This window comes from Ambystoma mexicanum, chromosome 1p, assembly GCF_040938575.1.
Source record: "Ambystoma mexicanum isolate Mex_15411 chromosome 1p, UKY_AmexF1_1, whole genome shotgun sequence".
In the NCBI taxonomy this organism is placed as follows: Eukaryota; Metazoa; Chordata; class Amphibia; order Caudata; family Ambystomatidae; genus Ambystoma; species Ambystoma mexicanum.
This window is the reverse complement of record NC_090921.1, coordinates 1,269,537,865-1,269,826,222: the sequence shown is the minus strand read 5'-3', so window position 1 is coordinate 1,269,826,222 and position 288,358 is coordinate 1,269,537,865. Positions and strand designations below refer to the sequence as shown.

General features: G+C 47.4%; 1 protein-coding gene and 1 long non-coding RNA gene across 4 annotated transcripts; both read left to right on the top strand.

The window, feature by feature from the left end:
• The first annotated feature begins 62,718 nt into the window (after positions 1-62,718).
• Positions 62,719-249,336, top strand: NOSIP (nitric oxide synthase interacting protein). 3 transcript variants are annotated; one of them, XM_069605169.1, is made up of 9 exons: positions 62,719-63,156; positions 81,663-81,788; positions 108,928-109,033; positions 172,256-172,337; positions 172,937-173,069; positions 216,165-216,283; positions 216,798-216,985; positions 227,038-227,146; positions 249,063-249,336. In XM_069605169.1, exons 2-9 carry the CDS (start codon positions 81,719-81,721, stop codon positions 249,132-249,134), a joined length of 879 nt encoding a protein of 292 aa, XP_069461270.1. In that variant the 5' UTR covers positions 62,719-63,156; positions 81,663-81,718; the 3' UTR covers positions 249,135-249,336. The 3 variants fall into 3 exon arrangements, with proteins under 3 accessions (XP_069461270.1, XP_069461271.1, XP_069461273.1); XM_069605170.1 differs by having other exon boundaries at positions 63,052-63,188; XM_069605172.1 differs by lacking the exon at positions 62,719-63,156 and adding an exon at positions 71,551-71,583.
• On the top strand, positions 180,735-186,597 carry LOC138452832 (uncharacterized). Its single transcript, XR_011260319.1, has 3 exons — positions 180,735-183,034; positions 183,139-183,266; positions 186,448-186,597. It is a non-coding gene; the product is annotated as an uncharacterized lncRNA (long non-coding RNA).
• Positions 249,337-288,358: the final 39,022 nt, after the last annotated feature.

The following is a 288,358-nucleotide window of genomic DNA, read 5'->3' as shown; positions in this document are numbered from 1 at the left end:
AATTATTCTCACCACCCGATGATGAGAGTGGAAGCAAGTGATCTTTGTTACAGTGTGGCCTATCTGGCTGGAGCCCGAGCGGCTGCGGTTTGCAGAGAGGAGGAGAACCTGCCGAGCAAGAGGGCCTGCCAGCGAACCTGCAAAGCTGAATGTGGGCTCTGGGAGACTGTAGAGAGGCAGGTCTCTGAAATCTGGAATTGCAGAAGTGAGCAGTGGGATGCCCGAAACGTTTCTTGCGGGCTCGGGGTGAGGCCAGCATGCTGAAAGTGGAGAGAAGAAAAGGTGGTGGCGTGACCTGAAATGGGTGGATCATTAGGTCAAACAATTGCGCCGAAACCGCAAGTCTAACGTGAAGCCGCGTAGGTGACAGTAGTGAGAAGGAGAAAGACTAAGAGGGTGGCGTGCCCTGTCGTGGGTGAACCAAGTGGCCCAACAACTACACCGAGACCTTCAAGCAGAAGAGTTGGCTGCAGAGAGGAGTAAATCGTGGAAGTAAACTGATAGAAGTGGATCCGCGACCCCTGGCAAAACCGGTGAAGAGGTTCCCCGGAGAAGGTAACGGGTACCAAGATAAGTCCGGGAGGGGGCTGGGAAGAGTTGAGACTGTGAAGTATCTCGAGAAAGTAGTTGATCATTTTTGTTCGCAAATCCCTCTGGTGTTAGGAAAGATTTCTTAATTGTGGGTAATTTTCCTTCCATGTGGCAACCCCTAAACTTTTTGCTGTTGTTTTCACCCTGACCTAGACTTTACCAGAGAAGCGCAGCCTTCCGCCGCATTCCTCTGGGCTTTCGCTCCATTCTTACAGGGAAACCGGCATGCCCTTAAGACAGTCAGTACCGGGAAACGTTGTTTTCCGTAGTTCTTTTATCATGTTGCAGCTTTCGCGCAACATGACACAAGAGGGCACTGTAAGCTAAGTTACCGCTCTCTTGGGTCTCTAGTCACTCTACAGGCTCTAGACACTCTCTTTGGATTGTTAACGAACGGTGCAAGTGAATCACGGATGGGACTGGTGGCAGCGATCGTTTCTTTGTGTTTTGAGCTCCTTTTGGCTGTTTAAGCGCATTTCTCGCGCTTAGCCCAAAATGGTGGCCTGGCTCCCAAAATGGCCAGGCCATGAGGCTCTTTGTTCTGCCCACTGACCGTCTTGCCCCCTTCACCTTCCCCAGGTCGAGCCGACCCGGGGCCTTCCTTATTTGGGCATGTACTTTCCCACGAAACACAGATGCTTTCACGGGCTTCTACAGGCCTTGTGTGCGCCTCTAGGATGTGGGCTGGGATGTCTGGTCCCAATACACATCCTGGGTGCCAGAGAGTCTAGTGTGTCGTGAATGCCTGGGACCACCGTGGTCCATGATAGGTCCACGTATGGTGTGAGTGTTTTGTGAGCAGATCTCCCATCGGGTCCCCTCCGTTTTGGCACAAAGGGAACTCTGGATAAGAGGAGGCTGGAAACACCACTACCATGTCGATCTCCTGAGTTCTCACGAACAACGGATACAGGAGCCAAGTATCCTGCAACCAAGAGGCAGAACCGAGGAATCTCTGGTGACCCGCTGAAGGACTGCTCCTCTGCACTGCTGTCGCTCTGTGAAACCATTCTACCTCTGATCGAACGAGAAGGCCTGTACTGGTACTTCGACTCTTTGGAATAGTGGGAACAACTATTCTCGGCATCTTCATCATCTCCTGCACGTAAGCCTTCGGAAGCGTCTCTGGGCCATCCAGTGGACTGACCAGCTTACCCAGGAGTCTTGCTCTGTTACCGCCGTCAGGTTGTGTTGTATTCCGAGTCCTGAGCACTCTCACACGATTCGTACGCTTGGCATTCCCAGGTCTGAAGTGAGAAGTGTACATTGGGCTGAAATACACACAGCCGCTTTGTTGCCCTGCTGTGGTAACAAACTGTGCGGGTTCACTGTGTTTGGGACATCCTCAACTCTAACTTCTGCTGCCACGGAATCTACACGATGCCGAGATGTCCCCTGCTCGCATCTGAACCTGCCAACACTGAAACTGACGCGGAGAAGCCTGGGTCTGCCTGCATCGGGGACCGGTGAGCAGTAACGCTAGGAACTGGTCGCCCTCCTGCAGTAGCCGTAGCTTTTCCTCGCTGTGTTAAACAGCACACCTTTTTCGCACTCGCGCTCTGCTTCTGCCCGCAAGTGGAGGCCGCGCTTGAGTAGCAGAGATCTGTTTGCCTTCCTTTGCTTACCACTCTGAACTGCCTGACTTCCTTGAAGGGACTCCCCTTGGCCCATCGGCACCAGCTTGTGCAGGTACTTTTGAGCACAAGGCTCCACTCTTCGTAGGGCTCAGACTTCCTTCTAGTTAGGTGGCCTCTGAAGGCAAACTGGGTCTAAACGATTACTTGCACTGCCTGTTTTCCTCCCCATCTAGGTGGTCTGCATATTTCGTGCTTCTAACTCTTTAGACCCTTCGGTAATTGTATATATATTGTATTTGATTGTGATGTGTTGGTTTACTTGAGTTTTATCGTGATTCTTTACTATGGTCAATATTACAAAGGCCTTGTAATAAATGTGTCTATAATTTTAATATAACACCTGCTTGGAGTAATTTGTAAGCGTCCTTGCTTTGTGTGCTCATTGCGGGCTTTCAGTCACCCTCACCCCTCTTGAGACCTAGTCTTGACCCCCGCAATCGCTACCTTGATTGATCTGGCTTGTCCAGAGGTTACCCTGTTCCAAGAAACTAGGCTGGCCTTCTGAACCTCTGCCCCTCCAGGACAGATTTCAGAAATTGATCTTAACACTGGGCAGTTTCACACACATGTGGTCCTGGAAAGTCAAGAAAACCTTGGGGATTATCTTCCTTGTCCCAGTGGGATCCAATTTAAAGTATTGAAGAACGTAGAAGATAATGGGCCTCACTACGAGTCTGGCAGTAGTCGTGCCAGTAAAACCAGCAGGCTGCCGCCAGACCCGTGCGGAATTACCGGTGCCGGACTTGCCAGAATTACCGGGGCATTACAGCACTGGTGGTCTGGTAATTCCGGCACCGGCATTCCGTTACTCCCCATTCCTGTGGAGTCCCACTGAACTCCATGGGAATGGGGACCGCGGAAACACCGGCACCAGGCGGTAATGGTGCCAGTGTTTCTGCGCCCGTCTGCCGCCGGGTGGCATTACGCATGCCAGGTCAGAGCTGGTGGGTGTAACGCCACACGGCCACAGAACTCGTAGTTAGCCGGTCCGGAAAATGGTGCTGGTACGGTGCTGGTCCGGATCGGCTAACTTGTAATGAGGCCCAATGACATTTCAAAAAAGCGAATTACAAGAGTTGATTAAACAAAAAGCAGAACACTGAGGAACTAGCTAAGAGAAGGGAGTCATTCTCGTAGCCCTTCTCAGAACTTTTGGTGGAGCTGGTTTGGTTGCTGCACTTTCAAGAACTTTTGTTTGGATAGACTCTCACATCCAGGAGAAGGGAGCCATTCTCCTGGGCTCAAAAAACCCTGACAGACCTCAGTTTAGTTTCTTTAAGTAGGGAAACCGCCTATAGAATAGGTATAGATAGACTTTGTCTTTGGTTAATAAAAGTCTATAGCAATCACTATGGCACCACTTGGTCAGTCTCGTCATTCCTTGCCGCCACAAATGGCAGGGGGATCATCTTTGTATGCTATGCGGTTGGTTTAAGTGGCATGAGGGCGATGGGAGTGAACGTGGTCCTGCATTGTGTTATAAGCTGTGGGGTTAAGAGCAGGGGGAAGTACGAGTTTGGGGTATTGATCAATTGTCATATGTTATCTTGATGAAAAGGTTGTTCATAGCTTTACACTTTTCTTTAGAGTCAGAGATTACTGGGTTGGGAAGTGGGTTGAGGAGTTTTTGACTGCTGTGAAGAGAGCTTGACTCTTGGTGGTGGACAAAATAGTTGATGAGTGATATGCAGTGATGAGTAATATGCAGTTTTGGCTTTGATGATGAGAGACAGGCAAGTACTGCGTAAGACCTTGGAGTTGAGGAGGGCTTTATTTCTCTATGTTTTACAACAGTGGTTTTTGGGTGACTGGATAGTACGGTTATTGTTGGTTAATTCTTCTGTGTACCAGGGGATGGTGAGTTTATCCCTGATGTGAAGCAGTTTAAAGGGGTTATGCACATTAACCAATTCCATTATAGTTGTTTGGAAGTTAATAAGGGACTGTCAGCATTGGAGGGTGGTGGAGTTAGAGTTGCTAGTTTGTGTCTAGTGCTTCCAAGGGGAAGTCCTCAATGGAGAAACTCAATGACATGGTCGTTTGACAACGACTCTTGTTGGACGGGACATTAGAAGGAGGATAAGGGTGGCAGCGTGGTCTGTCTAGTCATGTAGGATAGGGTTAAGACAGTGTATAGGAAGGATGCTGAGAAGACAAGGTGGAGTATATATCCTCTGATGTCCGTGGGGTTTAGCATTAATTGTTTTATATCCAGGGGGTCCATGAGGTGGAGCTAAGAGTCCCTAGTGGTGTTAATGGATCCGGTACCTGGAAAATTGAAGTCAACAAGGAATATGTTTGCGATTGATGCTGAAGTCATGGGGTCAGAAGTGTTTTAGAGGAATGACCCACACCTGGGAGGTGGGTGATAAATCAGATGAATTGTAATGATGTCTATCTGTGGTATTTGAAGGTGGCAAATGAGAAGCAATGGGGATTTCCTAACTGAGCATGGAATAGGTTGAGTCTGATTTGTGGATAACTGCCACACCTCTCTTTACCTTCTCTGTGCGGTCAACATTTTGAATGCTGTACCCACGTGAGATGAGAACATTAAAGACATTGGTAGAGGAGGGGGAGTGCCAAGTTTCAGCAATAAAAATTGCATTGAGTTTGTTTGTGGTGATGAGGTTGGTGATGTCAACCGCATGGTGGATTGCCTGATGTGAATTAATGAGCATTATGTGGTGAGCGAGCCGGGATAGTGCAGATGATATCCTAACGAGGGAAAGAGAACGTGACTGAGATTGAGATGATTTGCGGCTCAACGACGTGGCAAGCGTTTGTGAGTTTGTGTCCTCATGAGTTTGGGAATGGACTTTGGCTGTTGGAGACACATTGAAATGTCTGCCTGTTGGAAAAGCAGAGGTTTCCCCTGTCCATTCTCTAGCCATTACAAACAGGTAATATTCTTGTCATCGTCCTTAGCGAAGGATGCCAGCGATGAGGACGCCCAGGCAAGGCTGGATATATGGAAGGGTAATGGAAGGGTAATGGCCCAAAATGTCACCCTCACAATTAAGACAGACGAAAATGCAGACTTTTTTTTTAGCGCCCCCACCCCCTTACGCCACTTATATATGTGGGGGGGGGGTATATGATATAATTCTAATATGGGGGAGCTGCAGAGGTTTTTAAAAAATAAATAAGTAGCATTAAGTAGCATCTAACATGTGATGCACAAAGATGTGTCTATCACAGGTACAGATCCTTTCCACATTAGTGGATCCGTCTGAACTTTATCCATCACAGGTTGACCATGGAGCCATCGCAAGTCAGTGAGTCTCTTTTTTTTATAACTATTACATGTTATGCACAGAGGTATCTCTTGTCAGCGACTCTGTCTGCTATGTGCCTTTCACAGGTGGTGCACAGAGCCATCACACACCATCAAATCTTTGTTCTATTTATTGTGATGAATCTCAGGGTGTCGTCACTACTTCCATAGGGGGAGCACCTTCTCATGAGGCCAGGTGGGTGAGTCCACTACCCGATCGTCCCTGAGGGGTTGGTACTCAGCGGGAGGATTGCATGGGGAAGGAGACCAACTATGAGACCAGTGATGACCCTGGGAGAATGCAGTATCACCGCCAATCACCTGACCCTAGAACCCTTGCCTACCATGACCCCTACGCTTCTTCACCTTCCCTCTCTACACCTTTACCTTGTTACACTATGTGTTTTGGTAGACCAACCAAAGTAGAGAGTACTGAGGCGGGGGACATCCCTAGTGAGTCCCAACATCATGGCCCACTCTGTACTGGGATGAGGAGGAGGCGCGGTCATTATAGAGTGCTCATCAGAACCAGAAGATGCACTCTAGAGGTTCTTGACAACCGGTCAAGGCAAGCAGCAGGGGAGGCGCTCCTGGCAACCCTGAAGGTCAGCAACTGGGGACGGACAGTCCCGTGCCGAGGAGAGCGGAACTGGTGCGGCAGAGCCACTGAATGCCAGAGAGGAGAGAGGAAGCAAGGGAAGCCCCACCACTGACTGCAGGAAGCATCGAGAGTATCGCGCACCAGCAACCAAGGTATGTGGAAGAGCGGGGAGGCCCCGGGAGTCCTGTGAACATAACGAAGGCCAATTACACACAGAACAGAGTCTGGGACCCTGCAGTACAGAGGTAGAGCAAGAAGGAAGAGTTTCTGTGCAGAGGGGACCTGGCCTTGCAGTTCAGGCTGGGCTGCTACCATTGGTGGCAGTATCTGACTGATTTGCATATGGTTGGACCACCCATTTTGCAATGGCGCATACGGGCTAAAAAACGGTGGTGAGGAAGGTTGCCCAGAGCAATGCCAGTGGTACAGATTCATTCAAAACCTTCTACTCATCACTTTTGTGGTTACAGTTTGTCTCACTATGTGAGAGATGGTATTCCCAGACGTGGGTCCTTTGCTCGCTGCGCCATAGGGAACCAATCTGCACCTCACTGAGGAGGCCCAACAAGGCTGAAACATGTCTGGGATTGCTTGTGTTTCTGCTCAGAGGGATCACGGCCTAGCAGTTCGGGCTGGGCTGCTACCATTGGTGGCAGTACCTGACTGATTTGCATATGGCTGGACCACTTTTGCAATGGCGCAGACGGGCTAAAAAATGATGCGTGGAAGGTTGTCCAGAGCAACGCCAGTGCTACAGATTCATTCAAAACCTTCGACCCATCACTTTTGTGGTTACAAGAAGGAAGAGTACCTGATCTTCCTTGTGCAAGTACTTGGTCAGACAACAAACCAAGTCGGTCCCTCAAAGCATGAGACTATAAAGAGAACTGGAAGAGCAATACCTATAAGCATAGTACTTGGCAGGCGAGTGAAGCAAGTCTTTGCTTGTGTGGCGGCATATGGTAGTGGAGGAAACCAGATCTGCCAGCCAGGGTTGTGGACCCACCACAGCCTGGGAGTGCATCCAGACTGTTCTTCTTTGTTGCAGTACCTGGTGGGATAAAACTAGGGCTGCCAACCAGGGTCAGGGACCCATTGCAGCTAGCGAGAGTATCCAAGCTCTTCTTCGTCACAGTACCTGATGGAAGGAAGCCAGGCCTACCAGCCAGGGTAAGGGACCTGCGACAGCTTGGGAGCGCATCCAAGCTCCTATTCTTTGTCGCAGTACCTGGTGGAGGGAATCTGCCAACCAGGGTCAGGGACCCACCACAGCTTGGGAGAAGTACATCTAGGCTGTTCTTCTTCATTGCACTCTCTGGTGAGAGGAAACCATGCCTGCCCATCAGGGCCTGGGACCCAGAGACAGAAAGGAAACCCGAGTAGGGCCAACCTGTCATGCGTGCTGTGGCGCCTTCCTCTTCTGCAAAGGCCGCGTTGAGTGGAGTGCAATAAAATCACTTTGCACGTAGATCGGCAGTCAGGCCGTTCTACTCGTGCTGGCGTCTGTATGACAGGTTGCCAGATAACGCCATCTGCAGCAAGGACGCCGTGCATGAACTCGGTCATCACGTTCCCACTGTCACGTGGTGTTACTGCTACGTATTTAGCTACGTATCTGGTGGCACACACCGCTTCTGATTGATGTATAATTCTGTGCCCAAAGCTGCAGATACTTCTTGCTACTATATATTTCTTCGAATTGCCTGCTGATCAGTTTTCTTTCAGAGCGAGCAGGTATAACAGAGCATTTTGCTTTTCATATTCCTCCTGCCGTGTTGCGTTCTGGCTTCCTGAGCGGCAGGGCTATCCAGATACTTTTTGTTTTGCATCTCAGTTCACACTGACATTTACAGTATTCCGCATTCCAATTCCTACCGGGGGTATTTCTTTCCCTCATCACAAGTGCTGAATAACTACAATAGTGAAGTAAGTATTGTTTCTACGCCTTTTGTCTCATTTTTCCTGTAATATACTCTTTGATTAATTACAAGCACGGAGTACAGACACTTGCATTGCTTTATAAACCCCCACAGCCAAGTACGGTATTCTCATTTGTTTCTTCCTATGCAACGGACTTTATGGACACATACCAGCGGTGCACCAACTTGGCTCTAGTGCAGCCCTCGTTCCGTTCGGGTGCTAGCTTCCCTAATAAATTCCTATTCCCTGGTCGTTGTTGCCTTTTGGACTTCCTGGTTTCAATCCACTCCTGGAATCATTAAGCTACACTTCCCTGCAAGGCCATAGACACCAACAGGTTAGTTTTCTCTCAAATGTTAAATTCTTGTTTGTGACCAGTTTTGAGCAGACACTGAATAGAGTTTTCTCCTTATGCAGCTGGGCGTTATTGTATTCCGTGTGCTTTCCATTGATTCATCGCTCTGGCTGTGGATATACAATAGCTAGAGGGGTTCATCAATTGGAAGGTCTTACTTTAGATCAAGACCATCGGCTAAGAATTCTACCAGCTTCCTCATCGGAGTAGCGTGTAGTAACCAAGATTATTGGACAAGAATCAACTTGTATCCTTTTTTGGGTTCAGGTGAGTGTTTCTTCTCTTTACACTGACCTCATTTGTGACACAACCAGGGAACACAGATTCCCCAACCATTGTTTGAACTTTGTAAGAGACTTGAACTAAGCCGGGGAAGGGATGTATTCCCCAATAGTTCCTGATTGGACTATTGCAGAACTGTCTTTTGCCCTAGGGAAGGGAGTCATTCTCCTTGGGCTAGAAAAGATCCACTTTCATTTAGTTTAACCTTAGAATGTGAGGTACATAGTAGGATTTTGACATTGGGACTTGTGCTTTGGACATTGTGACATTCGTATTTCAGTTGAGGCAGGGAAACCCCTTTTAGAGTTAGGGCAAGATAGGGTTTTCTTTTCCTTTTCGCACTACAATAAAAGTGTATAACCACCACAATGACCCCTGCATGTCAGAGTCTTGCTTTCTATGCCCTTACAGTATGCACACATTATACACAGAGCCATCACATGTTAGTGAGCCTGTCACCAATGTGCCTATCACGGGTGACACCCAGCGTCATCACATGTTAGTGTGCCTGTCTGCTATGTGCCCATCACAGGTGATACACCACGCTACCAGGTCACTGATTCTGTGTGTTGTGTGTCTATTATGGGAGATACTCAGAGACATTACATGTCAGCAAGTATGGCTGCTCTGCACCTGTCACATGTTATACACAGAACCATCACACCAATGAGTCTGACGGCTATGTGCCAATCACACATTATTACAGTAGCATACCACATCAGCAAGTCTGTCTGTTATGTGCCTATTGCATGTTATACACAGAGCCATCACATGTTAGTGATTCTGTCTCCTTTGTGCCTATCACCTGGGCTACGTAGAGCCAGGTCAGTGGGTCTATATAATATGTACTGTGAAGGCATCGCGAAGTAAGACACAGACAACAGACTTAAAGTTCATACAAAAGATATTTATTAACTTAAATGTCAGGATGGTTGAAACCCTAACATGCCATATACTAAGGTTGGATTTCCCTACCTGAACAAAACTAAGGAAAGTCTGAGTCAAAGAGTTGAACTTTAAAGTCTATCTGTGTCCAAAACCTATTCTTGCCCTCACAATTAAAACAAAACAATGTGTATGAATGTTACTAACAGAATAAACGGTGCTTCACTCAAAGTCTGAGCTTCCAGCTCTCAGCCTTCTTTCAGTTTCCCTTCCCCAAGTGCAAGAAAGTTCCACAAAATGTCTCGAGCAACACAGCTCCAAATAATCCTCGATGTTCCCTTCCCCAAGTTCAAAGCAACACAGTTCACAAAGTAAAGAGGTCTTGAGGCTTTGTCCTCAAAACAACATATACAATTCCTCAAGTCTCGGGGTACATTTCCCCAAGACTTCGTCTCCGCCAAGTTTATTTAAGTCTTTTCAAAAGTGCAACAAAACTCAAGGTTAACTTAGTCCTCCTTCTGGTTGGTTTCACCAGTTTATTCACAATGTTTCTTTTTGGTTTGTTGCCCAATTCATTCAGGGCTCACCGGTCTAGGTGCATTTGTCAGACAACACGGTCCACCGAACACAGGTCGGGCAACCAGGATCCCTAGGTTCTAGGCCACACAGGTTCTTCAGCTCCTGTGTACCAAGTCACTTTCACTTAATTCCACTTTGCTGGCCTCTTGGCTTTATGGGCAAGTTGACACTTTTTTGGCTTTTCCTTGTCAACCTTTTGATTCTGTCACAATGTGCCAAACACCTCTCGCCAGTCCATGGCTTTGCCGCATTTCATTCATTCATAAAAGTTCACCTTTGTAGAGTTTTATTCCTGTCTCACCTTCTGTGGCACTCTTTCACACTTATGCCCTTTTCCTGTAGTTTATTTTCCCATGGGCACTTGAATTGTTTTTCAAGGTTTGCTTTGTTCATAAAGTTTTGAAAGCACTCAGTATTCAAGATAGCTAATTTAGGGGTTTCATTCAGTTCGGTATTGAATATACTTCTGTTATGTATGATTTCACCTTTTCACTCAGTTAGGTGTTTAAAATGCATTTGTGAGGCTTAATTTGAAGTTTCCATTCAGTTCTGTAATTATAATGCACTCGTTATATGTAGTTTCAAGTTTCTGCTCGGTTTGGTATGTGCATATATTGTATTTGTTTCAAAGACCGCTAACAATTCCAGTCTGTTCGGAGCGCCCCGGTGCCTAAGTGTTTCCTCTGACACTCACCGGCTGAGGGCAGCTCCCTCCGACGGCCCTTGCAGCTTCTCTCTGCACGTGAGGCGGGCGGACCTTCTGATGCAAGCCCTGCTGGCCTGCCGGGCAGTCTTCCCTGCACTCTGAAGCTTCTCTCCCGATGCAAACGGTGTGCTCTCTCTCCAGGCTTCTCCCCCAGCCCCTACTGCTCGCACTCTGCATTGGAGGTTCCCACACCTGTGCCACGACAGAGCCCACTTGCCTTGGGCCACACAAGTTCTTCAATGTCTCTGCCGGTGAACTGGCTCCTGTGCTGGTCCCACCACAGCTGAATACATAAGGGTTCTTCGGCTGATCTCTCCCACGCAGCCTCCCTGTTGTGCTTCTCTGACCCTCATTTTATACACTTGCAACCATTTAACAGGTTGTAGGTGTGTCTCTTTACTTAGGTTTGCCTGACCATGATTAAAGAGACATGCCTGACTTTCTGTAGGCATCTTCTTCCTCCCAGTACCAGAGAGGTAAAAGGAAGGTATAGTGTTTACTACTCAGTCTCCTCTTCCTTGTCCCAGAACATTTAACAGTCAAATGTGGGGAAATGAGGGAAGCTGTCTTATAGTAGCCCATAAAGGTTGGGGGAGGGTTAGCTAGGTCATTTTTAGGGAAAGGGGATACCATGCCCCTCCTAAGGGTACCCCAATTTTAACCCCTCTCCTTTTCCCCATCCTCCTGCTGCCTCTAGACTTGCAAAATCTTTTATCATTTTCTTTGTCAATGGGATAGGGGTAACAATATCCCATGATTGCATTTGGGATAAGGGATTCTTTGATAGAAGGGAGTGTGGAATACTGTGTCTCACCTGAAGACATCTCATCTCCAATCCCCAAGGATTCTCGACCCAGGTGCTCCCCCCTCGCTTCTCTACCCCCATAGTTGGGATCCAAGAGCGGTGGCCTTTGCCTGGCCACTTGAGAAGAGGTTCCAGGGGAATTATGTGCGAGGACACCCTCAGGTTTCTCATAGCACCTAATAAAGCTGATACACAGAGCCATCATAAGATAGTGGGTCTGCTACTTATGTGCTTGTCAGAGTCTATACACAGAGCTATCACATGTCAGCGAGTATGTCTGCTCTGTGCCTGACACATGTTATACACAAAGACATCACATATCCGCGCATCTGTTGGCTATGTGCCAATCTCACTTTATACAAAGAGCCATCCCAAGCAATTGAGTGTGTCTACTATGTGCCTATCAAAGGTGATACACAGAGCGATCACAGGTCAGTGACAATGTGTGCTGTGTGCCTATCACAGGAGATACACAGAGCCCTCACATGTCAGTGAATATGTCGCCTCTCTGACTGTCACATTTTCTACACAGAGCCATCATATGCGAGTGAGCCTGGCAGTTATGTGCCTATCACACATTATACACAAAGCCACCTCATGTCAGCAAGTTTGTCTGTTCCATGCCTATCACAGGTGGTACACAAAGCCTTCACATTTTAGCTACACTGTCCCCAGTGGGCTTATCACATGTGATGCACAGTCTCCTCATATGTCAGTAAGTCTGTCTGCTGTGCCCCTTTCACATGTGAAACACAGAGCTGTCGGGTCAGTGAGTCTGTGCCTATAGTGGATGAATCACAGAGCCATTACATTAGTGAATCTGCTGTGTACATATCACACACAGAGCAATCAGCGAGTCTGTCTGCTGTGCTCCTCACATGTTATGCACAGATCTATAATATGGCATTGAGCCTGTCTGCTGTGTGCAGACAGGCCAATATCATACCACATACCATCCAACGGGTCCTCCTTGGTTGCCTGGGAGTCAATCCGATCAGAACCTAACAAGGTTTATACATGTATCTGTGGGGCTATGTAAGGAAGGCATGGTATCAAACAGTAAGACAGACACAAGTGATCACAGTTCAATGGTGTTTATTGAACTTTAATTGGGTTTGAAAAAAGCCTATCTAAACCTAAATCGGGAGCAAGCTAGGACCATCAAATAATAATAACGCAGTCCTAGTCGAGTCTGTCAAAATAAAAGGGCCTATACTAATACACCTATTGCCAATCCTTACCTCTAAATACAAATAGTTTGGGAAACAATGTTATGCAAAAGAAATGTGTTCAAGAAATGATATGTCAGGATATTCAAGCCGTTGGCTTCCTTTGCCCACATTTTCAGCAGGGGACAAGGCATCACACTCGAGCTTAGTACAGGCTGCAGTTCAAAACTTCAACATCAGGGCCTTCTGTGCCAAAGTCTCTTTGCCATTCAAATTCTCTTATTTCAGAGGGCCTGATGCAACACGACAAACATTAAAGTTCCTTACTTCTTAGGATTTCACATATACAACTTCTCAGGTAATTTACTGTTCACCCTGCGTCTGCCGCACTAAGACCCACTTTGACACAAAATCTTCAATTAAACTCCCTCTGCAGGGTCTTGACCAAATATTTCACATATGCATCTTCTCTACTTCTTCATAATCGAAGATTTTCGACTGTGCACAGGATTTTGCTTGACCCGTCGCAGGACCACTTCGATTCACAATTACTCGTTCTCTTCTTGATATAACATTTTTCTCACTTTCACTTTTGCCACTCCTTAGCTGGATACCTTACAGAGACCTTCGATTGAGCACCCATGCAGTGCTGGACCACTCTGTCAAAGTTATTGTATCTAGTTTATAAAGTTCAGTCACTCATCAGCAATTCTGCTTTACTCTTCTTATCACACATGTTTTAACAATGTTCGTTCCAGCGCTCGCCATACAATGTTGCTGCTTGCAACCTTGGCTTTAACACAGACCGTTCTTGTATCAGTCTCCCCAACTCACTGGCTGTGTTGATTTCACTGATGCTGCTTTGTTCTTGGAGCCAAGGACGGTACCATTGCAGCTGGTAATTCTCCACACCTTGGTTATTGACGCAGGAGGGCCCCGGGTATCTCTGACACACAATGCAGGATTCTTCAGCCTGGTTTCCTGGTCTTACGCTTTCTATTCTCGAGGTTCCTTTAAAGTAATGGTTCCTTGTTGAAAAGTTCAAGGGAACTTCCCTCCTTGAGATCCTCTTCTGTTTTGCCATCTTTCCTCTCTCGTTCAGCTGCCGTCTCGAAACTGCTGTTTCCTTGTGTGCTTTGCCTCGCTCTGAGTGTGCTCTCGTGCTCTGCCTTTTATGCGAGTGGGGACGCTTAATGAAAGTCAGGTCTGTGTGATGGTCAGCAATTGCCTGATTTTGCCTGACCATTTTATTGGGACACGTAAGGTATACTGCTCGGGTGTTAGTCTGTTTTCTCTCATAGCGGGCTGTCCTTGGAAAAGTGTTTGTGTTGTAAAGGGTGGGAGGGGTGGGGGTAGAGTTCCTAAATATCCTACCTGGTAGGATGGAGTAAAAGTGTTCCACGGAAGGAAATACCGCCTCTCACCATTTGGTGTCCCACTCCCCGAAGACCTGTCTCCCAGGTGATCCTACCGCACTGGTCCACCCCATGGAACCCTCAAACCATCACACCAAGCTACCACTTAGGACCAGGACATCCCCAAAGAAAAATGGAACAAGAAACAAACCAAATGGGACCACACCATCTTCCAGTAGACACTGCCACAAACGCAGAACACACCCCAGCAAACACTGTGGGCAACAGAACGTATATCATGAGAAGAGAAAAGTCCCTATATCTAGCACCTTATCTCTCAACTAACCAGGCTCCAGAACATTCCAACACCCGCAACCTGGCTAGGCACGCTGAAAACACATGTGAGTCAGGCAGAAAAAGAAGAGACAAACCAAGAAGAGAAATGAACAAAAACAACGCTCCTATCCCACATATCACAAAAACACGAGGACACCTCCCCCAACTTCAACAAAATATAGAAGTGGAAGCAGAAGAAATCAGACACCCAATAATTAATCAAACAGACCAATTCAATGAAGAAACAGTTCACACTGAACACCCACCACATCCGGAGAGCAACATGGAAGCATACCGACGTAACAACCATGACAGAAAGCCAATATTAAAAACTAAAATAAACTGCATCAAAATGATCCGCTGCAACCTAATCAACGGAAAATCGATGTCCAAACACGCCACAGAGATATACGACCTACTGTGCGACGGAGGTATCGACATCCTAGGTTGTAGGTCAAAGGATCAACAGTAAAAGGGTCGACAGGTCAAAGGATCGACACCAAACGGTCGACAGGTCAAAGGATCGAATTTTTTTTTATTTTATTTTCAAATTTCTTTATTTTTTGGGGGGGTCCCCCCCCCTCAATCCCCCTCTTTTTTAATGCTAAAAACCACTTTTTTCCACCCAAAAAAAAAAAATGTGAGAAAAAAAACATTCGATCCTTTGACCTGTCGACCCTTTGGTGTCGATCCATTGACCTGTCCACCCTTTATATTCGATCCTTTGACTAGACACCGACATCCTATTCATTACAGGAACATGGCTAGACGACAACTACAAAATCACACTACACAGCTGCCTCCCTGACAACTTCAAGTGCTCACAGTTCAACAGGAAAGAAAAGAGGTGGAGGACTTGAAATGGCATAAACCATGCCATATGTATAAATCTTCAACAACGATATCTTCTGCTGAACCACGGAAGAGACATTTCAGAGACCCGCTACCACCAACTGCTGCTTACCGCAAGGCGCATGACGCTCCACATTGTGCCACTGCCATCCTTTCTATCACCTCACACGTTCTGACCCCCTTGCCAAATGACATGGTTAAGGTGGTTCCACTCCATACTGCTGCCATGCCTAAAACCGTGAGTGATGTTACTGTTGTGCCATATCATGTTATTACCCTGCATATTGCCAATGTTAGTGAGGCTGCTGCTGCCTTGCCCAATACCATTGTAAGTAATCTGCCACACCAGCTGCTACCCTACCAAATGCCACTGTTAATGATGCCGTTGCCTTGCCGAATACCTTTGTCAGTGATGCTAGTTATTTGCCATATCATGTTATTACCCTGCCAATTGCCAATGTTAGTGAGGCTGATGCCTTGCCCAATACCATTGTAAGTGATGTGCCACACCAGGCTGTTAACCTACCAAATGTCAGTGATGCTATTGATTTGACACACCATACTGCTTCCATTCCCACTGCCCCACACTGTGCAACCCTCTGCCAACTTATGAATGCTGCACATAATCCTATCCCTCTCACTACTACTCAGGTCATACCCACAGAGAGTAACATGCTTACAACTAAGCCCTCCAAGCCACTACCTACAGTGACCAGAACCACTCTTACTAACCCAACTCAGAATTTTCCCATGAGCTGCGCCCTTCTTAATGCCCGCTCCATCAACGCACACGCCTTGGACATTCACAACCTCATCACCACACCCAATCTAGACCTCTTTATGATAACAAAAACTTGGCTACATGAAGCCTCCGACCCAGCTCTACCCCTTGCTCTGCCAACAGGGTACACCATCATCACACAGGACCGCCTGCCAAAGGAGGGAAAGTCACCCTCATAGCAAGAGACACTCTACCCATTAGAAAATATGACACAACCATGGAGAACAGTGACTACCTTCTTGTCAATCTCAACCTCTCTGACAACTGCACTATTTCCCTTCACCTCGTCTACTGCCCCCAAGCCCCCTAGGTGACTTTCAGGCAGCCCTTACCTACCTCCTTTCGGACAAACTAAAGATATCAACCAAAGCCATCCTCCTAGGAGACCTAAACCTTGGCCTCAACGACCCCAAAGATTCTGCAGCCAAGCATCTAAACACTGCCCTTGAGACACTAGGTTTCAGTAACAACATTTCTGACCCCACTCACACTCAAGGTCGAACCTTAGAGTGGGTAGCCCAGCACAACTGCCCTATATTTATTACCGGAAACTCACTGAACCCCTGGGTCTGACCACCACGTCATCCAGTTCAACATCACTACTTTAAAGAAAACACACCATCCTACGCCATCACTTCCGCCAACAATCTCCAGAAGCTCTTGCCAGCTCACTGCTGAAAGAATACTACCACACCTACAAGTCCTTGCCTTCAGGCCACCCTTTTCCAACAACCCAGAGACTCTAGCACAATCCTACAACACTGCTATCAAACTAGCAGTGGATGCTATTTCTCCTTTCAAAGCTCGGAAAGCCAAACCCACCTGTCATGCCAATGTCTGGTGAACTCTGCTCCAAAAAACATGCTGCCCTATCCCTATGGTAAACAAACCACTCAGACTTGGCCAAGTTAGAATTCCAAAACCGCTCCAAAGAATACAAAAAAAACATCATCCGAGCCAAAGCCACCTTCTTCAAATCTAGGATCTCAGATGCAAAATCATACACCAAAGAAATCTTCTCTATCTGTAGGGACTTAGAGTCTTCTACCACCCCACCTCAGAACTTCACCAAAGACAAGACCTGGTGCGATGAGATCCAAGCAGCCATGCTTAACAAACCCTACAAACCAAAATCAAAACAACCCAACAAACCCTGACTAACTCTCCTCTCCCCATACCGCCACAAAACAAAGGGTCTACCACCACATTCTCCATCACGGAAATTCAGCAGCAGGATATCCTCAATATCATGAAATCCATCAAACCTTCCAACTGCAAAGGAGACATTTTCCCTACAGCCATTATCAAGGACTGTGCCAGCACCCTCACCCCCTTCTTGACAGCTTTCGTTAACGCCTCATTCTCCTTCGGAAAGGTACCCTCCTGCCCGAAAGAACCCTGGGCCCGCCCGCTTTTTAAAAAAAAAACACCTTGGACCCCTTGTCACCCAACAATTACAGGCCCATAAGCACTGTCCCGTTCCTGCTGAAAATACTAGACAAAGCTGCCTACGTACAAGTGCAACAATTCATCGAGGAGAACAAACTCCTTGGGCTGCGTCAATCTCGGTTACGCCCAGGCCACAGCACTGAAACAGCCTTACTTCTGATAAATCAAATGGATGATGCTAGATACTCAGGCAATCCCGCTCTACTCTTACTCCTAGACCTATCTGCAGCATTTGATCTCGTGGATCACAATGTCCTTGCCACCACCCGACCTCGAAAGCTAACTTCTCACCCAATGCCACTGCATGGATCACATCCATCTTACAAGGTCGGACCATGCAAGTCTTCTCCGACCTAGCCTTCACGTCACCAACTATCATCTCATGCAGCGTGCCCCAAGGGTCCTGCATCTCACCTACCCTCCACAACATTTTTACAAGGCCCCTCTTCTACATCCAGGTCGCACTATGTATCTCCTACACGAACTACGCGGACGATGCTCAAGTCCTCCTCCCACTAACGGGTGACTATGACTCTGACGCTAGAGCCCTCAACACCATCTACACTACCATCCAAGCTTGGATGGCCCAGAATGGACTTTGTCTCAACAGTGACAAAACTGATCTTCTCCTGATTGGGTCCACTGAAACCCTAAAAATCTCAATACTCAGTTCAGTCACTTCACTACTGACAACATCAAAAACCCAGTTTCCGATTCAGTGAAAACGCTTGGAGTTTACTTGGACTCAAACCTCTCCATGACCAGGCAAGTCAATGCCATCGCCTCTGCCGCGGCATACCACGCTAAATTCCTAAACGCAGCCAGATCTTTTCTATCCAAGGACAATTGGCTAACCATTGCCAGAGCCATTAGAGGGTCAAGACTCGATGTCATGATCCCTGTCCCTAGCCCCCCTAGATAACGCACTGGGGCCAGACCGCCATCTCCCACATGGACCTTGAGGGCCTGCCCGTCTCCTCAGTGTCAGGGTGCAGGCATTGGTGTTGTGTGGTCAGGGGCCCGGAGTGAGTTGTGGATGTGGTCCATGCATGGGGATCCACAAATAAAACCCTACAAAAACTAATTAGGCCTTATAGAAGGCTTTTGTGCCCCCTCTGCAGGAACAAGGACCTGCAAACTACGTTACCCAGCAGGCTCTGGGCCAGAAACTACAAAACCCCACCCACGTTGGGTGGAGCACGCTCGCGCATGTGCGCGCGCACAACAGCACGGGGCTTGTGCTTACACTCCCGAGCGAAGAGGACGTGTATTCCGGAGCTCAGAGGAAGGGGATGCACGCGAGGTGCCACACCCCAGCCAGCCTTCAACCGGGCCACTCATGCGCCTGAGATAAGTACCGCAAGCGCAGGGGAGCTTAAGCATATGCTGGGAAACATGCGTCTTCGCCAGCGAGCCGCGTTCAGAAGACGATCAGCCAGGAATCTCCCACGCGAAGCGGGGCACACGCAAGGGGGCACCGCCCATACTCTTGAGTACCCTTGCTCTGTAAAGATAAGTGCAGCACGCAGTAGCGTTTAAATCCATACCTAAAGACCGCGCAAGGGCCACTCTGAAGCGCAGCGATCCCACGAGCAGTGCATATCATTAACATGCACAATTAGCCATGTGTGCCACCTAAGAGAACCGCAATTGGGAAGGCGGCGTGACTTGTACTGAAGTCGCACTGCGCCACGTGCGGCTAGCTGCACGTTTCCATTTAGTCTACGTGTGATTATTAACACGTGGAGTCGTGTTTACTGCGGAGCCACGTGCGGCTTAACCGCATATCAGGGCTAAACCCATTCAAGGGGGCATACGAGTTAGTACGTGACAGCTCGGAGACGAGTGGGGGTTGCATGAGGAAATGTCATTTACCCACTGAATGCACCATGTTCTGTGTGTGAGGAAACACCCACAAGGTAATAACTCAAAACTCTCTTTGCAGCATTTATCTGCTTCGGAGACCGGACCTGAGAGTGCACAGGCAGGAGGCCAGCACTCAAAACCAGAGAGGTCCTTTTGCTCTCGTTGCCTCATTGATGACAGACTGTAATGTGGGCATATAATGTGTATACTGGTTTTGGTGCGCATGTTTATTTGTTGGTATCGTGTTTAACCATACTCCCCCAGCCCTATCCACCTTCCCTCTCCTCACCCTCTTTCCGGTTATCCTGAAAACCTGTTCCTATCCAACCAACGATTCCCTAACCCTCTTTCCCCGCCGGGGTCTTGGAGGTCTGTGTAAGCTGTGACTTGCAGGCACCCAGACCGCGGAGGGGGTGGTTGGTTCATACCACTCCTGCGCTTGAAGATTGGAGCCTGACAGAAGCACAAGCCCAAGTGTAACAGGCGCCCGAGTGGTGCGAACCAGCCAGTCATGGATGAGCTTACTAAGGTCCTGCAGGAACTCCAGGCTGAGCTTGCTGCCACCAGACAGGATTACGCTGTGTTAGCCACACAAGTGCGCAGTTTAGCTGCACAAGCAGCCCCCCTCCCTGCGGAGCCCACACTCCCTACGCCCGTAAAAGTCCAGGTTACTCCTGAGCCCGTAGTGCCCTTAGCTCCACCAGAAAGGTATGCGGGCGACCCCCAGAAATACCAGACCTTCATGACCCAATGCCAGCTTCACTTTCTTACTAAACCAGCAGCATTCCGAACCATTCAAGTCCGGACTGCTTTTGTAATTTCCTATCTTACTGGGGACGCTGCGGCTTGGGCAAACCCGTTAGTGCATAGAGATGACAGAGTGTTGTACGACTGGGACGAATTCCAGTTAGAGTTCGGCAAAATATTCAACCGGAAAGCAGCTGCTACGTGTAGGGACAGAGAGTTGCTTACCTTACATCAAGGTAGCAAGGAGCTAGTGACCTATGTCACTCAGTTTAATAGGTTGGTAGCAGAAGCCGAGTGGCCACGCGAAAAGCAAATGTCTCTCTTTTACCTAGGGTTACGTGATGAACTAAAAGATCTCATAGCCCAGGTAGACCCACAGCCTCAGGATTGCCCCTCAATGATTGATCTGGCGTTAAGACTGGATCATAGGCAAGCTGAACGTCGTGGAGACAAAAGGCGTGGGGATCCGCGTCCCATAGCTAGGTTGGACCACTTTGGGACTTCCCGTCCTCCCACATCTGTAGAAAAAGCGACGGTAGACGAGCCAATGCAGATAGGATTGGTTCGTGGTCCCCTTACTAAACAGGAGGGAGAGCGCAGACGTAAAGAAGGGCTATGTTTATACGGTGGTACCTCGGGTCACTTTGTAAAGGAGTGCCCTAATAAGCCTAAGCTGCAGGGAAAAGCCTTGGCTCGGCAGTAGTAGGGGTGGTACAGTCGAGCCAGGCGGTGGAGATTACCCCAGCTGTTGGTTTCAGCAATTATGCTCCGCTTGTCACATTGTCAGGTGTGTTGAGTTATCTGGGTCAAGAGGTCAGGGTTACGTTACTTTTGGATTCGGGAGCCACCGGCAATTTTATTGATATTGCGTATGCTATCAAGCTGGGACTACCTTTGTGTAGTAAACCTACTCCGGAATCCGTCAGGGCGGTCGTTGGCACCACATTATGTTCTGGGCCCGTCATCCAAAGTACACAGGAACATTACGCTGTCAGCAAAATCATCTGGAAGATATCCAGTTCGATTTGATTGCTGCACCACAATTCGGGATTATGTTGGGCCTCCCTTGGTTATACAAACACAATCCTGAAATAGTGTGGTCAGAAAGCAAGGTGGGTTTTCTGTCAGAATTCTGTCTCGCACATTGTATAAAACCTGAAAAGAGACCATGTATAGCCTCAGTAGAACCCTTAGACATGAGTGCCTTGCCCGGCGAGTATGCAGAATATGCTGATGTGTTTAGCAAACAAGCTGCAGAAACCCTGCCACCTCACCGGCCATTCGATTGCCGAATTGACATGGAGCCTGGAGCAGTCTTACCCTGCAGTAGGGTGTATGCGCTCACTGAAGATGAAACAAAGCATCTAAAAGAATATATCGACAATAATCTGCGAAGCGGGTTTATCAGACACTCTAATTCCCCAGTCTCCTCGCCTCTATTCTTCATACCAAAGAGGACCGGAGATCTGAGAGCGTGTATCGATTATCGCAGTATTAATCGTATTACGATCAAAAATCGGTACCCTTTACCGTTAATCCCAGTCTTACTAGATCAAGTGCGGAAGGCGACCATTTACACCAAATTGGATCTCCGGGGGGCGTATCATCTGGTACGAGTACGGGCTGGGGACGAATGGAAAACAGCGTTCCGGACTAAGTTTGGCCTGTACGAGTATCAAGTGATGCCGTCTGGCCTGTGCAACGCCCCAGCTGCCTTTCAGCACTTCTTGGATGAAGTGCTATGTGAATATCTAGATATCTTCGAAGTCGTATACATCGACGATATCTTGATTTACTCTCAAGACAAACACAAACATGTCAAACACGTCAAGGCAGTACTCCAACGTTTGCGAGAACACGGTTTGTTTGCGAAACTGGAAAAGTGTGAATTTCACTGTACTACTGTGGAATTTCTGAGGTACTTTTTAACTCCGTCTGGGGTTCAAATGGACCAACGAAAAGTACAAACAATCCTAGATTGGCCAGCGCCCAAGTCAGTGAAGGAAGTGCAATCCTTCCTAGGCTTTGCCAATTTCTATCGGCAGTTTATCCGAACCTTCTCGGAGTTGGTGACCTCCATCACTTCCTTACTCAAAAAGGGACGCTCCTATCTGTGGAACGAAGCCGCCGAACAAGGCTTTCAGCAGTTAAAACAGGCCTTCACGGCTGCCCCGGTGCTAAAACATCCCGACCTTGCTCAGCCCTTTGTGGTCGAGACAGATGCCTCCAGCTACGCCATCGGTGCAGTTCTTTCACAACGAGATGTGCAGACAGGGATGCTCCATCCCGTGGCTTACTATTCCTGCAAATTACTCCCTGCCGAAGCTAATTACACCATAGCTGATCGGGAACTATTAGCAGTGAAGGCGGCCTTTGAGGAATGGAGACATTACCTCATGGGGGCTCATCATACCGTGACTGTGATCACCGATCATCGGAACCTACAGTTCATCAAAACTGCTAAGACACTCAGTCCACGCCAATTACGTTGGGTGTTATTCTTTGCCGATTATGATTTTATTATTACCTATCGGCCAGGAGCAGATAATAAGAAAGCAGATATCTTGTCTCGATACCCTGATTCTGACGATAAGGAAACTATAGAAAGTCGGCCTATTGTGCCCCCTGCGCAAATTATTGGGGTAGTCGGACGCCCTAATATATTTGAAGATGTACAAGCAGCCATGACTACACAAGAGTTGCAAGATTGGTGTGGGAAGGGATTGCAACATTCTTTGGTAAATGGTCTCCCTTATTATGCTAAAGCATTATATCTTCCCACAGAAGTGCTTCGAAAGGAAGTTATGCAATGGTGCCATGATGCCTCTACCGCAGGCCACCCAGGTGTAGCCAAAACCCAACGGAATGTGGCTCGGCATTTCTGGTGGCCTACATTGTTTCGGGATGTGCGCAAATACGTGACAGAATGCAACGTTTGTGGGAGGCAAAAGTCCAGCCATCACAAACCGGCGGGGTTACTACAACCCTTACCAACTCCTCCTACCCCGTGGCACACTGTTACCATGGATTTAATTGTGGACCTACCACCTGTCCAAAAATTCACTTCCATTCTGGTAGTGGTTGACTCGCTCACAAAAATGGGTCACTTTGTTCCATGTAAAGGTGTACCCACAGCTGGGGAATTAGCAGAACTGTTCTTACAAAATTTAGTGCGGCTGCATGGCCTTCCAACACGAGTAATTACTGATCGCGGCCCACAATTCACCTCTCGCTTCTGGCACGCTTTTTGCCAGTTAATCGGTATGGAAGTAAATTTATCCTCGGGATACCACCCAGAAACCGATGGACAAACCGAGAGGTTAAACCAGGGCCTGGAGCAGTATCTGCGCTGCTATGCTGCAGACACCGAAACGTCATGGGTGCAGTATGTATGGCTAGCAGAAATTGCATACAATAACGCTCTTCATAGTTCCACAAAACATACCCCATTTTTTGGGGTCTATGGTTTCCACCCTAGGGTTTTGCCCACAGCTCCCAGTCCGTCCCTGGAAGATATACCCACACTCAGGGGGCAACATGTTTATGCGCAACAAGTCTGGTCTAGTATACAAAAGAATTTGGATGCTGCAAAGTAATCATACAAACATTACGCCGATTTGAAAAGAAGACAAAGCCCTCCATATAAACAAGGGGATCGCGTTTGGCTATCCACACGCAATATTCGAATGTCCGGTCCGCGTAAATTGCAACCCCGATATCTGGGTCCCTTTACCATCTCTGCAGTGATTAACCCGGTGGCAGTAAGGCTAGCCTTGCCAAAACAAATGAAGATCCACCCCACCTTTCATGTGTCTTTATTAAAACCAGCATCCTTCACTGTCCCTACTGAAAAGCCACCTCCAATACTAGTCCAGGAACACCCAGAATACGAGGTTAGAGCAATCCTAAATTCTCAGCATCGAAAAAATGGTTTGTATTATTTTATTGATTGGGTGGGATATGGCCCTGAGGACCGGTCTTGGGAGCCGGCCTGCAATGTGCATGCACCTAGATTGATTAAAGCGTTTCATCAAAACTACCCAAACAAACCTAAACCCAGAGCCTTCTGTGCAGGGGGGGGTGGGGGGAGTACTGTCAGGGTGCAGGCATTGGGGTTGTGTGGTCAGGGGCCCAGAGTGAGTTGTGGAAGTGGTCCACGCATGGGGATCCACAAAAAACCCCTACAAAAACGAATTAGGCCTTATAGAAGGCTTTTGTGCCCCCTCTGCAGGAACAAGGACATGCAAACTACGTTACCCAGCAGGCTCTGGACCAGAAACTACAAAACCCCACCCACGTTGGGTGGAGCACGCTCGCGCATGCGCGCGCGCACAACAGCACGGGGCTTGTGCTTACACTCCCGAGCGAAGAGGACGTGCATTCCGGAGCTCCGAGGAAAGGGACGCACGCAAGGGGCCACACCCCAGCCAGCCTTCAACCGGGCCCCTCATACGCCTGAGATAAGTACCGCAAGCGCATGGGAGCTTAAGCATATGCTGGGAAACACGCGTCTTCGCCAGCGAGCCGCGTTCAGAAGACGATCAGCCAGGAATCTCCCACGCGAAGCGGGGCACACGCAAGGGGGCACTGCCCATACTCTTGAGTCCCCTTGCTCTGTAAAGATAAGTGCAGCACGCAGCAGCGTTTAAATCCATACCTAAAGACCGCGCAAGGGCCACTCTGAAGCGCAGCGATCCCACGAGCAGTGCATATCATTAACATGCACAATTAGCCATGTGCGCCACCTAAGAGAACCGCAATTGGGAAGGTGGCGTGACTTGTACTGAAGTCGCACTGCGCCACGTGCGGCTAGCTGCACGTTTCCATTTAGTCTACGTGTGATTATTAACACGTGGAGTCGTGTTTACTGCGGAGCCACGTGCGGCTTAACCGCATATCAGGGCTAAACCCATTCAAGGGGGCATACGAGTTAGTACGTGACAGCTCGGAGACGAGTGGGGGTTGCATGAGGAAATGTCATTTACCCACTGAATGCACCCTGTTGTGTGTGTGAGGAAACACCCACAAGGTAATAACTCAAAACTCTCTTTGCAGCATTTATCTTCTTCTGAGACCGGACCTGAGAGTGCGCAGGCAGGAGGCCAGCACTCAAAACCAGAGATAAGTCCTTTTGCTCTTGTTGCCTCATTGATGACAGACTGTAATGTGGGCATATAATGTGTATACTGGTTTTGGTGCGCATGATTATTTGTTGGTATCGTGTTTAACCATACTCCCCCAGCCCTATCCACCTTCCCTCTCCTCACCCTCTTTCCGGTTATCCTGAAAACCTGTTCCTATCCAACCAACGATTCCCTAACCCTCTTTCCCCGCCGGGGTCTTGGAGGTCTGTGCAAGCTGTGACTTGCATGCACCCAGACCGCGGAGGGGGTGGTTGGTTCGTACCACTCCTGCGCTTGAAGATTGGAGCCTGACACTCAGAGACTCACTTGGAGGCTCATACATAAAGCAGAAGTCTGATGAGGAACTGGAATTGGCATTGCACTTGGGGCAACATGGATGACCCCACATAACTCAGTTCCATGAACTGAGTTAGACGGTCTAGCCTTTTGGGTGTGGTCCGACCTAGGGATGCCTGGGATACCTGGAGGCTATAAAAACCACACCCGGGCAGAGAAACACGCTTTGCGTTACACTGCGCCTACACTCACTGAGTTCGGATCGGTCTCCTGTAGGCCTTTGCCTTTCCTCCGCATCCAGCGCACCTGAAAGAGCAAGGACAGCATTAACATCATACTTACCGTACCGAGAAGAACCTGCTTCCAGCCAACGTTCTTCCGATCGAGCGGACAGCATTTCGGCGGCGTCATCTTCATTCCAGAACGCCACAGCCTGCAAGGAAAAGGACGAGAGAGAAAGAACATTAGTAAGCACTCTCGTATTCGGATTCCTTAAAAACAGCAAGAATAGTCAACCTGAACCTGAGTCGCTCTTGGTAACTTCAGCTCCGGAGCACGCCATCGATCTACAAGGGAAAACACAACACAGGTTAGCACACAAAGGACAATAAGGCGCTGCACTTCGCGCTTTACTTACCGCAACTTATTCTCTCACTGGCAGTCGTGTTGGGACATTGCAGCAGCCTGTTAGGCACATGAGACACATAGGTCAGCATAAAGACAAGCGAACAGTGCCTCACATCGTGCATTTACTCACCATTCAGCGCTCAACTTCCTCAAGCAGCACAACACCTTCCCAATCCCCTTACCAGCACCTAGGGAAGAAGGGGGTACATCATTAAGGAGAGCAAGAGACAAGAAAAGGACAATTCCACAAGAACCCACAACCTACCTTATCGGGCTGGAGTCGCAGCAAGCCCAAACTCATTGGAGGGGCCGCACCAGTGGAGCAAATAGGTTGTGCAGCGCCCACCTCAACCAATGCACCCCTGCGCTCAAGAGCAGGACGTAGAGCACACTATATAAGAGAACAAGGTGAGGAGAGGAGAGTTTTAAGCTAAAACTAAATATCCTATATTCCAGACCCAGGCCCCAGTTGAACGGATCCCAGGGAAGCGTTTGGTCCGAGCAGGCTGAGTGGCATCCCCGTGGATATCAGGTGAGCGTTACAGAAAGCAAAGCCTTATACCACAATCCACCTGGACGTCATGGAAACGTCAGAAACCGACCAGTTAGCCCAAATGCAGGGGCAGGGACGTGCTGAAGTACATGCAGCCAAGCAGGAGACCAAACCTTGAGGAGAGAGTTGATAGTCGCTAAAGAACGCACTGATGACTTAGGCCGTCAACTTCTCCAGTCACAGGCGGGACATGCCCCGTTACCCGGTAACGTGTCAGCAATGCCAGTACCATCAGCCAACCCTGTACAGATAACTCTTCCTGGGGCAGTCCCTTTGGCCCCACCTGATCGATTCACAGGAGATCCCAAGACGTATGCAACATTTATGAACCAATGCCGTTTGCACTTCCTTTGTAGGCCTGGGGCCTTTCCAAATGACCAGTCACGGGTTGCTTTTGTGCTATCATATTTGAGCGGCAGTGCTGCAGATTGGTCTGTACACTTTGTCAGCCAAGATGACCTTTGCTACATGACTTCAGGGTATTTCAACAGGAGATGGAGAAACTCTTCGCTCGTCGTACCCATGGCCAGGCATTAGACAACAAACTTTTGTCTCTTTGTCAAGGAAACCAAGACCTGTTAACATATATAGCAACCTTCAATAGGCTTGTGGTCGAGGCCGGATGGCGGGAGGAGAAAAGAACCATGTTATTTCATCGGGGCCTGCGAGGGGAGCTAAAAGATGTTCTTGCCGAAGTGGTGGATCCCCCGAAAGACTGTACAGAGTTCATTAACCTGGTGGTTCAAGTAGATCAAAGGTTGCAAGACTGAAGAGCAGGTCGAACCAGACTGGACACTCGCCCGATGTACGTGCGATCAAAGGACAATGCTCCACGAACAACAGAAAGTCCAGCGGAACCAATCCAGATCGGAGGGGTCAGGGCCCCCTTGACTAAGGCTGAAAGGGACAAGAGAAGGCAGCAGCAGTTATGTTTGTACTGTAGAAAGGCAGGCCATTTCCTTAAAGAGTGTCCAGTGAAACCACCAAAGAGAACCGTAGGGGCCACGGACAAAGAAGATACCAACAAGGAGTCGGAAAACTACCAAGCCTGGCAAGCTTAGGGGTCCACTTGTCGAGCGAAGAAAGTGATTTACAGACCCTCCATTTTGCATTGTCTGTGATCTTGATCAACCACCAACAACCATCTCGGATGCATTCCGTAAAAGCATACATCGACAGTGGAGCAGTTGGGAACTTTATAGACCAAGATCTCGCAGCTAAAATGGGGCTTCCTTTATGCCCTAAGGCAACCACTGTCACCACTGTTGATGGTACGGAAATAGCTTCTGGTCCAGTATCCCAATGCACCGCAGTGTTAACTCTTCTGTGCCAGGATGGACACCAGGAATCTATTGCTTTCGACCTCATCAAGGCACCCCAGTTCCGGGTGATTTTAGGAATGCCGTGGTTGGTAACTCACAATCCTCAAATAGATTGGCATGCAAAAGAGTTGGCCTTTTCCGAAAGTTATGCTCACACTTGTTACCAAGGGAAGAACCAAACTGATACTAGTACTCCTGCTCATGGAACAGCAGCAACAACTCTGGGGGTAACCGGTACCCTACCAAGTGAATACCAGGACTTTCAAGATGTGTTTCAGAAGGAACAAGCTAACACCTTACCACCGCAGAGACCATATGATTGCCAGATCGACCCGATACCCGGCTCACAGATCCCTTGTGGGCGAATCTACACACTCACAGAACCATAAAATCAGCATTTAAGGTCCTATTTAGACCAATACCTAGCAAACGGATTCATTCGCCCCTCAAAGTCACCAGCAGCCTCTCCTCTATTCTTTGTGCCGAAGAAGGAAGGGGACTTGAGAACGTGCATCGACTACCGTGCATTAAACCAAATCACTGTAAAAAAATTGCTACCCACTACCACTTATTCCAGAACTACTAGATCAGGTTAAAGACGCCCAAATCTACACAAAGTTAGACCTTAGAGGAGCGTACCATCTTGTTCGAGTTAAAAAGGGCGACGAATGGAAAACCGCCTTTCGTACCAAGTATGGCCTATACAAATATCAGGTAATGCCCTTTGGCCTTTGCAATGCTCCCGCTGCATTTCAATACTTCATGAACAATGTCTTAAGGGAGTTAATCGACGTCTGTGCTCTGGTCTATATACACGATATCCTGGTATACTCTGCCTCAAAACAAGACAACGTCAGACATGTCCGATCCGTCCTGGCAAAACTCTGCCAACATCAGCTCTATGCCAAGTGTTAGGGCCCAAGGGCTAAATCCATCAGTGGTGGCTTGACACGTTGTGATGCAATTGAGTCTTTCTGACAATATACCCCTCAAGAGTACAAAAGGACAGATTGAGGTGAGTATTGCCCGAAAATATTGGTACACCCTGGTACCCAGACAGCTGGCTGCAAGAGAAATTAACCAAGTATTAACAAATGACTCAAGACAACTGAATATCTAAACAAGGTGATGAGCCGATACTCACAAGCAAGAAAAGTAGACTGGGACTGAGAAGTTTCAAGCTAAATTGGTGAGTATCCTGAAACAAGAGAGGTAACTATTACCATGAGTACCGGATAGTAAGAAAAAGGAAGAACCAAACAGTTGTGTGCTTACCAATGAGTGGTCTGGATGAATTATGAAGACAAAATTATTGTAATGGAATGGTAGTCCTGGGAACACAATGTCTTGACTCCTATTACCGCCGGCACAAGGACGCCTAATGAGTCTTTTGATCCTTGCGCCGATGCGCGAATGTCCATTCAGTTCCTTAGAGTCTTTGAGCTGTAGAAGAGGGAAGACGTGACACTGGTTGTAGTTGAAGCAGTCCAATAGACTTCTGTCTTGGCAACAAACAGGTAAGACTTGAGGAATGAGACAAATGCAGTCCGTGGACGTTCCGAGTTTGGCAATTAACAGGTAAGACGTGAGGGATGAGACAGATGCAGTCCGTGGATGTTCCGAGTTTGGCAACAAACAGGTAAAACGTGAGGGCTGAGACGAATGCAGTCCATGGACGTTCCGGTTTTGGCAATAAGGAACAAGTTACTTACCTGTAACTGTTGTTCTCCAGCATGGGTCTGGCATGGATTCACATGCTCATGAATATTCCCCGTCGTCAGGCTGGGAATCCTCGGTAAAGAAAAAAACAGTATCAGTTTCGTTTCTGATCTGTCTTTCGTAGTAATAACCAATCACTGGTCTCTGCGTCATACTGACCACAGCCAATGACTGCCCTCTACCTAAGCACCGCCTCTGGCAGCCATCTTCAGATTTGGAAGCACGTGAAGTGGCAGTATGACCAAGTGAAGAGCCGCAAAGGGGTAGGCGGGAGGGTTCGCATGTGAATCCATGCCAGACCCATGCTGGAGAACAACAGTTACAGGTAAGTAACTTGTTTCTTCTCCAGCATGGGGTCTGGCATGGATTCACATGCTCATGAATAAAGAATACATAGCAGTACACACATGCACAACCACGGGAGGTGGCAAAGGCTCAACATTAAGCATTACATCAAACCCAACATTAAGCATCTTACCTCCTCACCAGGCTCACCTCAGGCGAACAGGTTGCGCAGCACTGCTTGGCCGACCCTGGACTCCTCCCTGGAATCCCGATCGACGCAGTAGAATTTCGTGAAGGTGTGCGTCGACCTCCACGTAGCAGCCCTGCATATGTCCAGCAGGGGCACACCAGAAAGGAACGCCGTGGTGGCTGCGATCGCTCTGGTGGAATGGGCTCTCGGACGGCCAGGCAGCGGTCGGTTTGCCAACCGATGACAGTACATGATACAGCCGGAGAGCCATCTGGAAATGGAAGCCTTCGAGAGAGCCTTCCCCTGATTGACAGGTCCAAAATTCACAAAGAGTTGTGACGTCTTCCGAAAACACTTCGTGCGGTCCACGTAGAACTTCAGCGCTCTAGCCACATCCAGCGAGTGCAAAGTCCTCTCAGCCGGCGACGAAGGCGACGGGAAGAACACAGGCAACACCAAGGGTTCGTTGAGATGGAAGTCCAACGGTACCTTGGGCATGAAGGAGGGGTGCGTCCTGAGCACCACCCTCGTGTCGTGAAAAGTCAAGTAGGGGGCCTTGCAGGAAAGGGCCTGGATCTCTCCCACCCGTCGTGCGGAGGTGATGGCCACAAGAAACGCTGTTTTCCACGACAGAAACTTCAACGGGGCCGAGTGCAGAGGCTCGAACGGAGGTCCCATGAGCTTGGTCAGCACCACGTTGAGCTCCCACGCCGGGGCCTTCACCGGCGGGAACGATCTGAACAGTCCCTTCATGAACTCTTTCACCAGACGATGAGACCACAAGGACGTCCGGCCCGTGGTTCTGGTGTATCGGGAGATCGCAGCAAGATGAATCTTGATGGACGCGTGTGCCAGTCCAGCTTTGGCCAGCGTCAGCAGGTACGGCAGTACCTGGGGAGCCGTAATCCGTAGAGGGTTAATCTTCTGTGCGTGGCACCAGACAGAGAACCTCTTCCATTTGTGTCCGTAGCATTTAAGAGTCGAGGACGCCCTGGCCTTTGCAAGAACCTCTCTGCAGTCGGCCGGTATGTCGTATCCTCCAAACTCTAGCGCTGCAGGAGCCAGGCCTGCAAGTTCAGCGATTTCGGGTCGTGGTGGAGGATGGCGCCTCCTTCCCTGGAGAGTAGATCCGCGTCCACCGGCAGCTTGATTGGCGGGGACGCTGATAAGTCCAGAAGGTCCGGGAACCATATCTGCCTCGGCCACGCAGGTGCGACGAGGATCATCCTGCACCGTGACCTCTTGAGCTGGTTGACGAGCCGGATTAGCAGTGGTAAAGGAGGGAACGCGTAGAGGAACAGGCCCTCCCAGGGGAACGAGAAAGCATCGCCCATGCTCCTCGCCTGGGGAAACCTGCTGGCGAACCTCCGGCACTTGGAGTTCGTCGCCGTCGCAAACAGGTCGATCTGGGGTGTGCCCCACCGTCGGAAGAGGCGATCCACTAGATCCTGCCGTAGTTCCCACTCGTGGCACGAGCGCAGCTCCCAGCTGAGTGAGTCGGCGATGGTGTTTTTTATCCCTGCCAGATGAAACGGCACCAGAAACATCCTTTGGGCGACGGCCCAATGCCACAGGTCCTGCGCCTCCTTGGACAGTGCTGGGGACCTGGTTCCGCCCTGTTTCCTGATGTAAAACATGGTGGTGGTGTTGTCGGTGAAGATCCTCACCACCTTGCCCTTGAGGGACGGAAGGAAGGACCTGAGGGCCCAGAACACTGCACAGAGCTCCAGGACGTTGATATGGAGTGACTTCTCCGTCGGGAGCCAAAGGCCTCTCGCCTGCAGATTTTCGGTGTGGGCTCCCCACCCTTCCAGGGAGGCATCCATGGTCACTGTCTCCTGGTGGTCTGGGGTCGGAAGTCCATGCCCGCCGTCAGATGCGCGCGGGTGCCCCACCACCGGACCGCTCGGTGGAAACTCTCGTCGAGTGTGATCCTCTCCTCGAAGCCGCCCGTCGTTTGGATCCAGCGCGCGTCCAGGAACTCCTGTAACGGGCGCATCCGGAGCCTGCACATGGGAATGAGGTAGATGCAAGAAGACATCATTCCGAGGAGGGACTTGATGGACCTCACCTTGGCCGCGTCGGAAACCAACATCCGCTGTACCTTGCCCAGGATGGACCTGGTCCTTTCCTCCGACGGGGAGGCCAGAAGGGACACTGTGTCGAGCTTCGCTCCCAGAAACAGTGCGTTTTGCGCGGGTACCAGGTGGGACTTGGCGTAGTTCACGGAGAATCCCAGGTCCGTGAGAAGCTGGACGGTCCTTGCCGTGTGCTCCACGGCGAGCTCCCTCGTCTTGGCTCGGATGAGCCAGTCGTCCAGGTAGGGGTAGACGTGGATCCCCTCACGGCGCAGCTGCGCCGCCACCGGTGCAAGGCACTTGGTAAATACCCTGGGTGCCGACCGTAGTCCGAAGGGGAGGGCTTTGAACTGGTAGTGACGCCCTTGGACCACAAACCTGAGGAATTTTCGGTGCCCCTTTAGGATGGGAATATGGAAGTAGGCATCCTCCAAATCCAACGACGACAGGAAGTCTCCTTCCTCCAGCTGACCCAGGACGTGCTGGAGGGTGACCATCCGGAACTTCTGCGCCTTGATGAACTTGTTCAGACGTGGCAGGTCTAGGATGGGGCGCCATCCTCCCGTCTTCTTTTTCACGAGGAAGTATCTCGAGTAAACTCCGGAGCCCCGAAGCCTCTTTGGGACGAGTTCGATGGCGCCCTTCCTGAGCAACGCCTTTACCTCCAGGAGAAGCTGAGGGACGTGAAGCTCTTTCCTGGCCACGGGGGGGACGCGCGGGCACCTTCTTTGAAACTCGAGCGCGTGGCCCCGGGCTAAGGCGTCCAGCACCCAACGGTCGGTGGAGATGGACTCCCACACGCTGACGAAGCTCGCCAGCCGGCCTCCCACCGGGGTGCTTCGGTGGGGGCCCGACCCCACGGCCGGTTCAATCCTGTTTCGACGAGGCTTTGCCGCCTTGACTTCCTTGGCGACGACGGCGGGGTCCGCCAGACTTGCCTCGTCCTCTGTAGGCCTCCTGAGACGACGAGCGGGCCGCTTGACGGTAGGTAGAGAAACCGCCGCCGGAACCTTTGGAGGCGCCCTTGCCTCCGCTGCTCCGAAAGGGCGTCCGTCGTTGCTGTAGAACCCCAAGGGCCCGGGCCGTCTCAGTGTCCGCTTTAATGGCCTGAAGGGAATCGTCCACTGTTTTCCCAAACAGGTTGTTCCCATCGAACGGCATGTCCAGGACTCTGGTCTGTACGTCTTGACGGAAGTCCGTAGCCTTGAGCCATCCACGCCGCCTAAGGCACACGCCGTTGCCCAACTGGCGAAACCCAGTGTCGGCGATGTCCGTCGCAATAGTGATGGCGTGGTCCGACGCCACCTCACCTTCCTGCAGGATCTCCAGGGCATCCGCCCTCTTGTCGTCCGGTAGGAAGTCCAGCAGGGGAGCCAGTTTGTACCATAGCTCCCTGTCGTAGCGGGCCACGATAGCCAAGGCGTTGGCCGCTTTAATCGTCGTCGCTGCAGACGAGATGACCCTGCGTCCCATAGCGTCCAATTTCTTTCCCTCGCCGTCCGGTGGGGAAGTCGATGTGGAGGCCGCACCCCCCCCCGCTTTCTTCCTGGCCGCCGCGGAGACGACGGAGTCCGGGGTAGGCTGCGCCCGGAGGCACAGGGGGGCCGCGTCCGGGACCCGGTACTTCTTCTCGTACCGGTCTCTTCTAGCTGGCGTCGTGGAAGGGTTCTTGAGGAGGGCGAGGCCCTCATCCCAAATGTCGTCCAGTAGAGGCACCGCGAGGACCGTCTTCCTCTTGGCCTCGCGCCGTTGATAAAGGAATCCTTCCTTTTTCTTCTCCTCAGGGCAGAGTTGGAAAAGCTCGGATGCCCTGGCGATCATGGAGTGGAACGATCCAATCTCGTCGGGCGGAGAAGCCCTGGTGGGAAGTGACGACGGGAGATCCTCGTCGTATACCTCGTCGTCCGTACCCGTCGCTGCCGTGTCAGTCCCCGTATCATCCCCTCGGGTGGACGGGGAGGAGGGCTGGACGGGTCGCGACGGCTGAAAAGGAGGTGGAGGGTGAATCCTTCTTTTCTTGGGCGAGGAACACCAGAAGGTCCCGGTTCAGGATCCCCCGACGGGAGAGGTTCCTCCGTCGGCAACGGTAGTCTCGTCCTTATCTCTGAGCATAAGGACTGTATAGCCAACAAAATGGCCGCCGAGTTGTCTTGCGGCGCTGGCAGAGGGGAATCCGACGGGCGATCAAGGGCCCCGTCGGCACCCTCGACGATGTCGTCACCTGCGTCGGGATCCATCCCGACGGGCCGGTCTTCATCCACGCCAAGGCCGTGGCTTAAGAACTCGATCAGCTCTTCCTCCGAGGTTGAAGCCGAATCTACGACGACGCCCTGCCCCCCCTTTTTCTTCCCCGCCGGTGATTTCACGGGAGTCCTATCGATGGGCACAAAAGAGGACTCCCTCCGAGGTGGCAGGGAGACTCTGAGCCCCGAGGTCGCCACCACTGGTGTAGCCTCCACAGGCTGAGCCAGGGCCGCCGCGACAGTATCGATAGAGGGCTTGGCCGGATGGATTAAGGCCTTTACCACCTTAGGTGCGCTCACCGCCTTATCCTTGAGGGGGGGAACACTGCCTCGCTCCCCCTCCGATGGGGCCTTCGAGCTCGACCGGGGCCTCTCCAGGAGCTTCGCCGGGTGCTCGCCCTTCCTCTTACCGGACCCAGAGCGTTGGCTCGTGGCTGAAGGTGCCGGGGAGGGTGCGCCCTGCCTGGCGCCCGTAGAGCCCGACCGTTCGGCGCTCCCGGTGCCAGCGGACTCGCGGTGCTTGGCCTTGTGTTGGACCCCCGTCGCCGGGGCGTCCTCAAAGGTCTTAGAAGACTGCTCGGATTTCTTCCTCTTCTTCTCGCCTGACGGGCTCTTCCCTTCCAGCCAGTTGGCGAGGCGTTGGTGGCGGTCCTTCATGGTCCGCTCCGACATATTGCCGCAAAACGCACAGTCCTTCTCCACGTGCGTCTTGTCCTCATGTAAGCAGTAGAGACAAAAGGAGTGTTCGTCCTCCTTAAAGACGTTCTGCAGCTGGCAGCCAGGGCAGACCCTGAACAGCTTTCCGGGCGTCGAGCTTCCCTTCTCCTGGGCCATGTCCGGGCCTGAGAAGCTTCTGGAGTCCTCCAAAACGTAGCTCGACAAAATCTTCACCCTTGAGGGGCGCAGACGAATCCGACACGGGTCCCCGTTGATCGGATGGAGAGTCGGTGGAGCTTGAGGCTCTTTTGACCAGAAAAAACGAAGTTTTTGAGAAAAAACGTGAAAAAATAGCACTAACGCTCGAGAGCAATAGCACGAGGATCCCAACACATGAACGTGCGGTAAAAATCTGAAGATGGCTGCCAGAGGCGGTGCTTAGGTAGAGGGCAGTCATTGGCTGTGGTCAATATGACGCAGAGACCAGTGATTGGTTATTACTACGAAAGACAGATCAGAAACGAAACTGATACTGTTTTTTTCTTTACCGAGGATTCCCAGCCTGACGACGGGGAATATTCATGAGCATGTGAATCCATGCCAGACCCCATGCTGGAGAAGCAGGTAAAACGTGCAGGGATGAGGCGAATGAGGTCCGTGACCATTCTGAGGTTGACAATAAGCAGGTAAGACGTGCAGGAATGAGGCGAATGCATTCCGTGGCCATTCCGAGGTTGACAATAAGCAGGTAAGACGTGAGGGATGAGACGAATGCAGTCTGTGGCCGTTCCGGGTAAGACGTAAGCGAATGACAAGAACGAGGCAAGGGAAGTCACAAGGCAGACCAAGGTTCAAGGAGCTAGAAAACAAGGTAACAAGATGCGCAGCTTTGTAATGACAAATTCAGAAGCACCGCCGTGCGCGGTGGCGCGACTTAAATACAGGTCAGCTGACAGCATGCACAACTCGCCGCCATAGGCCTGAACGCCTACGTGAATGCAAAGGGCGCCAGCGTCTCCAAGGCAACCCATAGCGTTCTCTGAAGGGACGCGTAAACACAGACGAACCATGGTTCCGAGGCTCCAATGATAATCCCGAATTTCAATGTAAACTGTTAAATCTACTGGGGATTCGGGAATGTTTGTTCCTGTGCGAGACCGATCTATGACCAGACAAAGAGGAATCAAATGGAACCCTGACACCAAGCTCGAAAAATGTTCATTTCATGTCTCCGAAGTGGAGTTTCTTGGTTTCGTCCTCACCCCAAAAGGAATTCGCATGGATGTACACAAGGTTGATGCTATCCTAAACTGGCCATCGGCAAGTTTGCCCAAAAAAGTATGTTGGGTTTTGCAAACTAAACGGAAAGGCCGATGCTCTTTCCCGCATGGGTACCGATGAGCAGGTATACAAGAATCCCGACCCAATAGCCATCATTCCAAACGACAAACTCCTGGGGATTACAACAACCATGACCCAAGGTGAGCTACATGAAGGAGTCCGAAGCGTGGTGGGTCCCGAGCAATTACAAGAGTGGAGTACACGAGGGGAAAATCACACAATAAAAAACCAACTACCCTATTTCAAGGATCACAAGGATCGTTTATTCCTGCCAAATAAAGAACTACAAGAACAAGTCATGTCCGGTTATCACGACTCCTTAATCGAGGGCCATCCTGGAATTGGGAAGACTCTAGCCAAGGTAAAACAAAGTTACTGGTGGCCCACGTGGTGTAAGGACATTGTCCAATTAGTCCTGTCCTGTGGTGTATGTGCACAAAATAAATCATCTAAGCAAAAGCCAGCAGGACTCCTTCACCCATTGGAAATTCCACCAGCGCCCTGGCATACACTATCCCTCGACTTTATTACCGATTTACCCCCCCAATCAAGGATTTAATACCATTCTAGTGGTTGTGGACGTGTTCTCAAAAATGGCACACTTGATTCCTCTTAAGGGTCTCCCAAACGCGTCCACTTTGGCAAAAGTGTTTCTTGAACACATTGTACGTTTCCATGGGTTTTCTTCGGTGCTGGTCTCAGATCGAGGAACTGAATTCATGTCCAACTTCTGGAGGAAGTGTTGTTCTATGTCCCAAATTGACATCCAACTGTCCACCAGTCACCATCCTCAAACGGATGGTCAAACGGAGAGGACGAACCAAACGCTCTAACAGTACCTACGCTGTATGCTACACCAAATAGAAGGAAGTTGGACGGATCTGTTATGGATAGCTGAATATGCCTATAATAATTGTCTACATACCAGTACTGGACAGACTCCTTTTTATACCATCTATGGCAGGCATCCACACACTTCCGAACTAGATGCCCCTACTGCCCTGGAAATGCCAGCAATTAAAACCTTGCACGCGACCATCTCTCAAACCTTTAAAAGGGCTGTCGAACATTTACTCCAAGCAAGGGACAGTCAAAAGAAATTTGCTGACCAGCATCGAGTAAAGTCCCCCAGCTATCAGGTGGGAGACGAAGTCTGGTTGGCATTGAAACATGTGCCCATAAAAGGAACCCGGACATTCCGCCCACGTTACCTAGGTCCTTTTACCATCACCTCTGTGATAAATCTAGTGGCAGTCAAATTAGCCTCACCCCCTAACATGCAAATTCATCCTGTGCTCCACGTATCTCTCTTGAAACAAGTTTAGCCTGAAACCTGCACTACAACTCCACCAAAACCAGTAATGATCAAAGGCGAGCCAGAATTTGAAGTTAAAGACATTCTGGACTCCAAGTATGTCAGATCCAAACTAAAGTATCTAGTGGATTGGAAAGGGTGTGGCCCGCAAGACAGAACATGGGAACCTTGCAAATATATCCATGCACCTCGTTTGCTCAGAAGATTCCATCAAAACCACCCAACCAAGCCGGGGCCAGACAGGAGAGCCACCATGAGAGGGGCCTTAGGGGCGAGTGCTGTCATGATCCCTGTCCCTAGCCCCCCTAGACAACACACCAGGGCCACACCGCCATCCCCCACATGGACCTTGAGGGCCTCCCCGTCTCCTCAGAGACTCACTTGGAGCCAGACCTGGCGCCAGGCTCATACATACAGCAGAAGTCTGATGAGGAACTGGACTTGGCATTGCACTTGGGGCAACACGGATGCCCCCACATAACTCAGTTCAATGAACTGAGTTATGCGGTCTAGCCTTTTGGGTGTGGTCCGACCTAGGGATGCCTGGGATACCTGGAGGCTATAAAAACCACTCCCGGGCAGAGAAACACCATTTGCATTACTCTGCGCCTGCAGCGTGACACTCACTGTGTTTGGATCGGTCTCCTGTAGGCCTTCACCTTTCCTCCGCATCCTGCGCACCTAAAAGAACAAGGACAGCATTAATATCCGTATTAATACCATACCGAGAAGAACCTGCTTCCATCCAACGTTCTTCCGATCCAGCGGACAGCATTTCGGCGGCATCATCTTCATTCTGGAACGCCGCAGCCTGCAAGGAGAAGGACGAGAGAGAAAGAACATTAGTAAGCACTCTCGTATTCAGATTCCTTAAAAACAGCAAGAATAGTCAAATGCTTACCTGAACCTGAGTCGCTCTTGGTAACTTCAGCTCCGGAGCATGCCATCGATCTACAAGGGAAAACACAACACAGGTTAGCACACAAAGGACAATAAGGCGCCGCACATCGCGCATTCACTCACCATTCAGCGCTCAACACCATCCCAATCCCCTTACCAGCACCTAGGGAAGAAGGGGAGACATCATTAAGGAGCGCAAGAGACAAGAAAAGGACAATTCCACAAGAACCCACAACCTAACTTATCGGGCTGGAGTCACAGCAAGCCCAAACTCATTGGCAGGGCCGCCCCAGTGGAGCAACTAGGTTGCGCAGCGGCCACCTCAACCAACGCACCCCTGCGCCGAATAGCAGGACGGAAGCACCCTATACAAGAGAATAAAGTGAGGAGAGGACATAGGGGAAGGTTTGATCCTCAAGGGGAGTGGAAGTCAAACGACTTGAGAATATTAAGCTAAAACTAAATATCCTGTATTCCAGATCCAGGCCCCAGTTGAACGGATCCCAGGGAAGGGTTTGAGATTGTGGTTGGTCCGAGCAGGCTGAGTGGCGTCCCCGTGGATATCAAGTGAGCGTTACACTCGACTACTGTAATGCCCTTTTCCTGGGCACGTCAGCAAAAAACATGGAGAAACTGCAGGTTTTCCAAAACAGCGCTCTGCGTGCACCATTATGCATCCCCAAAAGGGAACACATAATCATCACCAGGAAACAGGCACACTGGCTACCCATTAGGGAGCGCGTCCTCTTCAAGACCCTTGCTTTGACCCACAAATGTGTCCACCAAACTGCCCCCCCGTACCGGTCATGATTATGACTAGATAGAACACTATACTGCATGCATCTATGTAAATACCTGATTGCTCAATATTGTTAAATCTCATTGTGTAAATAATGTAAGAATGTACTGTAACTATTCTACTATGTACTTATCCTTTATACAACTTGTAACCCACAAACAACTTGTAATGCGCCCAGATACCTCTGGTGCGGGGCGCTGTATTTATAAACAAACAAACAAGGAATACACTTATCCGCATCCACAAGACCAATCAGAACTCCATACTCTAACAGGCTCACAGTTCCCAAAATCAAGCGAGCCAGAGCAGGTGGAGCCAGCTTCCCTTACCTGGCAGCCCTGCAATGGAACGCCCTTCCGCCATCTCTTTGAGCCCGAAGACTCACACATGGCCTTCCGCAAAGCGGTCAAGACGCTACTCTTCATCTAATCACCACCATATGCTACATATATACCACTGTGTCAATATTACTTGCGTGTCCCTTGTATTGCCTGCCTAAAATGTATAATGTATGCAACGAATCTGTATTGACTCCAAATGCGTCTTTGATGCCCCATGTAACTAAGATCATCACACGTAACAGCGCCTCGATGCCCAAAGGCTATCTGCGCGCTATATAATTCTAAATAAAAAATACAAAGAGCATCTGAAAATAAAAACAGACGAACCACTAAACATCGTAAACTGTGAATCCCTATTCCTACACCCGACAATGGACCCCAAAACAAATCTCAAATTCTTTCTGGTTTACAGACCGCCAACATACGATGTAGCATTCGTGGACAGCTTCACAGAAGCCATCACCAACCTGGCCATCAAACACTAACACCTGATAATCCTCAGGGATTAACATCTGGTTTTAAGAAGAAAATGCAAACTCGCAAAATTCTCTAGTCAAGCAACTCAAGACAATGAGATTACATCAGCTGGTTAAAGGAGCAACACACGCAGCAGGAGACACACTTGAAACAATCTTCTCTAACAGAAACCTTATCACCACGGCACCGTCAATACAGATACTCTGGAGCTACCACCTCATCACTCCATTTGTGATCAGACTACCTTCCGAAGCAGCCATACAACCCTATAAACTTCTGACTGTCATGAGAAGAAACCATACACGATACTAACTTAGTAGAACAACTCAAACTCACAAAACCGTCAACCACGAACCAGGACTAAATCAACCCCGATAGACAGACAGAAAAACTTCATAAATGGATCACCGAAACAATCGACAATATCTCCAAGGAAAACCATTCTCCCCATCACAAAGGAGAACAATGGCAAAATGGTTTACTCCCCTCCTCTTTGCCATGAAAAGGAAAAATAAGAAGCTGGAACTAGAATGGAGGAAAAAATACGACCGGTCAGAAAATCACAATTTCAACGACAAATCAACTCATACAAAAAGGAAATCCAAAAGGCAAACAAGAAATTCTACGACAACCGAATCCCCAAAGCTACAAGACCCAAAAAGATCTGTTTAATATCATAAATGAAATGAGGAACCCAACTGGATGCAACAACACCCCGGTACCCTCAGTGAAGCTATGCAATGACCACACAGGCCACTTCAAAAACAAAATCAGTGTCATCCACCAAATCATACAAACCAGACCAGGCAACCAAAATACACAACCCACTCCCCCCAACCGAGGATCCCCAGAACAAACTCCAAAGCTTCCCCCAAACATCAGTAGAGACTTTCGTCAAGCTGGTAAGAAATAGCAAAATAGCAGGCTCCCTCATGTACCCCTGCTCTACAGACATATACAAATAAATCCTCACACAGGGCACACCCTTGGAATGTTACAGAAACATTTTCAATCAATCACTCGCAAAAGGGAAAAATCTGCGATCTTTCAAATCGGTGTAAATCCAAACCACTGCTCAAGAACACGGCAGGCAACGTGGAAGTTCTCTCCAACTAGATCTCGAACATCCTGTACCCAGCAAAACTACTTGAAAACCTACGTCTATGGACTAACACAGGAGCATATAGAAAACCCCCAACTGCTAGACCAGGTACAAGTCGAGTTTAGACCTAAGAGAGGAACTGAGACGGCACTCCTCTCAATCTGGGATGATCTAAAGACAAATGCAGACTCCGACACAAGTTAAACTCTGATACTTCTGGACCTCTCTGCAGCATTCGGCACAGTTAGCCATGACATCCTCATCGAGAGACTAGAAGAAATAGGAATCACTGACCTAACCCTACTCTGGATTAAATCATTCCTAACAATCAAAACGGAAACTGTCTGGATTAAACCTTTCAAATTCACTCCAAGATACACCAACTGTGGAGTACCACAAGGATCATCCCTATCCCCACTGCTCTTCAATATCTACATGACTCCACTAATCAAGCTCATTAAAAAACACAGATTTACATGCTACAACTATGCAGACGACACACAAATCATCTACAAAATAGAAAACACACAAGAAGAAAACACAATGATGGAAGGCTGTCTACAAGAACCTTATGAATGGATGAACACAAACAGCGTAAAACTCAACCGAGGCAAAACAGAAATAATGGTTGTACCCAAAAACCTAGAAAACAACCACTATATCCCATGGCCCACAGAAATAGGAACTGTACCGACACTGTCAACAACAGTAAAAAATCTTGGAGTCCTGATGGACAACGAACTAACACTAGAACCACAAGTAAACGCAATAATCAAGAAATATTTCTTCCTCCTGCACACAGTAAAAAGGATCCTACCTTTCCTCTCCTTTACCCATAAAACACGTTCCATCATATCCCTCATGTCCAGAATAGACTATAACAACAGCCTATACCTAGGAATGTAACGCTTACCTCTAGTGCCCTGCAGGAGTGCCTGGTCCGGACTGTTCTGAAGCGTTGTCCCCACAGGATAATTCTGCTATGGTAAATACCCAAGACACTCCTTCCCCACTGGTGAACCGAAGCCCAGAGAACAGTGAGGTTGGGAGGGACCCGATAGAACTTGGAGCCTCTGGTAAGATGTGCAAGGGGGTCTGGGTGAAGACCTAGGAATAAGTAAGTGGAGATACTCAATACGTGTTCCCCTGCCCCCCCCCCTCCCACCTCCAATTGTATCCCTCTAGATAAACTGGCTGGCGCACTGATGCTGGTGCTCACCGTATTTGGATGAAGAAGGCAGGCCGGGGATATCAGGTAAGCATCCGACTCCAGTTGCTTCACTAAGAGTAGTGGTCCAGGCTGCCTGCGACACACTGGATGCTAAAGGTATGAAGGTAAGTCTTTGTGTAAAGCTGCTTGTCTTTCTGGGGGGCTTTAGCCGCTTGCGGAACAGAGCGCAGCTTATTTTGTGTTGTTCGCTCTCGTCGGGTGGCGCGATGCATTCTAAAAAGTCTCTTTCTCGTCCTCTCCCCAGGTGCGGTTCTCGCAGAATTACTTTTTTCACTGGATTGGCCGCTGTGTGAAAAATGAGCGAGGCGGCTGATTGCTGTTTTAGGTAAATTGTGCTAAATGGGAAGTTTGGGTGGGGTTAGTAGTTAAATTCAGTCCATTACTATTGCTTTCTCGTTTCAGGAGCTGAACTTGCTGTGGGTCTTGATCGGCTACGATTCCAAGTGAGTGTCCGGGCGGAAACTCAAAGCGGAACTCTTGCGATGGCGCTCTCGGGTACGTACGGCTGCAGGAGAACCTGGGCTATGATTCCTGGTAAGTATCAGAACAGAAGCTTGAAGCAAAACTCCTACAATGAAGTCTTCGGGTAACTATGGCTTCAGATAAGTCCGGGCGTGAACCGCACGTGGAAGAACAGGAGCAGTAAGCATTACAATTCTCTGGTAGGTTGCAGATGAAACGCTAAGCACAGGGTGTGGCCCGGGGCGTGGACTTATAGTCTCGGGCCGTGCCCTGTTAACACTAGACCACCAAGGAAGCCAGATCTTCGGGTCTGCCGGGGGCCATCTTAAGTTTCAAGATGGGTTCAGTCTTGACGGTCATGTTGATGTCGGTCAAAGCAGTTCCTATCAAATGCCTGCACCAGCCAGCCACCCTACATGTCCAACTTCTCCCTCCACTGCCATGGGAAGATGTGCCCCGGATCTTAATGCACACGTCTTGTGCCTTTACTGGGATCATGACAGGAATGCCGGAACGCCTACTAAAGAAACTGCAACGCATCCAAAACGCAGCGGCCAGACTCCTGCTCAAACTACAACGAAGGGACCACATCACCCCAGCGCTAAAAATGGTACATTGGCTACCCATCAAACAACAAATAAGGTTAACACAATATGCATAACACACAGAGCTATCCATGGCCAAGGAGCAGAATTCCTACAAAAATAATAACCATCTACCGACTGGCAAGACCGCTAACACCAAGCCACAACATTCGCTTAGAACCAAAGCCATACAAAAAAGAGAACTTAGGGGGGGGTCATCTTTCACCCACATATCAGCAAAAATGTGGAACTGCCCCCAAAAGACATACACAATACAAAGGATCACCTAAAATTTTGAAAACTACTTAAAACTTGGCTCTTCACCTCAGAATCAGAAGGGAACGACTAGGAAAAACAAACGCTCACTGGAAACTGAGCACAACCTAAAGAGCATACATGGAAGGAACAAGTCAGGGAAAAAGTTGAAAAAGAACCACTCCCTCAATATCCCATTCCAGTCACTACCCCATAATTGGAACCCCAGCTGCAGGCGGGAGAGCATTACCCAATAACGTAGCCCGCAGGATGTCTAGTGCACCCAGTCCCAGAGGGTGGGGGATCACGCACAAGAAACCCAGGGATACAACCAAATACCTGGGGCGGAGGGAGGCCTGCACAACCTCATGCCCAGAAACCACTAGACAATTAGAGGAACGCCACCATCATTCGCAATACATGGCGAACAAACCCCTACAAATCACCCAACACACAGCATGGACAGAGACATTGAGCACAGAAGTCCAAAGCAACAAGGTAAGAATAACGCCGACTAACCCAACCCTAAAAACCTCAAGCTCTGCATACACTTCTCAAACGCAAAACAAACACAACCACTTCTCTGCATAGCAATCTGCACGCACTTCACCACGCTGCAACGACAAACAAACCTCACATAGCCATGCACAACAGCACACCAGAATATACTGCGCCGTTAATTGCACCCAAGCTCAGCGAACGGTGCAAACGAAAATGAAGCGGTCAACAGGACATCACAACCCTCGCCCCACCTTTTCCAGATACACCCTACTAACCCCCCACCCCTCTTACCTTTAAGATCTGCCAGGGGACCACCTAGGTGGTGATAGTGCACGGTACAAATGATATTTAACATTAACATAAAACGAAACGCAATCTTCCTCCGTGACTACCTGATTAAAGATCTGGTTATTGATCAGCTGCCACGTTTGTCGCCAGTCTTTGTCCCTGATGGCTATTAACATTGTCTCGGAGCCAGACTGTAACATTTGAGCATTGTGAAGTGACAGCCAGTTCTTATACTTTTGCTTCCTCTTTCTAAGCCGTTCAGGTCTTTCATTACTCTTGGAAAGTTTAATCATCCGAAGGTCCTTCCACAACTGATTTTTTTCTAGGGCTATCAGCTTGTCATAACAGTGTTTGGGCACAGAATACAATCTAATTCCTCTCTTTTCACTTACCCTAAAATCCCAGAGGAGTGGAGTATAATTTATCCCCCTTGGGCTACTCTTTAATTGCCTAGTATATTTTGTCAGGAGTTCGTTGACCTCCTGCGGTGTCATAAATAGGTGATTCCTTCCCAGAGAGATGTCCACATTTGGCCACCAGGTTATATATTTTTGTTTAAAACCCAGATCCTAAGTAATTTCCAGTAAAGCATGGTTACTTTGACCCCTGAATGTCACCTCAAAAGGTTTTTACATTATATATACCACATTCCTTGAAACAAAGAAATAATCAAACACTCTTGAGTGAATTTCAATTGGACCTGGTGGGCTTACTTGGAATGTCACCAGCCTTTTGGCCATTAAGCATGTAGAAATCCCTAGTGTTCATTGCATTAAACCATGTTTCCAATCTCTTGTGTCCCTTGTTCACCAAGCTACCAGCATCATTAGTGAACGTGCCATTTTTATCAAGACAAGAAATGTTCAAGTCCCCACAAATAATCATGAATAAGTTATTAAATCTGATAGTAAAAGTATCAATGATGTCCGTCAAAGAGTCCACCAAAACATCTGAAGCAACGCCTTAGGGTTCCAGTACGTACTAAAAATCAGGTACCAGCTTGTTGTTTTTCGAAGACTGCTGGGTGATTTTAAAAAGCTTAAGCGCCACCTAATAACTAAAAAGGATAGGAAGGGAAAGCGGAAGGTGGTAAAATATTGAATGGACACAAAAGGAGAGGAGAATGGTAACTTGACTCCCCTCCTGCACATGCTCCTATGCGTACCTGTACATTCAGACTAGGTACACACAGCTCCTGCGGCTCAAGTTTTCTCCAACACGTCCACAGACCCCTACCACAGCAGCTGGTCCACTCCAGCGGTCGTTGGTAAAAGTGAATTGTCTTTGTTTAATGTCCTCAATCTTTGACCTCAGCAATTTCATTCCTCGGCATACCCTTGTTTTTATTTCCCAGTATGATCCCATGGGTCGGGGCTTTGGCATTTCTTTGTCCTGTAGACTCTAGTGTGTGTCTATGGGGCGGCATAACTAAACAGAACCCAAAGGCATACAAATCAATGCCAGGACTGGCGTTCTTAAACCCTCCATGAGAGTACGTACATTACTCGAGGGGCAGTTCAGCCTATTGACACCATAAATAGTCTGTCTTTAGCACAGCAGGGTTTGGTTAAACTATCCGAAGGGCAGTTCAAGAGACCAATTTGTTTCTACCCCAACCCCTCAGTGGTAATTTCTGTTATTATGTTAAGTCTGTCCACTCACTGACCATTTGTGTCTAAAGCCCACCAGGGACTATGCTGTCCCTGATGCAGAAACACTCCACCTCTTGCTCATGAATCAATGAGCCATACAAACATTGCATATCGGCACCAATAGTTGTATGAAAGGGGCTTTCCTCTACCATACCTAAATGAGGTGCCTCCCCTGAAATGTATAAATAGAACAATGCCTTGTGCAAGAATATGGGTATGGGACCTCTTTCCAGAACAACTTCTACCTGAGCCTTCTGCTCACTTCTGCACTGAAACAAGCCCTGCCAAAACAAACCTACAAAACCTCACAAATAAACTGCAGATCATGCAAAATAATGCTATCAGAACTGCCTGGGGCATCTCCAGAAGGCAGCATATCGCTGGGTTCAGGCGAGGCAACAATTGGCCCTCTATCAATGAGAGAATATAACTAAAAACAGCATCCCTAACCTACAAATGCCTCAATAAATCAGCCCCTCCATACCTTGCGGATACATTTGCCAAAAATAACACCTCCCAACTTACCAGATCTACTAACTCTGGCTGCCTGAATTTGCCCAGGTACAGACTAAAAAAAGCAGGTGGCAGCAGCTTCCCTATAATGGTAGCTCAAATCTAGAACTCACTTCCTGCCACCTTAAGAACAGACCACTCTTTATACAATTTTAGAAAATAAATCAAACGGTGGCTCATTTCCAAAAAGCACCCCTTAGTAGACACACTCACCTTTGGTGCCCTTCTCGAGAGGATTCCTGCTCCTCTATACTTAGTATCTATGTAACTATTGTCTAGACAATGCAGACTTTGGAAATCTAACTTGTATATTATTGTATATTCCATTTGTGTAAATCTGATATCCTTGTAATTTGTGTAAATATGTTTTTCTTGTAATTGTTTTTGTTCCTTTTCTTATTACTGTATTGCCATTTGTGTAACTAAGAATATGCATATCTTTGTAAACTGCGCAAAGTTACCTGTGGGTTCGTAGCGCATTATAAATAAATAAATAAATAAACAAACAAAATAATGTACTCTGATAGGTCACTGCAGCCGTCAGTCAGCCTCCCAGTGTACGTAATGACAGCAGGTAAAGCTCTGCAATCATAGTTGACCTAAGTAGTCTCTGAAAAATCCACCCACCCCGCTGGGCTTCATTTTTTCAGTTCTACATACAGGGTTCCAAAATCCAAACCCTAACTCACATTTTCTAGAACTGGAGTTGAAACAGTACATTATATCATCGTAGAATATTCAAGAGGAAAAGGACACACATATCTATCTAAGGATTTTTTGTATAGCGCTGCTCGCCCAAAGGCCTCTCAAGAGGTTTTAATTTAGTTTTCTTACTTCATATTAAAGAACATTTTAAAATGTGGCTGCAATATGCCCCCAGGGTGTCAAGTCCCCCAGGGGCACTAGTGAGAGAAAACCTGGCACTGTGCCTCTGCCATCTGCAGGGATGAATGCTGCATCACCTTTCTCTCAGCTGACCAACGAGACTGACCACTGCTTACCACTAAGAAGCCCCAAGAGAAAACACGTGAAAGAAAAACATATATTTTTATGTCCTATCCCCCTTACTCACCAGGTTACACAATGAAGCTATTCCCAGCCAGATAACCACAGAAATTACTTTTTATTTTCCTTTGATCCCTGATTCAGATATACGCCCCGCCTCCCTTGCCTCTACTTGGGTTTTCTGCCTCAGAGATAGCTAGGAACATCTAGGGTCAGACCGTGATTCAGCTTTGAAAATGTAAGGATAAGAGCTGGAGTGCTGTGGTGTTAGGGACGTTCCTAGCTCATCACGCACCCCCACATGTTGGGCCATACTCTTGTGGACCCCTTGAGGGTTAGAAAATGGGGAAATGAGAAAAAACAGACCATATCTGGTACAAGTCCCGCTGTTGTGGGAGGTCTAGAGATGCATGTGATAATCATGTGCCCTGCAGCTTTTTTCCTGCAGAGCAGTATGCAGGGGTTGACAGCCCGCTCTCATCCGAGGTAGTCGCTGTAACACTGCACAGTGCATAACGATCAGCTTCCTTTTTTCAGGAAGACACATAATTTTGTTTAAACTTTTTCAAAGTGGTATCGAACCCCAAATGTACCCATTTGTCCCAAGCAGCACCCCAACATGTAGCACCCCAACATGTATTTTCCTCGCCCCAATTCACACATACACACAGGGTGGTTAACTCCAGAGTCAGTGTTGCCACGATAGAAGGAGAAAATAAGCTGAATGCCCCTTCAAAACAAGCTGAAAAAACAAGCACACCTCTAAAACACTGTGGATAGGTCTCAAAAGTAAGAAAAATAACAATGCAAATATACACAGAGAGGACACAAACATAATATCTTAGAATAAAAAGCATTTATAAAAATTGCATTTTATTTTTCTAACAATAAGTGTCTATTTTTATTTCTTGTGTGTGTGACTTATAAAAGCACATCATTTGCTTTTTGGATCCATGGCTTCTTTGGTCCATCGTCCAACTGGTCCTTGATTTGTCGCTCTCCTCCGGTCCTTGGCTCCCTTGCATACCTGCCATGTAGCCCCATGTCCTTCGTGACACTGAGCCAGCCCAGGCATTTCCTGTTAAATGCTAGGACTGGTATTTTTGTTCTTTCCATTATATGTATGGGCCTACAAGCACCACCATGCAAAGTGAAAATCCAGGACTGGCTCATGGTGTCACGCATGATATGGGCCCCCAACTTGACAGCAATGCCTATATCAGTTGCTTCTCTTTTCTGTCGCCCCTCTAGTCCTTGACTCCCTTGTGAGTCACTCTCCTCTGGTCAGTCACCCGTCTGGTCTTGGGCAACCTGGTTGATCGCTCTCCTCTAGTCCTTGGTTCATATGGTCCATCACCCCTCTGGTCAATGGCTCCCTAATGAGTTGCTCCTCTAGTCCATCACTCCTTACATTTTGATGTACTCATAAAATACCCGGGTGATTACCGAGGATAATTTTTGGCGAAATCTAGAAAGAATAGCCATGCAGTATGTTTACAAAGCGTCCACTTGTACTCCCCAAGTGAACTAGCCAGGTGCTATGGCAGTACTGGCGAAAGGACTCAGTCATCTGGTTCACCCTAGAGTTGGCCTGTCAATGTACTGAGAAAGAAAGAAAATTAAAACTAAAGGAAAAATAACAACAAATGGGGGCGTGGCTTGGAGCGCCATCGATGTGGTCGCTCCTCTGAGGCCGCCCGTGGGATGCCCGCCGCTGCCGTCAATTCCCGGCGGTTCTAAGCGGGTTTCTGTGTCGCCAATGCCATCTAAGGCGACCGGAACCGACATGGCACAACCTGGCCAAACATAACCTTCGACCGAAGAGGTGTTCTACCAGAATTCAGAGGCCGAACTTCTCCCCCGTCTACAGCCGAAGAAACCAAGATGGCCGTCAAGCCGGAACCCAGCAGCACACTCCGCACCTGGTGGTAACGGGGCCTTAGAGCGCCGGGGAGTTGGAGAGGGGGAGCAGACTCCAGCACAGAGCCATCCGATTCATATCAAGGCTGCCCGGAACGCACACGAGTGCATCCTCGGCTGCTGGGGCCTGAGTACCCGACGCACACTCCGAGGGACCGGGAGAGCGGGCTTCCACCCCTCCCCCCGCTACGCGGAACGAGTCAGCGACAGCCGACATCATTACAGAACCGCACACGGGAGGTTCACAGAGGGACCTGGGACCTCCATCAGCGAAGGACCACCGATGAAGACTTGAGGAGGGGCGGGGAAGCAGCGAGAGAACTGCTTTCATCCAGAGAGGCCTCGAGCCCGTGGGCCTCATCACAGCGACATACCCCCCCTCACGCAACCGTCGGCCATCCTGCACCGTTCCCGACTCACTGAGACCACCCCCACACCAACGCTTCCTGGGGCCCCTGCCCACTCGCCCAGATCTGGACCAGAGAGGGGGTCGAGAGCGATACAGCATGTCTAGGCAAACAAAGGTGAGCAAGGGCACAGATATCTCCGCCATGTTTACTGCACCGGAGAAACCCAAGAAACATGATCCTCCTAAACTGACCCCACAGAAGCCACAAGAGGACAGGGGCACCCTCGCTACCAAAGGAGACCTAATAGCCTTCATGGCGGATATTAAATCGGAGTTTCGCGCCTGCCTCTCGGAACTCACCGCTAAAATTGAACAGACGGACCAAAGGGTCACAGAAATCGAACAGAGGCTCGGAGAAATCGAGGACCATTCTCAGGACCACACTACCACGCTGGGGGAAGTGCAAAGATCCATCGATTCCCTGCACCACAAATGCGAGATCCTGGAGTTCAAACATGAAGACCTTGAAAATAGGGCACGTCGCAACAACCTCCGCATTCGGGGCGTCCCAACCTCTGTCCCCGACAGCAAGTTAGCGGATTACGTGGGAAGCTTCTTCCAGGCCCTACTCCCGGATCTGGACAAATCTCAGCTCCTGCTGGACCGGACCCACAGACTCCGCTCGCGCCGAGGGACAGATTCGGACCCCCCCCAGATGTTATCACCAGGGTCCACTTCTTCACAACCAAAGAGGCAATATCAGCGATCAGTCGTCAAGGAGAAGAGATCACTTTTCAGAGCACCCCACTTCAAATATACCAGGACCTCTCACCACTTACTCTTCAGAAAAGAAGAGCACTCCGGCCTCTGGCAGTGTTCCTTCAGGAGCAACAGATCCGTTACAGGTGGCTGTTTCCGACAGCTCTCCAGTTTACATATAAAGGCACCCTACGCCGAATCAGCCACCTGGAAGACGCAGAGAATATCTTACATCCAGCCTCGCCCCGAGATCCTTCCACGCCAAACCCGGAGAGGACCGAGGACTCTGGACCGCCTCCCTCCCCAAAGCCCAAACGCACGTCATGGTCGTCAACCCAGCGGAGCAACAGAAAGAGATGAACGAGGACGCTTCCACGGTCCCAGGTTCTGTCAGCAATTTAGCCTGGACGCAGGTGCCCTTACCTAAATTAGGACCCGCCACCTTTGTCTCGAACTAAGGAACCTTGAAGGCGGTGGCGACGGGCCATACCCATGGTTCATACCCACTCCAAGGATACTTTCCAACCTTTGTTCCTTGGAAACCCACAGTACACAATACGTGATGGGACAGTTGGCCCTGTTGGCCGAGGTTACGCCCGTACTTACAATGTCGGTCTACCCTCCAGTTAAAGTTGCGGCCCCCGTTGGGGTTCCGCGTTAGAACCTCAAGTGCAGGATAATATCAAGAGATTCCCCAACAGACATGGCAGCTGAATCACTGCCCCACGACCCCCCCTAACCCAAGGAAAGGAGAGTGAGACTTCAGCGGACCTCCAGACGCTTCGGGTCCTCTCCCTGAATGTTAATGGCCTGAACTCCCATAACAAGCGAAAGGCAATTCTACTGAAACTCCGGGACGAAGACGCAGCGATAGCCATGCTCCAAGAGACTCACTTGCTGCCGGTAGATGTGACCCGGCTCCGGTCCCGGTTATTCCCGCTCCAATTCTTTGCCTCTGGCACAAACAAAAAAGGAGGTACGGTGATCCTCTTCAGGAAAGACTTGAACCCACAGATTCTGGAAAGGAAAATCTGCCCAGAAGGCCGATTTACAGCGGTCAAATGCCTCCTAATGGGAGATCTATATGCTCTTGTCTCGGTGTACACTCCTAACACTGGACAATCACACTTCTATGACTCCTTGGGCACATCTCTTGCTAGCTTTGTGGAGGGCCAAACAATAGTCGGTGGGGACTTCAACGGGGTTCCCGACCCCACCAAAGACCGGTCACCCCCCCGACTCCAAGCGACTTCACCCAAGCACTTAGCCTCCTCCGACTCTTCAGGACCCTGGAGATAATAGACTCCTGGCGGGTGTTCCACCCTGACGAAAAAGATTTCTCTTTTTACTCATTCGTCCATCGCACCTTTTCAAGGATCGACCTGTTCCTGATCTCCCCGCAAACTTTCCCCTCAGTCAAAGAAGTCTCCATCGGCACAAGAGCGATATCCGACCACGCCCCAGTGCTCTTGGAACTCCGGGTTCAGAACCCTAACCTCAATAACCCACATAAATGGACATTGTACGACCCGATCCTTAACGACATGGCTACCAGAGACAAGATCGCAACAGGAATAAGACATTTCTTTAACGAAAATCCAGCCTCAGACACCGCGTTAGCGAACAACTGGGACGCCATGAAGGCAGTAATCAGGGGCTCCCTAATTGCCCAAGGTGCGGCCTACCACCGAGACAGGCGTCAGACCCGGACGGCTCTAGAAAACGAACTAAGAGAGGCCGAGGCACTCCACAAGGAGAAAGGCTGGTCCCCAAAACGCAACGGATCATTCGTACGGCAAGGAAAGAACTGGAAGCCCACTATGCGGAACAAACCGCCCAACTAATGGCGAAGGCCAAACAGTCATATTACGAGAAGGGTAACAAGGCGAACAAGTTCCTGGTGGCCAAGCTAGCCAAGCAGAGACGCGTCAACGCGATCACCGGTCTGCGTGATCCCAACGGGGTCACACTATACTCAGAGCCCGAAAAGCAACGACTCGCAATAGATTATCTGACCCAAATCAACCCCACGAAACTTATCACAACAGAAGGAATACCTGCAGCAGGCAGCAGTGCCCCGTCTCTCCGACGCAGCGAGAGACGAACTGGAGGAGCTCATTACAGGGGAGGAAGTTGAGGAAGCCATCAAATCACTTAAAACACGGGCCCCCGGCCCAGACGGCTTTTCAACCAGGTTTTACAAACTATTCAGAGCACAACTGACCCCCCACCTGGTTACCCTATTCAACTCCTTCAGGGAAACTGGAGCATTGACCCCATCAATGCAGGAATCAACCACCATCCTCCTGCCCAAACCTGGAAAAGATCCAAGAAGCATAACGTCCTACAGACCGATCGCACTTTTAAACATCGATGCGAACATATACTCAAAAATTCTAGCAACCCGCTTAAATCGCATCTTGCCGAAGATCATCCACCCCGACCAGGCAGGTTTCATCCTACACCAGACAGCAGGTGACAACATCTGGAGAACCCCGAACCTGGTGGACCTTGCCTCCCGGAACTCCCAAAAATTAATCTTAGTGGCTCCCGACGCAGCTAAGGCATTTGATAGGGTGGATTGGGCATTCATGAGACACACCCTAGGGGCCTTCGGCTTCGGGTCAACTTTCCAAACGATGGTTCTAGCCAACTATAATAGCCCTAAAACTAGCCTGAGAATCAACGGACACAGCTCGGCTCCAATCCCCCTATCATGCGGAACCCGGCAAGGCTGTCCACTGTCACCCTTGCTTTTCGCACTCACCATGGAGCCCTTTGCATAAAAAATCAGGCGAAACGACAAAATCAAGGGCATACAAAGTGGCCCCACGCATCACAAAATCGCCCTATACGCGGACGACATTCTGCTCACGATCTCGGAGGCCCACTCATCTCTAAAACACGCGATACGAGAAATCGCCAACTATGGCGAGGTCTCAGGCCTCACCATAAACTTCGATAAATCATCCGCCCTGGGTATCAGCCTCACCCCAACAGAACGGAAACCACTGACTAAGATGTGCCCGATAACATGGGAAAAAAGAGCCATCCCCTATCTAGGGGTCCACATCCCGGCTGACCCAAGAGACACATACAAAGCCAATTTCCCCCGACTTTTTAAAGAACTGGAAGGCGACTTGAAACGCTGGGAGACCCAAGAAATCTCACTGCTCGGGCGCATCACTGCATGCAAGATGAACCTCCTTCCGAGGTTCCTATACGCCTGTGCCTCCCTACCAGTAGCGATCCCCACACCAACTCTTCGAGGGATCCAGAGAAAAATGCTGAACTTTATCTGGAAAGGTAAGAAAGCGAGAATCCCTCTCAGAACTATGCTGGGGAGTTCCAAACTGGGAGGATTGGGGGTCCCAGACTTGCAGGCCTACAGAGTGGCAGCTCAATTGGCACAGGTCCAGGCATGGCAAAATACGACAAACCGCCCTAGATGGGTAGAGTTGGAACAATCACGAGTGCCCCTACCCTTACGATTCCTACCACACATCCCGCCCCCCCTCAGGATTCAATGGGGAGATCTCTTGCTATCAACCAAACACACCCTTAGCTCCTGGGACTGGGTGCTAAAACGAAAGGGAGTGCCAAGAGGACTGAGCCCACGCTCCCCGGTCTTCCATAATCCAACGTTCGCACTGGGAACGAATCCTCACAATTTTCGTAACTGGATTAAGGGCGGGCTGGAGACCATAGACCAGCTGTACATGGGGGGGAGACCTCTCACATTCGCCCAATGCAAGGAGAAATTCCAACTCCAGGAAAGGGATAGATTCACCTACATTCAATTACGCCACTGGTGCTCACATCCCCAAACTCTGCAAGCAGCGACACGCCCTCCTACTGCCCAAGAACTCACTCTGGGAGACCTTCCAACCCGCGGCAGAGTATCCACCCTATACAGGCGCTTCCTAAGTGACTTCCTGACCATAAAAACCCGCTGCATGGCCCAATGGGAGGAGGACCTGGGTCACCCAATAGAGGATCAAACCTGGGTGGACATATGGACCAGAACACACACCTCGTCCACCTGCATTACCAATAGGGAATGTGCGTACAAGATCACGCTGCGGTGGTACTACCCGCCCCTCAGACTTCACCATATGAACCCCCAGGTGGATCATTCTTGTTGGAGAGGATGCGGCCACCCAGGCTCCTTCTTCCACATGTGGTGGGCTTGCCCAAAGGTCCAACAATTCTGGAAATCATGTCTGGGGTCCATCACACAAATTACCGGAACAACGATTCCCCTGGAACCAGAACCAGTTTTGCTGGGAGCTCCAATCCCCGGGACCTACCCGCGCTCAGGGACCAGAGCGAAACTACTAACCCACTGCCTACTAGCAGGGAAAACGGTGGTGGCCCGAGCGTGGAAAAACCCCGGAAGGCCCTCACATAGCCCAATGGTGGACCAAACTTTGGGACATTCTGGTATCGGAGAAGGTGACGGCAGCACAAGCGGGAACTCTCCATCGTTTCCAGAATATCTGGGCCCCAGTGCTGGAATTCGACCAGCGCTTCCCCGCCCTAACCTATAAACCTACCAGGGCCCGCTGGATCCTGAAAAACCAAGAGATCCCTGAGGAAGATACATAGACGCTGAGGCGCAAACTGGACAGCCCAGGAGGGAAGATTCCGCCTACAAGGCCTAAGGGACAGAGGGACCAAAGGGAGGATGGAGGGAGGAAACTCAGGGGGGAAAAAGGACTGGGGATCAACATGCCTAAATAATCACTGCTTATAATGTTTGTAATTGTCATCCTGCCTTGATTTAAAATAAACAAAGTAAAAAAAAAAAAAAAATAACAACAAATGAACTAAAGCACACACAAGAAGACAGAATCATACCCAACCAGTAGAATATGAATTGTCAAATTCAATAGTCCTGTTTTTATAATATGCCGTTTGTACACTTGTATGCCTGGACACCCTCGTATGACAGATATTGCCTTTTTGTACCATGTACTGGCATCTTACACTAGCACATTGTCAAATATCCAGCTGTTAGGGAGAATTCTCTGTTTAGGCAGAATTTCCTAACCTAGTGAGTCCCCCAGCAGCTTTGCTGGATTTCTGGAGTTTGTTTTTTTCTCCTGCCAAGAGTGAGACACTTTTTTTCCCCACTCTTGGACATGATTTGTGGTGTTCCTTTGACTGTTAATGTGTTTTATGGGCTATGGGGTCCTTTACTCCATAGGGTCTCATGTGTTTTTACTATGTGTGTTACACAGCACCCTCCTTGCAGTGACACAGGGGTGTCATAGTGACACCCAACCATAGACTCCATACCCTGGGACTGACTACTGTCTCCCAGGGCATGTAAAGTCACCATTGGCTTTACTAGTCCCAAATTATGAACAGAAACCAGTACAAACCATCATATTGTGGATGTATTGGTCGGGGCAATTCGATTGCCCCGGGGTCTGTTAGTCGAGGGGGCACGTCTCCGTCCCCCCTGATCGAGTTTTGGCTGGTGGCAGTGCATACTACTTTTTATATTCGACCGTGAATATCTCTCTATGGGATTTTCCCATTGTTCGAGGCTACCAACTTTAATTATTTAATTCCCATAGCCTCGAACATACCGCCAGTTTATTTATTTAATATTAATTCGCCGGTTGGTATTTTTTGCCAGAACTCAATTCTAAAATGGCGTTTGTGTTCTCTTCTGTGACTCCAACCCAAGTCGAGCCCTTTGTTCCACTTTTTGACGGGCTTCTCCACAGAATCCTCCAAAAGTGGTGCCACTCTGTCTGGGTACCACAGGGGATGTGGGAGGGGGTGTAGGTAACTCAAGTCGCACTCTTGTGCGACTGGCATGTTTGATTGACAGCTAGGCTGAGTGAATGGGGGTGTGCTGCATAAAAGCAGGGCTTTTGGGACTGGAACTTTAGAAGTCGCCACAGGACCTGAGAATCCGATGAGGGAGAAGCTGAGCCGACCTGCTACGACGACACCACCGGTAGAGCCCTGCGGAACCGACTCACCACTTCCCGACGACAGAGAAGATCTCCCGGCTGGAGAATTTTCTTCCCCTGACTGGTGGGCACAACCAGTTTACCTTCTTTTCCTCGCATCCCAGGACGTCTTGTGGTCGAATTGCCTGTGCCAAGCACCGCGGCAACCTGGATAGCCACTTACCACTGGACCGCAGATAAAAGGACTGCTCCTTTTAACTGAGAACTCCGCGGCTGGTTTCTTGCCTGGCAGTGCAACGGACTCCTGTCTTCCTCCCTGACGAGATCCTCTCTTCCCCCGGACGAAGCACCGACTTGCATCCGCTGCCAGGAACAACTGTCCCCGCTGGAGTATTCTCACCACTTTAAGGTACCGTGTCCGCCAGGCCTCCCTTTCTAAAGATTGCTACAAGGTAATAATAATCCCTTAACCTTCTGGACTGGGCTGGCCGCCTTGACCATCTAACTGGTCCCTTTCTTTTGGCCCAACTCTTTCTGAACCTTTTCGAGACTTTTGTGCACTTTTCAACCGTGTGACCTTGGACACATTTCGTTCTGATCCTCTTAAAGTGGATCCGGCTTTCTGAACTCTAACTTCACGGTTTGACTCTGCCTTCCTCTCTTGCTGTGTTCTTTTAAAAGTATTGGGATCTGTTTCAATGTATGCTCTGCCTTTCTCTCCCTTTTTAAACCGAATTATTAGCGTGCCATCTGCGGTAAGCGCTCACCGCTGTCTGAAAATAAGACTTTCTTAAGACTTGTCTAATATTCTTTTAAGGGAGTGTATATCTTCTAGTGACTGTGTTTTTGAACTGCTTAATATTAGTGCCTGTGTGTTTTATTAGATGTAGTTTTAAATAAATAATTATATCTCTTTTACACCAAGCTCTGGTCAGTGTTTACTTGTTCTACTGTGTTCTTTTGACCTATTGTGAATACTCTCTACACTGCCTAACTCTTCTTGAGGGAAGTCTGACTGCTCCGCCACAGCTACCAAGTGAATCTGTGTGGTACAGACTGCTACCAAGTGGGTTTACTGCCAAACACCTATAGTCTTAAATCTTTTGCAGTGGTCCCAAAGGGAACTGCACAGGTTTCTGCCTAACAACAGCCATAGCCATTACACAAAGAGGTACAGACATTATGTGGCTCTTATATGGTCAGATGTTTCCATCAAATGTCCAAGTGTAGGCCATGGTTACATAGGTAAGCACAGGTTCTACTGCCATGTGCCCTGTTACAGCGTCACAAGCTCAGGCTTTGCCATCATGTGTCTGGTACTGGTTCACATGCTAGTGAAAACTTGATATCCCTAGGTGCTGTCGTAATGTAGCTATGCCCCTTATATGCCTATGTAAAGCTGTCCCCTGCTGCCCCCCTTCACCCGCTTAGCCTCCTCAGTTTAAAAGGGAACTGTCCTTTTTAGTTTAGGTTATTATAAGCCAAATCTATTGCATTAGAGTACAGATAGGAAGAAATGGCATATGAGGGCCACACAGCTTGTAGGTGTTGTTTGGTTAACAGCCCACCTATTGACCTCCCACTGCCATGCCAATCCCTATGGCCATTCCCAGCCAGTTCCTGCCCAAAACCCCTTCTCATGGGAACTCTTTGAGCTCTATTGAACAAGCCTTAATATCAAACTTTGCACTCAAAGTGCGCACCAGTGTTTTTTTCAAAGCAGTCTTCTGTGAGTTAATGACTTAATTTGAGCTGTAGGCGCGTCTGGTGTAGTACAAATGTCTTGACCAGGTCTGCCTTCAGCCAATCGATATATATATGTATATAAGCACTGTGCATGTCCTTCAGTGAAGTCCTGTTAAAAAAAAACATTGGAAAAGCAAGCAGTTTATAGATGCCCAGAACCAGAAAAGTATAAGCTTGTCCAGTACTACTTTTTCTGCAATTTCCTCAGTTTCCTTTCCTTTTCTTCCTATAAAGCAAGACTGTCCCACCTACTGATTTGTAGCCTGGCATTGTCAAGACATGATCAAATAGAAACTGTATAGATCATTTTCAAAACAATCACTGCAAAAGGTGTTGTCTCCATCTCACAACATAAACTCCACTGTGTCCAGAAAATGCAGAATATGACCACCCATTGTGCTGTGTGCAATAGAATATGCATGAAGTATTTTTTTTAAATATATATTATATTTATATAGCACTTGTATATACTTAGCAGCCGGGGTCGGCACTGTAGCGGTGAAGTGAAGAAGCACAACAGTAACCCACAGGGAAGTTAACTCCTAGAACATGATTGAAATAGGAGTTAACTTCTGCCTAGGAGTGACCCCTGCTGCTAAGTTTCATAGGAATTATATACTTGGCAGCCGGCGCTGCAGCGGTGAGATACCTTCCCCGTGGCTTATTGTTGGCTTCTTTACTTGACTTTGCCGGCGCTGCGGCGCCGACCCCTGCAGCCAAGTTAGGTAACTCCTAATTCAATCAGTTAAATTCCCTGTGGCTTATTGTTGCTTCTTCGCTTCACTGCTACAGTGCCGTCAGTGACACCAACTGCTAATGAAACTGAGCAGCAGTGGTTGCGGCGCCACAGAAGGGGGGAAAATGAATAAAAGGGGTAATTTAACATTGGAAAAGAAAAGGGAATGGTAAAGTATGGTGTAAGGAAGCCATGGTATCAAACTGTAAGACAGACACAAGTGATCACAGTTCAAGGTTGTTTATTGAACTTCAATTGCGTTCGAAATACGCCTATCTAACCCTAAATCTAAAAATGGGATCAAGCTACAACCATCAAATAATAATAACGCAGTCCTAGTGGTGTATTGTCAAAATCAAAGGGCCTATACTAATAAACCTATTGCCAATCCTTACTTCAAAATACAAATAGTGTCGGAAACAACGTTATGCAAAAGAAAAGTGTTCAAGAAATTATATGTCAGGATACTCAAGTTGGCTTCCCTTTCCCATGTTTTCAGCATGGGACAAGGGAACACTCTCGAGCTTAACACAGTCTCTGGTTTCTCTACCACGAGGGTGCAGTTCAAAACTTCAAAATCATGGCCTTCTGTGCCAAAGTCTCTTTGCTATTCAAAGTCTCTTTTCCAGAGGGCCTGATGCAATACGACAAACAACAAAGTTCCTTCCTCCTTAGGGTATCACACGTACACATTCTCAGGTGATTTTCTGTTCACCCCGGATACCCTCTGCCGGGCTCAGACCCACTTCAACACAAAACCTTCTCGGTTGATTTTCGCTTCACCCCCGATCCCCCTCCCTCGGGCTCAGACCCACTTCAACACAAAGCTTTCAATTGATCTCCCTTTGCCGGGCTCGGACCAACTTGATCAACTTTGCCACACATGTTCTTTACTGTATCAACATCGAAGCCTTTCAATCGTGCGCAGGGTTTTGCTTGACTCGTCGCCTGACCACTCCGATTCACAATTCTCTACAACTCTTTCACTTTTCAACTGGATACCTTACAGAGACCTTCGATTGAGCACGCACGTGGTGCCGGACCACTCTATCAAAGGTATTATATCTACGTTTCAAATTTCAATCACTCATCAGCAGTTCAACTTTACTTGCGTCTTTTATCACACATATTTCAAACAATGTTTGTTCCAGTGCTCGCCATCCAATGTTCCCGTTTGCAACCTTGGCTTCAACACAGACCGGTCTTGTATTGGTCTCCCCAACTCACTGGCTGTGTTGGCTTCACTGACGCTGCTTTGTTCTTGGAGCCAAGGACAGTACCACAGCGGGTAATCTCCCCATCTTGATTCTTGACATGGGAGGGCCCTGGGTATCTCTGGCACACAATGCAGGATTCTTCAGCCTGTTTTCCTGGTCTTACGCTTTCCAATCTCGAGGGCTCATGAAAGCAACAGTTCCTTGTCGAAAAGGTCAAGGGAACTTCCCTCCTTGCAATAGCTTTCTGTTTCGCCACCTGTTTCCTCTTGTTAAACTGTCATCTTGGAACTGCTGTTTCCTCATGTGCTTTGCCTCACTCAGAGTGTGCTCTCATGCTTCGCTTTTTATCCATGTGGGGAAGCTCAATGGAAGTTAGGTGCGTGTGATGGTCAGAAATTGCCCGACCTTGCCTGACCATTGTATTGGGACACGTCAGGTATTCGGCTTGGGTGCTAGTCCATTTTCTCTCATAGCGAGCTGTCTGTGAGAATGTGTTTGTGTTGCAAAGGGGGGTGGGTGGTTGAAGTTCCTAAATATCCTACTTTGTAGGATTGGTTAAATGTGCTATAACGAAGGGGAAACCGAGTCTCACCATCCGGTATCCCAATTCCACTCCCCGAAAAGCACTCACCCAGATGATGATCCTGCACTGGCCCACCCCCAGAAACTGGATCCAAAAGCGATGGCCATGTCCTGGCAACCTGGATGACAGATCCCCGGGGACTAGTGGGTGAGACATCTTCTGGCTTCTCACAATGGGGAGTCGATAAGGGGAGTGGAACCCCACATTTACAAGTAAAATGGTCAGCAAATAGCCTAATTTTATCACTTTAGGGAGTTTGTGAAGACCTAAAAATCACCAAAGTCTCAAGCAACGCTGTGGACAGCTATCATCTCTTGGTGATATCACAACAGCAATTCGAATTAGACGATTGTAGTTTAGACTTTAGCATAGGAACATTTTAGAATAAACATCAGCATTAGATATTCGCCATTGACGACAGCAATAAAAAAGTTTAGAACGTTTGTGCATCTTAACTTCGGTGACATACTGCGTTGGACTGTAAAGGACCTACAAAAGTTGGTAAAACTAGAGGACTGTCTCTGAGGTGGGGTCTGAGAGCCCTGTTGCAGCCAAACACACTGCCATGCATTAGAGTGCTGATGGCCTTGGGCAGGAAGAGATTGGGTGCATGTAATCTTTGATTTGTCACAAACCGCCAGCATGTAGTTATGTATGGTTTTAAGAACATTCAGCTAAGGACATGAAAGCACACTTTACATTTTATGATATCAAGCTATTATTAGACGTTATGGGTGTGAACACATTTTCAAAGGGTGCTTTATTGTGTTGCTCGCTTTAACTTTCAGATTTGCAAGGTGACTGGTGGTCTTTCAGTTGGAAATTCACCACCATGCATAAGAAAGGCTCTGCTGCTAACGACAAACAACGTGCTGTCAAGGTCATCAGGGACTCAGCCTGTGCGTCTCAGTGGGGCTGTGACTGGGAAACAGGCAGTGCTGATCATCCAAGCTGAGAAGATAGATTTGCCTCGGAAGAAACAAAATGCATCCAGAAGCATGCTCCTGATCCTTTGAACTGTTAAGCGGCACAAAGCCCCGGGGCCACAGCTAACACCTCATAGAGCTCCTGGCGTTGTATGTAGGGTGACCAGATTCAAGAAGTAAAAAAACGGGACAGGGCAACTGACATAAAAGTAAGACTAACTGTTGAAAGTGGCTGTCAAGGCACCACACTTCAGTAGAGGTTGGAGGAGAAGGGGGTTTAACTGTTACTGTTCAAAGAAACACATATTATAATTAATTTATCACAAACTAACACTATCTTAAATTGTAAAATCCAGCATTTTTTCTGTGTCAGATTGTGCATCACTGGCCAATCCCAGGAACAGAGTTGTTGGCGGCGTGCTATCACGCTGTATTTGCATATTTTCAATTTTACGCCGTTTGTATGGCTGTAGCCATCTGTGGGTGGGCGGGGTATCCAAGAGCGCGTGGCTCCGAAGATTGCCTAACACTGCCTCCCTTGTGCTGCCATGGGGATGCAGGTATCATACAACACCGGCAGCCAGAGCCTTCCCTCTCACTAAAATTGCTCCTGAAAATCACAATGATGACATCGGAATTCACGTGAAGAAGAGTAGGTGGGCCGTTGCTATGGTCTGTTTCTCGGATGGGAACTAGACAATACCTTTGTCTTTAACCCATCAGCCAAGAGCACGCAGATTCCGGTGGCAGCAGAAGCATTCGCGTACCACTTGACATCAGGAAAATCACAATTATGACGTTGGACGCTACGTGAACGTGCCCAAAGTCACGTGAAGAATAGTAGGCGGTGCGTTGTTATGGTCCATTTCTCGAATGGGAACTAGATACTATCCTGAGAAGACACGGGTTCCACAGACCGAATCACGAAGCCGAAGCGGTACTGTGTCAGTCCAGCATAACTATTGTGAAGTGCGTTGTAACTTGGCGGCCTTGTTGCAAGTGGCTCTGCCAAAAATGGGGATGGTGTTTGGGGAAAGTGGGCGGAGAGATCTTGCGAAACTTGAGCGTGCTGATGATCACAGTCTGGAGACCCTCGGGTGCACGTATGTGGTTGGCGGCTATGAAATGTGGGCATGCGATTCATCTGAAATCACAGACAGGCGCGCATCGACCATTGGCAAATGGGCATTTAAGGGGACAGCTCCTCTTCAAAACAGTGCCTGGTTTTAGAATTGAAGGGACGGGTTATGGATGCTTTTAACATTGAAGCTTCAGAAGACTAGTATCATTAGAATGTGTAAATGCTTTAAACACCACGTCTGGTCAAGCATACCCACAGAAAGAGTCTAGCACAATAAAGCTACTTTATAAAGTTGAGTTTTTATCCATGAAAAGAAAAGTGTGTTTGCATACTGGGCCTTTCTGCCTTCCATCCAGTGTGGGACACATACGGCTACAACTATATTTTTTTTGGCATGGCCCGTTTATCCTTGGCTTTACATATTGTAAGGTTGCTTTGGGGGGATTTGTGTAATATACTTTGCAAGTAAACGCTAGGGCTGTATTATTGTAGTTCTTCAAAGCCAAAACAAATATTTGTGCTAACTAGAATTTGGAAGGTATGAGGTAAGTTGATTAGTTGCTGGGTTCAAATCCTGGTTTAACCAAAGTGTGTGATCCTGGGTAAATAATTTGATCCATCCCAAGCACACCATTACCGTGCTGGCAAGTACCAATAGAAATGCGCATTTTGTCATTCAATCATCAGGGATCGAAATTAAGATCAGGTAGGCAGGAGCTCAAAGCGCTCCTGGGTACCAAGCATTAACCAGTGACCAGGAGCTATCACTGGGGAACAAGGAGCTAGCAAAGAGCGTTCTGCAATTCCAACTTTCACGTAAAATACAAACCTATTCTTTTGTCACTTATTAAGGACCCCTTCTATTTTAATGTCTTCTAGATGTGCCCTAATGTTTATTTATAAATGTTCCCAAATGAACAGAGGTGTGTTTCATCAGCACTAGTTGGCCTGAGGAGCCAAAAGTAGCTCCTGGTAGAAGTTGATGTCAAGCTAACCAGGCTCTTCTAGGCTACAAGCAGCAGCTAAATAGCTCCCAGCTCCCCTCAATTTCAAACCCTGATCCTATATGTTTAAAGGCATTGTCAGTTGCCTGATGCGCATTGAACAATTTGCTTCGATCTTGTCATTAGTCCCACAAATAGGCCTTGGTGGAGAACGCCTCCACACAAGTAAGTTTGCCCCTCCCCCACAGTCTGGGAAGTTAGCCCCTCTCCCAGCATATGATGGGTTAGCCCTCCCTAGTCTAGTTGTGCCCCTTAATGGAAACCCCCAGATCAGTTGGATAACTCCACTGTTGTCAGAAAATGGAAGCATTTTGCACCGACTCACCAGAGAGCCAAAGACCAAATGAGGGATGGACCGAAGGTCCAACTCTCAAGACAGCCAAGGACCAGAGGGGCAACTTACCACAGAAGTTCACTTTAACCTTACTTAGTTTTACTTCATTGTATTTTTAATTTTGGCTGTAAGCCAAAACTATTGAACTGAGTACAATTAGGAGGGAGATTGTAGGGAGGGGCGCACTCGCTGCCCATGGCCATGCTAATTCCTATGGCCAATCCCACCCACTACCTGCCCCTCCCAAAACACATCCTTGTGAGATCTCTTTGAGCCAGCTTTATCAAGCATTAACATTAATCTTTAGTCTTCCAAGGTTATTTCTAAGTAGTCTGCTAAGAGTTAATGGCTTAATTAAAGTTAATGGCTCCTGGTGTAACTAAATAGCCTCAACCAAGGCTGCCATCAGCCACTTTATTTAGATCTGTTCCATGCACTGAACTCCTTTTAAAAACAAGCAATCACAAAGCCAACAGTTTTGGGTTGCGGTATTAGAAAGGCATTTGCCAGTTAATGCAATCATATGCCTAGGTAATCACTCAATTTTTCAGCTGTTGCCACCTTATCCCGAGGTAATACCATTATATCAGTGCCTATCCCATACTTGCACAAAAACCCACACTGTTGGCTTTGCCAGTGTTTATTTATTATTCCAGGCAATGTCTAGTCACGCCACAAAGCAAGAGACATTGTAGATAGCAAACTGAAGGTCAAACCACACCCGGCACAGTCCTAGCCTCTGTTGGCTTAGGTATTCCAGAGGGATTGGGGATGACGCTACAAACTCACTGTTCACTCTCCCAGGGCCCAAAAAACCCTCCTCGGTACACATACAAAGGACTTCGCCAAGGGGAAGTTTGAACTGTCGTTTATTCCACAAACATACAGGGATCATACAGGACATTAAGAATCTCCCGAAATCACAGCTCCTGAGCCCGTGCCAGGCAATGTTGTTCAGTTACTGCGTCACAACATGGGGCTCATCCCAGAAAACCTACGAGGTTACAGGATTGGGTAGGTGGGGTAGTAGTGCCTATACACGGCACCTATAGAGATTATTCTATTGGTCCTCTCATGGCAGGTGGCTTCCCTGACCCGTACCCAAAAACGATTATATTGTTGCAGGGTCGCAGGATTACCATTGGTCCTTGCCCTCTGCCATCCGCCCCTGGATGTGTGTTTCGTGATAGGTTGGAGCTGATCTTCCCGGAGCTGATCTTCCCGGAGCTGATCTTCCGAGGCCTGGGACCTAGCTCTGTTCTCAGCGCACCTTCTCAAGGCGATGAGAAAGACAGTGGGCCTGATTCATGGAAGGTTTTTATAATGACGCGATCCCATAGGAAAACGTTCCATGAATCAGGCCCAGCGTTTTCCCAATGTAACTGTCAATATTACCACTTTTGCCTTTGAGAGCACCCACAGGGTTGCAATGTTGTTAAAGAGTCCATGTTTCACTTCATGTCTGTGTCGCTGTGAGCTGCTCGTCTTCTCACCGTGGGTGCATGACCATTGTCGGCCAGACCATGTGATTGAGGATCGCAAAATCAAGCTCTTTGACCTGCAATTTGTGAGGATTTATACTAGCATTTTGCAGGTAGCTCCTTGTCCCTGAGTCCCAGGAATTTTCTGCTCGTCGCTGACCTTGGCTGCGAGCCCTGGCCTGCTGAATTGTGCAGCCTAATTTTGCTTTCCTTCGCCTCTCGTCCGAGGCCTGTGGCCTCATGTAACCTCACTACAGTTATTCTATTATAAGATTTCTATATATCTATATTGTGCTATGTTTCTTATAGGTTAGTAGTATGTGGCTGTTCCAGGCTCCTTATATGACCCTTTAGTTCCTTATGGTTCGTTGCAATAAGCATTTGCAAGCTTACTCTGCATCTCTTCTTTGCCTTGCATTCTGCGTTTGGCTAATGAGAAAAATAATAAAGACTTTCAACAGAATGTTTCTGTCTGAACTGTGTAAGCATGTTCTACATGTGTGTCCGTGTAACTTCGTGCATGGGTGCGATTTCGCTTGATGACTAACGTTGTTTTGTCGGGGCGCCTATAGTGACGTCTGTCAGCACAACGGATTTCGGTTATTAGTCAATCTGATCCATTGAGGCATTTGGATTCATGATCAGTGTAGTGGCACTTGTATCCATAAAGAGGTTGACTGGATAAGGTTTGAATGGTTGTCTGAGAGAATATCTGTTTGCGTATGTAGATGTCACTGTCCCTCTTGGGGGCTGTCCAAAACAGTGAGTTGCATCTTGCGTTCTTGACTCGTGGGGCTGTCATGTTCATTGGGCGAGGAGGGGCATTCTTGGGGCCCTCTCTTCAGTTCCCCCTCTGTTCGACTTGTAGACCAAACCACCATACTTGGTCACTGTTGCTTTTGGTCGCCATATCTTTGTTATTCATCTAAGATGTCTGTAGTAATTTGCATGGTCATTGTCTCCATGTCTTGTAACTGCAGTCTCCTTCTGGGTTGCACCCTACCCATTTCACCCAGTATTTGTTGTTGTCAAAGGGATCGTCGAATGTTATAATCTCAGTCCGGAACGCTGGGCACTACTTTATTTTTGCCCTCCCTTTATTTCTCTTATACTATCTTGTCCTTGTTATCAACATTTATATCGACTAACAGTTTCATCCCTGTTGATTTGCGGCATTGTGTAATGCAGATCCTGATCATTGCCGGTCAAGTGGCACAGCGAGTAGAGCGCTTGCTTTGACATCCGTGCAGAGCCTGTTAACGCAGGTTCGAATCCCGGCGGGGCCAAACTCAGCCTTTCTTCCTTCCGAGGTCGATAAATGAGCACCACACATCGTGGGTAATAATAAGCCGCGCTCAGATACCTGAGGGTTCGTAGCGCTATATAAATGCCTTATTATTATCACACACAATCCTACTAGTACTAGGATCAGTGCTCTTAGTAGTACTTTCAGTCCGTCTTCCATCCATGTTGGCATCCAGGAAAATATATATGACAGTCGGCTCTGATCTTTTCCTGTTCCTTTAGCTTCTTCCTCCATTTTTTGTCATGCATTTTCTACAATCTTGTTACTGCTTCTGTCAGTGTGCCATTTTCTCTGCCATTTGGGGCCACGAACGTGCAACAGGAACTCCCGATCATGGCGCAAACAACTCCTTCCATTGCTTTGAGAAGGTGTAGAACATATCTGTTTTAGAGAGCCAACAACCTTACTGCTCGGAGCTCTTCTTTTATAGCGTTGAAGCCATTTACTGTTGAGTTTGTCTGCATCAGCTCCCATCTCGTTATCTGCAGCCATTTTGGTTTTGTCTGTCTGGACAGCTGAAACTACTGACGCAAAAAACATTTCTGTCCTACTGAACCGCCGGTGCTCAGGTACATCGTCCAGTTATGCTTCTGATGCTGATAAGAAATTGTTCTCTCTTTTCACTCTACTCGCGTCTACTGGCCGCCTTTCTTTTCATATTATCCATTTTAGGGAAGTCATCCATCTATCATGATGTCCTTCTGTGGCACTGCTAGTGCTGGCATGTTGATGTGTACCAACAGACATACTCCTCCCCAGTTGGGTGGCAGCTTCTTGTACGCCTTAGATCTGCATGCCCAATAGTGATCCGTTTGCTGCCGTCCCAACCTTCATAGCTGGATGTTTTTCTGTGTACCTACACTCCTTGCTTTCTCCAACCTTTACTGCTCCATCATTCTGGAAACACAATGCTGGTTTCTTCAATGGTATTATAGACATTGTCCACCCAGGTCAGTAACTTTGTGCTTGCACCCCATTCTTTCAGCCACTTGTAATTTTTTCCTTGTACTGTGTTTACTGGCACTTCTACTAGGGTGTGTGCCTTACTACCTACCACTTCCTCCTTCCATCCTTCAGCTGTGTATACTTGGTCATACACGAGAATTTGTTGTCTTTCCCAACATCCCTGTACAGTTCCTATTTCCTTGGGTCCTTTCTTAGGGTGTGGTAATTCTTTCAATGCCATTGTTTTTGTCTCTCCTTTCTGTGGGCTGTCAGTTACGTACTGTATTGCTTGGTCTAGTTGCCAGTAATTGTTCATCACGTCAAGTGTCTTTATATAACTGTCTTCATAGGGAATTGTTGTCTTGGACATCCATCTCAATGTTTCTGTTTTCCTTTGGAGCCTTCCTCGGGTTGTAACCTTGGATAGGTACATAAGGCATTGTACTCTTGCTGCTGGTATTTCTTTTGCTATAAACGTTCTGGAGGCACTCATGGCATAGGGGATTAGTGAGCAGATATAGCAGCTCTCCCTAGTGGTTTCTTTACCTACTTTGGGCATGTGTTTGTACCTCATGTTGTGGGATACACTAGCCGTATCAGTGAGATAGAGTTGCACTCCTCCCCCCATGTCTGCATCTGCACTGCGTCTACTTCACCTTAGTGTACTTGTCCACCTGACATGGTGGTTCCACCTGCTAGAGTCGGGGTTGTTAATAGAGGATACAGCAGCATTTCTAGCAATATAGGATACTCGCCAAAAGATGAGGGCGAAAATACCACATGAGAATAAGAGACAAGACACAATAATCATTCTTTTAATAATGCTTTCCATTACTTAAACCCTTTTGGATCCTTGTGTAGTTTGAAGATACCGGTTGCCCGCCTGAAATGCGCAAAACAAGATTACTGTGTTAATATGGTGTTAATTCAAGCCCTGCAAACAAAATAGTCTGCCATAGCAAAAAGGAATAGCTGTTCCTACACAGCTTTTATTCTGAGATCACGGGAGTACTGAGAGTTCAGATGGATTTCCTCTTTCCAGGTGTGGATATTCTTGGGACAAATAAGCTATGAAGATGCGGAAATACACGTTAGGGTGTCTTCTTCTGGTACTTTTGAATCTCCTAACCAATTGTCCTTTGAAAGTTTCAGGATGAGGAATCATGGAACAAATGCAATAAAAACGGTCCCACTTATACGAAGAATGTTTGCGGAAAGAAAAATAACAAACGGACAGTGTTCCCTCACTCTGGCTATGTAGGAAGTCCTTGCCCTATCTCTCCTGCATGTGAGCGAGTAACCATCAGATGTCCTCTGCTGGATTCTGCTGATTCCAAGTTGTTGTTTTGCTCTTCTGTTTGTGGACCATTGGCCCTTTCGATATTGGTGTTAGGAGAGAAGTTTTCCTTGTCTATATGCTTTCATGGCATGTACTGAGATCGCCCATCCTTTTCCACTAAGGGCATCTGTGTGAAGCCAATCTTGCCGTCCAATCCTCTTGTCAACTTAATCCCCCCTCTGATCTCTCGGTGTCTTTGGTGGCAGTGAACAACCTTACCGTTTCCCCCGCCTTTGTGCTGGGTGGTCCATAAGCCTCTGCGCACATGGAGTTACACCATCCAGGCTGCCCGATGCATCCCTGGACTGTCGTAGTTTCTCGTCTTTTGTCACCCCGCAATTCCCCAGCATCTCTTTCTGCTCCCCATGTCGAGCTTTGATTGGTCTTATTGCCTCTCGATCGACAAACAGGTTGCCCCATCCCCTTGTCCTCACTCTCTACCAAGTCATTTTCTGACTCGGTTTCTCCCAGGTCACTGTCAAAATCGGCATGGAAGCTGTCTCCTCAGTATCCTGCCTCCTAGTGGTTCTCCTTCAATCCATCAGCTTCCCGCCGTCACCCCTCACGGAGGACCTGGTGTTGTTTTTGTCTGACAGCGTGGCTGCCTTGTCACATGTCTTGCTGTGATCTTGTTCTGCTTGCCTATCCCTTCCCATGTTGTCGTCGGACGCGGTCAATCCCCATTTAAGTCGTATATCTCTTACTGCGCTCCTCATCCTCCTTATGTTTGCGCTCTCTTGTTAGCTGCTATAGTTCCCACTTCCCCCTTTCCATTCTTACTAAAACTTGCTTTTCCTTCTTGTCTTCAGCCCTTTGCATCTTGTGTTCTTGACTCTTTGGGCTGTCGTGTTCATTAGGGTGAGGAGGGGCATTCCTGGGACCCTTTATTCACCCCCCTCCCACCATCCCACTCCCTCCTTTTCGGATGCAGAGTACCACTAGTTACTTTTTTCCACATCCACCACTGTTCTGAATACAGCAATTTTAACATGATTAAACCACGTTCTTGGCACAGGATGCAGCGATGACTACTTGAACTTGCCTCCTCACTTGCAAACCGTTTTTATTTCGAAGGAGGTGTGGTTTTGCAATCTAATGTAAGCTTTGTATGGAATGCACATGCATCAGGAGTGACTGTGCTGACAGGCTGGTGCAGGTAAGAAGCACAGAGCCTTAAGTAGTGATCTTCTTCAATGGGCTTGAGGATATCGTATGCAATGCAGAGAACCCAAGGTCTGATCCCTTGAATTGCTTTGTGGAAACCTTAGTTACGTAAAGCATTTAATGGTTAGCACCTGCATACACTTTTATGCAATTGAAATCGTGATGTGGGGTTAGTACTTACATGCCAGATGAGATAGGAGACGGCTCATTCTCACAACAGTCCTTAGCTGGGTGTAACTACTTGTAACATTAAAGCTGTACTAGAATAGTCTCATCACAATGCGTAAGAAGTTAGATGCCCCAAAACAAGTAAGTTTGCCACTCCCCCACCGTCTCTGAAGTTAGCACCTCTCCCAACATTTGAAGGGTTAGCCCTCGCCTGGTTGTGCGCACTTGCATTTTGTTAGGCTGAGTGGTTGAGGGAAGCTTTTCCCGAAACTGGCAGTTTTAAGTTTTACTGTGTTTGTGTAAAAAAAAAAAAAAACGTACTTGAACAAACACAAACGCAGTAAAACTTTAAAGCTGCTACTTTCAAGAAAGACTTCCATCGCCTCTGTTATGCTTTAAAATGTACTATTTGATAGTTGGTTCCCTCACCAGACCATGGGGTAGAACAGTGGGGGCGGAGCCTCCCTGCCTATGTTCTGAACTAGCCCCTCCCATCACCACGTAGCCCTCCAACCCCCAATGTAGGTTTCGCTGCGCCCCTGGTGAGTAACGGCACTTATTTTTTTTTCGATTTAAAGCACTGAGAGACACTGGGAAAGCTCCTGTGGCTGTATGTGTGTGTTTGTGTGTGTGTGATTGAAGTAAAGAGTTAGCAGGCTATACAGTCAGGAGCAGGGGCGTCCGCGTCTGAGTTGTGTGGAGCTGAGCGATGCTCCGATGCAGGACTACACTACCCAGCAGGCCATCTGTGCACGCATGCATTGATAAGGGACCACTGGCTCTTCACCAGTGCTTGTAAACATGGGCCCTCCAGCATGGGAGGCCCAGGGTCATAAGCAGGGAGGTGGGCTTGTTGTGGGTCCGGCAGGGACAGCACCTTTTAGGTGCTCGCCCCACTTAGCATGCCAGTGTCTGGGCGGACATCTGGGTCCCCAAGACAGTGCGGACCCAGACTGCCGGGTGCCCGCTGCGGAATGGAGGTGGCAGGGGCAGGTGATATCAGATAGTCCCTGCTCCTGACACCTCACATCAAAGGCCCCCCTCCCATCCGGATGGACGTGGAGCAGGGGGGGCTTTGGTGTTCAAAGAGGAGCTGCCTTGCCCTCCGCCCAATTGTGGCCTATAACCAGGCAGGGCAAGGTAGCCCCTCTCATTCTTGTGCCTCTCCTTGCCAGGCACCTCCAGAGCTGGACCCCTTACCCCAGCTACTGTTCTTCAAGCTGCCTGTTACTACATTGCACAGGCATTCGCGGAAAGAACAAAGCAGATTCCGGGCACTTCATTTCATCTGTGAAGCATCGCAGCGCCCCACGGAGCAGCAGACTGCGGGTTACAAGGCTGGGAGCAGAGACCTTGAGTAGGAGCAGACTGGGGAAAAGCCAAAGGATTGCGGAGTGCTCCGGTGTTAACAAAGCACCGCGATCCTGGTGGCCACAACGACCGACACCGCCCCAGCCCTCCCGGACCGTTTCAAGCCACCAGAGCTCCAGCAAACAAAAGGAGCAAGGAAATGGATTGGAAAGCATCCACAAACCGATGCAGTGAAAACAAAGGTGATACATATTGGAAACACCACGACAACACGGAGCAGCTGAGCTCACACGGAACCAGGCAGCAACATTTCATAACTTTGCCGAAACAGAAAGCGGAGAACCTGGTTGCGGCACCGTGCTCTGGTGAAATATACCACCGTGAACAACACTGGCCAAGCGACCGTCAGTGCCCCGGCCCTTCCAGTACGTCTGCTGGCTTGACAGTTGACACTGAACAGCTGAGCACGCAGGGGACAGCAATGTTGTGATAATATTGCAAAACGGAGTGCGGGGAACTTGCCTCCTACGCGCTCGGGTGAAATTTAACACCTCGAGTGGCACTGGCCAATCGACGGTCAGTGCCCCAGCCTTTCCAGCACGTCTGCTGGCTCACAGAGCTCCCGAGAAGAGAGGGAGCAAGGAAGGCAGTTCAAAATGCCGCCTAAAAGCGCAGGACAAACCAAGGGAACTTATTCGAAGCAGTACAACGCAGAGCAGCCGACCACGACAAAGCCGAGCTGCTACATCAGTTTAAAATTGCAGTAGCAGCCGCTGTGAGTCTTTCCTTATTGCAGGGGAGTTGCAGGTGGTGGACAGCGCACAGTAACTAGGTTCTGCAGGCCAAGTCAGAGGGACCTTTTGCCAAGGAAGGCGGCCAGCACCAGTGGTAAGGACACTGGGCCCTGAGTTTGTGGGGTAAACAGCCAAAGCTGCTCAAGAAACTGCCACCCCCAGCCAGCCAACTGCCACCAGCAACAATTTAGTTTTTTTCCCCTACGCAGCACAGAGGCACAAGGACCACAGGCCACAGTGGGAATTCCAAATAAAAGGAGCACCAACCAATAAAGCAGAGATGGCCGAATCCCTCACACTTGAGGAGAAACTGCTTTTGGAGTGGGCCAAGGAAGCTGAGTCAGTCCATGGATTTTGTCCAAAAGAAGATGGCGGAACTAGCAGCCGCCAGCATCGAAGCAGATGAAGCATCCGAAGAAGGAGAGGACAATGAAGATGCACCAGCTGAACAGGAGCAGCCGGCTAAGAAGAAACGGCGCATGGATGTCAGCAGCATGCCAGTCTCAGCAGAGGCCTACCCCGGCAACAAGAGAAAAGCCAAATCAAGTACTGTGAAAAATGATTTGGGTCCAATGTTGGAACAATTTTTAAAATGGCACAGGGAAAAAGACACAGAGAGAACTCTAGCAGCTCTAGCAGCGAGAGTGACAGCTCTGACACAGAGTCTGATTCAGGGAGCGAGGATGAACAAGGTCACCTTAAGGCTTGGGTCGGTCCTAATAACAATATTGAATCCTCAAGTCCCCGGGATGACCAAATCTGGGAGGCGCACAACTGGGAAAAATGTGAACAAGAGCGTAAAAAATACTATTGCATGGCACATTGAACACAAAATTAAGAAAAAGATTTAGCAAAAGCAATTCATAGAAATGTTCTCCCTTTTGGAATATGAGGAATTGGGCTTTGGCATTCCTAAAAAAGACAAGAGAGAAGAAGAAAAAGAGAGCAAAGAAGCCTAGTTTGGAAAAGTATATACAAAATTGGGACGCATCTTATCAAATCCTGTCCACAATTATCTTAGAGAAATTCCCTGAGGAAGGCACAACGCTGATTGCCTACCATCACAGGATCTCGGAAATCCATAATTCATTTGGGGGAGGATCCTGGCTGAATTATGACAGGGAATTCAGGAAGGAAATGCAAAGATTTCCTGACCTGGGATGGGATGAAGAAGATCCCAAATTGTATATGTTTCATGTGTTCACAAAACAATAAAGAGCACGAGTATCAGAATAATAGGAGAGGGAACACCAGGCAGCGCACTCAGCGCAAGTAGAGTTCCCCTGCTAATAAATCTAAGCCCCTCCTTTCGGAGGCTGGCCCCAGGGGGGCAGAAATCCGGAAGGCAAACCCAGGGTCAACAAAACACCTACAACGCAGGCGTGCCCAGAGGGTACACCACAGCAACCTGTTGGTATTTGACAAAGGGTCCTGCAAATGGGGTGACGTGCAGATACAAACACCAATGCAGCACATGTGGTGGGGGACACAGCAGTGGGAAATGCACCAAACCCTCCCCTGCCAGGCCAAGCCCCAAAGTCGCTTAACAAAAAACAGCCACTAAATTTAAAATGGGGGGCCTCCCCAATTAAAATGGACAAACTCTTGCAAATGCTGCAAGCCTACACTGACTCGACAGCAAGAAAACTTTTGGGGCAGGGCTTTAGAGAAGGATTTCAAATCCCATTCCAGGGACATAGATCCCACCTCCTCCCCCACAACCTAAAATCTGCCTCTTCCCTTGCCCCTATAATCAAAACGAAAATAGAAAAAGAATTATACCTGGGCATGATGGAGGGCCCATTTTCCAGCTGCCCATTCACAGAATTCCTATGCTCCCTTGGGCTTAGTGCCCAAGAAGGAACAGGGGGAGTTCAGGATGATTCACCACCGATCCTACACTCCAGGGATCTCTTAACGATGGCATCCCAGCCACAGTCAGCTTTGTCCTACAGCAGCTTCCAAGATGCTGTGGACTTGGTGAGATTGTCAGGAAGGCACGCTCTCATGGCAAAAGCAGACATCAAGGCAGCATTTAGGTTGTCACCTGTCCATGAGAGTGCATACCAGTGGCTTTGCATCCACTTTGATAATAAATTCTATTTTGATAAATGCCACCCATGCACTGTGCCATTGCGTGCGCATACTTCGAACAATTCAGTTAATTTTTACAATGGACACTGCAGAAAGCCATGCCCAGGGCAAGAATAGTGCATTACTTGGGCAATTTCTTTTTTTATTGGCCCAGAAGGGTGCCCATTGTGCGGCTCCTCCATCCAAAAATGTAGCGAAATCATGCAAGCTTTAGGTTGGTGGAGCCCACCACCACCTTTTTTTACTTGGGATTGAGATTGACTCTTCCAAGGGAGAACGCCGCATACCAAGAGAGAAAATAGAAGACCTAATAAAAGCAATAAAGATAATGACAGGCGAAGACAAGGCAACCCTGAAAGAAAAGCAGTCACTTGCCGGGAAGCTCAATTCTGCAACTAGAATCGTGCCACAGGGCCGGGTCTTCCATAGAAGCCTAGAGCTTAGGATGAGGGGGGCAACCAAGCCACACCACCACATCAGACTGGGCAAAGAGATAGCACAAGATCTAGCGATATGGGAGTCATTCCTTGGCAACTTTAATGGGAAAGGTATATGGCGAAAGCCCATAAATGATGCAGGCAAAATGGCCCTGTTCACTGACGCAGCAGGCAGCATAGGCTTTGGAATATGTTTTGTAAACCAGTGGTGTGCTGGCCACTGGCCCCACAGTTGTCATGAGTGGGGGTGGACCAGAAACATTACCTTTCTAGAGATAGTCCCCAGATGGATGGCACTCTGCTTATGGGGGACTTGCTGAGTAATACAGAACTGGTCACATGGTCGGACAATATGGCAGTGCTACATGTGCTGAACAAAGGGGCTGCGTCTTGCTCTCTGGTATTGAAAGTGTTGAGAGAAATTACAAAAGTTAGTCTGAAGCACAACATTGTAATAATTGGACGGCACATTGCAGGCAATGAAAACAAGGACGCTGACGCACTGTCCTGTTTTTCAGCTCTCCACTTTCAGGGCACTAAACCCACAGGCAGAAGCAAAGATGACAGCTGTTCCAAGGAGGTTTGGGCCATCTTGGAACAAAACAAGGCAGACCTCACCACTCCCCCCGAACAAGCCTCCCCACTGAAAACCCAGGCACACACCCACCCCCAAGGCAAAAGTCAAGGGGGCACCAAATCCTGCCACCTCACATCAAGGGGATCTTAGGGGACTTGGCCAAAAAGGCACTGGCCCAAAAAACAGCTAAATTGTACAATAAGTGCCTGACAGATTTTAGAAACATCACAAAAGTCACCAAGATCAGACACATCCAGGAGAGCCATGTCAATGACTTCATGGAATGGGCCTTCAAGCAGAACAAAAAGAAGGCATGGGCCTCCTCCCACTTGGCAGCAGTATCTTACTACACTAGATTGGTGGGGGCCACTGATCCCTCACACGGAGCGTTGACAAGGTAAAAAGAGACACTAGGCGCCCCCTTCATTTTGCTAAATTGAAAATCACGTTAGACAGCCTGCCTAAAGTATGCAATAATTCCTACAAAACTACCTTGTTTAGAGCAGCATTTACGCTCAATTACTTTGGGGCATTCAGGATTGGCTAGATGGCATCCATGAACACAGGTTCTGAGGAAGGGCTGGATGTAGCGGCCATCAACCTGGGTAAGGAGTCAATAGCAATTAAACTCAACAGATCCAAAACTGATCAAATGGGCAAGGGAGGATTATCAATCTATACAGAGTACTGCCCCATCTGCAATACTAGGGCTTTCCTTGTCAAACTCCCCGGCCTAGGGGGCCAACTGTTCACACACACACAAATGGGTCCGCCCTCAGCGGATTTCAATTGAGATCAGTGCTCAAAAAGACCATCATGGCAATAGGAGCCTAACAGAATTCGGGTCCCACTTATTTAGGATATGTGCGGCAATATCCACCTGGATGGGAGGGCTGCAAGAAAAAAAAGCAATAAAGGGGATAGGAGGCTGGAAATCTGGAGCATATAAAAGATATATCAGAAAAGATCTGATCTTACAGTGTGCCCCCCCCCTTTTTTGTACCCGCTTCTTGCCCACAGGTAACTCTCCCGCTAAAGCTGCATGGATAATGGGGGACACTTTCATCATCAGGGCCAGCAGATGGCTGGAGGAAACCTAGGAAGGCATGCACTTTCAGGACACTATTACTTATCGGTGGGGCAAACCTGGCATGCGCTGGGGGGACCTCCACTTCAAACTAGCCGGCCAGCTCCCCTCCACCTGATTTCCTTATCCACCTTGGGGGCAATTATTTGCCCCACTGTGAGGGACCGGAGGGGGGGTCTGAACTTGCGCTCTCTATTTGGTAGAGGAGAGGCACAGAGGACCCCAATATTGGTACGTGGTCGAGCAATCAAGGCCTAGCTTCTCAGGAGGTGATGCGGGCTGGTTACAGTGTAGTCCTCAAGCACCCAAAAAGGAATGTCCACCCACTGTATTCGGTAAAACAGTCTTTATATAATTAATATTGAAGGTTATGTACAATATCACGATAATTCACTTTGTACTCTGTTATCGATAATGGCAAATATAACGTTCTACGTGTTACAACAATTGCTATTAGATCTCTTTAAAGTGCATCAACTGTACGGTTAAATGTCACACAAATCAGTTCGTAAAGGAAACCAACAATAGATATAAGAGGAAAGCAGTTAGTTAGAACAATTGGCAGAATACTGGTCACTACCTTAAACACAGTTCTGTGTGGGGATCCCCCTACCCGGGCAACATGTTAAATAAAGAAAGACCACAAGCCCAGTCCATATATTGTTCACAAGAGACTTTCCAATAGTTCTACAACCCCAAAGTACCTGGCGTTGTAGTGTTCCTCGTCTGGGAATCAACGGCCCTTCTTGAGTGTTCTCCCTTTAAGGCAGGAGTCACGGGTCGCCGAACGTCTGACGGAGAACAGGGTGAACTACGGCAGTGAAGTGGCAGCTTCGTTCCTAGCGGTGCTCGTTGACGGGGGAAGCGTAAACGTCCTGCAAGGAAGAGGCGTGCGGGGCACCTCGATGTCGATAGTTCTGGACCGCAAAGAGTTTGAAGAACTGTGGCCCAGCAAGGGCGTCGAGTCGTTGGCGTCTCTGTGGCCTTTGGGTGGTGGGAAACTCACCGGCGGATACTCCTCGGCGCGTCGACGGCCTGGCCTTCTCCAGCGGGATAAGATGGGCGACGATGCAGACGAGAGTGTCCTTGGATCGGATGAAGTTCTTAGGCAACGGGAGCACGGCGGCCCCGGTCGTCGACGATGGTGGACAACAGTCCGGGCGCTTCTCTTTTGGATTCTGCGGCAGTCCCCGTCTCCGGTCGGCAGCCTTTCGTAGGTCTGTCTACCAGGGAGCTTTGGCAAAGATCAGCTGGTGCACGATGGTCCCTCGTAGCTCGGGAAGAGGGCGCCTTACCAGGTCCTCTCTGGGTCAGTTCTTGGAGACACAGCAGCTTTCAGATTGTGAAGTAGAGCAACAGCAATTCTTCTCTTTCAGCAGGGCTTCATGGTCAAACTTCAGTTTCACTCCAGTTACTCGTCGTAGTGGACTTCAGCTTCTGAACACGATTCCTAGCAGTGAGAGGTCCCCAGATATACTGTTGATCTCCCATTCATTCCGCTGGGTCATACTCAAGCATCCAATCACGGCGAAAGGCATTCATGCAGGCAGGCAGCCAATCAGGCACACGGTGCATTCAGGCCATTCACTTCGTTCCAGACACTCGCAACAAGTTGTTTATTGGGACAAGTACCCAGCCATTCAACACGCCACACTGCATTCATACCAGTTTTGGGCAGGGCTGACTCAGTCATTGTGTCAAACACCAGATACTAGACATCCACAACACAGAATGCGTATTCGTCACACTCCATTTACCCAGGTCCCACCCACAGGCGTACCCACAACATACGGTCGTTGGGAAGGCTCCAGCCAGTCTGGTAAGCATTTCCCCACACTACCATATATGGAACTTCCAGTCAGGGTGAAGGGACGGAGTCAGGGCTTCCCAGGACTTTGGGAAGATCAAGGTAACAGGTGTTGGAAGGCAAGAGGCCACGGGGGCCATTTTGTCTCTATCAGGAATCTACCGATTCCAATGACCGGGCCTGGGCATCCCAAAATGGAGGACGCTCGGGGCACCAGTCAATTCAGCACAGAGCTGCCACCAGCCCGTACCCTGCTCTGTGGGACACACACAGATGCCCAAAAACATACACTAGAGGCACACGGTTGTACCCCTACCCATGGGTGCCATAAGGGTATTCCATGGGGTCCGTTCACCAAAAGCAAAAGAGAGAGCTGCACCGCCAGGAGTCCCACATGAACTCCTGCGCGGAAAACACGACAGAACACGCGATAAAAAGCAGTAAAGGACAAGGATACGGAGGCCCTGTCCCTCCGATGCATTTCCAGCATCACACCCACCTGGGTAGGAAGCCCCTCCTGGCGTAAAGCTGCACCTCCCTCGGATCCATTTCACACATGACATAAGAACAGAAGTTATGATGTCAGAAATCATCCCGCGCCAACATTGGCATGGTGCTGAATCCAAAAAAGCGATGCGAATATCATGGCGCAAACTAAACAAAGCAATGGCCAACTTTTGAAATTCATAAAGCACGGGATCACCGTGCACAATCAGGCCCAGTTTTGCAGCGATGGGGTCCACCTATCCATAGAAGGCATCGACATCTTCACTAGAAACATATTCTGGTCCCTGGCAGCCAGGGGCTGTTCTTAAACTTGTCATTAATTTTGGGGGGGGGGGACCGCCGGGCAGCACACCCTCAGCGTGGCGACAGGGATCAGCCTCGAGCTGGCCCTGTGTGGAAGTATGGCCCCCACTCACCTGATACCTCTGTTCCCCAAATGTATATTTGTGTTATTTTCTTATGTTTATGGTTGTTTTTCCTTCCCATGGCTTGTATTACAATAACGCTTGTGGCCAAAGTTTTTCCACCATACAACTCGTTTGGCCTCCTCCTTTCAGACATCGTCATTACTGTCCCTGTCACCTGTCATCACTGTCACTTGTGTCACAGGCATGCCTCCGCCCCCCTGCACTAAACCACTTCCAGGCTTATGATTCAGGATCAGAGTCCAACACGCTGTACCAAGCGTGTGTTAGCTGACAGTCGGGCATGGGCAGTGAGCGCCTGGCGTGGGGGAACGCCCATGCACATTGCTATTACGAGCAGGGGCGCAGCAGTGAATTAGACACCTTGTAGCCTACCACCAGACATCTACAGCCTCTGGGCTCACACACGGGTCAGGCATAAGATAAATATATTGTAAAATAGGGGCAACATGTGACTTAACACGAGTGAATGTCTACAGCGTTTGTTTTTTGTTACAGTTCAACCGAGATTATGACATGAACTGAAGCACAAGAGACATTTACTTGACGCAGCATGTTATGCAGTATATGAGCGTTTTTGTGGTGCGTTATCCAGATGATGTAATAAGACAGGAGTTGTTTAGTATTAGAGGGTGTGCTAAGAGCACATGGTTTTACGAAATGCTTTGCTGTTCGTACCTTGTATTTGTATATGTATAGGAGCCATAATATGTGTTGTGTATGTCTATGTATTGGAGTCATAACGTCATTTTAGGAGGTGTTATGGGGAAATATAATGCAATTAGTGGTTGGGCAGAGGCGGTGAAGCTCATTGTATGTAGCAATTGGAGCCAAGAATCCGTTTTGTGTGCAGGTTAGTGTGTTCTTCCCTTGGTCCCCCTTTTCTACACATTGTTTCCCTAACCCTCTTTCCGATGTTCCCAGTTCACTGTGTCCACCCACAACCTCTCTTCCCTTCCCCATTGGATGCCTAGAGGCGGCCTGTGTATATAAAGGAGGCATCCTTTGCTAATCAAGGTGGGGAGGGTCGTGCGCATGCGCCCTCCGTGGTTAGGTTGAGAGTGTGGATTGCACTTAAGTGTGCTCAGAGCTTCTTCAAGGAAAATGTGGTAACGGTAGTGTTAATAAGCATACAACTGCTGTGTGTGCAGTCTAGGTATGCCAGTAGTGCTGCTTTTTAAAAAGGGGCATGCACACTACACATTTCAAAACAAAGGAAAACCTGGGACACTGAGCTAGTCATCCCTGCTGTGGTTGAGCTTAACTTTGGCTCTACAAAATGTGGTACTTAATGAATGAGGAATGCTTTGCGACTCCCATGACCCTCCTTTTCCTAAACATACAGTCAGTTATCATCCCATAATTAACCAATGGAGTTTGCATGTCATTTTCCCATCCGAACTGCCTGCCCAACCATATGGGCCTCTCCACTTCTTCTTGCGCTTTTTATTATTATTATTATTTTTTCTTTTTTTTTTAAACTGTTTCCAGTGAGAGGTTTTATACATGAGGTTACTCGTCTAACCCTTTGCCTTTCACCAATGAATGTAAATCCTTTGATAAAGTTTCTTTTTTCTTCCAGACCTTTTTAACCAGCCTGTACCACATCTGCATAGTTCCTTGTAGGACTACCACAGAATGACACGTCACGGCAAGAACTGCACAGCGGGGGCTGTGTACACTTACCACGAGAAGAAAAAGGACACAGGTAGGTGAGATCCCTTTGTAGTGGGAAGCATGTCTACTGGGGTCCAAATTCCAGCCTCTTTTTTGATGAATTATACCCAGCCCAAAACGAATTTGAACCAAAAATGCAAATAGGCACTTAATATAACAAGCGTCGAGTTGTAACAAAATAAACATTGATTTATGGAAAAGAAAATACAGGGTACTTTATTTACTGATCTTAAGTGATGAACCCCTTCACCTTTATGTTCTGTGCTGCACAGTTAAGGACCTTAAACCTCAATGCACAATTAGCTCTAAGAAAATAACCAGACTTTCATTCCAATGATTCTTACAATTTAATTCTGTGTGCGAATTTCTGTGTGCATTTTTTTTAAAACTGAATTCTACTGAGCGACTAATGCACAGATGTGACAAGAAATAACGAATAATTGAAAGCCTTTATTTTATATTGGTAAAACATACACACTCCAAAAATGTTATATATTTGTTAGGTTTATACAACATTCCTGCAAGGCTGTCATCCTGATTGCTTTTTGAAAACAATCCATTTGTATTGGAAATGTATGTTATGTAGAAAGAATGTTTACGTTCCCAGCAGGACATGCTCATAGTCGCTGTGTTCGCATATGTACTTGAGCTTCGAGTCCCTTTGCAGATGAGGCATAATCCATTCTATTGACACATTTGGGAAGTGTATTCCTCTTATTTCTTGTCCACCTTTATGCATACTTTTGGGACTTCCTGTCAACTGGGGCAGGACCCCTAGCCATTTTCCAGCAGAACATTTTGCAAATACAAACTTGGGTGTGCACGTGGCTACATGCCACCCCTAACCTTGCTCTGTAGGTCCCTTTCTCTGTGGCGGACATACAGGTGCTTCCAGCACAGGGTGCTTTGTGCGCATCTTATATTACCTCTTTTGTCCTGTGCAGCGTTCAGAACTGCCTCATTCTATGATGGACCACTTTTTTGCCAAATTCCAGGCGATAATGCTAGCAACAGCAATGCAGAGCTATTTCTGTGACATCTGGGTAGAAGCTGCCACTGCTCCCTGCACTGAGGCTAGGAACCCCGCCGGACTCTGCGCCTCCGCAGTGTGTGGGTGTTGGTCGGATCTCACCTTAGGGGCTACACTGGTGGCGGTTTGGTCTCCAGTGTCAGGACCCTTACATACTCGGTTTGAACCAGGGCAGCAGCCACGCCATCCTTGCTTCCACTATTCGCACCTCCGCTTCCACTGCTGCCGATCTTGGAGCTATGACCAGGCAGGCACTGATGATGATCCACATAGCCTGGATAGATATGAGGTACAGACGATGGCCATCAGAGAAGGTCTGTCAGGCTATTCACCCACAGCCTCTCTTCTCAGCAGTTGCATCATCTTCCTTGTACCTCAAGGTGGGCCCCTGGAGCTCCGCTGACTGTTTTGGGGAAGGAGAACAAGCTGCTGGAAACCTCGGGGATGCAGGTGAGGTTCACTAGAACTCAGTCCTTCACCTTAGGTGGGCTAACGCAATGCCGTTTTAGTGGCTGCAAATGAAATGCTCTGGAGAGAGCTTGTCTATTATTCTTTTTTTTTTTTTTCTTTTTTCTAGCAATTCCTGCCTCTGAAGAAGCAAGATTGATTCTCCTCCGGGCTAGCCGTGGCGCGTCAGGTAGCACAAGTTATCGTACCGTCCGCAGTGGACCATGTCGATTCCGTAGCTAGAGGTTTACTGATTGGCATAGATTTGTGCTCCCAGGAAAACCTGAGACTAACCAAGTTCAACCCAAACATACAGGAGAAAATCCTAGACCTCCTCTTTAATATAATTCAGCTACCTACAAGGACCTGTGTGGATGGGCCTTTAATCACCTTAACCCAAACAGCCCCACCATTTAAGAAGCGAGTGCATGTTTGTACATAAAGCAAGTTTATTGTACAATCGTCCGGGCAGCAGCTAGATGACTATTGAGCCAAACTAACCCAAGTCTCAACAAGCCACATAAGTTGATACATTATATACAATTTTGCAACAGTACTCATATATTGTATTACAATCCAGCCCCACGTGTGATTGGACAAAACATCTTCAAAGAAATCCCATCTTTCTCCAATTCCTAAATTCTCATTGGTGGCAGTTATCTTAACTATTATCTTCAGATTATATTCATAGCACACCCTTTCTTGGGATTCTTTCGTGGTAGATTGTGATAGGACAAACATTCACCTACAAACATAATATCCCTAGTAACAACTGCCCTGAGCCCTTTAACCTTAATTGTGATTGCACATAGTTTGCATGGCTATCTTTAGCAACTTGAGGAAAAGCTGAGCAAACGGGTTCTCTCTGAACTAGCAATGGCTCTCACATTGAAACATTCTAATTTATATGACTATCACTTCACACGCATGGCCTCTAAGTTCCACTCTGAGAAAACAATTGAGTATCGGACACCATGGCTCCGGGGCCCACTTCATCCCATATTTATTGCAGGCCAAAGCAAATGGCCGAGTCCCCCTGCAAGACTTCAATGCACTCCAGGAAAAGACATCTGTTCCCCGCGGAACTACTAAGCCATAAACCGGTGTCCTGTTCGATGGCTGACCCTCTGCTGGATGCTCATTATTTCTTTGTCAACCCCCAAGCTGGCAAAACCAGAATTTCCTAGTCACCTAAAATTCCTTGGCCAAACTTCTAGCTGCAAATGAATTCATAAAAAGCCCACTATATGCAGATTTAGATAACTCCCTTTGTATATTCCTCAGTGTGCTTGTCTATTAATTATTATTCCTCCTTTACCGTTGGTTTTTCAGGACAGGCCCCTTCTTTTCATGCGCATTAAAAAAAACCCTGTCTGTTTCTATGTACTTCGTAGCACCTCCATGTGTGAATCGCGTTCGTATTTCTTTTGGCAGTTTCAGCATTTTCTTTCTGCGCGCATGCAAATCTAATATGTATCAACTTTAAACAAAAAGTAACATATCCCATCCATAATTAACTACACTGGATACATATGGAATTGCAACATTGTGCTCAGTTCGCTGCACCCCCGGTCACAAATATGGTGCTGGCTACAAAAAACCCTCTTGATCGTGGGGACCTTTCCTGATCACCCCAACATTCCCTCCTTTAGTTAATATTTTAGCTAACAAATCATAATCATCTTGAAGAACAACCCTACGATCACCTTTCAATCAGTCCCAATATGCGCATACTCCTATGCTGAACAAACCCAACTCGTCCCCTCACCGTTTCCGCAGTCTACCCACCGCTCCACACAATCGTCACAACTTAGCGGAGGACACAAAACTGCTTCAGTCTTACCCATGTGAGATGAAATGGTAGTGTGTCTAGCTTTGGATGGGGTCGCAATCATCTTAGCAGCTACTTTCGTTACCTGGGCAGTACAACATCATAAGAGCATTGGACAAAAGACAAAAATATGTAGAAGGATCTTCACAGTGAGGCTCATCCAAGATGGTACCCAGGCGAAAAGGAAGTCTAATCACGAATCATTTGTAATTCCTGCCTCATTTTCCATGATCACGCTTGAGTTTATGCAAGGCAGCAATGGTTTGTGACATGGTACCATTCTCTGAGTCATTGGGAGGCACACATGTGCAACAATTACTCCCAATTGTATGGCACACACACCCCTCCATAGCTGTCAGGAGTTATGTATGTAATGGTATTGCAAAGTCACGAGTCTCGGGTGCGTAGCTCTACCTCACTGGTACTAAACGCTGATTCCGATGAATTGATAAACAGGAGAAGTTCATATCGGGTCACCTGGAGCCACTTGACATTTGCTGCGGTTTGGACGCCAGGTGCCAGAATAGAAGCAAAAAAAATGTCTGTATGACTAAACAGCCAGTACTGTTCAGGAATGTACATTTAAAGCTGTTGATGAGGCCACTGAAAGGTAGTTGGAGCGTTTGGTCCGTTGCAATAGTTCCTGCTTCCCGTTGTTGAACAAAGTAATTGGCTTTTCCATATGTGGTGATGAAGGACTCAAGGGGCACGGGGGAGAAAGGTGGCACATATGTAGCTTTGGGCATTGGGTGGGCCAGGGTCGTGCGCTCCTCTGGCATGACTGGGACATGGACTGTAGAGAGACTGCACACACATTGCCAGGCTGTAGGCAACTGCCTATAGGCAAGATATCTTGTGAAGGCGTCATGAAGTAAGACACAGCCAGCATTCACTTTTCTAAAATAAAATTGTTTTTCTTAAATGTCAGGAGGGAGTAAGGTCTAACATTCCCTATGCTAACGTTGGATTTCCCTACCTAAAGAAACTAAGGATAGTTAGTCTGTGTCATTAAGTTCAACTCAAAAGTCTATCGCCGTCTGTATCCAAAACCTATACTTGCCCTCATATCTAAAGATATATAGTGAAGGGATGTCAGTAACCAAAGAACCAGTGTTCAAAAGTAAAGTTCTGAGCTTCTTCTAGCTCATGGCTTGCGTTTCAGATTCGCTTTCCCCAAGTTCAAAATAGTTCCACAAAAATACCACTGGGTTCCCTTCCCCAAGTTCAACACAGTTCCAAAACCCGGTCTTGGGGTTCCTTTACCCAAGTTCAACACAATTCGCAAAGTCTTGGTGTTCCCTTGACCAAGAAGGCAGCTCTTCTAGCTTCAAAATTAGTCGTTTAATTTCTCTTAGCTTATCATAAGTATTCAAAACCGATTTTGTAACCTTTCAGGCTTTTTTTTTAATACAGTTCACAGCTTGCTCCTTTCTATAATTGCTTGTTGGGCGCAATATTTTCAGTATCTTGACTTCCCTTGGTTCATTCCAAGTAGGGGTTACTCAGTATAGGCGCAGTTGTCAGACACTGTCCACCCATTACGGGTCACGCAACCAATAACCGCAACCGATAATCCATGGCACTTGGTTATGTTCACTGTTTATTGGGCTTCCTTGCCAACACCGGCTTCCTGTTTGAACCTGTGTCATTAGTCCACTTCCAGTTCTATATTTCTCCTTGGCAGTCTCTTGACTATGCCACAAGGTGACATTCACACAGTTCACTTTGTGGTTGTTGGGTAAGATTTTCATATTAAATCTTCCTGGCCTATGTCAACCCCAGAACTTTTTTGCTTTATCGGTGGATACGTTTTCCTTATACCTCTGAGTTGGAAATGTTTTCCACACTCATAGAATCTTTCTCTTATTTTTTAAATGGGTGTCATTTATTAGCCTCTCCATAGTGTCTTTTTAAAGTTATCCTCTTTGACAACTTTTTGGCAATAAGTGCATGTTGTTGCTGGGTTGCCCTAGGGGCTCCCCTTTTAACTTTCTCTGGCTAACCTTGAGAGAACTACAGTACCCAAGGGCAGAAAGGATCTTTGGATCCCTTTTACATTTTATTTGGTAAAACCAACACACCCCACCTTATGTGGAGTTTTTGGGAGATGCAATGTATCCCCTTTCACACTAAAACTGTAACAATTTTGTTACAGGGACACACTAAATGGCTGGTGGCAGGGATACCCTTTACTAATTTGGCAGACCTTTACCAGGCTGTGTTCACAGCTGCGGTAAAGGCAGCCAAAGGTTTTTTTTCGCCATTTTAGTGTTTCTTGTCCTTCCTTCTTCCTTACCCTGACATCCAGGGTGGGAATGTTTTTAATTTTTTTTCTTCTCTTCAGTGGGAGTCCCCTGGACTCTCCGCCCAGGCTCCAATCTGTCTGTGAAGGCAGGAAGCAAGGGAGAGGAGTCCCAGTAAGGGTGGGGGGGAGGGCGGGCTGTCCTTATGGAACAACCAGACCGCCCTTTGTAAAATGCAGGGAGAGAATGCAGAAGTTGTGATTTAGTTCCTCGTAAATACTTCAAACATGGAACGTCTACCACTGGAATCAAAATATGAAGAGGATGATGAAGGAAAAACGACTGAGACGATTTCCAGAGAGCCTGCTGTGTAACCTGAGCCTGCTGTAGCCCTTCCAATTGACCTGGGGACTCTGAACACGATGACTCCGACACAGAGACTGGTGAGACCCACTAGACTCAAGAAGTCCTGCATTTTGAGCCCTCCCATGCCGTGCTGTGACCTTGTGGGGCTGCTATATCCCCAAACCCTGGGACCTCGAGCCATTGTGTGGTGCACAGACTTCCGAATTCCGAATCTTGCTGAAACTTTGTGGGCATCCTCAGTGCTCCAGATAAGATTTTGAGGTGGAAGTATTTTACTCCCTATTTTTAAACTTTGAGAGTAAATGTGATTTCAAGAGAGTAAAAATGACTTTTCTCCTTTGCAAGAGAGTAAAATGTATGCAACATCCAGCTGACGTGTGCAAAAACTGTATGGAAATCATTACTATGCAGCAGCTTTCTGCATTGTGACAGAATGCACCTTTCATTTTATCATTAAGATTTGGTCATTTGATCTCTTCTGTATATATTTAAATGTTGAAAACACAAAAACCTTGCCATAAAGATAGTACAGCAAACATGAATTGTATTGTGTTTTGTTTAATGAAAGTCCGCGTTTCCTGCAGCTAAAACTACCAAATGGTATGCCAATGTTATGATACATCTGTCCAGAGAGGCAAGGACTCCACACTAAATTCTTTATCGAATCTCATGGTCAAATGGTTATTTATATAGCGCTTATGGCAAAGCAGTGTACATAGAACATATTTATCACAATATCACCATCTGTACTCTTTAATCGACCTTCGAAATATGAAAGGCTGAGCCGGCCTTGCCAGGATTCAGACCTGTAACCTACAGATCAAGCACAGATTGCAGCAACGAGCACTCAACCGGCTGAGCTATCTTGTGTCTAACATCCTTCAGAGGTCAGTAAACTGAGTATCGAATGAGGTATAATAATTACAGTGCCTAGATGTTTGACGAACCATGTATGAAGCGCTACATAAAGGTAAATACCTATCTGGATTATCACAGGGACAGGTTTTGCTGAGTTTCTATTTTAATTACAAATGTAACTTTCACTTGTTTGTTTTTGAACAGCGGTTGCACTTCCTGTAGAGTCAGGTTTTGGATGTTTTAATTGCAGTCTTGAAGATTTGAATCTATAACACCGGTGATTGGTGTATTGACAATCACTCACCCTTGAGCCATAGACTCTGCTGCCACTGACCATTTATAGTAATGTACCCCATTGACTGCATGGTTGAATGGATGTAAACTAAACCATGCATACTCTCATTTTATTCAGTTTTTATAATTGGAGTGTAAATTAAATTATGTGTAAAAATGATCTGCCTCTGCACGATTATGCACATAGCACAGGAACTCTGAAAAATACAATTGTGCAATACTCGCTTGCTTTTACTGGAGAAAAAGCATAATGTGTTACAAAAGATTAATTCTCACTTGCAACTTAGTTTTTCTATCTTATTAATTATACAATCCAAAAATGCTAGGAAAATGAATATTCACAGTGCTTCTGTTTGCTCGATGAGCATCAACACAGCAGAAGCTGAATGGAAAGAAACTATTCCTTTTATCACAGTGTGCAGCTTTTTTTGAAAGACTTCGAGAAATGCGTTGTTTCAGAGGCTTTTCTCCATGGCTTGCAATTGCATCCATGTACATAAAAATCAAAAGAAGTGTTCTGGTTTCTGTCAAGTAACCTGAACTTTGCATTGCCCTCTGCTCTAAACTTGTGTGTAAATGTTCATAGGAAAATAATAAAGCTGTCGTATTTACAAGATTTTCATGCGTAAAAAGGCCTGGTATGCACCTTATCTGGAGGCCTGGGCATCCTGCTGGATCGCCAGAGACATGAATCATGTCCGTAAATTCCCCTCACCAGAGTGATGGATCTTTGTAACAACAAGAATCCGGCCAGCGATATTCTGTCCTCTTCTATGCTCCTGAAAAAGGCGCCAAATCCACAGAGCTGCATCCAGCCGTGAGGAAAACCTTGCCTAGAGCCTTCCGGTTGATCCCTGCTGCAAAACCTTCCAAGGTCCTGTATTCAGTCACCACAACTAGGAATCCACCAACCGGGTTTTTAGCTTGCTGATCCTGAAGTCCTCCTGCAGCAAACATCTTCTTCTGGGCTGAGGTACTGTGTTGGCTTGGGTATTTACTTACCTTAAGTCTCTTGTGATTCCTGTGTAGTTTTGGGGTGTTTTCTGTGATTGGGAGGCCTCTTGTCCAGTTCACCCAGGCTCACTGCTATAATCCTCCTAGGGTGTCTTCTATGTAGCCCCTGGACACTCAACTAACTCTAAAGTAAAATACTCACCTGTTTGAACAGACTTCCTTAGGAACTACTTAAGAACCTATCCTGACTCTGCTTGTTTGACACTAGACCCTAGTGACCCCACCTTCTGCCATACTCGTGCTCCAAGAATAAGAGAAAGACTTTTAAAGGATTGGGTCTTTTGCCTAGAAAAGAGAATACGTGTTTAAAATCTACTTACTTGCAAAAGAAGTTGGTTGGTAACAGTAACAAAGGCTCTTACTTCTCTGAATGTGTGTTGCACTCTTCTGAAAAGTATATGTAACATCTTTTTTTCCTTAAACAGTTTTGCCATTCTAACAGAAAGTAGATGTAAGGGTGTTTTACTCACCTGTGAGTTGGTTGTGCCTCTTCCCAAAAGTAATGCTGTTGGTTTCACTTTATTGTTCCTGTTAGGATAATTGTATGGTTGTTCCCAACTGGGTCTTGCTTCCCCTGACTTGCTGTTAACCTGTCCAGAATAAGTCTGCATTAGGTTTTACCTAGAATAACCTTGAATCATTTTTAAAGAGTAACACTGGGTTTTGCTTTCCCGGTCTGTTTTAGACAGACGCACAAAGAGTCTTAGGTTTATACCTGTCCCAAGTTGCTGGTAGCTCCTTGACAAAGTATATAGGTTTTATTTACCTTGAGGTAGCTGTGTGCCATCCTAAAATAAGTTACAAGAGGTACTGCTTATCTCGACCTGTGTTTCACTGATCTCAAAAGCACCTGTAATTGAATATTACATCCTTGGGTTTTAATCACCTAGTATAACTGTGTGTTCTCACAAAAGTGGTTATAGGTTTTTACTGTACCTAGAATAAGTGTTTCAGTATCCAAAAAACGTGTATTGTCCAGTTGACGGATTATGCGATTTGTTATGGAGCGTCACGGTACAATTGGTAGGGTCTGCTACCCTTGAATTACCGAATGTAATCTGAAAGTAACCATTGGTTTTTACTTGCCAAGAATAGGTGTGACCTATACTGAATGTGTAGGAAACTGATTGACTTCCCTAGAACTACTGTTAGGTGTTCCAAATAAGGTTATATGCTTTGGTCTGTGTGCCTTCAAGCATAGTGTTGTGTTTTTATAATTGTGGTTATATACATTTCCCCCAAGATTTATCTGGACCTACTTGTATTTAAACCATTTATTTTGTACAATACATAGTGTTTCAGAGTTTCCTTGGACCATTGTATTACAATTTCATTGTACTGATTCTACAGCCCTCTCTACCTCTTGATAAGCCTGGCTGTACAGCCTTATACTAAGAGAGGAGTTCTGTACTGCCTCAGTTGAATGGTTTTACTAAGCCCTTAGTTGGACTTCAGAAAAGCTGTCCTAACACTGGTTTTTATTGCCTGTCACCACCTTGCTTTCACACTAGCCAATAGTGCTTGCAACTTGCTTTCCAAGCCCTCATTACTGGCTTTCACTTGGCTCATACTTTCACATTGTCCATCAAGGCTTACTAATGATTTTCAGTGTATTAATACATGCATGTAACTTTCTTTTTACTCGTGCAGTATTTTTCATTTACTTTGCATATCTGCATATCTTTTCCTTGGTTCGGTATTCAATAACTCATAAAGTACTTTGCAGCTTGTTTGGTATTCAATAATCTTTTATTTGGTCTCCAGACCCATTCATTGTATGTTTTCATCAAGCACCGTCCTCCTCTGCCCAAATCCAGGCCCTGCAGTGCCCCACTATGAGTGTTTCCTCTCTTGTCACTCATTGGTCTGCGGCTATTCTCCCAGGTGCCTGCTACTGCTGTCTGCGACATCATGGAGTTTTCTGTGTCCCGCAGCTCCATCTGTGGACACACGGTGTAGGGACCTGCAGGGCTCTCAACCCTCTCATGGCCCATTCTGGCCTCATCGTCCTTCTTGCTCTTCTGCAGTGCTCAGTGTAGTTTTTACCGGCCCCTCTCCAGCCTGCTCCACGTCACTCTGCCACGTCCTCCTTCCCAGGCGGGTTTCTCCTTTCCTCTCATCTGTCTCCTTTTATGCACCTCTAGCCTATCAATTTGCTGCAGTTGCAAGTCCTTTGCCTGACCATAGTTAGCCTCATGTGGGACTTGCCTAGCCATTGTAGTGATGCTTTGCGGTCAGTGCTCCAGATATGATTTTGAGATGGGAGTATTTTACTTCCTATTTATACACTTTGAGAGAGTCAAAATTATTTTTCTCCTTTTCAAGAGTAAAATGTATGCGACATCCAACTGACGTGTGCAAAAACTGTATGGAAATCATTACTATGGGCAGCTTTCTGCATTGTGACAGAATACACATTATTTCTCTTAAGGTCCATTTGATCTCTCCTGTATATATTTAAATGTTGAGAATCCAAAAACCTAGCCATTTACAGAGTAAATCAAACATTAATTTTATTGTGTGTTTTTGAGGTTCGATAGCAGAATTGTCTTTTGATGTTTAATGAAAGTACTCATTTCCTGGAGCTATTGCTACCTAATGTTATCGCAATGTTATGGTACAACGGTGGAGAGAGGCAAGGACTCTCTGCTAAATTCTATATCTAATCTCATGGACATATTATTTATTTATACCGCTTTTGGCAAAGCGCTGTACATAAAACATTTTTATAACAATTATCACCAAACCGAAGTCGGTACTCCTTTATCGATCTTGAAAGGCTGAGTTGGCCTTGCTGGGATTCGAAACCTGCAACCTACAGATGCTCAACCAGCTGAGCTATCTTATTGACTAACATCCTTCAGAAGTCGGTTAACCGAGTTTCGACTGAGGTATAATAATCACAGTGCCTAGATGTTGGACGTACCATGTATGAAGCGCGACATAAAGTTGAATACCTAACTGGATTGTCACAGGGACAGGTTTTGCTGAGTTTCTATTTCAATTACAAATATAACTTTAATTTGTTTGTTTTTGAACAGCGCTTGCACTTCCTGGAGAATCAGGTTTTGGATGTTTTAATTGTAGTCTTGAAGATTTGACAGGCTAGAACCTCTGTGATTGGTGTAAACCTTGAGCAAAAGTTTACCCCATTGACTGCAAGGTTGAACGGATGTAAACTTATGTGATGTTTATCCACCTCCTACCCTCTGATTCACAAGCTTCTGAAGAAGTGTTGGGAGCCAAGAGGGACCGCAGTGATCCTAGTGTCCCCTGCCTCCCTCACCTCCCGTCACCCCTGTCCTGGACTGGACTGTGAGGTTCTGGACCTCGGAGCTCTTGTAGCCCCCCACCCCATCATGATTACTTAGATGAATGACTTTCTGACACACTAGGGTGGGAAGATTCTCCTCCTCTCCCTCCAGTCACTGCATATATTGGCCTGGTACCTGAGGAGCTTAGGTTTGGGCTGTCCACCTAGAACACAATTATCATGGCCACAAGAAAGGCAAGCACTAGGTAAAAAATAAATCCAAAAGGGCCTATTTTCTGTTTATGCCACTGGTATATGGCCAGCCACCTCAACCCATGTTTCTGATGTCTGGGCCCACTGGTCTCATTTGTTATGGCCTTTCTTCAGTTTGGACCTACAAAAGGTTGATGGCTCGTCCTTCTCTATTGAACCCTCTGGTAAAGAGACCCTTTGAAGGACTCGCTAGGTTCTTTCCCTTGGTAAGGGTTCTGTATCCTATGTTGTATCTTAATGTGGTTCTGACACCCCTGAGTCGGAAGCCCTTCAAACCCATGGCATAGCTCCTATAGTGCTGCTCTTATCGAAGTCTATCTTCCTGGTGACAGTCACTTCGGCCTGTTGCTTGGGAGCTGAGTTTGCGCTAGGCGTCCGAGAAATGCACTGTATTCCACAAGGACGCAAAGTAGTCTTTTGCAGACTTGCTCAATCCGCCCTCCCCCCCGAAGGTTGTCACTGACTTCAAGCTAAGTCAGGAGATTGCACTTCCTACACTTGTCCCTAAATCCCCTTTGCAGGCAAAAGGGGTTTAGTGCTTAGACATGAGGTCAGCATTCAAGTTTCATCTAGAACAGACCAGACACTTGCACGCTTCAGTGCGCATTTTCATTTTGCATGGCGGCACTGCACATGATCAGTTGGCATCCCAGGAGACGGTTGCTTACTAGATAGTCTCCTGCATTTCAGAGAGATGGGAACTACAGCAAATCACTCGGCCTAAATTCCTGCGCAAGCATGCTTTGAGGGCAAGGGCTCCGTCTGTGGGCTTGCAAAGGCACCTCCTCGCCTGACGTCCTTGCAAAGGCAGCTACGTGGGCTTAGCTCTTTGTTCTGCAAGCACTACTGTATGGCTGCCAGTTCTTGGGCTAACACCTCATTTGGTCAGACAGTGCTTCAGAACTTGTTTGGCTAGATCAGGTTAGGTCCTCCAGTGTTCTTGCTTGGTAGACGCCTAAGAGTGTGGAACCAAGGGGGGTAGGGCGTTGTAGTAAGTACATGTTACCGTAGTGACTACGTTTCTTCTAGTCCGTAGTCCCCCGTCTTCCATTCGCCCTGCCACCTTCCCCCCAAAAAGACATCAATAAGTGGAGTGACTGTCGTGGTAAGGCTGGGGTGACATCTGGAGCTGCCTCCTGGCCGCGTGTGTGCTAAATTCTTAAGCAACGACATTTTCTGAGGAAAATAGCACTGGTCCCATCTCCCATGGGTATCGAAGAGGACCAGTATTAACGCAATCACTGCAGTGAATAACGTTTACTGTTGCTCACACTATCGACATGACTTTTACATCTTATACATGCCCCAGAATCATTGATATGAAATTTAAAAAAGATTGGTCATACAATGTTTGTATTGACTCCCTTGATAATGCACATTAAAAGTTAGTGTCAAGCAAAATGATCTCTCCGCTTTTCCTGTTTTGAGAGTACATTATCTACTGCCTGTCACTTTGAAACACATGAAATTTGGTAGGCATTGAAGCCCAGAGAGCCCTGCTCTGTTTTTGGTTTGGACCTGTTCTGTTTACGTTCACTTGTGCAACAAAGAAAACAAATGGGTAGTGCAGTGCCACATTGTTTTGTTAACCTGGGACTACTTGAGTGCTTTGTCGTGCCAATGAAATACCTCGACTTGTATTGCCCATTGGAATGGAGATCTGTAGATTGCCTCAAATATATTGGCCCTTAGAGGTACACATTATTTTGAAAAGAGTGGTCAAAAGTTGCAATTTCGTTTGGCCTCTGATGGGACATTAGGACTAGAACCCAGGTAGCTGCACTTTGATAACCTCTGAAAGGTTGGTCACATTTTGTGAAGGTGTTCAGTTCAGATAGGTTGATTTGTACTCCAGGATGGTCTGTAAGACCTTGTGCAGAGGGAGATAACAGTGAGGCTATGTGTCATTTTCTGAAGAAATGAAGTACAGTGTGTGACTTGATGCACATAGTTTTAGAAAGTAGAAGGGGGGGGAGTTCAAGGTCAAATAGTAGACACCTTCTTGCACAAGATGAGAACAATTAATACTTGGCAGGTTTCAACAAAGCCAGATATAACTAGCACGAATCTATGAATCGTGGCAATAATACAGGCTTGTAATTCTGGAGGGAACTCTGGTAATGGGATCCATGGATACATTTCATTGGAAAGTTCAAATAAGTTAATGCGTAGGTAGAGCTAAAGAGCATGCATGTTTGTACTTCAACGAACTAGTCGTCCCCGTGTTTGTAGTCCAAGGGTAGTGGTTATAGTTTAACAAATTCTGGAACATACTGTATCCATGGCCTCTGAACAGGATCTTAAAACCGCATCCTCAGTGAGCCACATGGTTGTCACAGTATTGAGTTTCAAAGATAGCCTAATCTGCTGCAAAAAGTATGCTGTAGTTATCATAGTTTGGCACACATATTGACATTTTTCTTAATTTAGCAACATTTTGACTAAGGAGCACATGCTGTTGGTAAAGTCTGAAAAGAGCATTTTGACCCACCTCATGAAACCTTCACTGAATCCAATCTGAGGAACCTCTATTCAGTGCTGTCTGAGGAGTTTCCTGCATCCAACGAAAGTGCTGCCACTGCTCTATCCAACCTTCTGCCTTCCGTGAGTGTACCAGTCTCCTCAAATTCACAGTGGCATATCAGCCTTTTACAAAGCCAGTTTGATTTAGGTCTATGATTTTTGGCACTAATCCCTATTAATGGGGCTTAGCTGTCTATTTCCGCTTCTCAATGTTGCCTCTTTCCCCTTCTTCATTAACACCTAAATATTTGCATGATGCAACGAGCCAGCACATTTCCTTCTTACATCTAGGTAGTGTACACCGCCCTGAGTGCTTCGTGGACACTTTCTGGCATGATCTTGTACAAATCGGTGGGCAGTCTATCTGGGCCGAGCATGTCCTGGCTCAAAATGTGTACTTCCCACTTTTATTGGCTACTGATAATTGACTCTTGGCAAGTAAGAAATGGTGTGCTGTGTGTATGCTTATAATTGACGTGGCAAGTGACTTTTTTATGGCTGGATAGTAGCTTTCAACTTGAAATGTGTACTCCTGTTGGGCTATTCACCGCCTTCATTAGTTCCTCTATAGCAAGTTCCTTTTCCAGCTCCATTCTACCCCCCAGTGTCAATTTCGGTACACAACTATGCTGGAAAAACAGCTTCCAGTCTTTCCTGTGGACCGGTGTCTCCCCAACATAGAGCTTTTCGTAGAAGGTGTTGAATTCCTGATTGATTTCTTTGGAGTTGTATGACATTCCACTGCAGCTTCTCCGGATTGCGCAGATGGCTCTCTCGTCGTTTAATACTCTTAAGCTGATGAGCCAGCGATCAGCTGCATTTTTCCCCATCCTCTTAGTATGTGCATTCGGTCAAAAATAGAGTGCACTCCGCCTCCTTTTCATTTCATATTTGTTGTGAAAACAGCAGGCGTCGACAATCTTGTGGAACACTCCCGTCCCCTGCACACCCTGTATTTATTGTAAATGCAAACAAATTGTTTCTAGTATATTTGGTATAAGATTTAGAAAAACAACTTTTCAAACAGATTCGTCTGGGTAATTCTTTATATAAAAAAGATATAAAAGTATATGTGTGTTCATTTACCATAATAAATTAAAACTATTGCAATCTCATCATATGTCTGATTTTTTTTCAGTTAGTACAACATCAATCAATTTGCTCTGATTTTTCAGGTAGACATTAGCATAATGTGGATCATCACCAATTCGCACATACATATAACGTTCATCAATACTAGTCCTATATGTTAAGGGTATCCTTAGATGCTTTTCACTTGACGCGTTTCGGTGCAATAATGTCCCCTTCTTCAGAAGTTGTCTACCAGCAATTTCCCTTCTCAGTATATCTACAAAGTAGAATAGATAGATATTTTTAGTTATCATTACACTGAAACTTCTCTCTGTCATGTCTTAATGACTTAATCCTTATAATCACCTGGATGTGTGATCTGTTATTTTTTGTAAATCCTTATATTTTAATGGTCTGCTCCCAAGTGGCCGGTCCTAAAAAAAAAAAAATAAATAAATAAATTAAAAAAAAGAAAATAAAAAAAAAACTATAGTGAGTCCAAAGAAGTTCTAGATCGCAAATTTAAAAAACCTAGAAAAGTCTAAAATGTCTCATAAATTCTTCAAAGTAAAACATAGTCCCAATAGTTATCTGATTATGTTATTATCACAGTAATGTGGGCACTTGGAGTGGTGTTACAAGTATAGTAAATCTGCCTTAACCAGATAACCTGCAGGCAAAGAGAAAGCCTATTGTAATGTTGATACACACCTACAATATATCTTCAGGAGATGATTGATGAATATACGTCATGAAGACTGAATACTGAGATCCAGGGGAGACCCTACTATTCACCCACTACCAGGAACACATGGTAAGGACTGTTTACCTATTGGAGACAACACAGTTATACAGTCTTATGTAATAGTTACAATAGGCTTTCTCTTTGCCTGCAGGTTATCTGGTTAAGGCAGATCTACTATACTTGTAACACCACTCCATTGCGCAAGTCCCCACATTACTGTGATAATAACAGAATCGGGTAACTATTGGGATGCCTGCTGTTTTCACGTTGTTTGATACAACTCGGTGTCGGGTTGGTTTTCTCCCCGGCACCCAACTGATTATCCTAAACCATTAACCGCTTTCCGAAACGGGTGTGCTCTGGGCACAATTGGTTATTGACATTTCATATTTGTTACCTACAAGTTCTCTTCACTTTCCATTGGTTAATCTGTTCACATACTCTCGAGTATCCGTGTTTCGTACCTATTGACCACTTTAGCAGACAGGCCAACCAAAAGGACTCTAATGCAGCACTGGAACACCTCCCAGACCGCTAAATCTGCTTTTGGGTAAGATCTTGTAGAGTCCAACTGGTTTGGGACTTATCTGCTTGGTATTAGTTACCCACCTTTTAACATAGGCCTGTACTACACAAGTTGGAGAGTGGCTGAGCAGCCAGGCTTATCTCAGAAGGGATACTGTGAGCTGTAGAGCAGTACAATGAAATCAGTAATCCCAAGTATTCAAGTAAACACTTACACCATAAAACTTACATTAAAATCATTTATTTATGTATACACAACGCAAAAGAATCACACTGGGTTATGGAGTAACTAATAGTAACATCAAGTAGAAGTAAGTTATTCAAGCAGCAATAATGCAGGTGAGTACATTCTTTTTGTACTAAACATTTCCAGCACACGGAGGGACATCAGTTAGGGTCAGTAGTAACACTTATGTTTCACCATACAATATTGAGTTTGGAGAGACAAAAAAAGTGTTAGAGTAGAATAAAACACTGTAGCACTGTAAAAATAGTCTTTTCTCCCAGAGGCATGTAGGAAGTCCTTTCCCCAGCAAGAAGTGTCAAACAATTAAAAGCTTTATAGGGAACAAGCACTGCCACCGCCAATAGGGTTTAGAAGGGCTGCCTTTACGGAGCCAGGACAGCCAAAGTGTATAGGACAATTTTAGTTCTGATGCAATCATCTTAGAAAAAGTTAGTTGAACAGTCAGTTGATTTGAAGAAAAATCCAGGAGCTCAAATGAGCCTACCTGAGGTGCACAAGCTGTTGGGCCTGCACAAGTGAATTGCAGTAATTCAAAAGGATAGAAAAGCTAGGAAGCACTAGATTTGGCTAAAGGTGGTTCATCCCAAAGCCCCACAGTATCTTTCCTTCTTGATGCAGCGATGCAGACCCTTGTACCTGGACCTTGGTTGTGGTGATGAAAGGAAGGACGTCTGGCGGGCTTCTGCGGCAGCCCTCTCGAGAGGGACTCTGCAGCAATGGCCTCCACTCGTTTCAGTGGCACTTTGTGGTTTAGTTTGCCTTTTTTCTCAGCGGGCAAAAGGAACGAATATCCCTGCTTGGAATGTCCTTGGTCCCTAACTCTGGTGAGGCGACTCTGGACGAAGAGTCCTTGCTTCTGTAGACTCACACGGATGCCAGATTGGTCCTTCGGAAGACGTTGAACTTGTCTATGGTCCAGGTCTTTGGGTATTGGGAAATTGCAGCCCTGGAAGTTCGCAGCGACACACGGGTTGGCCCAGAACTAAGCAGGTCTTGGCTAGTTGGTCCCACCAGCCTAATATTTCGTCTCAGGAGGATAGCTCAGGGGCAACGTGCTCATCTTGAAAGCAAGACGACATGGAGCAACACAGGTTCGAAACCCGGGTCCGCGCTTGAAACCTCGGGATATTAAGCGTGTTATAAATAACCTATCAAGGCAGGAAGTCGTCCAAAGGAAAGCAAAACACACAATGGAATCAAACCTGATCTAAACAGAGTAAAAGCCCTGAAGGAACTAACAAACAAGAAATGGCGAAAAAAGAAGACTGGGCCATTTTGGTAAAATGGTCACCCTTGGGTGCTGTACTGCAGCTGAGAAATCAGCCTGCAGACACATTGCACAAAAGGTAGTAAAAAAAAAAACTCACTTCCACCAGCCATTCAAGTTGGTGTAACAAAATGTTACATGAGAAATGTGATAGGGAGTTACTATGTAACCCCCCAGCACTCCACATAAGGTGGTGTGTGCTGGACCCACAAAGGAAAAAGGTAAGACAAAAGTTGTCCTACTATTCTTGGGAACTGTAGTTCACACGGAGTCCAAGGGACTCCTCAGTGGCACTGCACAAAGGGTGCTGTGTGTCACTACACAAAAATCAGATGCCTATAGAGTTTACTAGACTCCATTAAAACATAAGGAACACAACATCTTAGTCGGATGGAAAAGGCATGAGTGGTGACAAAAAGGCCCACTCACTCAGGAGGTTAAAATCAAAAAGATTCCAGCAAAGGGCTGGGGGTCTCTAAGGTTAAAGGGAATTAGAACAGAAACTGAAAATTCTCCTTAACATCCACCACCTCGCCATTTCTATTTACCTTCAAGCTCTTCAGCCCCTTTGATTGTGTTCCTTCATTTCATTACTATCCATTGGAGACTTATTCATTTTCCATGCAGAGAAACTCCTAAAGTGTTTAGTGGTTTTTGGTCGGTGAGATGATTGGTGCATGATCCCTCCATATGGATTTTCCCCATTTCACTGGCCAGGCAGTTTTGCGTGAGACTTTTCAAGATCGGAATAAGAATTGCTTGCGAGTACATATCATGCACTCCCAATTGGAAGCTGTAATCTATGACAGTGGGTTGTTGGTCTTCTTACATCTACGCCTAATATCTCTCAGCATGGCTTGAACAACCTGAAGCCTTGTCCATTCCCATCATGTCTAGTTAGTCCTCCACTCCTGTCTAGTATCTGATCCGAGACCTTGTTGATATCGACACCTAATATCACCCGTGTTGTCCTGTAGATGCTGTATCAATCCATTGAAGATATTGTTACCCACTGCTACGAATGTCACTTGAATCCTTGGTTGCAATGTGATCTCCCTCCCCTCCTCACCTTTGTGCGAAACCACTGTGGCAGGTAAGTTCCTATGCAGTTAGATTGCTACACCCCTCTCTTTTTGCAATTTAATGGAGAAACAGTTGGAACACTGACACGTTTCTCGGCTCCCAAATTATTTGGTTTGTGATGGATACAATATTACACTAAATTGATTCACATTAAAATGCTTTTAATGGGATCACCCAGCATTGTAAAATAACTAACATCCAAATTAGGATTTGCCATTATGTAATTGCTGCTTCTTCTGTGATTTATAATTCCCACGAGCCACTGGAGGATGGTTTCTATTACTATCGCACTTCTGTTACGTGACCCATGTGTTTGCTTTTGGAAAATGTGTTGCAAGCTATTAGCCAGCCATAGAAAAGTCACACACCACCTCCATTTTATACATTAACACATTTCTCACTCACCAAGAGTCCAATATCACTAGCCACGGGCAAGTGGCGAGAGCACATATTGCACCATGTCCCACTGCTCCCTCTTCATCAACCCATTGGCATTGAACGTACAACTTGAATTGGACAGGCATGTGAGAACAGCCAGTACACCAGTCTGGATAGAACATAGGTTACTGTAAGTAAAGTAATGCATTTATGCTTTTAATAACATTATACCAATAAATTATAGACACAAGTTTGATGGGGGCTGCGTCCAAATGGTTTTTCAATATGTAGGGGGGATGCTGAGAGAACGGGAGCACACATTTGTGCATTAGTCTAGCTATTGTGTGGATTTTGACTTGGCCGAATTGTACTTTCTGCATTTGTTGCAGGCACACAAGTTATTTTCTCTTGTCAAGTGTGCTTTGCAGTAAACTGTTTATGTATCTGACTAAGGAACCAGAGGAGGCGATGACTTAATGTCTACCTTACTTAGCAGTAATCATCATTGTAATGAGTCTTCCTCCTTTTCATCACACTCCCTGTTCTGTCTACTAGATTACAATTACAGGTTGGCGAGTCTGCGTGTATGGACCTTTAACATTTTAAAGGGATTCACATTGGGTTTTCGTCTCTGCAGGTGGAGTTACATTAACATGCAAACATTAAGATGAGGAAATGGAGGGGTAGACTTAATGAGACTTATCTGGTAGTAATTTATGCATTCTCACTTATTGCATTTAATCATTATGGTCTTAACTCAAAAGCACCAAGGTACCATTGCATAAAGGCGGCATTTTAGAAATAATTGTCCTTAACTTAATGGTACAGCCCCAAGACAGTTTATCTGAAATATGCTGTACTTTCGTTTACAGCTACCAGAAAATAAGAAGCTAATGGGACCCCGTGTAGAGTAAGGTCACATTGGGTTTGATATCAGTAGCTCCCACATAGCATCAGCACAGTTTGAAGCAACTACCACAACGGATGGTCCTAAAGGAATCCACTATGCCCAGGTTTGCTGCTCCCAGGTATCTGTATGCATTGCAGTACAAGCTGTCCTGTCTGGGATTCTCAGGGCAAATCCCATCTCGCTCTACATGGGGTCATGATAGGGTAGATCGCAGTAGGATGCATACAAGGTTATTTCCTGACTGAAGCCTACTGGAACAAACATAGCATCACATTAGCAAAGGCTCCCAACGTAGGGTGGCATCCTAGAAGGCCTTTGGCATTGCACTGCCTGCTCTCATTCTGAAAGGAGAAAGCTGGGAACAAATATGCAAGAATTGGCATTAAAATACCACAAACCCGATCCACTGTCGAATGGGATCAGATGGGGTCGGCCTTTGAGTGTAGGAACATGGTCTCTGCTTACAAAATAACCTTAGTGTTACAGCAGTTTAGGCTGAATAATACAATCTTATTAGGGAATGGGCCCAATTCATAATGAGGAACCAAGTTTTAATACCAACAGAGAGAAAGATAACCCATGGGTTCCTGGTTTTGCCCTCCAAAATAATCGGGTTTGGGCACTTTTAGAAATAAGCAAAGGCTATAAATATGGTTATTGGTCTTATAAGCATGCAGTAAGGGAGTCAAAATGTCCATGTTAGCAGATAACACTTTCTATTGTAACTGTGATCGATTCCTAGCACATCCCGTGTAGAATAAATGCTGGATGGATCTCAGTGGCTGCCATTTTGAATTCCATTAACGTTCGATGATCAGGGGCTAACACCATCTCCTGGGTGTCTGGTATTACTCGGTAAGCAGGAGCTACTGCTGGGGAGTCAGGAGTGAGTACACAATGCACTGCAAATCTAACTTCCACATGAGATGCACACTTTAACTTTTTGGCCATTTTGGATGATCCATTATGTTTAAATGTACCCCAGATGTGTCCCAATTCTTCTTTATTTATCATTTTCAAACACTAAAGGTTAATGTCAGCTATGTATGTTTGAAAGGCACCTGTTGGACTGGGGAGCCAAATGTAGCTCCTAGTAGTTGGTTTCAAGCTAACCCAGGCTCTCCTAGTGTAGAATCAGGAGCTAGGCAGCTCCCAGCAATTCTGAACACTGGAAGTCGTTCCCACACTGTATCACGAAGGGGCAGGATGCAACCTCATATGGTGCTATATCTATGGCAGGTATATCAAGCGTTTCACGCTAGAAAAATCCTCTTTTTTTTTTTAGGAGGCTGCGTGGCTGAGGACAAAATGCAGACGTATATGAACAGACGTGCCACTAAATACAGCTACCCGCCTACACACATGCTAGGTGTGACTAGTTGCACCAAGTGTTAACAAATCATGTTGGTCTATAAATCCAAACAGGAAAGAGGGATAGAGATGAACATATTTTAATCAGTACATGAGAAAACTCGAAATGTTAAAAAAAAACAACAATGCATTTCGTATACACAAAACATAAAAACATGGTTTGAAAATCAGCGTGTATCCTAACCAGAAAGACAACTGCAAACGTCATTTTTACTCACAAGTACAAGTGTGGTATTGACAATTCATATATCCTCAATGGTTGTTATTATTTGTCCTTGACTCTGTCGACACAGAGAAATGTGTTTCTGGGTTCCAGCTGATGTTGTTGGAAAGAAAAACTCTCTAGCTGACGTTAGATTGCTATGAGGCGTGTGCTGGACCCGTCTTCAGGACAATGCTTTGTAGGGCCACAGGATAAATTTCAGGGGCACAATGGTAATGCTAAAAAACCAACAACATCCGGTTTATAGACCAACATGATTTGTTAACACTTGGTGCAACTAGTCGCACCTAGCATGTGTGTAGGCAGGTAGCTGTATTTAGTGGCACGCCTGTTCATATACGTCTGCATTTTGTCCTCAGCCACGCAGCCCCCTAAAAAAGAAGACTTTTCTAGCTCGAAACGCTTGATTTACTAGTTTTGGACAACCCTTTTGGTGGGTAGAGCTCAAAACAAGTCACAATGGAGAATGTAAATATTCTATCATTCACCGATGACGAATACAGAAAATGCTTTGACCTTCCGTCAATCCTAGATGCACCCACACCTGGTGCTACTGCTGCACCCCCCCCCCCCACCACCAACAACTTGGACCTGCTCACACAAAAGAAAAAGAAACTCATTCGAACTGAGTCACACGGCCAATTAATGGTTGAATATCTCAAGGCGGGAGTTATCCCAGAAGGGCTGCAGGTCAGGAACATCCCTCGAGTGTTTTTAGACAATCCAAAGTTCATGGTGGGTTTCAGTGGGGTGGGCAACAAATGCTCCAGAGACTGGGTTATTCTAATGATTTCCACGGCAGAAGAGGAGGCGAAAATACAAAAGAAAGAACTCGCCATCCTAGAAAAAAAGATTCTAGATGAATCCGTTATCCCAGAGACCAAAACACTACTGGAGAAATTACACGAAGAAATGGTGAAATTTAAAACCTTCACCTTAGACAAAAAAATATGGAAATTGAAAAAAGACATTCTAAATTATAAAGAGGAGATCACTTACTCATATTTGGTTCCCGGTTTCTTCCAAACAATGAATGCCAACCACGGCCCTGTTCGGGGCACTAATTGGCAAAAACCTTACAAAAAATGTGTTTCTTTTTCGAACTCAAGCAACAGTAGTGATTCGGGATCTGTGAATAATGTACCCAGCAACAGAGGGGGACATCCTCCACGAGGCCAGTTTTTTCAAGGACGGGGCAAAAGAGGCAGAATGCGGCAACCAGGAAACCGTGGAATGCGCATCCGCCAGTTGCAACCGCCTCCACGAACCTGGTAATTCCCACTTTGGGAATTCCAATTTTCAATTTGAGCCAACACAATTTAACACCAGTTGAAACTGACCTCTTAAGCAAAGGTCTCTCTTTCGTACCAACCACTAGTGCCAATCTGTTTCAAACTGAAATCGAAATGCAGAATTTTTTCCGCATCCTAAGATTAAAATATTTTTTTGGAGACAAACCCCTTGACGTTAGAACAACATCCAGTGCAACAGGTTTAAAACCTCCCTCCTCCTTTACACCGCTGGCATCAATGGTTTCACCCGAAATCATTAGTTTTGAAAATAAAGTGCTTCGAGAAATGAAAACCCTTATAAAAAAGAAAAACAGATGTATAAGCAATCTCTCGAAAAAAGAACTAGCCTTTACCAATTTGGAAAACAACAATCTGTTCGTAATTAAACCAGCAGATAAGAGTGGAGGTGTGGTCTTATGGGTCACACAAAAGTACGATAATGAAGTTAGGAGACAATTGGAGAACAAAAAGTTCTACAAACAACTCAAAGGCAATCCAACTGACAGCATACAAGACGAGATCAGCAGTCTTCTGTCACATGCATCCAACGAAGGGTGGATTGACGATGAGGAAAGGTCATTCCTCACCACTAGTCACCCCATTATTCCGGCTCTATATTGCCTCCCGAAAATCCATAAAAATGCCCTTGATTCACCAGGTCGCCCCATTGTGGCTGCCATTGGTTCTTTGCTAGAACCACTGTCCATTTACACAGATTCCTTCCTTAGACCCTTTGTGCTCAAAATGAAGTCATATGTTCAAGACACCACCCATATGATAAAAATTGTCAACAACCTTGTGATCTCCCCTGACGACATCTTGGTCACTCTGGATGTAGAATCTCTATACACCAGTATCCCCCAGTTAGAATGCATTAAGATCATACACACATATCTCGAAAAAAGAATGGATTTGTCAGTTCCCTCTGACTTTATATGTGAATGCATAAAGATAGCTTGGGTCAACCACTTTTTCATGGTAGACAATACATTTTTTCAACAGCTACATGGAACAAGCATGGGGGCCACTTTTGCACCCGATCTAGCCAACCTATACATGGATGACTTAGAACAAAAATCAGTCTATCACGCCAACAATCCCTTCAAAACAGAAATCATCGCGTGGCATCGCTATATAGATGATGTGTTTTTACTTTGGCACGGGGATTCAACATCTCTGACTATTTTTCTAGAATGGTTAAACCAACAACACCCATGTATAAATTTCACCATGAATCACAATGATCAGAAAATAGCGTTTCTAGATCTAGAAATGTATAAAACAACCTTGGGTACCTTGAACACCACTCTATACAAGAAGCCCACAGACAAAAACACCTTGTTGTCTTTCAAAAGTTTCCACCCGCAATCTCTGCGGGAAAATCTCCCTTTTGGCCAATTCCTACGAATTAGGCGCAACTGCTCGACTAAAGACTTTGACAGCCATAGTCAAAATCTGTCTCTTAGATTAAAAGAACGAGGATACCCTCCACATATCATTAGACGGTCTATGAAAAGGGCCCGGAACACCGACAGATCCGGTTGTTTAGAAAAACAAGATGGGGTACAAGAGTACAAGATTACTTGCGTGTCCACTTTCTCGCCAATTAGCAACGACTTGCGGCGTTGCATCTTGAAAAATTGGTCTCTAATACAAATTGAGGAGTTCTTTGTACAGAAACCACGCTTTGCCTTTAAACATATGCCCAATTTACGTGATTAAACTAGTACATACATACAAGGTTGCAAAGACACCTTCAACTACATCACAAACAACATTATGGCATTTACCGCCAGTAGCTGGGCATTTTAAATGCGGCAACTGCTCGGTATGTGAACTGACAATTTAAAATCTGTCAATTTAAATGGTTTCACCTGGTATCTTAAGAAGTTTACGAATTGTAACACACCGTGGGCCATTTATGCCATCACGTGCCCTTGCGGGCTTAAATACATTGGCAAAACTAAGAGACCTATAAAACAAAGGATCTGCGAACAACGTTCATGTGTAAAAAACGCAGTGCCTGAAAAACCATGAGTGGCTCATTTTGTCAAAGCCAAACATACTGTCAAAGACATCCAGTGGGTTATACTTCAAACAGTACCACCACATCCCCGCGGGGGAGATAGAGACCGAAAATTAAGACAGCATGTGCAAAAATGGATTTACCAACTGAATACTGTCCAAGCTGGCTTAAACATCGGGATAGAATGGAGTCTATTCCTTCACAAATGATTCACCTCTTTTGTTTGGACACAGGCGCTATCCACACAGGTAACCAACTATTTTGTATCAGTGTGACCATTTCAACATTTACCATATCGCCTAGTCTGCTAAAAATAAATTATGCAGTCCACCCTCATAGAGGGATCTAGGTATATGACTAGTTTAGTTCCGTCAACATCCGCCTTTTGTTCATCCAAGATGGCGTCCAATATAATCCATTCTGGTAGCACACCCACGGTCTAGTTCTCAAGCATTCAAATATGGCCTCACCCAATCTGTATCCTCCAGTGTTTCACTCAGCACTCGGCACTGTGACAGCCTGCAATCCTTCGGCATTTCATTCTGGTGTCCGAATAGGTAAGAGGACAGAACATTCACACTTTCACCAGGCCTCACACTAGCGCTTTAAAGCATTTACCGGCTTTTCCTTTTCTCTTTAAAGAAATAGCCACACAGCGCACTCTGTATTAGCCGCACCATTTCGGCCAACACCGTGTCGATCGACATCAACGAACAGGCACACCTTGGCCTGTGCATGAAGGTAATAATCGTGACCAGCATGATTGTTAAACTCTGCATGTCAATATGTAGGCCTTTTTCAATTTCTTAATCATAGGACTATCACTAAAACAAACGGATAGTCCACGAAGAATTAAAATTCAATAGCCCAAGCTGCTCACTTAGGGTTTGTGCAGTATTTTGCACATAATGTAATAATTAAAATACAAATAAATGTTGTTTAAACAAACAGCTCAAATTCATTTTTCCATTTCAGTCATTCTAACTGTGAGTTCCCACGAATTCGGTCTACATGGTCACCAAATCCGATGCCACACACAGCTACAAAGCAATTGTAAGGTTAGTGCTAACAGTTGCACGTGTACACCATAGAGATTTTCAACTAGTTTTTAAGGTACCACTAACACGTTTTTTTGTGTTTTTGGTTTTTAGCATTACCATTGTGCCCCTGAAATTTATCCTGTGGCCTTACAAAGCATTGTCCTGAAGACGGGTCCAGCACACACCTCATAGCAATCTAACGTCAGCTAGAGTTTTTCTTTCCAACAACATCCGCTGGAACCCAGAAACACATTTCTCTGTGTCGACAGAGTCAAGGACAAATAATAACAACCATTGAGGATATATGAATTGTCAATACCACACTTGTACTAACCTCACAACACTGTTTAAACATGATGTTTGCAGTTGTCTTCTTTCTGGTTAGGATACAAGCTGATTTTCAAACCATGTTTTTATGTTTTGTGTAAACGAAATGCATTGTTGTTTTTTTTTTTAACATGTCGAGTTTTCTCATGTACTGATTAAAATATGTTTATCTCTATCCCTCTTTCCTGTTTGGATTTATAGACCAACATGATTTGTTAACACTTGGTGCAACTAGTCACACCTAGCATGTGTGTAGGCGGGTAGCTGTATTTAGGGGGCACGCTTGTTCATATACGGCTATATCTATGGCTCCATTAATATCTCTGTTTTGTCGCTTATCTGTGTTGGCATCTTCCACTTGTGGTGGAGTTCCCGCCTGGTATGCATCTCAATGTGTCTGTCTATCCCTGCCTGTGCAGTGTGTCTTCTTGCCTAGATTGTCTCTTTTCTGTCCTAGTTTGCCTGACCCATCTGGATTTTTCACCCTCCCAGATTGCCAGCTCTTTAACCCTGATGGTTTGTCTTATCCACAGCTGCCTCTGGTTATGGGACCCAGACTGTACGTCTAAGTAAGGATGCTGTGAAAGACTTTGACTGCTGCTGCCTGTCTCTGCAGCCATGCAAAGACCCTATGGTGACGTAAGTATTGGAGCCTGCAAGATTCATGACTTTCAGGAACTTTGATCATCCCTGTGGGAGGAATTGGCGGAGTCCTGAAAAGGCAAGGGTAGCTAATTGGACTTGCTAGGGCAGATGGAACAAGGAGCTAGTCGGGGGCAACTGGTAATGGAGCCGGGCACAAGGTCAGAGGAGAACAGTGGAAGCAGGCGAGCAAAAGTTAAGGGGGAAGGCACATTGTGTGTGCTCGGGGGTTAATGCAACTAAGCGGTGAAGGAAATACTGGGTGTGCGGGGGGAAGAGTAGGTTGTCCGTGGAAGGGCGCACAAGATGAGGAAACGGCATCAAGTGGACCTAAATGACACGCTGTATACTGGAGAGAGCTATAGGGATGGGAAAGCTGTGGTTGGAGGCAGGATCAGTTGAAGCCAAAGGGCACAATTTCTATGGGAGGGCTTTGTAACGGTGGTGAGTTATGAGTGACAAGAAAGCAGAATTTGTCAGCCACACTGCATGAAGCACTTTAGGGCTCAATTGGAAGGCATGAGGGACAACCGAAGACAGTGGGCAGTGCGAGTGGTCATTAATGTGAGGCGGACAACTTTGTAGAGTGTTCAACTTTTGCCATTTTAAACGGGTTGAATAAATGCCTCACTATCCCCACCCCGATGATGATTTTGCTTCCTAAAATAAACTAAAGGGAACACCCTAACCAAGGGATATCTAACCCTCACACTTATACAACAATCAAAACAAAAAGGAAATCTATGGCAGTTCACTTCAACACATATATATATATATATATAAATAACATATGACCTGATTTACAATATGAGCATATATCTTGTTGTGGTCTGGGCGAACTTCCCTTCCTCGGATCCAAACAACTGGTTTCTCCAAAGTTCAAATGGAAAATCAGGAAATCTGGTTTAACAAAAAGTTCCAAAACAGTTCTTAAGTTCTTGTACTCCAATTCACAAAGCTCTATTGCTTCAATAAAGTATCTTGAAAAGAAAGCCATAAGCCCTCGCTCCTCCTGGAATAAGAACTGTCTCACATTTGTGGCAACAACAAATAGTTTGATCAGTATGGTTCAATTATAACTGCAGAAACAATTGTAACTTCTTCACCTTCTGGTTCTTCTGGGCAATCATCTCTTGTCCTAGAAGTATACTCCCCTGCACGTCTACTTCTTCAACACCACAACAGAAAGGTGCTTCAATGGTAGCTTTCAATTTAGAATGACAAGAACTTCAAAAGTCTTTGGTATCAAAATGTTAGCAGCTTTCCGGGAATAGAACATTCACATTGATCCACATTAGGACTTGTCTACAAACGATGCTCATCTCCCTCTGGATAGCTTCGTCCAGAGGGCAGCCTGGTTGCCACCTTTCTTTCCCTTCTGCATCAAGGTCAGGATAGTCTTTTCCTGCTTCTGCCTTGACTGTAACAATGTAAGTCTATGTCCACCACTAATGTAGGTGTCCCAGAACCTGTGCCGTAACCTTGACAATCCTGGTGATTTTTAACTTTCCCCTCTTGTGTTTGGTAACTTCTGTTAGACTGATATTGCCTGTTCTTAAATCTTTCTTGGCTTGGGTATTGGTGGTATGCCTGCGATTCTAATAAGGCCTACCCAGTGGGTTGTTGGTGTTTGCCCAAACTCACGTATTCATTTACGGCCACTTTTGTGAGTTTTCAATAGTTTAGTATTTGTAACGCTCATTAGCTTGCTTTTCACTAGCTCGCAAGTGATGCGGCCTACCATGAACCTGCGGTCTATAGCAGAGCACCCCAGAGTCACTCTTTCGTCTCTGACTCACTGGGTAAGTCGCTTCCAGGTGCTCGCCTTTGTGTTTGCTGTACTGCTGGGCCTGTGGCTTCTCCCGACCAGGCGCACCCTCTCTCTTTGGTCACTGCTGCTTCCGCCATGGTGTTTTGGTGCCGCTCTGACTCCCAAGAGTCTCTGGTGCAACCCAGCCACTTGAGACCTCCAGACTGCTCTCGCCATATCTGCTTTCCCTGCTGCGCAACCTCTGCACAACGTAGTCTTACTGGGTATCTGTTTCTTCTCCACGTTTCCCGCTGCGCTTCCTCTGCAGTTTGAAGTTTTAGAGGCACAGACCCTCCCTTCCTGGCGTCGTCTTGCTCTTCTACTACTTCCTCCCACTGCATACCCAGCCCACGCAGTCTTCTTCCTCTTCAACAGCTCCAGAGGGTGCCTTTTTAAGCCTCTCTCCCTCACGTGTCGTTCACTTTTAATAATTAGCCGACCTCTTCTAAATCTTTGTTCCTCTGCATCACTCTTCCTCGTCCCAGTACTGAGGGAATGATGGTACTTCAGGTGCCTAATGATACATTTCGTTTTCCTAACTTAGTCTTTATTACACATTTGATTTCTACTTTCTAAGACCTTTTACAAAGGGATATCACAAGAATCGGTCATAAGGCAGGTTTGAGAAGAGGAATATGAATCTTTGAACTTAAGATTTATATTACCATACAACGTTCTCTTATGTGCTATTGGAGCTTCCTAAATCCCACTTGGAGGAAAGGCTTTATTGAGCTATCCCAGTGGTTTGTAGATCCCCAACTCTTAGTATCAGTCTGTACTACTGCTGGAACCTTGGTAGAGTGGCAGAGCAGTCCAGTTTATTATAAGAGATAGATGTGAGCTGTAGGTAAGTACACTGAACCTAGTTAGTAATGCACATCAAAGAAACACATACAGATAAATATATATTAAAGTATTTATGTATTATATTTACTCCAGAATCACTTTAAATTACTTGGCACAATAAACTTAAAACACTTCGGAATACTTCTCAAAGGCCACTACTTAGTTTGTAGTTGCTCGCGGTTACATTTGTTACAGCTTTTGACAGTAATGACAGTTGTATCGTATTATCGGTAATAATGCACACTGTCGAATCTTAGGAGCAATCCGGTAAAGACATTTACTCTGCATGTACTTATAATGTAGTGACTCTTGGGAAGGAAAATTGTTGGTTAGTGCAACATTAGCAGTTAAGGTTTTAGAGGCAGTTTCTTCGCACACGTTTTTCAGTTCCAAAACACAACCCTAGCTAAAGGCAGTTGGGAGAGGGCTTAAATTCTGTTAAGCCGCAGAATACGAAAGTTCATGTGTATATTTTACAGTGTCTAGTCTCTTAAGATGCAAGAGGACACACTCAACATGGAGACCCTGTTGAAAGACTCGCTAAAAGGGACACAAGCAGCGGCTTGAGTCGGAGGTAAGAGGGGGGGTACCCTGGGCACCTCTATGTGCACTCCAATGCTATGGAGCGACTTCACAGATCAAGGTAAGCAATACCTTTCTTCCTACAGTACCTTAGGTTAGAAGAAAAGATTGTGGCTGGATTCTCCTCGATGTGGTAGTGCTGTACCCGACCTGGATTCCTTGGTCCGATGAGGAAAGGTAGGACAATGGATAGGATCTCTTAGCAGCAGTCTCGAGTGAGGTCCTCTGACGCAGTTTTCAGCAGCTTTTCTGGTCACTGCAGTTTCGGTGCTTTTTCTACAGCCACCAACAAAGGACGCGATTCACCCGGTCAATCTTCTTTGGTTCTCACAGTCACACATTCTGCTGAAGGGGTCTGGGCAAGTTGGATTGGATCTCTGGAGTGTCCTTGAGGGCTCAACAATGACTTGGATGAGTTTGGCCTTTCCACGACAATGCACTCTGAATGGGCAGCAGGTCTCCTGGTATTGGGGTTTCGCAGCTCTGGAAACTCGCAAGACCTTGGGAGATGGCTCAAATCAATGTTTGTCTTAAACCTTGTTGTTCCCACCAGTCAAATGGAAAGAGTTGTCCTCTTCGGAGATCCTCTGTTGCACAGAAAAACAGGACCAGGACAGCAATGGTCGTTTCACAGTGTTGCAAACTGTCTGCAGGCATCTCTGGTCGTCTTCTTCGCTTACTTCAGTTGCCAGTGGTCGACTTGCCTTTTCACCTCAGGAGCCTCACCTTTTATACAGTTCCAGCACACACTCCTCTGCACTCTCTCTCAGCAATTTACGGAAAGGGGTGGGTGGCTGTCTGAGGACAGCCAGACTCCCAGTGGGAGCTGGTTCCATTCAGGCACTCGGGCAGACAAAGGGTAGGGTAGTGAAAAACTCCTCTCCCACTTCCTGCCTGCCCAGATACACTGTGGCCTAGGTGGGGACACCCCAGCATTCTTCCAAAGGCAAAACACGCATACAGGCGTCACCCCTTGCAGGATGGTAGAATAAGGGCTGACGAAGAACAATCACGGTAGTAATGGCGAAAAAAGAAAGGAGCCACCAAGTTAAATACTTGGGTGACCCTATTGTGTATAACCGAGGCTATGGACATAGCCTGTGGTTGAAAATGTACACAATAGTTGGTAGAACACGTCCACTGCCACCAGCCATATCTAGGAGATTGCCTGTGACATAAAAGTCACAGGAGCAGAGAGAAGGGGATACTGACTATCCCTTTGGCACCCCACATAAGGAGGTGTGTGCCAGTCTTTGGACTATAAAGTTTTAGGAGAGATAGCAAGAATCTCTCTATCCTTAAGAACTGTAGTTACTCTAGGACATAGAAAATAATCTCATAGGACGACCCCAAAGGGTCCCCAGCAACACTGACCACAAGGAGCTGTGTGCTGCAATAGTAAAACTACATATCCGTGGAAGTGCACGTGAAGTGCTGTTGTGTGTGAGGAACGTCTGTGGAGAAAGCTGAAGCTACTGCAACTGACTTTGGACTTTAAAATAACTGGATACTGCTTATGGACTTATAAGCCTGAAAGTCAACCTCTGGTATTCCATTTCAATTTTAATTGCAGATATTATTTTTTTTTTTGTGACCAAACTAGCTTTATCCTGACTAGCCATGCCCCCTTGACCCAGCACATCTACTTAATTCCAGGCGCGTACGCATCCGTGGAAGTGCATGTGAAGTGCTGTTGGCTGGTTTGCATCAGCTGCAACACTTCACTGTGCAAACCACCTGTAGAACTCTTAAGCCATTTGTTCTTTAATGGACTTGGATCGTATCGATTACGTACTTATGAGGTGAAGCTGTTTTTCATCTTCGTTGTCCATGGACGTAGCTCCAAGCCCGCCCTCTGTGTTGCCTACTCCTGAATGCCAATAGCTGCCTGCAACCTTCGTAGGTCTAATATAGATTTATTATCGGCAAGCAGTGTAACTGCTGGCTTTTGCTCTCTGACGGTAGGAACCACTGTAGCTCGGTGGTAGTTTTTGTTACCCATAGATGGATGCTACGGTGAGTGAGACCCGTAGATTAGCGGTGACTCAAGATCTGATAAAGAATGTTGATGACTGTGATCTTTTAAATCGACAAAGCGGATTAACAGCAGCTAGTTAAGCCAGTTGTGCTTGTGCTCGTAAAACCATTCAAAAGCAAGGTTTACGTAACCATACTAGTTTGGCAAAAATGAATAGTTTCTTCTCGAAAAAAAATTCTGGAAAGTTGTGAAAAACGCACACTGAGCATAATTGATGAGGAGGCTGTTTTATGTTTCTTAACAGAAGAGTTAAGTTCAGCATTACCCTGTTTAGGCACTAAATTAATATCACAAATGTTGCATTAATCTGTTAATAATGACGTTGCTGAAATTGTAAATGTTGTTCAACAGATTGCCATGCCTGTACTTAGTGATGAGAGTATGATAAGTCTGATGGGGACGACAGACTAGTGAAACTAATTGCATGTTGCTTGTAGATGCTGGTCCAGTTATGGGCGCCCATAGTATTGTGGAAGGGAGCCTTTATATGCAACCTGGTGTTGACCGGACATCTAACTGTTGAATTGGAGTCTAGTGGCGTTCAAATTGATACTCCAGAATCATATGCTGATACACCTGAGAACCATAATGCAATTGGTGAGAGCACCAATGGTATGAATGAAAATGTACTGCTAGGCAATACTCCACTGTGCACACCTATTTTAAATGAAGAATCTCCTCGAGTTCACGAGGGGCAGAGCAATGTTAGGAATATTACTAGATTTTAAGTTGATGCTGGTACCAAACAGATAGTTGAGATGGGTGGTATGCATGGGGACGTTGCATTGCTGTGCTCGGCACCACTGTCTTGTCCGGGATCCATTGAGCATGAGTTCTGCACAACTGAAACTCAATTGGATCTTAGCACCACCACCATGCGATCAAACAAAATGTTTGAAGCATTAGTAAACCTGCCATCTAACCTAGTTGATAAAATGGAGGGCAAATTAGATGTCCATTCTATATTATTGCATAAAAGGATCAACAAATGGAGACAAGTGATGAGAGATAGTAGTGTGAATACTGATAGGGCATGTCTGTCCCTGGAGGATGCACCCCAGATTGATTGTAATGTGGAAATCCCAAGTGAGACAACTCGGCATGCATTAACGGAGAACTATAACATAAGTCGCAGGCCAAAAATAGTGTTCACCATCAGAAGATGAAAATAACAGCAATAAGAAAAAAAATGAAAACTAAACAAGCTAAGAAATGTGCTCAAGCTGCCCACAATCTGGCTATCTGCACAGTTGGGTACGACCATTGTGGGTGACACTGAAAATCTACTTCCAAGAACAAATTGTTCTAATAGCTCTCTAAAGAACAGCATCCCTTTAACAGGACCGAATAGGAATGGTAATGAACACGTGGCTGCAATTCATGCAACGCATGTGAGCCCCTTGAAGAATAAACCGAATAGAAGCCCAAAAAAGACTAATGATGTATGCGTAGGGGCGTGGCTAGCCAGCCATGTAAGAGGCTGGGAAACCCTGAAGCTCCCGCAGATCCGACTACTTTTAAGATGCCCGCCGGCGTAATGCAAGGAAACTGACCAAGGAAACACAACCAACTATAAGAAGATGGGCAGCACATGATGGGACCAAATATTTCTAAAATCGCACATCTATGACAGAGAATCTGTACGCGGATTCCTGAGGAGACCGCCCAAAATGGCCACCCTGAACAAAGGGTTTAATAAGATTGCAGCCTCGCGAAAAGAAGCCAAGTGCCGGCACACAGACGGCACAGCGGGCAAGTGGCAGAAATCGCTGGATGATCAGCGTGATCTGGCGCAACCACGCGGAGACCTGCAGAGCCCCAGCGAGGACCGGGTCACGAATACTGCGAGGGGGGGGAGAAATAGCGCGTCCCCATGGTGTCGCGTAATACCTGGGCAGCCCGCGACCCAGAGTAGGCCCCCCCGCCGACTCTACTCCTCAACCCCCCCCCCCCCCGGGACAGCACAGCAGGGAAGAGGCAGAGATCGCCGGATGTTCTGCGTGGCCCTGTGCGAGCACACAGAGACCTGCAGAGCCCCAGCAGGGACCGGCCCACAGAGACTGCGGAGGGGGGAGAAATAGCACAGCCCTGTGGGGCCGCGAAATATCGGGGCAGCCTGCGACCTCGAGGTGGCCCCCTCGCAGAGCCGACTCCCCGTCCCCCCCCCCCCCCCCGGCCCCGGAACACTGCGAAACCAAAACCGAATGTAGCATACACCATCAGCTGGGGAGGAGAGTGCACCTCTAATAAGCCGGCCAAGTCAGCACCACAGGAAGCATGGTTCCTCGCTAGGAGAGTATAGGCAGTGGGAACCTGCCGGAGAGCGGACATAACCACTGCAGAACACAGGGCAGATGTGAACAGTACACTTAAGGCATGTCAGACCCTTGCCACAGAAAACAGGTAGCCTCAGGGGCAAACAACGGAGAGGCCCCCAAGGGCAGAAGCTGACACAGATGGTTGAAACTGCTGGCGCATGCTAAACTCTATACCCCCCAGGAAGGAGGGGCAGGAAAGGTCCCACAACCCGGACCTGGGTACAACAAACAGGCAGTGCACGCTGTAAAAGCACCAGCACCCGGCACTACAGCTTAGCCCGCGCTCGTGCTCTAGAAACTAAACGGAGCGCCTCGGAGCTGGCGCAGAGCCGGGCAGCAGCAGAACGGCCCCTGAATAACAAGGACAAGTACACTAAACGATACTGGGAGGGTATGCGTAACACCCAAAACGAGGGGGAAATAGCCCACCATGGAGTCTGCACTATAAAGGGAGCCCGCCTGAGGTGGGAACGGCCCCTAGCCCTACCTTGAAGCACGAGACTAAGAGGCAGAATAACCCCCCCTGGCCACCAGCACAGTGCTACCCACGCTGGGAAGCTGAAGGAACACGGCCAAAGTGGAGGACCCATAACCTAACCGGAGGGGAGATGCTGAAAAGGACACACTGGAAAGAGGTGCTCTAACAGACGCTACCCCACCCTGAGGGCGTAAGCAGCATCGGCCAGGAGTTCAGCGCAAAGGCCCCACAGAGCAGGCGCCGCTGCAGCAAGACAACAACGCCAGTTGGTGGGGCACTGGACCCCAGATAAACGAGACCATGCAGCAGGCAATCCATGGACAAAACGCAATAAACAGCAGAAAACACAACCCATGGGACGCTGGGCGGAAGAGCCCAGAAGCCATTGTGGAACTGAACCAGGACAGCCTGCACTGCACAGACCAGGGCCCCTGGCGCCTGAGGCAAACACCCCAGCGGACGCAGGGATGGCGTCAAAACTCCCCAAATCAAAGGGGAAGCAGCCCACCATAGAGGAATACACCAGAACGCCACAACCAACAGAGGGCGCCAGAAATGAGGAGAAATCCACAGACAGACATGGAACCAGCGAGCAGCGAAAGACACATTCTGGAGGCATTAGCAGATCTAATGGTCACGTGGGAGACCAAACTAGAAGCAGCCTTGGCAAACCTCAAGACGTCACTTGAATTTAAGATTGACGCAGTACAAGTGGATGTCACCCTCTTGCGACAAGACGTTAGAGCAATTGCAGAACGGACTAGCGTGCTGGAGAAAAAAGTTCAATCAAACACCACCACCTGCAAGGCCAACGCCACGGAGATCCATACACTATGCCAACAAGTAAGCAACTTGGAAAACAGGGCAGAGGAGGCCGAAGGACGAGCCCGGAGAAATAACATACACATCATTGGACTCCAGAAGGCGAAGAAGATACAAACCCCACTGAATACATATAAACTATGCTCCTGCAAGAAATTGAGCGAGGGGCGCTCACCCAAGGATTTGCGGTGGAGAGAGCCCACCGGGCACGGACACGCAGACCGGCGCCAGGTGCCCCGCCAAGGCCTATCCTCGCCAAAGTACTAAACTACCGGGACTGGGAGAGAATCCTAGAATATTTCCGCAAAGGGGGCACAGTAAGAAGAGCATCCGCAGCAATAAACGCATACCCGGACTACACACTTCAGGTACAAAGACGCCGACTAAACTTTGGAGCAGTAAAGAGGAGACAAAAACAAGGCATTGTTCTTCGAAACCCCAGAAGAAGCTATGGCCTGGCTGGACGCACAGAATTGCCCACAGGAGACAGAGGAACAACGAGGGGGCAGAGACGGCAAGTGAAATATCTGTCTCCAACTTGAGGTGCTGTATACGTAATGACATTGGGACTTGAATATAGATTTGTAGAGGTCCGATAGAAGATAGGATATACACGAGGCGGGCGAAAAACACAGCAAATTTAAGGCGGGGGACACAGAGATCCCAACTCGCACCCCACTAGATAGACTAGTTAGGTTGCCAGTAGTACGGCAACCACCTGCGGGGTTCCTAGCACTGAGCAAATCAGGGCAGGACTAGATGCGGGAAGGCCTGAGATCCAGGGATGGAGCTGGGCTACAGTTGGAGACCGGAAGGGAGGGGGGAGTGTTGGGGAGTTTGTAGTGGAGACAAAAAGGGAGTTAGCGTTGGGACAGGGGTATGGGGGGAGGGCGGGAGGGGAGTTGGGCAGTTTGTAGTGGCAGTTGTAAGGGAACGAGCTAGTAATGCCGGGAGTGAAGGACAGCGAGGGAGGGAGGAGGGACGAGACACGGATGATAATAGGAGACCTTAGGATAATAACCTGGAACCTCGGAGGACTCAACAGCTACCTGAAGAGAAATAAGGTAATGATGTACCTGAGGAGGCAAAAAGTTGACATAGCCTTATTGCAAGAAACCCACCTAACTAAAGAGAAACAAGAGGTGGTAAAGAAAAAGTGGAATGGGATCACCATGGGAGCTACGTACTCTGCATACGCCAGGGGAGTACTCATCTGGGTGGTGCCTCATGTGCCCTTCCAGATGCTACAGGCTACGGTGGAACCTGATGGGAGAATGGTAATGATTCGGGCGCTGCTTGAGAATAGAGAACTGTGCATCATAAATACATATGACCCGAATCAAGATACAGTGGCCTACTTCAAGACACTGTATAGCAAGATTAGTCCCCAAATAGGAGGCGCGGTGATATGGGGAGGAAACTTTAATTGTACGCTGAACCCCAAAATGGACAGATCAGACACAAAACTAGATAAGCCCACCCCCACAGCGAAAATGTTACAAGCCCTGCTGAGAGTCTTCGGGCTGGAAGATGTATGGAGGCAGCAACACCCAGAAGATAGGCACTACTCACACTATGCTGCCCCACACAACCTGTACACGAGACTGAATTACATGTTCGCCACTCCGGAACTCGCTGGGGAAATGACGGGTTCAAAATATAAGGCAAGAATACTATCGGACCCCCCCCCCCCCCCACCTGGTCCTGGCGTAGAGCCAAGATCCCAACATGGAAGCTTAGAGCCGAGGACCTGAAAGACACTGCATTCAGATTGGACCTAAGGGAGGAGATAATTGGGTATTTTGAAAATAACACTGGAAGCGTGGAGTCAGAAGGTACCCTATGGGAGGCCTTTAAGGGGGCGGCCATATCTAAGTCCAGAGGGCTCCAAGGGGGTATAATGCGAGAGCTACAAGGGACTGAAAAGAAATTGGAAGCAATTATGAAAAGAGGGGGCACCTCACAGGAGGATGCCGAACGAGTGAGCCAATTACAACAGGACTGCGCTGGGCTCTGGGAGAGAATATTCAACCTGAACTGTAAAAAAATCATTGAAAGACAACACACAGGGGGAGACAAACCGGGGCTGCTGCTCGCATGGCTATACAAAAACGAGTCGCCAAGATCAGCAATCGGCGAGATAACGGGAGAAGCGGGCCAAGTCTGGAATACCCAGGAGAGTGTGAACGAGGGATTCCTTAGATTTTAAAAACGCCTCTATGAAGATGCAGGAGACTCAGATGCTAGAAGACATAGGACTACCCAAATTGAGTGAGGAAGACGGGGAGAACGATGCCCCAATTACAATAGAGGAGTTAGAGGCAGTGGTAATACACCTGCCCACGAGCAAAGCCCCTGGGACAGACGGGCTCTCCAGTGAATTTTATAAAATGTATAGACAAGAAGTTCTCCCCCCTCCCCCCCCACTACTGGCAATGTTAAACGAGGCCTTCGAGAAAGGGAGACTGCCAGAATCTCTGAGGGAGGCGGTAATTATTCCACTCCTTAAACCCGACAAGCCAAGCACAGGCTGTGGGTCGTACAGACCACTATCCATGCTAAACCAGGACAGTAAAATTCTCACGTCTGTGCTGGCGAATAGACTTAAACGGGTAATAAATAAACTCCTGCACCCCCGATCAAACCGGATACGTCCCAGGCAGAAGCATATCCGATAACCACAGGAGACTCCACCACATTATAGAACAGGCAGAGGGTGACCCAAGCGAAATAGCAGTAATCTCGCTAGATGCAGTGAAAGATTTTGACTCTGTGAGGTGGCTTTGGATGATAGCGGCCTTGAAAGAATACGGGATGGGTCCAGCGTACCTGTGGTGGGTGAAAATGGTGTATAGCTCCCCAATAGCTAAGGTCAAAACGGGAGCAATAATCTCAGATAAATGGCAACTCAGCAGAGGCACGAGACAGGGCTGCCCATGGTCCCCGATGCTGTACATCCTTGCTCAAGGACCACTAGCGATCTGTCTGAGACAGCAGTACGAAGAAATAGGGGTTTACATTAAGGGGGGACCGCACTCGATATCATTGTACGCAGATGATATGCTGTTATACCTGCGGTACCCAGAGGAAAACTTGCAATACATCCTGGAGGTGATGGAGCGCTACGCGACTCTATGGAGCATAGCGGTGAATCCCAAAAAATCGTTCATGTTCCCACTGGGGAGGTACAGAGGAGTCCCACAGGAGAACCTACCTATCCTGCAGATAGCCTGGCAGACCAGAACATTTAGATACCTGGGGATTAACATATATCACACGACCGAAGACAGGCATAAATATAACACAGAAAGGGCAGTAGAAGGCATCAAGAATAGCATGGGGTTCTGGGCGAAGCTGCCCCTAGCCATGGTGGGGAGGGCGGCCTTGTTCAAGATGGTGGTCCTGCCGAGGCTACTACATTTTTTTCGCAAATATCCAACATGTTACCCAAACGCTTTTTTTATTAAAATCCAGAGCTTATGCAGAGGCTTCCTGTGGCACAACTCCAGAAACAGAGTGGCCCTATGGAAATTGCAGAATACGTATGACAAAGTGGGTATAAACCTACCTAATTTTGAGATATACCACTTGGCAGGGCAGCTACAATATGTCGCTAGGTGGCTGTCGGAAGACGAGAACACAGAATCTAGATTGCTGAGGGGTGAATGTGACCCCTACTTCCTAAAAGAACTGATATGGTTACCCAAATCGGAGATGCATGGGCGATCGAGATTGCTGGTACTGGGCTGGAAGACATGGCACCAAGCGTGTCAAGCTATGGGAAACCCGACCCCGTGCTCCCTGCAGGCGCCATTTGTGGCGCTACGGAGGGTGGATGAGCAACTGAGGAAAGGGATCCGCAAACACTGGGAGCCGGTAGGCCTAGCGACCTTGGGAGATATATGGCAAGAGGGGAAGGCACTGGACTTCCAAACGATAGTGGATGAAACTGGGGTACATACGGGGCAATATAGCACATATACTGGATTAGTTAAACGGGTGAAGGAAACGTGGTCCGAAATGGCACTAGCAGATCCGGCTGATACCGCCATAGAAACGATGTATGATATCTCGGAGGGAGGGCATGAAATATCCCGGATTCACGAACTGGTGATGTCCAGAGTGGGTAAGGAGCTGCTCCAATTGAGACGGGACTGGGAGGAGGAAGCGGGAGAACCTATGCAAGATGGGCAGTGGGAAAGAGCTCAGAGATATCATAAAAAGGTGTCCAGGAATGCGAGGCTACAGCAGATTGTTATGTCACCCATAGGGCATACATGACTCCTCGGATGATTGCCAGATTCAAGGGTACAGAAGTATAAAAATTCTCCAAGTGCGGGGAGGTGGATGCCAGGATGATCCATATGTTCTGGGCGTGCCCGGAGGTGGGAAAATTCTGGGACGAAATCAAGGTATGACTATCTGGAAAGGGAATCAAGCTAGATGTGGAATCCGTATGGGCGTGCATGATGGGGGGGGATTCACCAGACCACGCAACCTGAAGCGCGTATGCAAGCTCAAGGGCCTAGCCTACATCCTGGCCAAAAGGAGAATAGCCATGAGCTGGAAAGCAGCCCATAGACCCAGATTAGAGGTATGGTGGAACGATCTCCTGAAATGGGCAGATGCTGAAACAGTAGCATGGTATGAGGCAGCCAGCAGAGGGGAGGATGCTAAAGTGGGACCTCTGATAGCATGGAGACAAATGGTAGCCACATTGTCGGGATTCTCCCATGCCAATTCCAGTGAAAGCGACACGCCCGAGAACGGCGATGGGGATTGACCTCAGGAGAAGGGAAGTCTGAAAGAACTAAGGTGAAAGCTCGAGTTTAAGTGAGGGTTGGGGGGCAGACAGTACCAAATAACAAGCAACTGTACGCTAAGAAGCTTGTAACCGAAAATGTCGGGTGTGATGGTTATGTTTTGTTTGTTGCAAAAACCAATAAATTTTTTTTTTTTTTAAAAAAAGAAATGATGTATACGTAACTATCTGGCTAGTCCTAATGAGAAAGTACACCCCCCTTCCCTCTCCATTGAGACAAAAAGGATGTAAACTCACGGCAAAATGAATTAAGGCACAGAATAACAAAGGTATTCCAGATACTATACTTCCTGATATACAAAGTATCTTTATTGAAATTCCAGAAAGTGACAAAGCAATCATGAACATGCCTCCAACGACGGACAGAATGAATACAAATCCCAGTGTAGACACTATATTAATCATATACAACAGGATCGACCTGAGAATAATACCCATCAAGAAACCGCCTTGAATCCTTTGATAGCCAATAACAGAAAGAAATGTGCGTTACAATTTCAAGTGACTGATCCAAGCAATAGATGCACTCCTTAATAGAGCGCGTATTCTTGATCTGTCAGTCGATAATACCTCTTAGAATGGGAGCCTCTAAAGATCTAAGAATTGTAGATCAATTAGTTGATGCCACAATTGTGACCAAGAATGTATGGTGCACTAATGTACCTATATTAGAGTACATTCTACAATATTGCTACGAGTTTAGGAAATTCGGGTACTCGTGTGAGGAAATAAGATATTTGTGAAGAAACATCTAGAAAAAAGTCTGGTGAAAAAGAATATAGGTAATTTAGTTAAAAAGAAATTAGACAATGAGCCAAAATCCGATACCCCCTTTGACTCGCTTGAGGGGTACTGGCAATGGCAACCGGTTGCTTTTAAGGCCCAATTTGGTAAACACTATCGATGACATTATTATGTCCTGGAACACGAAAGGTAGTTCCCATTACATGGCAAAAGATGGACTCCTTGCTAAAATGCACTTATTCTTTGTGGTGTCATTACAGGAAACCTGAATGTGGGAGTAGTGTGGCATTGACGGTTGTAGCACTGTCCAAAGATTGGCTATCAAAGGACCATTGGGTGGCCCCAAGGGAGGCCTGTTGACATCGATCCGACATCCTTGGATCGTGTGATTCTAGATGGTCCATAGACATGGTATTGGCTGTTCTTATCTGATGTGAGAAACCTAAGAACTATATATATCTCTTCCGATTGGTGCCTACAATAAAATAAATATTCAAACTGTAACTAGAATTTTAGATGAATGTGATGTGAAGGCTCCTATCATTTTGCTGGGCGATTTTAACACCATTATAGCCGATTCTACTCTTTACGATGATGATAGATTTAAATCGGGAACGTATAGATCCCACACTTCCAATAGACCAGGGAAAGGTTGGGCTAGCCTGATCCAAAGATATAATCGGAAGGTAATGAACGGTAATTGCCCACCAGACGTCCAACTAGAATTAGTGGAACAAGTATGACGACCATTGATTATATTGTAATTAATGATATTGCAAAGAAATCTGTGCTAGATATGGCTTTTGGCATCCGGGAAGAAAGTGAGCACCTTCCCCTTTTATCTCTTGTTTGTGAATGTCGATGATGAAAAGTGTGTATATGAATTAAACTGCAACATCTCTCTTAATTACAGAGGTAATCATATAAAATGGAATCCAACTAACCTAGCAAAGGGAAATCAGAAAGCAGAACAGCAACTCACTATCTTTATAGATATATGCAAGCATTGAAGAGCAACAGTGATCCATAGCGATACAAGCTTTTGAACAAGTCGTAGCCTCAATTAAAACTGTTTCAGCACACAAACGTGTTTATATCGCTACAAGTGAAAGATGGAATTTGATACATCGACAAAAACCCATGTTTGACAAAGAGATTCATATTTTAAAGAAAAAACTGAGAATTGCAATAGGTCTGATTTAAAAACACTGACCTGGCTGATGTGCACCTTAAAATCAGAGTAGTTCAGTGTGAACACAGAAAGTGGCTGCGTCGGCACAAAGTGCATGGGTAAGTGAAATATGGCGAACACTGGCGCAGCTGACGAGAACTAATAACAATCACGGGATATTGGCTGTAATAAATGGAACAAAAAACAATTTATTGCCCGTTAATAGTGGTTAATTGGATTGCGCACGTTAAAGACTCGGGGAGCGAATGAAACTATTGACGAACTAGCAGAGGCTGTGGAGACTGAATGGAATTGTAGTCACTCGATAGATGAGCTTAAAGCAATGATTCTAACCTTACCAATTTCCCGAGCAATCGGCCCAGATGGTACCTGCAATGCGCTGGTTAAACTAGCTCCAGAGAAATGGGCCCATGCTCTACATTCACTGTTTGTATGGATTGGTAAATATGGTCCGGTTCCTAAAACCTGGCAAACCTCTATGCTACCCATCCATAAAAAGGGCTGCTGGAAGGATCAGACTAATTATCGCATGTTGGCGATGTTGGATATTCCAGCCAAAACATTTGCCTTACTGCATAAGGAATTGAATGAATGGATCATCAATCATCATAGTTTGCCTCCCAATCAATCTGGTTTTCGTGCAAAATCCTCTACTGTCCATAACATTACTGTCTTCGTTTCAGGCATTGAATATGCATGGTTTAGACGTCAGTTACCAGTTTATTGGACTTTTATAGATTTTTCCGCCGCTTTCGATACGATCCTTGGAAAGAAACTCTGCAACAAACTCGGTGGGGCATCCAGTCTGGGCTGCTATCTATAATTAGATTGCTGTACTCTACACATTTGTCAGAGTGAGGTCAGATGGAGAAGGCAAAGTTTCTTGATTGATATCAACCTGTCGAGGAGTTGAGCAGGGATGCAATCTGGCTGCTACCCTTTTTAATCTATAATTAGCAGATTTACTTTTGTCATTCAATGCTATTGTGTCTAACGACATTAAAATAGGTTTGCCTAAAATTGGATGGCTGGGCCATGCGGACGACCTATTCTTGTTAGACTATACACCGGGAGGCCTGCAGCATAAATTGACAGCATTAGAAACATTTGCCATTGATAATGGTTTGAAAATCAATCTTTTAAAGACGAAGGTGATCGCTTTCTTAGGAAAAACTAATCGAACAGCCCATAAAAACTTGATGGGGACCATTGCTAAGTAGAATATTGAAGTGGTAGACTGCTATAGATATCTAGGGATTGTTATTGATCAAAATCGGTCATCGACACAGCAATGGCTTGAAATCAAAAGAAAATGCTTGAATATCAATATGGCATTAAGCCATTTTATTTGGAAACAAGTTGGGTACTCTCTAAGTACGATAATGTTATATTCAGCTAAAATAGTACCATGTTTGCTATATGGGGCAGAGATCTGGGGGAACAACTTAAACCTGAGTTGGATAGATTAGAAGGAAAAATCCTAAACATTCTGCTCAGAATGCCCAAGTCTCTGTCATGTGAAAGCATACTACTGGAATGTAACTTGATGCGGATTAGTGATATTGTGGAGTATAAAGTTGCATGCTACATGCAAAACTATGTACCCGAGACAATGAGACAACCATTCTCGAACGTACAAAAACTGCGGATGCCATTGATATTAAGATGCTGTTGTGTGCTCTAGGACATATTAGATCTACCCATCATAAGTGGGCTAGGGAGCATGCACATGTTTGGCTAGAATACTCATCGGCTAGACTCAAACATCTCTTGAAAGATGCCATACATGATGTAGGAAAGGAAAGGGGCATGATACAGCTGGCTACTAAAACAAACAGTGGTATGTTCATACACAACAGCGGGTGAGCTTTTCAGGATAGCCTAATTATCTGTCTACGTTCCCTGATACTAAAACAATCAGACGACATCTAATTTTTCTGATTGTCTGGGTGCAAAATGTGGAATCACACGAGTTAACAGATGGTGCAGACTATGTGGGACCCTCTCTATTCAAACAGCTGAGCCATATCATCTGCCAATGTGAAATTTGTTTCACTTTAAAACTAAGACATGTAAAGGCGGATAACTTGTGTGATCTTGGTAATCTGAATGAAATCTGGGAGAATCTTTTGAAAGGCAATGATAATGTAATATTTCATATAATTAATTTTTATGAGCTTTGCCTATATGTTCTTAAACAATTGTCGGATGGTATATTTTATTAACAATTATTTTTAGCTGTTTAATGTATTAGATCGGTTGGTTTTATATTTTTAACGTGGTCTGGTTATGTTTTATGGTTGTATATATGTAAAGCCTTTGTTGGCTGCATGCATATTAAATAAATACAAATAAATAAATAAAAATACATATTCCTTAAGAGAGATGTCAGGAAAGTAGACTCCATAGGACAGTAAAATACAAAGGAAAGAGTTAAAAAAAAAATAAGAATGAATGAGTGGAAAAGGGCTCCATTCATTCAGGATTAAAGAAAAAGGTCCAGAAATCCAGCAAAAAGCGCTGGGGATCTCACTAGGAATGGGGATGAAGCATAAAAATGATAAATGTCCCCAACATAATGCTTTTGGGAGCTAGGGGAATTTGTAACTGTATGCATTTCTTGGGTTATAACAGAATGTTTATTGACTTAACACCCAACGGTTTATGGCTGAATTAGTTTACATTCAGATGGTCCACATGTGGAACAATGGAATTATGATGGCAACAAGTCATTACACACTGGTATTTGTAGGATGCCTTCTTTAGAAGAAGTTAAATACGGTTTCTCATCCCACAAGTATCCCTCACTCCCTTCACCCTTGTCTCCTCCCGGGTGATCTCCCACAGTACACCACCCCCAAGGTCAGGATCACTAAGCGTCTGCCTTTCACAGGCCAACCGGCAGGAGACTTTAGGCAGGGTTTCAGTGAGGGATCTGTAGGGTTCATCACAGCAGCTGAAAAGGGACAAGGAGAGGTAGAAAAACTGCTGCACATAGTTCCACAACTGTTTCTACTGCATATGTTTCTCTGTCAGAAAACTTTACCTTAGCCCTCTCCAATTATATGTTCCAACTGTTAAAGCCAAATTCTTGCTTTATTGTGCTCAGTGATTTCAACTATTGGCTAGGCCACCCTGATGATATTGCAGCTGCTGAGCTACAACAGTCACTTTCAGACTTGGGGCTGGACCAAATACATGCTCCAACCCTTCTATTGGGTCACACACTGGACTGGATTTCAATCACTAACATGACTACTCATGGTATCCTGATCTCTCCTTGTCCCTGGTCAGGTCATGCCTTTGTGCATTTCTCCCTGACGGTGGTTAGTCAAAATGTCGAAAATAAAATGACAGTGTTGTTTCCAATTAAACACAAGCATAAGAGCTCTCATGTTATTTTGGCATGGAATTTGAAACGGCTGACCCTGGAAAAAAATTGAACCCTTATTGGAGCATAGGCCTGGTCTTGTAGAACCTGGCTTACCTGACTCCATGTTTCTTAACCTTACAGCCACTCTGGATCACTTTGCTAATACGCTGGCCCCACTGAAGTAAATAAAAAAGCAAACCCTGGTTCTCCTCCGAACTTCAAATTATGAAATCTTCCTCGCTCAAGTTATTTTACGTGTGGAAAGCGAATCCAAACTCCATTGCTCTCGCGGCCTATAAAAGGGCTTCCAAAATCTACAAATCTGCGATATTGGAAGCAAAGGAAATTTCCCACAATTTAAGGATCTCTAACGCAAATTCAGACTCGAAAGAGCAAGAAATCACTCCCCAGCCCCAGGCCTCTACACTAATAAAAGATTCTAACTGGTGTCAGCGAATCCAAAATGCTATGTACAAAAAAAATTGCGTATATTCGAGATGGCATTACCATTAAAAAAGCACTAAAGCCCTCCTCGCCGAAAATATTGGCACTAGTGTGCCTAAATCCTTTGTTAGTGACCCTTCTATCCAGGTCTTCAATTTCAGACCCATCTCAGTGGAGGAATTGAAGGTGATTTTACAACTCAAGGCTACCAAATGCAAGAGTGACCCATGCTCTTCTCTTATCAATGCTTGCCCGCCAGCCCTTTTGGAGGCGATAAGTAAATATATTAACTCCTCATGGATTACCCCCATTCAGAAAAAACCAGGCCAGGCACAAGACAACCCATTAAATTATAGGCCTATAATGAATACTCCTTTCCTCCTAAACATTTTAGAGCGTGTTGCTTATATTCAAATAGCTCAGCATTTGAATCAATTACCCATTCTGAACCTGCTTCAATCTGGTTTTAGACGTGGTTTTGGCACAGAGACCTCCTTAATGGAGCTGAAGCCAGGCTATTGGGTCGCATTGATAAAGGCCTCACATCTCTTATCTCTTTGGACCAATAAGCAGCATTCGATCTGGTGGACCACGCCATAGGTAGATTGGAGGAAGTGGCTAATTTCTCTCCTTCTGCAGGGCATTGGATCGGATCCTTTCTGGCAAATGGGGTAAGCAGGGTTTGTGTTGATGAGGCAATGGCCCCTCCTATTCCAGTGCAGTATGGGGTACCGCAGGGAGCTAGTACCTCCCAATGCATTTATAATATCTTTATGGCCCCTTTCTTTGCACACTTGGAACAGGAAGGGGTCCTATTCTCCAACTACGTCGACGACTGTGTTATCCCACTTACAGGTTCCCATTCTCAAGACTAACTTGAACTTAATAGAATATGTACATTCATAGAGAATTGGATGATGCGTAACAATCTAGCATTAAATAGAGGGAAAACTGAGCTCATGATCATGGGCACGCCAGCAACGCTGGCAAATGTGGACCCTGCCTACAAGCACTTTCAACTGGGGGAGGTGACTATTTCGCCTCAACCTAAAATAAAAATCCTTGGGTGTAACCCTTGACCAGCTGCTAAATATGAAATTCCATGTGGAGAATACACTATCAGCAGCTATATATTATATCAAACTACTGTCTCACCCCAGCCCGTACATTTCACAAGCCAATGCAGAATCAATTGCACGAACAATAATAGGGGTGAAAATTGATTACTGCAGTAGCCTACTTGCAGGAGTCAGTAAAGTAGTGATTAATAGACTCCAAGAGGCTAGATGTTCACTACACTGGTTACCAGTGGAAGCACGTATAACATTTAGACTTCTAGACTTCAAATGTAGACTGGGGATCATGCCTACCTACCTGCAAGATCATATCAGGGAGAAACCTAATTGCAGAAATCTGAGGTCCAGCAACCAGGAACTTCTATTCCTGCCGAGATACAGAACTAAGAAGGTACAGACGGGAGCCTTTTTTTAAAAAAACAAATTGTATTTTTTGTGCTGCTCCCTTGACATGGAACTTGCTGCCACTGGCATTGCGAGGCCACTCTTCCATTCCTCTCTTCAAAAAAGAGCTTAAGACTGTGTTGTTCCACTGGTCAGGTCGTGGGGCCTCGCCCTACTCTCCTTCGAGCTCAGCTCATTTCTCAGCGGTTCTTGCTCTGTACTATTCGTTGCTTGTTTCTGTTGGTCATTGTCCGCGCCCTCACGCCTAAGTGTTCATGGATGCGCACTACAAATAAACTAAAGTTAAGTTAAAGTAAATGTGAGGTTATCCTTCTTGTGAGGGTGGTGCTTCTCGATTACTATAAATAATCGTTTGTGTGTGTGTAATATCCCCTTGACAAGCCATTTCCCACCCAATGCTCCTTGACCTTTCCGCACATGGGGGAGGGGCGGGGTGAAATCCCTTTACTTCCTATCCTCACAGGGCACTCTGTCTGAACCCATGGGCTCCCATGCTCATTATGCATCCCTTTCAAATTTTGAGGACTGTCCAATTCCTGTAAGGGCTTGTATCTCACTGCTGCTCGTTCATTCCTGGGCTTCTCTTCATCCAGGCACCCCTGAGTGGCTAGCTCTTCGCACATACAGGAATCCTGTTTACTGGGAAGAGACTTTTGTGACCGGATCCAAGGCGGGAGAATTAGTATTACACCTACTCATGTGAAGAACACTTGGGAGGGTGGCTGAGGAGAGCTAGTCCACTATAACAGGGCAACTTATTATTTCCTTTAGAATAGGATCTACATTTTTCTGTGAGCGCTCATCTCTGATCCAACAGCCTTGTTTGTTTTGTGTTCCAAAAGGTTTACTACATCTTTCGTTTCCCCTTATTGCACATTATGGATGTGTGCGTATATGCAAATTGTGGTAGTGCTTGCTCATCTCAGAGGCCTTGTGGCACTAGTGCAAGAAAGAGGAAAGTCCTGAGTATAGGCATCCAGTAGGTTTAAGAAAAACTCCTCATGCACAATCTACAGGCCAAAGCCACACAATGCTTTACATGGACTGTGCAAAATTATCTTCTCCAAGTACCAAATGCATAGCCTTTAGAACTGGTTAAACCTGGCCGTTACCAACCATGTTACTGCATTCTGATGAAAGACGAGCTTGATGCTGTGCTTTAAAAGCCCTAAATATCATTTGTGATGATTCGCAAGGTGTCTCACTTCTCCCCGATGGGGACCCCTTTTCCATGAGACTGTGGAGGTGTGGCTGCTACCCAGTCGTTCCCCCTAGGGGTGGTTTAATGTGTGAGGACCTCATGGGGAGCAACTCTCTGCGGACAAGGACGATCACCTGAGGTACAGCCCATTGAGTTTTGTCCCTCCCCAACATTCCCTAGCCCTCCCCACTGTTCAGAAACATTTTATTGAAAGTAAACCTATGTATTATTGTAACATAAGGGTTAAAGCTAAAAGTACTAGGACAAAGAAGAGCACAGGAGACCTGCAGGCCATTGATTGTGCTAGTATATGGTACTAGGTGGCCTGAGAAGGCATGAGGATTAAGTTATCAGCAGAAACAAAGGACCGTTACAATCTGCCAGGGCAGGACTGGCAACATTGTATTAGTATGGAAGATGGACTAACCAACCTGTCAAACTCAGCCAGCAGAGTTAACAGAAGTGGAAACCAGCTTGAGTTTCAAATGCTGTGGGCAGACCAGAGTCAGAGAAGAGCGGAGGACGCTGGGAAGCATGGAAGGAGTTCTCCATGGGTCCCGCTGAAGCAGGAGAGAAGAGTCCAGCAGCATACCAGAGCCACTGCACTGCTGTGAAAACTGTAGAGAGAAGCCTGGTGCATGAGAGAGAAGAACCCCAGTCCCATGAAGTCCTTGTGGCGTACCATAATCCCTCCAAAGGTAATGGGAGGTGCGAAAGACCTGGAGGGGACATGGGGCTGGAAGATAGACTGTTCGGGGCCGCTAACACTTGTATTCCCAGCATCCAAGGAGAGCTTCCTCGTCACAGTGGTGACAATAAGCCCAATGACTACCAGAGACTGGGCCAAAGACCCCAGCCACTACAAACCAATCATCTGAGGAGAATGTCCTCATGGCATTGGCGACAATAAGCCCATTGACCACCAAAGAAGGGTCTGGGACCCCAACAAAAGGGAACTGAGCAAGCAAAGAACTTCCTTGTCACAGTGGCGGCACTAAGCCCAATGATCAACAAAGAAGGATTTTGGACTTTGCTTACACCAAAACAGAGTGGCAAAGTGTACATAAAACTGAAGATTGTGAGAACTTTTTAGATGCCAGGGGAAGGGAGTCATTCCCCCTGGCCTTGTTGTGAACTGTGCCAAGCAAAACCAGGAGAAGGGAGTCTGTCTCCTGGTTACGAAATTGGGAGTTGTGCTAGAGATGCCAGGGGAAGGGAGTAATTCCCCTGGTTTTATTGGTAACTGTGTAGATCTACATCAGGAGAAGGGGAACCATTCTCCTGGATGTGGAATTGTATAAAGCCTGTGTGAAACCCGCAAGCCAAGGGAAGAGAGTCATTCCCCCTGGCATTTTTGTTGCAAGAGAACATTCTTGTAAACACTGTCCGAGCATCAGGAGAAGGGACATTCTCCTGGAGAAGGAACTTTGTTCAATTATCCTTTAGTGTTAGTATGACGGATAGAGGTAGGTTGTGACACAACCCTTTAGTATTAGTTTTGAGGCAGGGAAACCCCTCTTAGAAGATGGGGATAGCGAGGGCCTTTTTATGCACAAATAAGTCTATATCCACCACCATGCCACCTTTTTGTGTCTGCTTCCTTCTTCAACACCCTTACACATTGCTATAGCCCAACCTCCAAGTGATAAAGGCAGTGACTGAAGTAACAAATAAAGGGCCCACCTTAGATGTTAAATCTGAAAAAAAGCTCCTATCTCGGGCATGAGGTTTAACTGGTTGTCTATCAGAATGTGAAATGAACAGCCTTGAGGCACCAGAAATAGATGGCCCATTGGGATCTCGAGTAACACAAGTCAAATTGTGAGGAAAAGACCGCCATTTAACATGATTGGCCTTATACTCTTATATCCCAGGGCAGACCATTCTATACCATAGGGCCTGCACCTAAAGGACAGTTTCCCTAATCTCTCCCTGGCAATCTTCAAAAGACTTTGGTTATTGGACCAGAGCATATAGTGTGACTTTTTTTTATGTATTTTTTTAGAAACATTTTCATAAAATACTAAGCCTGTATTGTATCTGAAAGCCGAAGAAGGCATGTCTTAAATTGGAGATGCGATCTATCCTCCGGACTCCCCATAACAGCCTCACTACAGCCTTTTAGACCACTTGGAACTGGTGCTTGGAGCCCACGGACAGGCGAGTATGTATCCAACTGCAGTAATCGAGGCAGGAATTGGTAACTACTGCCACAGTAGTGGCCGGATGAAATCCGGGAATGCAAAGTATTAGGTTCCATAGCCAGTGTCGGGGTGATTTCACTGTGAGATTAGTCAGAAAAAGATCTTTGTTTTACCAAACTCGTAGCTTTTTTTATTTTTTTTTTATTCTGCGTCTGTGAATTTGCAGGCTATATGACTAGAAAGATAGCAACTTGGTACTGGGAATGGCACCATTTCCAGCCTCTTTTGGCCACTCAGAAATATGATTGCAGTTTTTCATGTGTTCAGTTCATTCACTCCTCCACAGCATCAAAGTAGTTGGTTAAAGCCTTAATTTGCTGGCACTGTCACCAACTGAGACACATATCTAAGTGCTTAGAGGTATAAGTACTACGCCATCCTGAAAAGGTAAGGGTGGTGGAGGTAAAATAAAATGAGGGAGATAAAGGACCTCCATACTCCGTCCTTGTCCATGGGGACTGAATGCTGTAGGGTTCAATTGCCCATATTCTCACCAGAAATGACCTGAACCAATAATCGCTTTGAGGACATTCTGCCGATGTCCAACAGGATGAGGAGAACCAGAAAGGCAGATACTTCCTTAGTGTCAATGAGTTCTGTCTCTGTTCCGTGCCTTTGTCTAAACCCAATTGAACAGCTTGATGGTATCAAGATGAGCCTGGAGTGAAGTTCATCTAGGAGAAGGAGAATGGTAATGCGTCTGAAGTTGGATAAAGGGGAGGGATCCAACAAGGGCTTCCTCAATGGAGGGTTTATTATGATGGGTGGAACTAATCCTTCCCAAATTGTCATTAAGAATACCTGGGATGAAAGGGAAAATATATTCTGCACAGGACTGAAAAAACTGATGCATGAGAATGGTTGATGCATGAGAATGGTTGTTGAGTTTATCTTCTTTAAGAGGAGCAAAACCAATCTATATGGGATAGATTGTTCTTGTACTATAACAGACTGTGCATTCATGGGGAGATTTTATTTAGCACTCATGCAAAACCCCACTGTTATGTTTTGAATTCTTCCTGAAGTAAAGTGGCTGCGTTTTGAACTAGGTTTTTGGGTTGAAACCTGACCAATAAGCTAAGCTTTATGATGGATGCACACCTTTTGACCGGGCCTGTCCTTGCATATTCAATGTTTTTGTGCCGAGAGCTTTGTTTTAATTTGCAAGTCTTGGTGTTTTCTTGAATTCCTTGAAGGCTTCCTGGTGCTCCTTTTCCATTGCTGTAGCGCAAAGCTAAACTGGAGGTGTTGAGAGTTTGCCCTCTGGTATTGTATAGAGCACCAATCCATCAATACTATTTCTAACCATGGATGAAAAGACCTCCAGATGTACTGCACATTCCCTGGTTTGCCAGTTAGGTTTTAGGGTAGTACAGCACCCTTCCAGAATGTTTGGTGTGAACAATTTCCTCTTTATTTATTTTTTTCTTAAAGAATTTGGGGTCAGCAGGTCCCTGGAGATGTTAGTTTGTCATTACAAATTATATAGATGAGAATACAGTCTTATTAAACTTCATTATCAAGACTGACCTTGGTCAGAATTTCTACTTGTATCTCGACTAGAACGCTAACCCCAACATCTGCCTCCCCAGCCAGTTCTACAAGAGACAAAAAAAGTAATAATGGTGATGATCAGTGTCTGTAATCTTTCATCTGGGATTGATAGCTAGGTAATAAAGCCCCTGTGTAGATTTTAATTTTTTTCTTTTTTTTTTGGGTCTACTTAGTGCCAGGGGAAACGTGATCTTTCAGGCATGTTCGGTAACATTTTCATGAATGTGAATACTCTTCTTACCTGTGTCAACCCAGAACCTTTTTCCTGGCTTTGGTAATTATTTTGCCTTATCCGTAGGTGAGTGGGAATCCTTTTTCCCCCCTCTCGCCTAGTCTTTTATTTATTTATGTTTTTTCTAGGTAGTGAGCCAGCATACCCACCTTATGTGGAGTGCTGGGGAGACTGTATCCCCTTTCTCACTTACCTGGTATATATATATTTTTTTTACATTTTATTGAATTATACAAACAACCGAACAAACGGTGCATGTTCCAACAGTTTCATTACACTTTCTTAACTTCTAACTACTGCTTCCCTTAACCCACCCCCCTTTACGAGTCTATTGCAATAAACCTTCAGTTTCCACAACCTGTGGTTCGGTCTCCTCTTCTACAGGCTCTGCCGGGTCAGCTAATGACCCAAACAATTCGGCTATCGGTGATTTCCAGGCCATCTGGGACTCATTCTCCCCCCCCCCCCGTGCTGCTCGCTTCTTACCATGCCATGGTTTCGGCTTCCACCCATTTTTGCAAATCTCTCCACCACACCTCTACCTTTGGCACATGGCATGACTTCCATCCCATGGCAATCCTCCTCTTTGCAAGCACATAAGCCAGATCCCTCAGCTTACTTACGTGCCTGAGCTTCTGTGGTCTGGGGAACCCCCCCCAGCAGACAGGCCCACACTGTATCCACTACCATCTTGACCCCTTTTTCTTCCAGTTTCTCTTTCACTCCTCTCCAGAATCGCTCTATGACCGGGCATGACCAGAACATATGCACCATGCCCGCGTTCTCCTCATCACACTTGGGGCATGCTTGCCGCCGTGCATTTTCAAACCTCGATATCCCCCAAGGCGTCATATATGCCCTGTGCGTTATGTACAGCTGAATGTGTTTCAGCCTCGCGTTTCTAGACGCCTTCTTATGATACCCCTGCACCCGTTCCCACATCCCGTCTCCCATCGGGGCTCCAACCTCCATTTCCCAGTCAAGTCTCAACTGCGTGATCTCCTTCCCCACTTTAGACATCAGCATTTCATACAATCTGGAAATCTCATGGACCCCTTCAGCTATGTCATATATCACGTCTATGGTGGCATCTGATTCTTCCTCCAACACAGTTTCAGGCCATGTTCTCTTAATCCTCTGTACCACTCTGATACATAATATATTGGCCCTCGTGCAACCCAGTTTCTTCCCGCAGCCCCTCAAAAGTAATACTAGAGCCCTCCCGCCAAAAATCACCCATTGTTGCCAACCAGCCGGTTCCCAGTGGTTCCTGAGTATCATTCACCTGGTATTTATTGGGTATTTATAATGTGCTTATACAGCACATGGTGTTTGAAGGCACGACAAGACAAAAATAAGTGTGGGGGGTAGAACAGGCATGAAGAATATCAAGAAACTGTCCTTTTAGGCCTTGTCATTCGGATTGTGCAAGTGCAGTAACAAGTGCATGGGAGTAGGGAATAGGGGGGGCATTTGAGGGGTGCTGGGGGCGTTGGATGGGCACGGCAGGGGGGGTTGTGAGTTGGCGGGGCGGGGGGGGTAGAGGGGGTCGGGTTCTCCATCCAGAGGTCAAGACTCTCAACCTTCACACTTGGTTTCTGATAGGTTGAGATATAAGGATTGGGACCTCCCGGATGATGTGATGGGGCGGGGGGTGTTTTTAGGCTAGGCGGCCAGCAACCAAATCCCTGTACCGTTGGCGTACGTTTTGCGACTGGTGCAGAGGACACAATGTCAATCCTTTTCAGTATTCCACTCCAATGGTTTTCATTCTTGCTTTCTTTGGCCCACAAGAGTTTTCAAGTGGGTATCATTAAAGGTTACCTGGCGGCGCTGTCTATTTTCAAGCGCTCGTCTGAAGAATGTTCTTATTTTAAGATTCCTTTGATTTCCCGATTTTCTAAAAGGGCTCACAAATGTGTTCCTGCCGTCCACGTTTCAGGTGCCGGTTTGGGATCTGAATTTGGTCTTGGTGTTCCTAAGGGTGCTCTGTTTAAGCCTCAGCACTCTTATCCTTTAAGACTGTCTTTCAAGGCGGTTTTCTTGGTTGCAGTTACATCTGCTCGCAGAGTGAGTGAATTGTAGGCACTTTCATCTAAGCCACCTTTTACTGTGTTCCCCAAGGATAGGGTTGTACTGAGGGTACGTCCATCCTTTCCACCTAAGGTAGTGTCTGAGTTTCATCTGAGCCAGAAAGTGGTACTTCCTGCTTTCTATCCTCCCCCCTCATCCTGGTAAGGAAGAGGAGAGACTTCATAGGCTGGACCCTAGGAGAGCTTTGAGCTTTTATATCTCTAGGATGTCCAGGGTCAGTGTGGACAACCAACTCTTTGTGGGGTACGCTGGACACCGATTGGGCCAGGCTGTTACCAAACAGACCTTGTCCAGGTGGATTATACTCACCATTACTGAATGTTGCAGATTGGCATGCAAGGACCCTCCTGAGGGGTTGCGCGCTCACTCCACTAGGAGCGTGGCTACTTCCACGGCCCTGCACCGGGGGGAATATTTGATGCAGCGACGTGGGCTTCTATCCACATCTTTGTCAAACATTATACGCTCCATGGTCAGGATATGGCCTTTGGTAAAGTGGTACTTTATTCTGCCATCTGATTGGGTATTCTAAATTCTTCTCCCTCCTGTTAGGCAGAAACCTGTGCAGTTCCCTTGGGGACCACTGAAAAAGATTTAGGACTATAGGTGTTGGCAGTAAACCCACTTGGTAGCAGTCTGTACCACCCAGATTTACCTGGTAGCTGTGGCTGAGCAGTCAGACGTCCCTCAAGAAGAGTTAGGCAGTATGAAAAGTATACACAATAGGCACTCAGACACAATAGCACAAGCAAACACTGACCAGAGCTTTGGTATCAAGGTATATAATTATTTATTTAAAAACACACTTATTGAAACACTCCAGCACTATTATTGTAAATCACTCTAAACACAGTTACTATTATTATATATACATCCCTTATTCCTTATCAGACAAGTCTTAGTTAACACCACTTATTTCCAGACAGAGGTGAGCGCTTAACTATAGATGGCACTCCAATAAGTTAACGAAAAAGGGAGGGAAGAAGGCCGAATGTAGGAAAATACACTACTCTAATACTTAGGAACACTTAAGCAAGGCAGGAAAGGCAAAAGTTACTTGTGAGCCAAAGTCCATAGGCCGGGCCCACTCTTGGAGTGAGCAGGGCACAAATGCACCCAAGATCACACAATGACAACAGGCTTAAAAAGTCTTGCAGGGAGTTCAGAAAGGTTTTAGTTAGGCTCAGAAAAGTTTAGCCAGGGTGTCCCAGGGTAACCCAGGGTCGAAAGCCGGGGGCTAAATCTACCCCGAACAGTCGGTTGCAAGGGAAGCCAGGCGGAACACGGTACCTTATGTGGAAAGGATCTTCCAGCGGGGGCAGTTGTTCCTGGCAGCGGGTGCAAGTCGCGGCATCGTCCAGGGGAAGAGAAGATCTCGACGTGGAGGAAAGATGAAGGTCGTTGCACTGCCAGGGAAGAAACCAGCCGCAGAGTTTTCCGGTTAAAGGTACTACCCTTTGATTCGCGGTAGTGGTAAAACGTGGTCGCCGGGGTGCTTGGCACAGGCAAGGCAGCCACGAGATGCTCCAGGAAGCGAAAAAGGAAGCAGACTGGTTATCCCCACCAGTCGAAGGAAGAAGACTCTCCGGGCTGGAGATCTCCTCTGTCGTTGGGAAAAGTGGTGGGACGGTTCAGCAGGGCTCCACCGGTGGTGTCGTCGTAGCAGGTCAGCTCAGCTTCTCCCTCGTCGGATTCTTGGGTCCCGTGGCGACTTCTAAAATTCCAGTTCCCAAAGCCCTGCTTTTATGCAGAAAATCCCCATTCACTCAGCCTAGCTGTCACTCAAACATGCTAAGTGGTGAGCCGGCCGGCTCACCACTTGGGCCAATCAGGACGGAGTGTGACTTGAGTTGCCCAGGCAACTCAATCCAGGGTGCCTATATCCCCCTCCACCCCTCCTAAGTACCCCAGACAGAGTGGCACCACTTTGGAGGGCTTCTGTGGAGAAGCCCGCCAAAAAGTGGAACAAAGGGCTCAACTTGGGTTGGAGTCACAGAAGCTAACACAAACGCCATTTTAGAACCGAGTTCTGGCAAAAAATACCAACTGGAGAATTAATATTAAATAAACCGGCGGTATGTTCGTGGCTATAGGAATTAAATAATTAAAGTTGGTAGCCTCGAACAATGGGAAATCCCATACAGATATATTCGCGGTCGACTATAAAAAGTAGTATCCACTGCCACCAGCCAAAACTAGATCAGGGGGGACGGAGACGTGCCCCCTCGACTAACAGACCCCGGGGCAATCAAATTGCCCCGGCCAGTACGTCCACAATATGATGGTTTGTACTGGTTCTGTTCAGAATTTGAGACTAGTAAAGTCAATGGTGACTTTACATGCCCTGGGAGACAGTAGTCGGTCCCAGGGTATGGAGTCTATATTGGGGTGTCACTATGACACCCCTCTGTTACTGCACTGAGGGTGCTGTGTAACACACATCACAAAAACACATGAAGCCCTATGGAGTAAAAGACCCCATAGCCCACTAAACACATCTACAGTCAAAGAAACACATTCAAATCATGCCCAAGAGTGAAGGTAAAAGAGTCTCGCTCTTGGCAGGAGAAAAAAATAAACCCCAAAAATCCAGCAAAGCTGCTGGGGGACTCACTAGGTTAGGAAATTCAGCCTAAACAGAGAATCCTCCCTAACACCTCCTCCATTCTCTGGTAATGCTTTGGGAGTCTGTCAAAGAAGTGGAATACATTGGAGAACACCATCCTTTCGTAGAACAAGTTACTTACCAACTGGTAATGTTCTTTCGACAGTTTGTAAACTTGTTTGTCTGCATTCGTTGTTAACCCCCCTTACCGCTACTTCATTGGTTAGGGTGTTAATAATCAGCATTGCCCTGAGTGGGCATACCCCAGGGGTTGAGCATACCACACCCCTTTCGGTAAAAGAGATGGTTATATTGAGCTTACTACGGAGGTCCCTCCCTAGCAGTTTTATCGGTGTGTCTTCATGATTTAGTAGGAGTGCTTGCACTGTTTTCCCCCCTACTGTTATATCAAAATATTTTGTGTAGGGAACCTTTAAAATTGCCCCAGAGAATACCTGCGTTTCCAAATGTTTGCCTGACCGCAAAATCCGTCCTTCCATGAGGCACGATTTTTCTGTCCCTGAGTCCACCATAAAGATGAACTGCTTGCTTCCTATCTCCGTCCCCACCAGTGATTCCTCGTCTGGGCGTAGAGTAGCTAATGGGACTGGACACGCGAGTGCTCTCTGTGGGCTGTCCTAATCTGGATGGGTATTAGTACCTGGAAAGGAGAGCGCTTTCCCCGACCATGGTTTTTCTGTGAAACGGCGTGGGTGCGCCATTTGCTGTACTGGCGAAAGGATTTGTGTGTTCCCCATTATTTTTGGCGTGTTAACCGCTGTTGTATCCCTGGTTGCTTTGCTTGGGGTCCTTGCTGTGAAGTTTGAGTCCCTTGTTGATAATTATCATATTGCTCCTGCGGTCCGTAGCCTCCCATTGGCAATCCGTACAGGCTGCCTGGGTGGGGGTGACCGAACTGCTGCTCATTGCCAAAGTGTTGTGCATTTTGGTAGTACCCCATGGGTAGAGTGCGACATTCCCTTGAAATATGGCCTCACCTCCCACACGTCCAACATGTGCCTTGTCCCCCTCCTCGAGGCCCTTGTCCTCCATATCCTCCTCCTCTGTCCCCTGTACCCACCTCTTCCGGGCCTTCCCTGCCATTCGGGCCCCTCGTACGCTCCTCTCCAGCCCATTGCTCCTGCCCGTTTGCTGACCATGTTGCTGCCATCCTTGCTTGTAAAGCTACTGACCCCTCCTCCCCGTCCCCCTGCCTCTCAGAGGGGAGCGCGGCCGTTACCGCTGTGACCTTCACCAGCTTATTCTGCACAAGCTTCGCTTCCTCCGCCAACCTTCTCTGTGCAATTTATTTTCCCATTCTTTGATCCTCCTACGCTGGTGTACTATGATAATCTGTATTTCAGGCCAGCCCTTGGCATCTATCCTGGCAATTTTATCTAGGACCTTCTGTACCTCCTTTGGGAGGCTTCTTTTGATAATGAAGTAAAAAAGGAAGGTTAACTGGTCCCACGCAGTGCCTGTCTCCGCTCTCCACATTTTCGGCACCCGAAGAATGTACTGCGCAGCATCTTCCTCGTTCCCCATTGTGCATTGCATCACAGAGTGTAAATCAGGGGTGTCGGGGAAGGTTCTCCGCAGTGCATCCCATACTTGGGCCCTCACGTTATTAAACGATGACCCATCATGGCGGTCACAATCGAGTGTCACTCCTGGGAACCCTGCCTTCACTGACACCCCGTCTGCTTGGTCACCCACGGCGGACACTAGTCAGTTCTTAACATCCCATGTGGCCAGTGGGACCCCTGCAGTGTTTTTCCCAAAGGCATATATCCACTTCCCCGCACTTCCCGAAAGTGGTGGCAATGCTTTTAACAAATTAGTTTTGTCCATCAGTGTCCAAGGTACATGGTGAGGCCTCCTTTCTGCTCCTTTGTGAATGAGTGGCATCTGTAACTTTCTTTTTCCCCTTGTCTTACTTAATGTACTCCTTTTTACTAGTGCTATATTCCTCACCCTACACCCTGCTCCTGAGCCTCCCCTGCCATCTTTCCCTCAGCTGCTCCCCTTCTTCGGCTGTGTTCGCTGCGGCAGCGGTAGACCTGCTGTGGCTTCTCCTTTATATTCATCTAAATCGCTCCAACATTCTTCCCTTGCTCTACTTGTAGTACTTTTATTGGGGTGTTATTAAGGTGGAAGAAAAATTCTCTGCACTTCCACTTATCCTCCTGTTAAACTGGAAGGGTTCTTTGATGGAGACGGCGATGGTGTCTGCCTGCCCTCTGGCAACATTTGGCTCCTATCTCAGTGTTCTCAGCCGTGTTAATTCTGTTTGTGTGGTGGTCAGCTGTGCTTCTAAATCCCAAGTTAGATGTGCAAGGTTTACATTTGGGACCGTACCAATCTCTGGGATTGTAAGGGGGCGGGAGGTGCCCCCCCTACTGCCGGGACAGACACTGGCTCAGGTGGCGCTTCCTTTTCCGTGCTACTTGCAGGAGGCGTTTCTTCGAACATCCTCCAGAGATCCAGGACCTCCTGTCTTTTTTGGAGTGGTTTCCCCCCTGTATTTGGCCAGTAAATATGTTGTCACGAGATCTAATACCCTTTTATCAAATGATCGCCCTTTGGGCCCTACCTGGGACGACCCCTCCCACTTAATCTCAGTGAGCCACTAGTCATGATATTTTTTTAAATCTTTTCACTGTACTGAGGGAGGTGTTGACAAATATGCATCAAAGCACTTATTTACCCTTCCTAAATATCTTCCTTCTTGTGCTCTTCGCTCATTCGCCTCCAACTCCGTCAGGGTTAGTCGCTTTTTCCAAGCCGCGAGTTGGTGGTAGATCTTTCTTCTGCTGGGGCCTCCCTCCTGGAACGGCCTCCCTGCCTCTCTGAAACTTGAGGAGAACCATCTCCGGTTCCGGAGGCACCGCAGGACCTTCCTCTTTGCTTCTGCTTTCTCTCCTCCTCTCCCCTGCTGATCTCCTGGCTGAATCTGATACTGCACTGGTTACCTGGCTACCCTCTGATCTCGGGCCCAGGTCCTCCTCACCCCCACTCCAGTTGTACACCTGCACTGCCTCCCTGGCAACCCTTGCACTTGGAGACTGTTCTGTATCCCTACAACCCCTACTAGCACTTGCCACCTGAGGTCTGCACTTACCCTTGCACTTGCCACCAGCTGGCTGCACTTTTATTTATTTTACTGTTATCCTATGTACTGCACTGCCCCCTCCCCTGTCCCCCATCACTCCCCCCCCCCCCTCCTGCACTTGCGCGATTTCAATGTCACCTGGCCTAATAGGATCGTTCTCTGTCTTCCCTCTGTTTCCCCTCCCCTCCCTTGTCGCCCCTTGAAACACTTGTGTATAGGCGCGTTATAAATGCCATATCATATCATATATCTGCTCCCATGATTCTGCTTTGTACTTTCTTGCATGCGTGTATGTATGTATGCAGTAGTACCACCAAAAGTATGTTGGCTGACCTTCGGTTACTTAGCATAAAACTTGTAACATCACAGTTTAAAAAATTTCACTTGCACCTTGTCTTATTTGGAACACCTCATAAGCATAATCGGAACCAGTGAAACATAAAACCATTTAACGGACACACCTGAACGAACTGACTTACTTTACTAACAACAATGAACATAAAACAGATATCTGTAACACTTTGTTTTTTTAGCCCTTTCCCTTTATGAAACTATTGGATTCTTCCCCCACATTCGGTCTTCACATTCACCTCTCATTGGGCCCCTTCTGGGCTGACCTCTAAGAAAGTTGTTCACACAAGAAAGAGTTTGCTAATATCTCCCGAGTCTACTCAATATACAAGACTCCTACGTTTTTCCTTTTTTATTTCCACTTATATCCCTGCACTGGTCGAGACAGTTCTACGTGGCGCCGCCTTCCACCCCCTTTCGGAGCTAGGTTACTGTATTCTCCTCTTATTCCGTCACCTTTTGTTTAAAAAAAAAAAACGAATGGCCATATGAAGAAAAGTAAGAAAAGTGCACTAGTCAACACTCATACAATCCCATGCACATCTAATCTGACTCCAAGGCCGTTCCCTCACCGTTACACCTTTTGTTTCTTACCCCCTTTAGTTGCCCTTTCTTTAATTTTCTTGCAACCAATACTCAAGTGTCCGTGGTGATCCGAGCGCCTCCGTTCACGGCCTATCCACAATCAGGGTGTCGCCACGCCGATCAAACTGTGCCCGGCTCCTGCGAACAGTCGGGTATTTGCAAACCCGGGACCCTTGGAACCTCTCTGTGGCATACGCTCTTAACTACTGGTCAACCGTAGGTTACGGTGGTTTTGATGGGGGCGTCCCGGATCTCGCCACATGGCACAGGGGTCTTTCACAGAGCACCCGCAATAACGTATCCGGGGTCACCAAGTGAAGGTGGTAATTCCCAAAAAAGAAAAGTATAAACTCTTACCAAAAGGACACACCCCAGTAAGGAATGAGACAAGGAGAAAGATTGTGAGTAAAACAAAGATTTATAGAAGTAAGCAAACCGAGGACCCTGCTGCCTTGAAAGCGCTCTGACAAACAATACAAAAACAGTACATTTTTTGTTTTGTTTTTGTTTTATTTTTTACTTGTGTATAATCAAAACAAATTAATTTTCACAAGAAGATGACATGTCACATCTATTCGAGTGATCAGAAAATTCACATGGTCTCGCATTCCGTGGTACATTTATAAGATGCCAATGATCATTGCAAAATGCTGACAGTCATTGTAAAATGCCAACACTCAAAGGTGAATTCTTCTCGTTGAAAGGAGGAAAGATCCAGGTGCTTGTCTTTAACATTGACTTGCATTCTGTTGAAGTGAGATTTCAGTGGAGTTTATCTTTGCAAATGCCACTTCCAGCAGTTTTGCCATAGCCACTGACCATCTAGCTTTTTCGCCTGAAATCAGGCGGCACCACCATGTGTCTTCTTCCACAAGTATTGAGATGGCCCATAGTGGTGCTAAAAAGTCTGTGCATTCAGCTTTTAGAGTTGGACAGTTTAACACCAGATGGCGTACTGTTTCTTGATTGTCCGATATTTTACACAGTCTGCAGGTTGTGTAGTTTGCTTGACCTCTTATTGCTAGGATTTCTCTGGTATGTAGTAAATTTAGCTGGGCTCTTTGGAAGATGTTTCGAAGTTTCTTGTCCGGGAATTTAATACAATATGCCAGGGGGCTTTTCAGTTTGTTGTATGTTGACGGAAGATGTTTCAGAAATTTGATCGCCCCTGCTTTTTCACCTGTAGAGATCCAGTCATTGTTTTTAAGTTTATAGATCACTCTTTGCGGGTTGGTTATCAAGTCGTCTACGGTGCATGCCAAGCTCTCCAGTTTAGTTTTTTGCTTGTCGGCCCAGTTATGTAGGGCTTGACATTTAAACAGTTTGAGGTCGTCGATAAGGTTAAGTATCGGGAGACCATCCCGTATCAGGGTCTTCCTGAACAGAGAAATTGAGGACACACTGATGGTTGCTTCTAGCGACAGCAATCCCAACTCTCTTCTCACCGCTGATATTGGTACTGAGTTAGGGAGGCCAAGTACCGATTTCCAAATGTATACTTCGAGTTAAGGCCAGATAGATTTTGGGATGGTGATTGTTGCTTCCATACAATATGTTAAGGCAGGTACTATTTTGCCTTTATAGAACTTGATGGCTGGTAAAAGCGAGAATTTACCGAACTTTCGATCGATCAGCCTCATTTGTGAAGTGAGATTTTTGGTTTTGTCCCATAGGTATTGTTGCATTTTAGTCTCATGTGGTGACCCATCGATGATGACTCCAAGATACTTAATGTTTTGGACAACTTCAATTTGTGTTTTGTTCACAGACCAAGTTTTTGTCGTTTTACGAGGCTGTTGGGTTTTGGAAAGAATCATGATTTTAGTCTTGCTGTTATTTATCGTAAGGTTATTGACTGTCATGTATTTGGCACGGTTTTCTAGCTGTCGCTCAAGACCCATCGGCGTCTGATCAAGTACATTATAAGATTTAGAGTCACTAGTGACGTTTCCCTATAGGTACATCAAGTGGCATTGGGATTGGTGAAGGACATGGATACATTATAGTAGTGTAGGGACTGACTCCACAGGATTGGCTGGCAGCTTGGAGGTCCAGTAGGCATCACATGGGTCAGCTGGGCTCATCCTCGTGAGGTGAAGGTCAGGCTAGGTCCACGAGAGGAGAATGTTCTGTCTAAACTAAGCTACACAATATCTCCTGACATGCAGTGAATAATGCAAAGATCTTGGCCTACCATTTATTTTTACATAACCTAGTGTTTCAGTGTTTCTTTGGACCAAATGTATGCTGCAATTATTTGTACCTTCCTCTCTCCCTCTTAAGATACACCTGTCTATGCTATCAAATGTTCCCAGATAGCACAGCCTTACTAAGAGTGGAGATTTGTATTGGCTCAGATATGGTTTTATGAAGCCCTTAGTTGGACTAACAAGGCACAAGATGGTAGTGATTTAATTAGCAATTACCATGAAGATTCCAATTTAGGTTGGATGGTGTGGGGGGGAAGGGAGGTAGCTTATTTTCCCAGTTTGAATCCCACACTTCTGGAGCAAATAAGAGTTATGCCATTTAATTTCTTCCTTTTTCAAGCGCAACGGGGTGTGTGTGCATGCCATGGGAAGGCAGCTTTTTTTAAGTGGTCCTCCACAGCGGCCTCTACTACTGGCCCTCCTGAGCATGCAATCAAGGTTGACGGCTGGCACCTTATCATGCACGTGTCCCAAGAGACAGAATGGACACATCCCAATAGAGAATTAAACTAGGAGAGTAATTGCAAGGGAACACAAATGTATAGAAGTAAAATAAATGCAAACCAAGAACTCTGCTGCCGGAGAGCGCTCTGCCAAGAATTACATGTGTAGCACGTTAAAAGGACACACCACATCACTGAGGACATATGGTTCACTTTTTGCATCGGATTGGAGGGTGACATATAGAGCAGTTGATACTATATGGGATACAAGATGTTGATTGGTTGTTGCTTTGTAGTCGCTCCAGGCACACGTGGGTCAGCTGGGCTCATCTCCATGGTGTGAAGGTCAGACGACGTTCTTCAGAGATGATGTAAAACTTTCTGATTAAAGTAACTTACAAACTTTGGCATGCATGATTTAATGACTGGTATAAACTATCACATGAAAAGAAGCTATTGGTATGAGATGAGGGCATTCCGACCTGTGTCTTTTATGGGGGCATTGGATTAGGGGGTCTCTCCTCCAGAGGCCTTATCAGGGGGGACGATCTCTGCAAACATGAGGCCCCAGAGACCACAAATCAAACTCATTGGGGGTCGATGTTTGTGTTACCAGAATAAATGGCCATTCTGGATTGGGTTTATGGTGTGTGAATTTAAGGTAGTCCAGGGGGAGAGACTGATAACCAGATGCGTTCAAAGGGAATGGGGGGAGAGGGGGGGCTGGGTTCAAGGGGCTGTAACTTGGCCTGGTGGGGGTTTAGAGGGGATGAGTCGGTCAGCAGAGATGGATGGGGGAGCTGTGTCTGGAGCGGGCCTTGGTCCCACGTTCTGGGATGAGCGCATCTTGTCAGTACTCGATACTTGCTAATAGCAACAATGAATGACTGTGTTTCCGTGAGAACAGGAGTCGCTCTGAGCTGGCAGAGGGTGGAGGTGGTGGGGGCTGGCTGTGCGCGGCACTGGGAGAGAGCGAGTGGGCATTTCACCAGAGGAGCACGGGACCTAGAAAAAGATGGCGTTTGGAAAGACACAAAATGGACTACAAACTACGAACCTTGACAGAGCGTTAATTTATCGTTGTCACAAATAGGAGATGAACATGCGTACAGGATAGGTGGAGCTGTCTCCCCCGCCCCCCCTCCCCCCTTGGTTCATACTTCATTTACCTGGTGCGGGAACGGTGTGTGGGGGGGGGACGAAATATACTGCCTCGCCCCCCAACAAGGTCCAGATTTGTTGTCTGTGGGTGCTGGAACTTGTATCACTGGAGGTGGCCTCTGTGGTCTCCAAGGCTCTAGCTTGAGACGACATTGTAGGTTTCTCCCTCTCGTGCAGACGCCCTCAGCTTCTGTCTACTCACTTAACAGTGAGTCTTGAGTCTGGTTTTGACAATGGGTACAGGTTAAGTTTCCATTGCTTAAAACGTAATTTGAACAGATCTCAAGGTATAAAGATCTGCTTAATCCAATCTGGTACATAACTTGAGATCTATCCTATTGTGTGACTAAAGTTCTAATTTCATGTTTAAGAACTTTGCAATTTTATTCTTGCATTACCAATGCACAAGTTAGTCTGTGATCCTTATTCCACAAGTCATCTCAGGGATTGTTTGGTTTGTAGCTATTGTTGATTTTAAGTATTCATTCACTGTAGAACGTTTTCCCAATCATGCCAACGTGTATTTCTATCAGAGCACTTTTCCTGTGGCATTGGGATTATCCACAAAACATGGATAAAACGGTTGTTATTTAGTCGATAGTTTTTTGATGATGATCATTAATATTTAAGATGGAAACGGGTAATGCAAAACAGGTTAGGGAAACCAATGAGTGATATATTATTTGAAAAAATTCCTGGTCTTCATTCTCCCATAAACCATGCACAATTTACCTGTGTAGTGGCAGTTGACAGCTAACTTTTAATAATCTTGCATCACTACAATAGAGCTCCTGGTGAAATGTAAACTAAGATATATTTACGATTCTTATTTTGGGTTAAAAAAGAAACCTGTCTAGGAACAACAAATTTCAGATTCTGTAAACTAATATTTCCCTGAATTTCTTAACGGATGAACCACGGTGTGATGAACTAATGGGTTCAGTTTCCTATCTTGCGTCATTGTACAATACTCCTCGTAAAGATATAAACCAGGGTACTTCTTTAGTTTCTTTTATAGGGAAACAAAACACTTTTCTCCGTACGATAATTGTGGAAACAGACAATAATGCTTTTAATCTGAGTTTAAATAATAACTGGGAGATGGTATGATGGCTGTTTTTATTTTCTCTGTGTGGCTTCTGTGTACAATTTAGACCCCTATCCTGCCTTTTTTTATATGGAAATAAAATACAGACTGCGAAAGAGGTATTTTGCTGGCAACCACCATGTTTGTAAGGTCATAATACCGATTCCAACATAGTACTGCAAAAAGATGCCAGGAGGAAAAAAATAAGAAATTAACATTGAAAAAGCCTTTGGTTGATGAGCTCATCTATTTTTTTTTTATTTTTATTTTTTAAAGCGATGGCTGCGAACTCTCAAAGTGGGTAAAAACTAAACTGGTTATCATGCCATGTTCTTTCTAGAGATGGGTGTCTGCTACCTTTTGTATGTTTGCAAGGAACTTGGGGTTGGTCACCATAAGTTACCTGGGGGAACCCAGACGTTGACCCCTTGTTCACTGTGCTCAGGGACGCACAGCTCCACCTCACTGATGAGGCCCAAATAGGCCGAAATACGTGTCTGGGTTGCTGTTGGCACTCTTGTTCAAAGGAGGTTTGTCAAGGATTTTGGTGCTGGCCGCCCTTGTGCAGGGGACAAAGACTGATAGGCAAGTGGCTATTCCGCCTTTATGAAATGTACAGTGAGCAAAAAGCAATGGTTACGTACTCTCAAAGTGGGTAAAAACTAAAGAACAGGTTATCATGCCATGTTCTTTCTAGAGGGGGGTGCCTGCTACCTTTTTTTTGTATTCCGCATACATATTAAATGGAAAGGAAATCAGTTGATTCAGGACATGCAGCCTTCTGTAAAGGTTAATGAAGGTCTGTAAATGGACAGGCAGCCTTCTGTAAAGGTTAATGAAGGTCTGTAAATACAGGGCTAGAATGTGATCATGCCATGTTTTAGTGAGGTAATCGCCACTGAGCCTAAACATAATTTCAAATTCAAACATCTTTTGTACAAAGATGTACTTGTAATCTGAACAGAAAAGATTGGTGAGTGAGCGGTACATGTGTACCAATTAGTAGAATTATGCTATCCTTATTAAAACCGTGGCTAAGCAGTTATGCATTGTTTTTCTTGTTATTTTATATGCGAGGACCATAAATTGTAATGCATATTGTATTGAAGCATCAACCTGCATTGTTGTTTCATCCTAAGAATGTATGTAATTATCAACGTTCAAAGCAGTTTTTTAACAGTAAAAATCCAAGCTGAGCTTGGCCCTGCCTCTCATTTTCAATTCCTTGTCTCTACCTCTTTCACCAATGCTGATCTTCTCCAACCCAGTAAATCTTAATCTGTCCGTTGGGTTATCATTATTTGCATCCATCCAATTTTTCACTAATGGACGTAATTAATCTTTTTGTGTAATGGCACTTAAGATTCACTTACGCTTACAACACTTTGGGGCTGCCAATGTACAACTTCTCAAAGATGCAAATTATGGAACAAATCACATGTGAAGAGGTGGGGGGGATTGATGAATTAGTGGATCTTGATTTCTTGAGCATGTCAGTTTTTGAAAGTTCCAATTGGCTTAAAACTTAAGCACAGAAACTACACTGTCCTCTTTCTGTATACACCTTTGATGTTAGCCAGCTTGTAGAACCTGAGCAATCTGTCTTCAGTAAACTTATTATAGTGTATACTTTTTAAAAATAATTCTTGGCTAAGAGTATAGAGGTATGATTTCAGATCTCGATCAAGTAGCAGTTTGTGCCAATGCTTATTCAAGATATTTTGGACTAAAGAACTGAGTTTCCAGTAATAAAGCCATCTAGTTATAGACTATTGTAGTTTCCTTTTTCCTAGCTGTGAGCAAGTCTTTTCTCCGCCATTGATTGGTCTTAATGCAATTTCAATATCATTATGTTCAGAGCCTCTTTATCGGAGTTGTGTAAACATGACATCATATTCTTCTTATAGACCAATACAATTGCTGCAGTTTCTCTTTGCCCTTGTTAAAAAATATTACCAAAGGAGAATGCATTACATTTTTCTTCTGGCATGCAAAATTGCATTGCCATCTGATTTACAATGTTTTGATTTAAATGTTATTTTCAATGTACATTTCCATATCCAGAAAAGTGAGTTGTGTTGTACAGTTATAATTGTAAGTTATTATACAATCTGTTTTCATACTTTTTTTTTTAACAATTTTTATTTTATTCTTTTATCAACACACCAAATATGAAACAAATTCAACAGAATATTCACAAATTGCATTCTTTGGTCCCACTCCCGCCCTCCCCTTTAACTTGAGCCAATGTGTCTATGTTCACAGCCTGCGCATCAGCCGGCAGGACTAACGTTATCATATTATCTGTGTGGTCATCAACGTGTTCGGGCGGGGGGGGGGGCCCATTATAGTCACCACCAACTGTTTCATTCTATTAGGGGTCCTGCCTCTTCCTCCCCTCCCTTACAGACCGCATCAAACCAAGCAGTCGTTTCTGCCTCTGCCCATTTCAAGAGGTCCGCCCACCAAAACTCCACCCTTGGCCTCTTAGCAGCCTTGCAGCACATCGCAATCCTCCGTTTGGCGAGGATGTATGCCAGATCCTTCATTTTGCTAATGTGCCTCAAATTGCGTGGCCTGGGGAAACCCCCCCCCCCCCCCCCCCGCATGCATGCCCAAGCCGATTCTACCTCCAGCGTGATACCTTTTCCGGCCAAGCGTGTTTTCAGTTCTAACCAAAATCTTCCCACCTCCGGACAGGCCCAAAACATATGCAACATTACAGCCGCCTCCTCCCCACACCTGGGGCATCTCTGAGTCATCTGGCCACCGAACCTGGTGATCTTGCTGGGGGTGAGATATGCTCTGTGCGTGACATATAATTGGATCTGCTGGAGCCTTGCATTCCGGGACACTTTTTTGTGGTTTCTTTGGGCCCTGCCCCAGAGCCCCATCTGACATGGGTTCTCCAACCTCTTCTTCCCTGAGTAGTCTCAATTGGAGAAATTCCCTCCCCACTTTGGATCCCAGCAGCTCATATATCCGGGATATCTCATGCCCTCCCTCCGAGATATCATATATCGTTTCCATGGCAGCATCCAGTGGTTCTGATAACACCACCGCTGGCCACTTCTCTCGCACTTGTTTAACCAATCTGGAGTGGGTTATATACTACCCCTTATGCACCCCTGCTTCATCAGTCAGTGTCTGAAATTCCAGTGCTTCCCCCATCTTGCCATATGTCTCCCAGGGTGGCCAGGCCCATCGGCTCCCAGTACCTTCGGACCCTGTGTATCAATTGCGGGTCCTCCGTACATAGTGCCACCAGTGGGACCTGCATAGAAAACTGGACCACGCATCCCACCAGCTCCCATGCCCTGTGCCACATCTCCCAGTCAAGCACCAACAGCCTTGCCATCCTTAGAACCCCTGGCTTGGACAGCCACACTACTTCTCCGAGGAAGAAAGGAGCCGGTTCCATACACAACAGCCTGGTTTCAGCCATCTCCTCCTCAGACAGCCACCTTGCCACATACTGTAGCTGTCCTGCCAAATAATATAGCTCAAAGTTCGGCAGGTTAATCCTCCTCTGTCACATGAATTCTCCAATTTCCACAGGGCTACCCTGTTCCTGGAGTTATGCCAAATAAAACTCCTGCACAAGCTGTGGAGACTAGCAAAGAAGCGCCTAGGGATCACATGCGGGATATTTACAAAAAAATGTAGTAGCCTGGGCAAGACCACCATCTTGAGTAGAGCCGCTCTCCCCATCATGGCAAAGGGTAGTCTAGACCAAAATACCATGCTGTTCTTAATACCTTCCACTGCTTTCTCCGTGTTATGTTTATGTTCCTCTATTGCCGTATGGTATATATCAACTCCGAGATAACGGAACGACTTGATGTGCTGGTGTACTGGTAATACCGGCAAGTCCCTGGGTGGGACAAACCTGTATCTCCCCAAGGGGAACATGCTGGATTTCTTGGGGTTAACCGCTATGCCGGAGAGAGTGTCATACCGCTCCATTACTTCCAGAATATATTGTATGTTCTCTTCTGGGAAGCGCAGATACAATAGTATATCGTCCGCATATAATGAGATAAGATGCAGGCCCACGGCAGTGCAGCTCCCTATCTCCTCATACTGTTGTCGGAAACAGACGGCCAATTGTTCCAACAAAATTATATATAACATGGACGACCAAGGGCAGCCCTGTCTAGTGCCCCTGCTAAGATGCCATTTGTCCGATACAGTAGGACCCGTTTTAATCCTAGCAATTGGGGAACTATATAACATTTTGACCCACCTAAGGTACCCTGGCCCCATTCCGTAGCTTTTCAGAGTCGCCAACAGCCAGGGCCATCGGACTGAATCGAAGGCTTTAACCGCATCGAGCGAGACAATCGCCAATCCTCCTGGGTCCCCCTCTGTCCAATCTATTTTATGGTGCAATCTTCTATGGTTATCCGTTATGTTCCTACCTGGGACGTAGCCGGTCTGGATGTATCAGTTTACCGATGACTCGCTTAAGCCTGTTAGCTAGCACTGCCGTAAGGATTTTACTATCCTGGTTGAGCATCGATAGGGGTCTATATGACCCACAATCCGTGCCAGGTTTACCTGGTTTTAGGAGCGGGATGATCACCGCTTCTCTCAAGGACTCCGGCAAACCACCCCTCTCATACGCCTCATTGAGCATAGACAGCAGCAGGGGAAGCAGCTCCTGCTTGTAGGTTTTATAAAATTCACTGGGGAGCCCATCTGACCCACGTCATCTAAGGTGGGTAAGCCTATATCCTCCAGCGTTTCCTGGATCTCGTGGTCATTTGATCCGCCAGGGTCCTCATAGAGGCGTTTATAGTATCCCAGAAACTCCTCATTCACACCCTCCTGGGTATTCCGGATCTGGCCTCCCTCCCCCTTAATTTCCCTGATCACCGATCGTGGCTCCTCACTCTTATATAGCCAGGCCAACAACCTGTCCGTTTTATCTCCTCCCACATGCTGTGTCTCCACATATTTCTTATAGCTTATTTTACATAGCCTATCCCAGAGTTCCCCACTAGCCTGTTGCTGCTGTTCCATTCTGTCCCCATATTCACTAGAGGTGCCTCCCCTGCACGTGATGCCCTCCAACTCCTCCTTCATTCCCCGCAGTTCCCTCTCTATATCTCCCTGGAGCCCTCTAGATTTCGATATGGCAATCCCCTGCACTACCACTTTGAATGCCTCCCACACGGTTCCCATAGATCGAACACTGCCGGTATTGATCTCAAAGTACTCCGAGATCGCATCCCTTAAGTCTTCCCGGAATCCCGGGTCTTGCAGAGCCTCGACGCTCTAAGCTTCCAGGGGGGGGGATCCGCGCCTTAGGAGGTTGGTGTCGCCACTCAAGGACCAAGGGGGAATGATCCGAGAGCACCCTGGCCTTATATTCCGCACTTCTCATCTCTTTGGCCGTTTCTGTAGTGGTGAACACATAGTCCAGCCTCGTGTGCAAGTCGTGTGGTGCTGCGAAATGCGAATACTGCTTATCTGCAGGGTGCAGCTGCCTCCAGACATCCACGAGGTCGAAGTCTCTCAGGAGGGCCTGTAACACCTAGCAGCCGGAGCGGGTTAGTCTAACTTGTTGTCTGATCTATCAACCTTGGGATTAAGCACACAATTGAAGTCACCGCCCCACAGGATCCCGCCACCTAGTAGGGGGCCAATCTTGCCATACAGAGTCCGAAAATAAGCCGCTGTATCCTGATTGGGGGAATATAGGTTTACAATACACACTTCTCGGTTTTCCAACATACCTCTCATAACTAGCAACCTGCCCTCTGTGTCCCCTGTAGCTTGGAGCAGCTGAAATGGCACATGCGGTGCCACCCACGTGATAGCACCCATAGCGTATGCAGAATATGTGGCTCCTGCCGTGCACCCTCTCCACTTCCTCTTGACCACCTCCAATTTCGCCCTGGTGAGGTGTCTCCTGCAATAGTGCCACATCAATCCTCATCCTTTTCAGGTACATCATCATCTTATTGCGCTTCAAATAACTGTTGAGGCCCCTGACATTCCAGGTAGCCACTCTAAATCCGTTTTCATACTTAATTCAGCTTTGGTTCCAGTCCAAATAACCAAATGTCATCTATGTATCTGGATCTTAATATGTGGTCCTCCAGTTTGTTGATGAAGGAGGTACACAAGTCATTTTGATGTACCCCCTAAATATGTTCAGCAGTGATAGTGCAAGATTTGTTCCCTTAGCAATCCCTGTTGCCTGATTATAATTTTCTGCAACGAACATTTAAACATGGTGTTATCATAGTCTTCATTGGATGTTTGTAGTCCGTTGCTCACCTTTACAGCAGGTCTTATGACCTGAATCTATTTGATTTCCTTTTCTCCAGCATGGGGTCTGGCATGGATTCACATGCTCATGAATATTCCCCGTCGTCAGGCTGGGAATCCTCGGTAAAGATAAAACCAGTATCAGTTTTGTTTCTGATCTGTCTTTCGTAGTAGTAACCAATCACTGGTCTCTGGGTCATACTGCCCCCAGCCAATGACTGCCATCTCCCTAAGACCCCCCCCCCCTGGCAGCCATCCTCAGATTTTTCTGCACATTCAAGTGTTGGGATTCCTCGTGCTATAGCTCTCGAGCTTTTACTGCGTTTTGCGTTTGTTTTTTCAAGGAGTTTAATCTAATTTTTTCGGTCAATCGAGCCTCAAGCTCCACCGTTTCTACTTACGATCAACGGGGACCCGCTTTGGAACTTTCTACACTCCTCAAGGGCGAAGTTTTCTTCGCGGTACGCTTCTTAGAGGGTTCCAGAAGATCTGAGGCCTACCTCGTGAACATGGCCCAGGACAAGGGAAGCTCTACACCCGGATCCAAGGTGTTCAGGAACTGCTCTGGATGCGGATTACAGAATGTTTTCAAGGAGGATGAGCATTCGAGATGTCTCTACTGCCTCCACGAAGACAAGACACACGTGGAAAAGGACTGTGCGCTTTGCAAGAACCTGTCGGAACGGACTGAGGGATCGTCGGACCCGCCTCGCCAGCTGGCTGGAGAAGGGCTCAGCAGGTGGGAAGACAAAGAAGTCTGAGCGGTTTTGGGCCCCTGGCGACGGGGGCCCAACAGAAGGCAAAGCACCGAGAGCACTGAAAGGTCGGGCTCCTCGGCTGCCAGGCAGGGCGCACTTTCACGGACGCCATGAACCACGAGCCAGCGCTCTGGCTCGGGGAAGAGAAAATCCGAGAACCCGGCTAAGCTTCTGGAGAGAGGCCCTGGTCGATCTTGAAGAGATCAGCCGAGGGGGAGCGATGCGGTGACCTTCCCCCCCCCCAACCCCCCAAGGTGATTGGCCTCAAGCACGCCCAAGGTGGTGAAGGCCTTGATTCACCCGGTGAAGGCCTCTATTGAGGGATTCGCGGTGGCCCTGGCGAAGCCTGTGGAGGCTAACCCAGTGGCGGCGACCTTGGGGCCCAGAGTTTCCCTGCCGCCACTTAGGGAATCCTCTTTTCAGCCCATCGATAAGACCCCCATGTAGACCCTGGTGGAAAAAGAGGGGTGGGGGTGGTGGCCATCATGGACACGGATACAGCCTCTGAGGAGGAGCTGGTTGAAGTCGTGAAGGGCCTCAACAAGAGGTTCGGTCCCACGGGGGGAACCCGGAAGAAGCGGACGAAGAGAGCGACGGTGGCGCAGACGAGACTCCTGTGGAGGAGGAGCAACCATCACGCACGTCGCAGCCAGTGCCCGAGCCTCAGGACTACTCAGTGGCCATTTTGATGGCAATCCAAACCTTATGCACGGAGATAAGGACGAGATTGCCCTTCACCCCAACGGACGACCCAGCAGAACCGGGCCCATCTGGAAGCCCTCCAAACAAGCGGAGGAGAGTCTCCCCCCCCCCCCCCGCGCCTTTTCCAGCTCTCGCGGCCCGCTCAGCCTTCATCTCCTTCTCCGGATCCTAGGGATGACATGGGAATGGATACAGCCACGACGGGGACGGATGACGACGATGGTGGTGACGACGGGACGGGCCTTCCATCACCACTCCCTCGGGCCTTCCCGCCCAACGAAATTGGCTCCTTCCACGCCATGATTGCCAGGGCATCCAAGCTTTTTCAACTCTGCCCTGAGGAACAGAAGAAGGAAGGTTTCCTCTATCAGCGGCGCGAGGCCAAGAGCAAGACGGTCCTCGTGGTACCAATGATTGATGACATCTGGGAGGAGGGTATCGGGTAATAATATCCCCAACAAAAATATCGCCGTCAATATGGCCATTTGGTTCGCCATAGGCGATTTATTTTTATTGGGGATATTGTGGCGGAGCGGAGGTGTCCCCCGCACATAAAACAATTATGCAGGGGTGTCCCCCGCAGGGTCCATTGTGAATTTCGCCGCAAAAATATGGCGATACTTTTGTATCGCAATATTTTTGCTAGCGGAATTATCACATGGAACCGGGAGGAGGGACTTGCTCTCCTGAAGAACCCGTCCACGACGCTTGCCAAGAGGGATCGGTATAAGAAGAAATACCGGGTCCCAGATTCCGCCCCTTTGTGCCTTAGGGCACATCCGACTCCGGATTCGGTCATCATGGCGGCGGCCAGGAAGAAGGCGGCGGGGGCGTCATCCTCAACTTCGACCTCCCCACCTGACGGCGAGGGAAAGAAGCTGGACGCCATGGGACGACGATTCATCTCGTCTGCGGCAACAACAATTAAGGCGGCCAACGCCCTAGCGATTGTGGCCCGTTACAACAGGGAGCTGTGGTACAAGATCGCTCCCCTGCTGGACTTCCTGCCAGATGACAAGAGGTCGGAGGACCTGGAGATCCTACAAGAAGGTGAGGTGGTGTCGGACCACGCCATAACGGTGGCCACGGATATCGCTGACACCAGATTCCGGCAGTTGGGCATCGGTGTTTGCCTTCGGCGGGGATGGCTCAAGGCAACTGATTTCCGCCAGGACGTGCAAACCAGAGTTTTGGACATGCCCTTCGACAGGAACAACCTGTTTGGAAAAACAGTGGATGAGTCACTTCAGGCCATCAAGACCGACACGGAGACGGCTCGGGCCTTGGGAGTGTTGCAGCAACAACAGCCGCCCTTTCGGAACACCAGAGGTAAACAGGATGCCTCCAAGGGATCCGGCGGTGGCTCCTCGACGTACCGCCAGGCGGCCCGCGCCTCGTCGCAGGAGGCCTACAGAGGACGCGGCAAGTCAGGAGGATCTCGTCGTCGGCAAGGCCGCCTCCAAGCGGGACTGAACCGACTGTAGCGTCGGCCCCCCACCGGAGCACCCTGGTCGGAGGCCGGCTGGCGAAGTTCGTCAGCGTGTGGGAGTCCATCTCCACCGACCGTTGGGTGCTGGATGCCCTGGCCCACGGGCACACGCTCGAATTTCCAAAGAAGTGCCCCCGCATTCCACCCGTGGCCAGGAAGGAAAATCCTGTCCCTCAACTGCTGTTGGAAGTAAGGGCGATGCTCAAGAAAGGTTCCATTGAGCTCGTTCCGAAGAGGCACCGGAGTATACTCAAGGTACTTCCTAGTCAGAAAGAAGACAGGCGGTTGGTGCCCCATCCTGGACCTGCGGCGGTTAAACAAATACATCAAGGCACAAAAGTTCTGGATGGTCACCCTCCAGCACGTGCTGGGACAGGGCGACTTCCTATTGTCGCTGTACTTGGAGGATGCTTACTTCCACATCCCCATTCTAAAAGGACACCGAAAGTTTCTCAGATCCGTAGTCCAGGGATGGCACTACCAATTCAAGGCCCTGCCATTCGGGCTGAAGTCGGCACCTAGGGTGTTTACCAAGTGCCTTGCACCAGTGGCGGCGCGGCTGCTCCTGCGGGGGATCCACGTCTACCCCTACCTGGACGATTGGCTCATCCGTGCAAGGACAAGGGAACTTGCTGTCGAACACACAGCGGAGACCGTCCAACTTCTCACGGACCTGGGATTCTCCATCAACTACTCGAAATCCCACCTGGTCCCGTCGCATGTCGCACTGTTTCTGGGAGCCAAGCTCAATATAGTGGCGTGATTGGCCTCGCCGTCGGAGGAAAGGACGAAGGCCATCTTGGACAAGGTGCAGTGCCTGCTGGCCACAGATGTGGCCAGGGTGAGATCCATCAAGTCCCTGCTCGGAATGATGTCCTCATGCATCTACCTGGTGCGCCTGTGCAGGCTATGGATGCGTCCTCTACAAGAGTTCCTCGACGCCCGTTGGATACAAGTGACGGGCAGCTGCGAAGACCGGATCCCGCTCAACAAGGTTTTCCACCAAGCGATTAGATGGTGGGGCACTCGCGCGCATCTCACGGCGGGCAAGGACTTTCAGACCCCGGTACATCAGGAGACTGTGACGACAGACGCCTCCCTGGAGGGATGGGGAATACACATCGGAGATCTGCACGCGAGAGGCCTTTCATTCCCGGAGGCAAGGTCACTCCACATCAACATCCTGGAACTCTGAGCAGTGTTCTGAGCCTTCAGGTCGTTTCTCCTGTCCCTCAGGGGCAAGGTGGTGAGGATCTTCACCAAAAACACCACCACGATGATGTTCTACATCCGGAAGCAGGGAGGCACCAGATCCCCAGCCCTGTCCAAGGAGGCCCAGGATCTGTGGCACTGGGCCGTCGCCCAGGGGGATGTTTCTGGTGCCCTTCCATCTAGCAGGAATAAAGAAAGTCATTGCCGACTCACTCAGCAGGGAGCTGCGTCAGGATCAAGTGGATCGACTTTCCCAATGATGCGGCAAACCCCAGATCGACCCGTTTGCGATGGCGACGAACTCCAAGTGCCAGAGGTTCGCCAGCAGGTTTCCCCAGCCGAGGAGCATGGGCGATGCTTTCTCTTTCCCCTGGGACGGCCTGTTCCTATATGCGTTCCCTTCGTTGCCGTTGCTGCTCTGAATCATCAACCAACTCAAGAGGTCCCGGTGCAGGATGATCCTCGTCGCACCGGCGTGGCCGAGACAGATCTGGTTCCCGGACCTTCTGGACTTGCCAGCACCCCCCACCCCCAGTCAGACTGTCGACGGACGCAGATCTTCTCTCCAGAGTAGGAGGCACCATCCTCCATCACGACCCGGAGTCGCTGAACTTGCGGGCCTGGTTCCTGCAGCACTAGCGTTTGGAGGGTACGATATCCCGGTGGACTGCAAGGAGGTGCTTGCAAAGGCCAGGGCGTCCTCAACTTTAAAGTGCTACGGACACAAGCGGAATAGGTTCGCTGTCTGGTGCCGTGCACAGAAGATTAACCCTCTGCGAATTACGGCCCCTCAAGTGCTGCCGTACCTGCTGTCACTCGCGAAGGCGGGGCTAGCTGACACTTCCATCAAGATCCATCTTGCAGTGATGTCCCGTTACACCAGAACTACGGGACGGTCATCCCTGTGGTATCATCGCCTGGTGAAGGAGTTATGAAGGGACCGTTCCGATCGTTTCCGCCGGTGAAGGCTCCAGGCCCGGCGTGGGAGCTCAACGTGGTGCTGACCAGGCTCATGGAGCTGCCATTCGAGCCTCTGCATTCGGCACTGTTAAAATTTCTGTCATGGAAAACGGCGTTCCTTGTGGCCATCACCTCCGCATGATGAGTGGGCGAGATCCAGGCCCTATCCTGCAAGCCTCCATACTTGACTTTCCACGAGACGAGGGTGGTGCTGAGGACGCACCCCTCCTTCATGCCCAAGGTGCCGTCGGACTTCCACCTTAACGCGCCCTTGGTGTAGCCAGTTTTCTTCCCGTCGACCGGCCGAGAGGACTTTGCACTCACTGGATGTAGCTAGAGTGCTGAAGTTCTATGTGGACCGCACGAAGAGTTTTCGGAAGACATCACAGCTTTTTGTGAACTTTGGTCCTGTGAATCAAGGGAAGGCCCTCTCGAAGGCTTCAATTTCCAGATGGCTCTCCGGCTGCATCGTGCACGGTCATCGGTTGGCAAACCGACCGTTGCCCGGCCATCCGAGAGCCTATTCGACCAGAGCGATCGCTCCTACTACGGTGTTCTTGTCTGGGGTGCCCCTGCTGGACATCTGTCGACGGACGCAGATCTTCTCTCCAGAGTAGGAGGCGCACACCTTCACGAAATTCTACTGCGTCGACCGAGATTCCAGGCAGGAGTCCAGAGTCGGCCAAGCAGTGCTGCGCAACCTGTTCGCCTGAAGGTGGGCCTGGTGCGGAGGTAAGAGTTGCTTAATGTTGAGTTTATGTAATGCTTATTGTTGAGCCTTGCCGCCTCCTGTGGTTGTGCATGTGTGTACTGCTATGTATTCTTATATTCATGAGCATGTGAATCCATGCCAGACCCCATGCTGGAGAAGGAACAAGTTACTTACCTGTAATTGTTGTTCTCCAGCATGGGTCTGGCATGGATTCCCATGTGAACCCTCCTTCCTACCCCTCTGCGGCTCTTCACTTGGTCATATTGCCACTTTACGTGCTACCAAATCTGAGAATGGCTCCCAGGGGCGGGGCTTAGGGAGAGGGCAGTCATTGGCTGGGGGCAGTATGACCCAGAGACCAGTGATTGGTTACTACTAAGAAAGACAGATCAGAAACAAAACTGATACTGGTTTTATCTTTACCGAGGATTCCCAGCCTGACGACGGGGAATATTCATGAGCATGTGAATCCATGCCAGACCCATGCTGGAGAACAACTGTTACAGGTAAGTAACTTGTTCCTTAATATACATACTGTGGGTTCGGAATTGAGGGAAGCCCTGCTTATAGCCTAGAAGAGCCTGGTTAGCTTAAAACCAACGGCTACCAGGAGTCACCTTTTGGCTCCCCAGGCCAGCTGATGCTAAACAAACACATCTATATGAATGTAACTCTGCTTAAACTATAAAACAAACATTAGCACACATGTATACGACATTGAAAGCATGATGGGTCATAAATAAGGGACAAAATGATAGGTTTGCATTTTATGTGGAAGTTGGAGTTGTGGAACACTATGCACTAGCTCCTGGTTCTCCAGTGGTAGCTCCTGGTCACAAGTTAATTCTGGATACCCAGGAGCTGATTTTAGCTACTGCTTATCTAATCCCAATTTCGTTGCCTGCATACTGAATAGGTTAAAGATAAGATGATCAGCCAAATGAATTTTCAGTGTTCATTTCTCTTTTTTTCTTTTCCTACATCTTTTTGGAGTACTGTGTTGGTATGTTATTGGTATTCTAAAATTGCAAGCAAGGTGGCTCCTAGCAAAATACCACAGTTCCTCAGTCTGTTTTATACTTCCATATAAAGGCAGAAAATGTCGCTAATGGCATTTGCGCAGAAGTCTCACAGAAACCCATGGCTGTGATACAGTCTCCCAATAACATGGATAACCTTTTCCATTACATATTTAAACAATTCCTGTACATAGTAATATATGTAAAAAGAAACTAAGTACTGTAGCGAGTCCGAAGAAAGATGCGAACACTGTGAGGACATTTGCACTGTTTTTTATTAAATAAAAATGGGATGCCTATCTTTCGTTATTGCTTTTTGCGTGTTCCCTGCCAGTGTAAATAACTAAGGGGCTTGTCAGTCGTCAAAAGGTCTCGACTGAATCAGTCCGCTGTCCAAAATCCAGTTCTAACTGACATACCACTATTCTAACGCACTTAAATAAGATCAGGTGAATGTTTCCCTTCTCTTGATTGTATCATGGCAAAGCCTCTTCTTTTCACAATTCCCTTTCAGTAGGCTATTCTTAAATAGTTTCTCGTCACTTCCTGTATCGGTTCTTGGCACTCTTTCAAAATGTCTATGGGCCTTTCTTCCTCTTTAGGGATAGTTGTCCAATATTCTCTTTTGGGTCACTTTATTTTTCCCTCATTCAGGTTGTTCTATCCTTTTGAATGTATTGTGCCCTCCGACGTATTCCTCATCTTTGATATTCAAAATCCAGCTTCAGCTGCTTTTGGAATTTTTTTTTATTCGGCATAGTGTGCTGCGCGTCGATGCAGTTGACTCGATGTCCCTCGAAGGCCTCTGTCTCGAGGATGATGTCATCTAAGGCATATATAGCACGGGCAGCGACAGCTGGCTAAAGTTCGAGAACTACTGCACGCTTCAGTATTTCCTCACGAAAACCGGGATTAAGAAGTGTCAAGACTGCAATGCCAAGATCTCACTGACCGATCCGCAGCGAGTATACTTGTGGTGTCTCGGTGTGGAACACAAGACCTCGGCCTATTCAAAGTGTCAATCGATGACTGAAAAAGCTCTGAAGGAGCGTAAGGGGAAACTGGCGGAAGGTAGATTTCCCTGAAGTCCCCATCGACTACCCCAGAAAACCTCTTCTGACGAAGCGAGGTGTGACTCTCGAAGAAAAAAGGCAAAAAGGTCCACATCAAGGAGTGGCCACCACCACTCGCCGTCGAAGAAAAGGCACCATAAATCGCCTACTTTGACCTCTCCTGATAGGGCTATATCCTGTCCCACCAAGGCATCCACGCCTGCTGAATGGGAAGCGTTCCTGCAAGAAATGCTTAAAATATTCGAGAGCCAAAAACCCTCGACAAGCCATGCTCCTACCATGCCATCTAAAGCCGGTAAAGAAAGGGCTTGAGCCAAATCCTGGGCGCCCTCGAGACCGGGATGAAGGCCAGATCCACATTGAGCGCCGTTAAGGCCTCGACACAATGAGAAATCATCGATGGATTCTTTGAGTCATAAGTCGAAAGACAAGTCAAGGTTGTCGACGCCAGCTGCAACATCGACGCCAGCTTGCCCATCGACGCCAGCGTGCCCATCAGCGACATTCTCGCCATCGAAGTCGAAAACTTCTTCCTCGAAGACCTAGATGACTGTGGCATTGGGCTTGAAATTTCCAAAGTCTTCACTTTTACCTGAAAAAAACCTTCACTCCTTTACCAAGACAGGATTTCTTTAAATCTGACTTCTATTTATGAGGACAATGAACCATATGATAATGATGCGCCCTTTGGTTTGCAGAATGGAACACCAAATGTCCCTGATAGCTTAATTTCGGAGGAGTCAGAATGAAAGATCTATATGAACATTTGCAGACAGCCAGTGGAGTGGACACTTCACCAGAATTAGAATTAGGAAAGCCCAAGTCAGATGAACATGAACCTCTTGCAGGCAGTTCATGATGACCAGGGTAGTGGATGGCCTGGGATGGAGCAGTCCTCCCTTTCGAACAAGATGACCTTACAGACATCCTTGAGAAAGGTGCTCAAAAGGATCCCAATTTACCTTTTCATATTGCTCTTCAGAAGAGAGTAAGTGCCAATTGGGAAGCACCGGAGTCCAGTCCGGCAGTAAATAAGAACTTGACAAGAAAATACCGTCCAAGTAGTGACCCCAGCTACTTATCGAAATACCCTACCCCAGAAAGTCTCGTGGTGCAGGCGGCAACCGCTACCTCAAAACCTGGAGCCTATCAGACATCCCACCAGATAGGGATGATAAATGGGTAGATGCCTGGTCAAGAAAGGTATTTTCTGCTGAGAGCATGGCTCTTGAATCAGCCCAACTCCACGTATGCCTTGGCAAAGTTTTCATACACTCTATGGAACTGCATTTCTATGGAAGCTGAGCATATTCCTGAAGGGGAGGAAAAATATGGTTTCTTGATCATTGTTAAGGATAGCAAGGAAGCCATGTGCAAGTCTCTTCAATTGGGTCTGGATTCTGCTGATCGCATCAGCAGAGTCACGGCGGCAAGCACCGTAATTCCCAGATTTGTGTGTTTAAGGAAATCAGGATTTGCCCGTGACGTGCTGTTTGGACTCCTTAACATGCCTTTTGACGGATCTTACCTTTTTAGCTACAAGGCTGATGAAAGCCTTGAGAAGCGACAGACCTCAAGGACAGCAGCCAAATCTTTGGGTGCCGCTATTGGGCAGCCTCAGCCTTTTCACCCCATTGGACAGTCATGGAGGGGTAGATCCATTCGCTACTATTCCTCGGTTGGAAGAGCAAGTGGAATGGCTGGTCAAGAGGCCAAAGAAGATTCCCTCGTGGTGGACAAGGGAGAGGTGCAAAGCCTGCTCAAGCAGTGGCATCTTTATCAACAGCCACTGCTTCAGCCGCCTCAAAAACCTCTGAGGTCTTGAGTCGCGACACCCCAGTGGTAGGCAGTCTGTCCCAGCATCTGAAAGCCTGGCGATACATTACTTTGGATGCTTTGGCATTAGAAACCATAGCCCAAGATTACTGCCTTCCCTTCATTCAGTGATCTCAGAACCATCCACCGTGGAGCCATTCTTTGAAGGTTCCAGATCAGTTCCTTGTGCAGGAAATTTTGACCCTGCTAGAGAAAGGTGCTATAGAACCGGTACCTGTAGCGGAGAGGAACAAAGGATGGTATTCTCCACATTTCCTAATGCCCAGGAAGGACATGTTCAAGATTGTCATACTTTCTCAGATCCTTCAGTCCCTCCAACTAGGATGGTATCATTGGACCTTCAGGATGCTTAGTTCATGTGCCAATCCATCTCAAGCACAGAAGGTATCTGAGGTTCGCCGTTGGCGGTTCTCATTATCAGTTTAGAGTTCTGCCTTTCAGGCTGACCTCTGGCGTGAGGTGACCAAACTGATGGTGGTGGTGGCAGCAAGTCTCCGGAGAGGGGGGGGGGGTTCATGACTACCCCTAACTGGACGATTTGCTGATCAGGGCGCGTTCTCCCAAACAAGTCCTGGACCATGTCAGCGTCACCTGCCACCATTCACATACTGGGCTTCTCCCTCAATTATAAGAAGTCCCATATGACACCATCTCAAAAGCTCCAGTGCCACCTAAGGTGAGGGCTCAAGACATTCTGCAGTGGTCTCCAACTGAGTGCTCAGCGTCTCCAGGCCTTTGACTTTTTGAGGTGGTTCGGCCTCATGGCATCCTGCATTTTTCTGGTGAGAGAGGCTCGCCTGAGAATGAGTTCCCTTCAATGGGCTCTCAGAACACAAAGTTCTCAATTCTCCGGGAACATGTCAGACCTACTTCAGGTTCCAAGCAGTCTCGCACAGGATCTCCTGTGTGGTCCTGCAAGGACGACATTCTGTGGGAGAACCTTTTTGGCAACCATGACTGGAGATAACCATAGTGACGGACGCCTCACTCCAACGATCTGACAATCGGCGGTCGTTGGTCGCCATCAGAGTCCAAACTACACATCAACCTTTTGGGGCCGAGGGCAATCCGACTAGTGCTGAAGGCCTTCCTGCGGTCTGTACGGGGAAACAATTTCCTGATAATGGTGGACAATACGGTGGCCATGTACTACCTCAACAAGAGGCGGTGTAGGGTCACTACCACCATGCATAGAGGCAATGCAGCTCTGGTACTGGGCATTGCAGAAGGAATCTCACTGTCGGCAGTTCACCTAGCCGGGGAGGAGAACACAGCGGCGGATGCTCTGAGCAGACAGAGCACAGTCTCCTACGAGTGGGAACTAGCTCAAGAAGTCCTTCAAGCGGTCTTCACCCTTTTGGGAACCACTCAAGTGGATCTGTTCGCGACCAGTGTCAACCGGAAGTGCGAACTGTATTGCTCCTGGGAATTTCCCCCAAGAGGAGCTCTAGGAGACGCATTCGTAGTGGACTGGGAGTTTCCACTCCTGTATGCGTTTCAGCCAGTCCCAGGCATTCCTTGCGTCATCAGGAGGTTCAGAAAGTTTGGGAAATCCATGATCCTCATTGCCCTGAATTGGGCCAGGAGGACGTGCCCTCCAATACATCTTCCACAAAGAGAGGACCTTCTCTCGCAAGAGGAGGGTTGGGTTCTCCATTCAGAAGTCAAGACACTCCGCCTTCACGCATGGTTTCTGAGAGGCTGAGATGCAAGTATTGGGACCTCCGGGATGATATAATCGAGATTTTGCTTTCGGCCACAAGACCAGCAACAAAGTCTTTGTACTGCTGCCATTGGAACAAATTCTGCAGTTGGTGCAGGGAGAAGAATGTGGACCCTTTTCTATGCTAAACACCGAAGGTGTTATCCTTTCTACTATACCTAGCCAATCTGGGACTCCAGGTTGGGACCATTTTAAAGGTTATTTGGCAGCGCTATCCATCTTCAAGCGCTCGTCTGAGGAAACTTCATATTTTAAGATGCCTTTTTGGTGATAAAATTTCTGAAGGGACTAGCTAATGTGTTCCCTTCATCTCCCTTTCAGGTTCCTGTTTGGACCTCAATCTGGTAACATTTCTTGTGTGCACCATTTGAACCTCTCCATTCATGTCACTTAAGGTTACTAACTTTCAAGACCATCTTGTTGGTAGCACTAACTTCAGCCCGTAGAGTGAGCGAGTTGCAGGCACTATCCTCTAAACCACCATTTACAGTGTTTGTCAAGGACAAGGTCATCCTGATGGTTAAGCCTTAACTTATACCTAAGGTCACTTCGGACTTTCATTTAGGACAGGTGATTGCGTTACCCACTTTGTATCCTCCACCTCATCCTGGCAAGGAGGAGAGGTTGCACAGGCTCGATCCATATAGGGCTGTAAGTTTCTACATATCAAGGTTCTCAAAACTTTGTCTGGATGACCAACTATTCATAGGTTATACTGGTCATAGACTGGGTCAGGTTGTAACAAAGCAGACCTTATCCAGATGGATTATTCTTGCTATTTCAGAATGCTACAGGCTGGCAGGCATTGATCTGCCAGAAGGCTTGAGGGCCCATTCCACTAGGGGCATGGATACTTCCTCTGCTCTACAAAGAGGGGTTCCTGTTAAAGTGAAGCAGCTAGTTCCACAATACACACTTTCTCTAAGCATGACTGCCTTGATTCAACCCTAAGTCAGGATGGAAGCTTTGGAAAAGCTGTCCTCCATTGTTCATGGAAACCATTGATGACAAAATTCTTACTCCACCAAAACAAACACTGCTTTGGGAGTCTATCAAAGATGAGGAATACATGGGAGGACGCAACACATTCGAAGAACAAGTTACTTACCTCTCGTAACTTTCTTTCGACTGGATGTTCCTCCCACATATTCCTTATTCTCCTACCAGCCTATCCCTCAGTAGAATTTCCCATGCCATTACAGCTTTCGCTCCTTCAGAACCTATTACGGTCAAACCTGTGTTTATGCGGATAGTTGGCGTATGACACGAGAAAAAACAGAACTCAAGCCAACGGCCGCTGCGCATGATATATATATATGCCTTCGATGACATCAGACATCATCCCTGAGGCGGAGGCCCTCGAGGGACATCAAGTCGACCATTGGCGCACAGCACCCTCTGCTGAAAATTATTTTCCCGAAGCAGCTGAAGCTGGATATTGAATATCAAAGATGAGGAACACGTGGGAGGAACATCCAGTTGAAAGAAGGTTACCAGGGGTCAGTAACTTGTTCTTTTCTAGCTATGAACATGCTTTCTTGGGTCTTAGAATTCCCCCTCTCCTCAAGTGGTTTACTCAGAATATCTTTTTCTCACATGTTGTTTACATGGCTTCTATTCCCAGTTCATAGTATTCTCTGGCTCTCTGATCTTTTCCTCTTTACTTCTTGGCTTATTTGCCCCTTTTACTAGAGTATTTGTGCCCCAGTCTTTGTGCTCCAGTTGTAGAAATCTTTTTCATCTTTATTTGGGATTTTCTTTCTCATATTAACACTGTTGCACTTTATTGACCTTGAATTTAATGTCTTGTCAATTTCACTGGGATTAATTTCTCCTGCTTCTTAACTATTCCACGACGGCCTCCCGTTCTCCCTGTTAACTTTGATTCTGCAGGGGAACGTCACCACGGTCTATACTGGCTCGGGTTCTCTGTTTGCTTTGCTACTCCATCTTCTATTGCCTTTTCCTCACTCTACGAATAATGGTTACAATCTTTCTGCAGTATTGTTCTCTTGTTACCTTTCCAATGCAGGTTATATGCTTTCTGAAGTATTGTCCCTTCTTTACTTTGTCAATGCGTGTTTTTATCTTGCTTCAATATTGCCCCCCCCTTTGTAACCTTTCTTTTCTGGCCTTCCTTCAAAAGTGAGTATAACGACAATAAGACTTTCTTGTATTAGTTTAGTATTGAAAATATTTGTTAGAGGTCATCCCTCGACTACGGAACGTTTTGGGGTTGCCTAATAGAGGCCAACTCACCGGTCTCTCTGAATGCGTCCGCTCCTGCTTCTGTTGATTCCTGAATGTCTGACCGCTTTGGTCGTGTTCCCGCAGCCTGCGCGGCTCGGGAAAGGAGCCGGTCTTACTCCTGCTGCACTCTGGTGCTCGCCAGCCACCAGGACCTGGCACGAAATAAGGAGAGCTTCTCTGTCCCACAGCACAGCCTGTCAACATGCTGCTTCCTGCTACGCAACCTCTGCACTCCAGGTTTTCAACTCCGAAGACCCTCTCAGGACCGAAATGCATTTCAAAGACTGCAGCGTCTCCGGCCTCTTTGTTTTTCTGCTTCTTTTGCTGCAACTCCGTCTGGCAACTCCTGCTACTGCTCCACTTTCTTGCTCTAATGGCCTGCAGCTGAGGGGACTTTAAATATTCAGAAATCCCGCTCCGGTGTGGGGCATTAGAACCATTAGATTGTAAACTGCAGTTTTGTGCCTCTGAGCCCCTCTTCATCGTCCCAGTATTTAAGGCATTGAGACTGGAGCCCCAGTATTCTGGTTCCTTTTTTGGATCACAAATACAGCCTTCAACTTTATTTCATTCACTCTTTTTATTGAATACACCTTTCGGGAATGATTTCAGAAGGATTAATGGTTGGTTCAGACTTAAGGGAGAATCCTATTCATCAGAAGCCGGGGTATTAGGGCTCTGATTCCCATATTGATCACAATAGTTTTTCACTACCAACAAGGCGAGTAGTTTTGGGAAGGGAAGCCTTACTCTGACAACAAGCTATTAAATATTCTGGCCTCATGGAAATCGTACCCCTCTAAAGAAGATGAATACTGTGTTTCTTTTAATAGAGCCATCCTTTCCCCTTGGGGCCCTTCTCTTCCCAAATACCCCCTCCCCTGCCCCCATATGCTAATAACACTCCCAGGGTTAAGATCAGGCAGCGGCCGCCTTCCCCCTGGCCACCTGGGGAAGACTTTAGTCAGGAGATCTCTCCTTAAAGAGACAGATCCTCTTTCTTGTTCACAAATGCATATTATGGTTTTGTCTTCTGACAAATCCATGGCTTCTGTAGTGTTCTTAATATCCCACAGTCCCATATATGCCACTATGGAAAATTGCCTAGGGAGTTCCTCAGAGGAACAGGATTCATTGTGCCCTAAGGAGGCGTCTCTCCCAGTGAGGTCCCGAATTCCCTCAATTTGTCACCATACCTTGGTTTATATCCTTACTAGGAGATTCATTGCAATGAGGTAAGATGGGCTACAGAAGCCATTAATTTGGCTTTCACACAGTGATTTATTCGGCCAAATATGTTTTTATTACAGAATCCAACATTATTTGTTAGCCAAAATGTTTTGAACCTAAAGTACGAACTGGTAAGCATTACATTTCACCAGGAACCCTGTTGTAGTGATGCAAGATCATTACAACTTAACTGTCAACTGCTTCTGCACAAGCAAACTGTATATATGGTTTATGGATACACAAAGTAAGACCAGGAATCTTTTCAAATAATTTTTTGTCACTCATTGATGACCATCTCCTGTTTTTGTATTTCCCCTTTTCATCTTTAATAGCGATGAATATCCTAAAGTGACTATCCTGAATAAATAAGGGCAAGTCTTATCAACCTATATTGTGAACAATCCCAATATTTTGAGGAAGGGCTATTGGCAAAACATGTGGTTTTTGGGAAGAGTATTTGGGAAACCTAATTACTTTTCTTTTTATGCTACCCTGCAAAGAGCACAAAGGGTTTTGTTTTTGCCATTTTACACAGATTGTCAGATAATATAGATTCAATCAAAACCGGTTGGCTGTTTTCCCTGTTACTTTACCAGCAAACGTGTGTGAAATATATTTGCTCCATTTTTAGCACTGATGCAAATATTAGATAATTGGCCATTGGATGCTGGAACGATCGCTCGTGGGAGACGCGCTTGTCTTGAAAGCAAGCCAACGCAGAGTAATGCAAGTTTGAATCCCGGTCCCGTGCTTGCAGACTATTCCCCAGTATTAAGCGAGTTATAAAATATTAATTGGATGAGGTTTAAACCATAAATTGAAATTGCACCAGGAAGCCAGTTGAGCCACACTACATTTCAGAGATTAAGTGACCAGTCGTGAGCGGAGGTTGCCGATGTGTGATCAGGAAATGTGGGTGTTTTAGAGATCTAACTTGTTTGTTTTTCTTTCACATCTCCACCCCTCCACACAGCAACTTCTGGGATTGGCTCATATTGTTGGGTATTTGGAGGGTTCCACTCTCAATGCAATCTTAAAATGAGTGGAAAGTATTATGAGTGTGAGGAGTACAGATCTGATAAAACAGGAGCATCTATTGGGGTGGCATCTAATGTCTCCTATGGCCCTTGTATTTTCCTTTTAATAAAAGCGTTGCCACAAAATTAAGATTCTCATCTTGGTCCTTAGATGTCCTATGATAAATCTGAAATACTGTTTCTGCAAAGTCATCCAATATCCCCACTCGGGCCAGAAAACCTGGTCTGTCCCACTCACCTCGGCACCATTCATGATGGCCACACTTGGCGTGAGCGCTCCTTCTTTGCGGCCTAGCTTCTACCCTAGTTTGTATGTCGGGAAACATTTAAACTGTTGCAGGTACCTTTTCCTTTTCGGAAGCTAGAACCTGTAGTTCAGCAGTACATGACTAGGATAACTATCTAATTTGCTGTGTTGTGCATGCTTCATCTGTAATCGGACTCGTCACAAGCCATCTATCCTTAATGACTGCCCTCTCTTCTCCTGACATTGACAAGTCTTGGTACGCTACCCCTTCTAGTTTGATTTTGTCCATCTATTATAACTTGTCTTGGAAACGAGCACACCATTGAAGGAGCCAGCGAGGTTAAGACAAGTAGGGTGTGCAGAATAGGTGGCCTGCCGTGCTTGATAAAGAAAACAACCAGAGAGTTGCACAAGTCCTCTAATTTGAGCAATGCTTCCATCTGTGGAGTGTGGACATTCTGCTCCTATGGAAAGTCTTGCGTCATCAAGCGTAGCACTGCTACTTTTAGCATGATCCTGGAATGGTGGGAATGTGAATGAGTAGCACTGCTCCTTTGACAGGCCTCGGAGGAAGAGTGATTGAGTGGAGCACTGCTCTGTTGAGAGGTGACTGGAATGAGTATTAATCCTAAGGCAGGACCCTGTGGAAGGTAATATGTTGTAATTCTCCTGTGACCGAATGTTTGTTAGCATGTGTGGCTGAGAGGAACACGGCATCGCTAACATGATGTAGGGCAGAGCTTCCCAGCGAAGCATTGCTATAGTGACAGTACTTTGAGAGGATGACCAAGAAGTGCCTGTTACTGACCTCTGAAGACAGACTCAGAGGAGCACTACTCTTGTTGCTGCATTGGTCGTCTTCAAATACTTGTCTTTCTGCCCCTCTCCTTTGCCTCCTTACAGCCCAGACGGTTACATTTTTGAGAAGGAAGCAATCCTGGAATATATTTTGCACCAGAAGAAGGAAACTGCTCGTCAGATGAAGGTAACGCTTGCTCTGTTTCCAGAGATAGTTGCTTAGCGTAAATCATAACAAGCACACATGTACACACGCATGATACACCAGCCATTGAGGGAAATGGGGTGTGGTAAAGTCCTCTGCAGGGATATGCGAAAGGTAGGGAGTGGAAAGGTGCTTTCACCCCGCAGGATTCTGTGATGGGCAGAGACCCAAGTACTTTTTATTGCGGGGCACAGTATCAAAGGGGGATTTCTCCCTGCAGTTGGCTATGTGTGCCAGGCATTGAGGATGGATACGTTCACTATTCATGAGGCCTTGAGAGTCCGGTACTCTGAATGGGTTTTTCATTTTGTCTGTTGCTGTGAAAAAGGTCCCAGGGAAATGGGTCTGTTTTCAGGAGGTTGACCGTGGCTGAAACTCAAATGGTGCTTGGTCCTTGCTCGAGGCTGTATGAGGCAGGAACTTTGAGAATGCTTTCTCTCTGTGAAAGACCTGTGATGCAGATGCTCCTTGAGATGTAGGTGGAGTAGTGGTGGAACGGCAGCAGAACAGTGTATGGTGTGTTATTCTCACTGGAGGCAGTTGTAAAAGTTAGGGGCTCACGGGTTGCTTTCTCCATTTAGGCATACGAGAAGCAGAAGACCCAGAAGAAGGCGGAGGTGCTAGAGCTGCAGAAAGCAGCCAAAGAATCTAAAGTGAAAGGCTTTCTGGAGAAGGAAACGTCCATCATTAGCAGACCACTCAACCCTTTTATGGGTAAGTCTGGTTGTTAAATTATTGTATAAAAAGATACACTGGGTTACATGGAAACACTGTCAATGGAATGTTTGCCAAGTCTCTGAATCTGATTCTTCAAAATTCTAAGTCTACGCAGCCAGCACCTTCTGGAGTGTCCTCCCCAGCTAGCTGGAGGCCTTCATCTTCTGTCATAGGGATTATTTTAGAAGACTTGTGGTCTGTGATGACATTATTCCAATATATTTATAGATGAGTAATGCAGTAATCTGCCCAAGTTTTTGAGAGGTTTGTGCATGTATCCATTGCCGAAGGCATTGCACATACTTATGGAGTTCAAAAAGGTACTTTTGGATGCCAAATGCACAAAATGTAATAAAGTGGGGTCATAGAGATCCAGTATTGCCATAAAAGTTAGGCTACAGGGCCTATTTCATTTTATTTATTGAGTATTTATAATGCACTGATACAGCAAATAGTTTTTCAACATGCAACAAGATGGGGGGGGGAGGGGGAGATGAAGAAACCCATAAACGGTCCTACTGGGCCTTGTTCCATTCAAATCATGCAAGTGCAGTAACGAGAGTGGTAGAGGTGGGGGGAGTTGCCGGTCAGAGCAGAACATGCTAATGTGGGAAAGGAAGTGCAGCTGGAGTGGGGCGTGTGCTGCAGAGGGTGGTGCAGAAGGGGTGGGGAAGAGGGCCCCTGAGCTAGGCGAGTTCTATGGGGAGGCCTGGTGGACAAGTCCCAGGGAGTGAGGGGAATGCAGGTCCACAAGCTAAGTGAGAGGACAGGGCTGGATGGGGTCAGCAGGAGTGCAGACCCTGCCAGGTTAGTACAGGGAGAGGGAGCCCGGTAGGGCAAGTGCAGATTTGAAGTGGGGGGCGAGGGGTCCGGGTAGACCAAGATGCTGGGGTAGACTGGGCAGGGAGGGGCCTGGTGCCCTGTATGAATTGGAAGGAACGAGGCAGCCACTCAAAATGCAGCAGAGAAAGAAATTAACAGGGCCGGGGGAGAGGGAAGGAAGATGATCAGAGAAGAGGAGTCTTCAGAAGCTTCCGAAACTTCCAGCTCAAGCCTGAGATGGGCTGGGAGGCCATGCCAGTGCGGAAGAGGGAGATCTAACCCCACTCTCTGCTTGGGAAAGTGTCTGATCTGTAGAGAGTTGGAGCTAGAAGACCGAAGGGCTCTAGCAGGGAATTATTTAGGGAGAGAGCGTTCGATGTAGTGGGGTCCCAGGCTCTAGAAAGCCTTGTGGATGATGCAGAGGGTCTTGATCCTCTCAACAACCGGGAGCCAGTGGAGAGATTTTAGGGCTGCAAAGATGCGGTTCCTTGGCTTGAGGCCAAGGATAAAAGTCTTGCAGTCCTATTCTGGATTAGTTGAAGGGGACGAAGAGAGGATTTAGGCATTGCTCTGGTGTGACTGTTCGTGCTGTCGAACCACGTCTCTCCCCTGTACCTCCACACTCTCCTCACCTGAACTTCCCGAGTTGTCCGTGTCTTGTAGGTTCCGCCGACTCAGGTAGTCTCTTTCCTTTTTTAGGGGCACTTGCCTGTCACGGAAAGAAGCCAAAGTGACCGCAGAATGGACAGCAGTTCCGGGACTCCTTTTCCGGAACCAAGCCGAAAAAAGGGAAAAACCCACACGGGGAAAAAACCCTTGAGGATGCAGAGTGACCGTTGCAGTCTGGAAGATCCACGCAGGCAAGGCTGGAGAAGACACAGTCCAAAATGCAGGTGCGGTGGAGTACAGAGAAATTCCAATGAAGATGAGACCGGTAGCTGAAGGGTCGTGAAGTACTCCGTAGGAAGGTGGGACAGTCCTAATGAAGTAGGAGCAGGCAACTGTGAAAAGGCGGCTAGTGGGTACTGAGTGGACCGAGGAACACGGCCCAGAGAAAGGAAGCAAACCGTTCCCAGAAAAGGAGGAAGGCAGCGGGAAAAGAATGCAAGAGAACCTTACTGCCGCAGAGGGACAGAGCGGCCAGGGAGGAGAAGGGAGAAAAAATGCACGCCGCAGAGGCAGCGACAGCGAGGGAAGCGGAGGGAGAAAGGGTACCGCGAAAGAAGCGGCAGAGGAGGGAGAAAAGACAGGAAAATAGTATTGCTAGGAGAGCGACACTAGCAGTCACCAAGATCCACTTCGTAAGCCGAGGCAAAGCGGAGGGATCAAGAGGGGCCCAAGCAGAGCGAAGGAACCAGTAGCGCTGGAGCAAAATCAGCGAGGGGTTGAAACGCAGCGACTTCCGGGTTGAGGGAGAAGATAACACCCGGCAGCCCTGCGTCCGGCCAATGGGCCCGGACCAGAAACAAAGGAAGGACTAAAAACCCTTTTCGTCCGGGTTGCAGTCTCCAACGTGGAAGAAGCCGCCAATTGCGGCTGTGGTGGCGGATGACATCTGGAGACACTGAGTTTCTGGGTGGAAGGTGTGGAAACGGAGAATGCCTCTGAGGAGGTGCGGCTGAGATTGGGCCTTAGGGGCGCCCTTGGCAAACTACTGCAATAATGAAGGAAATGGGTTATTGCAGGGAGCTGATCTCCCTTCACATTGGCTGCTGTAATGCAGATCTTCCAGACTTATTCGTTTGACTAGCATTATGCTTCTCGTTTCTTAAAGCTGAATAAGCAACATTTTCAAAACTTCACTCCAACTTTGAAACTACTTTTCCATTGGTACTTGCCAAAATCTTTAGTTTCCTCAACAAAATTTCAAGTGATCCTTAGCCCCTTTTAGCTATAATATTCCAAGCACATTTTTCACCTGTCTCTTACCTTGCTGGGAGGCTCCTTCAATTCATCCATCAACTTCTGACGCAATGAGCCATAGAACTTTGATTTCAACAGCTGGCACCAAAAGCCACAAATTTGAGCTTTTGGCTTTCTCAGGGCCCCCCACTCCTACTAACCCCCCGCAAGGGGCTAATTAACAAGTAATTTGTCTCCACATCTGATAGAGGCACATCGTCCTTGTCGAGCAGGGAGGCCAGCGCCATTGATAGCAACAGCCCATACTACAGAAATCTGTATTGAATCATAAAGCTGGTGATCATGCTTGTTTTATTATTTGTAATGCGCACCTAACCCAGAGTTAGCAGAGCAACAAGAGTATTGTATAGCTTGGGTTACATAAGGCACTGTAGATGGTGTCCAGCTATGGTTACAATGCTGGACACATCAACAACATTAGAACAGATACAAGAAGTCATATTTACATAAAAATATACACGTTTTACAATTTTTATAATATAGCTGAGTGTAGAGGGTCAGTGAAAGTATCAATACTTTAATTAATGTGAGGTAGCTGCTCTGCTACTTACGAAACCCTGACCCAGAATCAGGTTGTCTACGAATGATTTAGCACCAGGTTCCCCACGAACATGCAGTACACTACGGGCGAGAGAGGTGGCCCCCTTCTGTCCACACTCTAGTCCCGAGGCGAGCGGCTCTACGCACCGGCCCAGAGGCCAGCTATCCTAGGCCAACCGAGGCTCCACAGTGCTGCGGTTTTGTTACGGTTTAGGGGGGATTCTGACTTAGAGGTGTTCAGTCATAATCCCACAGATGGTAGCTTCACCCCATAGGCTCCTCAGCCAAGCACATACACCAAATGGCTGAACCTGCGGTTCCTCTCATACTGAGCAGGATTACTATTGCAACAACACATCAGTAGGGTAAAACTAACCTGTCTCGCGACGGTCTAACCTGCTTGCCTCCATGCTTTAATGGAATCGCGACTTTCATATTCTGTTAAGTCTGGGAAATCTGCATTCTATGTCCACATCGTAGGCAAACATTATGCTAATTTAAAACCTGCTCACCACCAATGTGGCTGGCTGGTTGATGGATTTAAATTAACAGTTCTTTGAATCCCCTGACCAATAGTCCACTTTCATTATATCCCCCATGCAAAACCTACTTGGAACGCTTTAAACGTCATAGCACCTCTATGTGATTGAAAACGATAAGTGTTGTTTCCAGCTTTTAACAAAATCCATCTTACCAAAACAGCTGGACTCTGGGAAGACCCTGCTATGAGGCTTTCTTGCTGCACTGTGTAGTGCTGGCTGCTCGTCTGCGCAGATCCCTGCTGTAGTGCTTTCGTAAAACTTCAGACCGTGAACTATGCACAACTTTGGATGATCTGGAAATGCTGAGTGTGGACTTACTCTAGAGGTATGCTTTGTAAGCCTTTTTAAATGTTAATTAACACTGCGTTTGGCAAGCACTCGGCCTGCCAAATATAGTGCTCTGACGTCTGAATCTACGACCAGAGATTGGGCCCAGCAACATAGTCAACATGTAAGACAAGGCCATCCTGGAACGATTTGTTCTGTGACTATGGCTGGAAAAGTTTATATTCCAAAGTATGTAATAGCATGTTGAGAGGGGGTTGGCGGGGGGCTGTAGGCAGGCCTTAAGGAACCTGCACACCAATGGATGCTCCACTTTGCTATGTCATGCAGAAAGGACAGAGCTTTGTGCTCACTGTCTGGTACACCTTCCTATCCTCTGCTAGAGGGGTCGAAAGAGGATGTTTGTTGCTCCAGACTCTAGCTATTCCATAGTGCTCATGGTGACCTATGGGTTAGGGGTAGCGGGAGCCCAACATTTACTTCTGGGTTCTTCAGCTTTTCTTGAAAATTCAGGAATGCTTTAACATGCCCTGAAATCCTCCATGTTGTCAAGATCAGGGAGCCATCAAGCGTCAACTAGTGAGGATGGCCAGTTTGCTTCCCCAGCAGGGACGTGTTCTTGGAAGTTAGATTGGAGAATACATAGTCATTTCCAAAAGAACTGGAAAAAAGACTTGCGACATACAGAAAAGCACCACAGCTACTCACTGTCTTTTCTCATTTGACTTTGGCTAGAGTCGGAGCGATCATCATGAATGCAGGAAACGTATCCTTGTGGGAACCCATGTCTGCAGAAAGGTTTCCGACATGGTTGCCACTGCATCTGGCTTCTTGCTGAATAAGCAAGGAAGCTCAGCATATACTTATTTTACTTATTGCTGTTTCAAGGTGCAACAAGACGGGGGGGGTAGTGGACAGGGATGGAAAAAAACAAACAGACTTACTAGGCCTTGTGACATTCGGATCGTGCAAGTGCAGTAACAAGAAGTGCAGGGGAGACTGAAGGGTGGAATGGGGTGTCGGTCAGGGCGGAAGGGCCGGTGGGTTTAAGCGAGTGCCAGGGAATGCTATGTGGACTGTGCCAGGGGAATGCAGTGTGTGCAGGGGGAATGCAGAGTGTGCAGTGGAAAGAAGGCCCAGGTGCTAAGTGCGAGGGGCGGGGCTGGAAGGGCTCAAGAGGGTACAGCCCAGCCAGGCTAGTTTATGGGGAGGGAGTCCAGAAGGGCAAGTGAAGGTGGTGGTGGTGGGGGAGGGCATCAGGGGAGACCAAGTGCAGGGGGTAGAGTGGCGAGGAGGGCCTTGTGCCCTGCAAGAATCTGAAGGAACCAGTCAGCCAGTCAAGGCAGAGGGGGACATTAGCAGGGGAGAGGGAAGGAGGAAGAGTAAATGAGGGTCTCTAGAAGCTCCTGGAACTTAAGGAGATCGGCTCAAGTCTGAGAGGGGCAGCGAGGCACCTGCGAGAGGGGTCTACCCCCTTCTCTCTGCTTGGAAAAGCGTCCGATCTGCAGAGAGTTGGAGCGAGAAGACCAAAGGGCTCTAGAAGGGAGGTATTTGGGGAGAGAGTGTTGGATGTGCAGCGGTCCCTGGCCCCTGAAAGCCTTGTGGATGATGCAGAGGGTCTTGAATTTGATGCTTGCAGCAACGGGGAGCCAGTGGAGAGATTTTAAGGCTGGAAAGATGCTGGCCCTGGGCTTTAGGCCAAGGATAAATCTTGCCGTCCTAGTCTGGATTTGTTGAAGAGGGCGAAGGGAGGAGTTAGGCAGTTTGAGGAAGAGGCTGTTGCAGTAGTTCAGCCTGGAGAGGACCAGAGCTGTGGAGACATTGAGTTTCTGGGGGAAGGTGAGGAAAAGGAGACTGCCTCTGAGGAGGTGCAGCTGAAAGTAGCCCTTCTTGGCAAGGTCCGTGATGTGAGTAGAGAAGTCGAAGATGACACCAAGGCTTTTTGCCTCTCAGGAGGCTGAGGGGAAGGTGCCCATGGAGGGCTGCCAGAGTGTACGAGGGAACTAGGGAGCTGGGTTCCCAATCAGAAGGGTCTGTCTAACTGACATTAAGGAAAGGCGGAGGCACAGGAGGGAAGCTTGAAGGAGAGCTGTGTGTCATCTGCATAACACTGGAAGTTTGGAGAGACGGCAGAGATCAAATGGGCTAGAGCGGCAAGGTAAATGTTGAAAAGCGAAGGTGGGAGGATAGAGCCCTGAGGGACACCACAGGTGGAGCGTGAGATGGAGGCGAGACAAAAGGGCCCAGTTGAACCTGGAAAGGTTGGTCGGAGAGTAAGAGGTCAACCAGACCAGAGCCAGGTCTGTGATGCCTAGGGTTTCACAGAGCCGGTTTATAATGGTGGCATGATTGACTGTATCAAAGACAGAGGAAAGCTCTAGAAGGATGAGAATGGAAGGAGAGTTGGAATCGAGATTAGAGAGCAAGTCTTCACAGGTTTTCAGAAGTGGAGTTTCTGTGCCTCTGGCAGCTCTGAAGCCAGACTGGTGGTCGTGGAGACAACCAACCGATTCAGTATGGTGGATCAGCTGGGAAATGTCCAGCTTCTCCAAGAGTTTGCCCAGGAAGGGGGTAATGGAGATGGGGAGGTAGTTAGCCAGACAGGGGTCAGCAGAAGGGAGGGCTTGAGGAGTAACAGGAAGAATAGAGTGCCAAAGGAGTGATTGTTGAAATCAGTCAAGGCTGGATATTTCTGCAGGAGAGCACAAGGAGGAGAGTAGGAGGGAAGGGGAGTGGGGGGGCAAGGGAGGCCGGACAGCCGTTGAGGGTGTGGTGTAGAGGAGAGTAAATCCAGGTTGTCCTGAGTTTTAGTAATGAAGTGGGAGGCCAGTGCAGTGTAGAGGGCCAGGGACGACAGAGAAGAAATGGAGACTGTGTAGGATAGGAGAGTTCCTTGCAAATTTTGAAAAGTTCTGCTGTGTTGTTAATGGCCTCAGAGATGCAGGCTTGTGTATGTGTATATAGGCCCTCTTCTTCAAGCAGATGGAAATTCTGTATTGCCTTTGGAGCAGGCACCAGGCCAGTTTGTCAGAGGATGTGCTTAAAGCCTACCACTTCCGCTGAGCAGCTCTGCTCGTACGTTTGAGAGGCCAGGCCGGAGTCCTACCAGGTGTTAGGCTTGTAGGCAGGCTTCATGCGGATCCTCATGACAGTGGCAGGGATGTCCAGAGTTTTGGAGAAGGAGAGTAGAAGATTATTAAATGCTGTGTTCAAGTCTGTGGCAGGAGGGGGACTGAAGGAGGCGGCAAAAGCAGCAACTGACACTTGCTTCATAGGTCGAATGACTGAGAAGGAGACTGGCTGCGGCCGGGGGCGTAGCCGGGATACCCAGGAGGTCCAGGTGAGAGGAACAGTGGGAGAGTTGGAGATGGGAATGTCTTCTGAGATTACAGCATCACTTTGTGCAGGGACAGACCAGGTAAGCGGTGCCTGGGAGCTTACAGCTGCCCTCCTCCTTTTGCTTAACCTTGCCGCACTAGTTGGGCCCTCTGGCCGTGTGTTTCCATCTCGTTGTCCCAGTTTTCCCATCCAGTGCCGCCTCCCTCCTGCCCCCTCACCTGCCCTGTGTGGCCTAATAGTCCCTTTTAGCCGACCTTCCCTGGACAGCCCTCTTCCCGTGCAGCCCCTACGGCTAAGGGCCCCAAGGCAAAGGGTGGCTCCTACAGAGGCGGCTCCTTATTGTGTCTGCAGGTGTCAGCAGGGAAGCCAGTGGCCAGCCGTCAACCAGCAGCGACCAGTAAGGTGGGAGTGGCCCAGGTGAGGTATAGAGCCTTCACTCTACCCTAATAACCTGGCCACATAGCAGCCTCTCAGAGCTAGGTGTGTTTTCTCCTATATTTAACATTGCATTGTGAAACCTAGGCCTTTTTCCCCACTATACTGGACTCTCAAACTTAGGTGTGTTCTTGTCCAGTATTTCAACTGCATTTAACTCTCCCTACCCCCTGCCCCCACTCCCTTACTCTTCTCTCCTCTCCCTACCTACTTGATGGTGCTCTCTCTCCCATCTTTTCTAACTGCTTCTCTATCGACTATCCTGCTCTCCTCACTAAATCTGGTACAAAGAAGTTTAAAAAGGACATCCTGGTCTCCAGCCCAGGCCTCCCTATTGCTGATACCTATACCAGTGCCTCCTCTAGGCAAACCCTCACCGACATCCTCTTTGTCGTTCCCTCGCCAGACCTATGGACTCTACATATGGTCTCTGTGCTCTCTTCTTTCTCTTCTTCCATTAATGGTGGCACCCGGTGGGAGGCCCTCCTGCCCTCCTTCCAGTCCTCTAAGGTCCTCATTAATGTTTACTTGAATGGTACCGTCTTGGTCCAAGGCCCTCAACCCAACCTTCTCCTCTTCGATAGACGCTTCCTGCGCCTCATCAATTTCCTTTCTTCTCCTGCTGTCCCCTCTTTCCTACACAGCTTCCTTGCCTCCCACTGCTGTCTCCTGCTTGGCTACCTTGCCCTCTCCTCCTTCCTCTTCTGCCCACCTCTACACATCCACAGGGCGTACCTCTGATTTATACCCCTCCGTGGCCGTCTTTTAAGGACGGCAACCTTCTCCATATTGCCACTGTAATGTCATGATGCCTACTCCCGGGAAGCCAGTTCAGGGCCAGCGTCCCCGAAAGCAGATATCATGTCCCCAGGGAGGGACCCAGCAACCCCTTATAGGGGCTCTTTGGACATTGTCCTGGCGCCTTTGGCGCCAGGCTCATAGAAGGCATCAGTCCTGGCACCATAGGCGCCAGGCTCATTATGGGAGTGCTTGGATGGACTTACCTGATGCAGACCATGCTGCCGGATCCAGACCTCCTTGAGGTCTGAAAGGGACTAGTTTACCTATGGGACTATTTTACCACTCGGGCGTTGCTGAGGAAGAATACTTACCTGGAACTACTTTGGGGGCTATTTAAACCACTCCTAGACAGCAGCTCACGCTTTGCGTTGTTCTGCATCTAGCAGCAGGACGCTCACCGTGTCTGCTCCTGCATCCTGGCTCCAGCCACGCCCGCCTGCAACCTGGAACACCTGAAAAGGAAGGAAAGGAGAGAAAGGTGAATAATTGAACTTTACCTACCTCCATCCGGAGTCCGGAACCATCACTCCGACGATCCTGAGAAAATACATTATTTTTAGAAGCGCATTGCATCGCTCGCTGCAGCGCCACGTTCCACTCACCTTTACGAGGCGCCCTCGGGCTCTTCAGCTACCATTGGCACCATCCGTCGCCTTTCAGCGCCTAAGGAGAAAAAGAGACAAAACAAAGGTGAGCGAAGGAACAGATTGAGGAAGGCCTGATTCTTCCACCTTAAGACTTACCTGATTTTTGTTGGGACAATCTTTCCACACCTCAGGTCGGCGCCGCTTCTTTGGCACTGCCATACCCTGGCCCCTAAGGGGAAAAAGAGACAAAACAAAGGTGAGCGAAGGAACAGATCGAGGAAGGCCTGATTCTTCCACCTTAAGACTTACCTGATTATTGTTGGGACAATCTTTCCTCACCTCGGGTCGGCGCCGCTTCTTTGGCACTTCCGTACCCCGGCCCCTAAGGGGAAAAAGACACACGCATTAGTGGGTGAAAGCAAGATCACTAAGGGAACCATCCATCAAAAAGACTCACCAGAGTTTCCTTCAGCGAATCCATTCCTCTACGCGGATTCTTCATCCTACATCTGAAATAGAGAAAAGGACAACAGACAATTAAGGCTTGAACTTTTGCAACTGAATACTTACGGCCTCATATCGGAAAAGTCAAGCAGAGTTGAATACTCACCAAACCCGAGATCCAGTGAAGTAACTGGAAATCAACGCGCCCCTGCAGGATGGAGAGCTCGTCCTTTCAGACTCTAAGGTGAGACTCTACGGGGAATCGCGGAGGGGGTTCGAGGAGTGTGAGAGGGGGAAGGGGGGAATCCGACACATTAGCCAGCAGACAATCCCCTTTTCCATCTACAGAAGGATTCTTCTACGGGCCAGACAGGCGAGGTTTGGGGGTCCGGTCCAGTCCGTCTTCCGAGTCCTGCGCATCACCTTAGAAGAGGTCATAGCAGTCCAGAACAGATCGGCGCCTCCGTGGGAATCAGGTGAGCGTTACATCTAAACTCTCGCTCAGCTGTCAAACACTCCTGACATATGCCGCCTCCTGGAGGAACTTGACCTCAATGTCCTCTGTCTCATTGAGACATGGTTCATGGCCAGCTCTGTCACAAACTTTGACCCTCTCCTCCCTGATGGCTACAAGATCCTCTCCGCGCCCAAATCCAACCGTTTCGGAGGGAGTTGTAGCCCTGATCTTCCCTGAGTTGATTAATGCCTCTGTCATTCCTACACAGGCTTACTCCTCTTTCGAATGTCTCGTCTGCAGGCTCTCTCTCCTGGCCTTTCACTTACTGTGGCTACCATCTATCGGCCACCTTGTCGGATCTCCTCCTCCTTTTCTGAGTTTGCAGACCTCTCCTCTTCCCTCCTAGTCTCAACCACTCAACTCCTCCTTCTTGGAGACTTCAACATCCACCTGGATGCTTCCTGTCCTTCCTCTGGACTCTTTCGTGACCTCTGGGATGCTTTCTCACACTCTATTCTCCCCTCTGGCCCAACTCACTCTGCAGGGCACACTTTGGATGCTCTGATCTCTTCAGACCTTCCCCTTTCTATCCCTCTCCCCACTCCTCTCTTCTGGAGTTATCACTTTCTTCTTTCCTCCCAGCTCACCCTCTTTGCGCCTCAGGCCAATCCAACTCCAGCACTGCCACCTACCTTTTCGGTTATTCGACCCATGAAGCATGCGTCAGTTGAGGATTTCGCCGCCGTGGACTTGCCCCCTGACACAACCCTTTCCATGCTCAACTCTGGTATATATGATACTCTTGATGTTCTTGCCCTTGTTGGGAGGATCCGTTTGAAGCCCAAAGCCAAGTGCAACTCTTGGTAAAGACTCGGAACTCGTCACCCTTAAACGCAAGTGCAGGGTAGCTGAGAGGAAATGGCGTGCTTCAGGCACATCCTCTGACCAAATGGCCTGCCGCATGCTCCAAAGGCAATACCGGCTCTCTGTCCCCACCAAGAACAGAGCTCCCATCCAAGCCGACATCTCTGCGGCATCCAACAACTTGCCCAAGCTCTTTAAAATCTGCAAGGAACTGGCCAATCCTGCTGCAGTCTCTACATATTCTGTTCCCTCCCAGGCCCTCTTCACGGCCCTGGCTTCTCATTTCATCTCTAAAACGCAGGGCATCCTGTCCTCTCTCCTCCCTCCCTCCCCCCTCCTCCCTGCTCTTGCCCTGGCCCTTCTTCAGCCACACCTCCTCCCTCCTTCTCTGCCTTTCACCTGTTCTCCCCAGACTAGGTTTCTAGACCAGTCCGATCTATGAAAGTGTCATCAAAACAGGTGCATCCCTGTTCCTCCAAAACCATCAAGGACCCCATCGACACCCTTCTGCAACCACTCCTTCACCTCTGTTGTGTCCTGCCCCCAAGCACTCCCTTGTACATCCTCTTCTTAAGAAACCCTATGCCGACCCCTCCTGCCCTGCTAACTATCACCCGAACTCCATCAGTCCTTTCCTGGGCAAGCTCCTGGAAAAGCTGGCCATCTCCCAGCTTAATCTTCACACTGAATCTGTTGGTTGTTTCCATGACCATCAGTCTGGCCTCAGAGCTGCCAGAAGCACAGAAACTGCTCTCCTGAACATTCATGAAGACCTGCTCGCCAACCTTGATTCCAACACCCCCTGTATCCTCATCTTACTTGATCTCCCTTCTGCCTTTGATATGGTCAACCATGCCATCCTGCTCAACTGTCTCTGTGATAACCTGGGTATCACTGATCAGGCTCTGGCTTGGCTGACTTCTTTCCTCTCTGATCAACCTTCTCAGGTCCAACTTGGGTCCTTCCGATATCTCGTCCTGTGGTGTTCCCCCGGGGTTTAAATTCTCTCCATGGCTGTTCAACCAATACTTGGCACTTCTTGCCCACCGCATTGCTGCTCTCTGCCCCAACTTTCAGTGCTATGCGGCTGACACTCAACTCATTTTCAGGCTCCCTTCCGCCTCCTCTTCTCCTTCTCTCATCTGACTGTCTGCTATCCAGGAGTGGTGTGCCGCCAAACATCTCTACCTTAATGCCAGTAAGACCAAGATTCTCCTCATCGGCACACCTGCTCCCTTCTTTCCTGTCACTCGTTGGCCGGCCTCTCTTGGCCCTCCCACCTGTGAGTCTTAAAAACCTTGGGGTCATCTTCGACTCCACACTTTCCTTCTCTCTTCACATCTGACGTCTCTATGAAGTCACACTACCAGATGCACCTCCTCGGAGGTATTCTTCCTTTCCTCTCCGTCCCCCAGAAGCTCACTGTCTCCAGAGCTCTGGTTCTATCTAGACTGGACTACTGCAATAGCCGCTTTCTAAATCTGCCTGCCTCTACTCTCTGCCCTCTGCAACTCATCAAAACAGAACTGGGAGACTTGTCCTTGGCCTCAAGCCCAGGGATCGTATCTCTCCAGGAATGAAATCTCTGCACTGGCGGCAAGGATTAAGTTCAAAACCCTCTGTATTATCCACAAGGCCTTCTGGGGCCTGGGGCCTCAATACCTTCAACTCTCTTCCTAAATATCTTCCTTCTCGAGCTCTTCGCTCATCCGCCTCCAACTTCCTCAGGGTCATTCGCTTCTCCAAGTAACAAATTGGTGGTAGATCTTTCTTCTGCTGTGGCCTCCCTCCTGAACAGCCTCCTTGCCTCTCTGAAACCTGAGGAGAACCATCTCCGGTTCCGGAAGCACCTAAGACCTTTCTCTTTGCTTCTGCTTGCTCTCCTCGTCTCCCCTGCTGATCTCCTGGCTGAAACTGAGTATGCACCTGGCTTCCCTCTGATCTCGGGCCTAGGTCCCCTCACCGCCAGTCACACACCTGCACTGCCCCCCTGGCAACCCTTGCACCCGGGACTGTTTTCTGTATCCCTACAGCCTCCTACCAGCACTTGACACCTGATTTCTGCTCTTACTCATGCACTTGCGACCAGCTGACCGCACTTTTTATTTATTGTATTGTCTGTATTTACTGTTATCCTATGTACTGCACTGCCCCCTCCCTCTTTCCCACCCGCACTTTTCCCTTCCCCCTCCCCTGCACTTGCGCGATTTCAATGTCACCTGGCCTAGTAAGATCATTGTCTTCTGTATTCCCCTGTTCCCCCTCCCTTGCCTCGTCGCGCCTTGAAACACTTGTGTATAGGCGCGTTATATATGCCATATCATTTATCATTCAAGGTGTCTGGCTGAGCACGTCAGACCGGAGGGACGAATGGAGAGGGAAAGAGTTGCAGAGGTTGCGAAAGAGGCCAGAGGCCGCATCAGGGGTGTCGAGGTGAATTTTGAAGTCTGAGGAGGAGAAGCTTGGAGGTGGAGGCCAGGAGAGAAGAGGTGAGGTCAGACAACTCTGAAAGGGAGACTGGGCCAGGGGGCCTGTCGATGGTGGCGAGAGAAAGCGAGAGGATAGGAGACGCACCAAGCCTCCAGATGAGGCATTTGAAGGAGTAGTAGGACTGAGTGGGTATTATAGTAGCAGGGACCCATTCAGGGAAGATCAGGCCCACTCCGCCCCCGGACCGGTTAGGCCTAATGAAATAAACCCATTGGCGAATCAGTGAGTTGAAAATGTCTTTGTATGGTTTCCAGTCAATGAAATCCTGGAGGTACCTAGATTTCTTGTCTGCTTTAACATTGGAAAACCCTGAAATGTGCTTTGCTGTTACTGCTATGCATTCATCCTGGTAAATGCCCGATATCTTTGGCCAACTCCTCTAGCACTTTGAATTTTGTCACTCCGAGATGGTTGATCTAATGGACAGCCGAATCCACCATTTTCAGAAAGATGCAACAGTCCACTCGATCTTCGACTTTTGATGAAAGAAACTGTTAAAAGCTATAAAAAATGTATATGTAGTCTAAGCTCTGTGCGTGAGGTCACACCATTCTCCTCTGGATAACAACCCCCATTGAGCCCTTCAATCTGATCTGCTCTAGAATGATTATATTATGATGTCTGGTCCTGAACTGAATATAGCTTTACTGTTTTGAACTTTGCTCTGTTGAAGCTACCACTGTAAGGCCGCTCTTCCTGCGACAGTGACATGCTCTGTGCTGAAGACATGTTGCAGCTCGGGAGAGTTCTTGAGCCTTCTGATTGTTCAATAATGTAAGGGGCCTAGAAAATGGCATATAAAGTAGATAAGAGCCCCATCACTATCGACCGTTCCCTGAGTGAAGACCGCTCTTTCGTCAAGAGGAGACACCTTCTCTTTTTATGGTAGAAATATTTTCCTGCAGTAATTTGAGTTTGACGGTCACTGTGCCCACATCAACATAAGGAATTCAATTTCCAATTACAAGTAGCTATTTTTCATGTAAATAGTAACCGATGTTTCAGTACATTATAGACAATGTTCTGATGGACTACAATAGAGTATATGTAATTGGACATGGCTACTGGGAAAGGCCGAATGCGACTGGAGAATATTGTTGGCAGATATGTCTTGAGATAAGATGTGACTGGAGAATATTGTTGATGCCCGGCCCCTCTGGCCAAAGGACTATCGGAACTTGGCTTCCAGCAAAAAATGGTCAACCGCACCCACTGCAAGGGACGCACACTAGACTGGGTAGTATACCATAACTGTGGTGTGGACATTAGCTCCAACACCCAGTCTACTTGGACTGACCACCACCTTATCAACTTCCTTATCCCTATCCACAGTAAAGCTTCTAAAATGCGTCAGCCTCTGCCACCTGCAGCTGCCATATGTACACACAACATTACTAAAGACAGAATCCTCCTGCATCTAGAAATCCCAGCACTACAGCACCCACTCTCCGCTGACCCCTAGGTGCTGGCAGAGGTTTACAACACCACACTCGGTGCAGCAGTGGCTGCCATTGCCTCATTAGAGGTCAAGAAAGTTAAAAATAAATAAAGAAACTTTCCAACTTGTGGTTCTCCTCCGAGCTCAAAGAGCTACGCTCCCTCAAACGCTTAGCCCCGAGCAAATGGCAAAGGACACCACAGGATTCCACACTAGCAGCATACAAACCTCTTTCCATTTGTAATGAATTGGCTACCCGGGTCACCAACACACAAGAAGTCTTTAATGACGAATCTTGGTGATCCAATGTACAAAAAGCCATGATCAATAACATTTTACTATTACATAAAAAGATCAAGGACCACCTCAATTACCCTCCAAAAGAGCATGTGCCTGCTTGCTTTACTACCAGCACGGTCACTAAAGAGAAAACTCTTCTCTTTCAGGGAAGTATCTGAGACTGAGTTATTAAGGACCTTAAACCTAGCACTTGCAAATTGCTGGCTGCATTACCACTGTTTGTTGCCTTTATTATTTATTTATTGTTATTTATCTGTTTCTCCTCTGCTTCGCACTTTCCACCTCTCCCCCTTCCATGCACTTTTCCCCTCCCCCTCTCCCATGCAGTTGCGCATTCTCAATGTCACTGGGCCTAGTAAGATCGCTGTTTTGTTCTCCCCTGTTCCCATCCCTTGCTGCGCTCTGAAACACTTGTGTACGAGCGCAATAGAAATAAAATATCAATCAAATCAATCAATCGGACATCATCCGGAAAACTAATCCGTCCAATTGTAAAGGGGATGCCAGTTTAGTGAAAGATTGTACAAAATCATTTTCTAACATCCTTCCTTAATGCTTCTTTCAACACCAACACATTCCCTTTCTGTCTTAAAGAATCTTGGGTTCGCCCACTACTAAAAAACCTAACCTAGACCCTGAATCACCCAATAACTACAGACCTATCACCACGGTCCCATTCCTGCTGAAAATTTTGGACAAAGTTGCCTACTCCCAAATTCAGCTATTTTTGGAAGCAAATAACATCCTGGGTAAGAGGCAATCAGGGTTCCGCCCAGACCATGGGACTGAGTCTGCCCTATTGGATCCCAAGATACAACTAAATGACATAATGGACAAAGGCAAAACGGCACTTCTCCTCCTACTAGATTTGTTGGCTGCCTTTGATCTCATGGACCATGATAGCCTGTGTAAACACCTCCAATAATGCTGCTCACTCCCCGAAGCAACAGCTTGGATCGCCTCATTCCTCAAAGGGAGATTTATGAGGGTCTTCTCGGACCAGGCATGCGCTGCACCCACCACCATACACTGTGGTTTCCCTCAAGGATCCTGCACCGCACCCCCTCTGCACAATATCTTTACCCTACCTCTGTTCAATGACTTGGATGATGGTGGCATAGCATACAGTAACTATGCCGACGACACCCAAGACCTACTCCCTCTCACTGCCTCCTGTGAACAGGATGCTGCAGCCTTAGACAAAATCTACGCAGCCATTCAGACATGGATGGCAGCAAACGGTCTGTGTCAACAGAGATAAAACAAAGATCCTCCTCGTATGCTCCAAAGGCACGCTTAGCAAACTAGACCCGCAATACAAAACTTTCATCATTGTTTATACACCCATCACTGTTTCTCCAGCAGTCAAAACTCTAGGGGTTTTCATTGACTCCTCTTTATCAATGACGCTTCAAGTTAGTGCAATTGCAACCTCTGCAGCTTTCACCGCTAAAATTATCAACACAGTCAAACCTTACTTGTCAAAATCTAACAGCCTTACGATAGCCAGAGCTACAGTGGGGGCAAAACTCGACTATTGTTATACACTACTCCTGGGTATCTCATCCAAAAACCTCCATAGGTTACAAGTTACTCCAAATAATGCCCTCTGAGCATCCCTAAAAGGGAACATCTGTCACAGGCCAGGAGAGATGTATACTGGCTACCAGTAAAAGAGTGCAAGATTATTCCTATCTCATCTGACAGACCCATTTGAACACTCCACTCTAACATGATGTACGTCCCCACCTTCAAAAGGACTAAAGCTGGTGGTTCCAGCTTCCAACATTTAGCTCCCAAACGCTGGAATGCCCTGCCCACAGCACTAAGAAATGAAGCATTATACACAACCTTCCGCAAAGCCCTTAAAACTAAACTGTTTAATTAAATTGTATTTGTCTAGAGCTTATCTACATCACAACACTGTTCTACTGTAACCAAGAAACCTACTGCCAACCTTTCTCTCTACTTGTTACTCTACTTTGCTTGCATCATCATTGTACTTTGATTGTCATCACTGTCATTCTTCTGTACTGCTCACGCAACTAAATAAGATTACTGCAACAGCGCCACGATGCCCAAGAGACGTTTGTGTGCTTTACAAATATAAATAAAAATAAATAAAAAATAAATATGCAAACGATATCCTCAGAGAACATTGCTGGTAAACATTCTGAGGGAATGTGCAAAACAAACCACCTGAAGGCTATATAAAGGGAGGATCTGGGTGGGATGACGCAGAGTTGTTCGAGAATCATCACAAGATGCTGTTGGAGAGAGGCATAGCTGAGGACCCAAGCAAGCTGGATAACCTTCTCCATTCTCGCTTACGGAGGAAAGAGGGGAACATTGCTCCTCTTTTTCTGACCTGGATTTTTTGCAGCACTAAAAGGGATAATTGATGGCAGAGGCGCTACAATTTCCTTTTTCTGCTTTTGAGAGAAGTTTTTTTATTTTTTATTGAGCTGTGTAGGGAAGCAACCTTAGCTACAGCTGCTCAGTACCCATTGAACTATCTTATTCAGATTTGGCTTATGTTTGCCTCATGGTCGCATATAATGGACACTAAAACTTTTAAGGCTTGTTGTAGCCATTAGAGACCATGATGGGTTTGTAGATGGTTTTGCCATTGGATGTGACATTTTGTGGATTGTATCATGATTTTTGTATTGCCTTCCTCCAGCAGCAGGCACTCTTTCACCACAGAGGACTGGTGTGAGCATGAGAGATGGTTTTACCGGTTTCAATATGAGTTTGAGAAAAGGGAGGGGTACTGCAAGACAGTTCAATTCCTGAGGCATTTTAGTGAGAACTGGTTAGCATAGAATTGCATTTAAGAAGCTATTGTAGTTTTTGGTTGGTTGATTCATTTAGTGTGGGGGGGATATAGGCTAGAAAATTATAGTGTTTTTCAGTGATAACCTTTCTCATATTGAGTGTTCTGTGTAGTCACAGTAAAGGTTGCAATGCTTTCCTGTTACTTTTTTTCTCCTAATAAATAGAAATGCACTTTGCAGGAGATTGTGAGAACAGAGTTTTTATTGAGTATCAATTCATGCACTTTTGTGCATGTGAGTAAAGTGTCAGGCATCCATATAAATTGCCATATATTGTCTCACAGTATATTGTGCATGTTTCATTAAGGAATGGGTTGGTGGGTGGTTTAACAGTAGTCCCTTTTATAAATTACATTACTAAATCAGTCCTGTGTGGATGAGTGAGGGTTGCTAGCCCACTGCAGGCGTTTGTCTACTTTCTCTTTGATGTACCAGTGGCCGGTATATGCTTTTCTCTAACGTTTAGTCCTACCATAACTCCTACTGGGGGTCTAGCATATTCCCGTTTGGGTGTAGGAAAGGCTCTGGTTGTAGAGGTGATAGGAAATCATGTCTACACTGGTGTGTTCAGATACTGAACCTGCACTGTTTTTTCAAAAACACCTGTCCGGCATTCTAACAGCAGTTGATTTAGAGAACGCAACCAGGAGCAAGCTTTGGCGAGGCTTCTATGTTTCATGAAGTTATATTTGTGTACCTTTTGTAAGACAAAAATAGATAACATACTTGTTACATTGGGTGTGTTTGGTGATGAGACATTCTGCACTTGGTCTGTTCACTTATGTGTTCCTGGCATTATTTTGTTTACCAGTGTTTAGCTGATTTCAAGCGCTTCCAACTTTAATTGAATTTGGAAAGCTGGAAGATAAGTCATTGGACCATGACCACACAGTTTGATCAAGTGGGGAAGCAGACTACTTAACCACTGGATCGCATCACTGGGCTTGGTCCTTTGCGACCTGAGGTAATGCTCAGCGTGTGGAGGTATTCCTTGTGTTTTTGATAGCCCTCACTGCCGATTATGACCTGTTTCTAAGATTCCTCCAATTTTGGAAGATAAGTGAACAGTGATGTTCAGAAATAATGATTTACCCTTCATCACACTATTTGGTCAAGTGGCGAATCATGCAGATAATAATTTGCCAAAAAGAAATAATTTGTATTAATATTTTGTCAGCCATAGTAAGAGTCTTGCCTGTAACCTCCGAGTTAACAAAGATCCCTGCAGCAGTCATTTTAAACCATCTGGTGGTAATGGGACTGTGCCCCACAGTTGCAGAGTTGTGCGGCAGGCGTCTTTAATGTCTGTGCTGTGTTATCTATGTTGAGGCATGGGATTTACACACCAACGTGTGATAGTTGGCAAGCTTTCAATGTATAATAACCATTTGGAAATCCTCTCGGCACAGTTCTATTTCATTGTATTTTGCCACTAAAGAAGGGGAAAAATCATTAGAAAGTCAAGCTTGGATCTGCCCCAAAATGAGGCAGTCCAGTCCACAGCACCATTGTAAATTAGGACAAGCAGCCTTGTATGTGGCTCAGGAAACGAGCAACTCAGACATTTTAGACGTGTCTCTGACCCACTGTGCCTAGAAAAATTGCACAACTAATTGATGTGGCCTAACAAGGGAAAAAAAAAACATATCTGTTGCTCCGTGTGCTCCTATGTAGGGCCCATCTCCGAACCCTGGTAAAGCAGGTGGCTTAGGTAGTTGGGTGCTCCAGCTCGAAGGGACATTTTGAGCCCTACTGACGTTCGCCCATGCTGCATATCAAGACACCTTGTTATATATTCCAACACCTACCCTAATTTGAAATAAGTAATGTCTGGCTGCTACACTTGGTCTCCCTCACTTGAGGCAACCATTGCTCTTCAAGGTGCACACATTGCGAAATGCCGACTCTATTCAGAGACCAATGCTGGGATGCAGTAGACTAAATAGATTGACTTTACATATCGTCATTCTGCTGATTAGCAGAGTTTATGTGAGATTGTCATATGTTTGCTCTGCAAAAGCAAACTCTTTCCACCAAAGCCTAAAGATATGATGTTTTGAGTACATGAAATACAAAGCCGGAAATGTAAATGGAACAGACAATGTCTGCACTGGTCCATTATCTTCTTGAACAATCCTTGAGTATTGTTTATATTTTTGAGTCTATTGACTTCCTTTTGATGACTTGCTGCATCATTTAGCCCATCTTTGGGCACTTGAGCTGGTGGTGTAGCGTTTTCTTTTTCTCATATCTACCAAGAGTAATCGTACAGTGTTTAGTAGTATTTGAGTTGTTTTCCTGATTGGCTATAGCGTTGAGCCAATGTTGAAGAGGAACCAAGACGGGCAGCCCATTAGTCATCATTTGGGGCGTTGGGGTTGTGGGTGAGAGGATGCATAGGAATGGATGATCCTCCCATAACGGCTTCTTTAGAGATTTGCAAGTGGCACATCTCTCGTACGTACCCAGCCACAGCAGTATATTGAAACCAGCAATATGCTGAAAGGGCCTCTCGAAACACGACTGTGTCTCCACAAAACGTACCTCAGGAAATGTACGCTGAACAAGCGTACTTGTCAATGTACTGTGAGTGAAATCTATCAATCGCTTTATGAACTATTCAGAGAACATCCTCATATTCCTGTTGACAAACCCCATCCACAAATGCCATCAGTTGAAGCTGCTGTCGCCCCTCCCAACTGGATTGGACAAATTGCATCCACAGAGCAGCGCGCGTAGGGGCTTATCGATGTCTGTGAATGTGGCAACCGGAATTGGGAGTGGGGCATTTTGGAGGACGTATAGAAATCTCGGGAGTGCCAACATCTTAAATAGTGCCGCCCTGCCCAGTAGTCGGAGTGGGAGAGATTTCCAGTGGGAGATGTCATTCTCACATTTTTCCATTATCGGGTGCAGGTTCAGTTTCTTCTCTGTATACCCAGGTAGGTAAAGCCCAGTATCGAAATGGAGTATGGGTAGGGTTCTGGGATCGCTTCATCTCCCCCTTGGACAGGGTAGTATATTGTTTTTTGTGTGTTTACACGAAGTCCCCCGAAGTGTTGGTATTCCTCCAGGGTCCTGGTTAATATCGGGCAGGAGGTTGCGGGCTTGCTCAGGTAAATCAGGAGATCTGCGTATAGTGAGAGGCGTTCCTCAACGCCCCCCCCCCCCCCCCCTTGCTGGCCAGACGAACCCCGTCCATTGTGTATCTGTGCGTAGCCTGATTGCCAAGGGCTCGATGGTGAGAAGGAATAGCAGGGGCGATAAGGGGCAGCCCTGTCTAGTCCCCCGACCCAGCGGGAATGTCCGGGATGATTTTTCGTTGACCCGCACAGATGCTACGGGGAGGGTCTAAAGAAGTTTGACCCATGACCTAAAGTATTGCCCAAATCTCATACGCTCCATTATTTCCCATAGGGCGTCCCATCCCACCGAGTCAAATGCCTTTTCAAAATCGACCGCAAGGAGGGCCAGCGGGCCTGGGATCTCAACTGCCCAGTTTAGGGACACCCGGATCCTGCGGAGATTCATTCGTGTGGACTTGTCCGGCATGAAACCGCACTGATCCGGGTGGACCAGAGACCTGATCACCCCGAGCAGCCTATTTGCCAGGACTCTGGCTAGTATTGTAGCTTCCCCGTTAATTAATGATATGGGCCTGTACGAGGCACAGCATTCTGGGGGTTTCCCTGTTTTGGGGATGACTACTATGTTTGTTTTCCTGAGGTCCGGGAGGAGGTGGCCCTGTTCTCTGCTGCGGAGGAACATTTTATGCATGTGTTTTGTCGTTCCGCTCAATGGCTTCCAAATCTCTACCGGGAAGCCGTTGGGGCTAGGGGTCTTCCCCGTCTGTAGCTGTGATAGAGCTTCCTCGATTTCTACTTCAGTGATGTCAATGTGTAGTTTTTCTGTTTGTGGTCTGGAGAGTTGGGGGATTGTGTTCAGATCTAGAAAGTGTGGGGTGCTTAGTGTGGGATTCTCTATTGGTGGGGAGTATAGTTTCTCATAATAGTTGGCAAAGGCTTCTGCTATTTTGGATTCGCCCGTTAGCATTTCCCCCTCCTGGGTTTGAATGGCCCATACTTGCCCTTTATTCTGTTCCCGTCGTTCTAACCAGGCCAGGGTCTTGCCAGCCTTGTCGCCCTCCCCCAGCCCCCCCCCCACCCCCGCTCATATATCTGGCTTCGGACTTCCCACTGGGCGGTTCGGGTGTTGTCTAGGGCCCTGTCTTTCAGGCCTGTGTGGAAGTGGTGCTAGCCAATACATTTTCTTTTTCAAATTTTAAAACCGAAGTAATCAGGATTGTTCTTTTAATTAAGCTAACTATATCCTGTTTGTAAAAGACCAATATGTTTCCTACGATATCAGTCCTAATAATTTAAGTTGTTGCATAATTATTTTTGCTACTGTAAAACACCACATTGTCTCCATGTTCTCGAGTAAAGTTTAAATTAGTGTATCTAAATCTCAGTGTCCATTTTGTTGGGGAAGGTGCATCATATTGACGAGTGAACACTATTGAAAATGTACATGATCACATGGCCAAATGCTAAGAACAGCAATCCTAGTTTTGGGACCTGCTAATCTGTACAACTGGTGCTCAGTCCATGAGCTGATCCCAAAATCTTTGACATTCTACCATATCACCCTGTTGCTTTTATACCAGCTATCCTGAAAGGGAGATGGCGCAAACTACAATATTCCACCTAGTTTGCCCAGTTATCTTTCTGCTTTGCCATCCACTCTGTTTAGTCTCTTACTTTCTTTCCTCTTACATAATGAGTACACAAAGCTAACTAGATGTTAAATACTTCCATCCAGTCTGTACATCTACTCCAGTTTCATGCATTGTAGTTAGTTCCCAGAGCTCGCTTTGCTCTACGATTGATTGCATTATATATAAGCATATGTGGGAGGGGGCTGGCCAATCGGGAGACTGGAAATAAAAGCAAAATCTACAAGTAGTTGCCTGCATATCATGCTGGGTCGCTGTGACTCTACTTAGCCTGCACCCTGTGTAGGTGGTACAAGGTCATGGAATTATTTTTTTTGCAATTGCAGCCATATGTGTAATTTTCTTTTAAGTGGAAGCATGAATTGTTCCAAGCCTGGTTACATAAAAACAAACGATAAATGTATCGGCACCCCCAGATGGCGGCTCTGAGTGCAAACCGTGATAAATACTGCGTTCATGGATGCGCATAGGGCTGGAAATGCTGTGCTTGGGCCTAGCTGGCTTGGGCCCAAGGACCTTTAGTGGCCCTGCCTGCCCATGAAAGGGTAATTAATGCTATATTTAAATCCATTGTTATCAATGACGGGCAAGGGCCATCTCACCCACCTTAAGCTGACAATTAGCCTAAAACTGAGTACCCAGTATGGTGGGGCCTGTCTGGGTATGACTTTCCTTTTAACATTGTGACGGTTCTGATTTATAGAACTTCTGAAATTCACTTTACACAGCAAATGATGAATCAAGCATACAATAGATGGACACTGCTCTGTGCAACACCGACTGCACCCAGCTGCACAGAGCCTTGCACTGAAAACGTTTTTCAAGGCTTTTTATCATATCTATTTTTGTCCATTCATGCAACTAACCTTTACAATTAACAGAATAATGAATATGATGTAATCTCTCTTTTCCCCGAGGTCACCTCTGCTCATGTGGCCAGGGGACGGCAGCTGCTACCTGATCCTGACCCTGGCAGCACCTATATGAGTGAGGACCACGTGCGGGAAGGCGACCCTCACGGAGATGACATGGAATAATTGGAGAAAGTCTCATATCCCCATTCCCTTTTTTAGATGTTATCTCCCTTCCTCGAGGCCTGATGGCATATTGTAACACACTCCCTCAACCACATGCCAAATCTACTTTAGGTATTCCCCAATGTCAGCCAAGGAACAGTATGTTAACAATTGAGACACGGAAGAGGCAAAGAGCAATGATGATTACTCCCAATAGGGTCCAACATCGGCTTCCACAATATCCTACCAGGAACTACGGGACAACAACTGAGTCGAGAAAGGGGGACGGAGCAAGGAAGATGACCAACACAGCGATCTAGTCTTTGAAAGTTAGTCAATCATGCCAGGAAGTTTAAATCTGCAACAGCGGACACCAAGGAGAAGGAGCTGCAGAGGCCACATTGTACCATGGCTTGTGTTGACACTGGTCAAAACTCTGACGGACAGCACACTGTGGGAAGAGTCGTGAAGATGAATGGGAACATTGTGAAGAGGAACCAGAGAGCAGGAAGTCTGCCACCTGATTGCACGAGGCATCAGGAACCATGCGCAATAAAGGATATGGTGAAGACATATCAGCCAACGGGACGCATGCCGAGCCAGCGGACTGGAGGGAGAAGAAGCGGAGAGACACTGGAAACACCCAATAAGCCCAGGGAAGACGATTGGGTTACATTGTTTCCTGACACTGTTTTGAATGTAAAGAGAAACCTGGGAAAGGGAACCATTTCCCTGAGAACTGTGAACCCACCAAGAGGAGAGGGGTAATCTCCTGGGGTTACAAGGTGCTTGGATTATTCTTTGTTGGAACTTTGTGTTTTGTTTAAAGGAATTTGGGGAAGGGAGCCATTCCCTGGAACTGTGAACATTGTCCACTTGGGTAAATCCAACCAAAACGTTCCATGTGTGTTGGATCTGACCATTTGTGCACTTTGAGAACCAGAGACCATATCCTTCACAACTTCAAATTAGTTTTCGAGTGTGAGGGCCAGAATAGGATTTCAGACACAGGACATATATTTTGCTTTGGACATCTTGACAAAGGACAGACCCATTAGTTTTGATTGAGGTAGGGAAATACCTGATAGATTAGTGCTAGTGGGGCATTTTCCAACCCCTTTAATGGCCAAGAATGTTGATGATTCTGCATCAGAGGAAGCAGCTGGCAATGTCTTTCAACACAAGAGCAAAGGTATAAAGTTAAACGTAACATTTTCTTTGACTTTATACCTACAAGGTACATAATTTTAAACCATACCCTCTTATAGATTCAGATACATTGTGATCATATCGCCATCTTCTATTGGCCAGTTTTAGCACTGATTCATTGGTTAGTTCAATGATGACGATATCAGGAGGTTGTTTGTTGGCAGCGGTGCAGGAGTGCTGATGACATTGGATTGTTTGGCCATCTTCAACACCATCGGCCATCCTGTCCTCCTGGCCCACCTACAGTTATTTGGAATCTCAGGAATAGCTATCACTTGTGTTTGTGCCCACCCTGACTCTCACGTGTAAAAATGAATAAAACGGACACTCCTTGGGCAGGGAATAAGGCACAAAAGCGCAGGCTGCGAGAGTTCAAGGAAAAGTTTATCTAGATCTCTGAGAGCGCTCTGACCACATCAAGGTTACAACACATTTATATAGTACATCTACATTTTTAACATATGATGCTACGTTGGACCAGGATTGGTCAGCCGTGGTGGTGACTTAGGTGTGGGCATCATCTCTTCCTCCGGGGTTGGTTGCTTGGTTGGCGGATTGACGTCAGACATTTGTGCTCCGGATGGGTGAAGGTCAGGTCGCTGTGAAACACAGTGGTCACTATCTAAGAAAATACATTCTGAGTAATGCATGCACTAAATAACAGTTGATCAAAAGACTCTCAGTAGTGTATCATGTTGTTATACAAATCACTCAAGGGTTTATATCATCTACACATTTGGGTGACACGGGTCACAGATTTAAGGGCCTTGACCACTATAATACTGTCATTGAAATATAGGGTTAGTCTCACAAGAATCTCAGGTATGTGGCACTTGTTAGTATTGGGCACGATATACTGCACAGGGGTCTAATGTTAGTTGGGGGGGTACTGCTGGGTGGGTTTCATAGTATGGTTGGCGGTCTGGCACATGAAAGGGATGCCTTGCAAGGACACAGGGTTAGAATGGCAATAAGTTTCAACTGGCGAGGGTAAGAGGGCAAGGACACTTTTGTGGAGATGGACGATCCCTGTGCTTGGCTCATGTTGGTTCACATGCAGGACAGTGATCTCAGAGGAAAAGGGATGTGTTACATTTATTTATTTGTTGCAAGCAGCTCCGGCCTCAGCATGAGAATGGAGCCGCAGAGTTTTCCAGTTGGAGTGGGGACGAGGATGGGGGCCATGTGCTCCGAGCTACAGCAGCGGGCAAAAGGGAGAGATGCATTTTGTACTATCGCAGTGAGGCCTAGTTACCAAGATGGAGTCAAAAGGGGGTACAGAAAATGGATGCCCTGTGTCCTGCTCGGTGGTCCCATCTACGCGAATATAACCAAATGTTAGTATCGCATAAGGGCGAGGGGCGTACCCACCACTAGAGGCACTTGGTCCAAGTTTTGTACTGAGAAGTGATGGTAGAGAGGGGCCCCTTGGACCCTCGCTCCCACACATTCCCCCCCTTTCGTTACATCTAAAGTAATGATTACTTCTACTTTTTATTCTTTTCATTCTCCCTTCGGTAGTACTCAACCTCCGCCACCGCCTTGTTCCACGCGGGGGTACCTTTTATGGGCATCCAAGCTCTGCAAACGCTTCTAAGGCTGTTTCCTCTTCTGGCATATTCATCTGGGGTTCACATTAAGTAAATACCTCCATCCCCATCTAGATCTACCCATACTTCTTGGTACCATGCAACTCTCTTGGTTCCTTTATCGTTGTGTAATGCAAATGATTCACTATATCCCCATATTGCCTGTAAATTGCTGTCATTCTGTATTGTGGTGTGGTGTACTCTCCTGTTTGCATTTGTGCATCTATAATGGTAGCTACCGGTGTCAGTCGGCTCATTGTCACCATCATCGCTGAGGTTGGCATGCTTTTCTCACAACACCGTAGTCCCAGTTGGCACACACAAAAGAACAGGAGCTCAAAAACGATGATGGGGATCAGTATTTTCATTGCCACATTTACCCATGATGGTATCCAGCTGAACAAATTGTCGAACCATGTACTTTCTACGGCTCCTCCTTCCGCTCTCATTCTCTCCCCTAAGTTGTGCACTGCGTTTATCACATGGGAGAGTGTCCCGTTATCAGCGTCTTCAGTTGGCACGAATGCGCAACACGCCCCCCACCCCCCAATTTTTCGGCAAACACCACTGTCCATCGCCATGAGGAGATCGAGGACATATCTATTTTGCATTGTCATTGGGCGCAACGCGCGGAGCTCTATCTTTATCACATTGAACCCCTCTTCAGTGTTGTTGGCCAATTGAATGAGCTCCCAGCGTACTATCTGCAACCATTTAGCATTTGCTCGTGCTTGCAGTCCAGGTGCAAGAAGTGAGGCAAAGAATGTCTCTGCTGATGAAGAGCTTGTATTTCTGCGGGATCTCAGCAAGGAGTTTCGATGATTCGGATGAGATGTAATTGGAGGATCTTTTACTTCGTGTCAATCTTTTCTTTAGTTCATATTCTGCCAATAGTTCATATGCTGGAGTTTCTGTACTCATTAGTTGGGGCGCTGCCGATGGTTCAACCAATTGCCCTGGTGCCGATATGCCAGCCGATTGCTCTGCTGCCGATATGCCAGCTGATTGCGCTGCTGACCCTTGGATGTGGCTCTCTGGTATAACCATCAGGGCTGTGTGGAGGGTGGCTAAAGCACAAGTTCCTTTCCACGATGCGGGGAGGTGCAGGTAAGCTTGCTTGCCGCAAACCCAATACATGTCCATTAGTGCAGCTGTGCCTTTCTTCATGTCGGGAATTATTACCGTTTTGTTACATCTCCTTGCTTCCCCCATGTTCACTTTCCCCTCCCCATGGATACACAGTTCATGTGACACTTCTTTTTGTATTTTGATAGATTTTTCTAATGCTGTGACCCATGTTAGCTTTGCGACATGTTGCGACCAGACGGGGTCACATGCCCCTTTTATCCATTGGAAAGTGTCATTTGGTAGGCCTCGAAGCGCTTCGGTTTTGCATTGTATTGTTTCTTCGTGCCATTTATTTTCTGCAAATCGTGTCCCTTTGATGACAAGAAATGGTTCCTCCAGGCAAATTACTCCTTGCCGCCAGCTTGTGCATGTTTTCTCAGTCTCCAGCTTTTCCAATGTGACAGTGTGCGCCTGGAATGTGTTCTTTATTCTGCATAAAACCAGATGAATTAAACATTGGGCCTCCGGCAAGGGCACTTCCTGTGGTACTAACATTTTTGGGGTTCCTGATGCATGCGGGATGAGTGAACAGACGTAGCAGCTCTCATTTGTTGCATGCTTCGCCGTGGCACTCATGTCAGAATACCATTTGATTGATCAGGGTGGCGGGGATCTTCTATTTCATCTAACCCCAGGTCGTGATAGATGTCGTATCTTTCCTTCCCGCCCCCCTTTTCCTCCTCCTCCCTTCCTGATCATTGTTTTTCACCCTTTTGTAATGTATTGGAAACATCCCAGCCCATGTTGTATCATTACTTTTCAATATGGCATATGTATCATCATCAGTAGCAGCAGTATTGTGTGAGGTAGGGTGTATGGTTGTCTGTGCATTAATACTAGTGTTAATTAAATCATTTGTCCAATAATAATGTCCATCATATTTGTTATATCCATAAGCATTACTCATATTTACATCGAAATGTAACACTGACACACTTGTTGATCCCACAGTGATGTATTCTGAGGTTTGCATTCCGTCTGTTTTGCTAACATTAATTTCATATGACTCCTGCCATATAGTCTTCACCCCAGTCCATATCATTTGCGATCCTTCTCTTATCATGTTAGCCCTGCCCCCCCCATTTGCATGTCATCAACAAGAGATAAAAGGGTATAGTACCAAGCTGCAAAAAACAACATTACTGACATAAAAATTGCAGCACATTTCAAAACGCATTCAACATTACTGTACCTTTTAACCCTATTGGCGACCCTATCGCCATCTATCATTAATTCGCTCTCTCCGATCGTGGGTCTTTGGGCCATTGTTCACCTGGAGGGCGATATAAATTCGTTAAGTCATCACAATATATACATATATTTACATTCTTGTTCAACTTCACGTTTAATCATTATTTTCAGTCAGGCTTGTTCTGTTACTCTATTGCTCATGTACTTTTGCTGTAGAGACAAACATCAAAAAATAAAGGTGGCAGATAGAGAGTGAGAAATAGGTGAGGTGTATAGACAATATGCTGGCCAATTGAAGAGGAGAGGGGTAAGAGACAGAAAAGAAAGAAGGAGGAAGTAAGCTGTGCAGAACAAAATACATATCACTTCTATCTCTGCATATTTTTTTACCGACTCTTTTGTTATTTTCTTTCAACCTCATTTGTTGTCCAAGTAGCGCTGTCTTGCTCCTCCTGGGGGATTGTACTACTGTGTGCCCTCCTCACATCGGATAAGTGCACCCAATACTTCAATCCCTTCACCTTCACCGCAGGGGGTGTACTATAAATGACCTTGTAGGGGCCATGAAACCTGGGTGAATTCCACCTTCTCACAAAGCTGCGGACATGCACATGGGCCCCCGGCATTAGTGGCCCGCTTGAACTTGTGGCCGGTGTAGTAGGATCAGTCATCACATTTTCAGTAAAAGGCGGTGTTATTTGTCGCACTATGCTGCGTACTGCGCGTGTTAACTGGGTTAGGTATTCCTTTAACTCTTCCCCCAGCACTGTGGCAGCCCTGTGTGCATCCGATGCTCTTCTAATCGGGGATACTGGCGTGTGTATTCTCCTCCCAGTTACAATTTTGTGGGGGCTTAAATGGTGGTCTTTACACCTGAGTTGCATCCTGAGTTGGAACAGTGCTAGGGGCAAGCAATACACCCAGTTTTTTTTTTAATGTGTTTCACAACTTGGACAACTTACTCTTTAATAATCTGTTTATCTTTTCTACCACCGCATTCGCCATTGGGTGATAAATTAAGCATAATTTGTGCTTCACCCCCAAGATTGATGTCACTTCCTTAAAGAGGTCATTCACAAAGTGCGTACCATTGTCTGATCTAATCACATTGCATATCCCCCAACGTGAAAACACCTCCCGCACGAGGAACTTGGCTGCAGATTTCACGTCTGGGTGGGGACATGGGCCCGCTTCCACCCACCTTGAAAAGGGGCACAGCACCACAATCAAATATCTTGCTCCGTTACACCACTCTCCCATATCAGCATAGTCTATGTGGAGCTCTATAAATGGTCCTGTTGGTCGGGGCAAGGTACCACGCAGTGTTCTTAATGTCATTCCAGAATTATATGTTTGGCATGTTATACATTCTACAATTAATTTTGACATGTGCTCTTGTAAATTGGGGACGAACCAGTGTTCCTGAATGTCTGCAGCAATGTGGTGTTTCACTACATGGCCGGGGAAATGCAACTGTTGGAATGCTATTTCTAGTAACTCTATGGGCATTACAACCTCTCCTGTCCTCTCTTGCCTCCAAATGAGATCTGTGGCTGATTGTGTACATCCCCGTTTGCTCCACAGTTCTTGCTCCTCTTGGGACGCTCGTATTTGTAACTCCATTATCTGCGCTATTGGGGTATTATTGTATGCTTCCTCTCGTGGGTCTGTGGTGGTTGCTTTTGTGATGCACTCAAGTGTTGGTGTCACATTGAAATATGAGGCCTCCTTCGCGGCTGCGTCGGCTGCCGCGTTTCCCATTGAGATTGTGTCTGTGTTGTTGGTATGGGCTTGGTATTTCACCACTGCCACTACCGATGGTACTGTTAATGCATCTATCAGTTCATTCAACAATGTTGCATGCTGTACTGGAGAACCGTCTGCCCTCCTGAATTCTCTTCTACGCCACCGTGACAGCCCTGAGTGCACCGTGGTAGTTGCATAGGCTGAGTCTGAGTATATTGTCACCGCACAGCCTTTGGCTGTACATAACCCATCAATGGGTTATGTACCGCTCACCATCAGTGAACAATTCCTCATCTGTTATATCCCGTAGCATTATGTTTGGGTCTGTGCATAACACAGTCCTCCACTCGCACCCCTGCCGTCCAGTCCTATGACCACAATACGTTTACTGGATACTTGAACTGCCTCAATGTCTATGGACATTATCGTGCCTGGTACAATGTCTGTGTGTGCAATTGGGCGGAATATGAAATCTGATGGTGTTCTCCATTCTTTTCTCGTTATCTCTGGCACCACTCGTGCTAACACCTTGATACCATATATGAACATGCTTATATCAATGGGTACCCCTCGCACCACAACTTCATTCATCACTCTGCTGATCATCAACATTGCTCGTACTGGGCATACTCCTGGTGTTGAGCACACTATTCCTCGTTCTGTAAAGGAGATCGTCATATTCAATTTTTCAATTTGCTCAACAAATCTCTACCCAGAAGGTTTATTGGCACGTCTTCGGGGTGCAGTAAGGGTGCACGCACGGTTTTTCCCCCACCGTTATATCAAGATCTTTAGTGTAAGGAAATAGCCCCTGCGTCTCTAAACTCCTGCCTGAGAGCGGAAACCGCCCTTCCATAAGACATGATTTCTCTGCTCCAGAGTCTACCATAAAGATAAACTGCTTATTTCCTATCTCTGCCCCCACTAGTGGTTCCTCTTCTGCACATAGGGTGGTGGATAGGACTGGACACGATTCCCTGTGGGCTGTCCTAATCTCAATGTCTTTCTTGCCCTGGCACGAAGAAGACATTATCTCCGGTCACGCCACGGGCGCACCGTTTGCAGATGTTGCATAACAATTATTGGTTGCGCTTCCCACTGCGTTTTGTCTTGCCATTGGTTGTGGTGGTGGTTTCTGTCCTTGCTGTACCTGAGGTTCATTATAGCAGTAGTCTTCTTGTCTCCCACTTCCCATCGGTAGTCCGTAGGGGCTACCTGGGTGTGGACACCCCCAACCTTGTTCGTTCTCCATGGGCTGTTGCCCCTGGAAATACCCTGAAGGCCGCATTCTACAATCTCTAGAGTAGTGTCCCCATCTCCCACAGTTCCAACATGACCCTTGTGGTCCACCTCTCATTCCTTGGCCGCCAAATCCCCTATTTCCCATACCTCCAAACCCCCCTCTCTGGCCCCGGTACCCACCTCTTCCTCTTGCTGGTCTTTCTTGCCACTGTTGCCCACCGTATCGCTCTTCTCCGTTACACTGTCCTTGTCCTCCTGCGGCCCGCAGTGCTGCTATTGTTGCTGGTCTGTTTCCTGCTCCTTCGCCCCCCTCGTTTTCTCGGTCTATGGTTGCGCTGGCGTTGATGGCGGCGACCTTCACTAATTTGTTCTGTACCAGCTTCGCTTCGTCTGCCAGCCTTTTTTGTGCTATCTCCTTTTCTCTCTCTCTTTGATCCTCCTGCAGTGGTGCACAATTATACTCTGTATTTCAGGCCAGCCCTTGGCTTCTATCCCAGCTATTTTGTCCAAGGCCTTCTGCACCTCCTTCGGGAGCCCCTTCTTGATGATAAAATAAAACAAGGCGGTGGACTGGTTCCACGCCGTGCCAGTTTCGCTTCTCCATAAATCCTGCACCCGCAGTATGAATTGCGTAGGATCCTCATTCTCCTCCATTGTGCACTGCATCACTAAATGTAAATCTGGAATATCTGGAAACGTGCACCGTAATGCATCCCATACCTGTGCTCGAACGTTATTGAACGCCGATCCATCGTGGCGGTCACAACTCATTGTGACTCTGGGAAATCCAGCCTTTTTCCCCACACTGCGTCTGCTTGGTCACCAATTGCTGACACTAATAAGCTCTTCACATCCCCTATCGCTAGCGGCACCCCTGCTGTGTTCTTCTCAAAGGCGTGTATCCATTTCCCAGCCCCTCCCGACAGTGGGGGGAGGACCTTTAGCAAGTTGTTTTTATCCATTTGAGCCCACGGCCTGTAATGTGGCCTACCTGCTCCTTTATGTATCAATGGCATTTGTAACTTGCGTTTCTTCCCTACCTTACTTACCGCACCTTTCTTTGTCTTACTTACCATCATATTTCCCCCTCGCTGTCTTAGCCTACCCTGCCATAGTGGTGGCGATGGTGTGTCTGGGTACCGGCGGTTTGGCAGTGGGGACCCGGTCTCGGCAGCTGCCTCTTCATATTTGTCTAAGTCACTCCACACTTCTTCTAGTTCTGATTCTTGCTCATTGTTCCCTTCACATCCTTCTCCTCTCTCACTGTCTGGGGTGGGTGGGCGTATAATCCTCACAGGTTTGTCATTTAGATGGAACAGGAATTCCCCTGACCGCCACTCTTTCTCTTGCCCTTGTGGTATGCGTGTTCCTTGTGATGATACTGACCGTGCTGGCTCCGAGATCGCTTGCGCCACTTCCCCTGCTGTGCTCAATGTTGGTGTTAGATCCGCTATGGATAATGGTAGCACCTCTCCTCCCCCTGGTAGCATTTGGCTCCTGTTGCACAACGCTGGTAGCCGCGTTATCTCCATCTGTGCATGCGTTAGTTCTCCAGTGATATGTGCTAAATTCACGGGGGGTGGCTTGTTGGGCCATACAAACCCCCTTTATCATAGGGGGGTGGTGCTGTGGCAACTGCTCCTGTTGTAGGTGTAGGAGTTGGACATGCTGGTACGTACAGGGGCTCACTATATCCAATTGCTGGTCTGGACATTAGAGGATATATTTTAGTTGTATCGCCTTCAGCTGTAGTGGTTGTGCACTCGCCCTTTGGCGTTCCACTTACCTCTTCCTGTGTTTTCTGTGTTTCATTCACTTTCTCTTTACTTACCTCTGCTACAGGCGTAACTTCTTCAAACATTCGCCATAGGTCTAGTACTTCCCTTCTGTTTTGCAGTTTTCCCTTCTACCTTGCTAACAAGTGTGTAGATACTAGATCTAATACTCTTTTGTCGAATGACCCACCCTCTGGCCAGATTGGTGTCACACTGTCCCCTTTTATCTCCGTCAACCATTGATCATGGTATTTTTGTATTTTCTCACTGTATAACGGAAGGTGCTGACAAATATGTGCTAGTGGTGTTATTCCTCCCATGATGATGCGTTTCCTTCCCTCCCTCTGTACTTACCTTTCGACCTACCTTTCCCCTTAATCACTTCTTCACCAGTTGGATAATATACCACGAGTCTTATCAATTACTTGTAATTTGTATGCACATATATGTATCAAGATATATATATATATCAACCCCCTTTTCAACATTAACCTTCTAGTTATTGCATGTTCAAATTCAACAATTGTTGCATATTTTGCCACTTTAACCACAAATTAATCACAGTACTTGGATATCCTTGACAAAAAATAGACAGAACACAAAAGCACATATAACACTTATCATGCACATGCACTACCTGCGCGCGTTTTCTCCCTGTTGCTCTTTTTCCACCCCCTTTCCCGTTTCGCCTACTCTTCTCATTCACTCCCCACCTCTTACACCCTCTTACTCTTTTTCAAGAATCCTTTCGTACATAGAAAAAGAATGTTCTAAATAACTACTCCGAGTCTACTCAATATACGAGACTCCTACTATTTTCTCTGTAACTTCACTTATTTATTCTGCACTGGTCGAGACTATGCTACCCGGCGCCGCCTTCTACCCCGTTCGGGCTAGGATACCACTTCTCTTTTTCTCTTCACTTCTTACCAAAACCTAATGGCCATATAAAGGATAGATCAGAAAAGCCTCATCACTCACACAGGCCCTACTCTTCCCTACTGCCCGTTACCACCTGTCTCCCCTATTTCCCCCTTACCTTTCCTTCGTAACCTTCGCAACCGGCACTCACGTGTTCAGTCAGGTAACTCGAGGGTCGCCGCTCGCAGTCCGACCCCAGTCAGGCTCGCACCCCAACCAAGCATGGCCCGCCTCGGCGAGCAGCTTTTCAGTTGGGTATTCGTCAACCGGGAACCCCTGACCCTTCTTCGTAGTGCACACAGGCTGGTCGGCCGCGGAGGCGATGGATTCGCTGGGGGCGGGGGGTCCCGGATCGCGCCGCTCGGCGCCAGCCTCGAGGCACCTCTCCGATCACGTCGCAGGGGGTCACCAAATGTTTGTGCCCACCCTGACTCACACGTGTAAAAATGAATAAAACAGACACTCCCTGGGCAGGGAATAAGGCACAAAAGCGCAGGCTGCGAGAGTTCAAGGAAATGTTTATCTAGATCTCTGAGTGCTCTGACCACATCAAGGTTACAACACATTTATATAGTATATCTACATTTTTAACATATGATGCTACGTTGGACCAGGATTGGTCAGCCGTGGTGGTGACTTAGGTGTGGGCATCATCTCTTCCTCCAGGTTGGTTGCTTGGTTGGCGGGAGGATTGACGTCACATTTGTGCTCCGGATGGGTGAAGGTCGGGTCGCTGTGAAACACGGTGGTCACTATCTAAGCTAAGAAAATACATTCTGAGTAAAGCATGCACTAAATAACAGTTGATCAAAAGACTCTCAGTAGTGTATCATGTCGTTATACAAATCACTCAAGGGTTTATACCATCTACAAATTTGGGTTACACAGGTCACAGGTTTAAGGGCCTTGACCACTATAATACTGTCATTGAACTATAGGGTTAGTCTCACAAGAATCTCAGGTATGTGGCACTTGTTAATATTGGGCATGATATACTGCACAGGGGTCTAATGTTAGTTGGGGGGGTCTGCTGGGTGGGTTTCATAGTATGGTTGGCAGTCTGGCACATGAAAGGGATGCCTTGCAAGGACACAGGGTTAGAATGGCAATAAGTTTCAACTGGCGAGGGTAAGAGGGCAAGGACACTTTTGTGGAGATGGACGAGCCCTGTGCTTGGCTCATGTTGGTTCACATGCAGGACAGTGATCTCAGAGGAAAAGGGATGTGTTACATTTATTATTTGTTGCAAGCCGCTCCGGCCTCAGCGTGAGAATGGAGCCGCAGAGTTTTCCAGTTGGAGTTGGGACGAGTGTGGGGGCCATGTGCTCCGAGCTACAGCGGCAGGCAAAAGGGAGAGATGCATTTTGTACTATCGCAGTGATGCCTAGTTACCAAGATGGAGTCGAAAGGGGGTACAGAAAATGGATGCCCTGTGTCCTACTCGGTGGTCCCATCTACGCAAAATAACCAAACGGTTAGTATCGCATAAGGGCGAGGGGCGTACCCACCACTAGAGGCACTTGGTCCAAGTTTTGTACTGAGAAGTGATGGTAGAGAGGGGCCCATTGGCCCCTCGCTCCCACACATTTGCTTCGACTTCCTCTCTGGTAGAATTAATTTGGTGGCAGTTGAGAAATTCTGGCCATCACCTCTACCCTTTAACTGCTGCCTGCTACAAGGACACTGCCCAAATTCTTGTATCTCTCGACTTGGTCCCGTCCTCTGTGAATACCATCTTTGCCAGTGCTTTGTATTTAGCCGTTGAGTGGATGGACAGATGAAAATTTCTTTTAGGATCAAATTAGTACCTTTTATTTTCTTTATTGCTAAGCAGTGTGGGGCTTGTGGAGGAATGAAGATGGCATTTAATATGTATACAGAAAAGATGTCAGGTCGAAAAGGCCTGGAGAATGAGAAGTTGGCTGTGCCAAGAAAGTTTATTTATTTATTTGATTAAACTAAAAACGGTTGAGCTTTCTAAAATTTCTAGGGTAGCACATTCTGCCTGAAACTTAACAAGCCATTATATGTGCATTTTTAAATTACACTCAAATACTTTCTTTTTGGCGAATTATGTATCCTCCTTATTATGCTCTTCACCAAAAGGGGACCTGGAAGTGCTGCTCCTCACCACAGTAATTCTTTAGACACTTGTACTTTCCACCTTGAGGAAGCAGTCAGAAACTTCTCTCACTACTCATATTGGATATTGGGGAGGGGTGGGGGTCTGTGCAACTCTATGAACACTACATTTTCATAAGTCAATTTATTTACTATAAGAAACATGTACTATTTGGGTGACTGGTTAGTAAGTGCATCATTACGCCCAGCTGTGCATTTTTAGGTATAGTCTCAATCCAGTCTTGTCTAATTGCCTTTAACAACGGTACTCAATATCCACTTTAACTTCTGTGATTCTTCCCGTTTGACGACCGTTAGGGGAGTTTTCCTAAAGTCTTACTTGATAGTACGACTTTAGTAAGCTATCCCAGTGGTTTGTAGATCCTTCAACTCTTGGTATTCGTCTGTACTAACTCTGGACCTTGGTAGAGTGGCAGAGCACTCGGGCTATTTTAAGAGGGAGTTGTGAGCTGTAGGTAAGGGCACTGAACCCAGCTAGAGTTGCAAATGAAAGAAACACTAATGCATACATTTATATTAAAATAGACTTATTATATTTACACAAGTCACTGTTAAATAATTGGCACAATAAACCATCACAAATAGGTATACTTTTCTATACTTTCAAAGGGTCACCTCTTACTTGGTAGTTGCTGAACGCATACAATTGTTACAGGAGTTTGACAGTTCTATCGGTAATACAGTGCACCCACAAAGGGTATCAGGTAATATAATCCCCATATATATGGTCGCCGTAAATAATATCGCCGGGAAAAGGTCACTGCGATATTATATAGGTGACCATATATATGGGGACGAGGGCAAAAAAAAAAATGTACACAAAAATACATTTAAAAAAAAAAAGTTTGGGGGTTTTGGGTGTTGTCCCCCGCATGTTCCATGCAATAATGTCGCCACAAAAAACAGCAATTTTTCAGCGATATTTTTGCATGGCGAGATTTTTGTGGCGACATTATTACATGGAACCCCACAAAGTAATACAGTAATTGTATTTAGTCTGCATACACATAAAAGATAGTGATTTTTGGGAAGGAAAACTGTTGGTTAGTGTTATCCTAGCAGAGCTTTAGTTTCTAGAGGCAGTTTCGCGGCACAGCAAGTCTTTCAAAGTCAAAAACATAACCCTAGCTAAAAGGCAGTTCGTAGCGGCTTAAAGTCTTGCCAAGCAGTAGAAGTCAAACGTTTGTGTGGATACTTTCTAGTCTCTAGGAAGGAAGATACAAGAAGGCTTAACCAACGTTGGAGAACCTGTTAAAGGACTTGCCAAAGGGGTACAAGCAGCGGCTCGAGTCCGAGGTAAGAGGGGCTTTTCCTGGACACCTATGTGCTCTCCAATGCTCTCGAGTGACTTTCTGGAATCCAGTAAGAAATACCTTGCCCCCCTCCCTCCCCCAAAGTACTGTAGGTTAGAAGAAAACTTTTGTGCTGGATGCTCTGCAATGTTGCAGCTCTGGACCAGACCTCCGGGTTTCCCTGGACTGATGACTGAAGGCAGGATAATGTACAGGATCTCTCAGCAGCAGTCTCGAGGGAGGACCTCTGACACAGCTTTCATCAACTTCTTTGGTCACTCTGCGGGTTTTGCGCCTTTTCTGCAGCACCAACAAAGGACATGATTTGCACGGTCAATCTTATTCACGTCCTGCACTGTGATGAGGGGTTCTGGTTGAGTTGGTTTTGATCTCTAGGCTGTCATTGACGGCTCAGCAAAGATTTGGATGGTTTTGGCCTTTCCACGATGATGCACTCGAAATGGGCAGCAGGTCTCCTGGTATTGGAGTTTCGCAGCTCTGGAAACTCGGAGGACCTCTGAGATGGATCAAATCAAAGTTAGTCTTGGGACTGCTTGTTCCCACCAGCCAACTGGAAGGAGTTGTCCTCTTTGGGGCTCCTCTGTCGCACAGAAACTGGGCTTGAGGCAGCAGTGACCGCTTCAGTGTTGCAAAGGGTCTGCAGGCATCTCTGGTCATCTTCGGTTACTTCAGCCTCCAGCGGTCAACTTGCTTTTCACTCCAGGAGCCTCACCTTTTTATACAGTTCCAGCACACACTCCTCTGCAATCTCTCAGCAGTTTACAGGAAGGGGAGTTGGGCTGTCCAATCAGGACAGCCAGACCCCCAGTGGGAGCTGGTTCTATTCAGGCTTTCTGGCAGATAAAGGAAAGGGGGGTGGAAAACTCGACCCCTACTTCCTTCCTGCCCAGACACTCTGGAGCCTAGCCAGAGATACGCAAGGTTTCTGGCCAAAGGCAAAACACGCACACTGGCCTCCCCTACCAAAATGGTAGAAGGGCTAACGTAGAACAAGCACGCTAGTAATGGAGAAAAAAGAAGGGAGGCCCCAAGTTGGTACTTGGGTGCCCCTATTGTGCACTAATGATGCTATGGACATAGCCAGTGGTATAAAAATGACACAATAGTTGGTAGAATACGTCCACTACCACCAGCCATAACTAGGATATTGGATATGTGACTAGAAAAGTCACAGGAGCAGAGAGGTGGGGGATACTAGGTATCCCTTTGGCACTCCACATAAGGTGGTGTGTGCCAATCTCTCGGACTACAAAGTTTTAGGAGAGATACTAATTATATCTCTATCCTGAAGAACTGTAGTTAATCCAGGATAAAGAAAATAATCTCAAACGAGGATCCTAAGGTTCCCCAGCAACACTGCCCATTATGCGCGGTGTGCTGCAATAGTAAAATACAGATGCCTTTTAAGAGTTGTGGAGAAAATAGACTCCATAGTACAGGTAAAACACAAAGAATACATTTCCAAAAGACAGAGCCCAGAAGAATCAATGAGTGGAAAAAGGCTCCACTCATTCAAGAGTTCAGAAAATAGTGCTGGCAGTCTCACTGAGAGGGGCTGAAGCATAAACCTTATAAATCTCCCTAACACTGACACAGCTCATGAGACAGAAGCAATGGTTGGGCTTGGGCACTCGCACCGGTGAACACAGATGAGATCCAAGCACTCAGTATGACCGGGAACAGACTTGACCAAAGGGCGGCAGGCACAATTGATTGAATCAAGGAGAAAACTACTCAAATCAGAGCGTTGTAGGGTGGCCAAGTCCAAAGAGACCCCGAGAGAACAAGCGGGGAGGGGTTCACATATTGCTTTGTATATGTCCTGATGAAGGCCAGAGATGATTGATTGGGACAGTAGATGATTGACTGTACCCTAAGGTGTGGCCGAAACACAGATGTGTTGACAGATAGTTTGATGTTAATACTATTTTCTCATATGCTGATCTAGACTATCCCATAAAATGCACAACCGCGAAAAGCTGGCTGGAGCATAATCCAGTGACTTGGTCTGTTTGCATTTGCAAAAATTAGTGTTCAGGAGATTTATCATTTTTATGCTTCATCCTCTCTCCTAGTGAGACCCCAGCACTTTTTGCTGGACTTCCGGACCTTTTTCTTTCAATCCTGAATGAGTGGAGCCTTTTCACTCATTCGTTCTTGTGGGCTCTGTCTTTTGGAACTCTATTATTTGTTTTCTACCTGTACTACGCAGTTTGTCTGCTCCATAGCTCTTAAAGGCATCTGTATGTTTCTATTGCAGCACACAGTTCCTTATGGGGCAGTGTTGCTGGGGACCCTTGGAGTCCACCTTTAAGATTCTTTTTCTATATCCTCAAGTAACTACCATTCTTAAGGATAGAGAGATACTTGGTTTCTCTCCCAAAACTCTACAGCCTGAGAATGGCACACACCACCTTATGCGGAGTGCCATAGGGATACCTAGTATCCACCTACACTCTGCTCCTGTGATTCTTAAGTCACATAGACAAACCCCTGGTTATGGCTGGTGGCAGTGGACTTGTTCTAACAACTATTGTGATTTTTGTACCACGGGCTATGCACAATAGGGACACCCAAGTACCAACTTGGGGCATCCCTTCTTTTTTCGCCATTACTAGCTTCTACCATTCTGGGAGTAGGTCAATGTGTGTGTTTTGCCTTTGGCGGGAACCCTCCCCCACCTAGGCTCCAGAGTGTCTGGGCGGGGAGGAGTTTTCCACCCCCTGTCCTTTGTCTGCCAGAGTGCCTGAATAGAACCTGAAGAAGATGACCAGAGACGCCTGATGACCCTTTGCAACACAGTGAAGCGACCACTGCTCTCCTGACCCCATGTTCTGTGTGACGGAGGAGCTCCGAAGAGTACAACTCCTTCCCTCTGGCTGTTGGTAACAACCAGCCCTAAGACAAACCTTGAATTGAGCCATCTCCTGAGGTCCTAGGAGTTTCCAAAGCTGCGGAATCCCAATACCAAGAGACCTGTTGCCCATTTCGAGTGCATCGTTGTGGAAAGGCTGAATCCGTCCAAATCTTTGCTAAACCCATAAGGACACTCCAGAGATCCAATTCAACTCGCCTAGACCCACTCGTCGTCTGAGCGTGGGACTACAGGAAGCGAAGAAGATGGACCTGGCGATCAGTGTCCTTTGTTGGTGCTGCACAAAAGGTGCCAAAAAAAGTTGCTGAAAGTCGTGCCCCAGGTCCTCTGTCGAGACTGCTGCTGAGAGATCCCATCCATTGTCCTGCCGTCAGTCATCAGACCAAGGAATCCAGAGGTCGGGTCCATAGCTGCAACATTGCAGAGCATCCAGCGCGAACATTTTTCTTCTAACCTAAGGTACTGTGTGGGGAAAAGGTATTGCTTACCTGATGCCAGAAAATCGCTCCAGAGCGTTGGAGTGCACGTAGAGGTGTCTAGGGAAACACCCTCTTACCTCTGACTTAATACGCTGCTTGTGTCCCTTCATCTAGTCCTTAACAAGGTCTCTTTCGTTAGTTGTTAACTTGCTGCTTCTATAACACTAGAGACTTGAAGAAATCCGTAGGGACTCTTCGTATTCTGCTGCTTGTCAAGACTTTGAGCCCTCTCCGAACTGCCTTTAGCTAGGGTTGCTTTTTGGACTTAAAAGACGTACTGTGTGAAGAAACCATCTCTAGAACCTTGGACCATGTTACACTAACCGTTTTCCTTTCTTTAAGTGACTTTGTTATTTATGTTTGGAGAGTAAATGTACTACTCAAACTGCTAAGAACTGAATGTGCATGTAATTACTGATAATACAATAGCATTCTTTTCCCTTTCTAAAGTTGCTACAAATGTAACCGCGAACAAACACAAAAGTGAAAGTGCCCTTTGAAGTGTATTCTAACGTATTCCCAAGTGTTCTAGTGTAAACGTACAAGGTATTTAAAGTGTTCCTGGTGTCGTAAATACAATAACTATATACATTATAAGTGTAAGGGTTCCTTTGATGTGCATGTCTAACTAGGTTCAGTTGACTTGCCTACAGCTAAAGTCTTACTACCAGTAGGACATTAGGCAAACTTCCCTAACAATTAGTAGACCAGACAACACTGTAAGGCTTGAATACAGTAGGGTTTCCAATTTGCACAACAAAAGAGTGATTGTAATTGTTGTGTTCCTCATACTTTTAAACATATTTATTTGCATTTATTAAGCGCACTAAACCCTGAGGCATCAAGACGCTGGTTACAGATTGACACAGAAAGGTTACAAGCATCTTAGTCTTCATCAGTCAACTTAGTTAAATGTGAAAGAAATCACTAAGTAATGATGCACTTACCCCTGTCACCCAAAAAGAAAAAATATATTTGTAGGCTGACTTGTTTTAATGAAAGTGTTTATGTATGTGTTTCTTATAAAGAATACATTGACTGATGTAAAAGGTAGTGTTTACAGAGTTGAACAGACCCCCCCCCCTATATCCAATATGAGAGAAGTTACTCTTATTATGGCCATAAATGATATTTCGCTTTTGTGAGGCACAGTTGGTGTGTGGTGTTATACTCTGAACATAGGAATTTCGGTGTTCTGTTGTAAGCCTACTAGTATTATGATAGAAAAAAGTGTGGGCATGCCCTCTTGACGCCTTCCTTAGAGTTCCACACTCCCTGTCTCAAAACACGCTTCTGATGTGATGCATCTCTTGTATGACACAATATGGGATAATGAGCCTAGAGCCCACCATGCCCGGTCGAAGTATCCCTCAAGTGAAGCTTGGCTTTTAGACCTTGGTGGTCATGTTTCATGTTCTTGCTCTTGGGGATATATTTGAGTTTATCTACGTTTTTGCAATGTCTGTGTCCTGGGTTTGCTGTTTCCATTTCTTGTCATATGCTTTTCTCTGACACTGGATAGTTATACAGAGTGAAGTTGTATACCTCTTCTTTGAAATGCTATATGTACCATATACATATGTACACTGCATACTACATCTTTAAAGACTGTTTCATGGCTTTGCAGGTGGAGCGCAGCCCAGCACAAGTAACAAGCTTAGCCGCGAGGAGCAAGATAAACAGTTGCCCAGTTTCTGGATTCCCTCACTCACCCCTGAGGCCAAGGCAGCCATTGTGAAGAAGCCTGTGAGTAATTCATGCTTAAAATAAGGCCTTTAGAAAGGTGCTTGCCATATAAAAATAAAAGTCTGCTCCTTTTAGGAGGCTTCTCCCCACAGGTGGAGGCTCAACAAGACCTATAGGGGAATCCTCCTTATGAGAAGCTCAATCGAAAACCTATAGACGTGTGCCCTAAAGCGTATAGAAGGCTGCACACAATAGGCACTTACACCTTGCAATATCGAAGAGTTCTCCCCATAGGGTGCATGCCCTGAGACATGTAGAAAGCTCACCCCATTAAGACGGTGATCCCTATAGAATGCTTTGCCTGTGTCCACTCCTCTCTAATCTGTGCTGGGGCCTCTTGTCGACTACCCTGGCACCTTCTATGTGACCTGTGGGCAATTGTAAATCCTCTGAACCCAATAAAACCATTGCCCTTGCATCACCTAGATATCTTTTTTTTGTTTCATTTGCACATGCATATTTTTAAGCTTTCTCTCTAAAATTACATTGTTAAATTCTGCAACTCCTCTTGTAGGATAAAACCGTCTACTGCCCCATGAGTGGCAGGCCCTTGAAAATGAAGGACCTCATCCCAGTAAAGTTCACCCCTGTCGATGAGACATTGGACAGAGTGGGCCTTATAAACCGGCAGGACCGCTACATCTGTGCTGTGACCCGTGACATGCTGGGCAATTCCGTGCCCTGTGCCGTGCTTCGGCCTTCGTAAGTAGCAGAGCTGAGGCACTGAGCTGATCTTAAAATCTACATATTATTTTTTCTGTAAATGTATATGGTTATTGAGCCACTGAATACTTAATGTCTGCAATGGATCATCCTTTCAAGTCCTTGCTCAAATGGGGCTTTCCATTTGTTCTCACTTGACCCATTTCCTGTGAAGGTCCTGTTTGATGTTATCTCGCAGCACTCGCTTCTCATTGTCTACTTTATTGCCTTTCTATGGTCCATTTCTCTTTTTGCCTCCTCCATTTTCACGATTTCTGCAGCAATCCTCTTTCGCTAGCTCTTTTCTCTCTCCTCTCTTTTCCTCTTCAATCCCTTTCCCCCTCACCCCTTTCCTCCCTCATTTTCTCCCCTATTTCTCTCTTAATCTCTTCCATTCCCCTCTCTCTGCCCCTGTGACGAAATAGCTTCTGCACCACAGGAGTACAAGGATGATTAGTGGCTAAAACTGCATATTCATCACAATTCTACAATACAAGAACGATCACAATCATAAAGGTGAAACGGGCACAGTTAAGAGAGATGCCTCCTTTGCCTTTTGTGGTAATGTAGGCTAAGGGCTGGCTATACTCTTAATGCGAATGTGAAACCATAGCAGCTCAAACGGCAAAGTACCATCTATCTCTGCGGCTTGTGGAATCTGCTTAGATCACATGCTGTGCATAGGCTGACATCTAGTGGAAGCTGCAGAGTATTACAGTTGTTGTTTTAGAAACTCAAAAAGGGACGTCGACAGGGTGTGCCAGTAATACTATCCCTAGTGATGTCCACTGTACTCATGACCTTCTCACGCGTCAAGGTCACTGAGATTGTTTTTTTCCACCATGCTAGACAGGCGCGTATAGCGGAGTTCCTTTCGGCGATAAGCCTTTTACTTTGTAAAATTACGATCGTTTTTCTTTCTATCCTTTCATCGACTGCCGTAACACCACGCCGAGGAAGGAGAAAGAATACTGCAGTCGGAGACCATCGCGATGGACCATACGGCCTTGGAAGGCCGCCCCGGGCCTTGACCCAGACAGTAGAGGGAGAGGCGGAAGGCCATTGTTAGCCCATCTTAGAATGCATATTCTCCCCTTCCTACACTTTGTTCGCCCAGCTGCCATCTCCTTAACCCAGAATTATGGAAAACACTCCATTTAATTGCTTCCCTTAGTGCAACCATAAATTCCCCTGGGTAGATTGTTTGCAACTTGTGTCTCCTAAGAGACCACGTCGAGTCTTGTCGAGCGTGCAGGCTCTTCAAGCCTAAAACGTTGCAAGACCATTCCACTAAGCGCTAGGCCCACTATCCCAAGCAACTCGAGGCCATGGAGGTAGGAGCCTTCAGAGATGGCAGCAACGCCGCACATGACCACGAGGGCACCGGAGTAGCTTCAGCTACCCAAGCGCTATCCCCCGACCCCGTAGGACACGCCGGCGGCCATGTTGTGGGGACTGCACCCGGCGGCGGCAGCGCATCAAAAGCACACACCACAAAACGCACAAGCCCCAGTTGACATTCGAGGGATGAGTCGAATACTCGACAACGTTTGACACCCCGTGAACGGTCCACTGAGTCCCGGTCCCCTGGGCATTCTTGTTCAAGATCGCCGCAGGGCTATGGCGTCAAAAAACGGCAAGGGTGTCGCACGGAAAACACCTTCCGAAGGTCCTTCGTCTGCGGACGAAGCCTCGGCCCCCGCACTCTAAGTTCGACGTTCATCTAGTAAAACGTCAGGCCCCAAAAAGTCTGTTGCACACTCCTCTGGGCCCCAGGGTGGGGAAATACACCATAAGAAATCCTCCAAGACCCCTCATAGGGACAAGAGTCCTACTAGGGACAGGTCTTCACAAAAGGGAATTTTATCCAACCCCATAGAGAAACCAAAGGACTCTAGGCCAAAGCTTATACCTCCTACTAATGAAGATATGGGCATTCCCGACACTGTAATCCCAAGTTCAAAGGAATGGTCTTCGCAGGATATTTACAGTTATGCGAAGAATTACCTTTATGGCGAATATCTTTGAAAAAAATCCAGATTACCTTTAAAGTTTTCATTCCACCCCTCCGACCTCAGCCCCTTCTGGCTCAAAACCCTCTGACTCTCGACCCCCTACTAAGAGGGCTTGCTCTGATGTCCCCGCACATGGCAGCATTATAGATCTATATGACCCTGAAATAGATCCAGAAGACCAGGACGATCTTTTATTTGTAGAAACATCTGACCCTCAGTTTATTGATGAGGACACAGATGAACTGTATTATGGGGACGATGAGGACCCAAACCAGGAGGCGAACATGTATTCCATAGATTCTCCTATTAATCGGCACCCTCCAGTGGTAGACTCCCCTGTAGACAATCAACCCCTCCTCAACAAAGTCTTAACCAAAGTGGCAGAACGCTTCCGCATTGACACACAGGAGGTACAGGAGAGACTTTGCTGAACAATTATTGGGAGACAAAAAGACAGTAGGACAGTTTATCCCACTTCTGAAATCTGTGCAACGGCGAATCCAACCTTCTTTGGAGGCACCTAATCTCACACGGCCTGTTAACCAGCGTGTGGAAAAACTGTTCAAACCTGCACCTTAAGACCCCTTATACATAAGAGGCCAATTAAAACCAGTCTCTTTGGTGGTTACCACCACACGAAAGAGAGCAAGCACACACCTTGCTTCCCCTGAGGCTCCTCCGGATAAGGAGAGCAAGAAGATTTATGCAATGGGCAGAAAAGTCACCTCTTCTGCAGCCTACCAGACAAGAATTGTGAATAATGCTACACTTTTGGCAAGTTACAACTGCCATAAGTGGGAGGAGGTTTCCGCGTTACTCTCATCCGCACCTGAACCTCTTAAATCTCAACTAGCTCAGGTGGCAGCAGACGGAAGAGCTGTGTCTACTTGTCTTCCCAAGGCAAATTTCGACGCAGCTGACCATGCAGGGAGAGTCATCACAAAGGGCACTATTATAAAGAGACATGCATGGCTTTGCCAATCAGGCTTCAGGCCAGAAACACAGGCCACCCTGATAAATATGTCAGTGGAACCTGATGTGCTCTTCGACAAAGCTGTAGAAGACGCAGTTAAGACAGCAAAGGATGAGTATGACACTCTAGTCCTTGGGTCAGCTCACGAACAAGCCCACGCGGCAAAGAGGTAACAGCAATTTTCGCTGCTTTCAGGGCCAAAATTCTCGGAGGGGATCAGGATACAACCAAGGCCAAGGTTCCTATGGCAACAACCAAGGACAAGCCTTTCAGGGCTATCCACGAGGACAACGTAGAGGTTGTGGTAATCGAGGCAGGGGCCCAGCGCGAGGTGGCACCCCCCAACCTCAGAGCAAGTGACATTCCGCTCCAGGTATCCTCCCAGGTATCTCCAGTAGGACGCATTTCCAACTTCACCCACGCATGGGAGGTTATCACCTCAGACAGAGAGGGGTGGTGCTTTCCACGGTAGCAGGGGGCTACTGCATAGAACTTATTCAACATCCTCGCAACCACCCCCCCCCTATCCCCGAGACAAAAGGTCCACTCAGAGGAACATCAGCGGGTCCTTCTAGAAGAAATAACAGCGCTTCTATTAAAGGACGCCATAGAAGTGGTCCTAGCCAACCAGGTAAACAGGGGTATTTATTCAACTTACTTCCTTGTGCCAAAAAAAGATCTAACTATGCGCCCAGTATTAGATTTGAGGCCTGCTAACAAGTATGTCAAGCCACAAAAGTTCTGCAGGACTACGCTACAAGATGTAATCCCGCTTCTAAAAAGGGAGATCACATGGCAACACTGGATATGAAAGATGTCTATTTTCATATTTCAATGTTCCCAGTGCACAGAAGATTATTGCGTTTCAAGATGGCGAACCAGCACTACCAATTCAAGGTGCTGCGGAGGCGTCTGTGGCGACGACGGCCTGAACCTCTGGGTCGTAGAAGGGTATTACTTTTGTTAGATTCTCTCGTCCACCAGTGAAGATTCTGTACTAGTGTTGGCGAAACGACCACTAGATCCTCGCACTGACCACGTGCCTGCGACCCATGCAGGAGTGGTTGGCGAAACAAGGGCTCACTCCATAAGAGGTACAGAATCCACTCTGCCTTCATTGCAAATTTCCCCTTGGACATTATTTGCAAAGCAGCTACATGGAGCTCTATACATACCTTCAGTCAGCACTACTGCATTGACACTCATTCCAAGACAGATACACAAGTAGGACAAGCGGTTCTAAAACATTTATTCGCTCATGAACCTGCTTACATCCCACCTCCTCCTCCTTCTTCCACTGCTCGCTAATCTATGCATAGCATGTGATCTGAGCCGATTCCACAAGCCTCAGAAGGGATACATTACTCACCGTAGTTTTATTTCTGATGCTTGTATCTGCTTATATTCACATGCGCCCGCCCTTCCTCCCCTCTGAGATAAGGCGCATAAACCTGTGAGCTTGTCTATCGAATCTGCTTGGATACTTCTGGACTCGCGCTACTCCTCCTCCTCCTCCTAACTCATGTCAGAAAAATACAATCTGAGGGACCTACACGCGAGAGGGATCATGGGTACAGGGGACGTCACACGAGGGATAGTATTACTGGCACGCCCTATTCGTCGTCCCTTTTCGAATTTCGAAAACAACTGGAATACTCTGCAGCTTCCACTAGATGTCGGCCTATGCACAGCATGTGAATCTAAGCAGATACAAGCATCAAAAATATGATTACGGTGAGTATTGTAGCTCATATAATCTATATCTCTCATATCCAAAACTAGCTAAATAGAACAACACTAAACAAAACCTACCCTTGCGGTTAAAACACAGAATATACAAGAGATGGAAAGATGCACTCAGTGAGGTAATGAAACAGGGTTGAAAGGCAATCAAAAGCCCCAATGTTTCTGTGAGGAAAGTGAATCAAAGGTAACCTAACCAGTCCCTTTGGCCCAGTTGGATCAGGTGGGCTGTTAGAAGTCCATAAAACCTCTTGCTGTTTTGGCAGTTTAACAGTGTCGAACCAGGCTTCTTGGCGGTGTCGGGAGAATTTTCATTTCTGTGCTTATTTCCTCCCACCTTAGAGTCCCCCACCTCTTTTGCTGGATTTAGGACTTTTTAATTCCTGACTGAGTGTGACCTTTTTCTCACTCTCATGTGTTTTTTCCCTGATTTGGATTTTGTTTTGTCACTGTTTTTGGAGTCTGACAAACTCCATAGGCATCTGCTTTTTGTATAGTGTCCCACAGCACCTTCAGTGCAGTGTAACTAAGAAACCCTTTGGATTGCTCTTAAAGTTTAAATACCTTTTCTTGGGTGAACTACAGTTCCATTAAGGTGAAATTGATCTTGCTTACCTTTTCTCTTTGTAGGTCCTGCACACACCATCTTACGGGGGCACCGGGGGTAACTTAGTAGCCTCTTATCCTACTTTCTGATGTAACATTTTTTGTTACCCTCACTACTTAAAATGGCTGGTGGCAGTGGTTTAATTTTTACTACCATTGTGCTTTTCGACTGCAGGCTGAACATTCGGCTGCAGTATAGCACCCATGGGTGTCCATTCTGTCAAAATGGCCCCTGTCTTAAATTGTTCTCACCATTTTCTGTTTGTGAGGTCTTTCTTGGCTTTTACTCTGTGCATTGAGACAGATTTGAGCCCTTTGTGTGTTTTTGCCTTTGGCGGGCTTCAACCCTGAAGCCTGCCCTTGCCTCCAGTGTTTGTGGAAGAGCAGGAAGTGAGAGAGGTTGCCGGAACTCCCCTGTTTTTTTGTCTCTAGGAGTGCCTGAACTAAACCAGTCCTTAAGGGCCGGCTGGCTGTCCGAAAAGGACAGCCACCCTGCTGGGTGATTGACAGCCTAGGCTGTGCATGAATGGGAAAACTTGATTAAAAGGCCAGGGTTTTGGTACTAGAGGCAGTCAACAACTGGAAAAAGCATCCGACAAAGAAACTGTGTATTGCCCGGTGAAGCCATGCAGCTGTGCTGACCTCCTTTTTCACTTAGACAGAGAAGCTCTGACGGAAGGACTTCTCCCCTTTGGTTAGTGGGACCAACTAACCCTGAGACGAACTCCACTTTGGCGCAAACCCTGACTTGCTGTGCCTCTGTTGCTGCAGAAGCCCAATGCCAGGGGTTGAGTGTCCATAACAGAGTTCAACCTCTGCCGCAGAACGAATCTGGCCAAAAGCTCCAGCAGCCTCCTAAGGACACTCCAGAAGCAAGAAATCCGACCCAGAGTCCCTTACCAGAGTCCAGGACCGAGGGGAGCAATGAAAGTCCAACCTGAGTTTTGTTCTGCATCAGTGCTGTTTACGAAGCGTTGAAACCGCCAAGTGCTGCTGAATTGAAGAGAGCCCTAGCTGCTGACTACCTTCCCGAGTACTGCCGCAGGAGCCCTCCAGGCATCCTCCATCTTGTCCCCACGACTGAGGCTCAGGAACCAGGGTCTGCATAGCTGTAGCAAGACTGAATGCTGCCGGACCACTGTTTGGGCTTGGGGGGTATTTACCTTCTTGCCTTAAGTCGTGCTGTCTCACTTGAGATTTGCACTTGCTTAACTTTCTGAGTTGAAATCAACTCCATGCACAGACCTAACAGCTTGTGCATCTTTAGTGATTCCCTTTTGAACAATCTGACTTTGTGAAAGACTTTGATCCAAGAACTGCATCAGAACTATAGAATTTGTCCAAATGACTTTGGCTGTCCTGGCTCCCTAAAGGCACTCTTCTAAATCCATTGACTTTGGCATTGCTTGTCCCTGAATAGGTTCTAGCTTGTTGAAGACTGTTACTGCTGGGAAAGGCTTACCTAGACTTCATTGGAGGATTCAGTTGTCCTCACCTTTTTAAGAAACTGTTCTAACCTTTTTTTATTTTCCCTAACCCTTTTGTATATTGGTGTGATATATAAATGCAAATACTATCCTTGTAATTGAAGTTTCGAATGGATTGTGTCCTCCAACGCATTCCACATCTTTGACATTTAATGTCCACAGTTGTGCACTTCGGAAACTTTTTCGGTAGAGGGCGTCCTGCGTCGATGGCGTCGGGTCCATGTCCCTCGAGGGCCTCCGTCAAGGAAGACGTCACAGGATGTTATAAATAGGACGCACAACGCCCGTAGCCTCAGTTCTTTTTTTTCCGCGAACATGTTCACTTCGTGAGACTCGGCGCATCTCGTGTGTTTTCTTCATTGAAGATGTCTTTCTCTTCGACCACTCCGACTCTGCGGTCTGGTTTCAAGACCTACCGGGACTGCAAGTCTAAGATGTCGCTTACCGACCCCCACCACATTTGTTTGTGGTGCCTCGGCAAGTTGCACGACACCGACGACTGCTTGAAATGCCAGTCGCTGACTGCTAAGTCCTTGCGGGAGCGGAAGGGGAAGCTCCAGGTAGGTAGGGGCTCGAAGCCTGTTGAGTCCCGGTCTTCCAAGTCCAAAATTCCATGGGTGATTGGACAAAAGTATGCCTGCTTTAAAGGGAGCAATTCCTGCCCTTGTGAGTAGTGGTCATTGCCTCCTTGCATCATACCCAAAGTGCGTTGTGCTAAAGGAAGTGGAGGATACGGGAAGGAAGAAGGGGTAGAGAAGAAACTGGAAACATTCCTCAGCGTTCACCCTCTTTGTACACTTATCCTGTACTCTTCCCTTGCCTACAGCATCAAACTCCCTTTGTGCTCTTTGATTCCTGTTTGCCAGGACCGCTCCTGCTGTGGGCTATCTAGGCTTGAGAGAGCTGTTACCCAACCTCATAAACCATGAAAGGAGAGGCACAATCTTTCTCTTGTCCTGCTGGCTGGCAGGATCAGGCTGTCTGACTAGAATGCACATACCACTTCCACAGCTGGCCTGGGCTCACAATATTGACACATGATGATCTAAATCAGTTGTGGTTCTTAATAATTGTATAAACCCTCACCACCATACCACACAGGGTATAGTTTATTTTTTCTGATTACCCTGCCACCATGTGAGAGAGATGTTACCCACTTACTATAAAAACAGATATATTAATTCACCCTTAGGAGAAGATAGAAAGCATTTGATTCAATAACCAGGGTAAAACAGGCAAGTACTCGGATGCATAAAGTTCAGCAGAAACATTTTTAGAGTAACCATAAAACAGTTCCCTAACTCTTAATAAGTCCAGCCCTAAAATGGTTTGAGGCCTTGTTCCCTAAAGCCATCTGTGTTCAGGTAGGTTTACTATGTGATTGAACGATGCCAGTAGTTATGATACAAAGTTCAAAAAGGTAGGGAAAGTTCAGCTAAGTGAACTCATTAAATCCCAGACATTAGGATAGGCCTAGGAAGGGATCCTTAGCCAGTCCTCCACAGGCCAAAGTCAGTGAAGAGTGACCCCTCTAGGAAGCAAAGAAAACTGAATGCAACGGTAGCCACCACGATCAGGTGGCAATGGCCGAACAATGGAACTGGTCCTGCATGGCTTCGTTGTTGCAATAACGCTGAAAATGCAGGAGTAGGCGTCTTGTAGTACAAGTTGAAGGTCCTCCAGTTCAAAGGATGCACTTGGAACGGCGATGGCTGCAGCGAGGTAGCCCAGGTGAAAGCTGGTCAGTCCCGAAGTTAGTCCAAGGACAGTTGAGAAGGCACGGATCCGCGGGCAGGGCTTGAGACTGGTTGTTCCCACTGGTCCAGGAGTTGAAGCACCAGCAAGGGTCTTCTAAAGATCGGGCAGAGGAGCAAGGCTTCACCAGGACTTCATTGGAGTTGGTACTGGCCATCTACAGGAGTCGTCCTCTGGCTATCGGTGTCTTCGTAGGGATCTTGCCTCCAGCGATGATCCCCAGAGTGGCAGCAGTTCTCCTTTTATTCAACATCTGGACTGGAAGCTTGCCCAGGTCCACCAGTGATAAGGGTCTGCACCATTCAAACTAGCAGTGACTATTCAATCATCTATAGCTACTTGCCACAAGATCTGCCCGGCAGCAGATATTCAGGTACCAGGATGTGTACTGGGACTATAAAGTCCCCGCCTCCACATCCAGCCCTACACAGAAAGTGCCTCTTTGCACAAAAAAGCCCCAGCTTTTTCCATCCCTGAATGGGCTTCCCATATATGGCAATTCCCGGTCCGAGAGCAGTAAGAAGGCCAAAGAACAATATGAGCAAAAGACAGGCAAACAGCTTCTGGCACGGCCATCTATGGGAGGAAAGCAGCCAAAGGAAAATCTTCCCACACCTGACTTGAGTGTCATAGCAGCTGTCAAACAGGGCATTGGTGGTGATGATAATGTTAAAGGATATTTGTACCGCACACTATCACCACCTGTGATCTCTGAAGCTGCTCTGTGCCACTGCAGAGCAGGAGCTGAACGCCATGAGACTGATGCAGCAGTGCACAGGTGTTGGCTATGCTTTTGTCATGAATCTTATTGAAAGGGGATCAGATTAGCTGACCACCCTTGCTGCTATAGGGGTACCTGCATCATTTTATTAATGCAAATAAAGTGTCTGGGCTTTTACACTTTTGCCAGATGGAAATTCCCCACAGCACCCCTGCACCCCACTCTGATCTCTCCCCATTCCTCTGTTTTCTGATCCCAAGGGCCAAACTCAAGCACCCAGATTTATTTTTTCTAGTATTCAACCCTGCTCTCTAGATAAGATATGCTTGACTAATGTTTTCCAGCCTTGTTGAGCTCATTGGACTAAATAAATACTTTGCTTTCTGTCTTTAGTAGTTATATCCCGATTGTACCCATTGTCTGCACTGTCTTCAGACACGCATCATAAAATGCTTTATAGAATAAAAACATGATCCCCACTTTCACAAACGTTTTACTCCTGCAAGTAGAACGTTGTTTTCCTTAAGCCGTGAATCTATTAAATATTTCAGCTTAGTCTTTCCAAATGCCTCTTCTTTACCCCAGTGGCCTTGGTCTCTGCACATGCAAACAGTGGGGAATGCTAAGGTACTGGTACTGACCCCAAACTCTGTGCTTTGCCACACTTCAGGGCTACAGATCTTTATCAAAATGTTGTCTCTTTTAGCATCTTTCTTCTGGCTTTAATTTATTCATTTGATTTTCTTTTCTAGCGGTGCAGTTGTGACCTTGGAATGTGTGGAGAAGCTCATTAAGAAGGACATGCAGGATCCCATCACTGGAGAGAGTCTCACTGAAAGGGACATCATAGTCATACAGCGGGTGAGACAACAAACGACGCAGCTTCATAGCTCTGTACAGAATCTGGACTCTCCAGGATGCACACCGGGATGTAATGTGTTCTTGCAACTCCCACAATACAGCATTCCCTCCAGTACTCCATTTCGTATAGTGCCCCTTCCATACGAGTACACTACTTCAGCAGTCCATAAAAGTAGTTTCCCCAGCAGAGTTCTTAACATTTTGGCAATGCATGAGCCCTGATGTAGGAAGCTATTCTCTGTATTGCTGGCTGTCTTACCAGAAATAATGTTAATAAGCATACATAAGACTGGTTGTAACGCGGCTTGATCTCTGAACAGTAGTTTTGTTGTTGTTTAAAAAAACTGACCAAGCTCTAGAGTTGCAGAGCGAGGTACAGAGTGTGAGTAGCCATCATTTGGGCTGGCATCTTTTAACAGTAGCGCATTACTGGGAGTTGATGAATGTGCGTCCATTTGAATGTCCTTGGTCAGCTGTTGTGGAAAATGCCATGTTTTGAGCAAACTGGAGAATTGTGGGGGTATTCCGAGCCGACACCAGGATCGAGTGCCAGAGGGTGGGTGCATGTCGTGAGGATTTTTTGTGGGTCCTCTTTAGACTAGTGATTCAAGCCTGTTGGATGATTTTGCTGTGAAAGAGTGTGTGCCACCAGATATGTTGACCTTAGCCAGCAATTATGCTGGTGTGCTACTCCGTGACTGCTTTTGAGATGATACATGCAGTCTTGAACAGTATTATATCCTGGAGAGGAAGCCAGTGCAGTTTGCGTAGGATGGGGCTGATTAGGTCAAATTTCCGTGCACCTGTAATAAGACTTGCTGCATTGTGGTGGGCTGCTTTCAGGGGAGCCAAGTAAACGGCTAGGGGATCTATTGGGAAAGCATTTCCCCCATCGATGTGCGAGACCACCAGGGCCTGCTCTTCTGTACGGAACTACTGTGGCGGAATGAAGGGTTTGATTTTTTTTTTCCAAAGGGGAGAGATTTCAAAGCCAGGCTGTTGTGGCATTTTTGGCTGTGTTTCTGGAAGGACAGGCTGCTGTCAATGGTGAAGCCAAAGGATTTAGCTGAGTCCGAGTTGTGGTGGATAAAATCCTTCTAGACTCATATTGTAGAGCCATTGTTGGAAAAATAATTATTTTTCACGGGTAGACCGATGAGGACAAATTCAGTCTTTGATGGGTTTAGTTTGGGTAGGCAGTCGACATGTAGGACTGGATGATTGCGGCGTAATCAGAGATTCATTAGGTCCTGCATGCTATTTACTCTCATGTACAATGGTGGATGGCTATATTGGGATCTTTGAGGAGAGTGCCCACAGGCTCCATGTAAAGGTTAAAAGGGATTGGTGAGAGGATGGGGCCTGGTATCTGCTTGAGAGGTAGGAGGTAAACAAATTCTTTACAGTGCCAGAGAATCCCATCCTGTCGGCAAGGAGGGAGAGATGGTTGTGGTGGTCAACTCTTTTGAATGCGGCTGTAGGTTTTTACAAAAGTACTGTCTCAGACAGCACTTAGGAAAGCCCACCTTGGATGAATAGGGTTTCATTACTTTGGTTTAGCCCGAAGCACACAAGGGTTTGGTAGAATGGTGAGCAGTCAGGCTTAGTGTAAGGAAGGAGGAGGGCTGTAGTGAGGTACAAAGAACTCAGAGCATACTTTGTGCAAGAAAACACTGATATACTTATAATATATATACAAAAGTTATTTTATATATACACTAAGACACACTGTTGTAACTTTCAAGTAAGTACTATAGCACAGTAAAACAATAGAACATCACTTGTGATATTCTTGGAGAATATATCACATTTGTAGTCACACTAGAATAGTTTTCAGTAACAAATCACATTGTAAAACCATCTGAATCGTATATCCATCCATTTCCAAACTATTACTTTTAGGAACTTTGTCCCAGCATATCTTAAAGAGTCCAACCCGATTTTTATGATGGTCTCGCAATGTTTAGTGGGGGCACTGAACCACCAGTGACCAGGGTTTGGGCAGAAATGGCAGGAACACAGTGTAAAAGGTTCAGAGTGGTATAATCCAACAGGATCTCTTCATGGTTTTTCAGGTAAGTCTTAGGCAAAGTTTGAATGCATTACCCTCTGGGAACACTACAAACAACTATGACTACCGGTATAGGCAACCCAACCTTTGGTATAAGCTTGTACTTCACAGTTTTGGTTGCGTGTTCAGCAGCCAGGCTTGTCTCAAGAGGGGAAATGTGAGCTGTAGTGGAGTAACGCAAGGATTCACAGTTACAGGTCTTCAAATAAAATCTTACACTCAAGGTTTCTTGCATAAACAATTATTTATCGGTCAGTTATAAAGCCTTCTTCAGAAGGGAGCAATACAATAGTAATACATAAATATACTTCAATACTGTACGCTCAGGCTTTCTGAATCGGACAAGACCCTTTTGGGATGGCCCACAGATACAACCTACACCCACAGGTGACTTCAGTAACAAGGGTGCTGGGGACATTAATATCTTACTGTTGGCATTCAGAACACTCTTTAAAAGTTGGTAAAAGGCAAACATTATTAGAACACAAGAGACCACAAATTTCTTAAGCAGTGCAGATACTTTTAGAGTTCACTAGAATTCAATTCAATAGGCTAAGCCAAAGTCAATGGGCAAAAGTCTTGGATAGGATAAAGCACTTGTGGTAAGTAAATGGAAAGGTCTTTGCACAAGTTCTTAGTCTTTGATGAAAAGAAGAATCAAATGTAGGGCCACAAGCTGATTAGACTTGTGAGTTGTGGAAGTTACAAGCACTTCTACAGTAAGAGGTAAGTTCTCTTAGACTTGTTTTACAGTTCCTTGGTAAAGATGAAAAGATGCAGCTGATACTTCTGCAGAGCTGCATAGGAACAGATCTCACTGTTCCTGGGCCTTCGTCGTGGGGACAAGAGGGAGGACGTCGGGGGACTCCTGCAATGCACTGGGACTTCCAAAACCCGCAACCTTCCCTTTCAGTGGCAGTTTTGTGTTTCAGCTACCGCAAATAGCAACAATGCGGTTCTTGGCTATCAAGGTGGGCTGTCCTTGCTTCTGGGGTCCTGCACTCTGCTGAGGGGGCTCTGGCTTGGTCATTCCTGCTTCTTGGGAGTCCGGAGGATCTTCCAAAAGCTTTAGGCCAGCTTAAAAGTAACGCACACAATCTGGTGTCCCTCTCCCTGGCTATATGGTTTCCTGCAGCAACTCTGAGGAAGTTCAACCAGCTCCGGGATGGGTGTCCGGGTAGCTTACTTTGGAGTTGATTGGTCCCACCAACTCAAAGGGAGAAGTTGTCCTTGCAGGGGCTTCACTGTCGATGCAAACTTGGCAAGTTGGCACTGCAGCAGGGCTTCACCGGGCAAACCAACGGTCCAGGAGTTGCAGCAGTCGTCCTCTTCATGCTCTTCTTCAGTTCCTTCGTCCAGTGGTCTACTATGCCTTCCAAGCCAAAAGACTTTTATTAATTTTTCTCCCATTCATTCCAGCCTAGCTTTCACTCACCCAGCAGGGTGCCTGTCCTTGCCAGACAGTCAGCCAGCCAATCACCACAGAGTGCATTTGGGTCTCCTAGGAGACTAAGCACAGGGAGTTTTGGGCACCTCCCTCACTTCCAGACCCTCCGGAGCCAGAGGCGGGTTTCACTCCTGAAGCCTGTCAAAGGCGAAATGAACAAAGAGACCAAACCTGGTTTGGTGCGCAGAGAAACTCTAAAAGGACCTTTCCACAAAGACATGGCGAAAAGACCGGGGACCATTTTGTCAAAGATGGCTCCCGCGGTTAGCATTACCGGAGCTGCGAACAGCCGCGGTAAATGCAAACCCTGGAACAAAACCTCTGCCTCCAGCCATTCTGTGAGGAAAGGGTAACATAAAATGTTACATGAGAATTTACACACAGGGGATACTAAGTAACCCCTCCAGCACTCTATTGTAAGATAGGGTGTGCTGGGTCTAGCAAGGAATTGTCACATTTATGAGAATTCTCCCTAACAGTAAGAAAAAAAGGTTTCACAAGTAATGGAAGCCAAGAGGTTTCCTTGACGGGTTGCCACAAGGACGGATGTCCTAAGGCAGGGTTAGAGTACAAAGTACAATGAGTTGTCCACCCCAATATAACTCTGTGGGAGCTCTGGAGGTGTGCAAGGTAAAAGTTACTTACAGCTCTCGGGAACACAGGATCAAGAAAGCCGACTCCAGGTAAGTTGTACTAGGAGCAAGTCAGTATTTGGATTGAAGAAACAGTTGCTGCAGGACAGTTCCAGTGATGAGGCAACAGCAGACCCGGTCACAGGTTTTTTTGTCTTGGTGACAGAAGAAAGGGACTTCGGTGGATCTGGCGACAGCTCTCATGCAGACCGACACAAGGCTTGTTGGTGCCTTTTTCATGCTTGGATGAAGGACGGATGTGGCGCTTGTAGATGCTTGTAGACTTCTGCTTTTCCCAGTCCTCATCTTGGGTGAGGGGGCTTTGGGAAGCTGGCTCGAGCCACTGCAGGCTCAGAAGCATGGCCGCAAAGTTCCAGGCAAATTCCTGCTTCAGTTGATGATGCACAGCGGTGCAGCACAGTTCCCCAGGTATTGGTGAATTGTAGCTCGCGGAGGTCGCAGCTCTTCGGGATGCCGCAAAATACTTAGTCCAAGGGAGGAAATCGTTGTGTTCGCATCTTTCCCTTAGAATTTGAGGTCAGGACAGCAGCGGTTTCTCAGCACGATCTGGCAGTCGCTGGAAGTTGTTGGCGGTGTCCTCCATTGGGCTTCCTCTTCAGAATCTTCTGTTCCAGTGGTCGACTCAGAGTTTCAGCTCCAGGACCTCTGAATTTATCCAGGAACACTGGTTGAGTCCACCAATCAAGACCAATGCACCATTTGAACTTGGGTGGTGGTTGTCCAGTGGGGACAGCCAGCCTCCCAGTGTGACCTGGTTTTTGTGAGACACACTGCAGGATAAAGACCAGGGGAGTTTCGGTCACCTCCCCCATTTCCTGTCCTGCCAGTCACTCGGAGACCCTTTGCAGGCTTTCCTTAGGAAACCCAGCGAAGACAAAGGGACCATAGAATCCTCCCACACCCAGAAAGGTAGAAGAAGACATCAAAAAGTCATCATGTTTAGGGCTTAGAAAAATACAGCCACCATTTTTGGGTCATTGGTGACCCTTGTGTCCCCTACCGCAGCTGCAAAGATTACCTGCGACAAAAGCCCACAAAAAGTCATGCAAAACAGTACACTGCCACCCATTTAAACAGCAGACCTGTCGCAGTAACCAAAAGGTTACCAGAGTCGAGAAAAGGGATACCTTGGATCCCCTCAGCACTCACCATAATCTGGGGTGTGCTGATCTCGCAAAAGAAAATACAGGTAGAATAGAAAGTATCCTCCTACCTTGATTAACAGTGAGCTAACCAAGGGAAAATAAAGTGGGAGCTCTAGGAACTCCCAGCAACACTGGACGGAAAGGGCAGTGTGCTGCAACAGTAAAAGGTAGATGTCTTAAATGTTGGAGGAAGCATAACTCCAAAAGGAAATGCCAATAAGAGGTGAAAAGGATTTGCAGGATTGTGTGTGTGTGTGTGTGTGTGTGTGTGTGTGTGTGTGTGTGTGTGTGTGTGTGTGTGTGTGAAATCCAGTGGTCCATCCAAAAGTGCTGGGGACTCGTCAGTGGGGAGAATTTCACACAAAACGGGAAATGTACTCTTAACAGCGGCCGAGTGGTCAAGGAGAATGAGGAGGCATGAGTTTCTCTTATCCATGATTTGGAGGGCATCATCCCCCACCTGAGTGGTAGCTGTCTCGATGCTACTTTTGGGGTGAAACCTTGACTGATGGTCATTTAGGAGGTGGTGGTGTTCAATTCTAGAGAGTTGTTGTGCAGCAACTACTTTTGCCAATCAACAAAGTTTGTAGTGGGCCGGTAGTTGGCAAGGTTGTCTGGACCCTGGGTTGTTTTTTCTCAAGAGGTCATGAGACCAGCCTTCGGGGTGTCCGGGAATGAACCTTCTATGAGGGAGGCATTAATGAAGCGGAAGGAGTGTGTTGAGCACCGACCCTGTCAATTGTTTAATGTTGGAGGACGGGATTATATTGTCTGAATTATAAGTAGGTTTGAGCGAAGCGATAGTTTTTAGGATATCCGGGGTGAGAGGACAGAATTTGCTCCAAAGGGGCAGTCTGGGTGTAGGGGGCGCTGATGCTGTGAGAGGTTAATTCAATGGTCTCTCTGGTTATGTCTTATTTATTTTTTTTATTAAAAAATATGTTGATTCGGTCACATTTTTCCGGAGGTGCTGGTACCTCAGGTTGGGCGAGGGTTTGGTACAATGCTTTACTACTTCTAAGAGGGACTTACTCCTGTTAGAGGCTGCAACAATGATGGTGGAGTAGTAAGCATCTTTGGGCTTGGTAATCAGAATCCTGCCTTTGGTGCAGAGAGATTTGAGGTTGTTAACTTCCCCCAGGTTACAGTTTTTGCACTGCCATTTCTCTAGGGCTGTGTTTGGGTGTTTGTTGGAGGATAGCTCTTGGGTGTATCAAGGGGCGGATGGTTTGGTCTTAGCCTGGCTGATTTTTAGGGGGGCATGAGTGTCCACCAGTTTCATAGCAGAGTTGTTGAATAATTCCGTTCATTCCCTGTGGTGGGGAAGTCTGTAAAGTGTGTTTCTTACTCATTGACCGGGAAGGTTTTGAATGATCGGCGTTGAGTGAACAGGCATTAAGCCGGACCTTTCTGGGCCGTAGTTTAGTGTGTCTGATAATGGGATGGCGGCATTGTCGGACCAATCGGGAGGGATAGGGTCTGCACAGGTGATATGGGGTGGGGGGGTTGATATGAAGACTAATTCTAGGGTGTTGCCTTTGTTGTGTGTCGGAGAGAGCACAACTTGCTTACGGTCTATTGCACCGGTCAGTGCAAAAAGCTTGCTTCGAGTGTGATTGTCCGCCTGTGACTCGTTAAGATCTTGGAGAAAGAGGAGAATAAGTTGCAGATGTTAGCATTGAAAGTTACTCCTGTTTGGTGGCCTGTAGATGGTATCTAGTATTTTCATCTAATGATATTCCATCGAAAAATATTCATTGAAATATTTTTCGATCGAAAATGTATGTATGTGTATTTGGGTGGGATAAAGGGTTAAATGGTTAAATTGTTAAATCTGGACAACAGGGGTTTGGGGGAGAACCCCCCAATTAAAGAAAAATAAAAATTGTTAGATGGGTTTTCGATCGAAAGTGGTATTAAAGTAAATTAGATGAAAAAAAATGTGATGGAAAAAATTTGATCGAAAGACTATAAACCCCTGTAGATGAGGTAGGTGATGGATTCCTTGTGCAATAAATAGAACCAGTAGGTGAGCGATTCAAAAACGTTTGTTGTGGCAGAGGGGGATGATGTAGCATAGCCAATTGCTACTGTGGATGATTGCCACTCCGCCTCCTGCCCTTTCTTGGTCGGCATATTGGATGCAGTATCCTTGGGGTAGGAGGAGGTTGAAAACGTGGGGAGGACTGGCTAAACCATGTTTCAGTGATGAACTGGGCATTGAGATTGTTGTGCGAATTGAGGTCAGCAATCTCTGCAGTGTGAGCGACTGCTGAGCAAGTATTAACATAAGGGCGGTGTGTGCATGTGGTTTGTGGGTGTTGGATTGGGGAGGGAAATATTGATTAGCTTCACTAGGTTAGCTTACTGGGGCTGCCCAGGGCGCTTGGCCATTCCAACCCAAGTGAGAGTGGGGGATGGGCTGTGGGGGGAGGAGACGCATGGTGATGTCTTTTGGCGATTAGCAGTAGTAGCAACTAGTTTGTAGGTGAAATGTAGGGTAGCGGGTCTGGCCTCATGGCCCTTTCGGACATAAACAGTTGAGGTCTGTTAGGGAGAATTCTCAGAAATATGCCTCTGGCCCCAGGGTGGGGAATGCACTCTTAGGTGATTGGCCGGCTTGTTGTCCATCAAGGACAGCCACCCTGCGGTGTGATTGACAGTTAGGATAGAATGAATGGGAGAATCCTGCATAAAAGAGAGGCTTTTGGCTTGGAAGGCAGAGTCGACCACTGGACGAAGGAATCCGAAGAAGAACTTGGAAGAGACGCCTGCTGCAACTCCTGGACTGTTGGTTTGCCCTGCTGCTGTGCGGAGGCTCTACATTCGTCTCGACTAGAGAAGCCCTGCAAGGACGATTTCTCCCCTTGAGTTAGTGGGACCAATCAACTCCAGAGTAAGCCACCTGGACATCCTCTCGAAGCTGGGTGACTTTCCACTGCAGTCGCTGCTGGAACCGAATAGCCAGGTAGAGGAACAACAGTCTGCGTTGCTTTTAAGCTGGCTAAGAGCTCCAGGAAGATCCTCCGGGCTCCCAGGAATCTGGACCGACCGTGCCTGAGCCACCTCAACAGAGTGCTGGACCCCAGATGCAAGGAAAGCCCACCTCGACAGCCAAGAACCGCGGTGTTGCTATTTGCGGTCGGCGCGAGAAGCTGAAACACTGACGTGCCACTTGAAGATTGCCGGTTGCAGTCGGTGACCGTCGCATTGCATTGCAGGAGTCCCCAGAAGTCCTCTATATTGTCCCCACAACTGAGGGCCAGGAACACCAGGATCTGCAGAGCTGCACAGAAACAGAAGCAATCTGCTGCACTTTTCTTCAACCTAAAGGTACTGTAGAGTTCCTAACAGCTTCTCTTTACCTCACAAGCCTAATCAGCCTGTGGCCCTGCTTTGATTTCTTCCTATTCTACAAAGACTTCTAAAAGATTGTGCAAGACTTTTACTTGCCTACAAGAAGTGCTTCAGTTCACCTTGACCTTTGCTAACTTGACATTGGCTGGCCTGGCTCCCTGAATGACTCTTCTCTCTCTGCTTATGTGTTTTGCCTTCCTTCTAGGAAATAGTTAACGGACTGATTTGTTTTTGTTTTTTATGTACTTGCCTGATTAAGAATAATTGTGTGAACACTTGTCTTATTCTGAAACCTTTTTCTTTGACATTCCTCTCAATAATACTCAATAATATTCTAAATGCAACAGTGATATATTAATGTCCCCAGCACCCTAACTCCAGAGGGTGTAGGTAGTGTCTGTGGGCCATCCCAAATGGGTATTTGCTGATTTAGAAAGTGTGTGAATTTGAAGTATATTTGTGTATAGCTTTATATTGCCCTTCTGAAGAAGGCTTAGTCGAACTGACTGTTAAATTAAGAATTGTTTAATCAAGAAACATTGTGTGTAAGAGTTTATTTGAATACTTGTCACTGTGAACCTCTGTGTAACTCCCCTACAGCTCACATTGACCCCCCTTCTTGAGAGAAGCCTGGCTGCTCAACACGCTGTCAACCTGTCTAGTACAGACTTGGGCTCCTAGTGCCAGGAGGCCAGGGTTGTTGTAGTGCACCCAAAGGGTACTGCATACAATCTTGCCTAACACGGTCATTGTCTTTGTTCGTCCTTTGCTGAGGACGCCAATGGAGAACTGGTTAAATAGGTGGTGAGCAGAGCAACTGAGTGGTGGCACAGCCTGGTCACATGACCAGCAGCCTACTCAATGCAGTCTTCCTGGAGCTGGCCTACTGTCCTTAAGTAGAGGCTTGGAAGGGTCGTAGTTCCTCTACTGCACAAATGTTGCATATTTTTAGTTATTTTATCTCGTTTGTCATTTGAAACTTTGTTGCAACACTAATTTTCATTTTTAGAACGTGTGATTTCTGCAAATTACCAGAATTGATGGATGTTTGCCTGGCCAGCTTTTCTTAGCCAACGGGACTTCTTCTGGATATCATTACATTCTATCTTCTTTTGTGGCATCGTGGAAGTGGATATTTGGTATGCAAATCAATCTTGACCCTGCCCCAAATGGAGCAGTCAATTCCAAACTGATAGCCCACACCCTCTTATCATGGGAATACAACCCCTCTTATCATGGGAATATAAGCAACGTGTTCTTACTTTTATGATGCATCATAAGAGAAATTGAACTTTTCCCCCAGACAAAAACCTGGGCATGCCCCTTTAAATGAAGGCGACTCACTGAAAACATCCAGCGATTGTTGGACATACTTGCCAATGAATGCACAGAAAAACTCAAATCTCCCATGCTTTTTGTTTTTTTTTTAAACTGTGCATTTGCCCAGTGTGCATCGTTTCATGCATGCACTGTTTTTGCAGCACCATGGGTATCTTGTGTGCAAAAGCTTACCTGTACCATTTCACTGGAATGACCATTTGTAAGACCCGCTAATTGTAATGTGTTTGTTATTTGTAAAGTGTCAATTTTACCATTATTATAGTCTCAATGTATTGTTAGTGTGAATGCCCTCGGAGGACCGAAGTCCAGAGTGCTGGAGTCATGGAGCATGTTTGATGCGTGTGTGCATTTGACCGAAAAAGGCTTAGCTAGGCTGGCTATGCTCCGGTAGAGAACCAACCCATGCGGTCAGGTATGTGGATGGTTGCTGAGAGGAATTGGGGTGGCATCAGTGCTAGAGTCTCGCTATGTGTTCAGCGTGCCCAAATTTGTCCTTGGTCTGCGATGCATTCTGCTGTTGGAGGTGTTGAAGCGTAGTCTGGTGTAAGTAGGTGGAGAATTTGTGAACAGCACAACCATTTTTGTGTCTTCCTTGCTGTATACTGATGTGTGTGGATAGCCATGCCTGCGGCCAGTGGAGTGGTGTATTATACGTACCTTGCTGCCGTTGATGGCGCTTTGTTGTTAGGGTGCCTCCTCATGTATTTGTCTTTTTCTATTGGTTCTTGCGGCTGTGATAGAAAAGGTTAGCAGCAACAACTGTCTATGTTCCAATTAATAGCCACAGGAGGCCAGATTCTTTTATGTGGGTTAGGTGTTTGATTGCGGTGTAGGAGGCTTTGGTTCTATTGCAACCACTGTGCTTCTGCTACTATTGTTTTGATTAACCTGTTTTATGTCCGTTTGCTGTATCCTGAATCCTGTCACATTACATGCGAGTGCTGTGAATCCGCTAATGGGGCTTGAGGGAAGGCAGGGTTGTGGTGGTGTATGAGAGTGGTCGGGGAAGCCGCACACAGTCGGCACCATCAGGTGTTTGGAGCAAAAAGGTTGGATGCGCCACAAATGCAACCTGCCCTGCCTCGGGAGACAGTTCATATACTTCATTTTAATGGGGTTTTCAGGATAGAGCGGTAAAGAGCCAGGTTTTGAGGGCTTTTTTCAAGGAGAGGTAGTTTTCAGTGCTGTGAAGGAATAGGGTTCCAGATTGTGGGCGCTGGGATGGAGAAAGCCGAGCCACCAACTTTAGTGGAGTGGTGCAGTGCAATAGACAGAGTTGAGCCCGCTCAGAGGTTTCTGGTGGGCTGGTAGAAGATGTTTTGTTCTGAATTAACTCATGTCCCGAAGGATGGAGAGCTCGTGTGATGCACATGGTTTTGAAGGTTGCTCTTAGGCTAACTGGGAGCCAGTGCAGGATTCTGAGTGCGTGGGTGATGTGTTCTCTGGGCGCAAGGGCGAGGAGCCGTCTGACTGCCACGTTTTGGATACGTTGAAGCTTCCTTAGCTGGCATGCTGGGATCCGAGATAGGAGTTGGCGTAGTACAGGTGGGAGATAATGGCCAGTATAGCGGATGTTTGAGGTTAGGTGAGGTACAGAAAGATTTGTTGTAGGATGCTTAGGTGGAAGTGGCAGGTTTTGGACACAGAGTTGATGTGCTTTGAGAGGGATAGGTCTGTGTCCATGGTGTTCCCAAGATTTTTGACGGTGGAGGGGGGGACAGGTGGGGCTCCATTGGCAGGCGGCCACGGTAGAGGTTGTGCGCTCGGAGCGCTTTTGCCACATATTAGGATCTCTCATTTGCCCGGATTAAGGATTAGGTGGTTGTTGGTGATCCAGGCGAGGTCAGGGAGTGACAAGGCTTGGTTTTTGGGAATTTTGTAAACTATCTGGGTATCATCTGCGTAGTTCTATCAGGTAAGGTTGTGTGAGCGGATGAGGGCTGGCAGAGTGCTGAATTGAAGTGGTGAGAGGGAGGCTCCTTGTGATGATTTGTGAGCGGTTGGAGATGGAGTTGATCCAATTAAGAGTGGAGTCTTTGATGCCAAGGGAGAGGAGCCTGTTCCTCAGTATTGAGTGGTCGATTATATCAAAGGCTGCAGACAGATCCAGGAGGTTGAGTGCGGCACACCCTTCTGAGTCGGCGGTTCTTTTTAGGTCATCCCAGATGGAGACCAGAGAGGGATTGGAATCCTGATTGGGCAGGATCGAGAATCTGATTGGCTTCTGTGAAGAGGCCAAGTTGCTTATATGATGCGCTGTCAATTAGTTTGGCAATGAGGCGGGTGTTGAAAATTGGGCGGAAGTTAGATGGAGCGGGTCAATCGTGGGTTTTTTGAGAAGCTGTTTTACATGAGAGGCTTTGAAGGCCTCTGGGGAAAATACCCGATGCAAGCAAGTTATTTAGAATAGAGCGGGCTACGCTGCCAGCACAGGTGGATGAGAGTATCTTTTTTATAAGAGGATAACTGTCTAGTAAGTTGGAGAAAGGGGGGTGAAGAGAAAGTGGGTCGCTGAGAGGGGAGGGTTTCGAGGTAAAGGAGTGTCCAGGTGGCGGAATCCAAGCTAGTTCTGTGGTGTCTTTCAAGTGCAATGTTATAAAAGTGGTTTGAGAGCTCATCGCAAAGAGCTTGTGAGTATGGTGGTGAGTGGGGTGGGGTCAGCTGGGGGAATTGAATTCTCCAAGGATTTTGTAGAGTTCTCTGCATGGGTTTTTGGATTTGGAAATTCTGTTCCCATAATGTTTTTTTTTTAGCTTTCTTGATTTCATACACGTATGCCCTCTTCAGTCTTGCAAGGGCTGTCTTATTAAGGGGGTTTAATAAGGTCCCCCAGGCTTGCTCTGGGCCGATGCTTGAGGGTTTTGAGCGCTTTAAGGGTAGGGGTGTAACACTTTTGGTGTGCAGTTGATCATCGCGAGGTGTGACTGGATCATGTGGGGGCAGCCGTCAAAGCTTCGGCAGAGCCAACGCTCAAAGAGACAGATGGAAGGGTGTTCTTCCTTGCGGGAGAGGTCAGGGAGAGTGAGGAGGGAATCGGGCCAGGTCGGGATTGATAATAATTTTATTCCAAAGAGGGCGTGTGGCCGGGAAGGATGAGGGATTGATTAGGGGTGGGCGGGGGGTGGAGGATAGGCAGAAAGAGAATGAAGTGTGAAAGGGATACATGGTGATCAGAACAGATGGGAGGGCGAGGTGTGATCGGGGAAACGTGGTCAGATAAACAGAAAAGAGCAACAAGGGTATCTCCTGTGATGTGGGACGGGTGTGAGATCATTTGTAACGGGCCAAGAGCTTCCAGATTGTCAGTGAGGGAGCGAGTCATGGGGTTGGCGGCAACCTCAAACAGTATGTTGAAATCTCCAAACATAGTGAGTGCAGGATGCTGGATCAGGGTGGGGGAGAGCGAGTCAGAGAGAATCGGCAAATTGTCGACCGTACCCTGGAGGTCTATGTAGGAGAAGGAAACAATGGATGACTGAATGGAACTTGGCGAGGAAGGATTTGCATTTGGTTGGAGTCGCTCGGAAGACTCTGTGGATAATACTGACGGGTGAGGTTTGTGTAGGATGACAAAGCCCGCTGCTCTGCTCGGCCTGTTGTGTATGAGCAGGGAGTAGCCGGGAGGAAAGGCTTTGTGTGCGTTGGGGTGGAAATCAATAGAGAGCCTGGTCTCGGTGATGAATAGGGTATTCGGTTGAGATGTGGTCAAAAATGTTTTTCACGATCAATCTGGCATTGATGATTATGCACAATAGAAGAGTGTTTTGCTGTGTGGTAGGCCTCGGGAGAGGGAGAAGGTTGTGCGAGGGGGGTTTAGGTGGGGCAGGGGTCTGGTAATCTGAGTGTGTAGTGGGTGGTTCCGAGGGACGGGGGGAGGGGGTTAGGGGTGGGAATGGTCAGGCAAAGGTTTTTTGACGGGGTTGGACAGGGTTGGGAGTGGACGGGGAAGGCTGTAAAGAATAGGATTGGCGTACAGGTGGAGACCTGGGACGGAGGGGGGGGAGCAATGTGAGGCTGCTTGGTTACAATCTGTACTGTCTGAGAGCCTTTCGAGGCGCTTGAGGGGTATGCAGGAGGGTTTGCACACAGGTTTGTATTGGCCAGGGCTGCACGTGCTGCACTGAGGGAGGGAAAGTGTGATTTAGGTGGCTGCAGGGGTGAGGTGGAGGATGGTGGCTAAGGGGTGGTGCAGCATTGCCACGGTAGAGGGTTAAAGGGGATTCAGTGTAGGAGGGAAGCTAATAGCGTGAGTTTTCAAGAGGTAGAGATGGGGTCATCAATTTCCTTTCATCTCCTGCTGTCCCCTCCTCTCCCCCTTGGTTACCTTGCCCTCTCTTTACTCCTCCTCCTCGGTCCCACCTTGGGAACCTTCTTCTCCGCAGGGCGTACCTCTGATTTGTACCCCTCCCCGGAAGGTCTTTAAGGCCGGCAACCATCTTCATCTTGCCACTCTCACTCTGCTGTCAAACACTCCTCCAACATCTGCCACCTCCTCAAAGAACTTAACCTCAATGTCTTCTGTCTTACTGAGACATGGTTCACGGCCAGCTCTGTCACGAGCTTTGACACTCTCCGCCCTGATAGCTACAAGATTCTCTCTGCACCTAGAACCTCTCGGTCTGGAGGGGGTGTAGCCCTGATCTTTCCTGAGTGGATTCCTGCCTCTATCATTCCCACTCAGACCTACTCCTCATTTGAATGCCTTGTTTGCAGGCTCTCTTTCCTGGCCATTCTATTACTGTGGCTACTATCTACCGGCCTCCTGGTCAAATCACCTAATTTCTCTTTGAGTGGGCGGACCTCTCCTCTCCCCCCCCCCCCCCCTGGTCTCAACCACTCAACTCCTCCTCCTTGGTGACCTCAATACCCATCTAGACTCCCCTTGTTCATCCTCTGTACTCTTCCGTGACCTCTGCGACTCCCTCTCCTTTTATATATTCCCCTCGGCCCGACTCACTTTGCAGGGCACACACTTGATGTCTTGATCTCCTCTGACCTCCCCCTCTCCATCCCTCTGACCACTCCTCTATCCTGGAGCGATCACTCCCTCTCTTCCCCCTCAGGCCAATCCTACCCCCACACTGCCACCTACCTTCTCGGATATCCAGCCCATGAAGTGGGTCATTGGAGGCTTTTGCTGCCACCTCCTCTTCCCCCACTCCACCTCTGGCTGACTCGCATCCTGACACAGCCCTGTCTCTGCTCTACTCTATTTCTGATACTCTTGATGCTCTTGCCCCTGTCATGAGGATCGTTTGAAGTCTAAAGCCATATGCAATTCTTGGTATGACTCTGACCTAGCTACACTTAAACGCAAGTGTAGGGTGGCTGAGAGGAAATGGAGAGCTTCTTGTTCATCCTCTGACAAACTGGCCCGTCGCCTGCTCCAAAGGCAATACCGACTGTCTGCACCAAGAAGAGAGCCCACATCCAAGCCCGTGTCTCTGCTGCATTTAATAACTCGGCCGAACTCTTCCAAATCAGCAAGGAGCTGGCCAATCCTGCTGCAGCCTCTACCCCGCCGGTTGCCTCACAGGCTCTTGCTTCTCATTTCATCTAAAAAATGCAGGACATACTGTCCTCCCCTCCTCTCCCTTCTTCTGTGATCGCTGACCCTCCTTCAGCCACCTACCCTCACTCTTTCGTGTCCTTTCCTCTTTTCTCCCTTGATGAGGTCGCTAGACAAGTCCGATCTATCAAAGCCTTGTCGAAACGGGTTAATCCCTTTTCCTCTAAAATCATGAAAGACCACATTGATACCCTTGCTCGAACCCTCTTCGATTTCTGCAACCACTCCTTTGCCCCAGGAGCCTTCCGCTCCTCTCTGAAGCACTCTCTTGTGCATCCTCTTCTCAAGAAACCCACAGCTGATCCTTCTTTTCCAGCTAACTATCGCCCAATTTCCATTACTCCTTTTCTGGGCAGACTCCTGGAAAGGCTGGCCATCTCTCAGCTTAACCTTCATTCTGATTCTGTTGGCTGTCTCCATGACCATGAGTCTGGATATAGAGCTGCCAGATACATGGAAACTGCTCTCCTGAACATCTGTGAAGATCTGCTCTCCAAGCTTGACTCTCATTTCCTCTGTCCTCTTCCTACTCGATCTCTCTTCTGCCTTTAGCACGGTCAACCATACCATCCTGCTCAACCGTCTCTGCGACAACCTGGGTATCATCGATCAGGCTCAGACCTGGCTGACCTCTTTCCTCTCTGATCGACCTTTCCAGGTCCAACTTTGGTCCTTACTTTCATCCATCTCCCTTTATATGTGTGGTTTTCACCAGGGGTCTAACTTCTCGCCCTGGCTGTTCAACCAATACCTGGCAACTCTCGCCCACCTCATTGCCATTTTCTGCTCCAATTTCCAGTGCAATGCTAACGGCACTGGACTCATTTTCAGGCTTCCCTTGGCCACCTCCTCTCCTGCTCTCATCTTTGATTGCTTAACTGCCATTCAGGGTTGGTGTGCTGCCAACGATCTCTGCCTGAATGCTAGTAAGACCGAGATCCTCATCGGCACACCTTCACCCTCCTTTCCCCTCACTCTGGCCTGCCTCCCTTGGCCCTCCTCCTACTCTGACCTGTGGACCTCTGGGTCATCTTTGATTCCGGGCTTTCCTTCTCTGCCCACATCTCTGATGTCTCTAAAAAGTCAAACTTCTACTAGACCTCCTCAGAGGTACTCTTTCCTCTCCTTCCCCCAGGAGCTCACTGTCTCCCGAGCCATGGTTCTCTCTAGGTTGGACTATTGCAACAGCCTCTTTTTAAATCTACCTGCCTCTACTCCGCCCTTTACAACTTATCCAGAACAGGACTGCGAGACTTGTACTTGGCCTCAAGCCCTGGGATCGGATCTCACTAACCCTGACATCTCTCCACTGGCTCCCAGTGGATGCAAGGATTAAATTCAAAACCCTCTGCGTTGTCCACAAGGCTTTCTGGGGCCTGGGTCCAAAATACCTTCAGCTATCCCTCCGTATACACCTCCCCTTTCGAGCTCTTCGCTCCTCTACCTCCAACTCCCTCAGAGTCAATCGTTTTTTAAAGAAACGAGCTGGGGGTAGGTCTGTCTGTCTTCGGCTGGGGCCTCCCTCTGGAACAGCCTACCTGCCACTCTGAAACTTGAGGAGAACCAGCTCTGGTTCCGGAAGCACCTCAAGACCTTCCTCTCTGCTTCTGCCTTTGCACCTCCTCTCCCCTGCTGATCTCTCTCTGCACCATGCACCTGGCCTACCCTCTGTCTTCCGGGCCCAGGTACCTGCTCACCCTGGCACCCACCTGCACTGCCTCGGGGCAATCCCTGTACTGGGCTCTGTATCTGTAAACATGCACCCCCCCCCCGAACCTCCACCCCCCATTTTTTTTGTCCTGCACTTATCAGACATACCCTGTCTGCTGCCTCAACCCAGCACTTGCTGGCTGCACTACCACTGTTTCCTTTATTATTTATTTGTATTATATATTTTTTTCCTTTGCTCTGCATTTTCCACTTGTCCTCCCTTCCAAGCACTTTTCCCCTTTCCTTTTCCAATGCACTTGCACATTCTCAATGTCACTGGGCCTAGTAAGATCGTTGTTTTTTTGTTCTCCCTTGTTCCCTTCCCTTGACTTGTTGTGCTCTGAAACACTTGTGTACGAGCGTTATACAAATAAAATATATCATATCATGGGTGTTTGCCCGCCGGCGAGCTGCCTTATTTCTGTGCGGGAGAAGCGGTTGGGCAAGGGTGGTTGGAAGAGGTTTTGGATGGGTGACGAAAGGAGTGGGGCGTGCCTCGAGGGTATTGAAGGGGTTATGGCGGGTTGCTTGACAGAGGGCTGCCCAGTCGCCTTCCGGGTGCTGAAGTGACGGCTGATGAGTGGCGGCTGCAGAGGAATATGGCCGGATATGGGTGTGGTTAGGGGCGGGGCAGGGTCTGGTATGACTTTGGTGGCATCTCTGGGTGTAGACAGAGGGTAAAGTCACCACAAATAGAACTTTGGTACTGCATTTTCGCAATGGTGACAGACAGCCCTTAGAGAGCTGAGAGGTGCCTACATTTGGGACTCAACAGTAGAAGAGCTAACAAATAGATTTGTGGCAGAGCAGCAAATCAGCAAATGAACGAACGCACGCCTAGACCTGAGACGCCTGGATCGTGGGAGAAAATGCCTAAATTGGTGGACACAACAGAGATTGCAAAACACCTAGCGTTCAGATATCTGGGAAGTGGGAGAAGAGCTCAAGTTGGAGACACAACAGTAAATGCAAACACCTAGATTTGGGACACCTGGGAAGTGGGAAAATTGCCCAAAATGGGACTGAATAGTAAATGAAGAAAAACTAGATTTCGGGTACCTGGGACGTGGGAGGAAAGCCTAAATTGGGGACAGAATAGTAAATGCAAAATAAACTAGATTTGGGACACCTGGCAAGAGGGAGAAACACCTAAATGGGGACATAACAGTAATTGCAAAAACACCTTTATTTGGGAAGAGGGTGAAAAGCCTAAATTGGGGACAGAAAAGTAAATGTAAAACACCTGGGGAAACTCCCAAATTGAGGTTCAGCAGTACATGGAGGAACACCTAAACTTTAGATACACGAGCAGTGGGTGAATACGCCTACATTTGAGAAGCAGTACCTGCAGAAATGCCCAAATTTGAGACACATGAGCAGTAGGAGAATATGCCTAAATTTGAGAATCAACAGTACCTGGAGAAAACGCCTAAACCTGAGATACATGGGCAGTGGGAGAAAACACCTACATTTGAGGTTCAACAGCACAAGGCTGAAGCACCTAAAGTTGATAAACATGAGCAGTAATTAGTTTCCAATCACTAGCTGACTAACGATGGTGTGCTATGTTATGTAGGATAATAATGGTAGTCTGATTGTGCTGGAATACAGTAATTGCTGTACTCCCGACCCAAACCACACTTACCTTATCAGTCGCTGCTGGTTGACGGTGGCAGGCTTCCCAGGCGAACACAAGCAAACCCGGACTGGAGCCGCTTCTTCGGGAGCTGCCCTTTGCATTGGGACCCTTAGCCGATGGCTGCCCAGGCAAGACTGCCCTGGGAAGGCTGGTGAAGAAGGGTGTTTCCTGGTCGTGACCAAAGACACAGACCAATCGGAGGGAGTGAAAAGCAGGCAGGATGTCTACGGATTACTAATGACAAGCCAGGGAAAACCACTGACCAAGGACAGTCACCCATGACTCCCTCAATCACTTGCTATCAAGATGGGAGGAAAAAGGAAGAAACAAATGACTGCACCCCCAAGCCAGTCCTCTCTAGAGGTTGAACCATAACAACAAAAGAGTTGGAAATTCCACTTAAAACACAGATAAAGCTCACCAAAAGACCCCAAAAAGGCTGGAAACGCATTAACGGGTGCTTACTGTACAGGATGCCTATGGATTACTAACATGTACATTTTAAAAAGTTGGCAGCAAACCCTGCTTCGTAGACTGTTCCATCAGAAACAAACTTCATCCACAGGGTATTGGAGGTACATCTGATGTCTTCGGGTTTATCGTAGACACTGAAGTGGCCAATCAGAGGGCTGTTTTTACAGAGGCCGTCCCGGACCTCCAGGTAATCATAGGCACAGTTGTCATGTCGCTCAATCTCAAATGGCTGAAATAATCTTCACAAATGATGATTTTAGGGCATATCACCTGGGGTGGTGCACATAGTGATGGAAGCAGGTTAACTGAAGGCCTTTGCCATTGTTTCTTCCCGCAGTGTGTTTGCTCCTGGCGTTGCATATGGCAGGGAGAATATGGGTAGTCTCTGCACACTTTTGGTGACCCTTGGAAAGATGTCGTAACATGGGTGAAGAAAATCTCTGATCCACATCAGTGCATTGTCCATACAGTTGAAAGTTCATGGGGACTAGTTCGACTAATCCCTCAATGTCGTTACTTCTCTCTGGGAGGGGAACCCTTCCCATCGGCCCAGCGAGGCGAGGCCGCTACCTGATGGTCCACCCTGGGTGTGATACTCAGTGGGAGGATCCCATTGGTGGGGACCCCCTCTATGAAATAGGGGAGGACTGTCGAAGGAGAATGCAGTATACACACCATCATGCTGTCTGACATGAGTCATCCAGCCTACATATCGGAGTACCATACCCCAATCCTCTCTTCCTCCACTTACACTTATTTCCTCATACATAGAAGTTATGTTAATCAGGCAGATGAGACTATGACCAGCGAGAGTTAATGTAGATGACTCCAAAAATACTTCTACAAGGAAGAGCAGGGTGATGCAGAGCCCTCTGCGGAACCAATACAAACATGCTAGCTATTGGAAGCTAGGAAGAAACCACGACATAAAAGCGGACAAGGAACTCTCCTCTGAATCTGTCCTGCCCCAGAGCAGTTTCCCCGCCAGAGAGCAGAGCGCCGTGCAGAGGTCCTGTGGCAGACTTGAATGCCTGGAGCAGACAAGTGGAGAACGACAAAGTGGGGAAGAACCACGGCTTACCTGGTTGTGGGAGAAACCAGAGTCCGGTGGCCGAACCTAAGCCACTCAAGTGGTCCAGGCGAGATACGACTTGCTGAGAGAAACTAGCTTGGTGGAGCCGCTGAGATCTGAAGGAAGACCTTGAGAGCCCAGAGGGAAGCCGCAGAAGCTTGGTGGTATTGCAGAGGACTGTAATCCTCACAAAGTACAAAGGTACACCGAGGGGGGGCCGGGAAGGCACAGGTAGACCCCAGAGGCTATGGTTGGGAGGAAGTGTAGAGCCATCTTCCTCGTTCCATTCGGCCCGAAAAGAGAGATGCACGTTGAGAATGAACATGGTGAGAGAACGCCCCAAAGAGACTGAAAGAGAAGCCTGGGAGGATGGTGAACCCGGCCTAGTTACTTCAAAACTGAAAAAGGGGTCAAGGACCCAAATATCGAGAGAGACCAGTTGAGAGAACGGAAGGGGTGAAAGAGCGCCCCAAAGAAAGGCCTGGAAGGAGAGCAAACCCAGACTAGCTAAGAGACATTACAGTTGAACAAGGGGTCTGGGGCCCACAGAACAACATGAGAAGTCCAAGGCAAGAGAAACTTTGGCGCAAGTTAAGAAAATACTAGGAGAAGTCCAAGGCCCTTTGGCAAAAGTTACGAAAAGCCCAAGGGGGGGGGGGCAAAAGATCCAAGGGGGGAGTCATATCCTTTGTCAGAAGTTAGAACTGTGATGAATAAGACAATTGACAAAGAATTTATGGAATGCTTGTGGAATGGAGACGCCTTCCCAATATTGTTTTGGATCTTGGAACTTTGAACTACGTGGATCCTCCTGAAGAAGGGAGTCATCCTGTTATAAGCAGAGTGTAGTTTATTTACAGGTTTTCTGTTAAAGTGTAAGGGACGGAAATAGGTTTAGGACCTAGGACAGTGGACCAATACTTTTGACAGACATTCTTACATTATCCTTAGTTTTGTTTGAGGTAGGGAAACCCCTCTTAGTCATAGGGACAGCTAGGGTTCTTACTTATTTTCAGTACAGTAAGTCTATACCAACAAGCATACCACCTGTCCTGAATCTACCTCTGAACCCTTACACTAGCCAGACATCCAAGTTGGTATCGGCAGGGCTGTTCCCTCCTGGAATGTCTTCCGGCAAGAGAATGAGTCTGTTAATTTGTCCATTCGAAGGGTGATACTACTGGTTGTATGTGCTACTGTGAAACATCTACTGCATACCTGTGTGTTGGAACAGAAGTTCTTTTCAGGCCTATACTTCTAGATTCTGTATCGTTTGAGATTAAACGGTACTGGTCAGATGATGGAGCCGATTCCTTTGTATCTGGTTCATGTGTGTGCTGGCTGGGCGGTGCAGAGTTCAGAGACTCTCCACCCCATTTACTCATTATTGCTCTGATAGAACTGATGTGATTCTCACACATGTTTGCATTTCTTTCAGGGTGGCACTGGTTTTGCAGGATCGGGCGTGCAGCTGCAGGCAAAGGAATCCCGTCCAGTAATGCAAGCTTAATACAACATAGAGTATGACTTATTTCTGTTCTCCACTGTTTGACTGCAGCGGGACCTGCTGAGTTGAAAAACCTCCTGGCTCAGCTGTGCAGATGCTGGATTTATCTGCTTTTAGGTTGGGCCTGCAAATACTTTGTCGCAGACCTTGGGTAATGTTAGAATTGTTCTATGCTCTATAAAGGACTCCTTTGAATGGTTGAGAAGCATCTGATTTATTGAAATTGTGTCCTGGTGTGCATTTGCTGAGATGCTGTCTTTGGTTTTCTGTAACTCTTTATAAATGAAGTATATGATGATTACTGACCAAGCTAAAGTACTGCTTTGATTTCTCTTAAGCTTAGAGCCATCCAGTGGTGCTCAGTTTAAGAAGATATGGCCTCCGTTTTGAGTGCCTGGGCCTTAGCTATAACTTGCGATGATCCCTGCATGCCACTACCTTCACTGAAGTTACAATGCCCAATACTAATACAGCAAAATGAACGGGACCATTAACATTTTGACAGAGGAGCATAGAATTAAGTGGAAAAGGTTGCCCATACCCATGAGACAAAAGCTTTTTCTAGAAGGCTTGCTTTCTCTGTAGTAGTTCTTTATGGCTCAAACAGTTGGGATCATCCTGGTCATCAGCCTACCAATCCAGGAAGCTTAAAATACAGCAACAAGGTGGTAGGACTGCCTAATCTTGTACACCAAAGGAGGGTTTGAAATTGATGATCTCCTCTCATTATTTGATATTTTTCTATATCCGGCAAAGGATGCTCATTCCTCTACAAAGAAAAAAGAGTGAATATACGGACACCAGCATCCACTCCATCTAGTTTTATCGTACACATCAACAGTCGATTTTATTATTACATACACCTTGGATTAAGCTTACATCACTGTTTTTCAAAAGATATAGAGGAAAACCTCCAAAATATAGGTCTCATGAATAGAGACACTATTTTGACTAAATTGCCTTGGGGAACAAGATTCATAAAAAGAGACCAGAATCTATGAGCCCGGCTTGCCCTGTGCCGCTAACCTTTGCCTTTAAGAGAAGCAGCACACTGATGAAAAATAGCCACTGCAGTCTCTGTAGCTACTACCAGCAACCTGAGGATCTCAAAGCCAGCCTCTGACCACCTGCAACCTGATTGACTGACTGGCTGCATATGAAAAGGGGATACCCACACCCCCAAGCTGGGAGGTGAAGCCAGCCCATTCCAAAGGCTGCTTCCTAAGGCTACTTGAGCCCGTCTTGCCCGCCGTTCTGGCCGCTACCATTCCGGCTGCAACATCTGTGCTCTCAGGGCTTTACTGCTCGAAAGACCTTGCGACTGCTTCCGTGTTTCCACAAGATGTGTTCCAACAACCTTGCCAAGGTAAGAACTACTCCCGCTTTTCACCCAACTGCATTTACTGCTCTACCACATCCTAACCGATGTCTCCCTCCCACCCCTGACGAGCTTTCTACCCGCCCTGATCTGGGACGGTAAAGCAGAGCATTGTTTGGCTCTGTACCAGGTCACTCGGCAGTGCCAGGCTATACACGCGTCTGCACCTACCATGGAGGCTACCACCCCCTGCATTGCCTCATGCTCACCTACAACCTACCACTTCGTTGATTCAAGTGGATTGTGTGCTCCAGAGCTCCCTTGCTGAGCACGTCACATGCGACCTGCCGCTTCGCTGCCCACAATTATATGGCATGATGCATGTTTCTTTTTTTAAACGTCTGTTTATCCAACTTTTTTACGTGCATAGAAGTCATGGTACAGTGCTGACAATCACATCTTCTCTGTAACCAAGGAAAGAAAATAGGACATCCAATGTTACTACATATCCAGCATGCCAGACAACCAGTCCCTCCCCACAATACTGTAATTGCCCGTTCTCCCTCCCTCTACTTCACATCCCCTCAATACCCTTTCTCCACCCCCCACTTCCCTCTGCCGCTCAAGGACGTTTGAAGTCTTTTGAGGATTGTAGTTAGTTTCAGATAGCTCAAATCTACCACCACCCCCTCCTCCAACTCCGGGTCCGGGTTCCGTTGCAGAATGTACACCTCTGCCATACCCCACCTATGGATATCGTCCCTCCATTGCATCAAGGACGGGCCCTGAAGTTTCTTCCAGGCTATGGTCACCCTTTTTTTTGCTAATATCAACATAAATTGATCCAGCCGCCTCCTTACTTTGTGTTGCTTCCCACCTGGCATCAGCCCATTCATGCATACCCTCAGGCTACATTCCAAACTGGAATTAAGCAGTCCATTAATCTTGGAGATCATGCCTGCCAATAGTGTGCAATCACTGAGCATCCTCACAACATGTGCCAGATACCTGCCGTTCCTAACCCACACCTTGGACAGCCATTACTCAGGGTATTGTTCATTGCATGTAATTTTGTTGGGGTCAGATCTACCCTGTGCAAGATGTTAAACTCAATAAACTGAAATCTGGCATTTCTGGACACTTTCCTGACCTGTACCCACATTGTACCCAAGTCCACCTCGGAAATCTGGTCCCCCACATCCCTTTTCCACTTGGCCTTAACCTCCAGCTCCCCTGGGGGAAACAACCCCTGTATTGTCTGATAAAGTTGAGAGATCCTAGCTCTTCCCGCCCCCTGCGTGAGCAGCACCTGCATCTGTGGATTTGTGGTAGTTTACTCTGGAATATCTTTCCATATGACAGCCAGTCGTCTAATCAGTGACCTGTAGGTGAGGAACTGCCCTCTAGAAACTCCATACTGTACACTCCATTCCTCAAACAGCATCAACCTCCCTCCTTCAAACAAATCGCCCATTAACCGTCATCCTCTATCCATCGGGTTCGGAACTCCTGAGCTGTATTGCCGACCAGAGATCCCGGTCCGCGCTCCATGGCAGGGCAGCACTATAGCCCTCGTGTCTGTAGTCTCCCTAGAAGTGAAGGGGCCCCTGCGGGACCCTCGCGTGAGGAAACAAGGCACAATCACCACACACGAACTGATAGGCCAGACACAAGGTTGTATTCCCAAAATCTAGGGTTTATTGCAAAGTAAATTCAGTTGGCCAACTGGTCTCACGCACCGCGACTTGTCTATCAGACCTCGGGAGACGCAAGAGAGCGAAAAACATACATCAGTTACATATATACAAAACAAGCATCTTGTAATCAGTGTCACATCCAATACCGCCCCTCGTACTTTTCCTTTGAATTGGGCACGATGATTGACAACGGTGACGAGTATGACACCTTAAACATTCGTTTTAGCAACAATTGCAATTTTGTAAGACCGCAGACATAAGTCTTTGTTGAAGAGAACATAATGCTTCTGTTCTCTCTAGCAAGCTGCGTGCGGAGGAAGAGACACATTCCAGGCCTTCCTATCTCCTAGTTTCTATTTGGATCCTTGGGGTAGACTCGCTCTCCAGGACTCTACAGGGCTCGGCGAGGGGGGTCCGCAAAGGAGAGCATAATTCATGCCATTTAATGTTCGCTTCTAGTATTACTACCGTGTTTTTCGAGACTTGCTGGCACCTGTGAGCTGATTAGGATGCCTCGCTGTCTCTTTCAAGTATAGCGCGAGGGAGGAGACCGGGCATTTCTATCTGGTTGCTATGTTATGTTTCAACATGTCTCCCTCTGCCTTGCATTGTGCACTAGCAAAGCAGAATATTCTTTCAGCGAAGCAGTTTAACAGAAAGCAAAAAGCAAAACGTTAGAGAAAACAAAATGGCGATTTCAGTCACCTTAAAATGGCCGCACTTTGGTCAAGCTTATGGTTATATATCTTTAGTACTGAATGCATGAGACGGTTGGTCTTCGGCCAACATGATACATAACATCGTGTTCGAGAGGTGCATACTTTTCTAGATCGACAAACCCTCCTTTTGGCCGTATGCCAAATGTCTCATCCGTACATTGCATCCTCTTCTGACCAAGTATCTGATTCTGAACCTGACTCTGAATCTTGCGCATCATTAGTTTGCTCTTCATTGTCATCGATATTGATTGACATGAATTCTTTAACCGTTTTTGTTTCCTCATTACCATGGGTACTTGGTTTAAAGGTGCTCTTTTTTTCCTAGCATCTGTACGCATCCTTCAATAATTTCGGTGCATATTACAGGTAGACAATTTATGCAGCAACAGCATATCATGAATATTCCTAGTATTGTTATTGGGATCGCAATGAGTTCGATAAATGTCAACTGTCTATTCTGCCAGTTCTCTTATCGACCTGGATTGCTTATACAATGGGCAAGATCTCTATGCGTTAGCACACTGCTTAAAGAACTCCAGAGCAGTTATCAATTGCCTTTTGTACCATGTGCGCCCTTCTTGTCCGCTCGGGTTCTGGACACATGGATTTATGTTGGCACCGAGGAGTCTTGTTGTTGGGCTGTCTGATTTGCACAACCCTCACGCCACTCTCCTCTATGCCTCCAGTTCCTATTTCATCCGTGAATAGGAAACCGGCAGCAAAAATCAACAAAATGAAGATTTGATCACTCCTTCTTTCGTCGTCGTAGATTGTACCGCCTTGCTCCTGGTACCGTCTGGTCGATGAACAGTGCTGGTGCACTTCCAGACTCAAGCTCAGAGTCAGCCTGTGGCGCAATGGCAGATGCTGGTGGGCGCCACAGTGATGATGCAGGTTTCGTTTCAGGCTACGGCACAATGGCAGATGCTGGTGGGCGCCAAAGTGGTACACGTTTCCTGTCGTCCAGCAGTTATGCAGATTCTGCTGGCCAACATTGGGGCACTCTTTGCTCTTTTACAGCAATCTTTTCAGGCTTTCTTTCAGGATCAGGCAGATTTTGTGGCAAAGAACTGACAACCGTTTCTTTTGTTTCAGGAACCGCTGCTTCTTTCTGGTCACCTCGGTCGAACAGTTTTTCAGATGGTGACGGGACCTTCTTGGCGTGGGTTGCGTGTATCCACGCCTTGCGCCCATCCACTCGAATGGCCGTCTGCGTTGTCAGGAGTATTTGATAGGACCACGCCACCTGGGTGCTAACGATGTTTTCCGCTCAAAGTTTTTAATTAGAACCCAGTTTTCTGGTTCCAGTGCGTGTCCCGGGCCAGTGTATCTGATCGGTAATGCATCCTGCATCTGCTGATGAATCAAATGCACTTTTTGAATCCAGAGATTACAATAAATGCTGAGCACAGGGTATTCAATCTCCCTTAGCCTTTTATGCTGAGGTGCACACCAAACATTCGCCGGTCTCCCCATCCCAGTTCTTGCCTGCACAGATGTTCGCATGCACAGTAGTGCTAATGGTAATGATCTACCCAACTTAGCTTGCTTCCTGCGCATATCTTGCTAATCTTAGATTTCAAGATTCCGTTGTGGCATTCAATAAGAACGGCCGACATCGGATGTCTCGAACAATGGAATCGCTTATCGATCTGGAGACCTGCTCAAATCTGTAATATTACTGTGCCCACAAAATGTGGACCGTTATCTGACCATATGACACGGGGCAAGCCAAAACGGGAGAAATACTCCTTTAACATTACTTTCGCCGTGCTCATGGCAGTGCAGTCTTTAAATGGATATGCTTCCACCCATTTGCTAAATGCACATATGACCACTAGGACATACTTCAAGTTTTGGCATCTCTCCATCTCTATGAAATCAAAATGGATTACCTCGGCATAGAGGGAGGGCCAAAACTGCCTGTTGGAGTCACCGTTCCCTTCCCCACATTGTGTTGTGGACACGTGATGCAATTCTGCACCAACCTTTCAGCATTTTCCTTTGTGTGCATTCTCCCATACCGTGGTTAGATGCTGGACTATTTTTTTTGCCACAAATGTGAGTGGGGCTCTGGGCCATCTTGACCATCGTAGTTACATAGGAATTGGGCAGCATCCAGTTCCTACTCTTCTTGTCCACCCAACAACCCTCTAGATCTAATTCTGCAGAGCCCTCAGCCCACCCTTGGATCTCATCAGCAGTAGCTTCTGCCTGCATCTCTTTGACAGTGGCAATTCCATTTTCTCTCATACAGGGCACTTCCTCCGACAGTACTGTCAACATTTTGGTATTCAAGTCAGTGGCAGTTTGCTTTGCAATCCTGTCTGCAAATGCGTTTCCCTCTCCCACTTTGCATGTTACTTTTTTATGCGCCTCGCATTTCACTATTGTCAGGTGCTTTGGACACGTAAGTGCAGACAATAATCGCACAATCAAAGGGCCATGTTGTATTCTAGCCCCATGTGATGTTAGGAAACCTCTCTCAGCCCATAGTCGGCCGAAGTTATGAACCACGCCAAAGGCGTACTGACTGTCAGTATATACATATTTACACTCAAGTTCTCTGAAATCTCACAGGCTCTGGTCAAGGCAATTATGTCTGCTGCTTGTGCAGAGTTGTAGGGGATTATTTTACTCTCCACAATACTTTTCAATGTGGTGATAGCATAAGCGGCAGTTGATGTGCCATGCGGCAATTTAAAACAAGAGCCGTCACAAAACAACTCTCCATCTGGCTCTTTTTGTGGGGTATCTGTTAAATCAATTCTCCCCTTCATTTCTTCCTCAGTAACCATTAAACAATCGTGGGGAGGTGTTTCATTTCCATCAAGTTCTTCCATGAGCAGTGGCATTAATTCAGCAAGATTCAAAGCGCTACACCTCATAATTTGGATGTGTGGAGCAAATAGGAAAATTTCATATCTAGTCAATCTAGCAGATGTGAGGTGTTGCGTCTCCGTTCTATTTAATAGAACGTCTATAGCCTGTGGCACCATCAAAATTAAGGTGTGCCCCAATACCATCCCTTCTGTTTGTTTCACTGACGAAGCAGCCGCTGCAACAGCTTGCAAACATCGTGGTAATACGCGCGCTACAGGGTCCAGCGCAGAAGAAAAATAGCTGCACGGCCTATTTCTTCCACCTTGTTCCTGTTTTAAAACTGCCAACGCGCAGCCGTCATTCTCATGCACGAACAATCTAAAAATCTTTTCATAATTTGGTGTGCCCAAAACTGGAGCAGAACATAATGCAGTTTTGAGCAAGTCAAATGCTTTCTGACAATCTTCATTCCACTGCAAAGGCATCACAACATCCTTCTTTGTCAACTCCACCATTGGTTTTACAATCAAGGCGAAATTGCCAATCCATTGCCGACAATAGGAAGCCATGCCTATTATGGCTCTGACTCCTTTCTGTGTTTTTGGAATAGGCATACCAGAAATGGTTTCTATTCTCTCTGGCGTCAGTCTTCTCGAAAGTAGGTAGCCCAAATAAGTCCCCTCCTTTCGACAATACTGAAACTTCTTTAAACTCGCTTTGTGGCCATGCGCTGCCAAATGTGTTAATAACAAAACAGTACTCTCTTTACAAATTTCTTCTGTATCTGCAGCAATCAACAAGTCATCTATGTATTGTAGCAATACGCATCCTGTTGGTAACTTTAGCATATCTAACTGTTCTTTCAATGCTCCGCTATAGATGCTTGGACTTTCTGTGTAGCCTTGAGGAATGCGCGTGAAGGTGAACGATCACCCTCCTAATGTGAAGGCAAACCGATATCTACTTCCTTGGTGTACTGGAATGCTGAAGAAAGCATTCTTCAAATCAATAACACTAACGTATTCTGCTGAAGCTGGAATCATTGTCAAAATTGTGGTAACATCTGGGACCAATGGAAATTGAGGATCTACTACATTGTTTAGTGCACGCAGATCAATTATGAAACGATATGGTACCTCATTACCTCCTTTCTTTTACACTGGAAGAATGGGGCTGTTACACGTGCTGCCTGTAATTTCTTCAATCACCCCCAATTTGACCAAATCCGACACAATACTTTTTTCAATCCTTTCTCTCCTTCTGCTGAAATTTTATACCGTGGAATACGTGGCAACGTTACTCTTTTTTTTTTTAACTTGATTTTATTGGAGTTTATATCAAACAGATTACAGTTTATACAACCAAAGTAAACAATCATAACAAGAAAGCAGGTTTCGAGGGGATTGGGTCCTCCGACGTATTCCATATCTATGACATGTAATCACCACAGCTGTGCTGCTTCGGAAACTTTTTTCTGCGTCCTGCGACGATGACGTCGATGCGCCGTCGTCGAGGGCCTCCTCCGACGTCATCCGATGTGATGAGTAGGACGTACGACGCCCGTAGCCTCAGTTCCGTTTTTTCCGCGAACGTGATGCTTCGTGATTCTCGGTTCACGCCTCGACTCTTTGGAGTTCTGTTCTTCTCGGTTCTTCGAACCTGTTCATTTTGTGCAAATCCTTCGTGTGAAGATGTCTTCTACTTCGTCTTCGACCCCGCGTCCGGGTTTCAAGAAGTGCAGGGAGTGTGGGTCCAAGATGTCGGTGACGGACTCGCATGACGCCTGCCTCTGGTGCCTCGGGGAGGCCCACGACACGGATGACTGTATCGACTGCCAGCCGCTCACGTCCAAAGCCTTACGCGAACGTAAGAAGAAGTTGTCGGTAGGTCGGGTGTCCAAGCCCAGGAAGTCGAAGTCTGCGGGGCTTTCGGCGGATGATTCGAGGGGTGACTCTCTGCGTCATCGTCGGAAGTCTCGTGGGTCTCCTTCTAGGAGTCGGTCTCGCCACTCCTCAGCCTCTTCGAGGCGTTCTCGGAAGCGCCGACACCGGTCGTCTTCCAGGTCCTCCTCGGAGGACTCTGCCCGGCACGTCGCTTACCCCACCAGCCGTGCGACGCCGGAGGAATGGGCTTCCTTCGGGAAGAAAATGCTGGCGATTCTTGAGTCGCAGGGTACTGCGCCGTCCGCGCCCCCGAGTGGGGTTGGTCGTGTGAGGTCGAGAGACACCGCTCTCATGAGTGGTCGGCACGAGTCACGGGAGAGGTCCCGTTCGGACAAGGAGACTCGTTCTCGCCGTACCCGTTCCAGATCCCGGTCCTCGACGCGTTCGAGACCGTGTGCACCTGTGAAGTCTTCGAGGAAGACATCGACGTCTGAGGCGTCGAGGGCGTCGACAGGCTTTCTCGAGGCTCCAGCTTAAAGGACGTCGTCGAGGCCGTCGACGCTCAGGTCGTCGAGGGACGCCCTCGGGGCTCCGGCCTCGAGGGCTGTGTCGACGCGGCCGATGCTGGAGGCGCTGCGTCTGACGTTGACGCCAATTTCCTCGGCGCCGATGCCGGTTCTCTCGACGCCGGCGCCGTTTCGCTCGACGCCATCGACGCCTTTCGTGTCGGAGGTACCCCGTGGCACGGGAGAACCCCCTAGGAAGGCTCTGGTTAAGAGCAAGCACTCTCGGGTGCCTTCTTTTCGCCACCTGGACTATATTTCAGAGGCGGATGAGGATTCTGATGGCCTGGTTCCTAGTCAGGTTCCTGATGAAATTGTCTCGGGCCATAGTCAGTTTGACGAATTGAGACAGTCACTGCATGATGCCAGTGGACTGGACACCTCTCCAGAGGTGGAGTTTTGTAGGCCTGAGCCTGGCTCTCATGCCGATTCCTCGTACCGGCGCCTTATGGCTAGGGTTTCTGAGTACTTGGGATGGTCTGCTCCCCCAGGGGAGTTTGTGCAGGATGATCTGACGGACATCCTTGATGTTGGTCCCCCAACTGACCCGGTACTGCCGTTCCATATGGCTTTACAGAGAAGGGTGGCGGCGGCGGCTTGGACTGCTCCTGAGAGTCTCCCGGCGGTGGGCAGATCCTTGTCGCGAAAATACAGTCCAGCCAGTAGCGACCCCTGCTACTTGACCAGGCACCCCACTCCGGAGAGTTTGGTCGTGCAGGCGGCCACGGCCCCGGCAAAGCAGGCGTCGTACCCTACCATCCCTCCTGATGGGGATGACAAACGTTTTGATGGCTGGGCGAAGAAAGTGTTTTCTTCTGGTGGTATGGCGCTTCAGGCGGCCAACTCCATTTGTGCCTTGTCTCGTTTCACGGACACTCTGTGGAACTGTGTTGCGTTGGCGGCTGAACATATTCCCGAAGGGGACGAACGGGATGGTTTCCTTGCTATGGTCCAGGATGGTAAGGATGCCATGTGTGAATCCGTTCAGTCGGGTTTGGATTTAGCTGAATGCGTCAGTAGGTCCATGGCGGCGAGCACCGTGATACGCAGGTTTGCGTGGTTGTGGAAGTCGGGATTTGCTCCTGATGTGCAGTCCCGGCTCCTCAACATGCCCTTTGACGGTGAGCACCTTTTTGGCAGCAAGGCTGACGAGAGCCTTGAGAGGTTGCAGACCTCAAAAGCTGCAGCGAAGTCGTTGGGCGCTGCAGTTCGCCAACCTCCGCCTTTTCGTCCTAGGGGACAGCAGTGGAGGGGTGGTTCCTTTCGCTATTACTCTTCCTTCAGTAAAGCGAGAGGAGCTGGCAGTCAAAGAGGCCACCGCAGGGGTACCAGAGGTGGACGACAGGGTACCCGTGGTGCCAAGGCCGCTCGGGCAGTTGCCTCTTTGCCCTCAGGTAACGCCGCTCCCACTCAGTCGTGAGGCCATGTCCCATGGTTCGCCAGTTGGGGGAAGGCTGGCGCAGCATCTTGTAGAGTGGCAAGCCATTACTTCAGATGTGTGGGTTCTGGAGATCATAACCCACGGCTACTGTCTTCCTTTTCGGCACAGGCCTCGCGACAATCCACCGGGGAACCTCTCTTTGCAGAGTCCGGATCCGCTCCTTGCGCAGGAAATTCAAGCCCTGCTGGAGAAGGGCGCCATAGAACTGGTGCCTGTAGCGGAGAGGAACAAGGGATGGTATTCCCCTTATTTTTTGGTTTCGAAGAAAGACGGGGGATTGAGACCCATTATGGACTTGCGCGGTTTGAACAAACTCCTCAGGAAGGACAAGTTAAAGATGGTTACTCTCTCTCAAGTCCTCCAGGCCCTTCAGCTTCAGGACTGGTTGGTGTCACTCAACCTCAAGGATGCTTACTTCCATGTGCCGATCCATCCCAAGCACAAGAAGTACCTGAGGTTCGCGGTTGGCGACTCGCACTTTCAGTTTCGGGTCCTGCCGTTCGGATTGACCTCCGCCCCGAGGGTTTTCACCAAGCTCATGGTGGTGGTGGCAGCGCATCTCAGGCAAGGGGGGATTCACGTCTACCCCTACCTGGACGATTGGTTGTTCAGGGGGAGCTCTCCCGAGCAAGTCCTGGATCATCTGTCCGTCACCTGCCGCTCCCTTCACAGGCTGGGCTTCTCCCTCAATTTAAAGAAGTCCCATTTGACGCCAACACAGCGGCTCCAGTACATCGGAGCAGTGCTCGACACTTCCCTGGGGCAGTGTTTTCCTCCCCAGGTGAGGGCTCTTCACATTCAGCAGATGGTGCACAAGTTTCAGCATGCCCAGACGCTCCCTGCGTTCGAGTTCTTGTGGTTGCTCGGCCTCATGGCATCCTGCATTCTTCTGGTGCCAGAGGCTCGCCTGCGGATGAGATCTTTGCAGTGGGCACTCAAGACGCAATGGTCGCAGTCCTCCGGCAGGATGTCGGACCCGGTTCAGGTGCCGCCCTCGGTCGCCCGGGATCTTCTGTGGTGGGCCGTCGAAGGCAACTTGATGAGGGGGGCTCCATTTTGGCTTCCCTGGCCGGAGGTGACGATCGTGACGGATGCATCCCTCACGGGATGGGGAGCTCATGCCAACGGGCTGACAGTCAGCGGTCGTTGGTCTCCGTCGGAGTCCAGACTCCATATCAATCTTTTGGAGCTGAGGGCCATCAGGCTAGCCCTGAAGGCTTTTCTGCCGACTGTGCGAGGACAGTGTGTCCTGATCCTGACGGACAATACAGTGGCCTTGCACTACCTCAACAAAAAAGGGGGGGGGCAGGGTCACTTCCTCTGTGCAGGGAGGCGATGCAGCTCGAGTTCTGGGCCATCCAGGAGGAAGTTTCGATCTCGGCAGTTCATCTGGCCGGAGACGAGAACGTGACGGCGGACGCTCTGAGCAGGCAGAGCGCAATCTCTCACGAGTGGGAGGTGGCTCAGGAGATTCTCCTGGAGATCTTCGCCCTTTGGGGGACCCCTCAAGTGGATCTCTTCACCTCCAGTGTCAACCGGAAGTGCAAAAGGTTTTGCTCGCGGGAATTTCCTCCAAAAGGAGCCTTAGGAGACGCGTTTGTGGTGGAGTGGTCATTCCCGCTGCTGTACGCGTTTCCTCCAGTCCCCGTCATCCCGCAAGTGCTGCGGAGGTTACGGAAGTTCGGTTCCCGGATGATCCTCATTGCCCCGGCGTGGGCTCGGAGGACGTGGTACCCGGACCTTCTCGACTTATCCATCTGCCCTCCACGTCGTCTTCCCTACCGAGACGATCTGCTCTCACGGGAAGGGGGTCTGGTTCTCCATCCAGAGGTCGGATCCCTCAACCTTCACGCTTGGCTTCTGAAAGGTTGAGGTATAAGGATTGGGATCTCCCTGAGGACGTGATGGAGGTGTTGCTTTCGGCCCGAAGGCCATCAACAAAGTCTCTGTACCGTTGCCGTTGGCGTAAGTTCTGCGACTGGTGCAGAGTTCAGAATGTGGATCCTTTTGCATGTGACATCCCCATGGTTCTGTCCTTTTTACTTTCTTTGGCCCACAGGGGCTTGCAAGTGGGTACCGTTAAAGGTTATCTGGCGGTGCTGTCCATCTTTAAGCGCTCGTCTGAAGAGTGTTCTTACTTTAAAATCCCTTTGATTTCACAGTTTCTGAAAGGGCTCACTAATGTGTTCCCTCCGTCACCTTTCCTGGTGCCCGGTTGGGATTTAAACCTTGTTCTTAAGTTTCTTATGGGTGCTCCGTTTGAGCCTTTACATTCTTGCCCTTTGAGGCTGTTAACTCTGAAAACTGTGTTTTTAGTTGCGGTTACTTCCGCTCGCTGAGTGAGTTACAGGCACTTTCAGTTAAGCCTCCCTTCACTGTATTTCACAAGGACAGGGTTGTCCTTAGAGTTCGTCCTTCTTTTCTTCCGAAGGTAGTGACGGAATTTCATTTGGCCCAGAAGGCTGTTCTTCCGGCATAAGGAAGAGGAGAGGCTCCATAGGCTTGATCCTAGGAGAGCTTTAAGCTTTTATGTTTCACGCATGTCCCGGGTCCGAGTGGACGATCAACTCTTTATTGGTTACGCTGGAAAGCGTTTGGGGCAAGCTGTGACGAAACAGACTTTGTCTCGCTGGATTATTTTGGCCATCTCGGAGTGTTACAGCTTGGCGGGTAAGGACCCACCGGCTGGCTTGCAGGCCCATTCTACCAGGGGTATGGCTGCGTCTACTGCCCTGCAGAGGGGTGTTCCTATTCGCAACATCTGTGATGCAGCCACCTGGGCTTCAGTACATACATTTGTACGTCACTATTCCCTCGATTCCATCCGAGCACAGGATCTTGCCTTTGGCAAGGCGGTCCTTTGCTCTGCTATTTGATTGGCTATTCTAAATCTTGATTCTAAATTCTTTCCCTCCTCCTTGCTCTGGTACTGCTTTGGGAGTCGTTCATAGATATGGAATACGTCGGAGGACCCAATCCCCTCGAAGAACAAGTTACTTTCTTACCTGGTAACGTTCTTTCGATGGGATGGTCCGACGACGTATTCCATATCGCTCCTGCCCTGCCTTCCCCGCTGCAGAATTTTTTTGCGATTGCAGCTTACGTTCCGCAAGGCTTTGTGTCTGACTGGCAGTTGACTGGTGTCACACGTTCTGGGGGAAAAAAACTACAACTGAGGCTACGGGCGTCGTGCGTCCTACTTATCACATCGGATGACGTCGGAGGAGGCCCTCGACGACGGCGCATCGACGTCATCGACGCAGGACGCAGACGCCGAAAAAAGTTTCCGAAGCAGCACAGCTGTGGTGATTACATGTCATAGATATGGAATACGTCGTCGGACCATCCCATCGAAAGAACGTTACCAGGTAAGAAAGTAACTTGTTCATTACAGTCAAATAGAAAGCGCGGTTGAGATTTAGTTTCATATATCAGCGAAATTCTTGCATTTCGTTCCATCAACAGTTAACTCCCCTTTACAATGTCAATAAGCATTGGTCGCTCTTCTCCCATTTTTCCCCTCCCTCCACCCCACAAGACTTTATAAGCTGCCGCCATGGGATGTACTGTCTAGCTTTTGGCGGATTGGTTGATAGGTTTGTCAGACCTTGAGGCCTACCTTGTTCGGGAGGTTATCATGATGTTTCACTACTCATGGCATTGGTCATTCGCTAGGCGTTAGCGGGCTGTTCCGGGCATATATTTGTTGACAAACTCTAACCAGCTTATGTGGCATCTGGATCGGGAGCATTTGAAAGGGGTATAAAAATCTCGGGAGACAGGTCATTTTTATCGCATTTAAACGCCCCGGCCAGGATATGGTTAGGTTATCCCATCGGGCAAGGTCTGTGTGAAATTTTTGGAGGAGCGCAGGGAAATTGGCTTCATATAAATCTTTTAGTGATCTTGTGACTTGTATACCTAAGTACTTCATTTTTTCGTGTTCAATCATAAGGCCCAGGGACTGGTATCTTTCCGTGTTTGTATCCATTGATCCCTGTAAGGGGAAAAGGATGGACTTAGATTTGTTAACCTTGAACCCCGATACTTGGCCGTATTCGTCTAAGAGGTACAAAGCCCTGGGAATGGATGTAGTGGGGTTCGTCACATGAAGGAGTAGGTCATCGGCATATAGCGCTACTTTGTATTCCTCATCGCCCAGACGCATGCCTTTTACTTGTGTATCCTGTCGTATTTTTTGGGCCAAGGGTTCTACGGAGAGGGCGAAGAGGATGGCCGATAGGGGGCATCCCTGCCGGGTACCACGTTTCAGCTCGAACCATCTTGAGTATTCCCCATTGACAGGACACTTTAGGAGTGGTGTAGACTCCTTTTATCCCCCTTCTAAATTTCGGCCCTATTCCCACAGCACGGAGGATTGTGGCAAGGAAGCCCCATTCCACTCGATCAAAGGCTTTTTCAGCATCAATGGAGAGTAAGGCAGGATCGTTGCACATAGTTTGGGAGGCTTCAACCAAATGGAGAGTCTTTCTCATGGTGTCTGCACCCTGTCGTTCAATTATTGTCAGGATGGGCGAGATGGGGCATGTGGACCTCTAGCCTGGCTGCCAGGACTCTTTTGTAAAGTTTGGCGTCAAGGTTGAGCAAAGATATGGGGCGGTATGATCCGCAACATTTGGGGTCCCTGCCCCCCTTGGGAATGACTGATATGAGTGCTCGGGCGAATGAGTCAGGGACAATCCCTGTGTCAAGGATTTCATTAAATAGGGTGGTCGGGAATGGAGCCAGGAGGGTACAAAAGGTTTTATAGAAGCCAGCGGTGAATCAGTCTTCGCCAGGGGATTTGCCCAGTGTAGGTCGTTTGATCGCCTCGTGTAATTCGTCTTCAGTTATGGGGGATTCGAGATGGGCCGAGTCAGCGCTTGCAACCTTCGGAAGAGCAATGTTAGCGAGGTAGTTGTCTATCTCTTGTGAGTGTGGGTCTACTTCTGAAGTGTATAGGGACTCGTAGAAATTTACGAACAATTCTGGGATGGGGGCATAGGTTGTGCCTAGTCAGGGGTTGGGTCTGTAATCTTTCACCCTACGTTCTGCCCGCTGCATCCTGAGTCTAGCCACTAGCAGCGCATCAGCCTTATCTCCCTTTTCATAAAATTTCTGCTTCAGTAGGTATAGCCTACGTGCTATCTGACTATGTTCTAGGTGGCGGAGTTCTTCCTGTTTTTTCCTGGCTTCTTGGATCCTATCAGGGTCCTTGGTGTCCCCCACCCTAGCTTCTCTATCAAGATGACATATTTCACTCCGGAGCTTATTCTCAATAAGGGTTCTTTCCCTTTTCTTCCGAGCCCCCTCCCGTATGAGGATCCCTCTCCAGGTTGCCTTGCCCGCCTCCCACACACTCTGTTTAGAGATCTCCCCGGTATCGTTGGCTTTAAAGCATTCTTTGATCTCTGTTTCGAGTTCCTCTTTGAAGACTGGGTCTCTCCATAGGGCCTCATTACATCTCCACTTCCCGCTCTTAACTGGTAGATGTTCCCACTGTATATCGACTGTGACCATGTCGTGGTCGGACCACGTTATGAGGGTAATCCCGAAGTGTGAGGTGGTGGTGGTCAGTTCTCGTGAAAGGTAGATGTAATCTATTCGGGTGAAAGTACTGTGTGGAGGTGAATAAAATGTATACCCTCTCATCAGGATGCATCATGCTCCGTGCATCTACTAGCGCATAGACCTGCATCATGTTTGCAAAATCACTGCGTTCTCCTCTCACAGAAACATTGACGTCTGGGCGTCCCGCTTTCCGGTCTAAATCGTGATCTGCCCAGAGGTTGAAGTCTCTACCTAGTATAATATGGCCGGTGGCTTCCAACATTATTTTGGGGACAGTTTTAGAGAGGAATCGGAGCTGTCCTGCATTGGGAGAGTAGATTGTGGCAATTGTTACGTCTACCCTCCCAATAGTCCCCACAACTAGCAAAGCTCGCCCTTCCGCATCTGACCAAGTTTTGGAGACATGGAAATCAAGTCCCTTTCTGATGAGGATTCCCACTACCCCTCTTCGCAATGCTCCCGAGCCCCAAAACTCCACGCCGAAGTGTTTCCCCAGAATAGACCTCTCCTCCCCCTTCATATACTTTGTTTCTTGTAAGAGTAGGATATCAATGTTAGCCCTTCGGAATTCCTGTAGGACTAACGACCTCTTAGTAGGTGAGTTAAGGCCTTTGACATTAAGCGTCCCGACTCTCAAGGGGCCTCGTATGCTTGCATCAGAAGTGGCCATCAGTATATGACAATGCGATATTCACAACAATGGCTCGCAATATCTCGTGTTCTGTACCCTCAACCAGTCTTAGTGTCTTTCCCATCCCAGCAGCGAGTAAAAGTTCTCTAATAGTTGTACCCTCCCCCTTGTCTTGCAGATCCCTCCCTCTCCCTCCCACGCACCCCCCACCTATACGTCGGCATCCAAGCAGGTCCAGTTGGATTCACTGAACTAGCAGCGAACCACCAATAGGGACCATCTTCGCGTGGTCCTTTAATTAACAATAAACACCACATAAATCTGAGCCCCCCCCTCTCAACCTCCCTTTCACCCCAACTTACAACCATCGAAAATAACTTTAGTGTTGGGCCGAACGCGGCCCTTATCTCAAACATACTCATAGTGTCACGGTAGCTGCCGCTGATCTAGCTCACTTGTCCCCCTCTGGGGTGTTGTTACCTCTCCGAAACTTTCTTGACCCTTTGACTCTCTGCCTCTTAGGTCCCCGGAGTTTCCAATTGTGCCCTTCGTTTCTTGGAGTGTTTTCATCCTCCCTTCGTTCACGGGGATCGACAAGATCGGAGATGCAGGCCTTTATTTCCCTCTCCGACTGTAGTCTGATTCTCGTGCGATCATGTTCGAAAGAGAGCGAGAAGGGGTATCCCCACCGATATCGGGTATCCCGCTCTTTCAACCATTTTGTCAGGGGGCCACACATCCTTCTCGGCGCCAATGTCATGGCAGATAGGTCTTGATATATGGTAACCTGGGCACCGTTGAGAGTGATCACTCTTCTACGCCTTGCCTTCTCGAGAATCTTTGCTTTGTCCTGGTATCTGTGGAAGCGGGCGAGGACTGATCTCGGGCCTCCATGTGGGCCACCCGCTCTGTGGATCCGTTCTGGTCTTGGTTCATCATTCTCATCGTCTGCCGCCAAGATTTTGATGATATCATGAATTGTTGCTTTCAGGCTCTCCTCCGTCTCCCCATCTTGGTCGGGGATCCCAAAAAAGCGTAAATTGTTCCGCCTCTCCCGATTTTCCAGATCATCCATCTTAAGTCTGTATTCCTCTTACCGCTGTTCGAGATCCGTGATCTTGTGTTCGAGTTGTGTTTCCCAAGTATCTATGGAGGCTTGATTGTTTTCTACCCCCTCCAACCTGTCCTCAATCTTATCTATGCGTTCGGTGATTTTGTCAATCTTGCCGCCTATGTTGGCCCCCATATTCTTTATCTCTGTCAGGAGGGCTGCTATGTCACCTTTCGTGGCTGCTGTCTCGCCGTGTGCCACGGGTTCCGTCGCCATCTTGGGGGTGATGAGTGTGTGGGTGGAGGGAGCGTAAGCGTAACTAGCCAGTTTTATTTTGGCCTGCATATACTTGGGTGCCTCACCTCAAAGTCTCGGGTTCGGACAGGCGAGGGTAGGATGTGAGGGCTCACCCCTCAGACTGCGCTGCGACCCCCCACATGGTTCTTAGTCGTCTGTTAGCGGTGATGTGCTCGCCCTGCAGTAGGGACAAGTTGGCGACACGCTCCAGCAGATAACCTTCGTAATATGCAGGGTCCCTGGCGTAGGGGCAAAGTTGGAAGATGTCTCCTCGGTCTCATTTCCAATCAATACCAGGGATCCGAGGAGGCACACGCCCCTGTTTCGGGGGCCCAACCCTCAGTCTGAAGGATGCTTGCCGGTAGAAGACTATGTTGTTGGGATTCACCTCGCCCCGTGCTTCTCCATTTTGCATGTGGTAACGTGCGTTGTGGCTGTTCAAAGAAGTTATGGTAGCCCTAGAGCGCGCCTCCCGGTTAGTCCCTTTGAGGGCCGGGGCCCTGCACGTAGACCGCGTGTTCGGAAATACTGCGGTCGCGGCGGACAGTGTGGGCTACGCATAGTGGAAGGCGCAGCTTACTTCTCTGTGGGGCCTTCCTTATTTCCCGATGATCCGCAGGCCGGGGGGCGTGACTTGGGGGTCCATGCCGTGGATCGTTCGGGGGCACCTCAGGGGGGTAGCTCTGAGGGCCAAGGGGAGGCTCGCTGGTCAGTGCCTCACGGGGTGCGCGTCGCTCTCCCGCTGGGGCCCGCTCGCTGGTCCGGCCAATTTGCTTTCGATTTCGTGCCGTCTCTGGCAAAGAACTTCACTCGAAGTTTACTTGGGCTTCACAAGTCCGATTTCGATCGTTTTTTCTCCAGGATGGTGCGGGTGTATTCTGATGCACGATTCTCTGCTGTTTTCACCGTGGGGGGTCGCGGGGTGGGGGCTCAGGTCACCTCGCAGACCTACGGGGACAGAGCTCACACGGAGGAGGAGACCATCCATGCGCCCCCTGGTGGCCGATTCGTTACTCCTTTTAACGTAATTTTCACTGGCTCTATTTTCAAACATCCCACATCATTATCATTTGTTGCCCATATACAAGTTGGCACTTCACTCAATTCCCCTGGCAAAGGTTTGGACAAAAATTCTGATACTGGTACATTCTGTGGCGAAAATACTCCATCTGGTGTGCAGTGTATAACTGCACTGAGTTTTTTCAACAGGTTTAAACCTAACAAATGTTCCCCACAGTTTTCTGTTAAGAGAAATGGACAGTATTCAGTGAATGGACCTAATGTTACTGGTTGAGACTCTGGATTTATTACTGGGGTACATGCGAACCCTACTGAAATATTTTTATGCCCTGACATTGGTATCTCCGGAACCAAGTGATGGTCTATTGAACACTTCTGTGCCCCTGTATCCACAAGGAAGCTGTGCTCGCTATTCCCGACTTTCATTTCTACGTAGGGTCCTTTCTGATTCCCGGGAATAGACACTGTTCCAACCCCTGTCTTGGTGTAACGCTCACCTGATTCCCACGGAGGCGCCGGTCTTGGCAGGATGGTGTCTGTGACTCGAAAAGTGAAGTGCAGGACTCGATTGGCTTCCGGGGCTGAGCCTCTTCGCACTGTGTGTCTAACTCAAAGAGTGAGATATCTGCAGGTGAAAGAATATGGGGTTAATGATCTGGGGTTGTCGGGTATCTCTCTCCCTTTCCCTTCCTCGCTTTTCCGTGGAGCCCCAAGGTCAACGTGCTCACCTTAGATAGGTGAATGCTGGACTCTCCATCTGCGTCGGGTGCAGGGTGCCGTTGCCAGTTCCTTCACTGGGTGAAACGTAGGCCTCTTGACATCAGAGGATTGCTACCGTCGTTAACTGCACGAACTGTGAGTTTCCGGACACCTTTTAAGTCCTTACAGTCTTTAGGTGCGTGGGCACGTTAATGTGGAACAGGGCTCTGTATAATGCTTTTTCTATTTGTCTTGCAGGGCTCTTGAGGTTGAAGATGGTGTGAAGAAAGCCAAGTTCGAGCCAGAGTCTTGGAATGACGCGCTTGGAAATGCGTAAGTAAATGCCGGTTGCCTGCTTTTCAAAAGCTCTCTGTCTCTTTTCCCTTGCAGTTGTGAGTTCGGGTGTTGAAGAGACGCTGGAAACGCCGGAGTATTTGCAGGCGCCCTATTGTGGCGGGCGCGATGGCGCGTAAGTAAAATACCTGTCTAATGTCTCTTCTTTTGTCTTTCAGGTGCAGGATTGCAGCGTTGAAGAAAACCGGAATTCCCGGAGTGCCGGTAAGTAATTCCACACAGGAATAACTATGCTTTTGTCTTCACAGGCGGAGGAGCAGCATGAAGAGATGGTAGCTGCCGATGGATCAGGTGAGGAAAGCGCTGCGTGTGAAGGTTGCCGTGCTAACCTGTTGTTTCTTGTCTTTGCAGGTGCTACTGAAGGCTGGATACAGGAATGGTAAGCGTTTGTTCTTGCAGGTTCAGGATCGGAAAGAAGAAAACTGGAACAGACACGGTGAGCGTTCTGCTGCAGATGCAGAATAACGCAAAGCACGTTTCATCAATCGGGTGTGGTTTAAATAGCCCTGGAGTGATGAGGCATCTTCCTCCACGGCCTCGCCTAGGTAAGAAAAGAGTTCCTATTCCAGAAGAGTTCCAGTGTTGTATCCAGGGAGTGGAGCTTGCCCCACCCAGGTAAGAAAGTAGTCCCGGCTCACAGAGGATTCCTATGTGGCTGGTAAGTAAGCAGCATGGTCTGCTGCAGGTAAATCCACCCAAGCATCTTCATACAAATTATGAGCCCGGCGCTTCCAGTGCCGGGACCAGTGACTTTGATGAGCCTGGTGCCACCGGCGCCAGGACAAGGTCCAAAAGGTCCCAGTGGGGACTGGCTGGTGCCTAGGATGAAGGTTAGGGGCCTGCTTCCAAGGACGTTGGGCTGGTCCTAGCTCCTTGGAAGCAGTGATCATGACACTTGGGCTGCCCTATTGGGGGAAATAACACATCACCCGATGTGTAGTCGCTGCTGTTATCATAGTACGCATTTGAATGAGTATCGAAAATGCTCCCGCCCCTCCCTCTATTTCCATTTTGCATATTCTGCTGGCTCTGATTCTGAGGAGGGGTTTGGGTTTGGGCACCATTCCCTTGACTATTTTGGTGTTGCTGCCTATTATTCCTGTTATGCCCATTTGCTCCTGGATGCCCTCTAAGCTGTCTTCTCTGACCGTACCCATTTCTGTTTTGCAGCTGTGGACATTGCGCTCGCCAGTGACCTTCTTCTCTACATTACGCACATTGATTCAATCCCAGGGACCCTCCATGCATGTTCGAATTACCTCTGCCCTGGGCGTTTCCTCTCCCTCTATTGTGTCCCGCTACTTGTTGGAGTAGCACCCTTGTCTTTAAGTTTGTTCTATTCTTCGCCTCTTTTTCTTTCTCGGCATTCACTCTATTCTCATAATATTGAGCCATATGCAATACTTCACTCAACATTTTTGCTTGCAATGCACTTTCCGATGTCATTATTAAGTTTTGTATGGGGAGCATTAACCCTCTTAGGTATTTATCAACAAATAACTTTTTTCCCGCCGCTGTACTTACATCCTGGCCCCTAAAATCTGTAAATACCTCCTTGAATCTATTAAAATAATCTGTGGCCAGTTCATCCTTGCCCTGAACACATGCCGTCAATTTATCCCATTGAATTATTTTCTCTGGAACAATTTCTTTCAATTTCTGTATTATTCGCGCTGCTAGTGCCACCATATTTGGCCCTGATTCCCCTCCCACTTCTTTATTCCTATCTTCCAGTACTAAGTCTGCCCATGTGGCACCATAGGCCGTTGCATCGTCCACCTTTCTTATTTGCTTCCATATATCTGTTGGCAGTATTACTGGGAATATTAAATCTATATCACTCATAGTGAGTACGGATGGCTGTAAAGAGGACTCTATTTCTTTGTAGAACCCTGCAGGATTCTTTCTTATATCAGGAATCATCTGCTTTATGTTGTTCACTTCCTGTCTGGAAAAAGGAAAATGTACATATTGGGCGGTATAATGGGCTGGCGTTACCTGCGCTGCTGCTGTGCCTGATGCAGGAATGTCTACTTTTGGCACAAAGGTAGGAGGTACTTTTCTCATGGGAAATACTGCTCTTACTGTTCTTCTCCCCTCTCACATCTGTAACAATATTCCCAAATCAAGTGATAGGGCTGTTTCTCCATTTCCGTGTTCAAGTGCCCTCTTATATACTGCTATTATTTCAGGAGGGCTGGCTTTATTTTCATTTATATCTTTGTTTATCAAATGTTCAGACATTATCTGCAATGCTTTTCTTTTCATGGGTAAGGTATATTCGTCAAATATCTCGTGCATCTCCATTGGGGGAATACTAGGATCCGAAATCCATTTCAACGCCTCTCGCATACACACTCTTAGTCTGTCGCCTGTCTGTCTTGATGACGGCAGATATCGTCGCTGTATATATGGCTCTACCGCTTCGGTTCTATCTCTCCTAATATCCCTACTCCTATACCCAGGTGTGGCAAACATTTCAGTATGTTCATCGTCAAGTTCACCTTTTAGTTCAAAAAGCCGATCTACATGTTCCCTCATCTCTTCATCATTCCCTCTAGAACGGGCCAAAGCATTCAAATCTAGCAATCGTTGTGATGGTAACTTCCCAAGTATCTGTGTCCATCTTGCCACCAAATATTCACCCATGCATTCCAACAATACCTGTCTTTCGTTGCTCCTCCTGAAGTCAATTATCGAGGCCATCGCTGCAGTTTCATCATTCCGATCTATGTACATTTCGGCCTGTTCTTGCAACTCTTGCTTTCTCTCCTTACTAATCGCGCTACGAGTCACTCTCGCACATCCACTCTGTCCGACCCCTTCTTTCTTTTCACAAGATTCAAGTTCAATTACAGGGGGGGAAGATGGGACAGAAACGATCTCTACTGAGGGAGGTGCAAATGGGGCCATGGGAACAGGCTGTATCTGTTGCAATGCTGATTGGCTAACCAGAGGCGCTGTGTGTGCAGTCTGTGGCTGTGCTAGGGTCTGAACAGCTGGGAGGGGCTGAGCAACAGGAGGGGGTAGAGTAACAGCTACTGACAGTCTTTTGGGTTTCTTGCCTTGGGCCTTGTTTTGTATCTGTCAATATTTTTTCTATCAATTCATCTGATGCATGCAATTCTCTTTGTGGATATATTTTCTCTATACTTAACTGATCGCGTCTATTTGATCTTCTCAAACCAGCAGTCCACTCTTCCTCCTCCTTCTCTTCCGCTTTCTCTACTTTCGATTTATACCTGCGTGCATGTTTCTCTCTACTTCCCCAACGAAGCATAGCTTCCCTCCTCCAGTCCCTAGGAATGTCAAATGCTGCAGGGCGCGTTTCTTTTGTATTAACACCTTTTCCAAATTATCTATCCTATTCATCTCAAAACTCCCATGATTCGGCCACTGAAGGTCTTCCTGCTTTCTGGTTTGTCTATGCCAAATCTCACAAAACATTATTCCTCCCACACCATACTTCACATACATCTCATATGCAGGCGTTCCCACCGGTGGCGCGACCTGGCCAATTTCCAAAGATTGTCCGCCGCAGCAGAAAAATCCCGCTACCGTGGACAATACCCCAAGCATGTTTTAACCTTACCCTTGGCTAATCAAACTTACACTGGGCGTTTGATTTTGCAAAATCAACTCTCAACCAATATCAGGATTACTTACGAATCGGGGCACGACTCACCTGAGTAATCAATTTGTCTTTTCAAGACACAAGTTGTACTGACGTAACCAATGACGACGTGTCTGAGTATCTTGGCTCACTCTGCCTCGTTTCGGGACCCTCGCCTCCTTGTTCTCTGGCCGCACACGTCGATCAGGGATCAGATTTGTGCCGATCTGCAAAGGAGTCTCTCACCTTTTCGCAGGGGTCCCCCGAACACCTCTTGATCCTGGCTCGATCGCCCCGTCCTCGCCGTTCTCTCCGCCTTCCTTATTTTACAACGTACATGATGGAACAAGTGGGGGAGGAACCCTATTCGGGCGCCATCTTGAAGGGGCCCCTGGGGGACCCTCGCGTGAGGAAACAAGGCACAATCACCACACACGAACTGATACGCCAGACACGAGGTTGTATTCCCAAAATGTAGGGTTATTGCAAAGCAACGTAAATTCAGTTGGCCAACTGGTCTTGCGCCCCGCGACATGTGCCTATCAGACCTCAGGAGATGCAAGAGAGCGAAAAACATACATCAGTTACATATATACAAAACAAGCATCTTGTAATCAGTAGTGTCACATCCAATACCGCCCCTCGTACTTTTCCTTTGAAACGATGATTGACAACGGTGACGAGTATGACACCTTAAACATTCGTTTTAGCAACAATTGCAATTTTGTAAGACCGCAGACATCAGTCTTTGTTGAAGAGAACATAATGCTTCTGTTCTCTCTAGCAAGCTGCGTGCGGGGCAAAAGACACATTCCAGGCCTTCCTATCTCCTAGTTTCTGTTTGGATACTGGGGGTCGACTCGCTCTCCAGGACTCTACAGGGCTCGGGGAAGGGGGGGCCGCAAAGAAGAGCACAATTCATGCCATTTAATGTTCGCTTCTAGTATTACTTCCGTGTTTTCGAGACTTGCTGGCACCTGTGAGCTGATTAGGATGCCTCGCTGCTCTCTTTCAAGGATAGCCCACGGGAGGAGACCGGGCATTTCTATCTGGTTGTTACGTTATGTTTCAACATGTTTCCCTCGGCCTTGGATTGTGCACTAGCAAAGCAGAATATTCTTTCAGCGAAGCAGTTTAACAGAAAGCAAAAAGTTAGAGAAAACAAAATGGCGATTTCAGTCACCTTAAAATGGCCACACTTTGGTCAAGCTTATGGTTATATATCTTTAGTACTGAATGCATGAGACGGTTGGTCTTCGGCCAACATAAGACATAACATTGTGATCGAGGGGTGCATACTTTTCTAGATCGACAGAAGCTTCCTCCAGATCTCACGCACCACCTCGACTATATTAGTGGTCCCCTTCCCTCCAACCGCGCCCCATAGAGTTCTACTCCTGTCCGATAGGCTGGGAGGTCCCCTAGTAAACCTGACAAACAGTTCCCCTTTTGTATCCGCCCATGCCAGCACCGCTTGCAGTTGTGCTGCCATGAAATAACATTCATAGTTTGGTAAATGAAGGCCCCTTCCATGCGTAGGCGTTGCACGGTTGCTAGCGAGACCCTTCTCCTACCTGTATTCCACAATAATTCCCCAACATGTTAACCTAGAATTTTGAAAACAAATCTTCTTGATGCCCTATGGGATATTGGTAAAATAGAGAAGTCTTGGGAGAATAACCATTTACACAACGCTACCGTCACCATCAACGATATCTGCAACTTCTTCCAAAATTGTACCGAATCGCCTATTCCCGACAGTGCTCTACCTGCATTATACACAAACATATCATCTATACTATGAAACATTGGTATACCCAGATACCTGAAGGACCCCCGCTCCGCCCTCCCGCCGGATCCACCAGTCTGGGAGTGTAGTGAGATCATGGCTGCGAAAGCCCCTAAGTGGAAACAGCAACAACTTTTCCTTTTTAATTTGGAAGCCTGATAGCCTCTGGAAATTCCTATATACACCTCCAAGTATCGGCAAGATGGTCAACTGGTTACCTTCATATAGCAACAAGTCATCGGCGTATAGGAAGACTGTGTCTCACTCCACCCGCTAATATCCCTCCCTCACCCATCTCTTTTCTGAGATATCACGCCAGTGCTTCCAGTACCATTGAAAACAGTATTGGGGAGATTGGGCACCCCTGTGGCGTTCCCCTGCCCAATGGCCACTGCAGTGATACCCAGCCATTCATCTTTACCCTCCCAGCCAATTGTCTTTACCCTTGCCATTGGTTTATTTTATAGAAGTCGTAGCCATTGGCTGATGTTGTCCCCAAATCCATAGGCCCCCAGCACCCTGAACAGCCATTCACATTCCACTGAGTCGAAGGCTTACACAACATCAAAGGAGGCCAATGCCATGTCTTCCTTAGAATCTTTAACCTGGTCCATCACATGGTGTATGCGGTTATAGGTTCATTGTGGTGCTGCATCCCCCTATAAATCTGCTCTGGGCCGATTCCTCAACGGACTCCTCCAATCTATCCCTAAGATCCCCAGCCAAGACCGGTAGTTGCACTAAATCCAATAGTTCCACTGCATCTTTAACCAAGTACATGCCTTCACTTGTGTATAGAGATTGGTAAAACTTCAAAAGGTCTCATTGATCCCTTCTTGGTTGGTGGCCAGTTCCCCAGATTCCCGCTTGACTTGTGTTATGGTGTGCCGGGGTTGTGCCTGACGGATCAGCCAGGCCAGCAGACGCCCACCTTAACCCCTTCCCTGTGACTCCGTACATCCCTTTTCCTCCCAACAAATTTGGATAGTGATTCCTGCGTCTTCCAATAAGAAGCCAAGGCCTACGCCAGTTCTGTCTTCCTCTTCCCTAGTCATTTTTCTCTAAACTGGATACCACCCCCTCCAATTTTAGTAGCCTAGTCTGTAGGAATCTCTTCACTCCTGCCATTTTAGATATCTCCCTGATTGCAGCCTTAAAAGCCTCCCACCAGGGTCCCCTGTCCTTTCACCGACCCATCATTTACCCCAAAAAACAGCCTAATTTTTCTTCCCATGTGGTCCTCTCGAATGCCCCATCCTCTTAACGCTGTCCCCGAAAAACACCACGAATTCACCTGCGATCTCCGCCGCACTTTCTCAAAATACATCGCTACGGGCGAGTGACTCGAGAGAACCCTCCACAGAAATGCTGTTTTTCCAAACCTGTGAAAGTATTCCGCCCCCACAAAGATAGAATTCAGGGGCGAATAGGACCCATGCGCCGCAGAGAAGTATGAGTAGCCTCACTCTTGTCCGTGTCACTTCGCCACAACTCCACCAAGTCTCGATCTCCAACAATCTTCTGCAGAGACGTTGCTGCCTGCTGCTTCATTAGGCCTGATCCATCTAGTCCTGAATCTAAAAGGCAATTAAAATCGCCCCATACAAATAACCCTTCCCGGTATTAATCACAGAGAGACCCCTTCCTTCCATCGTGCCAAGGAGAACCACCTTTCTCCCGACATCAGTCAGTACCATGTTAACCTGAAAAGGGACCCCTGCCGCTACACAGATGAGAACAGAACACCCCTGGCATACTTTGAGTAGGACTTTCCCACCACCCCTCCCTACCCACCCACCATTGCTTGAGCAGTTCCAAATCCTTCCTTACCATGTGGGTTTCTTGCAACAGGGCCAGTTGCACCGCAAGTTGCTTCAAGAATCCCCCCACTCCCTGGCATTTCAATTTCTTACGCAGACCTCGGACGTTCCAAATTTCAAACAATTGCCTCACATAGTGGATGTAGCAATCGACTTTCTGTGTCCCTGCCGCTGTCGCACACCACCGTTCCTGATGAACCCTCTCAATCTGTACCCTCATCCCGACTTCAACCAACAGGGCAAACTTGGCCTAACCCTATATTCAACCAACTTACCCCAAGTTAACTTTACCAACTGGTTCCCCAACTCTCCCCCAACCCTTTCAGTCCCTGCCACCCCCATCTCGCCTCCCAACCATTGCCTATCTGCTCTGCAGTCTCGTTTCCCCCTCCCATTCACAACCCCCTAGCTCCTCCCAATTCGAATACCTCGTCTCCAACCATAAACCCCCCCGCCCACCAGGTCTCCAACAGGGCCCAACCTCCAGCCCAACTACCCCACCTCCTTCTCTCCCTCCCCTTGCACCAACCAAATACCTCCACTCCCCCCTACCTTCAACCCCCTCAGTCATTCTCTCCCTACTCCTCTCCCCCTCCGCAAATGAGCATCCAAAAGTATTTGGGGGTCTTTTTTGCCCCCTGACCGCCTGTTCCTGTCTCTACTACTTAGCCCTCCTTCAATTAACCCTCTACTCCAGCCAATTCGACTCCAGCTCAAGTCCTTGCCCTTTCTGTTCCTTTACAGTTCCTCCCCCTCAAGGGGCTCAGTCCCCCGGACGAGGCATTCCTTCCTGCCTGCAGCTCTCTGAGCGGAGTACTGTGGTTCTGAATCCAGCCCGTTCCATACTTCCTGTGGCGATGTGAAAGACCAGGATTTACCATCTGCTATGACTTTCAGTTTAGCTGGGAAAAACATATTGTACTTGAGATGAAGTTCACAGAGCTGTCCTCTCACTGCGTCATAGGTCTTCGTTGGCTTTGCACCTCCAACATAAAGTCCGGGAAGATGCGCAGCTTTGTGTTCCCCATAGTAGCAGCAAACCCAGCGAGCTTCCTGTAAGCATCTCTGCCCCGAAAATTCAGTATCATGGCTACTATCACCAGTGGCGGTGCCCTGCCTGGGACTTTGTGCGCTCTTTCGACTGTAAAAAGTTAGTCATTTCACCCGCCTCCCTTTCTGGGATTCCCATCAGCTGGATATTACAGTGCCGGGAAAGACCCTCTGCATATTCTGCCCTTGTTTCCAGTGTTCTTGTTGCCCCCACCAGGTGTGCTATTTGTTTTTTTTAAGACGTTGCAGGTCATCTTCCACATTGCTTATTCTTTGCTCCACTTCCGTGACCCTTTCACACACTTTCCGCAAGTCCGCTCTCACCAGTGACACGTCCACTCCCACTTCCTTGATGTTCCCTTACAGGGAGGTCATTGTGCGTCCATTAGGGTTCCGTGTCACTCCTCCGGACCCTCCAGCGGTCGCCCCTTCAGGCATCAGCTCCCCCCTCACTTCTATGTTGCCTGGCCTTGGCCTCAGTGTATTTGTCCATCTTCTGTTGGCCCTTCACCATCGTGCCAGCCTTCTCTTCACTGCCTCTGGCTTCTGCTCAGTCTCGCTCAGGCGCCTTTCCCTCAGTTCTCCACGCAACTTGTACTGGTCCCCTTACTTGCAGGTCCTGCTCTTCCCAGGAGGGGCCCACAATCCGTTAACCCTTCCCTGAGCGCCCTGACCGCTGCGTTACAGGATATTACCATGGAAGGGGTCCCACCTTGTCATACCTTTATGCCTCACCAGTTCTGGAGAACATATGCTCGCCTTCCCGATCCCTCACCTTTTCCATCTTTTTCCAGCCCTTCAGCTTTAAGGGTTCAGATAGGATACCACAGTGCTAGTTATTGTGTTGTGTACTGCGAGGAGGCGCACTTGCCTATTATCCATCTGTTCCAGTGGTTTTGCCTTCTATCCTTGAGACACTCCTCGCCTCTGCCAAATCTGCACCAGTTCGGGTGGCACAGATGGGTTTTTTTTCCTGTGACACCCCCTCCACACTCAAAAAGCTTCCCCTCATACAGCACAGGCCCAAATCACTCCATGGTCAGCTCTTCACCGATTCTATAATGCTCACTGTCCTTTCCACTTGTGCCCTTGTCCCAGCTGCTTCACCAGGGGCTCCTCACCTCGACGACTCCACACTGACACCAAGCCTGGTTCCGTTGCTCTGTTACTCTTGTCTTCTGTCCAATTATTTGCTGCTCACATGTGTATTACGCCACGCAATATCCTGCCAGCGTCTCCCTCACATTTACGGTCCTGTTATGCCCAGTGACGCCATCCGGGTCTTCTGGAGTGTCCAACTCCTCCAGAGCTGCGTGCTTCCCACCCGACCCCTTACTGCTTTCTCTGACACCAGATCACTCACTTCCGTGTCACCTTCCAAGCGCGGGTGCACTGGTCTCCCTCCTGGGACCCATCACATTCTCCGTTTACACGAACCTGCTCCTGGAGGTCAGCCGCACTCCACGCTCTTCCGCTAATATGCAGCCGGTCCTTCTGCGTCTGTCGCTGGGGGCCTTCCACGCCACACCGTTCGTTTCGTGTGCGAAGGCCCTCCTGAACTCCAGCAGCGGTGATCAGGTTGCCTTCTAGGCCTTGCGTCGCCCGTGAGATCTGACTCTCTACCGGGGGACTCCCAGACGTACCTCGATCATCGCCGGTCGGTCAAATTGTGCCCCTTCAGTTCACTGGAGTGGGGCTCCGCTCTGAGCATTTTTATTGAAAAAAGACAGGATTCCTTCAGGATTTCAACGAGTGGCCCAGGAGCACCAGGGAGCTACGTGCTCATGCTCTGGCAGCTGGCCACGCCCCCCAGATGGGATATGTTGCCATGATACTGCACCTCCACCTCAAACCTTTATCCATGCAATGGGGAACAATCCTAAACAGCACAGACTACCGCCTAGTAGCCACTTACCAAAGAAACCATGCCAGTGGTGGGAAGAGAGGGCGAGCGTCCCATGCCCCCAAGAGGTTCTGGATGAAGCAGAGACCTGTGAGTTGTAGGTATCTGGGAAGGTTATAGGGGTATGGGGGTGTCGATAGACGCTGCCTTATGGGTAGATATTATCTGTTTGGGTATTGCTTGCACTGGGTGTGAAACTCCATCTTAGAAAATAGCCGCCATTTTAAAATAGAGGCCTAGTGCCCCGTTGCAGCCGGGGCAGTAGGCCCATGCTCAGAAGTTAGAGATGGGTGAGTGCATGCAGGGTCGGGTTGCAGCATCATCAGTATTGAGAAATCCATGGGCAGTCATAAACCATTCATTGTTTCGTTTGTATGCCAGAAGGAATGTGCCCTGCAAAGCCATGAGGTGGGGTGAGAGCTCCTTGCAAAAAGTTATCCCATGGAAGGAGGGCACGGCCTCTGACCTTCCCCGCCCGAACCCTAAGTTATAGTGCCCAGATACCCCTGTCTCAAGACCCCAGCATTCCAGAGTACCAGCCAGCCCCACACCACCGACCATAAAACTGTTGGATCGGCAATCTATCAGAAAGATCACAGCAGAATATCCTGGACTCCTGTGATTTGTCCTACGAGTTGCCAGAGACAGAAAGTAACAAATGTAAGCCCGGGTGGGAAGAACTGGAACAGCGCTGACTCCTCTGGGATAGAGCTGGGGTTTCAGAGTTATTGTAACCTTGAAAGTAGCCTCTGCGCCCATGTCTGCAGTACCAGGTGCACATTAGGCCACAGATGGTAGATGTGCTGAGCTGTGTTAGTAATTGAGAATTAGGAGTCTCACGCTGGATGACGTACGACGAAGAACCCCACATGGAAGAAGATGCACTGAAGAAGCTGGGGCCAATGACCTGGCATCCCATATGTAGCAGGCTGCCCATGTATAGGTTTGCACCAACCAGGTACGTGGATGTGTAACCTTTGTGATGTATGTCAATTGTGACGCTTTTCTCCTTCTATATTCCATGCTTATTTTGTCAGAGCGCTCCGTGGCAGCAGAGTCCTTTGCTGGTGCATATTTGACTTTTTATGAGAATAAACCTTGTTCTCACAAGAGGTGTGCTGGGCATTTTTCCCTAGTGGGTTGTATTATTTTTTTCTGGTCTAAGCTTTGAGGGGCTTCTCTACGTCTGGCATGCTTTGGATCCTTACGTACTTCTACCCCTAACACGCATCCTCGTGCCATCATTGCTGTCTCAGAATTACCAGCTACACGCACCACCAGCCAGCTACCTACCCCACGACAACGGCCTTATAAAATAGGAATTACCCAGCCCTGTATGTGATCAAACTGTCTACTTAGGGTCCAGGTCAGAACTTCTTCCCAGGCGCCTGCCTCAATGCACCATGTCTAATCTTCCCTCCTTAGAGGCTGCTAGACTGGCAAGACTTGTCTCTCGGACTGTTATACTGAAAAATAACCCCATAGCCGAATGATCTGTATAATATGGTGGCCAGAAGCGAATCGCCTCATGTGACAAACATCGCAATCCGAGAAACCTGAATGTAACCAAAGGGAGTCCATTTTGTGTAACGCCGGCCATTTTCTTTTCATGTGTAACGCTTTGCAAACGTATTCTATGCTTTAGATCCACACACGTGTGAGGCCATGGCTTGAACTCTGAAATGCTAACGCAGACAAGAATGCAGGACTGTACAAAAAAACATTGGGCCTCATTACGACCCAGGTGGTAAGGGGTTAATGGTGCTGTAAAAGGTGGCGGCGCCGTTAACCCCTTACTGCCTAATTACGAGGTCCCTTTGCGGGTCCCTACCTTAACTGCTGGTGTTACCAGCCGTTGAGGAATGGGCCCGCAAAGGGACCTTGGAGGCAATTACGGTACCGCAATTTGCGGTACCGTAATTACCGTCTTCCCCATTCCCATTGACCCCTATGGGGCAAAAATGGGGATGGGCCAATGGTGAATGGGGAATTACCGCCCCGCCAACCTTGTGATGGGGGCGGTAATTCTGCCATTTACCATGGCGGATTCCAGCGTCAACCATGGCGCTAATAGCGCCATGGTTAACACCTGGGTCGTAATGACCCCCATTGTTTTCCCTACTCAACATCCTTGAAGCCGCGCCAATCAGTAGTCCAGGTGCCGATCTGTCTTGCCAGCACTTTTGTAAAAGGCAGTTAAACATGAATTATATGCTCCTAGCGGTGCTCCTTCATGGAGGATGGTATTTTCTGCTTCAGAACTGTCTGACGCTTAGCTCATGAGCCGTAGCAAACAGATACCGTAGTATGGAATGTTTCTCTGCTTAGAACAAAATATCCCTACCGAGCCAGAGCTCCATGTTCCTCATGACAGAAAACTGTCTCTGCTGCCTTTGCTACAATAACTAATGTTTAGACTGAATGAAGATTTGTCATAACATGCCCAAACCAGATACAACCTGCTCCTGATCTACCGTCAACCCACTGCACCTAGCCACCCAGACCTCAACACCCCCCGTCACTCCTTTCATTGTCTTGGGTGATCTCAATCTCGGATACAATGACGCTTCAGATCCTAAAGCACTAGCAGTAGCATTTGAAGACATGAACTTCACCCAACTGATAGACCCAGCCACCCATTCCAAAGGGCGCATCCTGGACTGCATCCTTGTGGACAACCAGACCATTTATATTTCATCCGTTAACACAGTACTGTGGTCCAACCACCTACTCATTCGCTTTAATCTTTCCCTTGCCAATCGCCACATAGTTCACGCACCTGCGCTGAACCCAATACAAGTCTGCAATACCCATAAATTGACACTTGAGGCACTGAAGGCCCCAATCCTGGCTTTGCTTAGCTTATGTACCCGGTCCCCAAACAAGATCCCAACGGGCCTGGCCAAACACTACCACGCCTGCCTGCTCCATACCCTGGACCAGCATGCTCCGATCAAAACCAAAACACCCAAACCCACAAACTAACATCTGGTTTACAGAGGAATGAGTCATTTTACGAAGAAGCAAAAGGGTCCTCGAACACTTGTGTAAAAAGCGCCCTTCCCCAAGTAACAGTACAGCTCTCACCATTGCTATTACTACAATAATGCAGCAGTCGCCATCAAAGCTAATTCCTATAATGTTAGAATTTCTAGTGCATGTTCTAACACTGAAGAACTGTTCTCCATCCTGAGAGAACTTAAAACCTCCTAACCTCATTAGTGCTGTTACTCCATCGACCAAAACCTGGTGTAGCACCATACAAGATGCCCTATCAAATCAAATTAAGACTCTGTACCAAAATGAACACAATTGCCTTGCTTGCAGCCAAAGCCGCCACGCGGCATGATCTCGACCACTCCAGTGCAACCCGCTCTTCTCCCCCTACATTCGCGTTCTGCCAAGTCTTGCAAGAGCAGGTCCTAGCCACCATTCTATCGCTAAATCCCTCAAATTGCAACAGTGACTCATGTCCTGCTCACATAGTGAAGCTCTGTGCACCTGCCTTAGCACCCATCCGTACTGATTTTTGCCAACGCCTCCTTCCTGACCTGCAATGTGCCCTCTAGTATTATATCAGCTTGGATTACACCACTCCAAAAAGAAAAAAAAAATCACTATATCCTTCAATCCCCACAAACTACCGCCCCATTACCACAGTCCCTTTCCTGATCAAAATACTTTACTGTCCAAAGGTTCCTTGAACAAAACCACCTACTCGGAAAGAGACAGTACGTTTTTCGCCCAAAACTTAGCATGGAAACAGCCCTGCTTGACCTGAAAATCGAAAACGGATAATATACATGCCTCAGGCAACCTAGCCATCCTCCTCCTACTAGGTCTTTAACCAGCACTTCCATTTCTCACATGAAGCCACTTCATGGATCAAATCATTGCTCTGTGGTCGCACCATTAGAGTATTCATTGGCGAGGCCGCAGCTGACCCCATCCCTGCTCTAACCGGTGTCCCACAAGATTCCTGCTTATCGCTCACACACTGCAATACATACACTAAGCCCTTATTCAACCTCTTTGATTGATTCACTGGGGATCATCTGCATTAACTTGGCAAATGACACCCAAATACTCCTCCCTATCACTGGTGACTACTCCCTGGACGCTGCCACAATCAACATAGTGTACAGCACTATCCAGAATTGGATGGCCACCCCTAACCTATGCTTAAATGACAACAAAACTGAGATCATCATTGTTGGTTCCCCCTTCCGGCTCAAAAACCTGGGCTCAGCCTTCGCCACCTTCTGCATTGATGGTACATCCATGCTGGTCTTGAAACCAGTCAAAACACAGGGGATCCACTTGGAAGCGGAGCGAACCATGACCAGGCATATTAATACCCCAGCATCAGCCACAGCTTACATGGCTAGACTAATCTCCCCGAGCAGGTAATTCCTCTCTCCCAAGCAATTGCCTCACGCTCGCACAAGCACTTCTCACCAAACTGGACTACTGCAATGTTCTTCTGATGGGCACCTCAGCATCCAATTTGACCAAACTTCAACTGCTGCAAAACAAAGCATTACATGCTGCCCTTGGACTAAAACGATCGGACCATATCTCAGCAACCAGACGTGAGACACACTGGCTCCCATCAAAGCTCTTGTTGACTTAAAAACTCAGTCTATTGACCACCGATGTATTTACAAGGAGGCGCTCCTCTTTCTCCACAACTGCATTATGCAAAAACTCATAAGTGCGCTCGTTAGGATCCAGCTCTAACATCCTGTTGATCACCCGTCGCTTCAAGAACAAAAGAGCAGGAGGTGTCTGCTTTTGTGTTGCGGTGCCTTCCCTTTCCAACTCCATCAGAAATAAGCAATTTTAAACTGCCGTCAAAAAGCTTGTAAATACGTGGCTATTTGATAAATATGATTTAATACCTTTATCAATTGTTAACACAACTGATGCATGTATCAAATGTACCTTTTACTTCTGGCTTTTGTACCAGATGCTGCGATACCCTTGGGTCTAGGCTTTACAAACATTTTATGAATAAATAAATACAAACTACTGAGTATTTCAGTAACCAAGAACGAGTAGCAGATTTTTCTTGCAATTTGCACAGTCTATCCGCTTTCCAGTGGCTCTCGGGGGCAACAATAGTGATAGTAGGACATTGAGCTGGGATACCACTGATTCTCTGCTTAGAATTTAGAGGCCTGGTGTCACACTTATATGCCTACTGATATATATTTTTTAAAAGAAGCAACTTATTGCAGCAACTCCGGTACTTAAAATTGGAAGTTGAAACCCTGATCCCTTTTTTGATAGCTTTTTTTTGCATTAGTTTACTTAGTTCGGGTGGCAGGGAAGGGAGAAGACAGTTGTGATAGCTGCAGAGTAACCAGGATATGCGAGGTGGTTAAGAAAATTGTTCTGGCAAAATACTGTCATGCACTGATTGAGCAAAAGTGAAGATTAATGCATGGAACATCTTTGAATTAATTGTAACCACTCACAGTTGCTTGGGCATTATTCCAATCTGTCGTTTTAAGGTTGGTCATTACAGAAGGGGAAATGCATGCAAATCAGGCTTGGTCACACTCCAAAGGGGCAGACTAGTGTCAAATACTAGGTCATATCCTTTTTCCATGAGATCACAAACTGCTCCTAGCTATGTTTGGGCCTCATTGGACATCATCAGTAAGGTGTAGCTTGGCATTCCGGTGCCACTTGGGGGCGCCTCTGCAACCATGAAGTCAATGATGGGAAAGCTTTAAATCCATTGTTGCTAAACCTGCTCTGCCATTACAGAAGTTAACATTTCATAAGTGTATCGGGCATGCACCCCTTCCAGAGAAATGGCACTGGTTCCGATTTATTCAAATCCTTCCATCAATGTTTTGTTTGTATCCCGAAGTAAGAGGATGGGTTCATCCATGGGTCCCTTGCTCGCTGTGTCTAGGCCAGTGGTATTCAAACCTTTTCATACCGAGCCCCCACCTCTTGCATAAAAATATTGTTTCTGATTCTTGGTAATCTGCTTAAAATCACATGCTGTGCGTATAGTCTGACATCTAGTGGTAATTGCAGATTATTGCATCTTTCTTTTGAGGATTGAAAGGGAACGTCGACATGGGTGTGCCTGTAACACTAGCCCTACTGTGACTTGTAGTGTACCCAAAATCCCTCACGTGTCGAAGTCCCTCAGATAGTTGTTTTCCACCCAACTAGTTGGTCGCCTTATGCGGAGCTCGTAAGAGTAGTATTTCAAAATGAGTCACTTCTTTGTCCCATGACCGTTGGTCGTCTAGTCTTGACTTTCATCTTCGACTACTTTGTGGACCCCTATGCCAAAGACGTCCACTGCTTTCAGCGACTGGTGCATTGGTCGACACTGTCGACTGCGTCGCCTCGGCCCTCCGGCCAGGCCTATACAATAGGGAGAGTGGGGCCCTGGGGTTTGAGTCTCTGAGAATGCATTTCCTTTCTGGTCTGGCTGCTATGGAGAGGACTCAATTTAAGTTTTGTCCGTCTTGTAACGGAAAATACCCTTGGAAGGACACCCATCACAAGTACAATAGGTGCATACCTCATGACCACGATGAGCGATCCTGTAAGTCTTGCAAACTTTTTCGTCCTAAGACTTTAAAGAATAGGCGAACAAAATGGTGGGCGGCCTACGCGATGTAGGCCAAGAATGGTTCCCCTGTAGGCGCAGCCGTTGAGAGTGACGAGGACTCTAGCGGCAGCCATGGTTCCGATGTGGAGGCCATGGATCTTTCCACGGATCTGTCTGGTTCCCAGTTGCCCGACAGGCAGGCCGCCAGTACTGCTATGGTGAGATCACACCCCGGCGACAGGGACACACCAGCACCATCGAAGGCTAAACATATAACCCCACGAGCTCTCTCGATGGGTTCGTCGACGAAGCATCAGACGCCAACAGGCCCACCAAAAGTTTTGCCGGCGCCTACCGATCTTCACGAACGGCCGCCCTCCACGCATCTGTTGTCTCAGCATGCGTCCGGGCATTCCACCCATAAGGGCGTCTCTTCTAAAAAAAAACACACTAGCGCCGATGCACCGTCTAGGAGCGCGTCGGCCCCAAAAGCTTTGACGGAGCCTAAGACCATGACGACGCCTATGGGCTCGTCGAAATTCCTCTCTCATCCACTGGAGTTACACGAGAGTCTTGCAGCTATTGTTTTCGTGGTGAACAGACCAAAAAGCACCTTCTCTCATTGGGAGGAGTATTCTGAAGGGTCCCAGCCCCTCTCTAAGGGTTTGTCTAAGTACCTTCCTCCTGGAGAGCCTTTCCCACCTCCAGACCCCACTGGTTCATCCCTGTGGACCAGAGTGAGGTTTGAGAAATACATGGACAAACTATCAGTTTGTGGACTTTTCAGAAACGTTTATTACCACAAGAGACCTAAGCAGGAGGATTCCTGCCCTGTTTTACCAAAGATGCAGAAACTTTCAAGTCAAACACTTGCTCACTAAGAAGAAGCTTTTGAGTTCTCAGAACCAGGCCTACGAGGATCACAAAGATAATCTGTTTGGGCAGGACACACCTGACCAGTGCCTTGATTGGGGTCAAGAACAGCCTGCAGAAGAAACACCTTGGCTTTCCCCCACTTGCACTCCTGAACCAGACACCATTTTTCTGGATCCTCCCTCCTCGCCCCCACAGAGGCAGGCATTGCCTATTGACGATCAGATGGCTTTTAATGCATTCCTGAAAAGGGCTGCAGACCACTTCCAAATTTCCACGCAGGAAGCTGTTCACTGACTTTGTTGAGGACATGCTGAAAGAAAAACCACCCTCAAGTCAGGCAATCCCCCTGCAACATTCCATCAAAAAGCGGCTTGCACCTTCTTTGCTGTCCCCTTCTCTTCAAGGGCTGTCAACCATCTGGTTGAGAAACTGTTTTGCCCCTCTCCTGCTGACCCTTTGTACATCCGAGGGTATGCCACTCCAGACTCCCTGGTTGTCACTACCACCAGGAAGAGGTCTGGGGTGCCACTGTCTATTGCAGAAGCGCCCCCCGACAAAGACTGCAAGAAATTGTATGCCCTTGGCAAACGCATCACCACTTCGGCGGCATATTCGACAAGACTTGCTAATACTACCCTTCTTGCGAGTTATAGTGATTTGCAGTGGACCTGCTTCAGGAAGGCCTCTACGAAGTCCCTGAACCGGTACGATCACGCCTACTGGCAACTGTCTCGGAAGGCAAACAGGTGACCCACAACATCCTAAAAATTACGTTGGATGCAGCAGAAACGGCAGGCGTACTCTGGCCCAGTGTACTCTTCTCAAAAGGCACACCTGCCTTAAGAACTCTGGGTTTAAGCCGGAGACTCAGGCCTCTTTAATAAACAAACCTGTGGAAGACACAAATGTTTGGCAAGACTGTGGATGATACCTTGGAGGCTGCAAAAAAGGAGCAGGAGACTCTTCTCTTAATCAGATCACGGCTAGACCTTAACAACGGGGAGGGACTAACGCGCTGTTCCTTTCGGGCCCGTCTTTTTCCCCGATCTCCACACAACCAGTATGGCACAGTAGGTACCCCATGGTCCTCCGGACAAGGCTCAGCTGGCAACAGCTAATGCCAACAGAGGGTACAGCGAAGAGGCAAGGGTAGAGGCAGAAACTCCACCCCAAGAGGCTCCCCAGCCTCTGCCTCGAAATTACTTGCCAGTCCGGGTACCCTTGCATCCCTACCCGGTCAGGGGACGTTTAACATCTTTTCTTCACGCATGAGAGGGGATCACCTCAGACCAGTGGTTATTGTATCGAGTTCCACCGGCCATCTCAATACTCTCCATCAAGAAGCAGATGCCTATTGCCACAGATCCTTCAGGAAAAGGGCATCCTAGAAGTTGTCCCAATTCATCAGGTAAACAAGGATATTTATTCAGTGTAGTTCCTTGTACCCAAAAGATCTCACCATGCGCCCTGTGTTAGACTTGCGCCCAGCAAACAAGTTGTCAAGCAGCAAAGGTCCAGAATGGCAA

Coding starts and splice junctions, on each gene's coding strand:
- NOSIP (XM_069605169.1), top strand. CDS start 81,719: ATGACACGTCACGGCAAGAACTGCACAGCGGGGGCTGTGTACACTTAC. Junction 172,338..172,936: donor AAACTGCTCGTCAGATGAAG/GTAACGCTTGCT, acceptor TTCTCCATTTAG/GCATACGAGAAGCAGAAGAC. Junction 173,070..216,164: donor ACCACTCAACCCTTTTATGG/GTAAGTCTGGTT, acceptor ATGGCTTTGCAG/GTGGAGCGCAGCCCAGCACA.